At 36.5% G+C, this 263,005-nt stretch overlaps 1 pseudogene; it reads right to left on the bottom strand.

The window, feature by feature from the left end:
• Nucleotides 1-79,981: 79,981 nt before the first annotated feature.
• LOC117028775 (tigger transposable element-derived protein 1-like) lies at nucleotides 79,982-201,571 on the bottom strand (annotated as a pseudogene).
• Between the last annotated feature and the right edge of the window lie 61,434 nt (nucleotides 201,572-263,005).

Genomic DNA, 263,005 nt, shown 5'->3' with positions numbered 1-263,005 from the left:
ATCTCAGTTAAAAGAATTGTAGGAGCCCTTTATTAAAGCTGCAGATTGAACTCTGCTTTAGGGGATTTGTGCTGTGAAATCAGCTGCCAAATAAATTTATTTATTTTGCCCATTCCCATTCAGTGTTCAATCACTGTATTCTTTTCCTTAAAAAGTTTCTTTTAAAATTACACATTTGGTTTACGCTTATGGTAGGAAAATGTGTTTTAAGCAGAAAATGATAGCATTTGTTCATTTTCAGTGAATGAGATTTAAAATATTAGAGCAGTAAATATTCATTGGATGCACTGAAGCACAGGGCTTAGATGGGTTAGAGAAACACTGTAAGGATCCCTTATTTCATGTCCTGATTCTACAGATGATCAAAGAATTCTTCCTTGTAATACGGATTCCTTATGTGGATTTGCAGAAACCTAAGTCACAGATAGTAATGCTGGCAAGTAATTTTAGTGAACACTGTAACACCTGTCACTTTCTTTTGCTATGAATAGAATTTGTTCAGCTATCTCTTCTCCAGATATCTCCTCCGAAAAGGAGGCAAAAGGTACCAGCTTTTCAATAATCATTACCTATTAATTGACAAGGATCTTGGAGATTATAGTTAATTTGATAAATGTTGATTGAGTATCCACAAATGTGCATCTAACGTAACTTGCAATAGGGATTAGGAAGTTGGCTTTAGAAAATAAATAAGTATATATATATATATGTGTATGTGTGATATATATAATATATATATATATATATATATATATATATATATATATATATGATATTACCCTCATGTTTATACTCTAGTACTTGAACAAACTTCTAGGTATAAAAGCAGTATTTAATGCAGTTATATAATGAGACGAAGGCCAGAGGACATCTCTTATCAAGAAATCACAGTGAATATTTTCATCTCATTTTTAAAGGACATTTGTCCTTTTTGCTCCTTCCTTTCCTCTAGTCAAAACTACTCAGTATGTTTAGCTTTTGGGCGTTATTCAACTGCTTGCGTGGTGTGAGTTGCCTCCTGGTTTACTACTTATTGCCAATCTCTAGTACATTTGTTCACGGCATTATTTTGGAGTAACGCTGAGTTGTCATGGTCCATCCAACAAAAGAACACCTCAAATTGCAGTATCTTTGCTGATCTTAAAGTCAGATAATACTGAAATAAACAAAATATTCCTAGAGTGAGTTTTTCTGGAAAATGTCTATTAGGAATCAAACTGTTTAGAGTGTTAGCTCGAAAATGATGGATCCAGCTACTCAGTAAATAACAAGTAGAAGACTAACTTTAATATAAAAATGGTTTTTCACAATTTGAGGTTTTAAAAGAAAGGTCATTTAAACTATTGCAGGATTCATTTTTATCACTGCCTTAAAGCCCTTTTCAAAGTACAAAGGTAGAAGAAAGTGATTTATTTTTTATCTTCAGCATGTATACCATAATGAACGACTTATCAGATATTTTTTTGAGAGGGTGGTAATGAAACATCATCAGGATATAGTAATGTTTATGGGTAAATAATTCCTTGAGATCAGAGATATGTAAACAGTTGCTTTAATGGATGATAGCGATGGAATTTAGTTTTAGAAAATGAAGTGGTCTTTAAAATCTGCTGGGTACAAGCATTGAAGTTTTAAGTAATCTTATTCTGTCTGGAAGTGTATTTTTCACCCCATAATAGATCCAGTTAGGAAGGCCTAAAACCTGAGTTGCGTAACGTTCAATTTATAGAACGTACTGTTGGGATGGTAAGAATTGACTGTGTATGGTATGGGAGTGAATTGAATTGTAGTTTTATTGGCAGATTCCTCTGTAAATGGCTATCACAGTGGCTCCATATCTTGTTACCTAGTTATTGAATTATGGAGAAAAATTTATTTACAAAAGATGTCGGAAGAACAATTGGATGTAGAGCAAGAAAGGAATGATAGAGGAGGAGAAATCAGGCTGGCTTCTGTGTTGTCCAAAGGAGCTTCTTTTTTATTCTGTCAGCCATAGGGATATTCAGCTTTCGACACAGGTGCCAACTACCAATAGTGCCAGTTAGGAAGTGACCAGTGGTAGTGGCTGGGTTTTGAGATAATAGAATTAGGCCATGATCATAAGGTAATAATCCGAGAGTTATGTTACCTGGAAACCACTTTAGATTACTACCTTTTGGAATAACACTTTATTTTATAATTGCATAGCCTACAAGATCTGTTGTGTCATTTCTTAATCATTTCCTTCTAAGATTGGTGAAGCTTCTTGAGGCTGAATAAAAGGAAGGGACAAGGAGTAGATTGTGATTGGAGTAGACTGGGGGTTCCTCCCTGCCCCCCGTAGAAATAGTATTTACTGCTATTTCCTTTCCTTGGTGAAAGTTAACTGTTTGGAAAGTAGTTGATTATCATTTAGTTTTTAAAATGTACAGCAACATGCAGTTTCCTCAAGCTAATGTCACATGGTCATTAAAGTCATCCTCAGGTTTAAGTAAGAAAGGAATTCAGATACCTGCCTCAATTTCTACTTCATTGATAAGTTTTTGAAGAATGAAGGCATTCTCTGAAAAGTATGGCTGTAAGTAGATTTTTGAATTGTCTTAAAAATAAGCTAGCTACTTAAAAATAAGCTGCGTCTATAAATTGTTTCCCTGTTGATGTACGAGAATGAATGATCCTGCAATGAACCCAACTAGCTGCACCATGGAGCCTATCCCACTGTTCTGAAGAATTTGGGCTTATTTGATATGGTGGGGGAGAGAAACTAAGTAGCTTGAGGAAGTAGTTTTTAAAGCAGAGTTTATGGAGAAGGAGAATATCAGCTTAACGATTGAAGTTTTGGAACCTGTTCTCTCCTCTAAATCTGATTGTAATGATAAACCACAGCCATTGCTCATCAAATTTCTCCAGTTGTGTGGTGATTCTTGATATTTTCTTTAAGAAAAATCAAGTAGAAGAAAATAAACACTTTGTAAATAAGGCTTGGCGTTCATGAAAAACTGTTTAAAGGTTGTATGTTAAAAGGATTTAAGCTCACTAAAAGCATGATGGAAATGTGGAAAATATAGTGGGTAAAGGAAACTACCTCATTCTTCAAAGGTTTTGTAGAAGCACAATTAAACATAAAATGGCTTTGTTACATACAAACCATCTGGTGTGAAAGAACTCTATAATGTCTAAAAGACCTGGAATAATTGTAATTTGCTGGCAATAGACACATTCTTTATTGTTTGCAGGTTCCTCATCAAATCTTTAATTATGCACTGTTTCTGTCATCAATAAAACAACTTAAAGGAATCCTGTTTGTGTAGTATCTTGAAATGGCATTTTTGGATGCATGAAATAATAATGCTTAATTACCATTTTAGTGGTGTTCCAAGGTTTTGGGTCATGAAATGTAAATGTAGTGTGGTATTTTTAAACCAAAATGACATTGAGAGAGTGAAAAGGATTGAGTACACCAGAAAGCCCTGAACCCACACAACTAGGCAGAGTCTAAATGGGTCTCATATTTTCAGACATTTGGATAAGAAATCCAATGGGCGCTTGAGATTGTCCTTCCCCTAGGTATGAATCTGTCTTTAGTAAAATTTAGCTTTGTCTTTGAAATTTCACACAGAATAAGGGAAATAGATTACTTCTTCCCATTCGTTGTCATAAGTAACCTATTCCACTGATAAAACAGCATATTCATGTGCCTAAGCAGCTTTCGAGTAAAAGACACTATAAAGTGAAAGACATTTGATCTAAACGTAGAGAACATCGATGATGTGTCCTTTTAATCAAACCAGGCCTTGTATAAATTGCCCTCATAAGCAATTATCTTAGAATATTGCCAAATGCAGTCTATCTGAGGGTCACATTTCATATTCCTTTTCTTACGATTTGTCCCAATGATTACAACTGCAGCAAAACCTAAGGTTTATCAAGGAATTACTGTAAACAATGTAAAAGTGTCAAAGTGCTCAGTGACCGTCTTCTCCAGACTCTGTCAAATTGAAAATCTTGGTCATTATTAAGGTCTGTATCAAGAAGTTGTGTGCAGAGTTTGGAATGTTCAGGTAAAAGTTATTAGTCAAGTTCTCCTTACAATGTCAATGATCAAATCCCACAAGAGTGACAAAGATAGACTTGTCATTCCTGAGGGTGATGACTTACATTCACTGGAGCTTATGTGATTTATGTGATGAGACAGCAGTCTCCTTCAGGGTAGAAAGTGTCTCTTCTACATTGGCTTACTAACAGAAGCACGAAAAAAGGGCAAGGGGAGGGGGAATTTTTGACCTTTATAATTATTTTTCGGCTAAGCTGATTCAATTTGATATTAAGCATATTTTTTGAATCAAGAATTGATTCCACATCATGACATACCATAGTGGCCATACACCCCAGATGAAATGGTCTCTTGTCGCCTGCCTTTATAATGGTGACAACTTGCAGGATCACATTCCTGTAACCAAAATCCCACAGCCAAGATGTAAACGCTTCTTACTGTGCATGTAGAACAATCACTGGGCTCATTCTGTAGTATATCTATATGCAACAGGGACAGAGTTGATTGAAACCCATGGTCCTTTCCAAAGATCTTCATCACGAAGAAAATAGGAGTTTTGAAAATTCTATGAGATCAACTCATGAAAAACTTTAGAGTTGAAAATTCAGGCTGATTGTAACCCAAATGCAAAAGAGGTGATTAAACTGCATTTGTTGTAAAGATAACTACAATAATTTAGTAAATATTTCTCATCAATATTCATGATAATAAGCAGAGGTGGTGCAATGTTTAATCTCTGAATTCTTCAAAGCCATGTCTGGATATAACAAAACCTTTTCTTAACATGTAGGTTGTCTAATAACTAAGAGAATGGTTAAGCTACCAACTGACACTGATCTAAACCAATTACTTGAATTGGAGGGAAAAAAAAAAGAGAGAGAGAGACCATAATAGTACCAACCTCACTGGAGATAAGGGTTAATGAGTTAATATTGTAAAGAGTTTATAACAGTTCATGTATAAAATGGAAGTTGATGGAATTTCATTAAAAATAAATAAACGAATCCAAAGACAGGGCAAATAGATACTTCACAAAAATGCTGTGGTGATCAGCCCCACCCTCTATGCCTGGAGGAGGTGGTGAAATTTCCTAGATCCACAGCATAAATAGTTGCCACAGTACAAGTGGCAGAATCTAGAGCCCAAACTGCTTGCTTAAGGTGAGTTCAAAATGTGTGATCTATTCAGGCCCAGAGGTAAAAACCTGGACTAGATTAAACAATGACTAATAATATTGAGAAGTACTTAGATGTTTTTAGGTTTTAGAAATATGAGTGAAGTTCTATGTTCCACACGAATACAACTGGGATGGTTAATTTTATGTGTCAACATGACTAGGCTATGGTGCCCAGTTGTTTGGCCAAATACTAGTCTATATGTTGCTATGCAGAAGGTATTTTTCAGATGTGATTAACATTTAAATTTGGTAGAATTTAAGTAAAGCAGATTATCCTCCATAATGTAGGTGGGCCTCATCCAATCAATTGAGTTCCTTAAGAGCAAACACAGTCTTCCCAAAGAAGGAATTCAGCCTTAAGACTGCAACATAGAAACCCTGCCTGAGTCACCAGCTTGTTTGGCCTGTAGTTCAGATTTCAGACTTAAGACTGAAACGTCATCTCTTATCTGAGTCAGCCTACCCTACAAATTTATGGATTTGCCAGCTCCCACAATCCCATGAACCAATTTCTTAAAGGCTCGCTTTCTTTTCTCCTCTCTCTCTCTCTCTCTCTCTCTCTCTCTATATATATATATATATATATATATATATATGAATATATATATGCACATACATATCTTATACATTATTTTTAATATAATAGATTATATATAATCAAAATTAATTAATAACATGATTAATTATTATATTCAAATCCATGGTCATTCTCTCCAAATGTCTTTGTCATATAAAAATATATGTAAGGTCTTCATTATATATAAAAAGTATATGACATTGTATGTATATGAGTTTTATATATATATTGGTTCTTTTTCTCTATAGAACACTAATACAATAAATGACATTCTTCACCTTCTTACTTATGTTTTTCTCTTTTGAAAAAGAAAATTGTGCCATTCCCTCCCTTTTTAAAAATTTTATTGGGGAATATTGGGGAACAGTGTGTTTCTCCAGGGCCCATTAACTCCAAGTCGTTGTCCTTCAATCTAGATGTGGAGGGCACAGCTCAGCTCCAAGTCCAGTCGCCGTTTTCAATCTTTAGTTGCAGGGGTTGCAGCCCACCATCCCATGCAGGAATTGGACCAGCAACCTTGTTGTTGAGAGCCTGCGCTCTAACCAACTGAGCCACCCGACCACCCCTGTATTATTCTCTTTTGACTCAAGTATCTAACTTATGGCCTGCCTAACATTCAGAAAATTGTTAATCACATAAGGCACCAGCAATAGGTTGCTCTAATTGCAAACACAGTACATAAGAGAAAATAAGAGTTCCAAGACTGGCCAGGTTGCACAACCCAATCCAACTAAATGAAGGCAGACATCACCAATGAAATTTCAGGCATCAGAGAGAAAAATATTTCTGTGTGTTGGACCACTAAATGCCCCATAAAATATTGTTAGTTCAGTGTTTCTGGCCTGAATGTATACCCTGAGAACATAATGTGGCCAAAAGTAGATGGAAAGAACTCCCTTTTTGGCATAATTGAGGGATGGAGTTATTTTGTCAGGTAAGCAGCCATCCCGATGACAAAAATCAGTGTCATAGATTTCCTAAATGTAGGGCTACAGTGACCATCGTGGGAGCCATCTGGACCCTGCTGACTACATAGCGTGACAACCTAGTTCAACTCCATACTTTCTGATGCTCTCACTACACGCTCAATTTAGGAATCATCTCTGTTGTCATTTGGACGTATTTATCTATCTCCCCCATATATTAAAGTTATATTTTGCAAGACATCTTTTCTAAAACTTCTGAATAAAGAGAATAAATTATTCTGCTTCTCCAATGAGATTTGACAAAGCAATTTAAAAGGCAATAAGAAGCCCAAATGAGGTTAAGTAATGAGAACAGAGATCGTCCAAATAGCTCCTCATGAGTTTGGTTGTTCTCACAGAAGGAGAAGGTGATTTCATATTTCCTATGAGAAGGAACAGTATTTTTCTTGGGCTTGCTTTTGTCATAATCACAAGGTTAATGTCTGCATTTCCTACAAGAGTTTTTTTCTCCCAGTTTAATGCAAACTTTCTTTAAGGCAATAATCTTCCTCCTGATACTATTCAACAGTTATTCTTGCTAATCACTGATTTGAATGGCTAGTATTCAGTCAAGTGTATGAAGACCATAGACAGTTGTGTTTTTATATTTCCCCCTTTATCTAGGCGACTTGTAATTATGTCAATTGTTGACTCTCCCACTAAACTAGTAACTCTTCAAAGGATTGCATTTCACTCATTCTCTTATCTGCCGAAAGCAAAATTCTTTAACCACATATAAGACGAATGTATTAAGCACCCAGCCTAGTGCCTAGCCTCTGTACATATTCAATATTTGGCAGCTCCGCACCTTCCTTTCTCAAAGCACCACTGTGGGGACAGAGTCCCAGAGAGCAGTTTCCAGGCTCTCGGCCTCCTGTGGAAAGGTGCTGGCTCGGTTATTAGATGGCCATCAGCTGTAGTCAGATGGCCATCTGCTATGGCTGTGTGGCCATCAGCTGTAACCAGTTAGCCATTAGCCACTAATATAACTGCCGAGGCTACGCTAGCGGATTGGTTTGTTGGTTGGCAGAGAAGCAGATGGCAGATTGCGGATCGTGTGGCTCCTGCTTCCTGTGTCTCCAACCCAGCCGCCAGTGAGAATATAATGGTATGACTCCCCTATCTATGGCTCTGTTGGTGTTCCTTTTTGGCCTCACCATATCCTGCGTTCTTGTGCAAGGAGTGGGACCAGAGACCCTGCATGACAACCACTTACCTGCAAATAGTGAATACTTCTTGTCTTCAGGCTCCATCTCACCCACTTCATGAGTTAATGGAGAACAGTTCTGAGAGGGCACTGAGGTTCTGGGGCACAAAATTATCTTTGCTGCCCTAATCCCAGAATCTGATGCCTCTTGGATAAGCCACTGGATCCTACTGAGCTTTCTCCCTCGTCCTCAATCTGCGTGTCCATCCATCTCGATTCATTGGATTTCTGCCCTGGTATAGCTCTTCTCTGTACTAGTCACCCTGTCCACAGCCTCAGCCCATTTGACAGGGGCCCAGAAACCTTCTGAAGTCTAAATTTTGTCTCTTACCACCCAGACATAGATGGATCTAGTTTCAATCTAGATCGACACCTTTGGAACAAATCACTGCCTCTTGCTTGATTATGCTTATTGCTGGACCCCACCAACCAGAGTAACTCGTTTATTATTGAATATGGCCTTGATTAGACCTGAATATGCCATAATCCCTTGGACATGGTGATTTGGGCTGATCTCTACTTCTTCCACAGGGTAGAGCCTTGCTTGTCACTGCATTTGTCTGCCAGTTTGCTCTTGAGGTCTCAACTTGCAAGAGCTCCCTCTTGGCCCAGAGAGAAATAACCATTTAACACTGAAAATCATCCTAGCTTCCTGTTGCCTGGACTTAGTTAATTTATTTTTCCCTCGAGTGTCTTTTAAAATCTACAATAGCCACTGATGGATGAGTTTAAAAATCATCTAAAATTTTGTGACTCAAAGCATCATTACCAGCAGCACCAGTAGCTCCTAGGCATTCATCAGAAATGCTGAATCTCAGGCCCTTCCCCAGCCCTACTGAATCAGAATCTATATTTTAACAAGATGATTTATCTGCACACTCAAATTTGAAAGCGCTGACCTAAACACTTCTCAGTTGAACACAGCCACATCAAATGGAGGTACTACTGAGAAACTACTGTTGAGGTTAGAAACAAGAATCATTTGAAAGACAGAATCAGTTTTATAAATAAAGATATTTGTTCCAAATTGAAGTGATTTTACATCACCGAGCTCAAGGTAGACTTGAGTTTGCTCAAAACCTAACATATGCAAGTTTGATTATGAAATGTGCCTCCTAAATTGCTAATTCCTTCTGATTTTTCTCCTGGCACTTCCTTTTTGTCTCAGTCTCCAGTGAGTAAATTAGTATGGTGGTCTCTGTGAAAATTACCACACAGGAAACAACAGGAGACTCTTAATTACTGAATTCCTGCTCACTATTTATTCTTTATATTTAGAGCTATTACAGAGCCTTTGGGCATATACATACAATTAAAAAGATAAACAAGGTTTCCCAGCCAAGTTGTAGCTGTTCTTAAGTTTCTTGGAACACTAACCTAGATAAGTGCTTCCTTTTACATTAAAGTACGTTCTTTGCCAAGGATGGTTGGTTGGCTGATAACCTAAGGGACTTGAGTATTTTTGCGAGATATTGCAGGTGCAGTGCTGGTCCCTAGTGACCCCAATGAGTTAACCTCCCCGAGTTCTGAGTGTAGTAGGTTTCCTAGAACTTGAAATTAGGATGCTGAGAGTTGAGTCAGTTGGGTTTAGTTCCTACCAGAAGCATGGTTCCTTGATCTCTAATAGACCAGAAGTAATTCTTACACTGGGCTGGACTGCATCTAAACCATCACTGATCTGAGGAATTTATTCCTTTTTAACTATCACTCAAACAGGAAAAACAGCTGGACTTTTTAGGAGATCATTCTAATATTTAAAGTGTTAGGAATTTTTTTTTTTTCTCCAAAGTCTATATCCTTTTTGCTGCCAAACAAAGACACTTGCGTAGTCCATCTTTAGTCGTCTACAAACTGAAGAAAATCTAATTTTGCCTCTGTAATATCCTTCCATATGATAGAATATTATTATTCAGCTATCAATAATTCTTACTTCTCTAGGGGAATTGCCAATTCTCTTCTTTGTGCCTCATTTTTGCTCTGTAACTTTTGTGCCCATTCTCTTAAACCTCTCGGAGCTCTATGCTTCTCTCCACCTTCAGACTCTGGACCTGAACAAGGTGCTTCAGCAACATTCTTGTTAATGGAGAAGATGTAGTCCTTTTAAGCATCATTACTTGTATATTTCCTGATGTGATGCTAATTTTGTGACATTGTTTTACTCCTTCTGGATACTCAATTGCAATGATTTATTTAGTGTCATTTTCCTTTCAGCCGTGGTGGTTGTCCCTATTGCCCTTTATTATCTGTGTTTAAGATGCATTCTCCAGTTTGCCAACAAATACCATTTTGAGGTCTACTTCTAACTCCCTGATGTTCCTTTTGTCACTAAAATGAAATTTGGTGTTACCAGTGACCAAACAAAAACGGAGCTCAAGGAAGTTGTAGTGTAATGCTGAGCAACAGTCTAAAGTCAGGAGTTTTGGATTTAAGACTCTGGCTCCCTGCCTTCTCCACCAGCTCTGCCAACTGGCCTCAGGACCTTGAACAGATTAGCTCCTCTAAAAACAAGGGCTTTAATTAATTGAACCCTAAGGTCCCTACTTGTTCTAGACTTCCTCAACTCTGAGAAACCTGTCATTAGTGGCCTCAGTCTGTTCCAATATCCTTTCCATCCCTCCACTCTTAAATTTCCTGTTTCTAGAGTTCACTTGCTTAAAAGTTACTCAGGAGAGGGAACCTGAAGGCAATCATCTACATTTTAAAGAGAAACTATTAAGAAATGTATATAAAATCCAAAACATTATAAAGATTAATACCTTCATCATCCATGCATCCACCTCACAACTTTAATAAAGCATTACCATAAAGTTTAATCCCCTGGCTAGCCTCTCATCTCTTGCAATTCCCTCTCTATCCTTAGGGGGTAACCTCTCTCTAGGATAATCATTTAGTCTTTAATATAAATTTAAGTCTTAGTGTTACTCCTGCAAGGGATAGTGTATTCAAGCCTAATCTCTAATGATCAAATAAATAGATTACATAGGTCTTTAGCAGAATTTCTGACAGATGGAAAAGATGTGGGGAGCAGGGTGTCCTTCCCAGTGGTAATAACTGGCTCTGAGAAACATAATATAGTTATATTTTGTCCTATGTATATCAACGAATGGATTTTATATATCACTGTCCTTTATTTATATATGTAGGTCTCTAGCAGTTCTAATTTTGACTTTTCCATTTTGTATTTGCTTAACTTCCCTGTGCATTAGCTTTCTGTTTGGGAATTAAATATGGAAGAATATGGCAACAATAATGATCTATACAGCAGAGAGAAAGAATAACTACTTTGAGTTCCATTAGTTCAACACTGAACTTGTTTAATTTAAAACAAACATCAGTAATTAGGTCAATGCTAGCTGGCAGTCAGTTATAATGACACTTGGAATTATTAGGCTGGGGTTCTGCTCACAATTTTCCAGCATCATCTCTTGCCTTTTTCTTGCTAATCACCTGTCAGCCATGCTGGCCAAGTCCTAGGTTCTCAAATATATGCAGGTTCATCTCCCTCCAAGGCCTTTAGCACATACTGTTCCTTCTGCTTGGAATACTCCCATCCTGCTCTTCACAGCACAAGTCACTTCTCCCCTTTCTTCTCCTCAGATGACCACCTTGTCTAGAGGGGCTCCTCACCCCTGTTATTCTCATGTCAGCACTTATTTAGTTTTCTTCAAAGCAGGTATCACAATTGCAATTTTACTGCCTCCTCCATTAAAATATAAGCACTATGTGGCAGACATGTTTTTTTGTCTTATTTTTTAATTACTTACCATAAAACCTTAGCAATAGGAGGAATTTAATAATATCTTTTAAAAGAAAATAAGGAAGGAGAAGAAAGAAAGAAAGGAAGAAAGAAAAAAAGAAAGAAAGAAAGAAAGAAAGAAAGAAAGAAAGAAAGAAAGAAAGAAAGAAAGAAAGAAAAAGAAAGAAAAGATAGAGAAAAGAAAAGAAAAAGGAGAAAGGGAGGGAGGAAGAAAGAAAGAGAGAGACAGGGAGGGAGGAAAGAAAGGAGGGAATAAAAGAAAGAGAGTATGCACTTTATGTATGTGTTTTTTGCCATTTCTTTTAATTTTAATTTTTTACTAATTCATGGAAAAATCTATTGACTGTGGTTCCAAGTCTTTGCCACAGTGATTTCTATTGCATGGTAAATTGGACATGTCTTCATTAAATTATTGGTTTGAGAGAGAATCTTTGACTTTTCAAATTTTTAAAAAAGACTTAAAGCACCAGCACTAGAAGTCGAACATCCTTGGGGACTATTGCAGATTTTCTTAAAATTTTTAAAATTTTATTTTGATATATTGTAATTATCGATTCACAGGAAGTTATAAGAAATAATTCACCGGAATCCTGTATACCCTTCACTCAGGTTCCCCTAGTGGTAACATCTTGCATTACTATAGTGCAGCATAACCAGGTAAACTATTGTTTTTAATGAAATGACAGGGTTTTGTTTTGTTTTCTTCTTCAATTTTTTGTTCATTCGTCATCTCTTTCACAAAAGGGCTTGAGGTAGTTTATGAAAAAGGATAAACATAACATCATCATTTTAAAATTAACTACTAAAGAGAAAATGAGATTAAAAGCATATAAGAACATGTGTTAACTCTTGAGGCTAAGTTTATAACCTGATTCTCTGTAAAGTCAATAGATTCTAATTATTTGTCAGGGGAGACAATCAACTATTCAGACAGAGGCAAAGCCTTTCTTAGTACTTAAAACAATAAAAAAGTTCTTATAAAGGACAGCTAAGTATGCTTATAAGAGGTACAGTTTTCATCACCTTCCTCAAATTACAACTGTTACAGCAAGTAGGGAACCACAAAACTAACTCATTAGCTAAATAGCTACCTCCCACCTGACATTAGACCTTATTATAGACTTTCTGTGTCACTCACATATAGTTGAAACAACGCTAAATTCTCAAACTTCACCAAACTCAACTGAATTATTAAACTCTGGTGGATCAATCACAGGGAACAGGCAGTATGTAATAGTTAGAGCTATTCACAAATATTCTCGTTTTTCTCCTTAGGAGGCCCTGTTAAGATTGTGATTCCTGACTCCTTGAAGTTAAGTTTGGCCAGTGACTTTTTTCAGCCAATAAAATGTGAGTGGAAGTGACATGTGTCACTTCCATATGGAAGCATTTAATTGGCGGTGCTCTACTGCAAACTTCCTTTTTCCTGCTTCAATAATCATGGAATCATGAATTAGCATGAAGCCTCTGTCATCCTGGGTCCTTGAGAGACTAAATTAAGCAGAGACCCCTGCTGATGCATGTTGGACATGTTGCATGAATGAGAAACAAACGTGGATGGAGTCATTGAGGTTTGAGGGTTAATTCATTACCATAGGGTAACGTAGCCTACCTTGGTTGTTATAAAAAAAAAATAACAAAACCCATAAATATGTTTATTTGATTATTCTATCAAATCAGGTTCTATTTCTTGAACCTAGATATGCCCATTTCCTCCCATTACTGAGTGTAGAAATGGATGGTCAGAGTATCTATAAATGGATCTCGCCACCAATTTATCCATAAGTTTGATTTACATCTTATTTGTTCTAAAAATGACCCACCCATGACAGTGTACATAAAAATGACACTAGCAACACACTGGAACTTTGGGAAGATCTCATAACAAGTCCTAGAAGGGGTAGTTAACTAGTTAAAGGAGAATAGCAATCATTAAACCCAAATCTAGAGGATCAAGTGAAAAAGTGAGATGGAAGCTGGCTATCTTTGCCTTTGATACGCAGAACATCTGCCATTGATGTGGACTGCTTCCTGCACTTCTTCCTTGCAGTGATTGCTCACTCTTTGGTGATAAAAGGAAGGGGGGGAAAGGTACTCATACGAGCATTTTTAATTATCTGTTAATTAGATGAAATGGCAATTAAAGTGCTTAAAGGCCATATGCATATTCATAGGTTGTCTTCAAAGGGTACAATTACCAAAGCTGATGAAAAAGATTATGAGTTAGTATTGGATTGTGATTTGGGGTGGAGGAGGGTGAAGAATGTTCAGGTATCTTCCCCCAAATAACTGCTAAGATTAATTTGTCTCTCTGGTTTTCTATGATAATGTGTGGTGCTACAATTTGCCTGGGAGTGTATAGCATGTTTGTCAAAGGAACAAGTTCCACAGTGGGCAGCCATTGGCAATTTTCCTTATTGCTATAGGTGTACAATGCTCTTTACGTGCAGGACGAATTTCTTACCCAATATAAAAGTTTAGATATTATTGTCCATTATATTCATGTCTAATATTATTTCCATTTGGAATAAATATTTCTGCTTGTGGTAAAGATTAAATGTAATATTCCCTTTGTGAATTTCCACAAGAACATGAAAACAATATTTTTGAAAGCAGTAGCAAAATTTTCTTTCAGAGCTGCCAAAAAGAGTATGGAAAAGAGATTTTGGGATACCATGTTGAAGTCCTCCCTCTGACTTGAAGAATATTTTGACATTTAAGATTTAATGTTCAAGTGACAATGCAGCAAGCTTAAGTTCAAATTCCACAGGGTTCCGGAATGGATAGGAATTACAGACACTACTCTGTTTTCCCTCGTTCTGTTCAGCTGCTGAGGTCAGTGCAGCGGGAGATGTGGAAGGGGGAAAAAGCCACACATCCCCAAGGCACCCTCTAAGTGCCTGAGTTTCTGTCACGATTTTCCTGCCACTTCAGATAATGCAAGGCAGCTGGTGAAATACAAATGCTCAGTGACCGCAGTTTGGAGATTTCCAAAGATAGAAGTATTTTTAGTTACTTTGTTAGCTGGGTCCATCTGAAAGAGTCATTGACTTTTAAAAAAATTTTAAATTAATAGACAAATTTTTAGAGCTGTTTTCCATTTACAGAAAAAATGAGCAAAGACACAGTGGTAAGCTTCCTCCCTCCATTCCCCTATCAGCATTTTGCAAATGTGTGGTACATTTGTTACAATTGATGAACCAATATTGATACACTATTATTAACTAAAATCCACACTTAGGTTTCATTTTTCGTGTTGTACAGTTTTATGGGTTTTCACAAATGCATAATGTCACGTACCCACCACTATAGTATCATATAGAATAATTTCACTGCCCTAAAAAGCCCTATAAGAGACATTGACTTTCATAGCTATTTTATTAATAGAAGTGCAGTCCCATCCTCACTCCTCCCAGGACACAGTGTCGCTCTACGTTGTGTACTGAGAGGTGCTCTGAAATACTGAGACGTGTGGGGTGGCAGTTAAGTGAATTGACCCTGCTTTGCCACTGCCAAGTCATTTAGCCTCTTTCATCTGTAAAATGGGGATAAGAGTTGTACTTAATACATGAATCTTAAATGAGTTTATACACAGAAAGAACTTAGAACAGTGCCAGGCAGATAGCAGGTATTCCACATATTTTAGCTGAAATGATTATTCAAAAATGAACATAGGTCTAGAACTAAACACACACAGACACGCAAGTGCAAGTTAAACAAGGAGAATCTGAATAAGATCAGTGGATTATATCAATGTCAGTCTCCTGGTTGTGATAGAATCCTACAATGTTGTAAAACATTACTTATCTTTGGGGAAACTGGGGAAAGTATACCCCGGATCTCTGTGTATTCTTACATGTAGCATGTGAATCTATAATAATCTCAATAACAATTTCAATTTAAAATAATTAACATGAGGGTGGGAGTGGTGTTGCAGGTCTTGCTTACGATTTATAAGGCCACCGGAGACAGGGCAAGAGCAATGTGTGGTCATCGATCACACCCTGGCTGGGAAACAAAATTGGCTGTCAAGGCCTTTGGGAAAAATTAGAAAAAATTAGGATATAGAACGAGAATGAAATGTTCTTAAGTATCGTTCTTACTTTTGTTAGGAGTGATCCAGGTATTGCGGTTATCGAAGGAACAAAAGAGAATTAAGTGCCTCAACTTTCCTTGGCCAGTAGCTTCAAGTCTGTGACAAGCTGATTATTAGGAAAACTCCTTACGTAATTCTTCACTTTAGGGTTATGACCACCACCACACTCTCAATGTCTGTTCAAAATTTCTAGCAGAGAGATTCAATAAGCCACAGCAGGTCATTATTTTGCCCAAGACCTAAGCCTTCAGACACAGCAAACAAAAAGTCTTTTTATAAGGGGGTCACCAGCTCTACAGGATACGTTCTCAACAAAGGATTATTAATCATATATTATGTGCAGTTTTTCTCTGCCAATGAACTACCCAGATATAAAACGGAACAACAGGCTCTACTGAGGATTTGGCTTCCTTGAATTTAAATGCCACAGATGTATTACCAGTAAGAAAAATGAATAATTATTGCCCCACACAGTGATGGCCTGTATGTTTTAGACAGCTTCCTTTCGTCTTGACTTTAGCAGAGTCATTTAATGCCTTGTTTGTAAAACACTTTGTTCACATAAACAGCTGTATCTTGGGAATTTCTTTATTGTCCAACTTTACAATTCTTGCAATTGATGAGCCATTTCCAAGTATGAAAGTCTGGGAATGCCTTTTCGCCTATTGAAGATATTCACGTTGCTTAGAAGTTTTAGATAAAAACTGCTCTATTTCAGCTTCAAAGAATTGAAATAACATATGCATTTTTTTTTTCCTTAAGGGTTTTTGTTAACCCGGCTCCTTTCTCCTTGATCATTTCTGACAGAAAGTTACCAGCGTGAACATGCTTGTAGTGTTCCTGGAACTGCTTTGTTAAACCAAATTTTTAATAGTATTTTGAATTCAAATATGAGAATAAGCTCCTCTGGGGAATTTTTACTGAGTGCATACACACACACACACACACACACACATATGTGTATATATGTATACACATATGTATATATGTATATTTCTATTCCTATTCTTAAAATTATAAAATGTGTTTTTAAATGTATGCTTTACAGATCAGGTATTTATGGTAGGTACCATTCACACTCTTTCCACACTTTAAGCACTGAAGCTTAAAGGCAGTTATTCTCAGATAAATAAAATGATCATGTTTCTTATGAGTAAATGGACATGAAACATTACACTGAGAGATAGAAAGGTAGAATTTACAGCTATATTAATTCAAAAAAGTTTTTGATAAGTTGCCAAATGATGATACCACCATTGGTTATGCTAAGAAAAATATGGCTCTTTGAGGTAAATCTCCTATTTTTGGAAGTTGAAAATAAGGAGGATACCGTGTTTCCCCGAAACTAGGACCGGGTCTTATATTAATTTTTGCTCCAAAAGACGCATTAAGGCTTATGTTCAGAGGATGCCATCCTGAAAAATCATGCTAGGGCTGATTTTCCCGGGAAACACGGTAACTCTACAGTTTTCTCTGAGATCCTCTCATTTAGAATATTAATCTGAGTGCCTTTCCTACACACACACACACACACACACACACTCTTTTTAGTATTACTAAGAAACTAAATACCTGGATTAAAATAGATGGATGATAGATAGATACATAGATAGATAGATACATAGATAGATAGATAGATACATAGATAGATACATAGATAGGTAGATAGATAGATATAACCTAGTATAGTGTTGTTTATAGTTCTTAAAATAATGGACCAGTTTTTCTCTCTCTGTTTAATATTGACCATTTTATGGCGTTGAATAAACTGCTTGTTCTCATTTATCCTTTATTTGTTGTAGTTATATGACAGTCATATCTATGGATTATTAGGTGTTTCTTTTCCCCCATTGTCACTCTTACTAAATTAATTTGGTTTGGTTTTGGATGTAAATTTCTAAAAAGCTTAAACTTTTAACCCGGGTACTAACAATTATGTTCAATACTACTGTAGTTTATCTCACAGCTTGGTACTTTGGGCTTTTTAAAGATACAAGAGTAAATTTGTTCTCTTCAAAGAGCAAAATAGGTCCTCATAAAACTCAGACCAGTGTTAGAGAAATCTGTATTCTTCAATATGTGGAAGATAATGATCCCTTTTGTAGATTCTAGTTTTTGTACCTTCCTCCATAAGAGTTTAAATTAATGTTTATTAATTTAAGTAATTAAATTAATTCTGCAGCCTTTCCAAGCAACCCTTTACTTTCACTTTTATCTTCTTCTGATTTTGGCTTTTCTAATAATCTAATTTTCATTGCTTGAGTGGCTTGAGCATACATTTCCTGACAAAATACACTTTTCAACTCTTAACTCATTTAACATTTGAAACTTGTCTGCAGTGACTGGAGAGGTCCTCATTGATTTTGGTTGCCAGAATCACTCCAGGTTAATCTTTACAACAGATTTTGCGTAAACCTCTTTTATTGAGGTAGACACAATTACTCTTTCACTTTCAAAAAGCCATATAGGCCTCCTCTTCCCATCTTAAATTAGCTTTGAGGTCTGATTTGTTACTACCCAATACAAAGGAATACTGCTTCTGCTGCATGTTTTCACTTCTCCTCATCAGTGAATTCCCTCAATGTCCTTTTTCTATCTTTAAGTTCTCGCACTTGACAGCAAGTCCCTGAGAATTCTTACAGTGTACTAAACAGAAAATTATGTCCTTTTCTCAAGAAATAGAAGATTTTTTATGGGGGAGAAGGGTAGGGAAAAATCAAATATTACCTTAGCTTGTTAAGAGTGGGTAGGATTAATTTGGGGGTGCTTCTTAGATTATGTGAATTTATAGCTATAATTTAGGAGTATAGCTGGATGGATGACTTTCTAGAGATTTCTGACTTCTTTATAATATTAGAAGACTTGTTGAGCCCATTTCTTGTATTTATCTATATTGACTTTGCAACCTCAATATGGAACTAATGATAAACTGATATGATTATAGTTTTGTGGGTTGAATATGGACACCTTCTAGTTTAATGTATATGCATATTTTTTCTTCCCTTGAGAAATGCAGACAAATTCAGAAGACCTAGTTGTATCAATTTGATTTTATAATTTCATGTAAGATGAGATTAACTCCCTTCATTCTAGGGTTGAATGAGAAGTGATTAATACAGAAAGGAATTGAACATCTGAGCAACAGATGTTCCACGTGGAATAGTCAGCAGTAAACCAAGCAGCACAGGAAGGTGTCACATACAACATACATAGGGGGTGTGAAATAATAAATGGATACCAGAATGGACAGAGGAGAAATGAAACAATGGGCCATAAAGAGGTAGGGTCACGTGTGGTAAAAGAATGTTTCAAAAAGGTGTTTGATGGTATTGTGGTTTTTTTCTTAGTTTAGGTTATTTTTAGGTGTTAACCTAATTACTGTTTACTTCCATGCAAAATAAGAGAGTAAATCCTAGCACAGCATGTTTGGCTAATGCCCATAAGTCACAAGTTTTGTAGAAAAGTACTTCAAAAAGTAAGAATCTTCCCTAATGAGTTTTCACTGAGAGAGTGGTTGAGATATATAGCGGTCAACTGATGGAAATTAAAATATTCTCTCTCTAACATTCTTCTCTCCTTGCATCTTCTAAGGCCCATACTATTTTCTTGACTTACTTTTGAGTGCATTTTGCATACCAGGTATTGAACAAGTCCAAGGCTTATCAATAAATAACATCTGTCCTCAAATTGCTTTAATTCTGCCTTAAACTTTTTAAAATGAGCAATGGATTCATGATGGAGTTTTAGAAATATTTCAGCTAAAAACCAGAAGCATTGATTAAAATCTGGAGGTGGATAAATAGGACCAATTTGATTATTATTAAGGAAAGACTAGGGATTCCTTTTTAGTTATCAAAAAGTGTTAATTTTGTATACTGCAATATAATAGCCATTGTCCCAACTGATGTAGAAATGGGAATTCATTTAAAATTGAAACACTGTGTTAAATAAATGATTTTACTTACAAGATTCACTAGTGATTACTTTTGAACTAAATTTTGATATGTATATCATCAAATATATATAACAACTTGAATAATATCCCTATACTTGTAGAAAAAGAGGAATAAAAACAAATGAATTTGAATGAAGAATGCTGCCATTTTTCTTTTTCTAGGAAGTTAAACATTTAAAAATTACATACACATTCTGCTGCCCATAAATAAGAAATATATCCTCTGAATCCTCCTCACCATAGTTGGTTTTCAAGATAGGTATGTTCTCTTTTATTGTTTCATTATGTAGCATTTAAGTTATTTTAAATTTATATCAAATTGTTTTAATTAGAGGTAATCCCTTGAAAAATCTCATAGGACTTTATAGTTCTTTGGTTAGTTTTAGTGCCCAGGCTACATGTGTACATGTCTCTAGAAATGCCTTCTATTTTTTAAATATTTAGGGAAAAAAATGATACAGAAGCATATCTTGGAAGTTTTTATATAGATACTTTGTGCATTTGGGTTTTTAAGTATATTTGAATCTTCCTAATACTGACATGGTTTGGTTTATCTTCTCTTATGATTTTCTTTTCTTTTTTTATCTATATACTATAAAATGTCTACAGGGAATTTTTCATTTTCTAAGAGGAGTAAATTGCCATCTAACTACCTAAGTAGAAATTTAACCTGGTTTTGTGAGTTCCTGTGTATATTTCTGAAATGTATATAGCACTCTGTATTAGTAAGTATAGCAATCTTATTCCAAAAGGGATGGGATGTCAATTTAATTTTAACTCCATTTTATTTTAGGATATGGTCCTAGGGACAGATAAGGACCTGGACTTACTTTTTAAAAATCTTATGGTTCAATAACGTCTTTCTCATTTCCAAACAGGATGGTTTTGGTGTGTATTTGCATAACGCTGGGGAAGGGTGGGAAAGGCATAGAGGAGCGAATTAAGTTAGTACCAATTACACATGGTCAAGGAACCATTGACTCATATATTTCAAGTGGCCCAAAGCAATGTTGCTATAACATTACCTCAAAATGAACTTCTCTTTGCCTGAGAAGAGTAAAAGAACATAGCGTCAGTTAGCTGAGGAAATTACTGTGCGCCTATGAGCCCTGAGAGAAATCAGGGCGTCTTCACAGAAATCAGGTAGTAAGCCCTTATAAAACTTGATATGGCGTTTCTTGCTTTTCATTGTATTCTTGCCAGACTTTTGTGGCATTCATATATGTGTTAAACAACATACAAACATTTGGCTGGGGCAAATTCTGGATTTTTAACAGCCTGGCAAATACCAGGAGCAAGAGAGAATATGGTGGGTGAATGAGCAGAGTCGAAAGACATTGAAACACGGGAAACGGACATGAGGACACTGGATTGTCTGTTAGCAATATAGCTTCACCTGCCCGCTTCTACGTTCTCCTTCTGTTGGAGAAAACTCCAGAGATATAATTCTCAGAACCCCTTTCCAATATGTTTCTGGGTTAAATTCTGCTAAGTGGCAGACATTTTCATGAGGTTTGGAAAGTACAGAAAGGGAGATCTACTATTCTCCAGTGGCAGCTGAGATCATCATGGTCTGTGGCTTCCTTTGGCTTCTGGGGTCCTTCTGTGAGTTATCCTCTTTGGCACTGCAGGTGGCTGAGGATCATCCCTGGAAGCTTTCCTGGGAGCCCTGTACTTTCTTGTGTCCTAATTAAACAACGTGGTCAAGGTCAAAGAGCTAAGTGGAAAGAGCATGAATTCACGCTCAAGGGAAATGAATGAAGGGATCCGTGCTTTTTAGCCACTTGTAGTGACTGCTGCATTGTGGAGATGAGATGCTATTCTGTTCTCTTTGGGTGCATTTGTATATTCTTTTCATTTTTGCCAAATTCTTGAGCCAAGCTTTGGTCATGTTCTAACCATATAACTTTAAACTTTTCCATTGCCTCCATTCTTCAGTTCAAGCTAAATATAGAGCGACTAAGCTACTTTGTTGTTGTTGTTGTTACCCACATCAACCTGTAACATGGCTTTACTTTGTTAAATGCCTGAAGAGGTAAGTTATTTGTAGAATCTATTCAACATCCTTAGCTTAAAAAGCTTGTACCGGGCAGCTTTATTAGTATTTTCCAAACCTCGTTGTACATCACAATCCCTAGGAGGGCATTTCAGTAATAAATATTCTCACATCCCATATCAGACTTACCGAATCAGAATTTCTGGGGTTGGGAGCTGGACATCTGCATTTTCAACAAGCATCTCTAGGTGCCTATCATGCATTCAGATAGAAACAGATCTTCAAAGTGTGGTCTAAAGAGGTTGGGGTTTCAACAGAAGAGAGGTTAATTAGATGATGTTCTACACACCTTACTTCAGCAGAGCAACTCCATTTTTAGCTTGTTTATACATTGGGGTTCCACTGCATTTTATTTACTAAAAGAGTTCTATTGATTTTTTTTTTTTTACCATTACCATTCTATAATCAAATAGCTCTCTTCAATTCTGCATAATTTCCTGTCTAATTCCTCAGTAGCAGTACAAAGTTCCAAATGCTCTTCTTTTGTAGCTCACCAGGACACTTCTTTCCATTTTGCATTCTCTCTCTTCCTGATTCTCACAGGCAACCAGAATTGAGCTGTTAATACCCCCAATTAGACACACACTCCTTTACTTTTCTCTCGGTACTGATATCATTGCTTGCACTTAATTACGAAATGGAAACCCTGAAAGAAAACGCCTCAGTTTTTCTTTGAACAAATTTACATATATCTATGTGATCTTTTTTATGTTTGTCATTTATTTTAATATGTTCTGAAACCAAAGGAGTATTTAATTTGCTTGACATAATATTCAAAACCTGAATTCAGTGTACTTGAAAGTTGAGAGTACTATGCTAAAGAAATGGTTTCTGCCATGTAATGAAAGTATTAGATTTCCCCCCCTGTATTTAATGATTGTAGACTGTATCCCTAAGATTCTATGTTGTTACTTTCAAGAATTAACTAGAGAATGTCCGGGGAAGGAGAGTGGAGAATACCAACTGCAAATTCCTGATGATTGCTAGTGTTGTATTTCAAAACACATATCAATAATATCATGTTCATGTACAAAGCACAAGACATTTTAGAATTTTTGCCTGATGAGAATTATGTAAACTTGAAATAAAATCTATGCTATTTTAAAACTATATATGTGTTTGTATAACTTTCATATCTATTTATATGTCTCTGAGAAAACTGCAGACACCCTGAAGTATTTTAATTTTTTAACTGATGCCACTATGGCCATCCTCCCCTTCTCTGTGCACCAAACCCTGCACCTTTTTGCTCACTAGATAGTGAGTGAAGCATCATGCAAAGCACTATGTGGACATCCTCTCAATATAATGACAAAATGTAGATATCATACATTATCCCATTGTACAGATAAGAAGTCTGAGGCTCAGAGATGGACGGAAACTTTCCCAAGGTTATACTGTTAGGAAGCCGAAGAAACTGGATGTAAATCATAGCAGTCTAACTCTAGAAGCCAAGTGCCTTACAAAATGCCACTTTGCCCAGTCCTCCAAGTAAACAAATGTCAGCCCTCCAATCAATCACAAAACGTCGTTTTTCCTCTGCTTTTTCCTATTTTCTCCTTTCAAGGTTCAGGAGGTAGCATGCTCTGGTGGGATAAGCCTGCCCCTATCATTTTGGTAGATATCTGAACTTGGCAGATATATGAATTATTTTAACTCTGTAAGCTTCAGGTCTTTTCTGAAAAGTGGCACACCAACCCTAACAGGTTGTTGTGAAGATTAAATGAAATAATATGTTATACCCAATAATAAGCTATACCCAGGACCTGGTCAATAGACATTCAATAAATGCTAGCTTGTCTTCTTGCCTCCTTTCCTCTTTTTATCTTTGTTATTAGCTCTGCAAAACAAATAGACACACAAAACCTAAGCGCTTTTTTATTCTATGTTCATTGAGTCCCCATAATTGGAGGTGTTCAAGAAAAAGCAGATGCCTCCTTGATTAAATGTTGTGGCTGGAATTCAAGCTATCTGAGTGATTGGCTTAATCAACACTTAATTCATCTTAACTCTCCAATTCTATGATTCCATGACAAAACACTGATCAGAAAGTGTCATTTAATTTTTAAAGAATTTAATTACAGGTGACTTTCCTTTTTTTTGTTTTTTTCTGGCCACCTCTTATCGTATCAAAAACAGAGATGTAAAACACAACAATCTCAGCTTACGCACATAAAGGTGATTACAGTCAAATGAATAGTAGTGCATGAATTAGTAGCCTGATACTAAAATTGATGATAATGAAACAGAATGAAAATACATGCTTTTATATTTATTCAGGTTTGTCTACTGCCCAGATTGTAACCAATAAGTCATCCAAAGAAAGTCTATGTTGCAAGAAATTCACTTACATTTATTTGCCTAATTTCTCTATTATTGGACATCTAAACTTTGTATTAGGGTCAACTCTAGCTGCTGTACCCTAAAATCTTAGTGTCTTAATCCAGTAGAAGTTTATCTCTTTCTCACATGAAACATAATCTGGATGCTCCTGGCCGGAGATAGTCTTCCACGTGGTTATTCCAGGAAGGACCTAAGTTCCTTCCCCGAGTAGTTTTATCATCATCTAGAGCTTTGGGTTTCTTCACTGAATTCTTTGTATGTCACCAATGGCAGGACAAGAAAGCATGGAGGATCACTCAGGAGGTATTTGTGGACTAAGAGTTGAAGCTCTCTGTGTCATTTCTTCTCATATTCCATCACTTAGAACATGGCTCCCAAATCATCTCTACCAGCAGAAGAGGCCAGGAAATGTGGCCAGGAAATGTAATCCAGCTGTGTGTCCAGGAGGCAGGAGAAATAGATTTTGCTGAATATCCAGCAGTTTCTGCCATAGGTTATTTCCAATTTATTGCTATCATAAACAACTCTGAGATGCACACCACTTCTTTTCAATCTTTGTTCACATTCTCACGCTTGCCCTTAGAACACATTATTTATAGGGGTAATTTTGAGTCAAAGACTTACTTTAAGACATGTTTTAGCATTTTTATATAGTCAACTGCCCTTCTGAAAAGTTGGATCAATTTACTACACCTTAATTTTACCTGGGGAGCTTTAAAAAAAAATGCTAATGCCCAAAGTTATACTGGGGACAATCGTATAAGAAATTCTTGGGGTGGGAGCCAGACATCAGTGTTTTTAAAAATCTCCAAGTGATTCCAATGTGTAGCTGAGTTTGGAACCCACTGCTTTGGGAATTTTGGAGCAGAACATTGAAGGAAGCCTATGTTGCTGACAGCATACCAGTTCAGGACTCCTACAACAGAGCTATCACGTGTCAGAAGTAGACTTCTCATGTGTATAAGCCTGCTATTTGGAGTCTTAGTTGTAGCCACTGAACCTATATACTAACTAATAAAAGGTGGGTCTCTGTCATTAAAAGTGACTGATTTCAGTGAGGAAAAAATTCTTTTCCCACCAGCATTATATAATAGCGATCATTTCTCCATATCCTTGTCAACAAGTATGCTCTTTTAGAATCGTAGTGAATTAGACATGAGCGTTAGCTTCTTCAGTTGTAAAATATCTGTCCCATAGGGTAGCTGTTATTATCAAGTTAGATGGCTGTGAACATGATTTATAAATCATAATCTTTGTATATATTCTAGTTATTTTGAGAAAAATATTCTGATAGATCTTGAATGATTACATTAGTTTTCAAGTTGTCTTAAAAACTCAGCACCTTTATTTTATTACCAAATTTGAGAAGTTATATAGACTGACCACTATTTTCCAAAATGACCATTGTTCCCATTCTGAAGCGAGAAACATCAAACATATCTCAAAGTGAATGTGGACAGAGCACACTATTTTCTAGGTATTTTCTCTCCTCCAGAGATTTTGGGGAATATTGGGGAACTGTGTGTTTTTCCAGGACCCATCAGCTCCATGTCAAGTCTTTTTTTTTTTTTTTGAATCTAGTTGTGGAGGGTGCAGCTCACTGGCCCATGTGGGAATCGAACTGGTAACCTTGGTTATGAGCACTGCTCTCTAACCATTGAGCCAACTGGCCTCTCTAGAGATCTTAAAGTGGTAGTACTGGTTATAAATCAGTGAGAACTATGAACAATGTTGTCAGCCCAAAACTGGCTTCTGTTTTCAACTGCCACCAGTGTCTCTGGGTCAGAGAAGGAATGGACAAGTCTGTTAGGCATTCCTCTAGCAACTGCTCTTGCCTCTTCTTTTAGGTTAGTGATGAAACACTAGCAGCATCCTAAAAGCCCAGCAGCACATGCGTCTGTTTTACCATTATAAATACAATAAAAATGGATGCTGATTATCAAAGTTGTCTATCACTAACCTATAGAAAAGAAATAAGAATAACTAATGACAGATGGTATTTCAGTGTTGTAAGGGGAGTGGGAACGTTATCTACATGGTAGTCCTACTTGCTATTTCACTTTCTTGCAGTTTCAGTAACTCGTAGTCAACCAGGGTCGAAAAATATTAAATGGAAAGTTCCAGAAATAAACAATTCGTAAGTTCTAAACTTCATAGCGTTCTGACTAGCGTGATGAAATCTCGCGAAGTCTTGCTGCATCCTGCCCCGGAAGTGACTAAGCCCTTTGCTTGATATCCACACTCCATATACTCCCCGCGCATTAGTCACTTAGTAGCCTTCTCGGTTGGTTATCAGATCAACTGTCTCATTATTGCAGTGCCTGTGTTCAAGTAACCCTTACTTAATAATACCTCCAAAGCGCAAGAGTAGTGATGCTCGCGGTTCGGATATGCCAAAGAGAAGCCGTGAAGTGCTCTGTTAACGAGAAAAGGTGAGTACAGGACAATAAGATATTTTGAGAAAGAGAGACCACATTCTCATAACTTTTATTACAATATAGTGTTTTAACTGTTTTATCAGTTATTGTTATTAATATCTTACTGTGCCTACTTTATGAATTAAACTTTATTATAGCTATGTATGCATTTGAAAAATCATAGTATATATAGCGTTTGGTACTTTCTGTGGTTTCAGGCATCCACTTGGGGTCTGGGAACATATCCCGTGTGGATAAGGGGGGACTACTGTATGCTATAAAAGAGACATTCAAAGCAGAATCCCTTAGTAGCATAGAAATTAAACGTTGGAAACTCACGACACTTATATTTGTAGATGTGTGTATACCTGGGCTGTGCTCATTGGTGACCAGATTGAAGGGTGAGATGGGGTGAGGGGAAAAGGTTGGATGTTGAGGGATAAGAAGAAATAAGGATGGACACTTCCCAGAAGGAATATTAAACTTAGGCCGTTCCTAATGAATGGCCATTTTAAGAAAACTTACCTGCCATGCATTAGTAAGAGACAATTAACAATTGTAGCCTGAATTTATAAGAACTGAAATGATAAAAATGACAAACATTGGAAACATAGAATGCAGCCTTCCTCTTTACTGCCTCCAACATAAATGATAATATACCGTCGACTCCACCAAATGTCAAGGACTAAATTTTGGACATTTACACAAAGTTTTTAATTAATGCTCTACCTCTCAGAACCTGTGGTAGGCAGAATAAGGACTTGCCAAAGACATCTGGATTCAAATCCTTGGAACCTGTGAATATGTTCCTTTACAGGGAAAACGGGAATTAGCAGATGTGATTAAGGTTAAATACCTTGAGATGGGGAGAACATTCTGTATAGGTTGGGTGGGTGGGCCCCAACTAATCACATGAGTCTTTAAAAGCAGAGAACATTTTCAGCTGAGGTCAGCATCAGGGGGAGATGTGACGATAAAAGAATGGCTTTGAAGGGAAAGGAAGGGGGCCATGAGCCAAGGAATGTGAGTAGCCTCTAAAAGCTGTGTCCTGTGCAAGCTAGGAAAGGCAAGGAAACTGGTGCTCCTCTAGGGAGGAATGCCGTCCACCTTGATTTTAGCCCAGTGACACCTGTTGCAGACCTCTAACCTACAGAACTTAAAGATAATAAATGTGTTGTTTGTGATAATTTGTTACAGCAGTAATAGAAAACTAATACAAACTATCTCTTTAAAAGGGTTACCTCGAAAATGACTTTCCCCTGTATTTGTAATACAGTTTTATTCTTGAACAATAGATGGTGCTAAGTATCCATGTTTCTAGTATTGTCAGCCAGATCCCCCAATTTAAAATAATTAGGACCATATGACAACAGTTGAAACAGTTACTCATGAACGTCTACAAATCACATGGTTTCAGATTCAGAAAACCTTCATCAGAGTAGTGATGAACACCAGGATGTTGGAGATTTGGTTGCTATAATTGAACAGTAACTACTTATTAAAAAGCCAAATAACAATGGAACATATCTTCTGTTTGCTATATCGAATTGCTTACGTCCCCTTAAAAATATTAAAATGTGAACTCCAACCTCCTTTCAAAAACACTGAACACCCTGAGGCCACACAGTATATGAAAGTGAATTGGAGATCAGACACCACAGGGAAAAGATGTCTGCAAAAGAAGTTATGCTGCTGTTTGATTTTTCTTATATGGTATAGTGCAACACTTAAGAAAAGGCAGTGGCAGATGCCATTCACGTTGTTTCTTTGCTGACTTTGAACACATGCGGTGTTATTTATATTTAGCTCCTCGTGGACATTGTATCTGTTTGACTGTTTTTAACAGTATAAAGTATGTGTGTATGTGAATTTTTGATATTTGATTATTATCATTTTTAAAAGCATGATCCATGCTATGATAATATTTTGACTACTGTTTTATAATCAGTTCTCTTCAGTCTACTTTAATAAAATGGGTGGTTGAGACCTTGGATTTGATGACTAGTGATGTATAATGTAACATTTTGGTACTCACATAAATCCATTATAATAAGAGGGAAGAAGGTGCATTCTGAGGTGTTCAGGGAGCCAGCCATGTGTTTGAAAATATTTAGGAGACTTGATGATCTCAGTGTCAATACAGTCACTACTTTTCCTTTTCTAAATAGTAAATTAAATACTCTAATTTTTGAATGAAAGCAAACACAGACTTAAAGAATGAATATCATTCAACTGAGAGTGAAAGAGGCAATGCACGTCCACACAGAAAAACCACAGACTCATGGAAACTGAACACTGAATGCTCTGAAATTCTGAGACCATTGACTAGAAACATAGATAATGACAAAAATGTCAAGGGGACAACATATAATGTCAAGGAGACATCTTATTTTTGTTGAGGTAAATAACTTCTTAATCTCTTCTAAGCACAGTTCAAGACTTTATCTATTTGAAAGCCTCCTTCATAACTCAAGGGCCAGCCCCATGAAGACTTCAGTCCTATGTAGGTAAAAATAAGGAGCCAAGGGAAAGACAGCACGTTTGCACAGGAACTACCCCAAGCCATTGTTTATTCTCAGCAAAATTGTCCTCTGCTTGGGATTTTGAACTACTGAAATTAAAGAAATGTTTAAAGGGACTAAAGCAGGTGACTGAAAAGAAATAAAAGTCATCAATAGCCACAGAAATAAAGATATTCTTTAAAAATTAAAATTCATCTCTAAAACCTATTTAAGTAAGGAAGAAGCCAGAGCTACAATTTCTAATTGAGGAACCAGGGAACTGGCAATAGTTTTAACTTTCAGCAGTGTCATAAAATCGGAATATTTTACTATAAATCCAATGTCATGGGCAAAATGTTCTCACAACCTCATATTAAGGATTTGTAGAAATCGTTCACATTGTATTTATATACTTTATAGGAATGGGGTGAGGAATTGTGTGTGGCAAGGAGTAGGGGTGGCATAGGGTGGCTGGGTGTGGGGGTATAGAGATATGAGGGTGGATGGCTGAGGCTGGTGGCTGAGAGAGGTTATTAGAAATGTCTCCTTTAAAACGGACCACCAGAGGGACTCCAAAGTTCACTCATCGATAACGTCCTTCAGGCAAGAAACGTTTTTGAAGATTTAGATTTATAAATACCCCATGCTAAATAGTTAAAATAAAGATAAAATACAGCAATAGGTATTAGCCATTAATTCAGAGGAAGAAACTCAGATGCTTAAAATCGAGAGCTTTCAAGACCACCAGTGGGGATAGAAAAGACCCTAATAATTGATAGGAGAGATTTGTTAAATAGCTAAATTTAGTTTGCATTCCCTGATAGTGATTTAAGGCACTGTTAGGCGGGCGCTGTTTTATTTCACTCGATTTTCAGTGTTTCCATTCTGCCAGAAGGTGTTGCTATGATATAGCTGGGGTTGGAGGACAAAGTAATGTGGAATGAAATGTGGTCAGACTGGATAAAAATGTAAACCATATAAGTATGTAGAATTCAGGCACAAAGATATCCATTATATGGGGAAAAGAGGGCTTTACAGTAGTATGAGTCCCTGCTATAAATAGTTCAGCAAAATGTAAACACGAAATATTTCCCCAGTGATATTTAGAGCCATATAAACAGTGGCCCTACTTTTCATTAACTCTCATTTCTTAATAAAGGGACTTCTGTAGGGTGAAATTTAGGCAAAAATAGCAATGATCTGTAACTTTTTTATAATAGGGTATACGTGGAATAAAAACTGAAATTTAAAACCAGCAGATTTTTTTTAATACAAAAACAGCTTTGCTTTAATGTATAAAGTCCCTCCCTTATGTTAGAGAAACAAGCGCAGTGAGCGCACGAAGGAAGACAAACTAACAAAGGATTGAAGAAACTGGAATATAGTCCTTTTTTTTTTTTAAGTTAGGATTTCTTCCAATATTGGTAAACAAAACTCAAGCTGAATACTTCTTTTAAAAATGTCACACAATCAAGATTTTAACTGATTATTAAAATGAATGTCTTTTAACAGAGTTAAAATGTATTTTTACTTAGACTTTATCCAGGATATACTAATTTTACTCTCAAAATTCAGACCAGGCAACTAATTTTTTATGACAAAGCTTATACCATGGGAGGCAAAATAAATCAAACATCTTACATATGGGACTACAGTTTACTCCAAGTCAGCTCAGCCACGGTGAAGAAACCAAAAATAAACTAAGACACACAGATAATGCAGCCTCCTTTGAAATACTGGGTATCAACCTTTCTCTTGTCCAAATTGGTGAAAATGGATCAATGGAATTTGAAAATGTCCTTTCCACCTTGTTTTGCTCAGTTTACACTTGGATTGAAAATTTGGCCCTGGCATGATTTTGTCCAAAAAAGTTTTCTCTGAATCCCAGGGTTAGGCAAACACACCTCGTTTGTATTACTGAGCAAACTATACCTATTTCCCACATTGCATTTACTGTGTTAAAAGCAGAGCTATACCTTATTGGCCTAATGCTTCGCAGCAGGCCAGCAAGTTAGATATATGTCTGTAGGACTGCATGAAAGTGAAATGCATGAAGACTAGATAATCCAACAATAGTTCCTAGGCAATCAGTTTTGCGTTTCCTTCAATTCCAAATTATAATGACCTTGTAGAGCTTTTTAGAAATTGAGAATCCTGTTCCTTAAAACAAAGCAAGACAAACCGTGTAGGGATAGGCCTGATTAAGGAGACCTGTACCCCGATGTGTTGGAATATTGTGCTGTGATTCAAATGCTACACGAAAGCTACAGAACAGGTCAGTAGGATGGTGTCTGGGGTTTAGAATCTCCTTATTGATTTCTTCCTTAAGCGAGAATGAAGGGTGGGGGAAGTATAAGAAACTGTTTTGTTTGTATTCATAAGTAACCATTTTCAATTTTATGTGAACGAGTTAAGAACGATTGTATGTTCTCATGGCAGCTTTCACTGATCCCAAAGGAAACTCAATAGTAGCTTTGATTCTGTTTGGGAAGGAATAAATTGCTTATTTTAAGGACATTTTCTAACTATTTCTAGGCCCTTAAGTAGTGATGAACAAATAATCTGAACAATAAGAAGCAATATTTCCCTCAATGTGGAGATTAGGCCCTTAAACGGAGGCAGCAGCTGATGGCGCAGCTTTTCCGTATATGAGAGATGTTAATAAATGGCTGTGTCTGTAATACATAGTGAGATGGAGTCTTACACCTTGTATTTTTACTTATTTAAAAGAGCTCTTACTCAGTGATTAAGATTGTGACATGATCTGGTGGAATTCTATAACTAATTAGATTAAGTGCAAACCAGGCAAATCTGCACCTAACTTTATTCATTCTACACATACATACGGAATGCCTACTATGTGCCAGGCACTGTTCCTGGCCCTTGAGATACATGCGTGAACCTGCCTTTTGTGGAGCTCACATTCTAGCAAATGAGTCAGGGGATGGAAGCCTGTGTGGGAAGAACTGGGTGAGCTGGCGGGAAGGAAGTAGGAAATAAGGTCTATTGGGCTTGGGGGCGGGGGCAGATCATATGGGCCTTACAGGTCATTTGATTTAACTCTGAGCAGGATGAGAGCCACTGGAGAGTTTTGAGTAGTGGAGTGATACAATCTAGCTTACTTTTGAAAAGGATCCTTCTGGCTACTGTACTGGGTATAGACTGCAGCAGCAGGCAGTCCTGTTAGGAGACTATAGTTATGCAGGTGCGAGATGATGATGGCTTAGGCCATGGTGGAAGCTGTGGACATGGTCAAAAGTGGTTGGATTCTGGATGTATTTTGAAGGGTAGAGCCAATAGGATTTGCTGCCAGATTAGAGAAGGACCATGAAAGAGTTAAAGTTTTCATTCTGATCAGATGGACTATGGAGATTATGACAAATAAGAAAAAAAGAGTTGGTGACGATAAGTATGAACAACTCTTTGGGGCAGTATTAGTAAAGAGAGGAGCCCATAAATGGTGTACTCATTACAGGAGATACAAAGTCAGGAGAACATTGTTTTAGGTGAGAGAAATAACTGCATATTAATAGGCTCATGGGGATGGTCCAGTAGAGAAACAAAATTTATTGATGGAAGAGAGAGGGAAGAATTTCTGCAGTGATGTCGTTAGTAGGCTAGAGTAACGAGGATCCAGGGTCCAAGTGGAGGGTTTGGCTTTAATAGGTGAGTGGACAATCCATCTATGGTACCTGGCAGGAAGGTAGCACGTGCAACTGAGGCAGGACTGGAACTCAAGTAAAAGTTTTTGGAGTTCAAGCTTTATTCACTTGCTATACAAAAGGAAGAAAAAAAAATGGGGCTAATCATGGCATTAAATCACCCACTCAGATAACTTACATCATTTTCATAATCATTGAAACACAGAGAATTATCACAATGTGTTAGAAAGCATAGGCATTGTAAGACTTTGTCTGATCCTCCATTGGGTGTGTGATTAATCATTTGTAAGGTGAGAATAATATTACCTGTAGTATCCATATTCCAGGGTTGTTGTGAGAATCAAATGAAACAATATATGTGAAAGTGCTTTAAGCTATAAAGAACTGTACAAAACGTACTCTGATATTCAGCATATTGACTGTCCTAAGTCCTTTGCATTTTTTGTTCCCATTACCTGGAATACTTTTATCCTAGTTCTTTGAACATCTCCTTTCAGGTCGTCATTCTTGTTTCAGCTTGGAGAGGTCTTGTTTGACCACACTAAAATGGCCCCCATACCCCACACTGACTCAGTCATTCTCTATCTCACTGTAACATTTTATTATCGTCCTAGCACTTATACATATTTGAAACCATCTTAGTTTTTTAAAGGTTTTTATTAAAATATAGCTAACATACAATATTATATTAGTTTCAGGTGTACACCACAGGTATTCAACATTTATGTACCTAAAGAAGTAATCACCGTAATAAGTCCAGCAACCATCTGACACCATACCACTCTATCACTATATTATTGACTCTATTCCCTATGCTGTACATTACATCCTCAAGACTTATTTGTTTTATACCTGGGGATTTGGACCTCTTATTCCTCTTCACATCCCCCCACTTTTTAATTTTTCAATTAGAATTGACATTCAATGTTATTTTATATTAATTTTAGGTGTACAGCATTGTCATTAGACATTTGTATAATTTAAGAAGTGATCCCCCTGACTAGTCTAGTACCATCTGGCACTACACATAGTTATTTCTGTATTATTGACTATATTCCTTATGCTTTACTTCATATCCCATGACTATTTTGTCACTACCAATTTGTATTTCTTAATCCCTTCACCTTTTTCACCCTGACCCCCAAACCTTCCATCTATCACCCCAATATAGTACCCATATGAAACCATAGGTAGTTATTACAATATTATTGACTATATTCCATATGCTATACTTTACATCACTTTGTACTTCTTAGTCCCTCCCCGCTTTCACCCACCCCAATCCCTCTCCCATTTTGTAATCATCAAAATGTTCTTTGTATCTATGAGTTTGTTTTGTTTCATTTGTGTGTTTATTTTGTTCTGTAGAGTCCACTTATAAGTGAAATCATATGACATTTGTCTTTCTCTGTCTGACGTACTACACTCAGCACAATACCCTCTAGGTCCATCCATGTTGCTGCAGATGGCAAGATTTCACTCTTTTTTACATCTGAGTAATATTCCGTTGTATATGTGTACCACCTTCCACCTCTTCTTTATCTATTCACCCATTCAGGGACATCCATGTTGCTTTCATATCTTGGCTATTGTAAATAATGCTGCAATGAACATATGGATGCACATGTTCCTTCGAAACAGTGTTTTGTGTTTCTTCAGATAAATTCCAGATGTGGGATTACTGGGTTCTTCTTTGTCTCTTGTTATACTCTTTGTTTTAAAGTCTATTTTTTTCTGGTATCAGTATTGCTATCCCAGACTTTTTTTTTTTTAATTTTATTGGGTAACACTGTGTTTTTCCAGGACCCATCAGCTCCAAGTCAAGTTGTTGTCCTTCAGTCTAGTTGTGGAGGGCGCAGCTCAGCTCCCAGTTCAGTCGCCATTTTCAATCTAGTTGCAGGGGGCACAGCCCACCATCCCATGGGAATCGAACCAGCAACCTTGTTGTTAAGAGCACTGCTCTAACCAACTGACCTAACTGGCCATCCCCAACATTTTTTAAATTTTTATTTCCATTTTCATGAAATATCTTTATCCATCCTTTTACTTTCAGTCTGTGTGCATTCTTTTGATCCAAAGTGAAACTCTTGTAGGCAGCATATGTGTGGGTCTTATTTTCTTATCCATTTAGCCACCCTATGTCTTTTGATTGGATCATTTAATCCATTTACATTTACATTAATTGTTGATAAATATGTAGTTATTGCCATTTTATTTAAATTTTTTATCTTTTTTTTTTTTTTCTCTTAAAGAAGTCCCTCTAACATTCCTGTAATACTGGTTTGGTGATGATGAACTGTTTTAGTTTTCTCTTGTCTGGGAAACTCTTCATCTGTCCTCTGATTCTAAATGATAGCTTTGCTAGGTAGAGTGATCTTGGTTGTAGGTCCTTGCTTTTCATCACTTTGAATATTTCCTACCAATTAATGTGGCCCGCAAAGTTTCTGTTGAGAAATCAGCTAGTATTCTTATGGGAGCTCCCTTGTAGGTAACAAACTGCTTTTCTCTTGCTGCTTTTAAGATTCTTTCTTTGACTTCAACTTTTGGTATTTTAATTATGATGTATTTTTTTGTAGGCCTCTTTGTGTTCATTTTGTTTGGGACTATGCATTTCCTGGGCTTCAATATCCATTTCCTTCACCAGGTTAGGAAAGTTTTTCCTCACTATTTTTCAAATAGGTTTCAATTCCTTGCTCTGTCTCTTCTCCTTCTGGTAGCCCTATGATGCAAATGTTGGTATGCTTGATGTTGATCCAGTGGCCTCTTAAACTGTCCTCATTTCGTTGGATTCTCTTTTTCTTTTTGCTGTTCTGATCAGGTGTTTTTGCTATCTTCTAAATTGCTGATTTCATCCTATGCTTCATCTAATTTGTTGATTCCCTCTAAGGCATTCTTCATTTCAGTTATTCTATTCTTTATTTCTGACTGGTTCTTTCTCCATTTTTATGTTTCCTATCTCTTTGTTGAAGTTCTCCCTGAGATCATTGAGCATCCTTATAACCAGTGTTTTGAACTCTGCGTCTGGTAGATTGTTTGTCTCCATTTTGTTTAGTTCTTTTTCTAGTGCTTTGTTCTGTTCTTTTATTTTGGACATGTTTCTTTGTCTCCCCATTTAGGCTGCTTCCCTGTGTTTGTTTCTATGCATTAGGTAGGGCTGCCATTTCTTCCAGTCTTAGTATAGTGGCCTTATGTAGTAGGTGTCCTGTGGGGCCTAGTGGCGCAGTCTCCCTGGTCACCAGAACCAGGTGGTCCAGGAGTGTCCCTCATGTGGGTCATGCGTGTCCTCTTGTAGATGAGCCTTGGTTGATATTTGCAGCTCAATGGGAGGGATTGACCATTGGGCTGATTGGTTGTGAGGACTGGCTGTGACTACAGTGAGGAACTGTGGTGCAGGACTGACCCTACAGAGTAGGATTCACTTTAGCAGATCTCTGGTGCCTGCCCAGTCTGCCCTTTGGCAGTGTTGTCCTTGGAGACAAGTGGGTGATACTCTGGTTCAATTTGAAGCTAGTCATTATCTTTTCCAGCCCTGGATCCTTCTGGGAGACAACCCACTGCAGGCTAAATTCAGCCACAGTCTGTTCCCTGCCTTGGGCCATCTGGCATGAGCCATAAAACAATCAGCAGATGGCCACAGCCTGTACTCTCCTTGGAGGTACCTCAAAAGGTCAAGCCATGAACTAAGACCAGCTGTTGCTACTGCCAGGCTTAGGGCTGCTCAACCAGAGGTACAGGACACACTGAAGACAGATGTAGTTTGTTTGAATTTTGTGAACCTTTGAGAGATTTTTAGAAAAGTCTACAGCATGAGAGAGATGGGCCCTATATATGGAAAAGCCACTGGAAGTTCAGAGGGTTGGGGTCTCAGAATCATCGGGGTGGGGCCGACAAATGGTGTTAGCTAGGTTGATGGAAATTCAGATATGGAGACCACCTACTTCTGCATACTTGGGAGGGGGTAGATCGCAACAGAGAAATAATGGCTTTTACCAGCTCCTCCATCTGGGAGAAAGCCTCTAGCCCTTGCCCTGAAGTCAGACAACTTTCTTCCACTGCGTATGTCTCTGGTGGCTTTCAAGCTGCTACCCCAGTGCTGGAGCTCAGAGTGAGTTCATCAGTGAGTCCATGTGTGGGCCCTTTAAGAGGAGCATCTGGGATTCCAACAGCCCTCCATCTCACTCAGGCACAATTTCCACTGGTTTTCATAACCAGAAATGATGGGGACTTCTCTCCCCAGTCCTGGAACCCTGGGCTGGGGAGCCTGATACGGTGCTGGGACCCCTTGCTCCTCCATTGGCACCTCCACAGCAGAGATATTCCTCCTGATTTTTATGGATCATAGGTGGGTGGGGGACTAGCCTGTTCCATGTCTCAGCCCCTCCTACCATTCTTGAGGTGGCTTCTTCTGTGTCATTAGTTGTAGGGCTTCAGTTCAGCTAGACTTCAGGTGATTTTCAGTGATGGTTGTTCTGTAGTTTAAATGTAATTTTGATGTGGTCATGAGAGGAGGTAAGCACAGTATTTACCTTCTCTGCCATCTTTACCAGAAATCTTGAAACCATCTTATATAATTGTTTGTTTATACATTGACTGTCTGTCTTTCCTGCTGAAATAAACACTCCACATAAGAAAGTAGTCTTTTTGTTTTAAAAAATCTATTGGGATAACATTGGTTATAACACTATATAATTTTCAGGTAATACAACATTATAATTTGACATCTATATGCTCTATTGCGTACTCACCACCTGAAGTCAAGTTTTCTTCTGTTACTATATATTTGATCCCCTTTGCCCACTTCTGCCTCCCCTGACCCCTTCCCCTCTGGTCACTACCATTCTGTATCTATGAGCTTGCTTTTGTTTGTTTTGTTGGATTGTCTGTTACTGTTTTATATTCCATATATGAGTGAATAGAGGTCAATTTGTTCACCACTTTTCCTCCAGAGCGTAGAATAGTGACTTGCACATAGTGGGTCCTCAATAAATATCTATTGAATGAATGATTCAGTGTCACTATTATCCTAATTAGAGGTAATTTTATAAAATAAAATACCATTTTAATGAAAATACTGAGAAGTTGTTACCATTTTAAGTTTCATTATTTAACCACACAGCAACAATGTTTAATGTAAACTTCTAAAATTGTTTTCTGACAATCCTCTTCTTCTGTGATTTCCCTCCAGGAGAAAAATCTTATTTGATATGCTTAACAACTGTATTAATTCATTGCTATGACAAACATGAGAAAGTTGTAGCAAATTGCATGTCCTAGGAAATATTCAATAAATATTAAGCAAAGAAAGGAGACCTGCCTCTTATTTTAAGAGAGAGAATCTCCCTTCTCAGAGCATGTTAATGCATATTGATTGCTTGATTGATCGATTGATTGATTGATTATAGTAAAGAAATGCTATCAGGGAAGAGAATGTCCAGGAAAGGAGGAGTACTTAGAGCCTGGGCCCAACACATAGCGAGCTGTTCTCCCTTCTGAAAGGTCTTTAAACAATAATCTTTGAACTTCCTTAATCCTTACTAAGAGTTCATGTGATCATGTATGACTTCCACCATCCATGTCAATTATACTCTCTAGAATGGGAGAATTATGTGCTGTGGTCCTTAGGCTTTCATTTCCAAAGACCGTTATTTTCTAGGTCGGCTAGTATGCTCCACACACCAGTATTGGCTACAGAAAAATTAACCATGCTGCTTTTGCTAATGGGTAGACAGCCAGGCAAGGTAAGAATTGACCTAGTATATTTAATAATAGATGAATGTGCAGTGATAAAGTCCATTTATGAAAGGACTGTGGACTAGCTATTATTTTCCAAAAAACTCTTTAGTCCCTGTGTTAATTGATGATGTGCAACATGTGGTTATTTTTTGTTATTTAAAACACTTCTCTTATTCCAAACTCTATAGCTGTTTTGCATGCCTTTATTCCTTCCTGTTTCCCTCCTTTTCTCCTTCTCTCCCTTTCTTCTTTCTCTTTTTCCTTTTTCCCTCCCTTCTAGTCTTTCTCAAATCCTCTTTCTGCATAATGAGGTCTTTCAAGGAGCCTACAGTTCACCCTTCTTAGAACTTGCCGAGAGAGAGAGAGAGAGAGAGAGAGAGAGAGAGAGAGAGAGAGAGAGAGAGAGAGAGAATAAATCTAAAGCAATAGAAAGCTCATCTTACCTACATTTCTGCTAGAAAGAGATTTCCATCATCAGTTTGCTTCCCCTGTGTGAGCATTCAGAGCCCTGCGTGCAGCTGCAGAGATAAGAACTGTGAGTTATGCTGCAGAGTTGACTCTGACCATGATGATGGCCCATCACGCAGCCATGTGAGTAAAAATCAATCATTTTCCTCTTCTTCCCTGCACTAGGGAATCAGAGTCCAAAAAGGTAGAAATTCTTATTGAATTCTCCTAATTTACTGAGAAGATATTTCCAAGGAAGGCTATGTGGATTTGAAGCAATGAAAATCAAGTTCATTTGTTTCTTGGAACTATCAAATACAACTGTCTCATCATCTATCATCCATCTTTCTAACCTTTCATACAACTATCTATCTGATTATAAGTATTTACCCACTTTCCTCACTAGACTATGTGTGCTTGAAGAGTAAGTTGTTTTAGTTACTTTTGAATTCCCAGGGACTACATAGTGTGGATGACACAATAGGTGGTGAGTAAATGTTTGAGGATTGAATGAATGAATGAATGAATGAATGAATGAATGAATGAATAGAATACACTTCTTTTTGAATTCTGTGTTAAATTCTATTTTGTTGTTGTTGTTAAGAAAACTCCACATAATTTGTCACCATGCCCCAGGACTCTACCCTCAGTGGCTTGGCCTGGAAAACTTTATGCTTCTTTTTGGCAGAGGGCGATTTGTGAAGTACAAGCTACAAACCAATTCATATCAAGTAGGCTTGCAAAAAACCTAACTTGTAACCACCAACAGGCAGTGAAAAGTTCCAGAAACAAAATTACAGGTACATTTACATGGAACGTTACCATTTTCAAACTGCTTTCACTCACACAGAAAACTCACATTCAGGTGTATGTCAATACGAATGGCATATTCTTGCATAAACTCCAAAGCTTCTTTTGTCTTCTGTTAGAAAGAGATTTCCATCTTCATTTTGAAGAAGAAAAAGTAAAGTCAAAATAATTTATGTAATTCTTCATGCACTAGTCAGGTGTAGTTGGTGGCAAGGACACAGTTTCTGGTGATGGAGTCAAACTCGTAGAACATAGGCTAGGTGTGATTTAGTGGAGTTTACCATGTCACCAATTCTATTTCATCCTCCAGGTTTGGAAAGGGTCACTACTTGGGCACTATATAAAATCAGGGCATGCTGGAAGGAACTGATGGATGAGTGGCAGTTAGTAGAGGCTGTGCTTTTCCTTTTCATCAATAGCAATGTTTCGATCCCGCATTTTAAAAACAAAGGGGGCAAAAACACTCCGTCAGAAGTTTACAACATACTCATGGAACACATACAATATGTTCATAACTGGACCATTAATTTGTTGCCCGATCCTGGCAACAAAAGTCCAATATGATTTCACCATTAAGTCTTCCACATTCAGAGGATGCAGGGGTGGACAGATCGCTGGCCATATAAGGAATAAAAATAATGATGTTAAATATTTTTTAAAGAGAATATAATTGTAAACTGTGACTTCCTCATTGCTTTTGATAGAAGGTTTTGTTTATTTGTCACCGCTTTCCAAAGAAAACAAAATTCAAGCCAATGAGGATGAGAATGGAAGGCTTGTACAAACAGTACAGCTTTGCTTGAACTTCAACAGGGCAAAAGCAATTTAGATTTCCCTGCCAAAATCAGTACTTACATCTCTCTCAGAAAACTTTGATCAGACCCTAATTTATACAATGCAGATCATAAGATCAATTGAAAGATGATGAATCAGAGAATCTGACACAAGGCATCCTGGGAAATAGCTTAATAGGTATAACTTCAAATTCTATCACATGACTAAAAGTTACAAGTCAGTCACTGATTTCTTTTCATTCACCTTCTTTCCTCAGTTTCACCTTGAAATAGCAGCAAAAATGTTTATACCCACCTTTCCTGAGGACAAATGATCATTATTTGGATACATCCAAATGCACATATTTACCCAGTTGGGATGCAATGGGTGTTTTTGATGTTTAGGAAGAGGCTTCATCAGGGTGATATAGCTTTTTAAGTAATGGTTTTTGAAATCCTCCAGGGCAGAGCAGTGTATATAGCTTTTTGATCAGATTTGCATGCAAATTAATGTATGTTCATGTGGCTCATATAGCCACAGTTATCAAGGTTACTGAACAAGCCTTCCATTTTCTTTTGCCTGAGCAGTAGGGCAGACTCTCTTTGTAACGTGGTTCCCCTTGAGCCTCATAGTGCATCAGGTAACTAAGTGAAATAAACACTGAAGCATTTCAAGCCCCACCTGCTGAAATGCAGTTTGGTAGATGTTAGCAGGGTCATTCAGTTATAGTCAACTCATGACTAGTCATGTGAGTGGGGAATATTGATAATTACAATTGGAACTATTTTATTGTTTTCCACTCAAGATCCTAATCAGAGAGACAAATAGGTAGGAGGTTGGAACGTGGTATGAAGTAGCTACTATAAGAAATTTTTTGAAATTTTTTTTCTTAGTATATGATAATTATGTTTTCAAGTTTTAAGTATGAACTTGATTTTTCAAGTATTAACTGTCTGTTGGCAATTCAATGTTTTTAAACAGACGATTGGATTGCTTTAGTTTAATGTAAAGTACAATGCAAACGCAGCTCAAGTCCATTCTTCCAACCAGATGGCTCCCCTTAAGCCCCAAAATAGAGCCTGAGGCAAGGTATAGGTAGTTTCCTGGGAAGGTGAGAGTAGGGAGAGTTAGAAAGGCAGGAAGGAGAAAAGCCAAGATAGGATGCGTTTCCGAGCTCCTTACTATTGTTGCAGGCAACTAGGGCTCAACCCTCTGTGGCACCATGTATATTTCTCCTGAGAATCGTTCCTCTGAAGGACAGGGAGCTGGGGCATTTATCCCTTTTTCATTTTGGATTCTGCCCTGGGCTATGAACTCCCTTGAACTTGTGCCTCTGCTCTACTTGCAGCTCGGTCAAGCTCCTGAGGCTTGGGGAATGGGCTTGAGACAGAAAATTGAGAGCTGTGGTAGTCACTCTGGTTAGGATGCTGTTAGTTTGCATGAAAACCATCCTTCACTGTTGCAGGTAAAATCTGAGGTGAGTTGAGAGGATACCAAAGGCATGTACTTCATCCTCCTACATGTATGCAGAATTTTTGAGCCATAGCTGAATAAATTTTATTTTACTATATTTTTCTCAATGAACATCCTAGTAAAATTGAGGCTCCAGGAAGCATGTTTATTGGTATTGAGTAGTTCTGGAATACCCATTTAGAAGCCCAGAAAGAAATGTTAATTTGGAAATTATAGAGGGAGATTCACAACTTGCCTAGGAGTTCTCCAGGATGGTGGGGACAGATAGCACTCAGTGGTGCCAAAAGAAGAGATGGTAGCTTCAGACTTGTTTTTCACCTGTTCCCTTAGATTTTCCAGATTACAATAATCTCTCTCTTTTAGCTCCTACTGTATAATGGAGTCATTATATTTTCTTTTATGTAGTTACTCTTGAGAACTCCTAGGTGCTTGAGACAATACTGTGGATCACACATCTCATAGAAGAGCAGAAGCTTGGCCCAGACTCTCTAAGTCCAAGCCTAGTGCAACTCCAGATACACAAAAAATGGCTGATAGTGGAAATCCTATGTCCAGATGAAGGTCTATTTGATCTAATACTGTGTTGCGCATGTTCCAATGTACTCACAGTCTGGGGAGCTATGTCAAGAATAAAGAATTCAGGAAATGTGTTTGAAAAGGGGCTTTTGGGTCTGATCTCTTTTTCCCCTGCTTATAGGCAGAGAAAAAAACAAACAAAACAAAACAAAACATTTGTTGAGTACTTTCTCTAAGGAAGGCTTGAGCTTAAGCCTTTTATATATACTTGATTACGGTTTTTGTAGTAATTACATTTCATAAAGTTGCCATGAACACTGAATTAGCAAATAATGAACATTGCTCCTGGGGCAAATACAGAGTTAGGTTCCTACAAGCCGCTGGTCACAACGTTTTTGTCAACTGATAAATAGATAACCTTGTTTAGATATGTTTCTTTATGTATGTTTATGTTTAAAGACAATTAATATATATTGCTGATTCATTGACATTGAACTCATGGTCAACAGTATGCCTGAACAAAGCTTACCGAACACATGGATGTTCTCTGTAAGGTACTTCAGAGCCTTCTTGCGCTTAGGAACACTAGACAGCACCTCAGCACTATGCTTGGGAGGAATTACAAATAGTGAAATCATCAACAAAAAACATAAAAATGCAAAAAACATGGAATTAAATAGACTATGAAAAAGACACTTGTTTACAGCATGAGAGCCGAAACAAGAAGGCAGGGTGTCACCTTGCTGGACCTCAACCAGGAACACAAGTGTCAGGTGACTCAGTTGTTTGACTGCTCTGTGCTCATCTTTAAATGATCACAAAAGCACTGAAAGACTGATTTGGGGGATAGAAATACATGTTAACAAGTAGGGAATTCCCAAATAATGAGGATTAATTGTACATATTTATCTCATTTAATCTTCACAAAATTTCTGGGCAATATATTACCTTTCCCTCAGTTTATAGAAGAAGTTATGATAACCGATCCAAAGACACGAAGCTAATATGTGGACAACAGGAATCTTACATCCAGTGTGTTTTCCTTTTTTTATTCAGCTGTAAATAATTCAGCATGTATCTTAAAGGTAATGTCTTTTTAAAAAACATAAACGAAATATCATTATCACACCTAAAGCAATTAACAGTTCCTTAATATACCAACAAAAAGTCACAGTTAAAATGTCTCCATTTGTTTCATAAATCATTTTTTTTTACAGTTGGTTTGTTTGGATCAGGATTCAATAGGGTGCACATGCTGTGTTTGGATGATGTCTCTTAATTATGTTTTAACTTATACTTCCACCTCTTCCTTTTTTTTTCCCCCTCCCTTGGAATTTATTCATTGAAAAACCATCATTTATTTTTTCCTATGTTTCCCTAACAGCCCCAAATCTTATTAAAGATTTGATACTCAACTTTAGTAATTATGAAAGGTTTGGTTAAAGTCATTTACATACATACCTGTTTTCTAATTTGCTGTTTGTTCTCATCTTTCCATTCTCCTATTGTCCCTTCATCAAGTTTCCTTCAGCCCCTTTATACTTTTTTCACCTTATTGTATTGCATGTATTATTGTAAATCACCTCAAAAAATTTTTGTGTGTGTGTGCATAAGTATATTTCTACAGATATACATATATGGAAACAAACCTGACCAGGCTTGGTTCTAAAGCATACATTTTTCTATTCTGCTTGTTGCCTACCTCTGAGCTTTATTTTCCCTCCAAACTCATCTGGTAAACAGGTATGCTAATAATATTTACTCTCTTCTCAGAGTTACACTGGGAGAAAGTAGATAATATATGAGTCTGACACACATAATTAAATAATAAATGCTTGCAGAATGAATGATTAAATGGTAATGCTTCCTAAACGGTAAAAATGCTATATAAATGTTGCTAAAAATTATAAATGACTGGATGAAATAATCTAAATAAAGAAAAAAAGAATTCTCTCTCAGGCTAAGATTTTTATTACTCACTTGTAAAACTAACTATAATAAAGTGGATTATTTAAGGCTTTGGAGTCTTCCCTTTCTTCTATATCTCTGGCCATTTCTCTGCCCATTAACACCACCTGGAGAGAATGGGCCATGAAAGGAGGTGAAAGGCCAATTTACAAGGTGTGATCAAAACATACGCTGAATGTTTAAATTAAAAAAAATTTATTATAGTAAAAAACGCATTGCCATTAATCTCCCTCAGAACACTCCCACTTGCTTTGAACACACTTATCTCATTGTCTTACCACTTTCTGAAGCAGTTCTGGAAGTCCTCTTTTGTGAGTGCCTTCATCTTCCATCATGACAATGCTCCATGTCACACATCGTTTTTGGTATAAGGCAATTTCTGTCAAAAATGTTACAGTTTGTCTTCATCTGCCTTATTCACTGGATCTGGCACCGTGTGACTTCTGGCTCTTCCTGAAAGTCAAAATGACAATGAAAGGTAAATGTTTTGAATGGATTCAGGACATTGCAGCCACGCCAGCAAAACTAAAGACACTTACGAAAGAGGACTTCCAGAACTGCTTCAGAAAGTGGCAAGAACGATGGGATAAGTGTGTTTGAAATGAGGGGGAATATTTTGAGGGGGATTAATGGCAATGTGTCTCTTACTATAATAACTGTTTGTTTTTTTTCCAATTTATACATTCACTATATTTTTTGATCACACCTTGTACCTTGACTTTTTGTTTGAGGATTGCGAAAGAAGTTTTGTCCGGGAAAAGGTATAAATTTATTGAACTTGTTATTACTTTCTTTGAATTTCAATTATTATTATTTTTTTCCCATTCTTTGCACTAAAATGTAAACTCCATGAGGGCAGGAGGTTTTGTCTTTTTGTTTACTGCTCTATTCCCCTACCTAAAATAGAGATTAATTAATAGGTGCTTAATAAATATTTGTGGAATTTCTAAGTATCACTGATATGTAGAGTTTGATTTGGTTCATGAATGCTGGCTCAGTCAGTTTAGGCTGCTCTAACAAATTATCATAGACTGGGTGGCATAAACAGCAAGCATATATTTCTTACAGTTCTGGAGATTGGGAAGTCTAAGATCAAGGTGCTAGAAGTTCCAGAGTCTAGTGAGGTACCATTTCCAGGTTTGCAGACGGCCATCTTCTCGTTGTATCCTCACAAGGCAGAGAGCACACAAAGGAGCAAGCTCCCATGTCTCTTCTTGCAAGGGCACGGGTCCCATTTATGAGGCACCACACTCCTGATGGAGTTACCCCCAAAGGACCAATCTTCTAATACTATCACATTGAGGATTAGAATTTCAACATATGAATTTTGGGTGGACACAAGCATTCAGTTCATAGCAAATATAATAGATAGGTTAGTCAAAATTCCAGCCAAGAGTACCTTCCCTTCTAAAAGAAATTGTCACACCAATGGTTTCCTCTACTAAAAAAAGTGCTTTGAGCTTTTTCTTAAGCAGGTGTGGCCGTATTTTATACTTTAGATCTCCTCCTTCTTTCATCTAGACAGACCAAAGGAGGCACGTGATCCAAAATTAGCCAAATCCATAGTATTGCCAGTGATACATCAGATGATGATCTGGCACAGAAAATCTGCCTAAAGAAAGGAAATGATGGGCATACCACGAAGGACCAAGAGAAAACTAAAGCTATGAGTAAACCAAAGTTATGTGTATACAGAAGCGATAAAAAATAGGTGCCATGAGATAGAAAAGAAATGGCATTTGTTCTAGGGTGACAATATTGGCTAGTAATGACAAGAACAGAGGAAGCAAAGACAGAGAAACGTTGAGTGACTTTACAGCAAGGCTTTGATAAAAGTTCTGTGTCTTAGGAGAGACCTTAAGTCAGGTTCCCCAGAAACAGACTCTGAGATGGAGATTTGTGTGCAGGAGATTTAGGGGGACAGTTCTCTGGGAAATCAGCTATAAGGAAGAAATAAAAGCAGTAGCAGAGAAATAAAAGCAGAAGGAGAGACTGAACTCAGATGTAGAGGGAACAGGGCCTCACGTGGTCCAACAGGAGCTCTTGAACTGGGGTGGCCCATCAAAGTTGTGCCTAACTGAGGGAAGAGGCAGAACGCTTGAACCCTCACATAGAGCAGTCCTTATATGAGGGCTACCTCCTGGCAGGGTGTGTAACTTAGAGCAAGATAGCTTCCTTTTACTAAGGGCAATTCCTGGAGAGAGATTCAACTATCTGTTACCAGCAACCAACACACAAGAGAGTAGGGGTGGGGTGGGAGGCGGGAGGGCAGGGAATGAGAACCCCAGTCCTACAAGAGAAATCTAGGCAGTGAACACTGGTATATACAACACGAAGTAACAAAACAACTCGATTTCTGGAGCTGTCTTAGATCCTTCTTGCTTTTTAAGTTATGCTTTCATCTCGGTGAAGCCCAGACACATGGCTGTTCTTGGATCCCATAAAGATTCAGTTTTTGCATATATATATACAACCACATGCAACCTCTTTTACCATTTCTTGAGGTAGCTTGAGCCTCTTACCTGACATAAGGACAGAATCCATTCTATTGAGCACTAAGGAGAAGAGCATGAACAGGAAAGAACTAGAGCTGGAAGAATGCAATTAATCAGCTTTAATATTATTAGGACTACTAATAAATAAATATGGAGTCTTCTTATTTATGAGTGAATTCACTGAAATCTGTGAATCCTGTACCTACAGAACGGATATTGATTCTTTATGAGAATTTCAGAGTGTGGAATATCCGTGAGGGCAAGATTTGGATTAATTTCTATGAATAAAAGAGATAATTCTGAAAAAGTTATCAAATCCCTGAATATACATAGACTGAAGCAACAAAATAATTTTACAGGAAGTCTGTCAGCATGGCATTTAGTACAAAGATGACCGTAGGATCTAGGAAGGCCCAGATATGACTTCTGGCTCTTTCACTGTGTTACCCTGAGGCAAGCCGCTAAGTCCCTCTGAACATCCAGACTTGGTTTCTAAAACTGAGATTGCAATATATTACTCAAAGAGTTGTTGTGAGGACTAAATGAAACAATATATTGTCTCCTATGAAACCAGTCTGTTTATGGTAGCCATCCTTTATGTTTAATATCGTCAGTCCTTACTTAGCCTGGAATCCTGATTCGTCTTGTCAGCAGTTGAATGTAATTAATACTCAGGAAATTGATTCTTCCTTATCTTGCAGCCAAATTTCAGGGGCTCTAGAGCTGCTTTGGGAATATATAAAGCATGAAAAAAAAACCCAAAAAACAAAAACCAGAAAAAACGAGGACTGAACTAGAATCCTTACTTTAGCCATAGCTTTCCTGTAAATCAAACCCAGCCCAGGAATTTCTTTGTCTGGAACAACCTCTTGCAAGTGGATCAGACTGAGGGTCGCTGCCAATGGAACAACTCTGGAGGATTTGGTTAATTAAGCATCACTTATGGCTTACTGCAAATATTCAGTACGTATTAGATCGCCTCTCCCTTTCGTTGGTCCACTGTATCTCTTGAACTCTACAGAATCCCAGGAAGATGCCTTGAGATTTTACTGAAATCACAGGGCATTCCTGAAAACAGTATTCTCAATGATTGATGAAAAGTCCGTAAGTTGTGAGCTTCTAGTTTCCCTGCTGGGCTCTCCAGGTGCTAAATAATTACAGTCCCATAGTCAGAATTGGGTCCCAAGGGGTGGGAACTTCTATCACAAGTTCAGCTCCAGGGAATAATATTTCTGGTTTTAGGTCAGTCCTGTAACAAAAACTGTAAAACCCCCAGCAGAATGTGGTGGCAAACACCGGCACCCTGGGGGGCCATTCCAACTGCTTGCATTCTCAAGTCTGTAGTCTCCATACACAAAAAATAATCCTGAATTAGATGTGTTCTTATAATCTAGGGAAGGCCTTTAAAAAATGTTGGAACACATAGTGTCCCAAATTGGTTCCGTAATTAAGGTATGCAGAGCTCGGTTTCAAAGATCCCTTACGTCTGTTTTAAGGCATGCTGTTAGTGAGCAGATAATTGTATATAGTAGCTGTAGAGCCATTAGAGGAGCTTAATCTGTACAGAAAGCTTTGGATATTAGGTGCTTCTGGGACATTGCTTCTACAGTAATGTCTCATCTGCAGATATTACCTCAAATGTACACTTTTTCTCCATTATATTTTATTTTTTAGAGCCAGAGAGTTTGCATTTGGGTACAGTTTTGTAACAGGATGAATAGGTACCCAAAAGATACTTTGATTGCTATGAAAGGTAAAAACATAATGAGAAAACTAATAAAGATTGTGAGGATACAATTCTCATGACCTGCTAAACTTGCATGTGGGGAGTGGGTGGAGAAGCAGTCCCAGGATGGCCCTAAAGAGAGAAAATTATATTTTGTTTAGAGTCAACCATGTGCCGGGCACTGTTTTAGGCACTTTGTTTTATCCTCAAGAAGTCAGGATAGTAAGAGATTACGAAATTCAAAATGAGACTGGGAGTTTTGTTTTTCTTCAGGGTTTTGTTAGAGAATAGATTAAACATGGGAATATGGCTAAGAGAAAAATATTGAAGACAAGTATTCCTTCTGGACAGTCGGCTTCCAGCCTGTATCAACCCCAATTTTTTCTCCCTGATTTGTAATCAATGTGTAATAATTCTCAAACAACTGAAGAGTAAAACCAAATCACCTCAAGCAGTTACAGGATTAATAAGAAAAAGAATTCAAATTCCTCACTCAGCCACTTTAAGTAGTGTAGGGACTAGTACTATTATTATTAATTTTTTTTTTAGTGTCTACTTATGTTCAAGTCCTCAAATGCCCCGCCCCCCCACACCCACACACACTTTTAAATTTTATAGTCTAATCTCTTGCATAACGGACCACATACAAAGACTTAGTTTAAAAAACCTCCCCTCCTGTTGCAATATTTATAAAGCCCTTGCTTTTTAACACACTGTGAGAAGGGCTTAGTAAAACAAAGGGCATCATAATTTATTGTTTTAAGATTATTGATTCAATAAATTAACAATAATTTCCATGAAGGATAGGAACCCTGGTGCCATAAAAGTTTATTTATTCCTCCTTTAACTAGCATTGATTAGAGTATTCAAATTGTCCCAGTGCTCTATAATCACTCTTTATAGGTGAAATGCCCTCCGCTGTGCAGGAGACAGTAAAATAAACATTCAACCAGAAGTGACAATGGCTCCTTTAAAAACCAGAAACACTAGATTTTTTTCTCGAGAGGGAAGAAATAGTTCAGATAGTGCTTTTAATATGTGCTGTGTGTATGTTGTGCCCCACTCTCTGATATATTTATTGCAAGGACATCGTTTTAAGAGGCTATTGCAATTGTTAGCACACAGGTAGGACCTAAATGGGGATATTTATATTTCATACTTCAAACAAAGAGATCTTTCTGTTGTTGTTTGGGTTTAAAGTATCATTATATTGCATTTAAGAACTAGGTGGATTTTTTTTTTTTTTTTTTTGTAATGCAAGTATTGTTTCAATGCTTTTGTTCCTCAAGTGATGACTAAACCTTCAAGGTGACTTGGTGAAGGCATCGTAAAACTGTTAATAACTTGAAGAAACAGGTACTGCTTTTTATCCCATAGCTACAGGGCAGAGTAGTTTGAGGGAACTGCCTGAAAAGATGAAAACAATGGGCAGGCTGGCTCATTAGGCAGCGAAGACCTGTCCTTGGGTTTCTTCTGTCCTTAGGATCAATTCTCCCGTAGAGCACGCCGCCGATAGGATAGGGTCATGTTTCACTTTCATATAGTCACCCATACAGTTTCCCTTCTCTCTTTGACATCTGGATAACATGTCTTATTCTTGAGCTTGAATGCTGTATTTTCCAGTGTGATTTCTTTTCTTTTCCACCAACAAGAAATCTCCATGCTGAAATGTGATTTAGAACCAGGCATTTGCAGTAATTAATAAAAATGAAATGAAATAAAATACAATAAACCTCTTAGCAACCAAAGGCTTATTATGATTTACATAGGCTTTAAATGATTGTTGGTGTTAAATTGTTTCTCAGAATGCAACTCAGGAATTTGAAGTTGTCAGATTAACTGCTGTATTTACTGGTCTGTTTGATTAGGTGAGCATAGTTTATATTCCCTCTTGGAGACCTAAATAGCAACCATTTCCTACCAAAATAACACTGAGAACAAAGGCCCCTTTCACGGGGCAGTGGGCACTGCTCTATAGGCCTTTGTATCTGAAACAACACGGTTACTAAGCACCTCGAAAGGAAAAGGTGCAACTAATTTTTTTAAATGTACACGTAATAGGCAGAAAAAGAATCACATAGCATACCAAACAAATATATTCTATCAAAAATGAATGGAGTGTTTTTTTGTACTGCTGGCCTTCTTTCCAAGGCTGCAATAAAAAATGACTGTGGTCAGTTTTGAAGGACATCAGACAACAGAAAGGCAATACTGGCAGGGATCATCTGATCTCCTTTTTAACTGCCCACAAACACTCTCAGGATTGATGAATACTCTTTCAGTCAATAATTGTCATTTGAGAACCTTCCATAGGCCAGGCTCTGTACTAGGCGTTGGGGCCATAAAGGTTAATAAGCTCCTTTTCTCCCTTGCTCCTTAGTCCTATAGCTCACCTTCTAGAGCTCGGACAATAGCAGGACACTGATTATTTCAATGACAACGATGGAGTACAGAGGAGGGATGGCTTCATAGAGACGATGACCCCTAAACTAAGTCCTAAAGGCAGGGCTAGGGCAGCAATTTCAGGTACAGGTAGTTACACCAGCAAAGGTGGGGAAATACCAGGATCTGTACCGGAAGCTAAAAGAGATTTCTGATGATGAACCATCAGCTGTAGCTTAGGACTGAAAGAAGATGAAGAGAAAGGGGAAGCTGGATCTACAGAGCATCCCCTGAGCCATGCTCAGTAGTTTGGACTTGATCCTGTAGGAGACGGTGAGACTTTGGAGGGCTTTGAAGGGAAGGGAGGCAGATAAAGCTGGTTAGCTTACACAATTCCGACACCAAAGTGATTAATTGGTTAGGTGTGCATTTAGGGTCCCAAAGCAAATCTCATTGCACTAGTAAGATATATTTTCTTGACCTGCCTTTCCTCACTTCATTGTCTACACTGAATTCACTAGATAGCCACTCAGTATTTCACTTTTCTTGGAAAGTTAATACATTATTCATCGAGAGAAGTCATTTGTCACCCACAAAGACACACACCAACCATTTTATGGAAGGGCTTTCAAAAGGATAACTCTAGCTTCTTAGTGTTGGAGAGTGTGGTAAGCTTGGAGAGTTTAAAGGGAACTCAGAAGCACCCCTCAGGGTCATGAGGGTAATGCAAAATTGCACAATGAAAATTTTCAAAAACTAGGTAATGCAAACTGGCTTCCCCATCTCAGCTGCCATCTTCTGGAGTTATTTTTCTTCGAAAATTCATTAAGATGAAGGGGGTATCTGGATGAAGCAATGGTCTTACAATTACATATATTGTAAAAACATATTTTTTAACTTATCTGTTATGTCATTCAGATGTATTTAGCTTTTGATCACCTCAGCTAGTCTAATGACTTGGCAAGACAACTGTGTGCATTTGCTGAGATGCCAAGTTTTTAACTTCTTGAGTAGAATCATCACTCTACAATCAGAGATTATATATAGGGTAGAATGGGAAATCAGCATATTGATCAAGGATGGACTCTATTTACCTCTATCCCATAGTTTTGGTCACTTCTATAAGCATAAAAATCATCCTGGGTGCTTGTTATGTATGCAGATTATTAGACATGCCCTCTGTAAATTTTGGTTCAGCGGGTCTGGTTTAGAGTCCAGGAATCTGCTTTTGTCAAGCACTCCAGGTGTTCCTGATCTTCAGGGGACTTTGGGAAACATTGCAAAAATGATTACGTAAATTGAGTGAAACAGCATTTTTCAACTCTCCAGGTATTATTAAGCTTTAAGAGGAACACTATAATAAAAGACTTCACTGAGCATCAAAATAATGAGGAAATAGTTGGGGTTGCACATTATATAATTTTGCAAGCCACTTTCGCAGATGGAATAACGGCAATATAAAACGTAACTGTGCCTAATTTTTTATTGGGTCTCCAGATTTGTTTACCAAAGTCAGTATTGCCAATTAGAAGGGGTTGAAAAAAAAATGTGGGTCAGGCTATATTTTCCTTGAATTACAAGGTGAAATCAATTTGTTATTGGTGCTTCAGTTAAGAAAAATAAATCCTTTGTTTATTCCAAATATACTTTATTACATGCTTATGACAATGAAGGTTATCTTTTGGGTCTGTGGTACCTGCCATGTAATCTTCCTCATGTATACCATCTCTCCATCCTAGCCATTAAGGCAGAAAAAACATGTTTTCCGCCGCTGGTTTTTCTAGCAGCTGAACATTTTTTCCAAAACCCCCGTATATAAACACATAGAAACAGCTGTTTTCAGCAGGGGTTAGAGGAGCGGGGACAAGAGAGATGTCTAATAGGTCTTCCCAGCTCTAAATCAGCACCTTCCTAATACACCTAATGCACTGTGGGAGGAGAGGAGAGCTCAAGGCATTAGGATAACAAAGAATTAACGTTATAAGAAAAAGGATGCTTTGGTAACTCCTGAAACACCTCCACAGACAGGGCAGAACAGAGTCTGAAAGACTCTGCTGGAGGTTTTCCTCAAGGATGATAGCCTTGGCTCACTCAGTCACGATGCCTACCACATGCCAGATACCAAAGCAAGGTTTATTATGGGACACTTTTATCATATGCTATGATACAAATATTCAGAGTTTATATCCGTTCACAAAGAAGGATTAGGACTTTAATAAAGCACATAGGATCTGTGGACAGAAATGGAAGAGAATGTTTCTGTTCACTTGATAAGGTGTGCATGCACTTTCAGAATTATTTCCCACGAGAACTGGCGATATCCTGACTTTGTGTGCAGGCAGCCTCTTGTGTGCAGCAAGATAGCCTGGGATGAGAAGGTACGACTGTTTCTGTCGAACTTGCTTTGCACCGTGCTGACTGTAGGTGGGCACACCAAAAGCGGTCAGTCTTTGTATCCAGAGATGTGCTGTGATCAGTCATCACATTAGTAAACTATTCATCTCCTATTAAGTGACCACAATTTCAGCATTGGCTTCTCTTGATCGATGTACAATTCACAGAGACTATTGGAACTCTACTCAGTGCGTGCTGTGATTTCATTTGCAATGGCACTCGTAGTGGAGAAAATATGCCACACTTTTTTAAGCAAACAGGCTTCTTTTCACAGTGGACAGAGAATACTGTTAAACAGAGGAAACACAATATCCCTTTTCATAGCAAGAGATCAAATGTCTGCAGAAGAGTTTAATTTATACTTCTCCATGTGCCAGAGCCTTGTCTGAGACATAGCTGCAGTTCAGTACTTTCAATCAGGTCATAGTTTCCACCCTAGATGACTTCATCCCTTTTAAAATAGAATAAATGGAATTCCACATTATACTATGGGTAAGGATTATAGGAAATTAAAAGACGTATAGTGCTCAGCACACTAAATAATTGTGACATTGAGCTGAGAAAATAAAACTTATGCAGCAAGTTCTTCTCGGGAGTAATTTGTTAAGGAAATTTTGCTCCAGCTTTTCAGGAGAGCAGAAGAAAAGTATTGTGGTGTGGGCCAGGAAGTAAATTCTATGCTGTGCTTACTAAAAGTTTTCCCTTTTAAATATATATGTAAGCATTAGACCAGAGATCTGACTTGATTTCATTGACCACCAGCCCTGCTGTCTGACTCTCTTTGGGTTTAGTTCTCTGGTTTCAGTGTGTTGGTGATAGGACATTATCGAATGTACTGTGTGTCCCTGAAAAAAAGACCTAGCCAGGCTATCAGCTCTAATATGTCTTTTGGAGCAAAAATTAGTATAAGACCTGGTATTATATTATGTTATGTTATATTATATTATATTATATTATATTATATTATATTATATTATATTATATATTATATAAGATCTGGTCTTATTTTAATATAAGACCTTATTTTTTATATTAAAATAAGACCAGATCTTATATTAATTTTTGCTCCAAATGATGCATTAGAGCTGATGGTTCGGCTAGGTCTTATTTTCCGGGAAACATGGTAGTTTGGAAGTCTGGAGCTTGGGTTGGCTGCAACTAGAGAGCTTGGGAGGAATCCTGTTCAGACAAAAGAAGGCTTTAAAGTTAAAATATGATAGTGTACACTATGAATGCCCTAAAATGTAATCATCCTACATGAGCTGAGTTGTTATTATAAAAACTAGGGTTTGTTTGTTGGTTGATATAGAAATTACCTAGAAAAGAAAGCTGTGATTGTCAAAAGTAAGAGGGAGGCAGATTCTTCTCTGGAGGAGGCTTTTTCTTCACAACGTGCTTTTTGGCTGACTTTTGACCTTATTTAATACGGTTTTGTAAGTAAAGTAATTTGATGTGTTTCCTGAACAAATGAATATACACACTAGACCTACCTGCAATGGGATTATTGCACATAAGCCCTCTTTAGATGGTGATGAAAATACAATATTTTCATTCTGTTGTGTTCTTCATAATCACATTTGTGGCATTAAATTGTTGCGGTGTTGAGATTTGCACACCTTTTAAAAAGAGCCCAGTGAGCAGGCATTCCCTTTGGGAAAATGGGGATTCTGAGAGAGTATGAGTACAAATCCATTGCAGGTGAGCCAGCACAATTTAATCACATAATATATTTATAATATATCCCTAGGAATTCATATTTGTTTTGAATCTGCCTATCAGATAGGCCACAAGGAGATAGAAATGACTTACAGTAGTTTCTAGTGCCTAGAGCTGAATGTATGCTATGTTTCTGTCCACACGTAATTAATAGACAACGGAGGAAGCAGCAGCTGCTCAAAAGAGTTCTAGAGAGGGAGATGTACAGGTGGGAGTTTTTAAAACTTGACATACTGATAAGATTTCAGCCTGGCTTCAAAGCTTGTTCAGAAAAATGACCCACATTGCCAGTATTTCTTTGAAATCCTAATCTGTTGCTAAAACAGAGCAAACCAAATTCTCTTTTGCAAACTTGAGTAAACACATTCTTTATCACCATCAAAGATTGTGGCAAGAAGAAGGAAGGACCTGCCTTTGCATTTCAAGAGTCCTCATTGACTATTCTGTGCATATTTGTGGGTACAGTCATACCTTTCAAAGTACAACCCAAACCAAATACTTCTTGTAATCTCCAGCCTTTTAATATGTGACGAAGCAGGGTAATGGCTTCAGGCGTGTTCTTTGGGAGCTTTCTGTGAGTAGAGTACCGGAACGATAGCCACACATGCTCTTCTGCGGCACCTGTGTATGGAAGGAGTTCAGAATATTGGAGAAATTACACAAACAGATGGGGCAACTAAAGCAATAAAAAGCTCTTGACCTGGCCAACGTCAGTATGACTGGTCAATAGAGGAGCAGAGAGCCGAGAACTTGCGTTGTCGTCGAACTCTCTGTTATGATAGCATTTACAGAACCTGATGTCTTTGTGTTGGCGAAAAGGGTGATTAGGGTGAGTTTTGAGGTCATAGAGACTAATGTGCTTCACTGAGAAGAACAAGCTCTCCATTTACCAAAGTACAGTTATTCTTGCTCTGTTAAAGTTTAAAACAGGAAAAATGAGCCTCAGTCTGATTAGTAGCTTCTATGGTGCTCTTAGAAATGGGAAACAAATTTAAAATGGGCTGGTGATGGAAGGGTTCTCCAGAGGAACAGAACAGTAGATTGAGAGAGAGGGAGAGGGAGAAAGAGGGGAAGAGAGAGAGAGAGAGAGAGAGAGAGAGAGAGAGAGAGAGAGAGAGAAATAGAAAGAGAGAGAGAGAGAATGGAGAGAGAACGGAGAGAGAAAAAGACAGAGAGACAGAGGCAGAGAGCTTTATTTTAAGAAATTGGTTCATGTGATTGTGGAGGCTGGCAAGTCCAAAATCTGCAGTGTAGGCCATCATGCTGGAGACCCAGGGAAGAGGTGATGCTGTAGTTTGAGTTGAAAGGCAGTGTACTGTCAGAATTCCCTGTTCTTTGGGGAGGTCAGTCTTTTTTCTATTAAGACCTTCAACTGATTGGATGAGGCCCATCCACATTATGAGGGTAATTTGCTTTATTCAAAGTCTACTTATTTAAATGTTACTCTCATTTTAAAAATCCTTCATAGAAACATCTAGAATAATGTTTGACAACATACCTGGGTACCATGGCCCGGCCAAGTTGACATATTGTTCACAAGTTGTTAATAAAATTAACAATCCCAGAAACCAAACAGGGTAATTATTGAGGCGAGAGACTCCCTAGGGATACTGTGTGGTAGACACCTGGCTGCAATTACAGTAACCTGACCTAATCACACAGGACATTTGCAAATATATTCTCGGATGGCAACACATGCTTATCTTTTTTATTGATTGTGGTAGGAAGTTTTCTGAAAGTCATTTAGAGTAAATTTCACACCCAAAAGAAAGCAATGCTGGAAAATTATCATCAGAGAATGATTATACACTGTCATATAGCATGTAAACACATATATAATCCTACAAAACATTGGCCCCCAAATTTGAAGTAAGTAAGCCATATCTAAATGGAACCAGGCAAAGGAAAAAATTAGAATTCAAATAAATGTTCAAACATATAAAAATTCATTAACAAATATGTAATTGAGCTCCCACTATAATGTGACATGTTATCAGGTTCTGAACAATCATTCCCTTTGGTAAGACTGACAAAGTTTTCAACACCTTTTCAGTGTTGTAGATAGAAAGATGAGCTTTAGACATTATTGTATCAAGAAATCCCACAGGTAGGTAAGTAAAACAGATATTATCTCTATATTACCTTACTTCAAAAAGTGCATATGCCACAGCCACTATCTCTTTGGTTATGGGTACGAGAATGTATGCTTACACAAATATATACTTTTTTCTTTCTCCTTTACACACACATATCCATATACAAATGTATGAAGGTATGAATTTGATTTCTTTTGTGATAATACTAATCAATCTATATTTTTGGAGTATATATTATGTGGTAAGCCCTTTGCTAATCTCCAGAAATATAATAAGAAACATAATGGTTATGTTTTATCTTCTGTACAAATTGGAGTTTATATGCTGGTGAAGGAAGAAATACAAAAAGTAAACAAACAAATAGGTAAAAAAGTTATAATTAGTGTTTAAGTTTAAGAAGATAAGGAAAAGGCCCTGAAGATAGAAAATAAGGAGATCTACTTTAAATAGAGAAGTCGAGAAGGCAGTCTCTGAGAAGGTAATATTTAACTTAAAGCCCAGAGAATGAAAGCATTCCACGCAGAGAAAACAGTCATTTGAAGCATTTTTCAGGATGAAGGACTTGATGCCTCAAAAAACTGGGGTCCTGGAGTGGTTGGCACATACTGAGGAAGAATAGGGGCAGTGTGAGTTGAGACTGGGGAGGTGAAAAGGACAACACAGGCCATGATAATGGCTTTGGATTTTATACCAAGACTTCAAGAAGACACTGAGGCACTGGTGTGACATCAAATAAAACTTATATTTTCATAAGGTGATTATTGCTGCTGTATTGAGCATGGCTTGGTGGTGGGTAAGAATGGAAGAGGTGAGATCAATTGAACTTAAAATAGTCCATACAATGAGATCATGGTGAATTAGTCCAAGGTGGGGGTAGAAGAGATGTAGAAAAACAAACTGATTGAGATGTATTATGGAGATGGCTTTGATGAGAGTTTCTATTGTATGGATGTGGGGTATAAGGAAAAGAAAAACCCAAGGATGACACTTATATTTCTCACTTGAGCAACCTGAGTGATTGATGATGCCATTTACTGAGAAAAAGACTGGAGCTTATGATGGGAGAACAAGTTTGAGGAGCAAATCAAGCATTCCATTTTGGAATTGTTAAGTTTGAGGTGTCTGTAAGGTATCTTATTTTAAAAAGCAATGTTGTGTGTAAGTATGGAGCTCAGAAGTGAAGTAACATTTTGGATTACACACTCTCCAAATGATTTTGGAATCATCAGAATTAAAATGGTATTTAAACCCACAGGAATAAGATTTCCAAGTACATTATTTAGAGAAGATAAGAGGCTTTCCATTTGAGCCTTGATTTCTATTTAGAGACTATAGAAGAAGAATCCAACAAAAAGAGAATGGGAAAGAACAGCCAGGAAAGTAAAAGGAAAATCAAAACAAGAAATGGCAGAGGCAGTATTTACCTATAACACATACTACTGCAAAATTGCATATATTGAGGATAGCAAAGAGTCCATTGATCTGGGAATCATGGAAGTCCATTGAATTGGGAACCATATGGTCATGCCCCTTCTTTGAAAGTGCTTGGAGCAGAAATCTCATTGCAGAAAATTGAAGTATAAATGGGAAGTGATGAAGTGGAGAATGATGTACATAGATCATTTTTTTGAGAGATTAAGAGATATGAAGGAGAGCAGAAAAATGGGGTAATTGCAGGAAAGAGATGTGATTTCATTAATGGTAGATACCAAGCATATATGTTTTCTGATAGCATTGACTTCTGATGGGTAGGAAAATACAAGAAGGAATCAGGAAGTAACATTGAGATTGAAGAAGAGAAAGAATCAAGAGCAAACATGGATAAATTGAATGGCAGCTTGTAATATGATTCATATGGAAAAAGCTTATAATAAAGATTCTAATATACATTCCGTTTGTAACTCAAAACCACTCTAAAGAGATTGTTCAAGGTTTAAGAGAATAACTTAACCCATGAAATGACTCGATGTCATTGTAATGTAACCTTTCAGGGAGAGATAATTATTGAGGAAGTAATGCAACTATATATATATATATATTTTTTTTTTTAAAGTAAATGTGTCTTAAATTTCCCAATTCTTCCCTTCTGAGTCTGGAATGCCCAGTTGATCTACCTCAAGAGACATAAGGCAGAAAATTTCTTTCCACCCTCTGTAAAAACCAACCCACTATAGCTTGTGACATTCAAGATCTCAGGCTCTCATGATTTCATGTGCCGATTTGTTTGTTTGTTTCTGTTTTATTTGTTTATTTTGTTCTTTAGATTCCACATATAAGCAAAATCACATTGTATATGCCTTCCTCTGTCTTACACTCCAGTCAGCACAATACCCTCCAGGTCCATCCATGCCACTGCAGATGGTAAGAACCCATTCCCTTCCATGGCCAAGCAATATTTCATTGTATATATGTACCACATACTCTTTAACCATTCATCCATCGATGGACACCCAGGCTGCCTCTACATCTTGGCTATTGTAAGTAATGCTGCAATGAACATATAGATGCACACATCCCCTCCAAGTAGCCTTTTGGGTCTCTTCGGGTAAATACCCAAAAGTGGGATTACTGGGTCCTTCTTTGACTCTTGTTATAGCCTTTGTTTTAAAGTCTATTTTGCCTGGTATAGGTATTACTACTCCAGATTTTCCCCTACATTTCCATGAAATAACTTTTTCCATCTCTTTACTTTCAGTCTATGTGTGCCTTTCAATCTGAAGTGAGTCTCTTGCAGGCAGCATATGTAAGGTTTTTTTTTTCTTATCCACTCAGCCACTCTATGCTTTTGATTGGATCAATTTAATCCATTTACATTGAAAATGATTGTTTATAGATATGTAGTCATTGCCGTTTTATTATTCATAATTTTTATTTTGTGTGCGTGTCTTAAAGAAGTACCTCTAACTTTCCCTGTAATATTGGTTTAGTGGTGATGAATTCCTTTAGCTTTTTCCTGTCTGGGAAGCTCTCTATCTGTCCTTTGATTTTAAATGATAGTCTTATTGGATAGAGTGATCTTGGTTGTATGTTCTCACTTTTCATCACTTTGAATATTTTGTGCCAATCCCTTCTGGCCTGCAAAGTTTCTGTTGAGAAATCAGCTGACAGTCTTATGGGATCTCCCTTATAAATAGATAGTTGCCTTTCTCTTGCTGCTTTTAGGATTCTCTCTTTGTCTTTAACATTTACCATTTTAATTATAATGTGTCTTGGTGTGGGCTTGTTGGGATTCATCTTGTTTGGGACTCTGCACTTCCTGGGCTTGTATGTCTATTTCTTTTCTCAGGTTAGGGAACTTTTCCATCATTATTTCTTCAAATAGCTTTTTTATTCCTTGCTCTCTCTCTTCTCCTTCTGGTACCCCTATAATGCGAATGTTGGTATGCTTGATATTGCCCCAAAGGTCTCTTAAACTTACTTATTTTTAAAATTCTTTCTTTTTTGTTCTTTTTTTTTTTTTTTTTTTTTTTTTTTGCTTTTCTGCTACCTTGTCTTCCAAATAGCTGATTCTACCCTTTGCTTCATCTAGTCTGCTGGTGATTCCTTTTAGTACATTCTTCATTTCAGTTATTTTATTCTTCACTCCTGACTGGTTCTTTTTTATGGTTTCTATGTCCTTTTTTATGCTTGCTATCTCTTTGTTGAAGTTTTCACTAAGTTCCTTGAACATCCTTATAACCGTTGTTTTGAACTCTGTATCTAACAGGTTGCTTGTCTCCATTTTGTTTAGCTCTTTTTCTGGAGTTTTCTCCTGTTCTTCCATTTGGGACATATTTTTTTCTTTCCTCATTTTGACTCCCTCTCTCTGTCTGTGTTAGGTAGATCTGCTATGTCTTCCATCTGGGCTGGCTGGTCTTATGTAGTAGGTGCCCTGTAGGGCCCTGGCATAGTCTCCTTCATCACCTGTGCTGGTGCTTCAGAGATGTCCTCTGTGTGGTTTGTGAATGCCCTCCAGTTGTAGTTGATCCTTGATTGCTAGTGGCATACCAGTGGGTGGATTGACCCTCATGCTGACTGGCTGTGGAGTTTGGCCACGTACATCACTTACAAGCTGCTGTGCAGGGCCCTTATCCCACTGAGCAGGATTCACTATAGTAGGCTTTGGTGCCTATTGAGACTGCTGTTTGGGTGTGCTGCTTGTGAGACTAATTGGATGGTGCTCTGCTGTGGTCTGAAGCCAATCTCCAAATAGTTGGTTCTGGGGCCTCTTGGGAGGGGTTCCAATGCAGGTTAAGGGAAGCCACTGCCTGTGACTGGCTGGAGCCTACCTAATAGGAGCTACAAAGCAATCCGTGGTTGTTTGCTGCCTGTGTTGAACCTGGAGGCACATGGGAGAGACCACGTTGTGAACTGAGGATGCTTACCACCAGTACTAGGTCTCAGGTAGCTCTGCAAAAAGTCAGGACACCCTGAGGCCTGCTGCTGCCTGCTGGCTCCCTTAAGGTTCAGTCACTGATAAAGCCTTGTTCGGTATGAGAGTTGGGTGAGGTGGGGATTCAGGGAGTCAGCATGGTGGAGCAGCGGAGCTCAGCAGACCAATTCAGATTCAGATTTGGCCATGTGGGGGGTAGGGTCAACACAGGAAAGATTGTGCCCACCTGCTGACTGCATGGGAGGACTCTACACAGAAAAAATGGCGATTGTCCTTCTAGTCCTCACTTCAAAGCCACATGACTCAGTGTCTCCCCATATGTGTTCAATACCCCCTGAGTCACCATCCCTCCACTGGAGCCCAGAATGAGTGCCTGCAAGTGACTGAGTCTATGTGTGGGACCTTTAAGACGACGTTTGGGTTTCCCACAGCCTTCTGTCCCATCCACATGGTCAGAATCCCCATTGTTTTTCACAGCCTGATATTGTGGGGGCTCCTCTTCCCAGTACCAGTACTCTGTGCTGGGGAGGCTGGTGTGGGGCTGGAGCCTAATGTGGGGCTGCGGTCCCTTCTCCTCTGGGGAGAACCTCTGCGGCTGAGATATCCCTTCCGATTCTCAATCACCACACACAGGTTTGGGGCCTGACATTAAGCATCTCCGCCCCTTCTACCAATCTTTACATGGCTTCTTCTTTATATCCTTAGTTATAAAACTTCTGTTCAGCTAGACCTCGATGGTTCTCCAGGTTGACTGTTATATAATTTAGTTGTAATTTTAATGTGTTCATGGGAAAAGGCAAGCACAACTTTACTTTGCCATCGTGGATCTCTCCAATGATTTTCTTCTCGTGCTAATTTTAAAATAACATTATATTAGACAAAATTTTAATCTCCAAACTCAGTGCTCAATTATATAACTTTCTTCATTAGTTTAAACTGAATTTGATCCTTCGTTGGGACAAAAGGCAAAACACTTTCAGTTCAAATCAGGGTCTCCTCCACTTGCCTTGGAATTATTTTATAAGATCTGGTGGAATTATGTAGTACTAAAATATGGGGATGGAAGTGGACATATGCTTTCCTGTAATTTATCCATGTTGTCATCTGCTGAGGTGCCCTTATTGTTATCTGGTATTTGGTTATTAGTCAATACAAATTATTGCTATAAACTCCTTGTCCCATTTGGTGTCTGGGGTGTTGTAAAATGTCTGAGCTTCTCTTGGATACTGGGAAACATTCCACGGATATCATACACCTCTGTAGCAAACTCAGTGAGGCTGTCTCACTACCAAGTGCCTGGACACCTGTATAGGTCAATCTGCCCCAGACTCTAGGGCTACAGGAAAGCAGAAAGCAGATTTCTCTCTGTTCTCACATTCTTAAAATCTATTTGAAAATGTCCACCTACTTCCTCTTAAGAGTCGGCCTGTGATTATGGAAGTGGACAAACCAGGAAGCCCCTTCGTCTAGCACTGCATATCATAAACCCTATAATTTGGACTCCTCTCTTCCCCAAGTCAGGAAAATATTTATTTAGTTTGACTGCAGGGTCTTCCAATCTGCAGTTTATGGCCTAATCTAAACTTTGTAACATTTTAAAAAATAACTTTATTGAGATATAATTCTGAGGCCATATAAGTCATTCATTTTCAGTGTACAATTCAATGGTTTTTAGTATATTAATAGGGCTCTACAACCAGCCCCCCAATTTCCATCCTAAACTTTGAAACTTTTCAAAGCCAAGGGTTTGATTTTTCTTTTCTTTACCTTTTTTGAAGCATTGAAAAAGTACTTGAGTAAGGAAAAAAATAAGGAAAAGAAAATTTCCTGGGGAAACTTTGAGTAATATATCAAAATATTTATCTGCGACAATGCATAGGTCTCAGTGGTCCACAGCTGGCCCTTGTGGTGTTCTTCTGTGTGGTGGAACCTCCTGTGTAACATGGATGTAGGACACTACATCAAGTGTGGTTTGGCTTGTGTGTAGAAGATCTTCATCTTTCTCTACTTTTACTCATTCCACATTTAAGTTTATAGATGTTTCTTTTATATGAATCATCTAAATTCACAGAATGAAGCTGTACAGTGAAGCTATCCTTCAGGCATCTGCATATTTCCATAACGTTAGCCGCAGTTTTATCTTGTACAGAATTTGGTCCAAATTCAAATTTTAACTATGTTTTCTTGTACATCCAAATATTGCTATCATATTAGAAGAGCACTTTGGCTTGGGGCAAATTTCACATCTGTGATTAGGATTTGTGGGGTTACCACCAGTTCAAGGCACAGTGATATGTCAGGAGTGCATGAGCCATGAACTCACCACCTGTGTTGAAAGATATGCCTGAAAATACAATGAGGTGTTTTTCAGTTATGCAATGACATTGGCTCAATCAAGAATAGCAGGAAATCTTGACCCTACTACCTCTACAATTTGGTAATTTTCATAGATACAGAAAAATCTGAGTATAGATTTAAGTTATCTAGATTTCTTGATGATATAAAACTGAAGAACCAAAATTTTATCACAAAACTTTGTTTACCTGATCTCCAATCAATATGTAGCTAAAAACAACAACAACAGCAACGACAACAACAACAAAAAAAAAAGAGAGAGAGAGAGAGAGAGAAGAAAAAAAGAAAGGAAAAAACAACTTTCTGTTTATGAAAATCTGGCACATATATTTCTTATTTTACTTGAGAAAGGGAAATGGAGAAAGAAGTGAAAAAGAAATATTGGAAAAACTGCCAGACTAACCATTACTATTTTCTTGGATCCTAAACAAACTTCTGGTCAAATTTAGTTTCTCATTTTTGTTTTGCTTTTGTCTAAGGTGAAGGCCATCATTGCAGGTAAAATATTTTACTCTTTGTTTTGCCAATATTTATTCCTTATGCCTGTTGTGCCTCTCTGTCATAGCTCAGGATAGAAATTCCCTTATGAGCAACATGATTAGAAATGCAATGAGGACTATTAAGTATATTTGAATACAGGCAGCGAAATTGCCATGCAACCCATCTCAGGAGACCGTCCAAAAGTATTATGTGTGCACACGAATGAATCCTGCTGATAAACAGTCCCTTCATTTGGTCCCTTATGTTGCCCTTCCTTTCATGACTAATACCTTCAGTGAAAGTTTAGCCTCTTAGTCCTCCAGCAACCTGACTCTTAAACTTACTCCAACTTCAGGAAGCAAGTATAAATGGGAAAAGAGAAGGGCTGAGAGTGAAGAATAGATCAAAAGGAATGAAATGAGAAACAAAGAGAAAGCTAAAGTTTGGAAGGCTTCTTTGCTGTGGGCTTTTTGGAGACAGGCCTCTGACACACCTCACTGCTTTGTCACTGTGGCTCTGAAACTGAGGCTTCAACTTTTACCAAGGAAAAGAACTGCCAGCATTCTTGTGGTTATTTCAAGGTTATACACGATATTTGGTGACATTTTAATATGGGCATCCAGGGTTCCATTTTTAAAAAGCCCCATGCAATGGAAAAATCCAGAATTTAAGTTGAAAACTTCTCAAGAGCACCAATCTAATAGTAAAAATAGCTAACATCTATTGAGTGCTTACTTACTGTGCTTTGTGCTGCTGACTTCACTATTATCTCATTTAATCCTGACAACTATCATATGAGAAATCCTCTGTTCTCATCCCCATTTCACAGCTAAGAAGCTAACGCTCCCAGAGATGAAATATTAGGCCTGAAAACCCACAGTCACTTAGAAGTTCTTGGGCCTACACTGCTTACCACTGTTCCCTCACCACTTCCTCTTCATAACTAGTGGCTTCTCATTCTGAGGAATTAAAAAAAAAAAGGAGGGGGTGGAGCCTTCTTCTCAGGTAAAAGCCTTACAGAATGAGCAGTATAAACCCCTGGAATGAAATGTTTATAAAAGTTTCCAATTAATTTTCCATGTACCAGATACTTGAGTGCCACATGGAAACCCAAGAGCATGACAAATGGCTCTTTTGGGAGAGCCAGTGGAGCCATCATCCCACCTCCACCTGCTAATCCCTCAGAGCACAGCACAGTTCCATTAGAGCCTGCCGGCAGCTAAAGACAATCCTTTTGAAATTGAAGCTCTCTTCCCTGCCTATCCTCGACCCTCTTGTGAGGTGTTAACACAACATAGCTTCAATACTTATTTTAAAATTGCTTATCCCCCCCAGCAAAGTCCCAGGCTTTAGTGGCTTTTGGGCAGCGGAACAACTGAATGTGTGTCTCTAAAGATATCATAAAAATGTGGGTAACTGGGGTTGGAACTGTGCACACATGCACACACATACTTTGCCCTTATGAAAGTAATCTCTTATGAGTGTCAAATGGTTGCTGTCCAAGAGAAACAGAAATGAGGAGGTATCCAGGACAGATAAAACTGAGCTGATTAAAATGGAAACGTTTATATATATTTATTGAAGAGTGCTCAGACCACCTCAAAGTTGTATTTTTTCCTTTTTATTAACGTCTTATATGCGTGCAAAAAGTGTGTAAGGCATGAACATACAGCTCGAGAGATTGTCACAAAGGGAACACACTAATGTAACCGGTACCCAGATTAAGGAAGAAAACATTGCTAGAGTCCCAGAAACCTCCATTTTACCCTGCCAGTCACTCTCTGCCCCCAAGGTAATACTCTCGGCTTCTAACCTATAGATTAGTTCTGCCTATTTCTTAATTCTTAATGATTAATGGAATCGTTCAGTATGTACTTCAGTATGTACCTGCCTTCTTCAGCTCAACATTATGTCTATGCATTTAGCAATAGTTTATTCATTCTCATTTTATAGTATTTCATTTTGTTAATCCACCTCAACTTACTTATCTATTCTATTGTTAGACCCTTGGATAGTTTCCAGTTTTAGGCTATTATGAATAGGGCTGCTATGAACCTTATTGCACATGTCTTTTGCTAAACATATGTTTCTACTTCTGCCAGGATAGCCATAAATGTTCAAAACAGACTTACCTGTTTTATACTACCTTCTGGATGATATTTATCCCATGCGTTTTTGACTCTATTATTAAAACAATACAGTTGTATTCTTTTCTCTTTAATCTTGCCTCCTTCTGAACTTTGCTTTCCCTCTTCCTGAACTATTTTTCTTTCTAAAACAAAACTGACCTCAGACACTGGGAAAATCTAAAATGCATAGCTCCAAGCTCATCATCTGAGGCTGTAATAATGAGTGTGTTGTTTTAAATTACTTTTCATCATGGTTCATGCTTCTTTCAAAGGTCAGGACTTCATCCCTTGTGTGTTCTGTGGGAGTATATGGCCCATGTGACCAAAAGTAGAGTAGTTTCCAACAAAATTCAAAAAAGATTCTGGTATTCTCAACAAAGTTTTTTTGTTTTTGTTTTTTAAGGTAAAAGAATCTACATTTGATTCTTTGAATCTAGCTCATTTTAATATGAGCCATTTTTGTATTCAAAGGACTGCTGACACCAGCACGTTTTATATACTGATTACTATGGAAACATTTATCTATAAATATAAAATCCTTTAAAGCTTAGCCTTTTATCTTTATAGAAAAAGGCCTGTTTATGTCACTTCTAAGATTCCAACTTTAATGTAGACATGAGCTATTCTAATGCCAAACAAGATAACCTCAGTGTTGGAGCTGTGCAAGCTTTGAACAGTGGAATTTGTACTAAAATATTATTTTCTGATAAAATATTAATAATGAAATAAAAATATTTTAAAATGCTCACTTAAGCTCTGGTTTGTTGAATTATTTTTATTGCATTTAATATTGTGAATATTTCTCACAGTTTTTTCTCTTCTAATTTGTTGTTCTCCTCCATACTTGGAGCAAGTGTACAAAGGTTTGTGTGTGTGCTTTTTGGTTGCAATGGAAGCCGAAATGAAAGTAATGTATTCGTTAACCTTTTCCTTTGGCACATTTGTAGATTTGTTTCCTCAAAGTTCATATAAAATTAGATATGATGATGTAATATCTTTGTATTTTTATCACTTCCTTTCTTTTTCCTCTTTTACTAAAATGCATCATTTTAAAATAAGTAGAGGTTTATAAGACCAAAAACACTGCAAAACGAGAGGGGAGAGATTGTCATATGGCCCAAGGAAGAGCACTTTATGATTTCCTATTTCCCTGTGGGGAAAGCTAAGTGGATTGAGATGGAAGTAGAGGAGCCTTGGGATCTCCTTACTTCCAGGTACATCATCACCTGAACAAGGTAATTATTGTCCTCACTTTATTTTCATACCAATTGGAAAATCCAGGAGTTACAGGTCTTGCCCAAAGAGAACACATCTACCTCCACACAAACATTTAAATGTACCATCATTATTCCTCAGATGTCTTTATGCCTCAAATCGATCTCTAATTGAACAATTTCAAGTTATGCCCAAATATTTACAATCTGATTAGTTAAAACCCTGTGAGACACTTCTTAATCTACATTCACTAACAGAACTCTTAAAAAGTTATCATACAACAAAATACGTATATAATTGTCAAGGCACTATCAAACAGCGCCTTATCAATGCAGTTTTGCAGAATCCTAGAAATGACAGAAATAAAGAGACGAGGAGGAAGGAGATGCTGAGGTACAGGACAGAGGTATGTTCTGCAAACTTGTATGCTTACCAGTTATCACTGAAGAGTTAAAGTGTTACCTGACAAACTCCAGAGGAGCTGCTTCTCATCACGGCTGCAAGATTAGGAATGAGATGACGGAAAAGTGTGGTTGTCAAAACAGACCTCAATAACTTTTTAATTGCCAAACTCATACTTATTTATCTTGGTGGTAAATAGAGGTTAAAAAGTATCTTTCAGATACCATCAGTTTAGGCATTTTAAATGTTGTCAGGACCCACTTCAGTTGCCAGATAAATCTTCAATCTGAAGGAAGTTAGAGCCCATTGACAGAGCATAGGGGAAATTATTACGGCGACATAAAATTGTCGAATCACAGGGTTGGAAGAGGGCCAGAGACTTATCTATTCTGACCACCCATGTCTTAGCCATAATTTTATAGACACAGAGGGAAGGAACATATTTAATAGATGTTAAACAATAAGGGCCACAGAGTCAAATCTCTTTTCAGCATTCTCCTTTGATCTGCTATTTTCTCATTCCTTTGAGCACCAGGAAATGGGATTCAACTATCGAATATTTGTCTAATGCTGCAGATAGCAGCAACACATATGCGCCGTGCAATGCTATTAAGTAGAATAGACAGGGCTGATTCTGACGGGATTATGACCTAGGAACTGTTCGTTGGCACACTCCTACCTTCACTATATCTCTTTGAGATTTCTTGCCACACTCCTCACAAACCCCCCTTTTCTACTCCACACCAAAGATTGGCCTTGCCCCTAAGGCTTAATCCAGCCTTGATTTCTTCACCTAGAACCTGGAAATAATGATTTTATATACTTCACAGTGTTGAGGAGATTACAGGAAATAATGTCTCTGATGGTTTTGTTCCATAGCCAGCATGTATTCAGTCCTCGGTAATTGATAGCTTTTATTATTTCTGCTAACTGCTAAAGATGTAACCCATCTAAGGGTATTAAGAATGTAAACAGGACTTGAAGATGGGAAAGGCAATTAATGGATAGAATTGACATTTGCAATCAGAGAGCTGTCTACTCGACACTTATTTTTTGGGCATTTCCTACGTACCAAACCCTCTGCTTCAGGGCTGGAAATAGAGGATTAAAACACACTAATTTTTCTTAACTTCCAGGAGCAAATGAAGGAAACCAACCATGAGCAATAACCACATAAGCATTTGTATAATTACAGTTCTAATAAAGGCAATGAAAGGAAAATAAAGAGAGACACGAGTGTGTCTCTCACAACATGGAAATCCCATATATGGGAATCTCATTTCAAAAGTGGAGGTCAGGGAAGTCTGTCTGAGAAGTACCATTTATGTTGAGTTAGGCGAGGAAGAAGTGGTGGGGTGGGAAAGACTTCTTGGCAGCAGAAATGGCTATGCTTCTTGGGAGACTGGCCTTGAGTAAAGTGGGAGAAATTGTAAAGAGGAGAAATGGATCTGTGCAGGAGGTCATTAACCATCTTCCCTCCTCCTTTACCCAGCCCCCACCATCTATTGGTTCACCTGCCAGGAGCTCAAGTTTCAAGGTACAATGACTTCTTAAGTTGAAACGCAGAGGACTAGGGCACTTCTTTTCCTTCTCACAAAGCAGACTACCACTCCCCTTTACATCCCTTGCTTAAGAGGCACTTCCTAAAATTCAGCTTGCTGTCTCTTCTGGGATGTGCCCATCCCAGTGAAACTCTCAGGCCTCTGAAGCCAAGATTTGACCTAAACACGCCTTTCAATCCCAAACCATAAGAAAATACAAGGTTTGCTAAACCTGATATGAACCTGACTTTATTGTTGCTGTTTGTTTTTGTTTTTAACTGAATTGTAAACTGAACTTAAACTATTTCAAAGAAAACCTGGGGAACTTGTTTGGGCCAGACCTAAACTCCTGAGATTTCTTTCTTTCTTTCTTTTTTTTTAACTAATAAACCAGAACTGTATCAGAACATTGAAATATTTTGCAATCTGAACCCAAACAATTATTTCATTTAGTTTGATCACCCATCCTGAAAAAAGAATATTAATTATGGGGTAATTAAAAAAAATTTATGTTTGGGTTAGTGGCAATCAGAATCATCCTGCTAGATGTTTGATAAATTTCAGTATTGGTTTTCATTTTCCTGAACAAAGTTTTGGTAAGGAGTATATACTTCTTGTCAGTTTAGGAATTCTACATTTCCCCACGCAATTTTCAAGTACCTCTAATCCCTGTAAGAACCTCCAAATCGAGATTTATGTGAAAGTTAAAAAAAATTAAAGGTTTGATTCCTTCTCAAGGCTCCCCATTGCTTCCCATAATAATTGTGTTTCGTTTTCGATCTGGTAAAGGCAAAAAGATTTTGGGAGTACTTTCTTTCTAATCAAAAGATTCTTTCCATGGAGACATGGAAAAACCAGGTGAGCTATGGCAGTGTAGTGATGTACAAAAATAATTTTAACTGAAAACACAAAGTCCATTTGAGACAGTGGTGACTGACAGTAACAGCCCTTCTGGGTCTAGATACTTCGGTGAGTAGCATCTTTTCCCTTCGTTGCCAAAAAGAGCTAGTTCTACAGGGTCAGTGATTTCCACTTAATGCTTCATCTCTTGTGAGGTGTTTCTTAACTTGACTTTGGGTATTAGATGTTGAATCCTAGGTAGAATCACGCAGCTTCTTCTTCATTTGAGCTCCAGTTGAACTGAGTCATACGGCTTAATGATAACCTCTCAATTAATAATATTAACAAAGAAAATTTCAAGTTGAGTTACCTTGCATTTCTAATGATCTGGACTAGTTTTTGACTTTTGAACTGAGCAGAGTTCTATGTGGGATCTTCCACAGATAAATTTGGATTCAATTGCAAACAACAAACCCGTTACAAAAACGCAATCCTTCCCCCCACCCCAACACACACACACACACACACACACACACACACACACACCTGCCACAGAAACATCTTATTTTGGAAGGAAAATAACATTTTTTTTTCATTGGGGAACAGTGTGTTTCTCCAGGGCCCATCTGCTCCAAGTCGTTGTCTTTCAATGTAGTTGCAGGGGGCGCAGCCCACTATCTCATGCAGGAATTGAACTGGCAACCTTGTTGTTGAGAGCTTGCTCTCTAACAAACTGAGCCATCCGGCACCCCTCCAGAAGCTCAGCGCCAGCTCATTATCTTCAATCTAGTTGTGGAGGGGGCAGCTCACTGGCCCACGTGGGAATCGAATGAGCAACCCTGTTGTTCAGAGCTTGTGCTCTAACCAACTGAGCCATCCAGCCGCCCCGGAAAATAACATTTTTGAGTTCATTAAATTCCAAAAATGTGTTATATTTTACCATTTAATCCTAATAATAATCCTGTGACATGACTTTTATTATCCCAGTTTTTCAGATAAGAAAACCGAATTTGCTTTGGGTCTAATAACTCTTTCCATATCACAAAACTAGTAGAGGAGAGAACCAAGATTTGACTTGTTTATCTGATGCCACAGTTTTTTTAAATGATGCCATATGCGCAAATAACGCTAGTACCAAACAAATAGCGTAGAAAGCCTTTTACCAAAAGTGCACCACTGTCTTGACTGGGTCCTCCATCTGTAGAATGTGGCGCACCCAAAGAACATTGTGTCAAGTTGGTTGGGAGTGCTGCAAGATTGGAGTTAAATTTCCTCTGTCATTATGTTCTGTGCTAGAAAGGACCAGATTGTTAAGAACTCATTGCAAATAAAGTGTCCTCCATATGCCCTCACACCAACTTGAACTCTTGAATCTGTGGCAATGACACAAGGGGTGGATACTTGGATGTGGATATCAGTGTCCCGGGGTAGGGAACTCTGAGGCTTCTCTTCCTTTGTTCATGAGCATCTCTGAACTATGCCATCTGCTTATTGTTGGACCTACTGAATCATCATTTTCAGGTTCTCTTTTTCACCATGTCTTAAATGAGGGCCCTACTTCTTAGGTCTTCCTGTACCTCAATGATGTGGTAAGTTTTAATTAACCAATATCCATAGAGTTTTTGAACATCTTAGGGGAAACAAAGTACTAAACAATTTATTTTATTTAAAAAAATAATATTTCTCTAGGGAGTTAATAGTTAAATGCAAAACTCTAATACAATAACCTCATGGCAATCCTTGCTCACCTATATTAATGAATCAAAAATTTATATAGAAGATTAACATCAATTTTGCAAATTTGGAACTAAAAGAAATGTAATATTTCCTTTTTTGGCCTTTGTTGTTTATGTTTATAAACCCAAAGTTACAATGATTGGAATGTAAGTTTGCCAGCCTTAGTCATGTTTGGGTTAAATTTTTCGTCATAAACTTTAAAGTTACCCCCTCTTTGAGATGAGTTAAAGTGGGAAGATAATTTGCACTTTTGTCATATCAAGGTGGGGATATTTACATTAAACCATCTTGAAGGATTTTCTGCATAAATTAACATGAAGTGATTATCATAGCCCTCTTTAAATCATTTAGATATAGCTTTTGAACCATTGCACTGAGGCAACCAAGGGAATGGGCCAGCCCACTACCACCACACACGTACATACATATTAATTCCATTGAAATATTAAAGAGGCAGAGCTCATTAGCTCAGTAAGATATAAGTAATATAATTTAAGCAATATCATTGCCTTTCATTTGGTGTTGCCAGATACTTTTCCCAACATCACTTCCTTGTTAGGAACTAGCCAGTCAAGAAAGTACAAAGAGTTTAGATTTTAAGGGCCAAATATAATCCTGAACTCTAATTTCCACACCCTGTCACCTCCCATTTAACTAAATTCTAAACTTTGCAGATACATAATAATGAGAAGGGAAAAAAATGATAATGCCTTATGTATATCATATATTTAATAAAAGTTTGTTGAGTTAAATTAAATTGAATTAAACAGCGACCAAACTAATCCAGATTAAGACATTCCATCCTTTAGCAGTTTCATTTTTGTTGTTGTTGGTTTTGGATTCACTTCACAGAAAAAGAACAAAGTATCCCTTTAGGATCTTATTTTTTAAAGTCCATTTTGGTTTACTTTAAATCAAATGTGGAACCTAGAGGAGTTTCATATTATACGTCTATTGCCTTCAGCTCAACAAATGACAAATCACTTGATGAGAAATTTATCAAAATCTTAAAAAAAACGCTGTGTCTTTATCATACTTCCTCTTTCTACATTATTCTTCTCCACTGCAACATATCCTTTCTAGTCTTTATAGAAAAAGACTTTTTTTCTTTTGAAATAGGTTTGGTAGTTTGGACTCCTATCCTAAGCAGGAGAAACATAAAGCACTTCATGTTTTCTAAAGAAATTATCTTAAAGAGATAAAAATGTTGTAGCCACCATCACCAGAATTGGTGCTGGTGCAGAGTAGCAAACAAGGCTTTGAGCCTCAGTTTTCTCATCTGTAAAATAAAGGAGTTAAAATAAAGTCTGCACAAACCTTAGCATTTAATGAGATTAACTCAATATTATGAAACTCCAAAAGGCTGAAGTTCAAAGGCCTCCCCAGGGAAAAGTATCCAGAGGAAATGCCACTTGGTATCCACAGTGTCTGCATACTAGAAGGGAATTTGTTGGGGTATTGTTTATTATTGGAAAGAAGATTGTGGGACTTGAGAAATCTCAAAGAGTTCTTAGGTCATATCTACACATACAGTTATTTTTTTTGCTTTTTTTTTTTTTTTTTTTTTGAGTGCAGAATAGGGATTTTTGTTAGTATTTTTTTTGCAGTGCCATTGGTCTACTATGTAATAGCAAATCTAAGGTTTGGCTGAAATGTTCACTTTTCAACTGATTAGATGACATTGTGTGGACATAACCTTAGACCTGCCTCATTAAGATTTGCTTTATACAAACAACTGAACTTTTTAGTTTATCCTTCTCTCTTTATCATGTAAGAATCTTAGACTGTAGGAGTTGGAATGTGCCTTAGAGATTTAGTCCACTCCCATCATCTTCTAGTTGAGGAACTCGTCAAGAAAGAGAAATAGAACTTAGATTTTCTTTCACACCAGTTTTATATTTGATTTTGTAGGTGACTCTGGCAACATGTCTGAGGTTTATGTAACTATAGTAGTGGGAAAATCTTATATCCACAAAACTTTCATATTAACCAAACAGAAGTCCTTGCTTTAGAAAAATTAAATTCTTCATAGTGGGATAGTTTAGTTGAAAATGTCTGATATTATCAATGGTGGGTTTTCAGGCAATAGAAAAATAAAAGTTTGAAATCTAACTTCAAGAGAAGAGCTGGATTTCACTGTCATTTTTTTCCCTTGGCATTTTACTTATCTTCATGAAATGCTTCCATCTTAAATGTTTTTCTAAACAACAGAAAAAAAACACACATAAAGCATACATCCATTCAAATTCTCAAATCCTTGCAGAAGGTCAGAAATTTGTCTGGCATCAAGAACTGTGAAGGACCTATGAGTTTCCTTGCAATCTAACAAATTAGCCTGTCATAGTCCCATGGATACTGGTAGAAGACACAAGACTCTTGATTCAGAGACAAAGGACAGTTTAATACTCACAGCAACAACAGAAGCCAGAGCATCAGCATTTTTACATCAGTTCCCTGAGCCTCAGTTGCCACAGAATGATGCAAAGTGCTAGATAACACCTTCAGGTCAGTGCACTGTGTTGTAGGAAAGAGCCCGCACATAAAGAACTTGGTGCTTTTATAATGGGTAGTAAATATTTATGGTCTTTGTTCTGGAGGGAAACATTATTTTTATTATACTGAGCTTACAGTTCCACCAAACAAATTTCTCTTGTTTTTCTATATCAAAAGCCCTATGTCAGGTGGCAAGGCCATAATTACTGGTAACTTCTATTTCAAATGTGAGGATCTCTTGACTCTGAAACCACATACATATTGTTTTCCAGCTGGGGGCTGCAAGGTTTGTATTCTCTGGGTGATTCAGGATGGACTTGCACAGCATCGACTTTCCTTAAGGATCCATCTTACTCTGGGGAAACTACTGGCTGTTACCATGAAAACATCTTAAATTCTGGCTAGAGGAGCTTTCCAGGGCAAAAATACTGATCACAAGAATTTATGTATATTTCTTTGGGTTAGTTTCTCACTCTCCATTGGGTCACCTTCAACAGCACTGTAAAGCCAACCAGGGCAAAGAGAACCAAATTCTCCTGGGAGTCTGTCTCAGGGAGATTTCCCTGAAAAGTTCAAAGTTCCCTTTAATCAGCCAGGATCTATCACAAAAAATCCCTGAGAACTTTACTCAGAGTTCATCTCCAAATAGATTTAAGGTTGGTGCAATAACAGAGTGTGAGGCATCAGACTGTTGCCCTTCTTCATTAACAAGTATTACGCCCCCCTCCCCCTTATGTCCTAAGCTATCAGGCCAAGTTTTAATGATGTGCCTGTCTCTACCTACATGGTCAAAAACATCCTCCTTTCGTGCTCAGTATAGGTATATGTCTCTGCAGGTCTTGTTTGAAAGGGGGTCCACAGGGATGAATTTAGTGCTGTCTGTTACAATGCGAGGGACCTGATGCGACTGCCAGATTGGAAAGGAAGTTGTCCGCTCTCCTGCCCCACCCCACATATCTAGAGGAGAATTAGCAACAATCAGAGCAGTGCTTAGGCAGCTGTCTTTGAACTATTTCCTGTATTCAACCTTCAACTACTTTCTACATGCCTCTTCATTAACAGACAATAAAGGGTAGGGACACTTATTGCCTGGTACACCATTTAGTTTGGCCAACATATTCACTACTGATTGCGTAGACTCTTTCAAGTCCCTTTAATTGGCCTTTGAGACCATCCAACCTTTACTCTTCCATGAAGCCATGTCTCAGTCAGCATCCTATCCTCATCTCTAAAACTGCCAAACATATGAAGGATCTGAGATTTTGTTGCACCTGCCAACAAACAAGTTAGCCTACAACAGTATCATAGGTGCTGATAGAAGACACAAGACTCCTGGATCAGAGATAAAGAACAAGTTGTTACTCACAGCAATAGAAGTAGAGTATCACCATTTTTGTGCTAATTCTTCTAGTTTCAATTTGTACAGGTTGATGTGCAGAAGGCCAAATGACACCTGCACACACAGTGCGTCATGTTCCAGGAGAGGAGTTCTGAACTTGGGAATAAGAATATTTTATAATAGTCAGTGTGCATACCTGCTCTTTGTGCCAGAGGGAGACACAATTTCCATCTTCCACAGTTGTTAAACTGCTCTGTGCTCTGTGGAGAGACACTGTCTCTATATTCAAAGCCTGTTTGTGATAAAGCTTCCTTATAAAGATAGTCTAGAACAAAGATCAGTCAATGCTTCTCTTTTAAGATGTGCAGAAATATAATAGACCCATAGAGAATTGTGTTCTTATATTTAGAAGGAAGGGGAAATAGAGCAACTACAAGAAGCCCTTGTTTCCTGATTATAGGCCCAACTGAAAACAATAGCACAGGAAAATAAGCTTTGGAAATATTTATGATTGAGGTTTTTTTGGTTTTTGTTTTTTTTGATAGTTGGAAAGCACATTTCAATAAACAATATATTTAGCAGTTTATCAAGTGTTAAATTAAGATTACAGATTTGTAAAAATATGCACTGAGATTTCTTCTTAAAGTTCTCGCATGGCACATTGGCATGAACTGTCAATCTTCGTAATGAGGGAGACAAAATCATAGTATTTTAGTGAATGGGCCTGGACTCAATCCATTTCAGTGTATTCCTTCGATTGCAAAGAGCCACTGAACATCACAAAAAAAGTGAAATCTGTAGATTTTTTGCATTGGAAATATTGAGTTGGATCTGTGGGATAGTAGTGGCAATCTGACAGTTTTATTTTCCTCTTAAGGAATTTGATAATTTGTCAATTATACCTTAGGAACGCTGAAGGAAAAAGAAGAAACGTGATAAAATTTTGTCTTACTAATGAAAAGGAGCAACACATTTCTCCTCATCCTGAGACCTCTAACATATACATGTTTCCATTCAGAGAGGACTTCCCAATAGCTGAAAATATTGTGCAAGATTTGGATAACGGCTAAGTGTAGAACAATCACGTGTTTTGCTGTATAGGTAGATTTTATGGTCACTGTAGTTGCATTGATTATAGGGAATTTTCCATTGCTGAGTAAATTGAGTTAGTCCTATAGGACTAACTGGCTTTGAGTCTTTCAAATTCTGACACTCCTAGTTACTATGTAAACTTGAGCAAGTTATGTAAACCCTGAGCCTTTGTGTTTTTGTTTTGTTGTTTTTCTGTATAAACAGAGGAGAGAAAACTTACTTCTGAGTGAATTTATGAGGTCTCCTGGGATAAAATTAAACAAGGTATCTAAAAAAAAAATCCTTGTACATAGAATATAATAAGTTCTTAATATAAAAGTCTGTCCCTGTCTTTCCTATGTGATTTGACTACATATGGATAGAAAGTCCTTATTCTTCATTGTCATGTTGTTCATTTGTTCACAGATTTGTCATTGAACCAGGAACGGAAATTAATCCTCCCTAAAAGACCTTGCCTTCTTCTACCAGAGAGCAAACTTCTCTGCTCATTTACTTAGCATTTTATTGTTTATCATGACCCCCAGGACTGCATCCAGGCTGAATAATGAAGACTCACTATTTAGACACCAGATAGGTCCTGGGACTGAGTCCATGTGAGAGCTCCTAACAGAGGGGAATATGTTAAAAAGCTAAAGAACAGATTTGAAAAGCCTAAAAATCTTTAGAATCTCAGCTTCAGATCCTGGCAGGATTGAATTAGCTGTTTTTCCTCTGGAGTAGTTAAACTTAGTTTCATGTGTTTTGTCTGAGTACTGTGTGTGGGAGTAGGAATCTATATCATTCAGATGGAAGCTTTCATCTGTTTCAAGCCTGTATGTATATTAAAACAGCCATGAAGTTTTATATGTGCTCAAAGCCTAAAAATATCAGCACAGACCTTAAGAGAATCAGACAGTGGGCTGAAGAAAAGTTTAATATTCAGTACTTCTCCTTTCTGTATTTTTCACCATTTTTATAAAAGTTGGGATGATAAGAGCTCTAAAAACATACTTTGAAAACTGAGCAATTGTCCACTTAATGCATTCTATTAAGATGACAAAACAAAACCACAAACTTTTCCTCAATAGCAGGGTTTTAGGGCCCAATTTGTCCAGATGAGAGCTTTAAACCTCCTCTTTATTTAGCTTCTTTTTTTCAGGGTTGCCCATGTAATTTTGATTTCCTTTAGTCTAAACATACAGGGAACTAGAGGAGGAAGTAAGGATGCCTCAAAGGGACAAATTGTATCTGTGAATAGGAGTCTATCCTGAAAATAGGTGTTTTGTGGCCTTACATTGAGGTTATGTTACTGGTTCCCAGGGTTCTGTATCATTGGTAGTTTAAATTATTTCTCAAGTGCAGGGTTCCTTGTTTGCTAAGGAGCAATATAAGTGTTGGTCAATTGAAAACAGTAAAGGTTGCTTTATTAAGTAGAGCTGAATGTATGTTTTCCCCAGAACAGGACAGCAGAACGCTGGAGAGCCTTTTTTAAATCTCCATCAAGACATCCTGGAGCCATTTGCATATGAGTTTTGGACTCCCAGGCTAATGCCTCAATGGCCAAAGAACTGTCATTGAACTCATTTATCCCTTTGTTCCATGTTCTTGAGAAAAACATGCCTTCGCTGCGTTCAACCCCACAGCCCCCACGTCTTCCCCTTCTATCTACTCCACATGAAAGAGCTAGAGCATATGAATACCTATTTTTGGTAAATGTCATGGTTTTTCACATCACTGAGTAAGCATGAAAATTTCTCTCTAAATATTTGAATCATTTCATTTATAGTCAGGGACACTTTCTCAAAATGAACATTTTAAAACCAACCAATTTGACTATACATCTGGGTTTGAGCTCAAGAGAGGCAGAAACACTGTAGCTAATCAAACTAATTTGTATTACTATTCTTATCTGGTGGTCTCACTTTGAGGAAACCACAAAGATGTCATTTTGGGAAGTCACAGCTTTAGGGGTGGGGCTGAGTTGGAAGTGTTGGATCTTTTGGTGGTCAATGATTGTATAAAACAACATGAAATTGTGAAAAAAGATTTGTAGCAAACTTTTTTTTTTCTTAACACATTTTCTTTTTCAGAGCAGTAATGTTGAATTATGACAATTTGGGAAGAATGAATGCAGTGTCACATCATGCAAAGAACAAATCACTGAATTTTGGTTTTAGGATAAGCTGAAACCCAGTCCTGTCTCTGCCATTTTTTAGTTTTATTATGTTGAGCAAATTGTATATCAATATGGTATCAGTTTTATTCTGTATAAAATAAGGAATTGGCTTAGATCAGAATTCTCAAAATTTGTATTTAGACTTGAGAAATTGTCTGCAAAATAAAAATAAATTAAAATAAGTTGGTAAATGCTACATACTATGCCTTCCAAATTTACCTTAGTATATTATGGGCTGTGAAAGACTCTGCAGTTAAAGACCCTAGATTAACTTTAGTGTAGTATTTTCCAAAAAAAAATTTTTAGTGATGCATCTTAATATCTTTTGGAAGAGTACAAGCGTATGTTGGAGATAATGGGGGTTAGTTCCAGATCACCACAATTGAATATCGAAATAAAGTGAGTCACACAAATTTTTTGGTTTCCCAGTGCATACAAAAGTTATATTTGCATTGTACTGTGATCTATTAAGTGTGCAATAATATTACGTCTAAAAAAAACAATGTGTATATTTTAAATTAAATAAATTAAAAAAAACTTTATAACTAAAAAATGCTAATCATCATCTGAACCTTCAGCGAATCATAATATTTTTGCTGGTGGAGGGTCTTGCCTCAATGTGAATGGCTGCTGACTAATCAGGGTGGTGGTTGCTGAAGGTCGGAGTGCCTGTGACAATATCTTAAAATAAGACAGTAATAAAGTTTGCTGCATTGATTGACTTCTTTCAAAGACAATTTCTCTGTAGCATTCAATGCTGTTGACAGCATTTTACCCAAAGTAAAACTTCTTTCAAAATTGGAGTCAATCCTCAAACTCTTCTGGTGCTTTATCAACTGATTTTAGGTAATATTCTAAGTCCTTCATTGTCATTTCAACAATCTTCACAGTATCTTCACCAGGAATCGATTCCATCTAAAGAAACCACTTTCTTTACTCACTCATAGGAAGTAACTCCTCATCCATTAAAGTTTTATCAGGAGATTGCAGCAATTCAGGCACAGGTTCAGGTTCCACTTCTAATTCTAGTTCTTTTACTATTTCTACCACATCTGCAGTTACTTCCTCCACTAAAGTCTTGAACCCCTTAAAGTCATACGTGAGGGTTGGAATGAACTTCTTCCAAACTCCTGCTAATGTTGATATTTTGACCTCTACCTATGAATCGTGAATGTTTTAAATATCATTTAGAATGGTGAATTCTTTCCAGAACACTTTCAATTTACTTCACCCAGATCCATCAGAGGAATCACTATCTATGGACGCTATAGCTTTATGAAATGTATTTTTTTAATTAATAAGACTTAAAAGTCAAAATTACTCTTTGACTGAATAGATATTGTGTTAGCAGCCATTAAAAAAACATGAATCTTGCTGTACATCTCCATCAGAGCTCTTGGTGACCATGTGCATTGTCAACAAGCAGCAATATTTTGAAAGGAATCTTTTTTTTTTTTTGAGCAGATCTCAAAAATACTTAAATATTCAGTAAGCCATGTTGTTGAACAGATGTATTGTCATCCATGTTTTGTTGTTCCATTTATAGATTACAGCCAGTGTAGATTTAATGTAATTCTTTAAGGGCCCTAAGATTTCTGGAATGGTAAATGAGCAAAGTCTCAAGCTGCATTAGCCTCTAAAAAAAGAGTCAGCCTGTCTTTTGAAGCTTTGAAGACAGTCATTGACTTCCCCTCTCTAGTGATGAAAATCCTAGATAGTATCTTCTTCCAATATCAGGCTGTTTCATCTACATTGAAAATCTGTTGTTTAGTGTAGCCATCTTCATTAATTATCTTAGCTAGATCTTCCGGATAACTTGCTGCAGCTTCTATATCAGCACTTGCTGCTTCACCTTCTACTTTTATGTTATGGAGATGGCTTCTTACCTTAAACCTCATGCACCAATCTCTCCTATCTTCAAATTTTTCTTCTGAAGCTTCCTCACCTTTCTCAGCCTTTGTAGAATTGAAGAGAGTTATGGCTTTGCTCTGGATTAGGTTTTGATTTAAGGGATTGTTGTGACTAGTTTGATCTATCTAGACCACTAAAACTTTCTTCATATCAACAGTAAGGCTGTTTTGCTTTTTTATCATGTGTTTTTTCACTGGAGTACCACTTTTATTTTCCTTCAAGAACTTTTCCTTTGCGTTCACAACTTGGCTAACTTTGGCGCTAGAGGCCTAGCTTATCTCAGCTTGCGACATGCCTTTCTCACTAAGCTTAATCATTTCTAACTTTTGATTTTAAGAGAGAGACGTGTGACTCTTCCTTTCACTTGAACACTTAGAGGCTGTTGTAAGGTTATTGATTGGCCTAATTTCAAATATTGTTGTGTCTCAGAGAATAGAGAGGCAAGAGGAGAGGGAGAGAGATACAGGAACGGCCCGTCAGTGGAGCAGTCAGAATGTGCACAACATTTATTGATTAAGTTCATCATCTTATATGGGCTTGATTCATGGTACTCCAAGGTAATTACAACCATGATATCAAAGATCACAGATCACCATAAAAAATATAGTAATAAAAAAGTTTGGAATATTGCAGGACTTACCGAAATGTGACACAGAAACATGAAGCGAGCAAACACTTTTGGAAAAATGGCACCAATACACTTGCTTGATTCACGATTGCCACAAACCTTCAATTTGTAAAAAAATTCAATATCTACAAAGCATGATAAAGTGAAAAGCAATAAAATGAGATATGCCTGTATAACAAATATCTTTTGGAAACTCTGGATTCAATCATCTCTAAAACCTTTTCCAGATAGTATTCAATTATACTAGTTACACTGCTCTAGTTATTTTTTATACTTTGTCAATAAGAGAGTTTTTCTGTGTTGATTTTTGGTAATTTCTCAAATAAAGGATAACAAGAAATGAAGTGATTTAGTCACCTAAGGATTCATTAGAATGATTCATTGGTCCCTGTGCCTCATTGAAGGTACTTTCCAGTATTAAAGTTTATGATTCTAAGATTCTAATTTGAGACCAGGGACAATTCTTCCTACAAGAAAAATTAATTGCATTTCTTACCATCTAGAAAGCCTTATGTTACTTCCTACACCTATTAGCCTGCACAAATGTTATTTCTTTCCCCAAATTATGATCTCAACATAGCGATAGATTTACCTATAAGCAATGGATATGTTTTGTAGCCTCATGGCTAATATGTTTATTGTTTCTGAAAATTCATGTTTCTCATTACATAATAGCTTTAATTAAAATTTAAGCTATGTATTGGTCCAAATTTACACAGGCATTAAAATTTCTGGTTACTCTTTAGGACATTACATCAGAGTATATGTGTTGTTGATTTTATTGACTGTTTGAAAACTTTGTTTTTTGTCTGAACAACCTACATCTTTTGTTCAGACAAACAAACAAACAAAAAGAGTGTATGCCTGCATCTTTAAATAAATGCTCAAGGTCATTTATAAAGAAGATAATCTTTGTTTTAAAGCATTATATCCTCATAGCCAGCAATTTATTTCTTTCATCAAAGTGGTTCAAGATATATTGTATTTTGGCAAAAAAAAAATGCTTCCAATAGTTTCAGCACCAAAAAATAGGTACCATGTGTTTTACCTACCATAAAAATATTGTTGAAAAATTTTCTAATTACTCCCTCTCTAATTGGTCCCTCTTTTTCCAGATATACATCTAAGATGGTAAAATACTCCCAATACCCACAAGGTGGCATGGCCTTCTTGTGTAATTCAGTTTCATTTGGTTGATTTCTGCTTTAGCTGCTGCTCTATTTTAGATTCTACTCTTTTATTAAAGTTTTGAATTTCACTTTATAGTTTTACGTTTTCTCACTTGCAGCCAGTGTATTTGAATTTCTAGAGTGAGATGCATTTTTCACAAATCAAGATATTCAAGTAAAACTCTTCAAACTTTTCTATTGTTTCAGTCTATTTTGGAACTGAATTTAAATTATTTGACTTTGAATAATTCCTCATGCCTATCATACTGCCTGATAAATACTAGACATTCGATGAATATTTGCTATGCAATTTCATGACTTGCCTTGTTGAAAAAGTATTCAAATACTCAGTATTATCAGAATAATTTATGGATACTTTTTATCACTCTGTTTGCTGGTGAGAAATATCTGTCCCCATTGTCCAGGAAATATTGTTATTTTATAGCATTACAAATATATGTTATGCATTAGGGTAAAATTTCCATCATACCTCAATTGTAAGAAAGGCACACTTAATTCATTTTCTCCATTTACTATTTTCTTTGATAAATGTTTGTGCATACCCAGTCCTGTGGTAAGTGCTAAAGAACATGCAAGAATGAGTAGAACACATATAAGTGGATTCGTATTGAATTACATTCATTCATTCACTTGAGAAATATTGAGCGTTTCCTGTGTGCCAGGTGAATAGTGAATATAATAGCCAAAAATCTTAAATTACAGTGGGGAAGACAAACAATGAACTAAATAAATAAGATGAGTGAAAAGCATAGTATGTTTAATAATGAAATGTGCTTACGAGAAAAAATAAGCGAAAAAGGGCCAGCAGAGAGGATTGAGAATAGTTATACTTTTAATGTGAATAGTCAGAGATGGCCTCTCTAAGAAGGTAAACTTTGCAAAGAGATCTGGAGCAGGTACAGAAGTGAACTGTATAATTATCTGGGGAAGAATGTTTCAGGCAGCAAACTTTTGGGGACAGGAAGTACAGGGTCCAACGTAGGAGTGGATCCCTCTATGTACTGCCACAGTCTTGTGTGAAATGAGACGGGAGCAAAGCGGAGTGAGGGACTACTGAGGGAACCTAAAAAGGATTTTGCAGAGGAAGGCAAATTTACCCAGGACCAAGTGAAGAGAAAGGCACTGCTGGTGGAGAGAGCAGGAGCAAAGCCACAGATGCATGAAAACTAAAGACGTGTTTGTTTGGGGAGCAAGAAAATGAGACAGTAAATGGGATCAACATGCAATAGTCTTGTATGTATAACTCTATTCAATATCTATTTGTGAGGAAAAACAGTAATTTTACCAGAGTAATTTTGAGAAAAAAATAGCTGAGTTTTAATGGAGGCAAATCATGAAAAAAAAGAAAATTAACTGATAATACACGTGCAACGCAATCTTAACTGATAATTTGTATCTGTTTTCCTTTCCAAAGAAATCTGTTTTCTGTCATTGGGATTAGGAAGCTTTGAGTTCGGAATGCCTAAAGGACAGACAGAAAAAGTTCTGAGTACCCTATATTTTCTAGATGTCAGTTCTGCTTTTGAGATAAGTTCCCCAGTATGCAGTGTCTACATTGGAATGCACTAAATTTTAGGTATCTGAGATCTCTACAGTGGATAGCATTTAAGTCTGTTTTATAAGAGGTTTCACCAGAGGGAGAGCTCAAGTGATTATATCTGATGGCTTTTTCTTGGTTTTAAACTTTCATAGGCATCAGATAAAGGGATGAAAAAATATCTCTTGATTGTTTTGGAGAAACAGCATCTGACACATTCAACTGTAACAACTACAGTTCCAAATAAATGTATACATCTGCCACTGCAGTTATGTTTTCCTTTTTTTTTTTTTTTTTTTTTAAGATAAAATGGTGGGTTTAAATCCAGGCTACAACTTTAGGTGTGCAAGCTCTCATTTGTTTTTCTAAAATTCAACTTAATTTCTACTTTCAGACATCATTCCACTGGCATAGCAGACAACTTAATTTCGGAACTTTCGGTGGGATGCTTCCTTCTTACAGTTGTGGTAAGTGTTTGAAGGTCATGATAAACTCTAAGGCCCTGTGTGGGGTGGGATGTGCTCCACACAGACTGCCACGGAGAAACTGTTGACTGTCTGTCAATATGGCACTTTCCAGCCTGTGGATACCCTGCTGGTTCTCTGACACCTGTGGGGACAGGAACTTGCCGCTGCTTCCCAAGCATGCTAAGACCATGAGAATCTTTGCTAAGCTACTCTTTATCCCATACACCTGAATTCTAATTCCCTGTCCAGGATTATGGTTTCTCTCTTGGGCTCTGCTTAGACATTCTCAGCCACTGTCCCGTCAGGGCTAGCTTGTTGCCTTTGTCTCTGCTCCTTACAATCCAAAGGAAACTGTTTTGAAGACTAGAAGGAAAATCTTTTTGCCTTTGTGTTTTCTTCACTAGTTGGCCTATATCCTGCATCATCAATATTCTCCTAAGCATTGGGCTCTTGGAAACCAGGAATAGGAAGAACAAAGAATGTGTTCTGCCCCCTCCTGTGGCCCTTCTGCGCCAGTAGCTAGAGATTGATTCTCTGCTCTAGGTAGTGAAAGGGAAAGAGAAATGCCAGAGGAAGAAACAAGTTATTATTTCGCCACTATTTATATACTCTCACATACATAAAGGCTGTGTTCATAGTCAAAGTATTTATTCACATGTTTATGTGTGTTCTTTGTGGGAAGCAAGGTGACTGGTCTCTACTGGGCAATCTTAGATGACTCCATTAACATCTCAGAGCACTGGTTCCCTAATAGATAAATTGTGGACACTAAGCCTGAAATTCCAACCTGGAAGACTGCTGGGAGGATTAAATGAAGCAATCGTAAGAACACCATTAATCATTATGCATGTAGTACCAAGAACACATTTCTGTTTAGTTCACAAATTCTGTGTTTTGAACTTCAAGTGACCTGTGTTCTCAAAAGTAGTAAACCTAGTGATGAAACAAAATTATTGGAATTATTTGATAAAAATCTTAGTTTCTATTCTATTTCCTAGAAAGAGTAAGAAATCTCACTATCGTTGCTGATGCTCCTCTTGGCCCAAACTGTACATCTCTTCTGTTCTGCCCATTTCCTTCTTAACACCAGTAGCAGCTTCTTGAGGGCATTGTTTTGTCTACGTCTCTGAGAAGGTTGGAGCACACTCAGGGTTGGAGGATGGGATGCTGTGTGGAGGTTTCTGTGCCAACCTCGGTTGAGTAGAGGAGATGAGGCCACGGGCTGGCACCTGCTTTGGGACTTAGCACAGCACTGAGCACAGGCCAGCTTGCATATTTCTGTCTTCAAATGACAAGACCGCGGGAGGTGAGGTGCAGGACATCAGAACAGATGCCCACACAAAGGGCAGCAGGAGTTGGGCAGCAGGTAGAGGGCTTGGCATCCCAGGCATGCCAGCTGCTGTTCTTCTTCCTGGCCTTTCCCCTGTCTGTGCCCACCCGCCCCCATCAGATACATACGTGTATACACACACACACATACCAAGTGCCGAGACCTGGACCAAATAGATGAGCATTTTCAGACATTATTGATCCCCACTCTTATGAACATGGTGCATTTCAATTCTAGTCTTCTTCTTCTGATGCTACTTAATTATTTCCTCCATTATACCATTTCTTTGAGATAAATGTCAGATTTAGTGTTTGGTTTTTTTAACAGAAAAATAATAACTATCTTGTATCGAGCACTTAATATTTTCCCAGCATTGTGCGGAGCACTTTACATTCATTATGCCATTTGATTCCTACAACAGCCCTCTGAGGTAAACATTATTTCCGTACTTTGCTTACAGATGAGGAAACTGAAGCTTAGCAAAAGTAAGTGGCTGGCCCTAAGGTCAGACAGTAAGTGGCAAAATTACCACTTTGAACCCCCGCCGTCTGACTCTAGAGTTTAAATACATCAGATCCTGGTTCCTCAGTGATGAATTAGGACGTGCAGTGAGCTTTCCCTCATCAAGTGCCTCAACTCTTTTTTGACTTACTGTCTGCAGGGGTGGCTCAATGAGATCTAAAACTTAAAACATTTTGGAGGGACCACTTTTAAAAATACACCATTATGAATACAAAGTTAGAAATATTTATTTATTTAGAATGAGAAATGAAGTCAAATGAAATAATCAATTTCAGAAAGCTAACAAGTTCCACAAATATTCTAAAATCCATTGAAATAATGAAATATTTTTCTTAGTAAACCACCTGATAATATCCACAATACTTTGTTTTCCGATATTTTTTCCCTAATAATTTGGATTGCCTTTTCATATGACAACTAAAAAAAAAAAAATAAGACAGTTATTTCTTTAGGATGGTTAACTAATTTTTTAAAAAATTAATATTTGAGATGCACAGAAGATCAGTGACTTTAGAAACAGACATACACACTTTTGGTAGACTCACTATAGGTTTGTGTCACATAAACACAGGAATTCTGACAAATTCTGTTTCATAAAATTCTATCAATAAAGAAAAATGTGAAGTGCATTTGTAGTTGTATAGACAACATTATCAAGTGTGTTCTTCACAGGAGGAATTATAACTAAGCATTAAGGAGAACTCAATTTCCTTATTACAAATTTACATGTTGCAGAGTTATTTACATTCTGACTCCAGATTCCATACATTCAAACCTTGGTTGTCCTTTCCTTTCCACATCCTCCCAGTGCTGGATGTTGTGGGACATGTTTGTACCATGATAGAACCTCTGACCCTGTATCTTCATGGCACAACACCAAGAGATGACTCAAGAGAGTCAGGACAGTGGGAAGGAGGAAGCCTGGAACCCAACACGACACTGAGGTGACTGGCAGGACTCAAGCTATACATGAAAGTGCTGCAGACCACATCAATATATCCCAAGGAACCAAACCACGTGCATCCACAACCCAACCTCAGCTGAGTCAGATCCGGGAAGCACCCATGGCCACACCAGCACCATCTGAATGAAGGAAAGTAGGACAGGAAATTGGAGTGAAAAGAGACAGCTGCCCTAACCAAAACGTCTTTGGTTAATAGCTACTTTGTCAAATTTTACAAAAATTCATGACCATATGAACACATTCCTAGAAACTCTCCAAGAGCCTTGGATGTAAGCTATATAAGTGAAGGTGTCTGAAGCTTCAACTTCAATTGGAGACTTGTTGGACAAAAGAAGGCTTTCCATCCATTATAATGTCTCTTTTTTTGCATGTGAAAAAGACAAAATTGTACATCCCTTTTGTACTGTATTTAATTATCAATGTCTCTAACTTCTTTGTAACAAAAGCCTTGACTACTCAAGATTATTTGTACTTAGTCTACCATTAACTCTAGAGGTATCTTTTGCATGCCTTGAGGTTATGAACATAGAGAGCTTTGTGAGAATTAAGTAAAGAATCACAAGACCTTTAAGATTCTCAATTTATTTCTCTGACCTTAGTTTTTAAAGAGAGCAGAGGCAGAGTTGGAACTTGGCAAGCTGACAACCACAGTTACAATTATAATACTATTTAATTATGACATAAAAATGGAATGAGTCACAGTGGGAAACCAACCTAAGTTATTAAAAAGTGAAAAAAATTGTTAACCAGTTGTTTTGTTTCCACAAACAACTGGTTTAATTTTCTGCATTGGATAAATCTGTAAGTTTTCTCATCTGTAAATGAATACAACTCTAATGCTTTCTAGATTATAAGCTTAATGGAACAGAAACCATGTCTATTTAGCTTACTCTTATTTTCTCAATTCCCAGAGTATTAGCAAATGTGGTAGCTAGCATGGAAATATTTGGTAAGTTAATGAAATTAAAGGATATCAACTATTCGACTTCTGGTATGGCATATACTAACACAATTTCCTATTGCTGTTGTAACAAATTACCACAAACTCAGTGGCTTAAAACAATACAAATTTATTATTTTACAATTCTAAAAGTCAGGTTTGAAATAAGTTTTATGGAGGCAACACCAAGGTTTCTGCCTTCCTGCTGGAGGCTCCATTGCCTTTTCCAGCTTGTGGAGACCTCTGCTTGCCTTGGTTCAGGGCCCCTTTCTCCATCTTTAAAGCTCATTACTCCAAGTTCTGATTGTCTTGTCCTATCTCCTTTCTTGACTCAGATCCTTTTGTCTCCCTCTTATAAGTATACTTGTGATTTCATTAGGCTCACTGAGATAGTTTAAGATAATCTTCTCATCTCAGGATCCTTAACTTAATCCCATTGGCAAAGTTCCTTTTGCCATGTAAAGTAAAATGTTCACAGGTTCTGGGGATTAAGATGTAGACATCTCTGCGGGCCATTATTCTGTCTACCCACAGAGTAAAAAATCACCCCCAGAATATTTGTTTTTAGAAACATTTCCTGGGACCTATGGAGTTTAGACCTTCTGACTTCTGGGCTAGTGTTTTTTTGTTTTGTTTTGGTGTTTTCATTGAAACAATACTTTTACTAAAGTAGACATTTTAAAAGAGCACTTTAGTATTCAGAAAGATTTACTGGACACAAAGATCACAAAAGGCTCTAGATTCATACCAAGAAGTACAGATGTTGGGAAAACTGGCTCTATGAGAAAGGGCTCTCTTTGTTTTAACAATTTACAATTTGGATGAGCGGATGTATTTTAGGTATTTGATTCTCACCACCCCAACCCTGTCAGTTCTTTCCTTATTGCTTATTCAATTCTGGGAGATACTCAGTAAGCTCTGTTAGTAAGGATTTATTCCCTTTTTTCCATTGCTTCTCCTCCTTTCTATATGAGATGCATAGGAACTAACTTGACTCAAGTGACAAGATTAAGATATTTGTTTAATGATGCTTCTCAGAAAGCTGGTAACAACTTAATTAAAAAGGGCATATGATGATAACTGAAACGTTTTCAGCAGAATATGGGTTGCAGACTGCCTCAATGTGAACTAATTATCAGCAGAATTTCTGACACATTCTAGGTGCTCAGTAAATATTTTTGAACTAATTATACATTTATAAATAATGAGGGTAGTTTGAAGATAATTTCAGTTTCATATAGCAGCTAGCTTCTTATAGATATCTTGGCTGGGACATAACAGTAATTCTGAAGGCACAAACAAATTCCATGATTTAATGATGAAAAGGTAGAAGCAAGAAGTAAGTGGTCCCAGGATCTAGTGAGCGCCTTGTAGACAATAGACATGAAAAAAACCTTTTTTGAAACTTGGTCCACCATTGCACATTGAAACATTACAGTATCAGTTCTCAGGTCTGACTCAACAAAGTGCCACCACTGAGTCATCTGACCACTTCCTGGGTTTTCCCCCTCGAAGTCTTCACACCCAGGGTCTGCTTGTACCCCACCCTGATGGGCGATGATCTCAACAGGGTTCATTAACTAAAGCTTTGACAGACCTTGCTTATGTAATGGTCCCTGTGGAAACCAGGATCCCATCTCTGGAGACTGACACTGAAGAGGGTTTAAACAACAGCAATTACTTGGGAATTTTCTCGTACGTGTCATCTGTGAGAACCATCTGACCTCACAAGCAAGACTCTCTGTGGTGAGAATGGGTGACATGTGCCTTACAGGAAATGCAAAAATGACTTCAGGGCAGTACATAATGATTAGCCAAAGACTAATGTGTAGCACTGGAATCTTGCTGTATATTTTGAGAGTAGAAAGATAACTGGTGAGAGGGAAAGACCATAGGTCATTGATGAAGTGTGGGGTTGATGAACCAGTCTAAGGAAAAAAGAGCTATTGCAGCCTTACTCAGTTATTCAGCAGATATACATTGAGCACTTGTTATGGGGCAAGTCGCTCTTTTGGTTCTTCCTCCTTCTCACCCGTATTTTCTCCTGCTGCCAGCTCTCTTTTTGTTGTTCCCAATTTGAATATTTTTCATACTCAGAGCTGTATGATCTCTTCATCACCAGATTCTTTGATCTATGAACAATAGCAGCCCTTTGATAGCAGAATAGGAATATTTGTTTCATAATTTCACTTTTCTAAGATACTTTGAACATAAGCATGTCAGGAAAATTTAAAGTTGAAGGGTTCCCATGGTTTGACCACACCCTGACCTCTTTTTGGTCCTTTTATTTCCTTTTCATAACGTTTTTATTTTTTACCCAATTTGGTCACACTCTTTTGAGGCTAATTATATACTGGCCTTGCAATCTTCACAAGATTTGCACATGACAAGATCTGATTTGCTTGTTAGTCGGTGAAGGCAATGTTCAAAATGAAGCTTCATAAATAACCAAAAGAAAGATTTTATACTCAACTGTAAAGCTAATTTATACTTACAAGGATTTTTTTGCATGATGCATTATACAGTGTTAGGCATAATATTTTAATCTCCTACACTTTAACACACATTTCAGCCATCCTGACTTTGATTGACCTATGGCATCTGGATGCTTCATAATGTATTGTGAGACATACAGCACTCCATCATATCATGGTCTCTAATGTGTTATTACGCAATCACTTTAGACTCTTTCTCTCTTTCTTATACACACACACGCACACACACACACACGCACAGACATACTTCGGTACTTATATTCAATAATCCCCAAAGTTAAGTAATATTTCTCCTCCTTCTGTTATCCACTAGTCACTCTGTTAGTGGAACAAAAGCAACTCTGTTCATTTCTGAGAGACTCTAAAGCTGTGTTTATATAGATAGCAACACATGCCAGCAACCTAAATATAGAAGAATTTCTCCTAGGGTTCTCTCAGCACTCTTCGTAAATTATCACAAATGACCCAACGAATAAATATCCTATCAAGAAAAAATGTGTTGTGATAAACAAGGTGCATAGAGATCTGGGTTCTAGAAATACTTTAATGACTAATTAGTATTGTGACTTTCAGGAGATTATTTAACCTTTCTAAGCCTCTTAAACAGACTATTACCTATTCGACTTACTTCCTGGGTTATGAGTGCTACATAGGATATTGCATGTGAAAGCAGCTTTTGAACAATTTAATCTTCTACACAAACAACTCTTAAAGTCAACTATATTTAAGTTTGTAGCATTGTTTTAAAACGAAAACTATTTCTTCGGCACTTAAGTGCATCAGTTATGAAACCATTTTAAAAATGGGGATTGATTCACATTTAAGACAATCAACCACACTTTTAAAAAGAAACTATATGATCCACTACAAAATCCTTTTGTTTACATTCCAAGATTCAAATTGAGGCCCCTTGGGTAACACTCAAAAGTTTTCACCTTTACACCTAATCAGAGGTGGACATTTAAGAATATACTGACAACTTGAGACAGCTGTAAGTGTAACTACCCTTCATAACTACAGGCAGGCACAGACTTAGCTTTTCATCTGATTTCCTACATACACAACCAATTAAGAGATTAAAAGGACATACCAGTTTTAAAATGTGTTATTTACTGACACTGGCAGTGTGTTGGCATTGTGTTTTGACTGCACTGACAGGAACGTATTTATAGGGAAGAATTCTACCTGGATTCTATTGTTCAGCTCATTACAATTGATTTGTTACTTGTATAAACTCAGGGTTATTATAATAATTAGCACAAACATTAATGTAACAAAACAGTATTTCTCAGTTAAAGTAATATCCAAATGCAAGCCTGGTTTTCCTCAACTGTTAAGTGAAGGCATTCCAACTCTCTGAGACCTAGGAGCTTCTTAATGCTCCATATTAAGGTGAAATTCCTTTACTTTTATTCTTTTTTTGGTTTTCCTATTGAACCTTTCCAGTCACAATTATGCCTAGTTTGTCTCATTCAATGCCAACGAAGTGACAAACACTCTCACATAAGTCAAAGGCAGGATTTGAAGAGTGCAGGTGTTCAGAAGATTACACACCATGCAATGTTTGACTGTGGGATTCGTTTCGGCTTATGGGAAGATAGCAGCACTTGAAGGACTCAAATGACAGAAACATGTTTGCAACTTGCTGCCAAGCCATACAGATGTGGAGGGAATGTTTAAATTCATCTAATAGAGACATGTTCAAGACCACCTGAGCCACCTCTGTGGCTCTTGTCCCGGGTTTTTCAGAGCCACAGGCTTACACACCTGCCAAGAAGTGTGAATACCCCTCTAGGTCTTTGTAAAATGCATCTGTGTGCAACTTTTCATAGCTTTTACAAAACATGCAATTACTGCTCAGAGTAACTTCCCTTCAGCTGCTTTCTAGTCAAGAGAAGTAGGTGTAAACAATTCTCAGAGGGCTAGAATTCCAAATGCCACTTGGATCCTGGATTTCAGACCGTTTTAGATTATTTGTGCGTGTATTCCAGGCATGTTCCCACTGAGCAGTTTTGGGTTCAAAGGACATGTAGTCTGAAAAAAAACACATAGGCTTATGTTAAAAATTCTCCTGTGAAATTATTTTGGGAATGGTGATGGGAAGTAAGCAATAACAAAGCATTTAGTTGGGAACAAAATGTGGCAATATGCTTTGATGTTTCTATTTAACAATGTCACTTGCCTTTTTATATATAAATGTCATGAATGAGGAGATTTGGGGAGGAATTGGAATGATATGTGGAGCGGCAACCTCGTTTATGCTTCCCTTTTGAAATGGAAGAAAGTGGTGTTGAAGCAGTCTTTGGGATGAAGAGAATGACAAGGCTTAACACAAACTCGTTCTTCCATTGCCTGAGGCCTGAGACCCGGTAACACCATGCATTATCCAGGACAGTCTCCTGTCAGGCTGGCCTCCTGAGCAGAGGGACTCAGGGGGTTTCATAGCATCAGAAGCTTTGGAGTTGTAAATCAAATTCTTCATACTCAGCCATATCAAAAACATTCATCTTCTGCAGAAAAGTGGAGCAGGAAAAATGGTGACTATTTTATATTAATTTTTCTTGGTCTGTGGTTAATTAATTTTCTACCAACTTCCCTTAATATTGGAGTCTTTTGGTACCATGATTCCTTTCTTCTGTTGCATAAACCCTCTTTAGTCCTTCAACATCCCAGTGTGGTTCTGCCTTTTTTTTCAGAGTTCCCTTGTTTCCCACAGGTACAGATCCATATTGGCACTAGAATTATATTTACACTAAGGCCAGATGATGTGAAGTTCTTTCTGAAGAATATGGCTTTCACTTTTTCTCCTCTCACCTTCCTTCTAGGAAATCAGAGCTGGCAATGTCCTCTCAGTAGTTTTCACAAATCAGACTACTAGAGATGGGAAAGAATAATGAAAGCACTGATTAGACCTAGTAAATGACCATGAATGTAAAAATGCTTTAGAGAATCCAGCTCAGGAAATACCTTATTTAAAGATGCTATTCTTTTTTCTTTTCCTTCTTTCCTTTTCCCCCTCTCTCCTTTTCTCCCTCCCTCCCTCCCTCTCTCCATTCTTTCCTCCCTCCCTTTCAAAATGTCTACTAAGTTACTTTTATGTGTTGGTAGGTCAGAAGACTAATAGTACATTTAAATGAGGTGATTTGCATCAAGTTTAATAAAGGGGAAGTTTGCAAAGGTGTTGGCTGGGGTAAGGACATGAATAAGGTATAGTGTAAAACTCTGGGTCTTAGAGATGGGTGGAGCCATTACTACCTCTAGGCCTGAAAGGGCAACAGTCCACAGAAGTTGCTACAACCCAGAAAGGAAAGCTGCATGGAGAGGGCCTCCTGAGAGGAACCATGGCTGGAAAGAGAGGAGTCCAGCCAATTAACAGTAACTTGGTTTATTTTCAGACCTTATTCTCTTCTTGTCCTCCAGTCTTCAGCAGGGGCCTCCCGTAGGCCTACGCAACTGGTAGGCACATACAAGAGAGCCTGCAGTTCAGCCTCCCAAGGCACAAAGATGAGAGATGGGTGAAAAGTGAATGTAGAAGGACAAGTCAAGGATATGCAGTCCAGCTGGTCACTGAAGTACCCCTGGTGACGTAAACATGACAGGCAAAGCTCTCCCACTCGGGAAGCCTACATCCTTGGTGGAGGTGATAGAAAACAATGGAGGATTACAATGGGGACAGAAAAGAGAGGGAAAACTAACCCGACTGAAAACTGCTGTGATAGGGGGCAGGGGGTCAAGGTTGGGGAGCATTGTCATCCAAGGCTGCTCAGAGGAGGCATGGCCTCAGCTGAGTCTTTGATAGGACGTAGGCAGAGATGGGTGGCAGAGCAGTAGAGCAGAAGGAGCAGCACCTACAAAGGCCAGGGAGTGAAAGTGAGTTTTATGTTGCAAACGCTGAACCGTATGATGGAAGTGGTTGGACATGAAGTTGGAAAAGAGAACTCTCTTCTGTAAACAGTAGGGATCGTCAGGAGGCGAGAGGCACAACGAAATGTCACTTAGGAAGGTCACACTATGGACACAGACAGTATATGTGCTGTTTGAAGTGAGGTAAGATTGGAGCCTGCAGACGAGATAGGAGCCTAACATAACAAAACAGGTTGTGGGATGGGAAGGGAGGGACACATTTTTGTCCAAAGGTCTAAGTCCAGCTACAAGTATTTTGTCTTCCCTTTTCTGAGTCTGCAAAATATATCTATTTCCTTTGTAGTCTAAGTTGTTCCTATTTCTGATCCATGCTGAGAAGAAAGGTCCCTTCCCATCAGCGGAACCTCCTGAACAGTCTTCTTTTATCCTTCTTCCCATTATGGCTCTTTCTCTATGAAAGCTGAATGCCCTCCTTTAGGCTCCCAAAGGACCCAGTCAACACCTATCTTCTATCATTTATTTCACTGCAATGAAGTGAGCTGTTTATGTCTCTGTTTCACCCACTAAAGAGTGAGGTTCTTAGAGACTGAGACCTCATCCTCTTCATTTGTGTATCTGCAGTCCCTGACCCAAAGTTTTCAATATGTGTTCACTGAACTGAGTTGAACTGAACTTCTGACTTCCTTCTTGTCCAAGCTCCCAGTTTTCAGAAGAACGGGCTTGGGAGAGAGAAGACACAGTGTCCTGACTGGCCAGATTCACTGAGGCTCAAAAAGGTGACGGATCACCATTGGCAACCAGATCACTATTGTATCTGAATTTCCACCCAGATATCTGGGTTGTCTAAAATTTCCTTTACCCCAGAGTTTCTTTTTTCCTTGTAAAGTCCCAAGACCTTCATGAAGTAAAATGATATTTTGGAGAAATTTGTAAACTATGAGGAGACATATAGCAATAATTTCCTGTATATCTAGCTATATGCAATTAATGGTTAATTTCTTATATACCTGGCTATAGTCAGTTTACATATGAAAACAGAAAACACTCAGAAAACACCAAGGATATCAGACAAAGTCTCCTGAAGCATAGGGATACAAATCTGTCACTTGTGCTCCACTCTTCTATTTTAAGTAATCCTTAAGAAAAGATTAAATAATTCAAATAGCAGGACATGACAATCCTAAGGGACACAGCAGTAGAAGGATATATTATAAGGAGAGAATTGCTAGGAGGATAAAGGAAAATTATAACAGTTATAATATATTGGACATATATTTTGGGGCTTGATATCTTATCTACACTACTTTTAATGCTCATGATAATCCTGTAGGGTAGATGTAATTTTATAGTAGGTTTACTGAAGTTCAAAACAGTTCTTTCATTCAGTAGACATTTACTGGTCCCTACTAGATTCCAAGCACTGTGCTAGTTCAGCACGTTTTCCAGCCACTCAGCAGAGTTGTATTCTGAACATTTTATTATTTTTTTTAATTTTTATTTTTGCAATTACAGTTGATATTCAATATTATTTTGTATTAGTTTTAGGTGAACAGCATAGCAGTTAGACATTTATCTAATTTATGAAGTGATCCTCCCGATTAGTCTAGTACCCACCTGGCATTATACATAGTTATTACCATATTGTTGACTATATTCCTTATGCTGTACTTTACAGACCTGTGACTATTTTGTAACTACCAATTTGCACTATGGAAACCAGTTTGGAGGTTCCTCCAAAAATTGAAAATATAACTACCTTATGATCCACTTCTGGGTATTTATCTGAAGAAAGCCAAAACACTAATTTGAAAAGATATTTGTACCCTTATGTTCACCGTAGTGCTATTTGCAATAGCCAAGATATGGAAGCAACCTAAGTGTCCATCAACAGACAATTGGATAACGAAGAGGTGGTACATATATGCAATGGAATATTGCTCAGCCATAAAAACAAATGAAATCTTACCATTTGCAACAGCATGGATGTACGGATCTTTATCTGTCTTGAGTTGATTTTCTAACCCACTTACTTGGTTGTTAGCTTTGGAGCAACATTTTCTTGAATCTATTGTTTTAATTTTCGAGCAACATTTCCTTGATTCTATTATATTAGCATAACAGTAACTTTTTGGAACACTGTGTTGCTGTAATATTTTCAGACTTATTGGGTTCAGGTAACATCTCACCTAAACCTCCCAGCATTTTAACAGCACGCCTACTAAAGCTATGTCCACAATCTAATTCAGTCTTGAGTGCAGTTCTCTATGTGGGCAAAATGCATATGTGAAGACTTTCAGTGGGAGAAATTCAATTCTCAATAATTTTAGTTATGTTGTTACTGGGACTTTAATATGCTTTGCATTTTGATAGAGTGATTATAACATACACGTTAGTTATTTCTGTGACAAGTATAGTCACAATGGATGCCTGAATAAACTTTGCTCTCCTTCATACTGTATTAACCCTGACTCTCCCTTTCATGGCTCCTTGTGACCTGCTTCAAGGTGATTGATAAGAAAAGTATATTCCCTTCTCATATCTCCCTTAAGTTTTTGCTTGAATGGGACTCCTGTGACAGGCGACCTCCAGCTTTGACATTGCTCCTTGCTCTTTTCAAAGATGGTTGCAGGAAGTGTGGGAAAAGATCACAATGCCCACCACTGCATGCTTAGTTCCATATAAGGCCAGGCCAATTGCAAGCCATTACAAAAAGAACACTTTACAAGCAAGCACCCAGAGAGTGAAACATTTGATTTGATGACATCAAAAATAGGTGTTCTCCTTCCTATATGGGTCTCCCTTTTCCTCCACTCCTTTCCCACTAAAATAGGATAGTGTAATAAAGATGAATATTAAATAGAGTAATGAGGGAAGACTTCTTTGAGGCAGTGATGTTCAGATCTAAATGATAAAAACAGTTAGACATACAAATATCTGGGAGAAGAACATTCTAGAAAAAGGGAACAGTGTGCATCAAGGCTCTGGAAGTGCAAATAAAGTAAGAGAAACAGGAAGAAGGCTTATGTGAGCAAAGAGGAGAATATTAGACTAAGGAAGGGGATCATAATTGGGTGCCAGCACCTAGAAAGGCTTGTAGGCAATGGGAAGGGGTTTAGATTATATTCTCAGGGTCAAAATAGGGAAGTGCCATGCTCTGATTTATAATTTAAAAGATCATCATAGAGAATGGATTGTAGGGTTCCAAGATGATAAATAGAGAAGCATATTACCGGACTATTGAATAGTCCAGAAGAAAGATGATCGTGGCTTAAACTCTAGTAGAAGTGAAAATGATTCAACATTCAGGACAGATACAAGAGAATTTTTATATGTATAGCCATTAGGTAATAGAATGAATGTGGGTGAGGGTGATGGGAAGAAAAATGAGGGATGATTCATAGGTTTTAGTTTGAGCAATTAGGTTGTGTCATGATTGAGATGGGGATGGGTTGGGGGAAGAGTGGGTTTTTTGTTTTCTTGATGAGGATTGAGTTGAGGGAAATCTAGAGTTTTGCTTGGCATCTTTTTTAGACATCAAATAAAGATGCCAAGTTGGATATGATCCTAACACCCAGGAGAGCAGTCAGGGTTAAACACATCAGTTTGGGACTTATTAGTGCTTTAACTTAGAGGTGGTATTTGAAGCCTTGGAACTGAATGAGATATCCTTCAATACAGAAAAAGAAGAAAAGAGAGTTCAGACCTGAGTTCTAAATCATTTCAAGATTTAAAGTTTAGGTTGAAAGAGAAGATCCAACAGAGAAAATTAAAAGGGAGTGACCAGTAAAGTAGGTAGGAAATTAGGAGTAAGTGGAGTCACAGGAAGCCAATAGAAAGTATTTCAAGAAGGGAAACATGACCTCCTATGTCTGTTGGTGCTGAGAGGTTGAATAAGATAACAACAGAGAATGACCACAGAATTACATGGGAGCTGAGAAGACTGAAGCTTGATTAGAGAGAAATGGGAAGTTACCTAGGAAGTGGAAATAGCCAGAAATCAAGGTTTAGAGAAATAGAATAACTTGCTCAGGGTTTGAACTTAATTCAAGATATGAACCCAAGGAGCCCAACTTCAAAGCTAGACTCAGAACTTACCTCTGTATCAGGGAATAGGATAAAAGTGATACTTAGCCAGCCCTCTCCTTCTTTTCTGAGTAACCATGCTCAGTGACCTCAGGAAACCAGTGATGTGTGGATGTTTCCTGATTCAGAGAAAGGCTGTGACACTATGACCAGATAGGCAGTGAGAAGGAAAGTGAGAGGGGAAATACTTTGAGAGAGCATCTTTTAAATTTCACAGTTAATTATTTACATATGTATAGTTTTTTATATTTCATAAAGTGATATATTATTCATTCTCTAATTTGATTTCTGTAGCAATCCAACAAATTATAAATGTTTCTAACACATCAAGAAAACATACCTGTATGGTAATTCATGAGGAAGGCAAGGCAAAGATTGTAATTACATGTCAATCATTTGAGAGATTAAGAATTTGTTTGTTTTGTTTTCAGTCAGCCTATCTATTTGACCTCTGTCTTCATATGAATGCTTGAAAACTATGGATTGTACCATGCATTCATCTATTCATCCATTCATCCATTAATTTATTCATTCGTTCATTCGTAGAACTACACTGCACACCTGGCTTTAGGCTTGTCACAGGAGCTTCATCATCAAATCATGAAACTTATTCTTAAGAAACATGTTGAAACAGGATGAAAACCTCACAAAAGTACATAAGGGAAACATTTGCTATGATAAACATACATAAGTATATTATGCCTCACAGTGCCAAAGTCAATACATATTGGAATTTGCTGGTCAGAATAAGAATTACAGAGCTAAAAGAAGGAATCAGTTAATTTGCTCTGGATGTGGTAAAATGTCTTTACTGAAGTATTGCCAGATTGCCTTGGTGGATTATAAAGTACAAGGGTAGGGACAAGGAAGGATTGCAAGGTATTTAAGACAGATTCTTCAGACATAAGGAGTAATATAGGCAAGGGCATGGAGGGGTGAAACAATATTGGTCTGATGGTGAAATTTCAATTAGCGTGGCTGAGCTAAGAGTTTAGAGATAGAGGGTTGGTAAAGTGAGAAATGAGATTGGTTTGGTATTGATAATAGTTAATTATTATATATAAGAATTATTTCTTTGAAATATCAGACAAACCCAATGATATCCATACTATTATGATATCCACATTTTACAGATGTTAAAATCGAGGCATTGAGATTTTAAGTAATTTGCCCTTGATCACAAAGCTGGTAGGTGGCTGAATTGGGATTTGAATCCAGGCAATTTAGCTCCAAGTCCTATCCTTCCAATGCCACATTGAGGGCCTGTTAGGCAATTGTAAAAGTTTGGGGCTTTAATCTCTAGAAAATGGAGATCTGGTGCAACTTCATATGCCATCACTTTCATAGAATTTAATGGTTCTTTGGGTTGAATTCAGCCATTACCTGGATTGAATTCAAGGGATCTATGCATTTGGATGAAAAAACTTACATTTTATTTACCCAAATGTCTAGATATACTGTAGCATTTCCCTAAATTATGAGTTTAGGTAACAAACCTCAATAGTACCCATGGCTGAGATATTTACACATCACATTTGTTTGCAGGTATCTTGAAATATCAGTTACACTCATTACTATTCAAAATTCCAAGTTATTGGGCCTGCTGCTAGGTCTTATTACTTAATGCATTAATGAAGACACACATGTATGGTATCACAACTTTGTTTTTAAAAATTTGAGAACTGTCTTTTAATGTCATTGGTTTCCTTTGTAATCTTCTGCATTTAAAATCATTATTGGGGGGGGGGCGGAATCCAGAGGCTTGTCCAGACTACCAAAGGAATCAAGGTACACACACTTAAAAAAAAGGTTAAAAACCCTGATCTAGTCTAAAGTCTCATGTAATATAGGAATCCCCTTCGTTCCATTACTCAGAGGCAATTGTGTAGAATTTGTTTAATATTAGTAATTGGAGAGATCACTATTCAATAAATGAATACATTTTGTTTCTTTAAAGCTCAAACATTTTTTTAAATTCTTTTTTATATTGGAAGTCATAACTGCATGGTTAAATTTTCTTTCTCTTCCCTCTTTTTAGCACTGCCCTTTCCTCTTGAGCTACGTTCCTTTTAAAAAATGTGAACAATTTCTGTCTGGTTTCTTTGAAATCTGTTTTCCTGAAGGCCAGGGTATATTTCTGACTCTTCCCAGAATTCCCACCCCTCACTCTTGCAAATCTTCAAAATATCAGGGTAATTGTCTCACGTTTCCCGTCACTGACACATCACCATCTAGTCCTTCCCTGAAATTCATAATTAAGTTGAGTCGCATTTCTCCTTATTGCTTCCTCAACCATGTGAGAGATGAAACTATTAGTAAAGCAAGTCAAGAATTTATCAGCTTTTAGCAGAATGAAACTTTCAGCAGCTGTCTAGATCAAGCCCCAGCTCTACTTCCCATCACTTTCTGGATCCTGTTTCTTTGTCAGTGTTCTTGGCTGCATTCAGAAAACACCATGCATCTCCTGTCTTCGACAATTTGGTGTAAAGTTTCCGTCCACAACAATATGAATTCTGTTTCTCTCTCCTTTTATCATCAATGGCCAAATGGTCTCCACCATATTTCTGCACTTTGCTTCATGAATTTTCATACAGGTGCATGCCTTCCTGACAAGTTAGATGTATTTCTTTGGAAAATGTGTATCTTTCCACTGCCATCTTCCAGTTGGCAATTATTGCCTTCTTTCCATCAAGTCACAATGATTTCTGTTTTCCTTGGCTGCCACTGTAAATTTGCAGAAAGGAAAGAATTTTCAGTTTCTGGGGACTATCTATGCTGCGTTGGGTGTAACCACAGAGTTAGAAAGGACTGCTACAGGCACCATTCAAAGGAAACTTGGCAACAAAAATCCACTTCCCATCCCCTTACTACAGCTGTGAATGCCATTGTCAAGCAATTTATATTGAACTTTAAAAAAGTGTTTAAAGACAGAAAACTGTAGTAGGAATTGGTACAGTCAGTGCTGTTTTTACACTTCTCATTTGTTCTTTGGTGGCTAAGATATAAGTTCACTCAAGAAAAAAATGTTAGGAACCAGTTTTACTCCAAATGCCAAAAGAACAGCACTCTTAGTTATTTTCTGACTATAAAGGACAAGAATATCACATAAAAGGAATTCATCAATACTACTTCATTTTCTTCCCCAAATATTTCCATTTTTAAATCTGGGATAAAATCTATCAGGAAAAATATAAGAAAAATGAAGGGTGAAAATGCAAAGTATCCAATTTCAGAGTCCTTGACCCTAAGTATATATAATTTTTCGTAGTATTAATAGTATTTCACAGTATTCTTGAAATTATATTTTCAAAGAACAAATCCATTTATAACATAATACCTTTAGCTTATGGTTTTTTGTTTTGTTTTGTTTTTAGAAACTGGGACAAAACCAGTATAATTTTTAGAAGTTAGGAGCTCAAAGCAATAAGAGATCATCCTATGGCTGAGAATGCCTCCATGGCTGGGATGTGGGAGCATGGAAGGTAAGTGAAAATGCTGCAAAGCTTATTGTCACTACTGGATGAAATTTTATGATAGTCCATTTGAAAGGCAGTGGAAAGTAGAAGCCCAGTAATGATCACAGAATGAATATTGAATAAGGTATTTACTCTGATGTAGTGAAAGACATCCACATTTTAATGTAAACATTTAGGGATCTTAGACATCTTGTCTAACCTGTGCATTCAAAGGATTAGAGCTGTCAGGCTATAGAACTAAATGGTTCTGAAATGAAGTAAGGGAACAAGGTTCCTAACTGCCAGTCTCTTGCTCAACCTACTGTCTTGACGGACCTGCTGGATTTGACACTGGTGATCACTCTTCTGTCCTTTAGCTTGTACGACACCATTCCTTCTTTGTCTTCCTCTTGTCTTCTGACCATTCCTTCTAAGTCTCAGTCATTATTTCTGCAACTGTATACTCCTGCTCCTCAAATTGTTCAAATTCTCCACGTTTCCATCTTTGGGTTTCTTCTTTTCTAAATTGGCATACTCCTCAAAGGGCACACTTGTCTGTGCTGCCATTGCTTCAATTACCAAGGGAGAGAGGGAAAGTGAGCAACAGTGTCACATACAGCAGAAAGAGTCACTAAGGATGGGAAATCCCCATAGAGTTTGGCAGAAGGGGAGCTATTCATGACCAAATTTCAGTTTGAAAAGTGTTGTTTCATAGGTTAGTCCCTAGTTGCTCATCATAAGAGAGTAGAACTGGTCCCAGGACTAGCAAAAGAAGTCTCCATACATGACATATTTGAAGAAGCTATTTTGACATAGCTCTTTGAACATGATAAAATATTAAATCATCAAAATTACAGATTGCTGTCATTACTTAAAAATTACCAAGGAAGAAACAAACATCTTCTACCCATCCCGGTCATCCTCTTATCATTTATTGCTGAAGAGAAAAATGACAATGACATGAAAAATAGGGTGAGGATCACAGCGAGTGTGAACACTGGAGTAGAATTTAAGCAACATCTGGCTGATGAACCCAATTCAACGAAAAGTTATTTTTTTGCCAGTTTTGCTCATTTAAGAAAGTGTCATCAATCTCTCTAAGCTTTTTAAAACTGAAATATAATTAACACACCATTAAATTTACCCTCTTAAAGGATGCAGTTCAGTGATTTTTAGTATATTCACAAAGTTGTACAAATGTCTAATCACAGAACATTTCATCACTCCAAGAGGAAACCCCATATCCGTTAGTAGTCATCCCAATTTCCCCTTCCATCCCAGCTCTTGGAAACTACCAATCTACTTTCCAGCTCTATGGATTTGTCTATCCTGGGCTTTCCAGATAAATGGAATTCTATAATATGTAGCCCTTTGTGTCTGAATTATTTATTTGGCACAGTGTTTTAAAGGTTCATCCGTGTTGTAGCATGTGTCAGTACTTTTTTTCTTTTCATGGCTGAAAAAATAAATGGATATACCACATTTTGTTTATTCATTAATCGACATTTTGATTGTTTTCACTTTTTTATGAATAATGTTGCTATGAACGTTCATGTACAAGTTTCTGTGTGAACGTATATTTTCATTTCTCTTAGGGGTGGAATTGCCGAGTTATATAGTAACTCGATGTTTAACTTTTTGAAGAACTGCCAAACTGTTTTCAAAGTAGCTATACCATTTCACATTCTTATGAGCAATGTTTGAGAGTTGGCTTCTCTAAGTCCTTTTCTGCACTTGTTAGTGTCTGTGTTACTGGTTATAGCCATCCTAGTGTGTGTTTGATTTACATGTCACTAATGACTCATACTGTTGAACATTTTTTCATTGGCCATTTGTATATCTTCCTTGGAGAAATGTCTACTTAAATCCATTTTTAATTGGGTTATTTATCTTTCTATTGTTGAGTTGTAAGAGTATTTTATATATTCTGTATACTAGTCACTGATCAGATGTAGAATTTGTAAATATTTTCACCCATTCTGTAGGTTGTCTTTTAACTTTCTTGGTGGTGTCCTTTGAAGAACAAAGGTTTTCAGTTTTGATGAAGTCCAGTTTATCTGTTTTGTAATTTGTTGCTTGTGTTTTTGTGCTATGTTTAAGAAACCATTGCCTAATCCAAAGTGATGAAGATTTATGCCTATGTTTTAGTCTAACAATTTTATACTTTTACCTTTCACATTTTGGTCTTTTATCAATTTTGAGTTATTTTTAAGTATGGTGTGAGGTAGTCTCAAAACATTTTGAATGTTTTACATTGCTATCAGTATTTTGGGTGGTCTACCTCTGAAATACTCTGATTTATTTCATGAAGTTACAAAGGTAATATTGCTTTACTTTTTGGTTAATACATAGATCTATCTATGTAATAATCAACTTCATTCTCCCCTCTCTTTTTAAATGTAAAGAAAGACAGTCTGTATTTTTTAATATTTCTCTTTTTGGCATTTTTCTTTTTTTGGATATATACTAAATAGTAGATCTGGCCACGATATGTTTCTTAATCTTATTATAGGAAATCCTCAATTAAATTTTAAATAGCTCTGTTAGTATTCTATTGGAAAACAGATGTAATAATATTTTTAGAACCTATCTTTAGAAGACTGTTACACATATTTTTTTTTCTGGCTATAAAGGTAATTTATATACCTATAAGAGTCAAATAATTGAAGTGGAAACCCCAACCTTTCTTTAATCAGGATAGATATTAAGGAAGAACCAGGTCATTAGTGTCTGTTTTAAGCATTATGTTGAGATTTAAAAAAATGAATTATTTTAAATTTGTTTTTTTACCATAACCACATCAAAACGGCTTTGTGGAAATATCCTTCATTAACAATAAGACTTTCTCCAAATGTTTTTTTATGAAGCTTATTTTAAATGACTTTAGTATATTCCAACAAGTAGACACTTCATCCTATAGCTAATTATTTATTATTATTATTTTTAAATTTTATGCTTTCAGTGGTTTCCAAATTGATTTGTTTTATCTTGTATTAATATGCCTAATATTTGGGTTAGCTTTAGCCCAGTTATTGGCTGGAGTTGTAATAGTTTATTTTCTCTCTATCGTGCTTAGTTCGTAATGTTCTTTGTAATAGGTAACTATTATATACCCAAATATATATATATAGATAGATATAGATAGATAGATAGATAGATAGATAGATAGATAGATAGATAGATGTAGATATAGATATAGATATGGTTGTTTTAAAAGAATCATTTATAAAAGTTTTTTATTTTTCTAAATGTGAATTTCTATATGGTATCATTTGTATTCCAACTTTCCAAAGTGAGTGAACCAATGAAAAAATTCTATAGAAACTGAGACTTTTAGCCTAAAAGAACAAAAAATTATTTGTCTACTTGGCAAAGGGACATAAGGATATTGTTTATCTGAATGAGGCAGAAATCAGTGAATACAAAATAATGATTTTTTAAAAAAATTTCACCAACATGCCATTCATTGTTCTCCCATGCAATGCATTCTGGCAGCCTCTCCTGTGACACTGACCTTGACACTGGTCTTTGGTCCACAGTACAAATCACAAGTGCTGGGGCAGATTGTCCTGAGAAACTATTCCAGTAGAAAGAAAGAAATGTAAATGCCTAATATATGGAAAGGAAATAATGAAGAAATACTTCAGTTCTCAACTTAAAATGTACAGGACATTTGCTTATTTGCTTTGTCAATATTAGCGAATTTCATGTTACAGGATATTAGCTGAGGTAGAGAGGCCTTAAAAAGGCCCAAGTAAGATATTGAAATCAGTTAACATTTAAGAATCATTAAGAGTCCTTTTCCCTATTTTTCAAGGCATATGCTAATCATCAGTTGGAATCAAGTATTTCCTTTCATGGAGTACTATGCCATAGTTAAGTAAAAGATAGGATTTCCTTTGAAGTATATGATCACTGCTTATTATAGGGGAGCTGACAAGGAAGGGCATTCATTATTTTTTTACTGTATAGAAACCTGATTTAATGGCTCATAAGGATGACATTTATTTTAAGCTATTGTATTGAATATTTCCCTAGGACTGGATTTTTGTTCACTCTTTGTATTTGATCCATTAGTGCAGTTAATCATTCGACTCTTTCATTTAACTCAGATTCTCTCATTCACTCAATAAATTTGCTCAGTGAGCATTTATTGAGTAATAACCAGGACCAGGCAGTGGGGTCCCTATTACGCTCTGAGAGAGAGACCCTTGGGTTACTTTTGGGCTTACTGAGCAATTTAATAGGGATCTAATCGGCCACTGTATTCAAAACAGAATTGTGTGAACTCCTTGAGGCAGGGACTGTACTGCATCTTTGTATCTCCAGGTATATTGTAGGCACTCAATTACATTTTTTGTCAAATTGAATTGAATAAAATCCTAGAGTGTGAGACTTGGAAATGTAATGTCTAAGAGGCTCCTAAAGGTGCCCCAGAGATTGACAGAAACTAAGGTGATGAGGCAGATCTCAGGGAGTTCCTTCCATAGATTGCAACTAGAGTAGCCTCCCTTCATCTATTGGGCTTCTGTATAAGGTTTCTTTCTTTTTTTTTAAAAAAATGTGTCTATTGCTAAAACATATTGGCAAGCCATGGATAATTCAATTGCCTCATTTACAAATGAGGTAAATCTATTTTGTTTAGCAATCTACCTCAGATGCTAATTATTTAATCTTTCTAAATAACAGATAGAGTTCAAATCATGTCCCCTACCCTTCCTTTCTTTTCTTTTCTTTTTTTCTTTTTCTGGTTGTTGTTTAAAAAAGAACTGTGTATGCGTGTGGGGGGGAGGGGTGCGGGGCGAGTGACAGCCTAAAAATAATTTTCTCAAGAAATGATGAAGCAATAAAGTACCAAAGCCTTTGAAGATCTCTAGCAAGCTATGTCAGTGTCTGTAATGTGAAACTGCTTGAGTTCTCTTCAATGCTGTGTGCCCTCACACTGTGAATGAATTCATTAAAACAATGCAGAATTCATCTGGGGCAGGAAAATAAGGGAACTAATTTTTAAATGACTAAGGACTGAGAATAAGGTTCTCTCTTAATTTCCCTGGCCTAATGGAGAACACACACATACGCTATCAGCTCGTCTCTATCATTAAAAATAAGTTAGAAGTGAGAATATGCACAATCACATCGGGGCTTGTCAATTAAAAATCAACCCAAGAAAACGTGTTGGAGGTTACTGAGACTGCTCCCATCAAAAGTGAGAGGAGATCCAGTGAGAAAAACATTGGTTAATGTTGAAATTTTTGTTATAAAACGAAGCAGAATTGCCTCCTTCAGGTAACGTGGCATTATCTTCTGCCTTAAGCGAATACTTCCAGATGTTCAATCTGATTATGTTATATACTTAAACTTGGGTACTCTAGGATAAGTCAACAAGACTGATTCAGAAATATGAAGGCTAAATTTCATGAGAGGCATCTCTCACTTTCAAAGCATGAAATTATAGAAACTATTCAAGTAAACATTTTTACTACAACTGAGATTGAGAATTTTTGTGTTTTTTTTTTTAACTTCAGAGAATGGAATACAAGTCTCTGATGGACTTTTGTCTTCAATTTTCAAAACTGTTTCATAAACTGAAAATTTCAAAGGCATAATTGAGAATAAATGCTATTTTTAAATTCCAGAAGCCTATGAACTTCCTTTTCTTTACAAAATGATCATATTGACCCCAACTGAATATTTTGAGCTCATGTGTCAATCAAAAATATAGATGAAATAAATTTCTAAAAAGTCAGAAGAGGTCACGTGATTGTTTAAAAACATAATGTAAAAGTTATGAAGGCAGTCCTCGTGAGCATAATAGTCCACCCATTCAATTTTAGTATTAAAAAGTCAAGATGATGAAGGAAAAAGATTGGGTAACCTATCAAAACAGAGGAGGTAGCAGCCAAAAGCAAATTATCGTCAGTCTTCCATAGACATGAAAAGAATTAGATACAGAGCTAGAGGGGCGTTGAGGCTGGGTGGGGAGCGATGGGGGGTGAACACTGCATGCATGGCCAGGGATAGAGAAGTGGAATTGTGAAATAGAGATCAGAATATATAAGACACAAAGCATTTATTTAGCTGGAACTGAATAACACAAGTAATAGGTAATAAGGGAAGGAGATGGGTTGGCGTAGACCCTCTCCCTTTATTGCATTCCATCTCAGTAGCAGGTAAAATATGAGTGAATGGTTTTTAGAATGAAAATGAAATGACCATTTCTGAAAGGTATTTGTTTGCTGTGAGTGTCTAAAAATGTCTGCGGCACGTGTCTTGGTGAGAAAGAACATCTCCTTTTCTCTTAATACGTGATAATTCTAATTGTATTTATTGCATAAATATTTCCTAAAGGACAGTGCACCTTTGCTTGCAGAGCCATAATCTTTGAATTTTTCATTAAGATTTGTCCAAGTTTGATTGTGTATCCTCCTTTATGGTGATCGTTTTGTAAAAATAAATTTTTACACTTTAAAAAGTCGCGTGGGCTTATAACAAAGTTTAAAACAAACAGAGCAAACCAATGTCTATTATACTCTTTCAGTCTCTGCTTTCTATAGTCACTTTCAACACACCTCTCTATTTCCAAATGCTGTGCTTACATGCTCCTGCACTTCTTTTACACACACAAACAAACACACGTTTGCCTGTAAGGGGAATAAGAAGTGTTTCCCATATGAACTATAGACTTGCCCTTCGAGGTCTCTGTAGGTGGCGTTGTGCAGAACAACTACAAAGAACACTTTTCTCCTTTCTCCAAGAGTTCTCATGATCTGTGGCACTGGCCCAAACAGATTCAAAAGTCGGTTTGAGCAGAATATAATATAAACCTGGACTCTAGACACAGTCTCCAGCTTTTCTGGGAGAAATTTTGATCCCACTTGCTAATTTAGATGGTGTTATTGTTATTCAGAGTTCATCCTTCTAATTTGAGTCACATCTGTGACTGCTTAGCTGAACTGGGAGCCTCAGCATTAAGCTCTATCTTCATTTGCTCAGGGGACACATGGTGTGTGTAGGAGCCATCATGCTTTGTTTTTACAAATCAAACTCTTAATTAATTACTGAACATACTGCAATTCACTAATCAAGCTGTATTTTTTGAGACATTTCTGACTGATAAATATCTAGTCATCTGGCTTTGCAATATATCCTCTTGTCCTTGCTTTAGACAAAAATTGTGGGAGTCATCGGAAATGTTTCTTTTTATTTATGATTTGTTCATCATCATGCATGAGCTTGGAAGAAAACAGCTTCCCACTGAACTTTGTCTGTATTCTTCTGGCCCGCATCGAAATAGACAGTGTTTTTGAGTCAGAGGGGCCTACTGAATGCAAAATCATAAATGTCTTGGGTTCAAATTCTGACTTTGCCATTTCCAGCTGATTGAACTTTAAATCTCAGTTTCTTATTTGTAAAAATTTTTTGAAAATTAAGTGAGAAAAAGCATATAAAACACCTACTACTGTGCTTGGCATCTAGTGAGCAGGGACGTTTCCAATCATTCGTTCATTCACTCACTCCCACAAATGTTTATGTAACTGATTTATATACTTATAATTTCTGAACCTCTTCAGCAAGGAGGAAACAATGGTTGGCACGATAGATATAACACCACTTCACATGATGCTTACATTCTGGGGGGGAAGGATTCATAATAAACCAGAAACAAATAAATGAAATAATTGCACGTAATGTTATAATAGCTCTCTTTTTTTTATAGGTAATGTGTACATATCTCATTTTCCATTAGATGGAAAACTTTGTGAGAACAGTATCTTATACCCTCTTCTGTATCAAGATCACCACTGCATGTATTAGGAAACATATCTGTTGAATAAATAAATGAGCAAACAGAAGAAAATCTCCAACACGTCGACATATTTAGAATGACTTCTTGTTTTATAGTACTATTTTTGTAACCATGTCAGTTATAAAATTAAAAGCATTTCTGAGATTCTTAAAGAGGCAATAGAGTGAAAAGGTCAAGAACAATGAATGCCCCTCACACAGACTGCCTGAGTTCAAATCACAGGGCCAGTTAGCAGCTATGTGACTTACCTTTTCTGTGCCTGGGTTCTCCTACAAGGAAAATGTGGATAACAGATGCCTAAACATTATGGTTGTCATGCAGATTCAAAGAGTTATTTCACGCATTGCATTTAAGAACAATGGCACGTGGACTTCTGGGAGAGCTGGGCATCTGTGTGAGAGGAGGCAGAACCATCTGAGTCCAGAGGTCCAGGGGTAAGGAGGAATCCCAATGCTACTGTATCTTCTGTGAACAAGAGGCCTAAGAAGGAGGCCAAGAGAAACAGTAGGAGGCCTGCAGAGTCAGGTGGGTGGCGAGGAGGGTCTTGTTGTCTCACTCCATCCCAGGCGCAGGGTCTGAAGTAGTTGGATAACCTCTGACCACAGAGATATGGATAGTTGTGACAGTCCCAGGCCCCAGCTGGGCAGACTACTACTTCCCCTTCCTTCTGCTTCTACAAAGGTTTAGAGACAAGGGGACTGAAATACCCTATGAGCAGAGACTATTTTACGAGGTTTGTTCAGAGGTCAGGTCAGCTTACAGAGTCAAGTTTTCTGACTTAAACATTGTGTCCAGCCTTTAGTCACCCGCCTTGTGAATTTATACTACATTTTAGAATCATTATCTGATGCTGATGAACATTGGCCCCCGCCCCATTATTTATGTACCACAGATCTGCTGCTAATTAGTCACCTTGTGCAGAGGAGCCAGGTCCGTCCTCCCGTATTTGTTTAGGTCAAAATACCATGGCCATGGCAATATTAGTGGTTCCAGCAGGGCAATAGCCAGATCTGAAAGATGCCTGGCATGAGAGCCAGCAGAAGACCCATGCCAAAGTGATGCTGGGTTATCCTCTGGCAGATGGCAGGGATTTGATTGAATGAGTGCATGTTTCTTGGGCCCAAACTTTCTGAACCTCTGAAATGAGGGGCTTGTCAATTTCAGATCAACCTGTTTTCAACCCATCATAGCACATTCAAGGTGTGCCTTTTGGCTTCCACCTGTACAGTATCCCCCACCAGCAATTCTTTCATCTTCTGACTGGTGAGGAAAGTGTTTTTGGGAAGTAAACATCAATAAACAGCCCAGCATGTATATTGCACATATATTATAATAGTTCTTCATTTTTAATCAATAATGTATATATGTCTCATTTTGCACTACCGTGTTTCCCAAAAATAAGACCTAGACAGACAATCAGCTCCAATGCGTCTTTTGGAGCAAAAATTAATATAAGACCAGGTCTTATTTTACTGTAATATAAGACACGGTCTAATATAATGTAATATATAATATAATATAATACCGGGTCTTATATTAATTTTTGCTCCAAAAGATGCATTAGAGCTGATTGTCCAGTTAGGTCTTATTTTCGGGGAAAAAGGATAGATGCTGGGGAAAAAAAGAGCAATGGTACATGGCAAAAACTCAATAAATGTTATCTATTTTTCTTTAACTAGAGAGCTATTTCTCAAACCAGACTCCATAAACACATGGGAGTTCTTGAAAATATACTCAGGAGTCTTCTATTTTGTATAAGAATTTTAGATTTTGTATTTTCATTTTGTAAAGAATTTAAAAGTATTAGCTTATTTGGGAATATCTGCCAAGCAATTTCAGTGCCCATATTTGCACTCATACTTAAAGTTGCTTTGAGTAAATACCTGACATGATAGTGTTTAACTTTTAGTTTCTCAGACTGGGATTCCATATATTCTTGGGAGTTTAAAATTTCTTAAGATTGAAAAATACTATTTTAAAGCATCTAGCATGCATGTGCCCTCAACCATAATATAAATATCCACAAAGCATAGATCATCTGTCATTCAACACATAATTGTTGTGGCCATCATTGATCCTGCTTCCCAATTCTTTTGGGTTCTTTGTCTTCAGGGTATATGATAGAACTTTAATTCTTGGCATATGTATATATGTATATATATATTTGGATGGTGAGGGGACCTATGGCTACTTTTGATAATGAATGGTGAACAGAATTGACATGTATTCTCTCTGTACCAGAGTGTTTAATTGCTGGTGCAAGACCATCCAGAACCCACTTTTCAAGTTTTAGCTCTTCATTGGCTGTGACCCTGAGCTTCCTTGCCAACTGACATTGGACATGTTAGCATGCATAAGAAATAACGTATTTGTTGACTTAAGCTACGTATTGAGATTTGCGTGTTGTTTTTTCACCATTGCGTCCTGACTAGTATGTACTCTTATTACATCCATTGTGTCTAGGACATGATGATAACTGCTGTATAAATCAGAAGTAATCCGGTTTCCCAGTGCAGCTTTTTCCTCTCAGTTTATACCCTGCCAAATGATATTCTTAGGATTGAGGTAATGTAAGTCCTCTATTATCTTAAACTTTTACTCAACTTGTAATTTCATCAGGTTCATATTATTCTCCTTCATCAATGAGAAGAATAATAAAACAACTACAATCTCTAACCTTCTCACCAGATGCTAAGTAAACAGTAAGGATTTACACTTTATTCCCACAAGACAAATGGAGAGCTGACACCAGGAAAAAAAAAAAAGAAAAAGATTACTTGGCAAGATGGTCTCAGCCTGATGTGATACTCCCAAGCTGGATCTCTAGAGCTGACCCTCAGCATATCTCCTGATTCTTTCCCTGTAGGGCAGTTCCTCACCTCTCTTCTAAGCTCAGAAGGTACACAATACTGAGCCCAGGAAAATCTATGATCATTCTGTAGTTTACCATAGTTTATTTGCACGTGAAATCCTAATAATGGCCCTAAGTTCCAATAGCACGATTCTATGAAAATAATCAAATAGATTAGAGGATCAGATGTAATTATTTATTTATACAATAAACCTGCAAGTTTTAGAAATGTTTATGGTTCTAGCATGCAAAATGAGGTCTTTTATTTTGTGTTTTCTATATTTGCAGTTGCCAACCTGTATTTTAGGTCAATCTGTCATTAATAACCTCTTTTTTGTAAGATAGTAAAACTGGTCTCCTCCACAATTGTGTTCCTTTCATTTTCTGAGCTGCTTTTGAGAAACTTCTGTCCATTTGTCTATTGCCTTTCTTCCTAACTTGAGCTCTTAGCTTTAGCTCATGACCTTTTCTCCATGTTCCGTGACTGGAATCCTGGGGTCTGGCCTCTTACTAGCTATAGTTTGTAGTCTTGAGAGCATGAAGTAACTGTCTGCCTTTCTCAATTTCTTGTCCTCAATTATTATCATGTCTAAGCTTTTCCCATCTCACTTTTCCCAGACACTCCTGGAGCCCAGTCATGTCTTCCTCACTTATTGCCACTCCCAAATGAATAATATGAAACTGAACACTTTATAAGTGAATGACAGTAAAAATGCCCACAATAAATGATTACTAAACACCATCTTCCTCTTTAAGAAATGAAATACTGTTCTCATTAACTAATGATCCAAAACAATATTTGATGAGTTGACTGTGCATATGTCAGACTCTAAAACTCTTAACAACTTACAATTTGACTGCATCTTCAGGGGTATCTAATAGATATTTCAATTTGATTTTTAAGGCAGTGCAGCTTCACTGCTGCTCGCTGCACAAGAGATCATATGAAAGTCTGTTATCAGTTTAGAAGTATACAAAGCATGTGTTTTTGAAGCCAGGCAGAGGGCATGCATATCATCATCAGTTTCTCCTCCCAGCGAAGTTTGTTTTGAAAGAAACTGGGGATGCAGGTACAAAATGGCTGAGTGATTTTTTTTTTTTTTCTGACCAACAGAGCTGCTCATTAGCAACTTGAAAGGACGCCTAGATCCAAAATAGTATTAAACAAGTGTTTCTTCAATATGAGATCATTATGTTTCTCTTCTAAATCCAAATACTAATTGCAACCTTGCTGTGAGCATACAATATTAAGGCCATCATAGCCATGGCAACAGAATGCAGCGTGAAGTGGGATCCTATCATCTGCAGTGTTGCTAGTGGTTTGGGTGGCAGATGAGCACTTTCTTACAATATCTCTAATGTTCAACTCTAAAGAGGGGATTGCATTGCATACCTTTAGGCAATCTTGCCATACAGATTCTACTATCTTTGAACATTTGGTATATATCTGTAATTAATTCCAATACAGGATGGCTTGTTAATCCACAGACAAAAATACAAGCAAAAATTAAAATTTCAACAGGCACTTTACAATGGCCATTTACATTTCAAAATTAAACCCATAATAAAAACTTTTGTGTACTTATAATTGAACTGATTTTTAACATCTATGTAAATAGCCTCCCAAAGATTTTACACTTAAGAAAAAAAAGCCCTTTCAATGAGCTGTTTAAAGTCACCTTCTCTGCTTTGCATGATAATTGTAATGCAAAATAATAAACAGCACAGAGCAGAAGGACAACACTTCCAGGATGATAGGGTGCCATTTATATGAAGATAATTAGGCATTTAAAACCTACCAATACCAATTTTAAAACCTACCAATTAAAATAAACAACAAAAAAACCAAGCCAGTGTGCTTACAGTAAACTCATTGAAATAAATTTCCAATTGCCTTTGCTGTGCTTTCATTACAAAAATGTCCACAGCTTGTGTAGCCCCAAGGACTCTGTTTTTGTGTGCAGGAAGTGAGGTGCAGATTAAGAGTTCGTAACTCAGCCTATCTTTCTATAAAAACAAGAAAGTATTTTGTAGGATTTGCTGTAAACATATGAACCATATGACATTGTTAAAAGAAAGGAAACAGTTGTGTTGGCGGAAAAACTTGTTATGATCAAATGATGCTGAGAAGAGCAAAGGCGACAGTGAAATGGGATCAGCCGTCAACATTCAGAGGCAAATGCGTTGGGCTTTGCTTTCATAGTTAACAAACAAAATTCACCTTCTGAAGAATTTACCTGAAAATTGACCATGAAATTCATGTGAAAGCGACAAAGAGGTCATATAGTGACAAAGAGGTCAGTAGGTAATTTTTACTATCATTAGTGCTACATTCATTCATTCATTCATTCATTCATTCATTCATTCATGCCTTCATTTACCAAACATTTATTAGTCACCTACTTTGTGTTAGGCATTATACTAGATGCTGGTAATTCAAATATGAATTCAACTCTGAAAGAGATGAAACATAGTACATGTAAACAAGTAATTCCGGTAAAATAGAAAAATTATGAATGAGTTCTATACAAAGTGCAATGGAAGCGGAAATGAGAAAATAACTGAATCTGCCGCTATAAAGGAAGATGTCATTAATGAGCAATATTTGAATTAAATGTAAAGGGATAAGCAGCTCTTTGTTGGAGGATGAAAAGAGGAAAATCGGTAGAAGTCTGGGAGGGGTTTTAGAAGATGGAGGCACCAAGGCATTGGATTTTGGTTCTTACAAGTAGTTATGTCCAGAACATTGAGTGTTCATCTGGAGGCTATTCAGTGTTTCCCTATTTACCTTTTCATTTTATCTTATTTCTTCAACCTGGTCTATAAAGCCTTTCATAATAGTTTAGGGGGTAAAATTGTTGACTTAATAATTGTAAAAGTAGGGAGAATTCTTTCAGACGTGGTTGAATTCAAATGCTCAGAAGAATCTGTCTCTATTTCTAGAATTTGCTTTCGTCATTGTTGGTTCAATTCTCAAGGTTATATTCTATCTATGAGCCTAGCAAACCGAGAGAAATTTGGATTTATATAAGGGATGATTTTTCCCAAAGGAAAAAAAAAGGTATGTTGTCACTGAATTGTTCACTAATTTCCCAGACCCATTTATTGAATAGTCAAAGTTGTTTTAGATATACCGAAAAATTAGAGTAGCCAGTATTTGGTTGAATTAATAAATTAATTGATTCAATAAATATCTATTGGATGCTTGCTATTAATCCTTGCAATTTGTTTTATTATCTGTTAAGTCAGCATTTCCCAATATCTGGAACACATGCTTCTGAAGATATTAAGGTTATTTTAGACCCAGTAATATAAGATGTTGAATCAAGCAGTGTGAATGTTTTTTTTTTCCTTTCAGTTCTTTTTTAATCTTTCTAATTATATCGGCAGAAAGTCTGTCTAGTACCTGGATGTCTATAATATCCTTAACAAAGAAAGCTTCTGGTAGGCTCAACAGCTAGCCAAAATTTAGTGACAGAGTTTTATTTATTTATTTTACAAAACTTTATACAACTTGTATGTAATTTTTAATATAATTAGTTTATAAAAGTTTTTGTATAAAAATACTTTTATTTTTTAATGTATAACTATATTCTGTTACAGGCAAAAAGCTGCTGACTTTTAGTTATATTACTGATATGGAGATTCTAATTAAGTAGTTATTTAAGTAATACGTGCAGACTCTTTATAAGAAAGATTTGAAATAATTAACTTTATCAGTGATGTACAAATAGGGTAAAAATTGTGAGCACAACATGTAAACTGAAATTTGGACTATTCCATAATAGGGCATGATCCCTCTGCCAGTCTAAAATTTCTCATATATTTGTATGGGTATGTGTTTATTTATATGATCATAATAACTTTGTGAAGTTCAAAGAAAATTCATTGATTTCTATTATAATTTAATTATGTCTATAAATTAATATATAAATGAAAATGTCCTTTGTTATATTTAGTCTTCTTTTCCAGGAACATGGCACAGTTATTTATGAATCAAATCGCTCACGTATCTTGTTAAGAGTCTATCATTTTCTTCGTTAACCATATATTTCCTTTAAAAAGTATATTTAGCTATTTTATAATTTTGTTGCTATTAAAGGGATTTTAAAAATACTTTTGATGTCTAATTAATGCTTCTATATCACAAAGCTATTGCATTTTTATCCAACCATCCTTCTAAATTATCTTGTTAGTTGGGATAGTGTTTTGTTTCATTCTCACTTTTTTTCTAGGCAGATAATCTTATAATTTGCAAATAATGGTTGTTTTATCCTTTTCTTTTCAATATTTACTAACCTTATTGTTTCTGTTCCATGTCAAACTATCTTGTACTTTGAAAAAAAAAGTTTATCTGACAGTGGTGATAGCAGGTTCTTATCTGCTTTTAAGGAAATATCCTTCTATTTCTAGTTAATTAAGACTTATAGAAGCACAATTTTCTATTTTTATAATACAAGTATAATTTCAGTCTTTAATATGTAGAGTGTTGTGTTTGCATGTAATACTGGCCAGAACTAAGACTCTGCTTGAGTTTAAATTGGTGGTGGAAATGTTTTCAAAATAGCCAGTTTGATTACATTCAACTGTCTCCTTCACTCCAAATTAGACTTGATATATGGCAAAGCCAAACTTAATTAACAAATATATTGTTTTGTTTCTCCCAGTATTTTATTATGAAAGTGTTTACACATTGACAAAAAAAAATTTTGTTGAAGTACAATAATTATCAATATACTCACCATCTAGATTTACCATTTTACCACTTATGTGTGTATGAATATGTATTTTTTTCTTTTTAATTGACAAATATTGATGAAATAAAATTTTAACCAGGTGGCCACTCTGGAAGATTGTATTCTAAAGAAGGTAGAAGTTCTTTACTTTTGAAAATTCAGAATTTTTAAAACTAGATTAGAATTTACAGATTATCTAATTAAAACACTCATATTTTACAGATAACCAATAGAGTTCTATGGTGATTAAATGACTTTGAGCAATACTGTAGACTCTGATTTATTTTTACGATCCATTTGCATAAGTCATCAATTATTTTATTTAGTATTAGTCTATTAGTATTAGTTAAGGAAACAGCAAAATTCTTATTCTTTATTGTTTTTAAATTGACATATATGAAGTTCAGTCACACTGTATACTATCTAATTTTCATTATACTATACATTTATTAATTGTTGGTAGAATAAAACAATGAGTTTTGTCTTTGTTATACATACTGGCTCTGAAGTATTTGTAGGCTATTGAGTTAGAGATAACATCAGTTTGTCAGAAGCTCATGCGCGAGTAAGGAGAGAATTTGGAGTTTGGGAGAATCTATGTGGGAAACAGAAGAAGTAAAATAAAAAGTTGGTAAGTTCCCTCAAAATGAAGGGGAGATAAAAAACAGACTCCAGGTGTCTATCAGCATCAAATTCATGGTTAAATTTAATTAGGGAAATTTTATAATTAAAAAAATAGGAAAAATAGGAAATTTTCATAAAGAGAAATACGGTCATTTGTTTTCTTCAGTTATTTAAAAAATACATAAATGTGTAGACCTTTAATTTACAGTGTAAAAAAATCACTGTCATGCATAAAGATGAGAGAAATTTATTTTCTTTCACCATTCATCTCAATGTCACATGATTTCCTTAGCCTTTTTTTGTTTCAAAATTAATGCTCTCCGAGTAATAAATAATATATCAGACAAATAGAGAAATAAATCTTGACATACAAAAAAACCCAACTATTTCTGCTCACCAAATTATTTGGATATTAAGAATGCTTTAAATATTAGTAGGCAGTAATAGATTGATTCTACCATGATTTTCTTAAATTATTTTTATGTATCTTCATATACTCTAAAAGAGGAAAATATAGGACAAATTAAAAGTGGAAGTTTTATTAAATGTTAATAATAGTTCATATTTAATTGAGACCACATTTTTAATCTTAACCTTTCTCCCTCCAATGGCTCATTTTTATTCTTATTATCTTGTTTTCAGTACAGAATTATCACCCACTGGTTTTCAATTACAGAGATGCCCATATTGATTCTACTCTTGATTTTAACTCACAACTGAAAAATTACTCATTTAGTCCTATGAAGCTGTATTTTGTCGCTAGTTTAAGCTCTTTTAAAAAATTATGTGGACTCCAAATACAGAAAGATAAAACTCATAAACAGAACTGTTCAGTTATATGAAGCTATTGGGAAACAGACTCTAAAGTATTTTAAATCACTATTTTAAATCAAATGACTATTTTAAATCAAATCACTATTAAAATGTAAGAAGACAAATAGTAATCAAAAATGTCATCACCATATGGAGGAAAACTTGATGTCAGTCACAGCATTTATAAAGAACAGGTGGCGCTTAAGCAATCAAAAATCCCTTATGGAATTACACAAATGTAACCTAAATTCCATAGATCTGTAGTAAAGTGATGTACATAAATTAGACAAAAGATCTTTCACTAACACATACATTCTAAATTGTTTGACTGTAATTTCCAAAGTTTCGGAAGGAATGGAAATATTATCTTGCACATCACATTGTTTACTTCTACATTTTGTAAGGAAATGATTGCATTCTTTGTTTCCTGTCAAAGACTGTGCATATTATTTATTTTAAGAGGGATCTATGTCTCTGAAACCACCATAGGCGTTTTTAATAGTCTCTGTCTCAAGGATCAGGCAACAGGAATGGGGGAGGCAGTGTATACTGGGGTCCATCTGAACCATTTAGAGTCTGACTGGTCCAAAACTATCCAGCTATAGTGTCTACTGTCCAGAGACGCTGTTCTGAATCCCCTCAGTCTGAGAACAGTGCTGAGCGTGCAAATGTTAAACCAGAACCAATTTTTCTGAACTCAAATTTTATACGATTCATAGGAAACCATTTGGAGGATAAAGAAAGCCATTTGGAACAAGTGAAAATGTTGAAACAAAACCAAAACTTCAAAATGTTTTGAGGAAGAGCATATTTATATTTTGATCGGTGCTTTTGCAGTACTCTCATAATAAAATCTGATTGTACTTTGGCATTTCCAAATAATATTAGTGGTTATGTCCATTGATAAATTGAAATAAAACTCTCATTTTGAAAAAAAAAAATCCTGAGGTTATATTTCATTTGAGGTCACCTATCTGACTTGAGGAGAGCAATTAGTGACAGCAGATTTTCCACTGTTAATAGGTGAACCTTGTAATTACCTCCAAAAGGAAATTCCCCTTTCTGAGTTCTTCCACATTAATCTAATTTCTGGAATTGACTGAGTAGTGCAAAATCACAGATGGCGGACTAGAGTGCTACTGACTCAGTTTGTTTCACAGTTTTATCCAGAATACACATAAATGTCAACTTTCCACTAATTTTTTTCTTTAATATGAAAACTCAAGATTAAATTTTTTGAAGAAAAATGAGTTTATTTCACTGCCCATATATACTAAGAACTCAGGCATAAAGATCAGAACTAAGCTGCTTCCATTTTTTTTGTGCATTTTTATTGCTTTTATGTCTACTTTCTTTTTAGAATATGTTAGAAATATGCTAGTTGCTTTTGAACTACCTGATTTCTTGATACCTTCTCTCTGCTTAAATTATATTATACCCAACCATAGATTTACAAGGTAGTTGTTATCACTAAAAGTTGCAGATTCAAAGTTATTTCCTACATATGAAGTCACTTTAATCATCAGACATAATAAATATTAACATTTCCACACGCTGATTTTTATAACAGTTGTTCTGTACCATTCTATGGTGCTTGTCACTTGCTATCTGGCTCAGTGTACATGTTCATACCTCCAACTGAACTTCTTCTGCTGGTCCCTTGAGAAAAGGATCAGGACCTTGCTTGTGTCTCTATTTCTATACTGTGTTTCACAGCACCTGGCATGATATAAACTCAATAAATATCTATTTAATAAATAAAAGAAAGAATGAATGAAAGTATGTTACATTAGCCTCCTAATATTTTCTCTAAGTTTCTATTTTAAGATTTTATCAAATCAGATAAAAATATTCTTTCAGTAGTGAATGCATTTGTTATTCAGCTTCTGATTTGCGGATGACATTGAATATCAGTATTTAGGATACAGATTATTACATCAGAAATAGCTTTATTCATATTTCTTGATATATTTAGGTAGATTCAGCCTCAACATAATTTTTTGGTCTGTAAGATGAGTATAATACTTCCTACCTAATATATTCATAGCAAGTGAGGCAATAAGGACTGTTTCTAAATTATTTTAAGCATTTTTAAATACCATTTATGGTGAAGGAAAGGATTGCTTTCCATTTTTTCAAAATATTCAAGGGCACACTGCATTGCTAAAATATAAGCAAATAAACACAAAAATGTAAGTATAAATTATACAAAACAAAAACAGGGAAAATTGAAGGCAAGACTATGCATTCTCCTGTTGAAACATATAATAACAAAAACAATAATAAGTTGTTGATATTTATTTATAGTTTACCATTGTTCAGAATGCACTGTGCGAAGTGCTTTATATGCAATTTCCAACTTAATCCCAACAATCATCCTCTGCTATGCGTACTATTATTATCCCTTTTTTCCAGATAAGAACACTGAGTTTTACAGACGTTAAATAACATGTCCAAGAATGATAGATGATAAGCAGCAGGATAAGGATTCAAACCCCGGTATATCTCACCCACTGCCTTCATTCTTTGCTATGTGGTCTCTGTGTTGGTGTGGGAAGTTGCTGAAAACACATTATTAGACTGACCAGTGGGGGGCGTTATATCCAATTAAAGCTACCTATGTTTATTTTCTATGTTACATCTTCCTCCTTCGCTCACCCATAGACCTAGGTAGTCGATGCCATTCTATTGCCAGTGAAATTTCAAATAAAATCTTCTCTGGAAATGTGCAATGAGGTAAGAGATTTGAATGTCACACCCTCACCCAGAGGTATAGAGCTGGAGCCTTCCTATAAGAAGCAGAAAGAATTTGAATCAGTCTGCAAAGTAACCTTTTTTCTGGTAATCAGGGGATCTTCCCCCACTGGGTTCAAAGGGCTTCCCTCTGCTTTGTTGTGCAATTTCTAAAGCATTGTGCAATACATAAAGAAAAGACCAAGAACATATCATTGCCTTGGAAACTGCTATGGAATTTGACAGACTGTAGGTTGTTCAGAGCAAATGTTCTGTTGCTGCACAGAGTCCATGCAGTAGCAAGGACTGGCAAAGTGGCTGAATGCTCATTTGCTAATCTTGATGTCAACTTAACTTGTCATCCCTGCCCTCAGGATAGGGCGCGAAGTTTGTCTTATTTTGCTTTCTTTAAATAAGGACATTTGAATTATTTCATTCCCAACTGTCAGTGATGAAATACAAAGATAAGGGCTAAAGACAAAACAGCAGCATCCTGGGTAGTTATCCATTTGGAGATGAGAATTTGCAACCTATATTTTTAATAAATGAATTCTGACTGCACAATCTTGGGAAACTATGCTGCTTTTTAAAAAACGTAATTGTACTCTTCTGCATTTATAATAGCAAAGGGTAAGGGGAAACACCTTCTGGATTCAGAGAATGCCACTCATTGTGGGCCTAATGAATGTCTGGGAAAACAAAACTCTGTATAAAATAGGAGGGAAAAACTAAGTAAGAAATTGAAGGTAGGGTGTCAGTCCTTAGAAGCTGTTTCCCAAGAAGTAAATGTGACTCTGGCTAGTTATAGCATTTTATTTATTTGTTTATTGGTGGAAACGCTAAGAATAAAAATAAAAGTGATCCTTTTGTGATCCTGTTTGGCCGTGACAGATTCCTTCAGCATTGCCATAGTAACTGAAAGAAATGCATTTATGAATAGACTTAGATTTCTAAGGCTTGAGTTTCCTGCCAAGAAAAGAACACAGGGTGGAGAAAACAGAGGAAAGTCAAGGCAAAGGGAAAGAAAACAGATCGAGGTGTTGATTTTCAAGCTCTCTCATTTGGAGAGTGCAGGCACACACCAGGTCAAGACAATCTCACCTTCTTGGGCCTCCTGAGATTTTCAGATGTTGAAATTAGTCCTCTTTCAGCAGAATAAGTTTAGGTAATTTCTTCAGTTCCTTTTGATTCCAGGAAGGGGAAAACAATACTCTAGATTATCAAAATGTATACATAATAGGAAGGGGAATCCCCTCCGATGTGGTTAGTTAAGGACAAGGCAAAGAGATGGCAATTACAAATGCTTACTGGACTCGTCAAATAACAACACACTTAGCGAGTGAAATGACCCCGATTAAAGAAATATCACCCAGCCACCTCGCCTTACTTTTCATTTACTAAGTGTCTTGAGAAATACTTCTTTAAATAATAATAATAAAATGAATAACGAAAGAGAGGTGATAAATGGTAATCAACACTGAGTTCTGTCAGAGAGACCAGAGTGGTGGGGACCACAATGGAGTGAGAGCACAGGCTTCAGATGGGCAGCTACCAGGCAACTCCAGCTTGTTTCTGGCAACAAGGAATGTGAGTGAGCTCAGTGTTGCCAGATCTTCCTATTTTTCAAGGGAAGCTGGAAGCCGGGATTTTTACACGAAGTCTTCTGAGATTTTAGTTATGCTGAAAGATTTTAAAATACCAATAGGCCAAACAAAATATGCCTAGAAATTATTTAGCTCATAAATGAACAGTTTGGGACTCCCAGAGTCTGAATCTCAACTCTTGGTCATGTCTCTCTGGAGTATGAGCCAGTGGTAACACGAAAGTGGCTGGAGATGAGAGAGATTCAAAAGATGGAGATAGGCAGAGGGAATGAAGTCATAGGAAACCCAGAACTATGACCACATTGAGAGACAGATACTACCGATCTCCAGGGTTTGAGGTGGAAAGCAAATGCTTTTGGTTTCACATATTAATATTCAGTATTTGTCGAGTGCCTGCTCAATGTCAGAAAATATGCTAACCATGAAACTTCCCAGGGTACTTGGTTTTCCAGTTTGATTTTTTTTGTGATATAATTTTTATTAAGAAATAATAAACACATGTAGGATTAGACATATTCACACACATAAGATTATATGGAGCATATACATAAAATTTAAGGAATAGTAATAAAATGAACATCCATCTATCTACTACCTAGTTTAAGAAAGAGATCACTATGAGGATTTTTGAAGCTCTTTGCAGCCTCTTCCCTAATTGCATCTCTCTCTGCTGCCCAGATATAATAGCTGTCCTTAATTTTGTGAAAATAGCTCCCTTGCTTTTTTTTTCTTTTCAGTTTTTATAGACTTGCATGGTTGTTTATATTTTGATACTATAGGGTTATTTCTACTATAGTTGTTTATAGTATGACATAGTATATGTAATACATATGTACATACTCCTAACTATACATATATTATATGTACTATACTATTATTATCAGTGTAGTATTATATGCATATGGTATATTTGTATATAGTTGCTTTTTATATGCATTTAATTTTTCCCATATTTGAATTCTACATAAATTGAATCATACTCTGTATATTTTTCTAGCTTGCTTTTTTTTTAATTGAATTATATTACGCATACTATAGTATATTATTTTAAGGTGTTCAACATAATGATTCAACATTTATATACCTTACAGTGTGATCACCACACTGAGTTTAGTAACCGTCTGTCACCGTGCCAAGTTATTACAACGTTATCGACTATATTCCCTGTGCTGTACACTACATCGCTGTGGCTTATTTATTTTATAACTATAAGTTTGTACCTCTTATTTCCCTTCACTTTTTTCACCCTCTCCTCAGGCAACCATCAGTTTGTTCTCTTTTTCTATGAGTCTGTTTTAGTTGTGTTTAGCTTGTTCGTGTTCTTTTTTTTTTTTTTTTTTGTAGATTCTACATATAAGTGAAATCATATGGTAGTTGTCTTTCTCTGTTTGTCTTATTTCACCTAGTGTAATACTCTCTAGGTCCATCCATGTTGTTGCAAATAGTAAGATTTCCTTCTTTTCTATTGCTAATATTCCATTGTACGTATATACCATATCTTCTTTATCCATTCATTTATCAATGGACACTTAGGTTGCTTCCATAACTTGGCTATTGTAAATAGTGCTGCAATGAACATAGGGGTACATATATCTTTTCAAATTAGTATTTTCCATTTCTTTGGACAAATACCCAGAACTGGAATTGCTGTGTTGTATAGTAGTTCTATTTTTAATTTTTTGAAGAATATCCATACTGTTTTCCATAGTGGCTGCACCAATTTACAATCCCACCAACAGAGCACAAGGATTTCCTTTTCTCCACATCCTCACCAAAACTTGTTATTTGTTCACGTATTGATAATAGCTATTCTGACAGGTGTGAGGTGATCTATCACTACAGTTTTGTTTTGCATTTCCCTGATGATTAGTGATGTTCAACATTTTTTCATTATATTCACTATAATGAAACATTTTTCATATGTCTGTTTGCCATCTGCTTGTTTTCTTTGGAGAAATGTCTATTCATGTCCTCTGCCCATTTTTTTATCAGATTGTTTGTTTTTTTGATGCTGAGTTGCATGAATTCCTTATATATTTTGGATGTTAACCCCTTAGTGGATATATCATTTATAAATATCTTTTCCCATTTAGTAGGTTGCCTTTTCATTTTGTTGATGGTTTCTTTCACAGCGCCGAAGCTTTTCAGTTTGATGTAGTCCCACTTGTATATTTTTACTTTTGTTTCCCTTGTCCAAGAAGACATATCCAAAAAGATATTTACAAGACCAATGTCAAAGAGATTACTACCTATATTTTCTTCTAGGAGGTTTATGGTTTCGGGTCTTACATTTAAGTTTTTAATCCATTTTGTGTTTATTTTTGTATATTGTGTAAGAGAGTGTCCAGTTTCATTTTTTTCCCATGTATTTGTCCAGTTTTTCCAATACTACTTATTGAGGAGATTGTCATTTCTCAATTGTTTATTCTTGCCTCCTTTGTCATAGATGAATTGACCGTATAAGTGAGGGTTTATTTATGGGCTCTTTATTCTGTTCCATTGATTTATGTGTCTGTTTTTATGCCAGTACCATGCCATTTTGATTGTTAAAGCTTTATAATAGAGTTTGAAATAAGGGGGCATGATAGTCCCAACTTTGTTCTTCTTTCACAAGATTGCTTTGGTTTTTCAGTGTCTTTTGTGGTTCCCTATAAATTTTAGGATTATTTGTTCTAGTTCTGAAAAGAATGCCATTGGTATTTTGACAGTAATTGCATTGAACCTGTGGATTGCTTTGGATAGTATGAACATTTTAACAATATTAATCCTTCCAATCCATGAGCACAGCATATCGTTCCATTTACGTGTGTCCTCTTCAATTTCTTTCTTTAATGCCTTATAGTTTTCAGAGTACAGATCTTTAACCTTCTTGGTTAAATTTATTCCTAGGTATTTTTTGATGCAGTTATAAATGGGATTGTTTTCTCATCATTCATTATTAGTGTATAGATATGCAATGGATTTCTGTATATTAATTTTGTAGCTTGCAAATTTATTGAATACATTTACTAGTTCTAACAGTTTTTTTGGTGGAGTTTTCAGGGTTTTTTATATATAGTATCATGTCATCTACAAATAGTAACAGTTTTACTTCTTCATTTCCAGTTTAGATGCCTTTTATTTCTTTTTCTTGTCTGAACTGTGGCTAGGGCTTCATATATTATATTGAATAAAAGTGGTGAGAGTAAGCAGCCTTGTCTTGTTTTTCCCATATTTGAATTCTATATAATTTGATAAATACTCTGTATATTTTTCTACCTTGTTTTTTTTTCAGTTCAACAATATTTTAAAATTAGTTTACACTGATATTTATAGCTATATTTACTATATTCTCATCACCGTGTATTTATTCCATTGTACTGTATTATGGACTGTGTATATCCATTCTACTGTTAAAAATCATTTGGAGTATTTCTGGATTTTTGCTGTCGTAAACTATGTTATGAACATTTTCACCCATGCTTCCTGTATTAGAGTTCTCCAGAGCAGCAAAACCAAGAGGATGTATGTATATATACCGGAGGTGCCAAGAAATGTATACAAGTAGACACTTTGGTCAACATTGATCAAGCAGTAGTTCACCATAATCAGAAGTGTCTGGATGCTGATGGTAACCACTTTGAGCACCTCTTGTAATTGCAGAAGTCAAACATGACTATATACCAATATATACCAATATATACCAATATTCATCTTTTATTATTGGTATATATTGAGTATTACAATATTAATACAGTTTTCCTTTCTTAAAATGTGTATACATTTTTTGGCACCTTCTGTGTATCTATATCTATATCTATAATCTATCTATCTATCTATATCTATATATCTATATCTATATCTATCTATCTATCTATCTATCTATCTATCTATCTATCTATATATACACACATAGAGAGAGAGAGAGACAGAGAGAGAGAGAGAGACAGAGAGAGAGAGAGTGAGAGAGAGATATTATAAGGAATTGGCTCATGCAAATATGGAGGCTGACAAGTCCCAAGATCTACAGTCAGCAAGCTAGAGACCCAGGAAAGCCAATGTGTAGTTCTACTCTGAAAGCTGGTAGACATAAGATCCAGAAAGACCTGCCGATGTTTCAGTTTGTGTCTCAAGGACAGAAAAGACCAATATCTTAGCTCAAGCAGTCAGGCAAGAGGAGTCCCCTTCTACACGTGGGAGGGTCAGGCTTTTTGTTCTATTGAGGCCTTCAACTGATTGGATGAGGCCCTCTCACATTAAAGAGGTCAATCTGCTTTACAGGGTCTAGTTATTTAGATGTTAACCTTATCCAAAAACACCCTTACTGACACACCTAGAATAATGTTTGACCAAATATCTGGGCCCAGTCAAGTTGACACATGAAATTAACTATTACACTTCCTGATCCACTTATGCAAGAATTCCTCCGGAAAATATATACGGTAATACAATTTCAGAATCACCGAGTATGTGCATATTAAATTTCAATTTGTTTTTCAAAGTGGTTGTACCAATATACATTTCTACTAGAAATCTCTGAGAGTTGCCATTGCTTCATATGCTTGCCAGCATTTTTATCAGCCTTTATGACAATATAGTGGATGTGAAGTGAAATCTTACTGTGGTTTTGATATGCATAAGCTAAGCATCTTACTAAGAAAGTAGATAAACAAAAACAGAACATGCACAAAGAAAATAAAACAAAAAAATAATAAACATAGGAGCATAAATCGATACAACATGTATTTTTAAATACAATAGAGAGGAAACAAAGCCCAAAGTTGATTCTTTGTAAAGCTGTTCAAAAATATTTTCTAGCTAACATCATATCAGAGTCCCTGAAGAGCAGAAAAGGCAAGAAAAACAAGGCTCAAGTTGTCAAGGAAAATAACTGCCATTATTCACATATGACTTGATTGTCTACATAGAAAACCTCAAAGACTCCTTGGACGATTTATTAAAACTAATAAGAGTTTAGCAAATTTTCTAGGTGTAAACTTAACATACAAAAGTCAATTGTCTTTCTTTAAGTTATGTGAAAACACCTAGAAAATGCAATAAAACGTTAAACTACTTAAAATAGGAACAGAATTATAAACTATAAAGGAATAAATCTTAAAAATGTTCAATAATTTTAAATAGATAAACTTTAAACTTTATTTAAAGATATTAAATGAGATATACATAAATAATGCAGAGGCACATTATGTTCTTGGCTAGAAAGACTTAATATTCATTATATGGATTCAATATTTTTACAGTCACAATCCTAACAGTTTTTCACAAACCTTGGTAAACCGATTCTAATATATATAAACAAAAAGTCAAGAATAGCCAAAACACTTTTAAAATGGTGTTCTCCATTAGAAAGCAAAACGTGTTACTACGGGATGGCTAGCATACTCTCTACTCTGGTTTGTCAAAACTTGAATGTCTCCTACATGTGGATATTGCTGATATTCAGGTCACAACTCCAAGTATTTATTCTTTCTCTGGTCTCCCGGAATCTCACCCAATGCATATGCAGTTTAGTATTCAGTCATAAACTCAAAGAGACCTCTAAGCATATTTCTGGAACTCTTTGTCTACCTAGCTGCTCTCCGGTACTTTGTTCATCAAATTCTAGCTTTTTCTTTCATCTACCTAAACTCCAATCTCGGTCTTTTGAACTCAAAGAGACTACTGTGCTTTTCTTGGACTCCTTTTCTGTGATGCCTCTGAAAATTGCCTCTAGATAAAAAGCTTGGGAGGTTTACCTTGGTTATATCTGTTCTCTTGAAGATCCAATCCTGTGTTACCTACTGTCCATTGTCTGAAGAGAAGTTCAAATATTTTGTGCTATTTTTCAGGGGTTATAACAGGAGTTTTAGCATGGTACCAGTTAGTCCACTCTGACCAGACTTTCATGATTCCTTTTGCAATCTGAAGACTTCTTTGCTAGCTGGAATGGCAAGATATCCCAAGCTAATGTTATACACAATTTGGTAGCAGATCTGGCATTGGTTTTTTTCTCTAAGGAGGCCTGGTTCCTTTTATGGGAAATGGTATTTGAAAACCACAATCAAGGTGCTAGAGGAATTCATTGCTACTAGTCATTTTTTGTTTGTAGACTCAGTTGGCAGAGCTAGGATTTATCTAGATTTGTATCTATATCTGTGGCTATATCTAGATACACAGTAAGTTCATACTATTCTCTCTTGAACCCATTCCATCAGGCTTTTACTCTATCTCCATACTAACACTTATGCTACATATCAAGATCACCAGTGTCCTTTCATTTACTAAATCTCATTAGTCACTCTTCAGTCTTTTAGCATTTTCAACGTATCAGCAGCTTTTTTTTTTTTTTTTTTTTTTACTTTCAGGTGTATAAAACAATGTACTAGACATTGAATGTCAACTATAATTAAATATATATATATATGTGTATATACGCACACACACACACACACACACACACTCACGGGATATGGAGTACAGCATAGGGAATATAGACAATGGAATTGTAACAGCTATATCAGCAGCTTTTGACACAGTTGAGCCCTCTCCCTCCTCTTTGAAATACTTTATATCCTTATCTTCCAGGACACATCATGTTCTCCTCAACCTCTCCACTTGGATAGCCAAAGGCATCTCATTTTAACAAGTTCAAACCCAGACTCATGATTTCCCTTCTGAGTCTCTTCATCTCAGTAAATAATAACTCCACCCTTCCAGTTTCTCAGGTCAAAACATTGGGACAAGTCTTGACTCTGCTCTTTCTTCCAGACCCCAAATTCTACCCATCAAATCTAATCCTTTTGGCTACGTCTTCAAAATATATCTAGGCTCTGACCACTTCTCACCACAATCCTGGTACAAGTCACCATTATTTTTCAACTGGATTATTGCTCTAATCTTCTAACTTGTCTCCCTGTTTCCACATTTACTGTCTAGAGCCTAGGCAAGAACAAGGCCGTTGAAATGTAAGTCAGTTTACATAGCATAACTAAAAGCTCTTTAACATCTTCATATCTTTGCAGAGTAAGAGATCAATGTTATTAAAATTGTCTACAGGATTCAGCATGTGTCACCTCCTCTGACTTTACCTTACTCTCCCCTCACTCACTCTATACCAGCCACCCTGTCATTCTTACTTTCTTCAGCACACCAACGATGCTCCTATATTAGGAGTTTGTACTGGCTGTTACACTACCTGGTGTACTCCTTTCTCAGATATTTTCATGGTTCACCCCCTGTTTAGGTCACCCTCTCCATAGCATTTGTCACTCTCTATGATTACCATATGTTTTACTTATTTATTTATTGGTTTATTATATATTCTTTGTCACTAGACTCTAAGTTCCATGAGGGCAAAGAGAATGCCTACAATACTACAGCCATTGAATAAATATTTTGTTTGAAGAATGAATAAACAAATATTTAGTGAGCACTGACTATGTGTCAGGGGCTGTGCTACTTGCTAGCATATGTACGTACCATATAATCCCTTCCTTCAAGAGAAGTGGGAGAGGCAAATGGCCAATTTCCTTATGAAACTCCTGACTAGTTTTGCACTTCCATGAATTTAGTCTGTAGTTATTCCCCCACATTTTTTAAAGTTTTATGTGTGAGTACCTTTGATATATGATAGCCCTTTGACCTTTGAAAAAACCATGCTCTAAAAATAGTCTATAGGGCCAGCTCTGAGAAAGCCAAATTGGGAACTGATGGCACTTCTCTTTGCGGCTTTGGGCAAATCCAGGAGCCTTTCTGCTTCTGTTTCCCCAGCTGTAAAATAGGATTAATAGTTCTTGCTTCATAGGAGTCTTTTGAGAATTCTTTCATTCGTGTAGTAATATTTATTGAAAATGGTAAGTGCTAAGTAGTATTATGCCTAATTAATTAGGTCTTCATCTCCCTGGTGTGCGTTATGGTGTCTGGCTGGTCATTAATAAAATATGCTGGAAGCTTTGCAGATTTTCCTTTCAGCTCTCCTGATGGCTGCATAAGCAGTGCAGGAATTGGGCATCCAACCTTGTAGTTAAATACGTACAGCTGTTTGAGTTCTATCATGCTCACATTTGTTTAGTTCTCAGACAATACAAAATTGGAAGGTGCTGAAAACACCAGTTAAGAAAGAGAAATACTACAAGGATCGTAGGGTGGTTAATAATAAAGCCAGAAAATAAAACTAAGACTCAATTTGGCTTCACCAGATAATGCCAATGGGAATCCTAATACCTCTTATACCTCTTCCTAAAAAGTCGAGTGGTAGTGAGATAATAGTGACATAATGAGCACTATCGTAACTAGGTGCATGGATGACATTGTAGAGGAAATTAAATAAGGATGTAGGGTGACATCACTAATGGATGATATTGGTATTATTGTTATATCACTTCACAAAAGCAGACTTTTTTTAGAATATACTTGTATTGAAACTGTTATAATCGGAGTTCCCTAGAAAGCAGAGTCTCAGTACTCTTCTTTGAAAATCAGGTGCCGTCCCAGAGGGCAGGAGTGAGGCATAGAAAAAGTGAAGCACAAGACGGAAAAGCTGTATGGAATGTGTTACTGAGCTGACCATGGCGACATGCAATTGATTGCTCGATACATGGGCTGACCTCCTTCTGGACCTTCTGAGGAAACAGTATGGGTATGAGATCTCAGGAATTACCTGAGGACTTACACTAGTTATCTATTCAAACACTCCCACCTCCCTGAGCCTTCTAACATTTTCTTTCATTCTGTAACAAGGAAGATCTTGTCTTGACTTCATTTACTGTTGGCCATCATTGCATCCAAGTTTCAAGGGGACAGTCCAATAAACTATTAGGGCTGGTTCCAGGAATCCTTGACAGAATATTGAATCCTGAGTGCACCCTGTCAATAAAATCTCCCTGTCCAGCCTTATACCTCTACCAATACCCCACTCCTCCTGTGTCAGAACGTACTATCTTAGTTTTGGAAGGATGGACTGAAAAGATTGTTTAATGCAATCCTTTTCCTAATGGAAGAATTCTGCCCAAAGTACTGTTTAATGTTGGTCATTGAGCCACTGTTTGCATGTGTCAGTGACAAGGGGTTCATCTCATAAAGAAACCTCCTCTCTTTCTTCACTGTTCCAATTAGATAATTCTTCTTTACATTGAGCAAAAATATCAAGCCATGTATAATTCACAACCATATTCTCACTGTTATCTTTACTATGCTTGGTTTATTTGACCTCCCTTCATCTTTGGACATTATGTCTAAAACTTTCTTAGAATTCTATCCACCCTCAGCTTCTGTTATACCTGTTTTTTTTCTCCTATGTCTATAGCTGTTTCTTATCAAGTCTCATTTGTCAGTTCCCCTTCTTCAAATTGTTCCTTAAATGACCATATTTCCTAGGCTATTTCTTTGGCCATTTGAGTTTTTTTCCTTCAATACATAAGTATTGTGTATCCTCATATAAATATCTGACTTCAACTACCAACTCTCAATCTGCCATGTCTAACCCGGAGCACTCCGAGAGCTCCAGCTCTATAATTTCAATTCTCTGCGGAACATTTTTATTTGGATGGGTCTGAGGTAGAACTCATCGTTTTTCCTTCCCAATCCCTTCTTCTTGATGTTCCCTTATCTTGGTGCATGAGACTATCAAGCAACCGTCTACCCAAAGTAAAGATCTAGGAACAAAATCTAGATGCTTTCTTTCCTCATCAGTCTGTCCTATACGTAAACCTCCAAGGGATTCTAAATCCTTAAAAATGTTTCTACTCAACTAGGTCAGTGCTTACCTTTCAAGATTTTTAGGAGAGTAAATAAATTCATTATGCTTGAAACACCTGTTTTCAAATCAACATGCAGATATTGCTGCCCATTGATCATCTGTCTTATTGTTACTCCCACATTGATTTATACCAGGGGTGCCAAAAATGTATATGCATGACTTGTATTCATTTTTTATCAGTATATATTGAGTATTACAATTTTAATACAGTTTTTTCTTTTCTTAAAAATGTGTATACATTTTTTTGGCACCCTCTGTACTTTGTTGAGCTAACCCAGATCTCCACTTATCCCTTGTCTTCTAAATCCTCCACAATGCCCTCTGGTACTGAGTGTCATAAAGAGCAAATTTCAAACTATTACCAAGCTCTTCTGGGAGTATTCCCCACACCTCCATTGCCATATCTGATGATATGCCATATCATATCTTACTAAAGAACACACCTTTCCCTGCAATTCTCTATCTACCCTGCAATTCTCCTTTCTCATTTATATACCTCAGGGTTGAGAGGCTCTACCATATTCTTGGTTTATAGCACTAAACTTTGTGCATGGCTGAAACTCAATAAATATTTTGAGTAAATGGACCCATCCCCTTCACCTATCCCCACTGTTACTACCTTAATTCAAGTGTTCATCAGCTCTAATTTATATTATCAGAAGTATAGCTGATCCTCATTATTTGTAGATTCCATATTTGAAAATTTTCTTACTTGCTAAAATTCATTTATAATCCCCCAAATCAATATTCACTGGCTTTCACAACCATTTTTGGACATGCTCAGAGTGGTGAAAAATTTGAGTCACCCAGCAAGCGTGTTCCCAGCTGAACATGCAGTGTTCTACCTTCTTGTTTCAGCTCTCACACTGTATACAAGTGTCCTCTTGATGGTCTATTTAGTGCTATTTCTTTTTGTTGCATTTTTGAGCTTTTTAAATATTTTGGTGATTCTACCATTTAAAATGACCACCAACTGTACTGCTGAAGTGCTGTCTAGTGTTCCCAAGCTCAAGAAGGCTGCGATGAGCCTTACAGAGAAAAGACATGTTAGATAAGCTTTGTTCAGGCATGGGTTACAGTGCTGTTCACCATAATTTTAAAGTTCACGAATCAACCACAGGGTACATTCAGAGAAAAGAAGGGGAAATTTGTTGAACTGTACATGAGGTGCTCAGAGGTGCTACAGTAACTATTATAGTATGTGATAACGTGATGGAAAAGATGGAAAAGTTGCTAAATTTGAGAATTCATGAGATGACGACCCTGTGTTTCCTCCAAAGGCAGTGACTCAGTATTCACTAATTCAGTGTTTGCCATGACTTTATAGAGCATAACTATTATTATGCACATAATGAGAATTGACTGTACCTCCTCACTGGTCCTAATATCTCCAGCCTGACACCACTGTTGTTTGAGGGATCTTTCTGACACTAAAATCTAATCACATCACTGCCCAGTTTTAAATGCTTCTAGGCTCCACACAGCTTCCAGGATAAAGTTTAAATTCTTTAGTATAGAGTACAACTCAGGCCTCATTTCCTATCAGTGCTCTCACACACATGTCCTTTCTTCTCATTATCAAAACTACTCGTGTTTTCACCAATTCTTTTATGCTGTTTTGATTTCCCTGTACATTCACACATGCTGTTTCCTCTGCTGCAGTGTCCTTACTTCCCTTCCTCCCCCTACTTCTGCTAGTTAATGCCTATTTATCGTTCTAATCTTATCTGAAGTGCACTTTTCTCTGTGCCCTTCAATCACCCCACAGTCTGGTCCACATGCCATTTCTCTGTGCCCCAGGACTACCTCTGGAATAGCACATACTACAATGCTTGACTTTCCTTTGTCTGCCTTTCTTACTAGACTGAAATCTCTTTCCAAGCAAGAATCAAATCTTTAGATATAGAGATAGAGATAGACATAGACATAGAGATTTTTTTTTCCTAGTACCTAGGACAGTGCCTGGCATATTTAGGATATAGCAGAGGCTAAATACATATTTGTTCAATGAATTTGGAATGAATGAATAAATCACTAGTTTAATGAAATCTGCTTTCTCCAAATATTTGAGGGATTGGCAGGCTAACCATTCTAAGTTCATACTGCTCTTTCTCATGGGACATGTTATGCAGAACTTTTTCCATGTTTTCTTACGCAGACCGTTCTGAGTCACATTCCAATTATTCAGACGTTCATTTTACATCCTGATGCGTCTGAAACACTATGACCCATGTGTGAGATATGGTGTGAAATGTGTAGAGTCAAATGGTCTTTTATTTCCTTTGATTAGTATATACATTAAGTAGAAATAAATAAATGAATGAATGAATACTAATTCAGCCTTAAGATTTCTTCCTCCTCCCACTTTTTCTTTTTTTTTCTTTTTTTGTCCACATGTTACTCGGCTGACTCCTGCTGAAGTTGCTACTAATTAAAATCCCTATGTCTTTTTCATGTATATTGCTGGTAAACCAAATATCCTCCATACATACTTAGAAATATTTTGTTTTTCTATTCTAAATGCAGGATTTATCATTTATATCCTATTGAATTTTACCCAGCTAGTTTTGGTTCACTGTTACACCTTGTACATACTTTTAAATATGAATTCTTCTATATGAAGCATTAGCTATCCTTCTCGACTTTCTGAGATGTTTTTATCCAAGTCATTGGTAATAACATTAAACAAGCACAAGGACCCTGGCCTGGGTTTTATATCTGAACTCTATTAAAAAGAATTCGTATAATTGTTTACTTATTAAGAAATCCTCCTAACCATATTATCAGCGGACCCAAATTTATATATGTATAGTTATATAATGGAGGCCGTATAACGGAAGACTATAGGTTTAAAGTACATCTGCATTCATATTCCATTTCAACCTCTTACTACTTGACTACTCTGACAAATTGCTTAACTTCTCTGAGTCTCCCTTTCCTCATCTGTACTTTGTAGATCTCATACCAGTAGAAGGCTTTTGTAAGGTTTAGAGATAATGAGCATGAAATGCCTACCACAGTGTATGGCAAAGCGTTTATCAATGGCTAAAAGGAGATAATTGTTAAATACCCTTCTGAAATCTAGATATCAATGGCATCATATTGAACTTCAATTGGTAGGCACAGTAAACAAAAAAAAGCAAACAAACGAAACAAACTAAATGAGTTTAGCATTCAAGGTGTGTGATTTTAACAGAAACTTGCCTCCCAATCAGTTTTTACTACTTCAAGTAGTACAAAGATCCGTTTTGGAACAAAAATTGTAGATTAAGATAATTTACTGCTCTAGTCCAATTGATTATCGTTTAATATTGCCCAAAAATAGTCCAGGGGAAAATGTGCACTTTGCCCTACGTTATTAACACATGATAATGACCAGGGTTGGTGCACCTGTCCCAGTCTAGTCTTCTGAATCACTGATCAATGGTTGTATCCATTCTTTTTCCAGTCTGACATTAGCATGCTTTTGCTTATTTTAACATTTCCTCCTAGCATTCACTCAGAGCCTTTTTCCTTTGCATTACTCAAGTTGACTGCTTGCTTTGCTGTTCTTTTTTTCAGTTCATCCCAATTTCACCATTAGCAAATAGATGCATACAACCTAGTAGCAAGTACTGGTTTTATCTTCCATTTTCTCCGAGACTCCCAACCTCTTATTATTATTATTATTATTATTTAACTTTTCTTTTAAAGATCATTATTAACCCCACTCTCTTCCTTCTTCTTGTTCCTAACAAGGACCGAGAGGCATCTTAGTGTGTTCTGGTCTTAGCAACCCATACTGATTCCCAAAGAGTGCGATATCCTTCTCTACATAATTTTAAAACAGCTTTTAAATGAAATTCTCTAACAGTTTTCCAGGGTTTATTGATGAGCACAGTAGTTCAGTGTGTTTGCAACATACCAGTTTTCCACTTGTAGGAAATCAGGATATTTACCTATTTCCAGTAATCTGCCATCACATCTCTTCTCCAGAAATACTCAATGGCAGCTGCTGACAGTGTTTCTGAGATCACACCTGTAAATTCTCTCAGTTCTCTGGGAATAATTTTCCTGAATTGGGGGACTTGAATTTATTCAAAACAGTGAGGTGCTCTCTTATTATCTCTTCATCTAATTTGGGCACCTATTTTCCTCTTAACCATGTTTGTTCTTCTCTTTTTAACTTGAAGATCATTTTCCTTGATAGAGAAAATAGACACAAATTAGGAGATGAGTCATTTTTTTTTTCTTGCTATAATCTGTTTGCATAATAAGATGAAATTCAAACACTGAGCCACTTTTACCTTGTTCCCTTTTCACTGTAAGATAGCTTGAAAAGTTTTTTCCCCCTCTGGTCTTTGGCTACTTTACACATTCAAACTTATTTTGAAGTTCAGTTTTCTTGGTGAAATTTTCTATCTTTATTTTTTTCTTTTGTTTTCATTTTTGGTTATGTGTCCTTCTCTCAGTTTTTTACATGTGTTCTTTTTAAACATGAACCCAACAAAACTCCCCTAGCGGCCTAAGTAGTTTCATTCAATTTCTACCTTTTTTTTGTTAGGTTTAGATAATTTAAAATTAAATTTGAGATTTTTATATTTGAACGTGTCTCCATCTCTACCAACTTGGGCTATAGAAGCAGATTGATCTGTGGTGGGGCCCCTGTTCTGAGCTTAAGCTGCCACTAGAACAGATTTTATAAGCTAGTGTTGCAAGCCTGCTAGAAGTCTATTTAGTGAGAGACTCGAGCGCTTTGTGACAGAGAAAACCTATGAGGAGATAGAGACAGACATGTCAACTTGGCCCAATAACAACCTTTGATGAAACAAACTCTGTTCAGGAAACAAAGAGAAATTCAGAGTATGATGTAGGGTGGTGGCTGTCACTTGAATTCATCCCTGTCTTTATCTAGTTCTCAGGGAGAGACAGAGTTCTTTGCTGGGCTCTGTCCCATTTCCATGACATGAGAGAATCCAAATTCCTTTTTGATTTCTGCAAATTCCTAGAATTGGGTCATTTTCTGAATACTCCAAGAAGGGTGTGTGTGTGTGTGTGTGTGTGTGTGTGTGTGTTTATTAGAGGAGGTTACAGAATCTGAAATCTGCAAGAAGCTCAGAGGCTAGATTTAGGGAACTATGAGTTATTACCATTAATATAATATCTTTGCATTCACAGCATAGTGAATCTGGGGCAGGGGAGGGGAGTTTTGTTTTTTCTTTGACCTTTTTGAAAATTTTCAAGGATAAAGACTCTACACACACACACACACACACACACACACACACACACACACACACACACTTACACACCCTGCCGAATAAGCAAGTATAGCACGCAGTAGGTACTTGGTAAATATTTATGATTTAATAAAACCACTTAAATTGGGGACATAAATATAAATATATGTAACATTACTTTATTTAGTTGTTACGAAATCTAAAGTTACATAGTTATTTTCTCCCAAATTCCTTGTGATGCTGACTTGACCAGGTAGTTCTCTTTGTATTCAGAATTAGTTTCTGAGATGCAGCTCCCTCTGTCACTATCTCCTCTTTCTGTGAAATGACACAATCAGGAGGCAAGCCAAGAAATTATCAGACATTCCACGTTTAGCAGAATAATTTCCCTAGCAGCTCCCTCGATAATTGAAGTCTCTCAATACCACTACATTTGATCTCCTTGCCCGTTGTGTAATGTGGGTTAGAATTACATTCAGAATCACATAAGTGACTATTTAACATATTGAAATTAGAAAGATTTTTAGTTTTCTTTTTAATCATTATGTTGAAAACATCTTCACTTCATCATTTTTGTATGTAACACTAAAATATTAGCTGTTCCAAAGAAAATGTCAAGTTCTCTATCTATCCTGTACATTTCTGACATGTTCTTAATCAGAGAGTAAACTTCATATTGGAAGAAATGGATTATCTTAAAGGTCTTTTATTAGTCTTCCTAATTTACCCAAGTCCATATATGTATATATATGAAATGTTGTCCTTCATCATAATCCCTCTTCACCTGCCCGACAAACTTAAGACCCCTCAGAACCTCAGTGTCAAGATATCCTTGACAAAGTCTTCCTTATACTTCATTTGAACTAGTACTCTTCCTTGTACATATTTCTGTTACAAGACCATTCATACTCTTCCATGACACCCTTGTATTAGGCAAAAAAAAAAAAAAAAAAAAAAAAAAAAAAAAAGCATGTGCATAATTCTAGTCTTTCCTCCACTCCTGGCTGCTAGAGATGACTGGTTCAGCCATATCTGTTTCTTCCCTTACTTCTAAGATTCTCTCTGACAGGTTTAAAGCAGAAGCAGGAGATAAGGGTGTTTTTCAAGCAAAATTTCATGGGAGGTTATAGAATTGGGGGGGGTGGGAAGATAAAGAAATATTCTGGGAGTTTGGAAGAATGGCAGGAGCAACTGCAGTGAGAATACAATGGATGAGAATGGGATTTTTTTTCAGAGTTTGATATACACAAGTTGACTTACATCAAAAGCACTTTTTTGGTTGTCTGACTGTGCTTCTGTACCTGTTCTGAGACTGTACCGCAGGGGATCATGGTTTCCATATGGTTACATTTTGTTTATACATCTCTGATCTTTTCTTGTAAGCTGTTTGGGGGCAGGAGCTATCCCAGTAATTTCCATATCTCCAGCTTTTAGCCCATAATAGGTATTTAATAAGTAATTGTTGAATGGAAAACAAGAAGTGTTTCATTTAACAAATGGGGAAATTAGGAGATCCTCTAAATCTATGTAGCTGTGCCCTTTAGCAAACCTGAAGTGCTTAAGAGTCTAATGCCATCAACACTTAATTTAAAATTCCTCCTTAACTAATGCCACTTTGTTGCTACTAATTTTAGTAGAAAATAAATTAGGGGATCTTCCAATATGATCCAACATTATGCTACAATTAACAATTACAATAGGAGATTTTTGAGAGATATATGAGACCTTCTGATCCTAGGGCCAGTTAAATATAATTGTTAAACATACAATTATATGACCTATGACACACTGCTTTCTATCCAAGAAGTGGTTATGTTATCTAAATGGTTTTTCTACTCAGTTCAGTAGAAATCTTATGCACTAAAATGTTTGGGGTACGCCTCTCTCCTGAAATATAATTCAAAGATTTTTAAAAGCACTAAACTGATAAACAAAAGGAATAATAACAGAGTTCTGATTTTCCCTGTGATTATATCGTTGAATTTTTAAAAACTATCAGGTACAAAAATCTTTCAAAAACTTTTTTCTTATCTTTTTGATCCAGCTCTGCTAGTGCCCTCCCTCTGAACATGCAATGTTTTAGAACCAAAGATGGCAAAATGTTCATCATAAAACTAACTTTCTACCATCCTCTTGTGAGTGAAGGAATGGTGAAAGTTTATAGTGATGAGAAACATATGCATTTGAGTTTTGGAGACTTAAACACTTTTTCAGGCAAGGGCTTTAAAATCTAGAGAGCCCAAGACGGGCTTTTGTCAAATGCCATCAAGTCTGTGTTCAGAAAAATAATCAGACTTTTAGACTCTCATTCTAGTATTCTTTCAGCTATACCCAGTATTTCAGTACAATCCTAATTTTTCCAGAGCAAAAATATAATAAAAGCTTTCCTATACTTTCTGTGATGTTTTCCTTTATATGTAGAGAGAGGAGAAAACGTTAATCACTCAAGTATTCATTGAATCTCTACTATATATTGAAAATTATATGAGGTTTCTTGAGAAATGCAAAACAAAAGAAAAAATAAAGCATTATTCTTGCCAGCTCTGAATTTATTGCATTGTTGATATTGATTATAGAAAAACTGTAGCTGTTTAGAGGCGAGAAATAATGATAATTATGCTAATCACGATTAATTATAATAATCATAATACAAACTCTCGTTTTTATAGCACTTTAGAGTTTACAAAAACATAATCTCATTTATCGACGTAACCTTATGTAAATTGTTATTTCTTCCATGTAATTGTTCAGGCAACAGGCTCGGATTGTCTCAAGGTGGCAGAATCTGAGTGACAAAGGGAAACAGACTAGTTAATTCCTATTTATAATGTAGAGCCAACATGAGGAAAATTCTTTAAAAGTGAGAATTCTTGTAGTAAGTTAAGTATGGAAAATCCTATAATAACTTAATATTGAAAGGTTGTAATGTACAAGAATGTCAGCAAATATACAATATTACAATGATAGAGTGCTCTACTAAAAGAGGAAACCTTGCTTCATTTTTTTAACAACTTTGTTAAAGTAATGGCATAAAATAAAATGTGCATATTTAAAGTAATGACAAAAATCTAGGTTTGTTGTGCCAATCATTTCATAATATATGCAAATATTGAATCATTATGTTGTATATCTGAAATTAATATAATGTTACGTGTCAATTGTACTTCAATTTTTCTACATGTATGATTTGGTGAGTTTTGACAGTTATATCTGTGAAAACATTACCATCCTCAAGATAATGAAAATATCCATCATCCCCCAAAGTTTCCTCCTGCCTCTTTGTAGTCACTCCCTCCCCACTTCCTATCTAATCCCGCTTTTCTCAGACAACAACTGACCTGTGTCCTGGTACTATAAATTAGCTTGCTTTTCTATAATTTCATATGTATGCAATCATACACTACGTTTTATTTTTTCTCTGACTCATTTTACTCAGCAGAATGATTTTGAGATTTATCCATGTTGTAGCATGTATTAGTAGTTCATTCCTTTTTATTGTTGAGTAATATTTCATAGGGTGGTTATAACACAGTTTATTCACCTGTTGATGAACTTTTGGATTGCTTCCAGATTTCAGGTATTACAAATAAAGCTGGTAGAAACATTTATTTACAAGTCTTTATATGGATATACACTTTTATTTCTGTTGGGTAAATACCTAGGAGTTGAATGTCTGGATTAACTTTTGAAAACACTGCCAACCTGTTTTCAAAAGAGATTGTATCATTTTACATTTTCACCAGCATCATGTGAGAGTAACAGTTTTTTCACATCCTCTCCATCACTTGGTATGGTCAGTCATTTTAATTTTAGCCATTGTAATAGGCATATAATAGTATCTTACTGTGATTTTAATTTGTGTTTCTCTAAGAACTAATGATACAAGCATCTTCTCCTTTTTCACCATTTGTATATCTTCTTCAGTGGAGTGCATATTTAAATATTTTGTCCAGTTTTATTAGTTTTTTTTTTTGTTTTCTTTTTATTGACATCAACTCTTTACATGCTCTGGATACAAATTCTTTATCAGATATATAATTTGAAAATATTTCCTCCTAATCTCTGCCTTGTCTTTTTATTCCATTAACAATATCTTTCAAAGAGTAGACATTTTAAATTTTGATATAGTCCAGTTTATCAATTTGTTCTTTCATGGATTGTGCTTTTGGTGTCATATCCAAGAAATATTTGCCTAACACAAGGTCAGAAAGGTTTTCTCCTATGTTTTCTTCTAGTTGTTTTATAGTTTTAGATTTACACCTAGATTTATAATCCATCTGAGTTAATTTTTGTATATTGTGCAGAAAATCCCACTTTAATCTCAGACAATTTTCCCAGTTTAACTGTAGGATAGTAGGCCAAGAAGAGTTGCGGAAACTGTTTTCTTGGAGTAATTTTCAATACAATTGGAAAAAGCATTAAGAAATTGACTGAAGAGACAGCCCTGAATGTGTAGAAGATGGTACCAACCTGGTGTGCTTTCTATTATGCTATTTGCGTATTTTCTGATTCTTTGCCTACTTTTCTCTAACAATTTTGATCTATTGAGGAAGCTAAAATCCCTAAAGTTCACAAGTTGATGAATTTCACTTAATTTAGAGCTACTAGGTACTATTTTCATGCATGTTCCAACTGCTACTCATTTTATCTCCTTAAAAATACAAGAAGCACAGGCTTCTCCCCAATTCACTAGAAAATTCTCATTTGAGTAGCCTGTCTCTTCTATTTTTGTGACATTCTAATTGATTTCTGGGGTGATATTTTAGAGTTTTCTTTGAATGCCTTTACTCCATTTTCCAAGAAGATTCTTTTGAGTACTAGCCTTTATACTGCGTTTTAGCTAAGAGATAGCATCTTTTCAAAAAATGATGACTTACTGTCATATCCATTGTTCCACATACATTTCTTCTTTGTAGTTTAATCTTTATAATTAATCATTTAACTAGGTGAAAGGCTACCAGAGTTCTATTTAGAATAATGACTAATGTTATCTTATTCAAAATTGGGGTCATGACCCCTAGGAAGTCCTAGAGAGATTTTTTGGGAAATACGGAAATTTCCAAAAGTATCTCAGAAACTCAAGTTTTGTAGAGCATTTCGCTAGCTTGTGTGTAGCCATCAGTGTTAAGTGCACTTTGGAAAAAGATGGCTTCTCCCATCTCTAGGGTCTTTCCCTGCCCTTTGTCATTCTCTGCCCTGAACATACCTTAAGATACAGACACAGGTCTTGGAATTAAGACATTCAGTCTTATCCTGACTAATACTTATACCTGCAAAATAAATTGTTTGATTTTTGTGTAAGAAAGATGACATGAAATGAAATACGGTTTAGAGGAGACTATAGGGAGAAAACTGTAGCATTAAATATTTATGTGTAAAAATTATTTATGTATATCCAAGATTATCAAATTAGTATCAAGTAATTATTTGCTCAATTGAATTAATTTGCCAAATTAAAATTTATTTAATTTTGGTAGAAGTTTTGCTGATAGGCACAGTGGTTTCCCTGTCCATTATACTCCTTTGTTCCTTTACAGGGGTAGCACAAAAGCAGAAAGTATACCTTGGCTGTTACTTTCTTTATAACTTCTTCAGGGTAGCCAATAGATACTTTTGGCAGAGGCTGCTAGATGCTACCGAGTCTCTATTCTCCCTTTCTTAGTAACAGAAGCTCAAGTTTTTCAGGAGGACATTGTATCCAGCCAGACAACTACATTTTCTAACCTCTTTGTTGCTGAGAGTGCATCTATCTGGTTAACTTCTAGCCAATGAGATATAAGCATAATTGTTTTGTAGGATTTCTGGATAAGAAGTTTAGACATCATTTGCCTCTCCTTTTTCTTTTTCTCCGAGACAGCAATAAACTAATATCTTTATATCACTAGGTTTGGGTGTTTCTGTTATTTGCAGCTGAACCTAGTTCTAACTTCATACAATATGGCACTATGACTTCAAGCAAATTCTAAGAGGAATTTGTAAAAGGGTAAAAACAGCCATCTCAGCATGTTTTGGGGCATCCCTGAAAACCCTCTTAAATCTGAAGCTTTTGTCTAAACTTAATCTGAGTCTTTCAGTCCCTATCTAGAGTCAACTAGCAGGAGGAAGTACAGATACTATTTGATTTACAATGGAATTACATCCCGATAAACCCATTATAAGTTAAAAATATAAGTCGTAAATGTATTTAATTCACCTCACCTACCAAACATCATAGATTAGCCTGCCCTGCCTTAAATGTGCTCAGCACACTTACATTAGCCTACAGTAGGGCAATTATCTTGAGTTGCATTTCAAGAGTAATTGCCTTCCTCTTCTCAACAGAAGCAGGAGACACAGATGGGTATTTTGTAGGCATGATGGGATGCAAAAACACAAAACACAATATCCAAAATATGTTGGCAACACACTACATTGTCGAGTTTGGGTTGTTTATCCTCATGATCATGTGACTGACGGGGAGGTGTGTCACTGCTGCTGCCCAGCATTGCAAGAAAGTACTGTGTTGCATGTTGCTAGCCTGGGAAACGATCAAAATTCAAAATTCAAAGGATGATTTTTACTGAATGTGTATTGCTTTTGCACCATCATGAAGTCAAAAAATCATAATTGGAATCATCGTTGTAAGTCAGTACTGTCTGTATTGTTCTAAGGAGTGTCTGTGCAACTATTATAGAAACAAAGTTTATTACATATTTTCTTTATAAACTTAGTTCATGCTCATTATAGATAATGGAAGAAACTCAGAAATATAGGAATAAATGGAAATGGAGACTATGACCCATATTCCGACTACTTAAAATAATTATAGTTATTATTTTGATATTTTCACCTGGGGTCTTTTTCTCTGCTGTGTATCTATAACATATAAATATATTATATACATGATTTTTTAGTGTGCTTTTTTCCTCTTGAAAAATGATAAAAAGTTTTTGATGGTTATATTTTATTGAGTGTGTATAATATTATCTACCTAATCATTCACACACTGTTGGACATTTTTTTTAAACTTATGAGGTGATGCAGCAGTAGGAAAAATTAGGTATATAACCCTATTGAAGTTGTGACTCATATAGTTTGGTCCCAGATCTGTGTACCTCTGGAGAGGTACAATCTAATATTCCATTTTTTACTCATATCTTTTAAGGCAGTGCTTCTCAAACATACACATTCACAGGCTTGTTAAAATGCTGATTGCTGGGCCCCACCCCGAGATTCTGATTCAGTAGATCTGGGAGGGACCTGAGAATTTGCATTTCTAACAGATGTTCAGTTGATACTGATGCTTTAAGAATGAAGGCCTTGGGGCCAGCCTGGTGGCTCAGGTGGTTGGAGCGCCATGCTCCTAACAGGCTGCAGGTTTGATTCCCACATGGGGCCGTGAGCTGCACCCTCTACAGCTAAGACTGTGAACAGCAGCTCTCCCTGGAGCTAGGCTGCTAGGAGCAGCCTGGGGGTCTGCTGCCTCAGTGGGGGGGAAGAGTGGGGCTTATGATACCAGCATGGGCCAGGGAGCTGTGTCCTACACAACTAGACAGAAACCTCAGCTTGAAACGGAGTTGGGGGGCGGGGGGAGCGGCAGAAGAAAGGGGAAAAAGAAAAAAATCACTGCCTTAAAAAAGTTTAAAAAGGATCAATTCATGTTCCCTCATATTCTTATACCTCTCTCCTCTCCAATTCTCAACCCCTAAATTCTCCAGTCTTCCTTTGGCTAATAAAACAAAACAAAACAAAACAAAACAAAACCTTCCAGGTTCCCTAAACACTCCTTTGTTTATAAGTCACTTGGCCTTTACTCTCTGCCAGTCTCTTTCTTCCTCTCCACTCTCCTGCCAACCTCCAGTTCTTCGCGTCCCTTACTTTGCTTTGATTCTATATAACATTAGCATTCTGGTCAAGATAGACTTATCTCAGAGGTTGGGGCAGGGATAGAACTGGGGACGACAGAATCCTCTTTACACTGGAGGGAAATCCAAGAACCCTTAAATATTAAGAAATTTCATCCCATCACAAGTACCAAAGCTGATTTTATTAGACTAGAGTCCCAAAAGCAGAATTCCCAAGTCAAGAGATGTGAGCTGCTTCAATCTTGACCTAGATAGAGATGTTAAGAGCATAGATGCTAAAGTCTGATACACATGAGTTCAAGTCCCACTTCTGCCACCTGCTAGTTATATCATTTTGGGAGAATCAGTTAACCCTACCAAGTCTCAGTTTCCTCATATGTGAAGTTTAAAAGAATATTATAGCATCTACCTAAAAGGGTGTTTTGAGGATTATATGTGACAATGAAGGTAATGCTTAGCAAATTTCATGGCACTTGATAAAAGCTGTATTGATGTTGTTGCTGTTGTTGTCAAATGAATTCTGGAGGGTTTTCCAGACTTACAATCCTATGAGTAATGTAGCAGAGTGATAACTGGGTAGTAATTAGGGCCTAACTACAAAACATGGTCTTCATTTCTATATGCGGGTGGTGGTGAAAAGAAGGAGTTCTTCCTAATTAATTAAGAAAGTCTGCATACTAGAATTTGAAGGAAACAATGGAACTAATGTTTCACAACATAAGAGACGCACAGAGGCTAATTCACGTTTCACTCAAAATGAAGCCAAATTGGATGGATAATTTCCTATCCAGTATGTTATAATATCTTTAAAAATTTTTTTTGCTATTCTGCTCAGGTTCTTCATAGTTTTTAGTTTTTAGCAATAGTTAGGACTTTAGTATAAATGGATCTTGTGGGGTTACCAGCATGTGAAGCATAGCATGGCATGCTTTCTGTTTTTCTCAGCCAAATATCTCCAATCTTATTGATTCTATGATCCTTTCCTTATAGCTCTTGTTTTTCAACTATTCATTCATTATTTTTTCACAAAAGTCATAAAATTTTCTGTTGCTATTATATGATGCTCAAAAAGTAAGTCAAATTCTTAGTGCCTCAGTTTGCATTTATCAAATATGTATATAATAAAAATTGCTTTGTGGTTGTAATCAAAATGAGTCTTGCAATCAACAAAAAGAAACTTTCAGACTCTTGGTACCATAAATTGCAAAACATATTCAATTATCTACTTCTTATTGATGAAATTAGAACAGCTTCAAAATCACAAACAATAATTTGTTTCAGGAATGGCAAGTGTGGCTTCTATTGTGTACATTAAAGTCTATTATTCAAGAGAAACATAAAGTAAATCTTGTGTGAGCTGAGTCGATTTTTGTCTTACCACACAAAAAGGCAGCTGGATAAAGAAGATGACCTTTGTTAAAAGGAAAAAAATCTTCAATACCTGGTGTTCACTGCCAGTGGGTGTTCTGGTGTTGGCTCTTAAAAGAAGCAGGAATCCTATTGTCATTTCTTCTAGCTTTAATGATGAAATCTACTTTCAAGTTTGTGTTTAGTCTCAGGCTATAAAAGTTCAGTACCTCCCCAGTACTTGATTCTGGGTCATTTCTTGGGGACCCTCGCCATATTCTGAGACAAAATAAGCAGCTATAGATAAAAAAGCTCCAAGCTTCAACAGTGAGTACTGAGACTGGTACAAGAACAAGGCTGTTAATAGCAACCAAATTGATTTTGAACTTCAGGAGATTTGCCTTCCTCCTGACTCTCAAGGCTTGGTTCTAACTTAGATTAAAGCTCTTTCTATTTAAATAGACAGAAGCTGTACTGCTTCAGAGGATGGGGGTGGTGGGGGGGAGAGAAATAAATTATGAATTACAAAAGCACAAATACGCGTGCAAAAGCAATCAGGGACTTCGATGGAAGAGTATAATTTATAAACCATCCCTACATATTAAGTCTGCATTATTCTTAAGTCTAATTATTCTTAGCAAGTGATTAGTGTTGGGTTGACCCAGCTTATTCATAGTTGAAGGCAAATAAATATCCTTAGTCTGATAAAACAATCATGACTCTAGACTGCATTTCAGGAAAGAGAATGGATTGTTTAATTTGCAAAATTTTATGCCCACTAAGGACATAAATGTTTTGGAACCCTCAGATTATATAACTGAAAGCTCTTCGTAAGACTTTTAAGGTATCAATTATGACTTCTCATCAGAAAAACACTGGTGCACACTGTTTGGTAAACTGCATCCCCTCCCTCAGGCCCTCCTTTTCTCCCTTTGGCAAATCATGGAATTAACATAGTAACAAGTGACTCAACTGTCTTATGATGGTTCGGTAGGTATTGGTTCATTCATTCTTTCATTCATTTGTGTATGCATTCATTTATTTAAATGGATGATTTTTATTCATTTAATTAAAGTAATACTTTATCAAATGCCTCATACAATACAAAGGACGAGAGATTCAAATATACAGCAAAATACCTGCCCTCATTGAGTTTCCAGTATGTTGAATGTAAGGCCAAGTTTTCTAATTGTTCTACCTCAGAAGTCCCCCAAAAGGTCAGTGATGCTTACAGTTTGTCTCCCAACCATGCAGATCAGGAATTAACACTCAGGCTGCTTTCTGTAATATAGCGGTAGCTTTTGCCTAGGAGTTCACTCATCTCACTTTGAAGGCAGTCTAGCCAAGAGGACAGAGGTCTTTCCTTATCTCTCTATCTCCACCCTCACCCCAATGCTATGACCTTTGATGGGTAGGATTTGGATTACCTTTGATGGGTAGGAAGTGTGCTACTTCTCATAAGAATTTAGAAAATGAAAGATGGCTTTTCTCTACTAAATGACTGGGAATCTCTGTTCTAGATACTACCTTGTCTTTGCCCTCTTTTTTTTTTTTTTTTTTTTTTGGAACTTTGGGAAATGAGCTATATATAATAGGGAGAAATCACAACCAGTACATCTCAAACAATAGAGACAAGTTAAAGTTATTGGGTGAAGACAGTTAAAGGGAACTCATTAAAATCCTAACAACTGGAATTTGTATTAGAAGTGAAAAATTTTTTGAGTCAAGTGATGGAGTAATTCTTAATTGTAAAAATAATGATAACTGGATATTAATGAAATAATGCAATATCTTATCTGAATCTAGAAAATAGCATTAGACATTGCTTCCATTGTAATTTTAAGTCTTGGCAATGATAACAAAATAAGACTTTAAATGCTCTAGGAGGTTTATGACTAAACTACAATTTGGAAAATCTTTTGATATTTAGTTAAACTTTAATATGAGCATAATTTTCCTAGTATAGGTTGGAACATAAACAATTGGTAAAGCATAGCAGTGATAAGAGTTTTACTCAGATTTTGGATTTTGGCAACAAAATGCATTGCTTTAAATTTAATGAATAATGAAAAATATATATGTATTGCAAAAAATTAAAATACACAGAAATATTTTGATTAAAAATCAAAGACCTCCATCACTCCTACTCCAGATTACTCCATTCATTCCCACTCTTATTCCTCATTTCCCTTCCCAAGAGGAAACTGCTATTAACATTGTGGGGTATGTATATCCTCTTTATGGCATTTTTATACATATGAGTTCTGACAACTCAGTTTGCGAAATCATCCTAAAAAAGGTGCTACATACCTAATTGCTGAATATCACTATGGTCACCTTCTAAGTACTCCCCTTGGGAAGCTATGTACTGACGCCAGCACCTAGTCCACCCTTCAAAGCAATTCTGGAAGTCTTTTTCTGGAATGGTCATCAGAGCGTCGTCATATTACCCTTGCTGTCCTGAATGTCATCAAAATGTCTTTCTTTCAATATTTCCTTTATCTTTGGGTAAAGAAAGAAGTCATTGGGGGCTAGATCAGCTGAGTATGGAGGGTGTTCCAATACAGTTATTTGTTTACCGACTAAAAACTCCCTCACAGACAATGCCCTGTGATCTGGTGCATTGTCGTGATGCAAGAGCCATGAATTGTTGGCGAAAAGTTCAGGTCGTCTAACTTTTGCCACGCAACCTTTTCAGCACTTCCAAATAATAAACTTGGTTGACTGTTTGTCCAGTTGGTACAAATTCAAAATGAATAATTCCTCTGACATCAAAAAAATTTAGCAACATTGTTGCAACAAGTTTGTGAACTAAATTGTCAGACCTCATATATACACACATACATATCAGTAAATATTATTTTTTAATAAATAAGATTATGTCATTCTACAATTTGATTTTTTCACTTACTAATATGTGTAGGAGATTGATAAATGACAGAACGTATACATCTTCATTCTTTCTATCCAATGCCTTTTATTCTGTACTATAGATATACCATAATCTACTTAAGCATTCTTCTTAATATGAATACTTGTCTTGTTTATTTTATTCACTATTATAAGCTATGCTGAAATGAACACCTTTGCACATTCATATCTGAATAATACCACCAAAAATCTACCCAAAATGCTATACCAATTTACCTGTAATATATATGTGTTAGTGTCCATTTATATCTTTATCAATATTAGATAGTATAATTTTTAAAATTTATGACACTGTGATTATATATATAATATGTATATGTAATATATATTATATATATAGTTTTACTTGAATCTTCACAATTATTTTGATTTATTTTTACATTATATAAATACATGTTTTTGTCACACGTATACATGTGCTGAGGCTCGCTTACTTGTGCTCTTTTCCCATTTTTGTACTAGATTGTCATTTTATTATTGATTGTGGGTTTTAACCCTTTGTGGGTTATATAGTTCTATCATGTTCTTCTACTCTATCATTCATCTTTTTTCTTGAAGTATGGTGTTAAGGCATACAAAAATTGAAAAAAAAAATTTTTTTTTGAAATTTGTATGTAACCAAATCTATGATTATTTTATGGCTTCTGGATTTGTGTTTTGCCTTACAACGTCTTCATCATACTAAGATTATAAAAATTTTCCAGCACATTGTTTTAATATTTTCATGTTTATTATTTTACATTTTTCATTATATCCATTTGTAATTTATTTTCATGTGTTTGTTATATAGGAATCTAACTTAATTTTTATATAAATTTCCAATTTCTAAGCACTATTTATTGATTAGTGTATAATTTCTCCTCATTTCTAATGAATCCATTTCTACATGTCCATATATATATATATATATATGTGTGTATATATATATATATATATATATATATATATATATATATATATATCTTACTGACTTCTTCATTCCATCAAATAGATAAGTGCCTATCTCTGCCCAAATTACAATACTTAAATTTCTATATTTCATAATTTTGCATGGTACATAAAATAGGGCAGATTCCCAGTATTGATTTTTTTTAAAGTTCCTTTGGTATTTTTGTACATTGTCACTTCTTTGTGAATTTTAGTATCAGTTTGTTAAGTACTATAACAAATTCTGTTATGCTTTTTTCATTCTTTATTAATCAATATTTGTAATGATCACAGAAACTTCATCCTTTCTTATCCAACACCAGAAATATTCTTTAAAAATTATTTATACCTTAAAAGTACTTAAAATGTAGTTGGGAGAAAAATAATGATTTCTACAAACTTTATGAACAATTTCCTAGTAAGATCGAGAAAAACATTTATCATCTGCATCAAGATTACTTAAAACACTAGAAACATTTTCAGTAGGAAGTAGAAATCATTTTTTTAAATTAAAATTTTTATTAAAATATAGGTACTATATAATATTATATTAGTTTCAGGTGCACACTATAGTTATTCAACATTTATATACCTAAAGAAGTGATCACCATGATAAGCCCAGCAATCATCTGACACTGTACCACGCTGTCACAATATTGACTATATTTCCTATGCTGTGTATTACATCCCCAACACTTATTTGTTTTATACCTGGAAATTTGAACCTCTTATTACCCTTCTCCTCTCCCCCATTTTTAATTTTGCAATTACAGCTGACATTCAATATTATTTTATATTAATTTCACATGTACAACATAGTGGTTAGCATTTATATAATTTAAGAAGTGATCCCCCTGAACAGTCTAGTACCCACCTGGCACTATACATAGTATTACCATATTATTAACGATATTTCCTATGCTTTACTTTACATGCCCATGACTATTTTGTAACTACCAATTTGTATTTCTTAATCCCTTCATCTTTTTTACCCTGCCTCCCAACCCCTCCCACCTGGCAACCATCAAAATATTCTCTGCATCTATGCGTTCATTTCTGTTTTGTTTGTTTGTTTATTTTATTCTTTAAAGTCCACTTATAAGTGAAATCATATAATATTTGTCATTTTCTGTCTGATTTACTACACTCAGCACAGTACCCTTTGGTCCATCCATGTTGTTGCAGGTGGCAAGATCTCATTCTTTTTTATGGCTCAGTAATATCTCATTGTATATACGACGCACCACCTCTTATTTATCCATTCATACATTCAGGGACACCCAGGTTACCTTCATATCTTGGCTATTGTAAATAACGTTGCAAAGAACATATGGATGCATGCATCCCCTCGAAGTAGCATTTTGGGTTTCTTCAGATAAATACCCAGAAGTGGGATTCTAGCTCCCTCCTTCCCTCTTGTTATAGTCTTTATTTTAAAACCTTTTTTGTCTGGTGTAAGTATTACTACCTCAGCTTTTTTCTTTTTTCATAAAATATCTTTATCCATCTCTTTACTTTCAGTCTCTGTGTGTCTTTTGATCTGAAGTAAGTCTCTTATAGGAAGCATATGTAAGAGTCTTGTTTTCTTATGCATTTAGTTACCTTATGTCTTTTAGTTGGAACATTTAATCTATTTATATTTAAGCTAATTGTTGATAGATTTGTAGTTATTAAAAAATATTAATATACATATATACATATATATATATATATTTTTTTTTTTCAATCTTAAAGAAGTCCCTCTGTGATTCCTTTTAATACTGGTTTGGTGGTGATGAACTCCTTAGCTTTTTCTTTTCTTGGAAGCTCTTTATCTGTTCTTTGATTATAAATGATAGCTTTGCCGGATAGAGTAATCTTAGTTGTACATTGTTTCCCTGAAAATAAGACATAGCCAGACAATTAGCTCTAATGCATCTTTTGGAGTAAAAATTAATATAAGACCCGGTATTATATTATATTATATAAGACCCGGTCTTATATTATAATAAAATAAGACTGGGTCTTATATTAATCTTTGCTCCAAAAGATGCGTTACAGCTGATTGTCCGACTATGTCTTATTTTCAGAGAAATATGTAGGTCTTTGTTTTTTGTCATTTTGAATATGTCATGCCAATTCTTTCTGGCTTGCAAAGTTTCTGTTGAGAAATCAGCTCACAGTCTTATGGGAGCTCCCTTGTAGGTAACGAACTGCTTTCCTCTTGTTGCTTTTAAGATTCTTTCTTTGTCTTTAACCTTTGGCATTTTAATTATAATGTGTGTTGGTGTTGCCCTTTTTGGGTTCAACTTGTTTGGGACTCTCTGCATTTCTTGGGCTTGAATATCCATTTCCTTCATCAGGTAGGAAAGTTTTCCATCATTATTTCTTCAAGTAGGTTTTCAACTCCTTGCTCTCTCTCTTCTCCTTTTGGTACCCCTATGATGTGAATATTGGTAGAGTTGATGTTGACCCAGTGGACGCTTAAACTCTACTCATTTTTTGGGGTTCTTTTTTCTTTTTTGCTGTTCTGATTGGGTGTTTTTTGCTACCTTATCTTCCAAATAGCTGATTTGATCCTCTGCTTCATCTAATTTACTGTTGATTCCCTCTAATGTATTCTTCATTTCATTTATTATATTCTTTATTTCTTACTGGTTCTTTTCTACGTTTTCTATCTCCATTTTAATGTTTTCTATATGTTTGTTGTAGTTCTCCCTGAGATCCTTGAGCATCCTTATAACCAGTGTTTTGAACTTTGCGTCTGGTAGATTGCTTGTCTCCATTTAGTTTAGTTTTTTTTTTTCTTTTCCTGGGGCTCTGTTCTTTTATTTGGGACATGTTTCTTTGTCTTCCCATTTGACTGCCTCCATGTGTTTGTTTTTATCTATGCTATGTCTTCTGGTCTTAAGAGAGTGGCCTTATATAGTAGATGTCCTGTGGCACCCAGTGGTACAATCTCTGGTCACCAGAGCCAGGTGTTCCAGGTATGTCTCTTATGTGGGTTGTGTGTGTCCTACATTGTAGTTAAGCCTTGGTTGCTGTTTGCACATCAATAGGAGGGATTGACCCTTGGGCTCATTTGTTGTGAGGACTGACTGTGACCACAATGGAGGATCTGTGGTGCAGGAGCTGACCCTACAGAACAGGATTCACTTTAACAGGGCTCTGATGCCTGCTCAGTCTGCCCTTTGGGAGTGTTGTTCTTGGAGGCAGCCCAGTGATATTCTGGCTCAGTCTGAAACTGGCTATCAGATATGCCAGCCCTGGGGCCTCCTGGGAGGGGACATGTTGCAGGCCGAGTTCAATTATAGCCTGTGTCCTACCCAGGGCCACCTGGCATCAGCCACAAAGCAGTCTGAAGAGGGCCACCACCAGCACTATCCTTGGAGGTGCATCAATAGGCCAAGCCACAAACCAAGGCTGGCTGTTGGTAGTGCCAGGCTTATAGCTGCTCAGCCAGAGGTACGGGATATGCCAAAGCTAGATGCTGCTTGTTTGGGTTTTGTGAACCTTTGAGAGACTTTAGCAAAATCTGCAGCATGAGCCAAGGCAGGCAGTTTGTACAGAAATGCCACTGGAAGTGGCTTTAGCCACAATTTCCACTGGATTTCACAACCAGAAGTTATGGGGACTTCTCTCCCTTGCACTCAATCCCTTGGCTGGGGAGCCTGGTGTGGTACTGGGACCCCTCCCTCTTTGGGGCAGGGAACCTCTGCAGCTGAAATTTCCCTCTTGATTTTTAAGGGTCCCACACAGGTGTGGGGCCAGCTTATTCTGCGTCTCTGCCTCCCTACCCTCCCTCCCCACCTTCTCTATGTCCTTAGTTGTAGGGTTTCAGTTCAGCTAGACTTCAAGTGATTCTCAATGATGGTTGTTCTGTAGTTTAGTTGTAATTTTGATGTGGTCCTGAGAGGTTGCAAGCACAGCATTTACCTACTGTGCAATCTTGACTGGAAATCCCCAGTAGAAGTCATTTTTAGAAGCATAGCAAAACCATGTCCAAATAGTCCCTCCAACTGGGATGTTTTAAATATACTGAGAAATGACATCATTAATATAGTTTCTTAAGTCAGTGGGAACATCTAAATAAATTAATCATTTAATAATAAATATGTTGTGTGTTTGATCAATTACATTTTTCTTAAAGTTTTTCAATGGGGACTGTATATTCCTTCATGAAACCATGATACAGCTATGATCTTAATGTTTCAACATTCTGCCAACATTTGGCACATCAAAAGATTCCTTACACTGTGCTTGAAAAGGCAATGTAGAGGGAGAAAATTCCCATATAACTTATTCCATCGTATCATACATTTTAAATTATACATTATGGATTCAGATAATAATTATAATTTTTCTGGTCCCCAAGTGCCCCACATAACCTAATATCTACATCCTATATCCCCATAGTCAATCACACACAAACATGTATTTTTTGAATAGACAAAAATTTACAGATGGACATATACATATATGCATATATCAACACACAAATGTATGCTTTGCCACATGCATAGGCATACATTGGAAAGAGTAGAGCCAACAAACAAAACAAACAAGCAAAAATAAAATTAAAAGATAAAAATACATACAGAAAACATTGAGGAGGGAACCATGGGTGCAGTGTGAAAGAGAGAATTGAAGAGAATTAATATATATGGAAAAGGTAGGGTGTGTTGACCAGAAAACTGCATAGAAGTGGAATCCTTTCACACAAAATACAGCTAAATCAGAAAATATTGTATCTGACATAGATCGTTTTGACCTTCTCACCTTCTAAAATTAAATGTAGATATAGGATTTTGAAGAGGGCCATGCGATTTTCTAAAATTACATCTGTAATGAGCTTATTAAGTTTAAGAGAACTTCCTTATTTGGCTAAGAGTGAAGTCACATGTTTACTCTAAATATGTATAACAGTGGAGTTGTTTTAGAACATTGTTCTATGTATATATGCTAGTAGAAAAACAATACATTTCTTGAGAAGGGAGCATAATATACAGCATCTAATCTAATGTCAGAGGATCAGGTCTAAATTTTCATACCTTCAAGTGATTTTTACTAAGAAAAAAAATAATTGCTTTTACTAAGGTTGCATATAGTGCAAAAAGGGGCACTTAATTGGGAAATTTGATATTACTTAAATAATGGCCTTTTACACATTTAGCTCACTATTTATCTAGATAGGTTTTGCATACCTATGAGTAAAGTACTTTTCTGAGTGAATATAGCCAGATCTATAGACAGTCATTCTGCAGGATACTGTGCTTCTGGGATAACATGCTGTGGGAAATTTGCCTCCTAATATATTTATTAAAGGTTAAGCATCACACAAATGAGACATCCTATTTAAGGAGCAACCTTTGGCTAACCACCAACTCTTATCTTCCTAAAATTAATTTATATTGATATGGCAACTTGCATGAGAAGTTAAGGAAGTGATGAATGATCATCACAGGGCCATCCGTGATTCTTTTCACTTTTTTTCCCAGCAAAAGGGAAGAAGATGAGAGAGTTACATGAGAAGGTGATATGTTGGGAAAATTTGTCACAATGCTTCAAGAATTAATTATTATATAAACTCCTTGTTGTCTTTTCTCCCACTCCACCCCCTGTTTATTTTTTCTCAGACATGCAAAGAAATGCAGGCATGCTACTTGCCAATGTACAGTGTGTGGAGATTTACCTTGGTCCTCCTCATTCTTCATCTGGGAGCTGCTAGAATCTTTTCAGGTCTTAAGCAGTAAGGTAGGTTCTTGTGCACAGCCCTTAGTTAGATTTTTAAAAATATATATCGAACAGAAATACATAAATGTGGCTCTACTGGACAGGAAGAAATCTCCTACTCCCACTGTTTCATAGTATGACATGAGAGGAGAGCTTTTTCTAGGTAACCGTGAAGCATTTGCCATCGTTTTTCTACCAGAAGAGTACAAAGTAAACCTAGTACATACACAAGCATTGCTTCCGAGCCACCCCTGTCTCTGTAAACTTCATTTCTCAGAATGCAGTGCCACACTGCCCTCTCCTTCTCTCCTGAGTTGAGTTGCAATATTGGTGATTGCAGACTTCAAGCAAATGTAGAAGAGAACTGCTGACAGGAGAGGGAGTAACTTCTTCAGAAATCAGTTCCAGGACATAGCAGGGGGGTGGCTGCCTCATTTTCCAGCTCTATTTTAGGGTGGGGTTGCATGATTACCAGCTGGAGTGAAACCTCTTTCTACCTGGTTTGATTCTGCTGTTTCAGAGAACATTGTGATTAATGGTAATTTGTTAATCTTTGGTAATTCATCACATATTAATTGCTGACCTACTATCTGAGTTACTAAAAAGTCAATAGTCTTGTGTTAATGATTTTGTGTGTTTTGTGTTCCTTGCTGAATACTTTTACATGCAATTAGAAAAGAGAGATTCATAACTATTAGCAGTTCGTCACTTAAATGTAAAAGATCCCCACTTTGTATCTTAAAAGTCATTTCCCATATCATTTCATTAAATACTACAATCTTTGTGATAAAAAATGGATTAAGGTAATGAAATAAGAAAAGGAAACAAAAGGTATACAGATAGGGAAGGAAGAAATGAAACTGTATTTGTTTTCAGTTTCATAGACAATGAAACTACATAGACAATGATATAATTGTCTATGTAGAAGATCTGAAAGAATGGACAAAACAATCCTGTAATCAATAAGCAATTATAGCAAAGTTGCAGGGTACAAGGCTAATATACAAAAGTCAATTGCTTTTCTATATACCAAAAATGAACAAGTGAAATTTGAAATTAAAAACACATTACCATTTACATTAGCACCAAGAAAGATGAAATACTTAAGTATAAATCTAACCTAATATTTGCAAGATCTATGTAAGTAAAACTGCAAAGCTCTCACGAAGGATATCAAAGAAGAACTACATAAATGGGGATTTTCCATGTTCATAGACAGGAAGGCTCAATGCTGTCAAGATAGCAGTTCTTCCCAACTTGATCTATAGATTCAATGCCATCCCAATTAATATCCCGACAAGAGATTCTAAAGTTTAAATGGAGAGGCAAAAGACCCAGAATAGCCAAATCAATAATGAAGGAGAAAAACAAAGTCAGAGGTTTTCCTGAATTCAAGATTTACTATAGAGCTATAGTAAGCGGGACAATGTCATGTTGGTGAAAGGCAGAAAAATAGATCAGTGTAACAGCGTAGAGAGCCCAGAAATAGTTTCATATAAATACAGTCAAATGATATTTTACAAGAACAAAAGTAATAAAATGGAAAATAAATAGTCTTTTCAACAAATGGTGCTGGAACAACTGGAAATCCACACACGCAAAAAATTAATCTAGACAGAGAGACCTTACATTGTTCACAAAAATTAACTCAAAATGGGTCATAGACCTAAATGTAAGAAGGAGAACTATAAAAATCCTAGAAGATAATCTAGATGACTATTTGTATTTGGGTATGACAATAATTTTTTACTACAACACCAAAAGCATGATCCATGTAAAAAATAATTAATAAGCTGGACTTCACGAAAATTAAAAACTTTTGCTCCGTGAAAAACACTGTTAAGAGAATGAGAAGACAAGCCACAGACTAGGAGAAAATACTTGCAAAAGACACAGCTGATAATGGACTATTATCCAAGATACACAAAAATCTCTTAAAACTCAACAATAAGCAAACTAACAACTTAATTAAAAAATGAGTCAACGACTTGACACCTCATTAAAGAAGATATGCAGATGGAAAATAAGCATATGAAAAAGCTACTCCACATCCGATGTCATTAGGGAAATGAAAAATTGAAACAGCAATGAGATACCTATTAAAATGGCCCAAATGTAGAGCATTGACAACACAAAATGGTGACAATGATGGGGAGCAAGAGGAGCTCTCATTCGTTGCTGGTGGAAATGCGAAATGGTGCAGCCACTTTCAAAGACAGCTGGGCACTTTCTTACAAAACTAAGCATACTCTTACCATATTGCATTTCTTGGTATTTACCTAATGAAGTTGGAAACATGTCACACAAAAACCTGCACATGGATGTTTATAGCAGCTTTATTCAGAATTGCCAAAGCTTGGAAGCAATCAAGATGTTCTTCATTAGGTGAGTGGATAAGTAAACTGTGGTACATACAGACAATGAAATATTCAAGACTAAAAAAGAAATGAGTTATCAAGCTATGAAAAGACATGAAGGAACCTTAAATGCATATTGCTAAATGAAAGAAGTCAATCTGAAAAGGCTACTTACTGTATGAATCCAACTACCATGTTTCCCCGAAAATAAGACCTAGCCAGACAATCAACTCTAATGCATCTTTTGGAGCAAAAATTAATATAAGACCCGGTATTATATTTATATTATATTATATTATATTATATTATATTATATTATATTATATTATATTATATTATATTATATTATATTATATTATATTATATCAGTCTTATGTTATAGCAAAATAAGACTGGGTCTTATATTAATTTTTGCTCCAAAAGACACATTAGAGCTGATTGTCTGGCTAGGTCTTATGTTTGGGGAAACATGGTATATGGCATTCTGAAAAGGAAAAAAATATGGAGACAGTAAAAAGATCAGGTTGTCATAGGTTAGGGGGAAGGAGAGATGAATAGGCAGAGCAAAGAGGATTTTTAGGGCAGTGGAACTATTCTGTATGATACCATAATCGTGGATACATGTCATTATATATTAGTCAAAATCCAAAGAATAAAAACCCGAAAGGAAGAGAGACCCTCAATGTAAACCCTGGATATGGGGTGGTAATGATGTGTCAGTGTTGGTTCACCAACTGTAACAAATGTACCACTCTAGTGAGGGATGTTGACAATGGAAGAGATTGTAGATGGGGATACGGGGTATATGGAAACTTCTGCCCAATTTTGCTGTGGACCTGAAACTGCTCTTAAAAATAAAGTCTGCCTTTAGGAAAAAAAAGCAAAACTGAGTTAAAAATATTCTCTATCAAATTAAACGAATTTGAAATGTGAAATGGGCACTTTCATAAATTGTCCTTTTCTGGGATTTTTTTTTCCTTTTGGAAATTTCATGTTTTGTAATATTTCAACAAATAACATGAAAAACGCTTAAAATAACAAAGAATATATATACGTTTTTTAAATAATTGGCTTGGGACATGAGGCAGAGCAGTTAAGTAATTTGCTAAGTCATGCAACTATTCACTATAGAACTGAGACTAGAAACAAACTATCAAAACAATTTCCAGAGTACCATTCAGGTCTCAAATAGTCCAAAAATGGAGCAAAAAGAATTCTTAGCAAAGATAATTTCTTTTCTCTATTAATGAGTATAAATGTGGTGAAGATATATGTTTCTGCCAGATGTGAAGACCCGGTTTTATAATATATTGTATAAGATCCGGTCTTAAATTGTGGTAAAATAAGACCAGGTCTTATATTAATTTTTGCTCCAAAAGACTCATTAGAGCTGATTGTCCGGTGAGGTCTTATTTTTGGGAAAACATGGTATTTCTCTTTCAATAGCATTCCTGGTTATTCTCTACTTAAAAATGGGTATTCATGCTATATACTATGGCAAGTATCCAGTTCAACTGAAATCCATTAATATATAGAGAAAAATAAATGAGGTTATAAAGCACTTTTGGAGACTTCACGCTTTGCTTTGCATACTTCTGTAACTTCCTGTGTCTTGCCTTCCTTGGAGTCTCATATCACTCTGCTTCTCTGCTCTCCTCTGTTCCTACCTAGTCCTGACTTCCACCTTGTGCTCCAAAATCAATGCTGTTTAGTCCCTCACTTGCCCAGCAACCTTCCATTTCTGTAAGGCATGTGATATCAGCTAGTCCTGACAGATTGGGTCATTAAATTAATCCATATTAAGGTAAAATGCCTGCTAAAATTCACTCTCCAAAGGGATACTTACATTTTAAAAGAGGTGTTTATTCATTCAAATGAATCTCTAATTATAAAATGCTTGGGGAATATACTATTTTAGGCAGGAACTTTTGTCAAACTGTATTCCCTTACTCTCCTAAACCATGAAATCAGAAGAATAATACCTAGAAACACCACTTTTGAAAGGTTGTCCTCCAACATGTGAGAGCTGTGGCCTGCTTTAGTCTTCTCTGTGCCACTGAGTCACAGCCAATATTAAAAGAACAGTGTTCCGATAAGATATCACACCATAACTTGAGAAAGTATATCTGAGAGTTTCAAGTTAATAGGTTAAAACAATCTATTTAGTCATATACCCTAAAATAATCAAGTTCACAATGACATGAAGGTAAAAAGGGAAATTACAATTTCGTTGAGTGACATTTTGGTAAGATTAAAAACCCTAACCCATAATTTTGAAAAGGTTTCATCTCGGAAGTTAGAGCCATGCTACCCAGTTTCCCCGAAAATAAGACCTAGCCAGACAATCAGCTCTAATGCATCTTTTGGAGCAAAAATTGATATAAGACCCGGTCTTATATTATATTACATGAGACCCAGTCTTATATTATAGTAAAATAAGACCGGATCTTATATTAATTTTTGCTCCAAAAGACGCAGTAGAACTGATTGTCCGGCTAGGTCTTATTTTTGGGGAAACACGGTACCAATATACATAAAAATCATGAGTAGATTTATTTTTTAAAAACTCACTTAGATAGCATTCAGGTTGCTTTTCTCTTAACTCTCATGTCTACTAGTTTCAAACGCTTGTAAATTTGGAGTGTGTAAGATCATTTGATCTTCCTATTTTTACCAATGCCACCTTATTCAGGCCACTTTTATCTCACACTGAGACTATTTTAGTAGCTTTCGAACTAGGTGCCTCCATCCTCAGTCTGGACCATTCTACACATAGTGAATAATGGCTTTCCACACAATTGCTGAAAACACAGGCCCCTGGTGATGACCTACCAAGTTAAGACAAAGTCCAGAGAGCGAAGTTCAAAGACAGATTTGGTCCCAAGTTACTTTTACCAATTCTGCCCACATTTTCTTTTTTTCCTCTGCTTTTTATACTTCTGGTAACCAAATTGGACTCCACCCTGTTTTTGAACACTGTTTTTTTGCCTTGTTCATTTGCTTGTTCTCCTCGTACCCAAGCCCTTTGTTAGTTTTACATGCTGAAAATCTATAAATCTATAAATTAATTCTTAGTTCTTAAAGCCTTTTCAGGTACCCCAATTAAATGGAAAATCTCTCCTTTATAGTCTTAAGTACTTTGTACCTATTCCTGTAAAATTAACATATGTATTCTTAGCATTTGTATACTTCTGGTGACATGGCAAGCTCTATTAGAGGAGGAATTGTATTTTTCTTGCCTTTTCACTAATAATACTTTATACAAAGTAAAATCTCAATATGTATTAGAAGTGAAATAAATTTGACAGAGTTGTCTGATTTGGCTTCCACTTGTATGTAACTTGTTTTGAATTCCATGTGTTGCCTTCAGAAATAGTATTTCCATTGTACAAATTTAAAAATAAATATAGAATTTGACATTTTCCGTCCTTTCTCTGTCCCAATGATGATGGTATCTATTCAAAGATGTTAATTCTTGTGAGGGTAAAACTTTGATGGTATCCTTGGAAGCCAACGTTTTTTTGTGTGCGTGTTTTTTTTTTTAAGGTGTTCCAAACATGCAATTGTCTTTCTTTACTATTGGAAGTAGAGTTGAGCCTCAGGAGGGTGGTATCTCCATTTTTTTTTTTAATAATATATTTGAAATAAAATATTTAAGTTAGAATAGTTGAATGCAAAGCAATTCTTTTTTTCTTTCACTACAACCATCAGGTATAACATTCTTCTTATTTTTGATAAATTACAAAGTTTCTGCTTTTGAATTTAAGAAATGTGTTCTAATATAATTAATTTTTCCCTCTTGGAGAAATAAATTGTATGTATCTAAATGTTCTAAGAAAGAGTTCTGTGTTTTTCACCTTATTGTGGCATAAGTTGAAAACTACTACTTAGAGACGCTACTATTGTTGTCTTCAATAAAGAAAGAAAGGAAAGAAAAAAACCTTTGTTTTAAAATTTGCCTGGACTGAGTGCATGGAGTCCATTTCATGAAGTGTAGAGTGATATAGACTGCTACATAAATAATGAAAGTTACTGTACAACCTGTGTCCTGCTAATACCCCCTTGGTTTTAAACAAGGGCAGTTCTGTCTTTAAAATTCCAACCCGTTTATTCTTATAACATTCAATCTCTTCTAGGAATTTCAACTGCTTTTGAACTTATAGATTGTTTCGGATTATTCACAGTAAGTGGCCTGTTTTCTCCCAGAGTTTCTTTGAATTGAGAAGCCCCCCAGGGATGACAGAAGAGAAGAGAAAGGAAACAAACCTGACTCACCATAGTCTAGTTAGTTTACAGTTTAAAGTGAGTAATGGAGCTGTCTGACCAGCAGCATGACCTTCGACTAGTAAGTGCCCCTCATGGACTTACAGTTAGGAGCCTTTTAATTCATGTTCTAGTCTTGTCCGATGCAAGGCTTAATTAATCCCTCTGTCTCTTTGCAGCCTAACATGGAACAGTAACACTAACAACTTCTGGAGATGTTATGTCGATTTAATTAATCCACGGTGTGCTAAATTTCAGCATTCAAATACATAATAATGTATACATAATAATGTTAACATAATAATGTTAACTCATTGATCCTGTTTTTTGGATGATGCTTTTACACACACACACACACACACACACACACACACACACAAACACACACACACACACCAATCTGGTATTATTGTCTGTCTGTCATGAAATTTTCACTCTAACATGGTTTTACTCTATTTTAAAAGACAAAGTGCTGAAGAGTTTAGAATAATGTTATTTCCCCCATGCTCACAATAAAACTAACGTGACAGAAGGAATACAATCTTACCTTAAATAATTACATTGGCTAAAGGCAAGTTAGGACAGAAATATTAAATCCCAATCACTCAAATGGCAAAAATTTCCTCTTCACTCAGCTGCAGGGACTGGCACTCATTTCAATGGGAAGGGAAGTGGTATTTATATCATGTTTTGGGAGTATCCACTAATTTTACAAAGAATTACCCGTATGTAAGCAATTCTGCTGGAATGGCAGAAAAATAACAACAGATGAATATCGAAGCTTTAAGAGTAGTTATTCTCCATTTTCTCCAGGTTAAGTAGCAATCTATGCTTTTGACCTGTGTAACTCAAGGAACATTAGGCTAGTAATATTTATTGAACATTTTCAAAGTGTTTGGAAATGTCAGTCAGAGGAGAACATAAGAGAAATGTCAGTCAGAGGAGAACACTGAGTTCAAGTGTCTCTGTAAAAGAGAGACATTTTGAGGCTGTTCCAGATGCATTCACTTAATGTAATAGTATTCCTAGAAAGATACAGATTAATTTACAGTTCTGTAAATTGAATCAGGTTTTCTTATTTGTTTAAATGTAATCTTCATACCTGCTTTACAATAAGATTCTGCCTGTCTGTTTAAGCAGAATCCCTAAAATTTGAGAATCCAGGGATGGAAAATCATTTCAAGGGACACAGAAAAACTACTTCCATCACAGATATCTCAGTTCTGAAAGGTGTGATTGGCTTGAAAAGAAATCTTGGGATTTTCCTAGTTTGCTTCAGAAAACAACCTGTAACTAAGTGAGCCACCCATCCCACACTTCTCAAAGCTAGATTGTGCTCAGTTTGCTTTGGTGACACAAGATATGGAGTCCCTCCATGGGTGATCAGTTGATAAGCCCCTTTGAGGTGGATGAGTTACTCCCTGCTAACTTTTATGTGGCTGCTTCTTCTCTCACTTTCCAAGGGAAACTACTTGGGGTATAGTAACCAAAGTTGAAACAGGAGTAAAGATAGAACCACATTCTTCAAAAGGTGACCATCTATGGGGCATCCATGATGATTTCATGAACTCCTCTTTAAGTCAGAAAGCATATAAAAAAACTAAATGTCTGTAAGAGCACAAGGATATGGGCTAGGATGTAGATTCCCTTCTCACCATCTCGGGGAGGTGCCATCTCTCTCTTCTTACTTGTGGTAAGAAAGATACTGCTATACATTGCAAATGTCTCGGTCTCTATAAGAGGTGCTGCCACTTTGTCCGGTTTAGTTGCTCACAAAGGGACTATGGATGCTGAACAAGATCAGGAGGGCAAGGCGTCATGGCATCACAAAAGATCTGACTTTCCTAAATGAGACCGAAGTCAGCACACCTCTGAGAGGATCTTCTATTTGAGATAACAACATTTCTTCTGAGGGGAAGAAGGGCACATTTCTAAATACTCTTTAAGCCCCAGCCGACTTAACCGATAAAACTTTCATCCTATCAGATTTTTAAAAACTGGAGTCTTACTGTATTTTCACTTAATGGAATTGGCTGTAGTGACTTCCTTAAGCAAGTAGTAATCAGGGAACAAACATTTACATGTAAAGAGAAGTTTTTGCAAAGGGGACAAACTTTGGAATGGGGAATAAGTTGATCACCACCTACAGCAGACTTCAGGAATATGGATATAAAAATATCTGGGACTTGGAAGTGGCATAATCAGAGAAGTAGATCAATCCAGAAAGTACATGAAGCAGGAGATAGAATTGGCAGAAGAGTGAAAATTCAAAATGAACTCAAAACCACATAAAAAAGTTAACTGAAAGTGGATTATATACATAAATGTAAAGCCTAAAACTATAAAAATTGTAGAAGAAAATATGGGAGAAAGTTTTTGTGACCTTGAGTCAGGCAAAGATTTTTTAGATAGGACTTAAAAAACATAGACCATAAAAGAAAATTTGATGAGTTGGATTTTGTCAAAATTAAAATATTTTGTTATTTGAAAGACATTGTTAAGAAAATAAAAAGTCAAGCTGAAGGCTGGGAGAAAATTGTAAAAAAAATCATATGTCAGGTAAAGAACTTAAATCCACAATACACAAAGAATTCTTAAATTTTAGAAGGGAATCAACTATATTTTTATAAAGGGGCAAAAGATTTGGAAACATTTCTCCCAAAGACAATGTATAGATGGAAAAGAACACATGAAAAGATGCTCAATATTATTATTTATTAGGGAAATCAAAATCACAATGGGATGCCACTATATACCAATTAAAATGGCTAAATGGATAATGACTAGCCATGCCAAGTATTGACAAGAACGCAGAGCAACTAGATCTCTCATACACAATTGGTGGAAATATGAAATGGTACAACCAATTGGAAAAGTAATGAGGCAATTTCTTATAAAAGTAAACACACACTTACTATGCAACCCAGTAATTCCACATCTAAGTTTTTATTAAAGAGAATTATAAGCATATGACCACACCTAGACTTGTACATGAATGTTTATAGCAGATTTGTTTTAATGGCCAGAAACTGGGAACAACCAGGTTCATCAACTGGTGACTAGATAAACATAGTATATTTACACAGTGGAATACTACTCAATAACAAAAAAGAGCCAACTACGGATATATACAATATGAGTGAAAAAAGCCAGACATATAAAAGTACATGCTGTAAAATACCATTTCTATTAAATTCTAGAAAAGGCACAACTATAGTAAGAGAAAGAAAACTGATTACCATGAGTCAGGATATAGAGAAAGGGGCATGAGGGAACTTTACGTAGTGATGAAAATGTTCTGTATTTCAGTTGCAGTGGTGGTAATACAACTGTTTCCATTGGTCCAAACTTATCAAAAGTATATACTTACAATTAGTTAATTTTACTGCATGAAAATTATACTTAAATAATCTAATTTTAAAAATTGACTCAAAATTACTGAATTTGAAACCAAAACCAGTGAAGGGAGGAATTACAGGGACCAGTAAAGATTGTTGTGCTTTAAGTTGAGGGAGACCGCGTGCTGGGAAAAAAAAAAATTCACTAACTAAACAATGATCTTGCACAAATCACATAACCTTTCTAACCCTCAGTTTCCTCAGACATAAAACAAGGAGATTGAGCAAAATGACCTTTTTTACAGCTCTGAAATTGACAAAAGGTTTATATGTTTTTATATCAAGCATAGACAATTTTGAGAGATGTTTAATCAAGAATTTTGGTTCCATTTTATCAGTCTATATTAATAAAATTGAAAAAGGAAACTGATTTATGTAGTTTGACAGTATTTTAAAACAAGTTGAAATGGAAAGTTTGAATAAGCAAATACAGGAAAGAAAGTGGCTCCCTAAATAAAGTTTTCATATAAAAAAATTCCTCTGATGTACCTCTATTTGCACAGAATGTTTTAACAGTTCTGAGGATTAGTCACTATCAACATAGACCAGTGGAGTTTAGGGTATCAAAAACACATGGGGTTATTAAGTGGTAGACTTGAAAATATCCGTTGGTGCTTGTCATTAAGAAAAAAAGAAACAATAGATGAAGTGTTAAAATGGTGGAACTGTAACAGGGAAACCTTGTGTTTTAAGAGTCACAATACTGAAATAACTTCAAGGGATTGGCTTACACTCAAACAGGAAATTGACCAAATCAACATTTGGCTTGAGATAATGAAGTGATAAAAGGAGCAGTGTGGGGGGAGCACAACTGTGAGTGAGAAGGAGGCAATGGAAGTTCTGTGTGAACCTAGGAGGCTGTTTCTGAAAAGTGTTTTTAATTAAACCTCTCCATCCAGTACTCACGAAACTTAAATACAATACTGAATTAGCGCCTTTGGGAACAGGTATATATATTTTTAAAAAGTAACAAATGGGCCCAGCAAAAGCACCTCCATCTTTTCCAGTCCAAATGCTACACCATTTTTCTTTATTGATGGTCCTATTTCAGACAGTAACAAGGCCATTAAGAAAACAAATCTATTGTGAAAGCAGATGAAAGGACCAAATTGCACAAAAACACCTAAAAATGAGTGCTGCTGTTCCTCAATCCCTACCTCCCCGTCCCTCTTACTGGGATTGGAGCTGAGTTCAGCTCCAGGACCTGATAACTGGAACTTGATAGGAGGCGGGGCCTGCCAGCAGGAGCCAGGACCAAACCGGGTGAAGCAGCTAGCCAATGAACTAACCCAGCCAGAGTTGGAAAAGTAGATGCGGAGTTAAACCAACTAGGCTCAGAGTCCGAAACAGAGTTAGTAAGAAGCACAAACAGACTGGCATTGAACTAATAAGGCTTTCAGAAGTTGCACCAATGTACCTAAAAATCTTCTCTCTCTCCCTCCCTTACTCCCTCCCACCCTATCTCTCCTACCCTCCCCTTCCTCCCTCTTTTTTCCTGCCATTATCTATTTTCTTATCCAAATCTGAAACTGGGTTGCCACAAATCAGGGTTGCCACAAGACTCTAAATGGCACAAAGTATTTTAGTTTGTACACTGGGGCATCTTTAAAGTAATGATGATTAAATTTTATAGAATATTTTCTATGTACAGGGTACTGTCTTAGCATTTTGCAAAACAAAATAAAGCAAAAAAGCTGTATGAGATAGGTACTGTTATCATTCCCACTTTACAGTGATATAATACAGAATATTTAAGTGACTTGCCAAAGTTCACAGAGCTTGAGAGTAACAGAGCAGAAATTAAAACCCAAGAAACCTGGCTCCGACCATGGGCCAATTGTATAGCTTGGAAGGGACCCAAATCTAGAATAAAAACCACCCTTAGGATGGAGCTGATTTCTGGAAGAACAGACTCAAATGCAGGTGCAAGGAGGAAGTTTGGTCCTGTGGGCAGAGCATGGTGTCCAGAGGGTGTGGCAATATTTAACAGGTGGTGGTACAGCCCAGCAGTCAGACCCAAAGAGGTTCAGCCTGGGCTGGAGAAGTTCCAACAGGTCAAGCAAGAGCATTGATGGGAAATTCAGATAGGCAATTGTCAACACCGCGGGCACCCCCTTCAGGATGGCCCCTATTCTAGAACTAGAAATAGTAGTAATGGCACCGAGATAGAACTCAAAGAAAACAAGAATGGAATCTAGTTACCCTTACTGTGGAGATTGAAGCCATCCTTATGTTTTGACCAAGTCTCAATGCCCCCCTGGACTACTCCCAGCCAATGATTGAGTGTGGTGGGGATACTGAGGCAGGCCATATCCTAGGAGATGTGGCCCTACTTGGACAGAATTCTTTGGTTCAAAAAAGCCTTGCCAGACTTTACATAGATGGCTTCCACACAATACTCCTTCCCTCTCTCTTTCCCTCAGCATCAATTACAATCTCACAGCTCTCCCAGCAAACCACGCTCCTTCATTTCCTCTCACAGATGTTTCCCCCGAAAAAAATCCTTGCACCTTTAATTCCATCTGGGCTTCTGCTTCTTAGAAGACCCAGACCAATTATATTTGTTTGTGCATTAGTTCACAAAGCATTTTTACATATATCTGCTCATTTGCGCTTACAAGAGTTCTGCGCGATAAGCAGGGTGGATTCGATTACACCCATTTTACAGGTTTGGAAGTTGAAGCTCAGAGAGTTCAAGTTCTGTATCTATGAGAGGCAGCCTCTCATATGACCCCTGGCAATCCCTGCCTCCTGGTCTTTACATCCTTGTGTATTTTCCACCCCCAACACCCCTGAGTGTGGGCTAGACTTACTGAATAACTTCTAATGAATAGAATATGACAGAACTAATGGATTGTCACTTCAGAGATTAGATTATAAAAGACTGCAGCTTTGTCTTGAGTGCTCTGTCTTGTTCTCATTTGGATCATTTGCCCTGAGGGAAAACACCTGCCATGTTGTAAGGCAGTCCCATGGAGAAGTTCATGTGTCAAGGGACCAAGGCCTGCCAACAACAATGTGAGTGAGTTTGGAAATAGACTCTCCCCTTTTTTCCCCCATTAAGCCTACAGATGAGACCACAGCTCCAGCTGACAGTTTGACTGCAATCGCATGAGAGACCTTAAGCCAGGGACACCCAGCGAAGCCACACCAGGATTCCTGATCCACAGAAACTGTGACATAATAAATGTTTATTATTTTAAACTGCTATGTTTTGGGACTAACTTTTAAAAAGCAAGAGAAAACTAATACAGTATCCAATGTTCAGAGTGAGTAAGTGGCAGAATACATCATTGAAACTTATCCCAAAGTTTTGTCTAGCTGCATTTTATTCTGATCCCTACCCCAATTTGCAGTACTACTTTTCTCCATTCCTTTTACAAATAAACTTAAATCATTTCTTTCTTTCTTTTTTTTTTTTTTAATGGTATGGCCTGTCAAACATTTTTGCTGTGGTAACAAACATTCCCTAAATCTCAGTGACCTTGAACAGTGAACATTAAGTTTTGGTTCACAGTTCTGTTAGTTGGCTGTGGCTCGGCTGGGCCCACTCAGCTCTGTTCAGTTCTGCTCTGTGAATCTTCACATCACATCCCAGTCTAAAGGGCCTAGGCTAAAGGAACTGTCCTTATCTGAAAATGATGTTCTTATGGCTAAGGTAGCAACAGAAAAGGCCAAACTGAACCATCCAAATACGTTGATAATTTCTGCTCAGAAGTGGCATACATCATGTTCATTCACATTCTATTGGCAAAGCCAATCGTTTAGCCAACCCAACAATGTGCCATGATAGTGTATGCTGCCTAGAGAGGCATGGGAAGTTACAAGGCAAAGGGCATGGCCTTGTAACACATGGGAGCTGTAGTTGGCAGGAATAATATAACCTACCATATATAATAATCAGTGGTTATGAGTTTAGATCATATCAATGGTTCAAGAATTAATGCTTAGAAGTTTTAAAAAAATTAAAGCATTAAGTGTAATAAATTAGTCCCCTTAGAGTGCATTATGAAAACACCAATGCTCATTGAAACCATTGAGCAGAGGGTAGAAAATACTGGACTGCCATTTTGTAGAGAAATTGGCAAAACACCACATCCAAAATGAGTGACCATTATTTAGTCATGATATCTTTGCAGTTGTAACTTTTAGAGATGGGAAAGTGGTTCCTTTCAATACTATGCTCATTTAAGAGGTATTTTTCTACTCTGTTTTGAAAATGGGCATGAAGTCCCATGGGAAAAAAAAAAAAAAGTTAGATTCCTTGCTTAATCTTTGAAATGGTCACTACAACCTATCAATCCTGAATTGGCCAGGAGCATTATTAGAATTTCTGAAAAGTTGTTAGCACTATCCCTTAAAGGAAAAAAGAAAGAAAAAAAGAAGAAGAAGATGCAAATATTTGTTTTTTTAACAACCAAACGTTCCGGTAGTGATTTTCCACTCTTTGTCTATCTTGACGCTTTAAATAGATTCTATGTTAAAAAATATCTGCTATAATAAAATAAGAAATAGGCAGCTAGCAAATTAGGAAGTAGGCAAAGCTAATCAAAACAATTCTGAAGACTATTTGAAGGTACAGTCCCAGATTTTTTTTTTTTTTTTTTTTTGGAAATGTCAATGTTTCAACCTTTTTTAGACAGTATTTTCACAGCTGATTTTGAGATTAACTTCTAATGCACCATCATACTTTTAAACAAATATATCATAGCAATGATATATGTTGATGTCTGGCAGTTCTGCTTATTGGCTATATGATAAGCACATCCTCTGTGCCTTCTTACAGCCCTATATTAAATGTGCTCTAATAAGTATAGTGGCCACAGAGGAGAAAATTAAGGGTTTGAGGAACTAATGGTACACCTAGATATACAACAGAAAATCATTCTGCTTCAAAGGGACAGCCCTAGGAGAGGACATATAAACTCACATACATATTGTAAGCTTGCTCTCCTTTCACCGTAAGCTACTTAAAGCGGAGAGAGACCAGCATTTTCAGGATTGTACGAGATTAATTTTCAACTTTCAGGTCAAAGGTTGGACCATCATGTTTTTTGTTTTGTTTTGTTTTGTTTTGTTTTGTTTTGTTTTGTTTAATGGTGAGAGAAATAGGAAACTTCAGTTCTGTGAGCTACTTCTAGCTTCCAGTTCTTTCGGAGCTAGTTCATCCAAGTGGATAAATACTTAGGTGTGACTTACCTGTTTATACCCAACGTTATAAAATTGAAACATAGTTTTTGAGTCCTATAGCAATGTCCTAAAACAATGCAATGAGAATATTATTCCCTGAAAGTTTGTTAATGTGGGTTGTTCACTCTTTCTATTTCTTTTCTACATCCTTCCCCAAGTCACTGGATCTCGAACTTTCCTTCTACTTTTATTTTCCCCCACTTATTTTTACTTTCCCAATATATATATTTTTTTATGTCTCTCACACTTAACTAGCCATAAAACTGAACAGCATTTGTATTTGTTACACATATTAGCATTTCAGGCTCCTTTTTGTAAATTTGTAATGTAGATCACTATATTTTCTTTTTAAATATACTATTTCTCCTTATGTGCCTTATTTTTTATTGTTGTAAGTGGCCTGATCAGTAGATTTTAACATAAAAAAAAACAACCCTCTGCTGTTTCCATAACACAGCAAGATTGAATTTTGGGATGTTGGCACTACACTTCCAATAGACATGAAGAGCCCTTAAACATTAAATTTTTAAATAGATGAGTCTCATGTTAAGTGAGATTAAATATGTTCTATTGAATATTTTATTCCATAAAGAGCATATAGCTTGCTATTTTTTAAAATAACATACAAATAAAAATTTAACACTATTTTTATACAGGTAAGTTCATATAGCAGTTTTGGAGTCTCTCAATATGTGTGTCTGTTGAGGTACACAAAGTTTAGGCCTTAGTTTCCTTCTCAAACAAGATGAGAGATGTAAACAAACTTCAAGTTCTATCAATTTACTTTATTTATATGTTTTCTGAAATTCATCAAACCATCTTTAGCAAGTCACATGAACTTTAAATACTCCTTCAAGATTTGTCATAAGGAGGATTATAATAAGTTCTCAGATCTTAAAAATATGCATGCATTAAATAAAACTGTACACATTTTTAAAAGAAATCTAAAACATACTGAAAAATTGTATTCTAATATTTATGGTTGTGATTTTATTCATATTTTGTTATACTTGAAAATGCAAAAATTGTAATTTACCCAATTCTAGCAAACATATTTAAAATGAAAATAAATATCAATAAACATAGTGCTACACATAATTTTGTGAGGTATAAGACCTACACTGTTCATAGTTCATAGTTTTGTCCTCATTTGTCTTAGAGTAGAAAATCTAAACTCATACATGTTTGGATGCTACTGTTACATGCATAGATTTTTAAAAATACATTAACTTATTTTAACCAAGAATATGAGTAATAACAACTAGGTAGTCACCCAGGGAATGCCATTAAAATCTAACATAACTAATAGCAAATTTTTATTCAAATTCTTCAGTGATTCAGAACACTTGGTTAAAGCTCTTTCCGTCCTCTCCACAGTGTTTCCTGTTCTTGGCCAGATGCACAGCCACAAGCAGAAGCACCAAAAACTCTGAGAGAAGCCATTGTTGAAAAGAGCTGGAAACTGAATCATTTTCCCAAGACCCCCAGCCCATAGATTCAAAATGGGAGGGATTTAGAGACATGGAAATCCCTGGCTGTCCATTAGAACTGTTTCCAAATATTTATTATGTATCTACCCATCACTGATTATAAGAAACATTACTAAAATGTTTACATGAAAGCAACAAAAATCAGTGACCATGAACATTATAATTTATCTCTACATAACAGTGCTACTAGCAGCCCTTAAAATTTGGTTCTATTTTTAGTGGAGGCTCTCTCCTCATTGAAAAACTTAAGCAACCAAAGCCCAAATTAAATCATATTGATGGTCCCTGGCTATGCAACTTGACAACTATGACAAGGGTCGCCTCCTGGCCTGCTGTATAGAGACAGGACAAAACTGATATTCACATTCAACCTGATTCTCAGGTTGCCTCTTGTAAAAGGAGATTTTGAGAGTAAAGCTATAATTTAGGCTCAGATAGTGATGCTGACTGAATGCTACCCATTATACAGAATGTTCTTTTCATGTAATATAATTTGATTTCAACAACATTTGTTAAATAGTGGGTAGCAACTAAAATGAGGACCACAGTCAAAAGAAGCTCGTCTGGTGTGTGGATGACTGCCTTTATGATGTAACATTGTGAGTGGAGGCCTTTGCTCTCAAATTTCAGTCTCCACTGTTTTCTGAAATCTATCAGTAATGCTTCCTTCCATTGGAGTACAGTGGAGTACCCTGGATGGCTGTTTTTCAATACAGATAATTTGGGGAGGGATGCCCAAGTTAAATACTCAAAATCTTAGAGTGGACAGATATTTTACTCATGCATTAACTTTTTCATTCATTCACTCATCTCATTGATTCCTGTAACTGAAATGTATAGAGCGTTGTCTACATGCTAAGCTTCCTTCTAGGTGTTGGAAATCTTTAGGAGAGCCCTGAGTAGCTCCCCTCCCCACTCTGCTGGCACCACCACACTGAGCTGATGAGAGTACCCAAAGCGGGGAAAGGGGCACAGGAAAGGGAAAAGAGATTTGCCAAATCCCATTCTGCTACTTCACAGTTTTGCCTAAAGCTGGCTCTGGCGGTGCCCACAGGTGTCCAACCTCAACTGGTGAAGTGTGCAAAAGCTGTCTTGAAAAAGGGAAGTTGACTTCGGAAATACAGGATTCCCTAGAGTCTATGATTTCATTGATTGAGAACAAGTTTTCCTTAGCATTTAAAAAATGTTATATAGTAAATGCTGGCAGAATCTAATTAGTCTCACAAAGAAGCTGCTCAACATATTAAGATGCATATGTTCGGCAAATCTAAAAATGAAAATTTCATCCTCTTGATCAAGCCAACTGCCCTATTTTTGTAAATGGCACCAGACACAAGACTTAAAATCACAGAATCACCTTTGACTAAACATTTCAATCCTCTTTCTCACCTCCCATATTGCATTTTTGGCCATGTTCTTTTCATACTCCTATTCATTTTCCTTTCCTTCTTTCCTGTGTTCCACCTCAATCCGAGCTCATATATCAACAACTTCTCATCTCCCTGCCTTCAATATTTCCTTCCTTCCTACCCATCCCGAAAACTGCCACTATAACATCATTTTGATTATGTTGTTTGTGCCTTTGGTGCAATCAGTGTAAAGGCTCCTAAAATTTAGCTTCAGGTCCTCGTTGTACCTCAATCACAATTTGTGCTACAGCCGACTTGTGATCCTACTGAGCTTCTGATAAAATCTAAACTCCTTAGCTAGATGTTAAATTTGTCCTCAACCTATCTTTACCATCTTATGTATAACTACTCGTTTTAAGGCTTCTATTTCAGTGCAGATGGTTTACTCACCACTCCTTTTCATTTTTCTACTTCCATATATTTACTCATAATGATTTTACGGGGGTTGGGGGGGCAGAGAGAGAGAGAGAGATACAAATTTAAGCTTTATGGTGCTTCTGACCATTCTTGGAACTTCTGAGTCTGATTTTCACCTGTAAAATGAAGCTTTATGATGTCTATCCTCTCAACCTTCTAGGATCATGAAGGTCAAAGGAACTAATATTTATCAGCTCCTTGTTATGTGCCAAAGACTTTGCTAGTTTTAGGTTATATGTTATTTTATTATAATCTTCCAATGATTCTGTGATATAGGTAGCAAAATGATATTTTCATTTTGCTGATAAGGAAACTGAGGCAATAATTTGTGCACAAATACTTTGCAGATTGAGAAACTATAAAATTGTGTATTTTTGTATGTTTGTGACCTCCTATTAAGTCTTCTGTCTTATGCAATCTTAATATTTTCTCCAACTACATTTTAAGTTATTTTATGGGATAAATTTTATGTATTTCTTTAGTAATATATCCTCTCATGATAGTTGCTAGAGTTAGTAATTGCTTTGTAGATACTTTCAAATTTATTTTGATATACAGTTTATGTGATAGTTGATTAATAATTTTACTTTTCCATCAGAGGAGCTTAAATTTTTCTTTCTTCTATTTTTGCCAGTTAGATGGCAGCCCCATACCTGACAATAAAGAAGCTATGGAGGGATTACCAAGGAAAAGAGGTAAGCCTCATTTACGTAGGCTGCCTCAAGATGTGTATACATAAATATAAATAAGATTTGTTCTGTTTGCAAATATTTCAAAATACATTTAAATAAGTCAATCAAATCTGACCTAATAAAGGGATAAATATGAAGAGTAATTCATTTGCAGCACAATTGTAAAAGATCTAGTAGTGATGAGGCAACTGAGGATAACTTCACTTTACTCGTGATAAATACAATAGACAAGGTAATGACAGACACTCATCACACATTAGCTTTGAAACTTGGCTTTGATGATTTAAATAGAGAAAATAAAACTAGTTTATACTTGAGCAGCTATTTGTTTATTCTATTGCCCTGAAGTTGTAGCCAACCATCATATTAGGTTGAATGACCTTAAGTGTCCACGTTTGAACCGAACTTAATGGACCATTTACTGATCGATGAATTCCAGAAAATAAACCAGCTCCCAAATTTGTGTGTGTGTGTGTGTGTGTGTGTGTGTGTGTGTGTAGTTATACATATTATGCTACTCGTCTCTAAAAACAAATAGAAAAATTTAAATGATAGGTTCTAAACAACTTTCTATATAAATCAAGATGCTAAAGTCAAAAAACTGACTCATTCAGCTTAATTTTTAAAAACGCACTTCAAGTATATCTAATGATGAAAACTTCTTGGTTAAAATAAGTGAGGTTAATTTATGCTGTTTTTACTCTGATTAGAAAGAACATGTTTCATGGTGCTTTGCTCACTAGAAGTAAACAGTTTAGGATGGCGTCCTCTAAGTCCATTCTTTCAGTATGAAACAGGATGCCTAGCATGAACTTAATTTCCTTTACTGCACCGTGTTAAATTCCAAATACTGGTATACATCTTAATATAAGAAATATGTGTGACATAGCACCTTTCCCAAGACAATATGCTTAAAATAAAGAATGAACTAGGGAATTTAATCCATCAACCTATTAGATGATGACAATCTAAGGAAACCCAGTTTATCTTTTCCATCCATCAAAACCAAATGTTTTGCCTTTATCCACTAGAGGGGGTAATATTCTTCCATCTAAAAGAACATGGACTTATCCCAACAAGATTTAAATGCACAGTGACTTTACTTCTTTTGAAACCAGGTTGATTAAATAATATAATATAACGGATGCCGAAAATATCAATGAAGGTTGCTTCAAAAATATTTGTGACACAAAGATCAGAAATAGTTATTGTTCTTGTCCATCCTAAAATTTTGCAAAATCAGTGGTTGTAAAGATGGGTAACTTTGTTTTAGTTGAGAAAAGGAAATTTACACAAAGTAATGCTTTCTATGACCATTTCAAAAAGTATTGCATACTTTTTCTTGTGATTATTTTCAATATATTAGAGTTGATAATTGGATTGTTGTCTGTTTGGTTCAGTAAGGAGGCAAATCAAATCTTGATTTTTTAAGATTTGTATTTAAGATATGTATTTAAGATATAATAAAGAAATTAAATAGATTTATAGACGTTTATGACAAACATAAATACATGAATTAGACATGGTATAACATGGTTTGGAATACTTGAAGAACAATAACATATGTACAGATCTGTTTCTTTAAATATGCATACATAATTGTCACTGTTTATCATGGTAACAATTTTCATTTAATAAATTCCAAGTCAATAAGACAAGGAAGGTTTTTTTTCTTTAAACCTACTGAAAAATAGTTTGAATTGCAGAATAGCCAATCATATTTGGTTGTTAGAAGATAATCAAAATAATTGGTTAGAAATAACCAGTTGCCAAACTGATGAGATGTCATAATTATAATTAACTGTGCTATTAGGTCAGTTGTTTAGTTATTTCTATGAATAAGAAAAAGCCTAATAAAAATGCAGAATAATTAGTTCAGTTGAAAAGAAGAGATAATTTGAGAAAAGAAAGTATGTTACACGAACTCTATTTTTCGTAATTCTAATCATTTTCTAAAATAAAATATATTTCTAGTTCTTGGAGATTATTCCCCTTGAATGATAGCTGCAGTAGTGGTTTCAAATGGTGGGTGAATACCAGGCTCACCATACAACTTTTGAAAATATTCATGCCCTGTGGTATGCTGATTCAGCAGGTCTGGGGTGGGATCTCAGCATGGGGACGTTTAAAAAATCTCCATATTCTAATCAGCAGGCCTGGTTGAGCATCACTGAATTGTGCAAGTGTTAATTGTACCTGACTAGATTTTTATTCTTTCTCTTTGACCCGTAGAAGGTATAGTATTAAAAAGTCTTTGGAGGCAAAGGAGAAAATCATTGTGAATTATTATGACTTTTTACAGGAAAATCTCCTATTGTACAAGTGAGAGTAAAGGCCTCAAAATACCTATGTGTGATAGTGAATTCCACATTATAGTGCAAATAAACATGCTTTTGAAGTCTTGTATTGTTTCTTAGTAATTTGTGCTGCCTGGAGATCTTCCAAATACAACGAACAAAGGCTTGTAGAAAGGACATACTGCATCATGGAAAAATTTTTGCTATAGGCAAGAAAGAATATTTACAAATAATAATTCCAAATAGGCCAAAAAAAAACCCTATAAATATCTATTGTGTTCTTGTAAATATATTACCTTGGAATATAGTTATTTAAAAAGTGAGCGATATATTTATCTACTATCTACATTCAAGCACATTATAGTGAGGTCACATCTCAAATAGAGATTTTATAATAACTGGGAAGTTAAATTATATGCATCTAAAGAGAATTTGGCCTGTTTCATGATGAAATATGCCACCTATAATTTATTTTACTATAAACAGGATTTTCTATATATATTATTATAGATAGCTATTATTAACTTACAGTACATGACTTACTTTAATCAATATAGAAACAAACTTACTGTAAAACAGAAAAAGATCCATTTTTTTTCTTCTAAAGTGTTTTCCATCACATTTTAAAATATTTACTGAAAAGGCACTGTGACTACAAAGAGTGACAGGGCATAGGTCAGAGACGAGTAGAAAGAATTAGTATATATTCAAATAATTGCAGTGTAGTAACACATTCTTCACATATTAAAGATGTTGGTACCTATAAATGTCCAGAGGAAAAAGTATCCAAATCTGCTTGTAAAAGTCTAGAGGTGGTGAAGGTGGTAGCAGTGGACAATTATGGAAGAGTTAGAAATGGTTCCAGAATTCAATAATTCATTCATTTAATCAAAGTTTGTAGAGAACTTACTCTGCACACATGGCGTTTTCCTTTATAAAGCAGGTAATCTTTGAGGTATGTCCAAAATTAGCTACAACAACAATGCAGAGTATCACGAATGACATGTGCAGGTGGAAAGTGCTATGGAAGGTTTAAAGAAGGAAACATCTCCAAGAAGTAAGTCATTGAAAGGGTCTTAAAGTACAGGTAGGATTGTTTCTGAAGAAAAGAATAGTATCAGAATGTAGAGGCAGGAAAACCTGGGGAAGACCTGGGGACCCGTTGTTTGTCCAGTTTGCTTGAAGAGTGTATTTCTTCCCTTAAACTCAGATCACATCTCCACTCTAGGAATGATTCCTGAGCTGTTCCACTCAAATCAATAACTGAACTTGTGCTAGGTTTCCAACTGGAACCAGTGAAACACTTAAGCATGTGCTATTTTGCATTGTTTTCAGTTGTTTACTCTTTTTTTTTTTTTAACTTCTTAGCTCTATTGTGAATTCTTTGAGGACAGGGATTGATTTTGTACACTTGTGATATCTTTCACATTGTCTGCTATACTATTTAGGCACACTATTTGGATTTATTATTCTAAGTGTTTGTTTTTGACTGATACAATATGACTAAATGTAATAGTGGTAGGCTTACGAGGCAAAATATAGGAAACCCCTTTAAATTTGAATTTCGGATAAACAAGAAAAAAGTTTTTAGTATTAAAAAATATATTGATGGGACTTAATACTTACACTAAAAAATTCATTGATACACATACACACACACACATACACATACAGAGTAAAAAAAACAAACTTGATTATTGGGCTGGAGTGGCAAAGATAAGTTCTAGGGAAGGAATGTAGAATAAAAGTCTTTTAAAAATTAATAATACATACAATGGATTATTGTTCAACCTTAAAAAAGAAGAAAATTCAGCAATATGTGACAACCTACATGAAATGTGAATAAAAGTCTTTTAAAAATTAATAATACATACAATGGATTATTATTCAACCTTAAAAAAGAAGAAAATTCAGTAATATGTGACAACGTATATGAAATTTGAAGACATTATTTTAAGTGGAATAAAACTGTCACAGAAAGAAATACTTCCTGATTCCACTTTAAAGAGTTACCTAAAATAGTCAACTTCATAGACTCGAAGAGTGGACTGCCGATTGCCAGAGGCTGGGTGGAGGGAAAAAAAGGGAGTTACTATGTAATCAACAGGCATAAAGTTTCAGTAAGCAAGACGGTAAGTGCTAGAGATCTGTCAAACAACATGGTGCCTATCGTTAATGATACTGTATTGAGCGCTTGAAAATTTGTAAAGAGGGTAGATCCCTTACCACAGTAAAACAAAATAATAAAACACTGTATATTATGAAAAACTTACGCTGTGAGGAAAATTTTTCCAATTGATGACAAATAATTTATATTGGTATGGTAGCTCTTTCCAAAATTTTCCCGTAGGCTTTTCCTTTCCAAACTACACAGGCAAGGATATAGAATACCAAATGTCGTATTACTCGTTTTTTGTAGACTGAAAGACTTGTTTTTCCTTTCTACAGGAAGTATTGAGGCATTAGCCAAAACAGGCATAGCTAAGTAACACTTTTAATTCGTCTACTTCAAATTCCTGTGACATTTGCCCAGAATTCTAGATAACTGCTTCATGGGCAGTTTTATAAGCCAAGAATTTGCTTCTCCCCCTTGTTCTCTGCCTAGTTCAGTGGCTTCTTGGTCACACCACACTGGTAAATAGGATACAATCTTTTAAAATTAGAATATGCTGAAAATAATTTCAGTTATAACTCTGATTTGTAACATGTATTTTGTGCGTATGTGGGAAGCTCGGTGGGGTTCACTGAACAATTGTATTGTTTTGTCTCCAAAACTAATGAAAAACAAAGAAAATCAGCGATCATGGCCCCAGTTTGTTTTTAGTTCAACTTTAAAGAGAGAAAACCTGCTTTTCTAGGGAACTGCAGGAGGGCTGTTCAACTGTCCTGCCTTGAAAACCTGTCTCCCACATAAATCAGCTGTGTTGACAGACAGTACTTCCCTGTAAGAAACCACTATTTCTTCCTCTGTCTCCTGCTTATCTTTCATGCATGGCACTTATCAAACCTAGATAGGATGAAGAATTATGAGCTGAAGACCCTTGTATTTTCATACATTATTAGTTGTATGCCCCCAAAATAGGACTGAGGTTCTTATATCAACCTAGAGGATGGTCTCTAGAGGCAAGCTTAAGGGCTCTGTCTTGTCTAGTTAATTTTTTTTTTTTGGTCAGAGGCTTAACTGAAGATATAAAGGAATGCTTATCAAATTTGCATTGCAGCATAATTTGGAGAGTTGAGAGAATTTCATGTATGACAGAGTTAAGATCCACACAAAAACAAAACTTCCAACATATGCAAACAAGGGTCAAATCTAACAACATGAAACTTAGTGTGGGTAAATTTGGAATTTAACACTTGAGTCTCTCTCTCTCTCTCTCTCTCTCTCTCTCTCTCTCTCTCTCTCTCTCTCTCTCTCTCACACACACACACACACACACACACACACACACACACACACACCTGCATTCCTATAGGCTGAGGGGAGCAGGGCTTATTGGCTTGTGTATGTTAGCAATTGTATAACAAAAATTTATAGATTTATTTCAATAAAAGCCAGCAGTGTGATGTGGCTGCTGAGAAAGCTAACGCACCTTTGGGGTGTGGTAATAGACCTATAATGGTTTGAACGAGAAAGTGATTGCCCTGCTCCAGGAGCTGGTTGGAACAGTCCTGATGTATTACAATCAGCTCTTAGGATCTGGAAAACATAGACAAATTAGACTATATTCAAAAGCAATTTTTCCATGAGTTTAATCTGAAGAAACCATAAATAAAAGCTTAGAGAAGATTCTTGACAATAGTAGTTAATTTTAAATTATTTATAAGACATCTGAAAGGAAATCAGACATGTCCTCATGAATGGTAGAACTGGACCTAATAAGTTGATATTGCAAGAGGATAGATATTGGCTCAATATAAACAAATTATGGCTTTCAGAGCTTAGAGTAGGTTGTTTCAGAGGAGTTACCCATTTGGGGAAATTCAAGGGTAGTCTGGAAAACTACTAGATTGGTTGTTAGAGAGTTCAATATCAGAAGATAAATGTAGTAGATAATATTTAAGGCCTGGGAGACAACATACTATAGCCAGTAAAGTTACATTCTCTGAAGTTAAACAAATGAGATCAAACATTTAGAGTCTATGTGACACTGACAAAATATATAACTTCTTTGTTCCACAATTTCTTTATCTACAAAATAAAAATAATAGAAATTAACTCAGGATTATGAGGAACATTGAATGAGAAATACATGTACAGGAATTAGTCCAGAGTAATTAATGATGTTTTATTTTAAGATTTACATCCATTTCAACTCAGGCAGTTGAAAATTATTTGTAAAGAAAAGTTTATGTGTTTGACTTGGACCATCTATGCATTCAGGCCTCTTTCAATATTCTCTCTTGCTACCATGGTTGGTTGTCTATCTATCTATCTATCTATCTATCTATCTATCTATCTATCTATCTATCTATCTATCTATCTGTCTACCTAACACCTACCTATACCACAGATATTTGGTATGAAATAGCTATGAAAAAGCCTTAGGACTCATTCACACTCTACTGACTGGGACTATGGTATAGTTACAGCCTATTAAGTACCTAGAACATTTTTACTTCTTATGAGTATTCTTGTTACCTTGGGAAAATGCAGATGAGGGAGAGTAAATTTATAGGTCTCGATTTCAACCTTATGACAAACTGCTCACATGTAATTTGCACACCATTAATTAACCTAGAGTGTTTTTTATCATTGCTTCTGATGTAGCCTATTAAAACATAAAGAGAACTACATGGAGGAGCTAGAACTCAAAAGGTGAGGTACAGGCAATAGGAAGAGGTGCCCTGACAGGGAAAGATGATGCATCCAAGCTAGTGGACAAGCCATCCACTAGTACTTGCAGTATCCTGTGCTGTGATTTATCTGGACAGGAAGGTCTGAACTATTTTGAGCAATGTGATTGGATCATAGGGCATCTTGGCATTCAAGAATGGAACCACACATTTGTAGTATGTATCATCTCCTCTAAAGATATAATCCTTGCATTCAAGAAAAATGTATGTATGTGTACATATATGTGTGTGTGTATATGGTATATGTGTCCATATACAGGATTAGCTTCATTAATATGCTGCCTGTACAGTTGTATAGGGCTCCATACTTAGAAGAGTTCTACACTCGGGTTAATGTTCTGTGGTTTGTGTATTAAAATTCTTAATAATTTTTGAACATAGAGTACACATTTTCATTTTAGATCCCATCAATTAGGGGTGTGTGTGTGTGTGTGTGTGTGTGTGTGTGTGTGTGTGTAATCTTAGAAGAAAAAAGGGACCTTACCATTTGTCTAATTGAACCCTTCTTCCTAACTCCATTTCTTCCACTCCACGATTGACTATAATATAGATGCCCCATTATTGTTGTTTTTGCTTTTATTTTTTCATTTAAAAAATAACACCAGTTGTGAATACTTGATGTACATCTTTCTGGTTATTTTTTAATAAATATAGACACATATGTATATGCATATTATTGCTTTTTTACATGTATGAGATCATGTAATACACATACCTATTCACCCGTTTCACTTGATGACATGCATTAAAGATATTTATAGATATCCAGATATTAGTTGTCATGATTTTTGAAGATTACTAGTAGTAGTTTAGCAAGCCTTCCATTGGTTCTTGCAGTACCCTGGCGTGTGACTTATCTGGACTGGAAGATCTGAATTATTTTAATGCAATGGGCACTCTCCTGTTATTTCTGCATATTTTGGACTTAAGCTGTCTGTTGACTACGTTTACTCTATTCTTTCTCTTTGAAGAGTATTCTTTTCAATAGAAAGACAGAAACAATATCAAAATAATGCCATTCTCCCCTCACTCTCTTATCTGTTGACTTACATTATCTTGAGCAAAAGACCTAATTTTTTCCTTTTGATTTTTCTGTTCAGTAGCTACAAATACTATTTGGTTGGCTTGAAGATTTTTTTCCTTTCCCAATACTCGCAGCTTATTCTGGACTTTCAATTCTTCTGACACTATTTAAAAAAAATTAATGTCATTCTTTTGTATTAATTCTTATCCTACCTCCTTTGTAATTTATGCTTATCTTCTTCAAATCTGAGTTCACCAAGAAGTTTCATGGGTTACATTATATGCCTCCCCTGCTTTATCCTCACTGGAATAATTAATACTAATTAAGATAATACTTTTAGAGAATCCTCCTCCCCAATCCACCCCTAAATATTTTATTTGTTAGACTCTCTGGTAATTGAGTATAACTTTATTTTCTTTGATCTTTAAAAGGGTGTTTTATTTTCTTGACTCACATATCCAAAATAAGCACAAATGAGATTTTGAGGAGATATTTCAGTCTAGGCATGTATAAAAGAACTACATGTGCCTAACTTAGAGCAGGTCCTAAGTAGTCTAGTATTGGTAATAATGTTATTAGGATGAATGAATGAATGTATAGATATATAAATTTAAGACAAGGGACATATAATATTTGCTGCTTTAGATAAATATATGATTAGCTAAACCTTATAGTTGTTCTTATAGAGTTGCTTTCTTATATGGTTCCTGTTTTGCGTTTCAACCTTCAACCTTCATCAACTATGGAGTAAAATACAAAATTAAATGTGAAATTTTTACATTCTTTTAAACTAATCTAAGTCCACCTTCACATAACACTATACTGCTTCACATAGTGCAGGATACTTAGAAAAGAGTATTCCTAATTCTTTCCTTCTGTCCTTTGTGACATTGCTCATTTCATCTATCCATTTGCTCTACTCACCTACTACATTGTTACTATTATCACTTTATACAAAAAGTTATTTTTTAAATCAATTAACAATAAGAAGAAAAGACTAATTTTTTATTTTTGCTTATTCATTCTGCAAGTCTCTCCCTTTCTTTATGTAGATCCAAGTTTCTGACATATATAGTTTTCCTTCTGCTTGAATAATTTTTTTTAACATTTTTGTAGGTCACATCTACTGGTAAAAAACTACTCAGTTTTTATTTGTCTCAGAAAGCCTTTATTTCTTCACTTTTGAAGGAAAAATTTTGCTAGATATAGAATTGCAGAATGGCGAGGTTTGCGTCTTTCAATGCTTTTCAGTTTTCACAGCATTTTAGTCTTGCTTGCTTGATTTCTGATGAGAAATCCACCATAATTCTCATCCTTGTGGGTAAGGTTTTTTTTTTTTTGCCCTCTGGCTTCTTTCAAGATTTTCTCTTTGACTTTGGTTTTCTGAAGTTTGAATCTGGTATGCTTAGGTGTGGATTAAAAAAAAAAAAAAATATATATATATATATATATATATATATATATATATATATATATATATATATATATATAGTATGTTAATTTTTCTTTGTATTATGTGTGTTTCCTGGACTTATGTTTTGATGTTTACTAAATTTCTGGAATTGACATAACAAATTATCACAAACTGGTTAGCTACTAACAACAGAGATTTATTCTCTAACAGTTTTGGAGTCTAGAAGTCTGAAATCAAGGTGTCAGTAGAGCCATGTTTCCTTTAAGGCTCTGGGGAAGAATCCTTTTTTGCTTCTTCCTAGGCTCTGGTGATTGCTGTCAATCTGTGGCATTTCTTGTAGTTGCATCGTTCCAATTTCTGCCTCCATCTTCACTCGGCCATTTTTCCTCTGTGTATGTCTATGTCTGTGTCTTCACTTGTACTTATAAGGACAGTACTCATTAGATTTAGGCCCCACCCAAATCCAGTATGATTTCTTCTTGATAAATTACATCTGCCAAGACTATTTTCAAATAAGATCACAGTCTAGGATTCTGGGTGGAAATGAATTTGTAGGGAAGGGAACACTATTCAACCCACTACAGTGTCTATGATTAATTTTGCAAAGTTATTGGCTAATATTACTTCAAATATTTCTTCTGCCTGTTCTTTCTTCTTCTGGTATTTCAATTATGCATACGTAATACCTTTTGAAATGATCTCTCTCGCAATTCTTAGATACAAAGTTCTGTTTTTTGTTGTTGTTGTTGTTTTGTTTGTTTGTCTTTTCATTCATTTTTCTCTTTGGGAAGTTTCTATTGACCTACGTTCAGGCTTACTGTTTCTTTCCTCAGCCATTTCAGTTACTGATGAGTCCATCCAAAGGCATTCTTCATTTCTGTTACAGCATATTTGATTTCTAACATTTCGTTTTGATTCTTTTGTGTAGTTTTGCTTATATTACCCATCTGTTCTTTCATGTTGTCTGGTTTTTCCATTGGAAACCTTAACATACTGATCATAGTGATATTAATTTTTGATAAATTCCAGCTCAGATCCTTTATATCTGAGTCTGATTGTGATTGCTTTTTCTCCTCAAACTGTGCTTTTTTCTTGTCTTTTAGCATGCCTTGTCATTTTTTTGTTGACAGCAGAGCATGTTACATCAGATCTGAGAAACTAGGGTAAATAGGGCTTTACTGTGAGGATTTCTATTAATATGGATTGAAATCAGGCTGGGTTTATGTTTGGTGTAGCTGTAGGTGCCAGAAGCTTCAAATTACTGTAGTGTCCTTGTTTTTATCTCCCCTCCTGACTTTGGGCTTCCCTAAGTACTCCTTCTCAAAGAAAGTCAGTGTCTTGTAGCTCTTTCAGCTGTGATCCACTGTTTTTATACTGAAGCCCTGCCACACTGGTGATAAGGTGTAGGGGAAACATTATCTAATCTAATTAAATCTCAGTTTTATTAGTGGGTCTGTGTCTTGGGCCTGAGCTGTGACCTTAACAAGTGTTTCTGTTGTGCTATAGCTTTTCTTCTCAGCTCTCTACTCCCTTCCCTGGCTATAGGGATCTCCATCTGATTCCTTGAAGCCCTGCTGAGTATGTTTCCCCCCCTCTTAGATGAGATGAGTGACACAAGAAGACTAGAGAGGCTGAGTGGGAGGAATGCCCTTTTTAAAACTGGAATAAAGCTCTGGTAAAGTTTTCTCCTATGGAGAGTAGACCTTTGTTGTTGAGAAAGCTCTGACTGTGTGACTTCACAATGATAATCTATCTCCTCCTCTTGCCAGAATCATAAGGCTGTGGATCTTCCTCATGAGAACTTGGTGGGGTTCCTGGAGGTGAAGTCTAGCAAAGTAGGGTAGGGGCCATTTAAGACAGGAGATCTCACTCTCACACTAGTTCACATACAGCCTCCAATAATTCATCAAAGTTACCATACAAGTGTTCCTACAAGTTTATGATTCTAGCATCTTCCATCCAGGTAAGCAGATCATGACTGTAATTCTTGGGATGTGCCTCTCTCTCCATATTTTGAAGTGATGATTTACCGTGAAGCCTCAGTTCTCTGACAGGTCCAAGAAAAGTCATTGAATGTTAGTTTGCCCAGCATTTTCTTGTCTTAAGGATATTTGGAGTGATGACTTCCAAGCTCTGTACATATCAGAGCTGAAACCAGCCATTTGGAATATATTTAATAATTTATTCTTAGTCTATCTTTTTGCTTATTTGTAATAGTACATTTTAAAATCTGTAAACACATAAAATAAGAATTTAAAATTTTCTTCACATATTTGGTCCCATTTTGGAGGTATATCAACGCATACCACTGAGGTTTGTTGTTGTTTTTGCATTTCCCAGCATTTCTATTAGGCAGATATTAGTTGTGTGATCTTAGAAAAGTTACTTATATTCTTTGTGCCCTAGTTTTCTCTTTGGTAATATAGAGTATGAATAGTACTTGTCTTTAGGATAATAATGGAGGTTAAATGAGATAATGTATATATGAAGGCTTAGCAAATGCCTGACACACACACAAAAAAAGTTCTCAATAAATGTTAATTTCTTATTAAGACTTTTGTTATCAATTTCATTCTCCAGATAGAGAAAATAGAGTAAAAAAAAAAAGTTTTTAATATGGCAATTCTTACTTCTGGATTCTTTGTTTTAGAAGTTTCTGTACTTTGACCTACAGCTCATGGTAGGGATGTAGGAGCTATAGACTTGACCATACTGGAACTCGGCCAGATGAAGCACCATCATCCTAATTGTGTGCAGGGAGGGCCACAGTTCACTGCATGTGTTCCTCTGAACCCTTCTTTCCCCTGCCTCATGCTGGCAGCATAATAGAGCATAAACAATAGCTTCATATCTATTCAATGAAAGTAGCCCTGGAGAAAAGCCTAAGTAGTCTTCTTTGCTAGCATCTTGCAAAATTCAGGAATTAAAGAAAAAAGAAGACTTTAAGTCTTCAATTATGTTAGAAATGCTATTTTAAATTATTTCACCTGGTTTATTTTAATTTTATTTTCATAGAACGTCATCTCTCTTTCTTGATTTTGCTCGTGTTTTATTATCCTAAGGTATTGGTGATGGAAGAAAGACGGGGTGAGCTATTTGAAAGAAGGTCTTGTGTGATCCAGAACTGCATAATTGTAAGTTCATTTCTAAAATTCCATTTAAACCAGGGGCCAAGGCTGGAAGTTCTGACAATGCCTTAGGGAAGCATTCTGCCTGGAAAACTGTGGCATTGAATGATGATGAACCCCAGTGTAAACCAGGGCACATTTAAAGACATTCAACTTTAAAGGATGCCTGAATCTTAAAAAGTCTTTATATGAACTTTCAATGGGTGGATTTTCTGCATTTATATGTAGAATACAGAAGAAATTTAGCTTCTATGTCATAATTTACCTTTGTTGTTGCATTCAATTCTATTTCACTTTTTTTAATACTCTCATATCCTTTCTCCTGAAATTATGGTAAACTTTTATGCACATATGAATGTTTTAATGTTTAATGCTTTTATGTTATTAAAGAGTCACTTAATGGGACAGTGAGTTTGTCTAGTCCATCTCCTGGTATATTCCAATCTAATAGTTTAACGAAAACTGATAATTTTCCTGGCTTTCCTGTAAAATGAGAAAATAATGTAATTCTATAACCTCTTTATTGTTTTGATAACTGTATGGCATCCTTAATTTTGAGAACTTTTTATAATCCAATGGCACTTGATGTAATCATCTTTGAAGGTTGAAAAATACTTTTGTTGTCTTCATCTCATTCGATGATTATACAACACATAAATGAGGGAGGGCAAGCAGCTGTTGCTAGAATTCTGATATAACAGAATTTGCATGCTTGTCTAGAACTATGGTGCATAAAAACAGTGGATAGGAATAGTTTTTATACAAGTGTCGTTGTTTCCTGGTGCGATGCATAGAGAATTTTGCATTCTATGTCTCTAGGATTCTCATTCCCAAAGATGAAAGGACAAAGTTTGCCCCTAATATCTGGTACTGGGCTTGCATAAAGTTGGCTGGATGTAGGGTACTCCAGAAAGCAGGGAACTGACTCTGAAGTAGGAGAGAAAAATGCCATTAGTCATAGTTTAGGAAGGTCTTTCTTCATTCAGAGTAGTTCCTAGTCCAAAGTAATTCCCTCAGTCACTATCACTATCATTGTACATCCTTTATTTTCCCTAAACCACTTACCACTCTCCTAAATGAGCTCTATGCTTGTCACTTAAGAGTGTCTTAGTGTGCTCAGGCTGCTATAACAAAAATGCAAAGATGCTATAATGTTAAACAACAAACATTTATTCCTCACAGTTCTGGAGGCGTGAAGTCAAAGATGAAGGTGTCAGCAGATTCAATATCTAGTGAGGAGCTGCTTCATGGTTCACAAACAGTAGTCTTCTCCCTATATTCTCACATGGTGGAAGGAGTGAGAGCTCTCCAGGGTCTCTTATAAGGGTACAAAATCTCATTTAAGAGGGCTCCATCCTTATGACCTAATCATTTTCCAAAGCCCCTAATACCACGGAAGGTTAGGATTTCAACATGAATTTTGAGGGGATACAAGCATTTTGTCTATTACAGGGGCTTGCTTTAATTCCTATATCAGTTGCTATACTTTTGCAGATGACAGGAACTGAACTTGAACCAATTGAAGCAAAATAAAATTCATGAAATCTAGTGGAATGATATTGGAGTGGATCAAAATTAGAAGAACTGAAAAAGTGAATAGAAACTAGGGCAGCTCAGATGACCTCTCAGGTTGGAATAATGGCCTCAAATGCCCTCAGAACCTTTCTCAGTTGCTTTCTGTGTGTCTAACTTATTTTCTTAGGTTGGTTGCCATCACAAACTTGGATCCATGTCTGAAAACAGCTATTGGGCTTAAATTTGCACAAATGAGGCCTGAGAAAATAAAGGGCTATTCCTCCTCACTACACCTGTCTCCAAGGAGGTGGGCATGAAAGAAAAGGACCCTATAACTAAAGCAGTGGAAAGACCTTTCTTACATAAAGAATGGAGAGCAATTTCCAGAAGATGAGAAGAATGCTAGACTCCCCCAATATGTTTACTTAGTTCTTAGTTTCAAGTAACAGGAAATAGCAAAATCATAGCATAAAAATAAATGTATTATTTGTCTCACATGGTGAGAAATCCAGAGGTAGGCAGGTGAGGTATTCTTGGGAAACTTCCTAATCATTTCTACAACCCAAATCACTTCCTTATTTCTTCTCAGCCATCCTTAGTACATACTTTTCATTCTTGGTTAGAAAACCTCTAACATCATGCCCATGTTCCAGGTCATTTCTGTCAGGGATATTCTGTGACACTTGATATGGATCACAATTATGTTATTTTATTTAAGCCACATGCAGTGTCACCAAATGGTTGCAGCCTCGATGTTATACCTGACATACACCAAGAAAACTAGGGCATCAGGAGAAGCATATGAATTTATATCAGTCAGAATGAAATAAGGTTGTGTCAATGTGTGTGTTTGTCCATATTTAAGAGGAGTCACATTTGAGGCTGCTCTTGATCGCCTCAGGTATAGCAAAGAGTTTGGGGCCAGCCAGGTCCACAGGAGTTTTTCTGTTTTCATAGCACATGAGGTATGATAGAACATCATGATAAATGTTTGAAAAAAAACAAACAAACAGTAAAAGACACATTGCCATTAATCTCCCCCAAAATACCTCCTCTCACTTCGAATACACTTATTCCATTGTTCTTGCCACTTTCTGAAGCAGTTCTAGAAGTCCTCTTTCATGAGTGTTTTTAGTTGCTTTGTAATGGCTGCCTCGATGTCCTGAATTGATTCAAAGTATTTACCTTTCGTGGTCATTTTGACTTTGGGGAAGAGCCAGAAGTCACACGGTGCCAGATCTGGTGAATAAGGTGGATGAGGACACACCATAATGTTTCTGTGTGACAGAAATTGCCATATACCAGAAGCGATGTGTGACACTGAGCCTTTCTGTTGTGATCAATAAATACGGTGAATGCTTCTGCCAAGTGCCATCCAACAAAAAGGCAGGGATCTTCAATACGGGAAGTGGCCCATCAAACCTTAGTAACAGTGTGTGACAAGTTTCAACTTGTTCAGTGCAATCAGTTGAGTGTGAGCTACGGTTGACAGGTGTGTTTTAAAGTATGCCGTAAATCATCCTCTATCATGACAACACTCCGTGTCACACATCGCTTCTGGTATAAGGCAATTTCTGTCAAATAAAAACATTACAGTGGGTCCTCATCCACCTTATTTACTAGATCTGGCACCGTGTGACTTCTGGCTCTTCCCAAAAGTCAAAATGACCATGAAAGGTAAACGTTTTGAATCAATTCAGGACATCGAGGCAGTTACAACAGCACAACTAAAGACATGAAAGAGGACTTCCAGAACTGCTTCAGACAGTGGCAAGAACGATGGGATATGTGTGTTCAAAGTGAAAAGGAGTATTTTGAAGGGGATTAATGGCAATGTGTCTTTAACTGTAATAATTTTTTAAAATTTAAACATTTACCGTATTGTTTGTAGATGGGTACGATGAGCCAGCAGCAGGTCAGACTGCCAGATGAAGCTGCTTCTTGCCAGACTGTGGTGCTGGATCTAAGAGATAGGAGAGCATTGGTTGTTTGCCATCCCCCTCTTAGCACCTCTTCGGATCTGAGGTGTTCCCTTTCTAAGTGCCAGGATTGTTGTTCTCCTTCCACAGCCATGAAATTGGTATGTTTATCCCCCGTAACTGGCTATAACTTCACCTTTCTTTAGTCAGCTCTGACTTGGACCTAGACCTTTTGTCTAAGAGGGCAAGACAAGGCACTTTTTTAAAAAATTTATTGGGCTGACAATTGTTAGTAAAATTACATAGATTTCAGGTGTACAATTCTGTATCACATCATCTATAAATTACATTGTGTGTTCACCACCCAGAGTCAGTTCTCCTTCCATCACCATATATTTGATCCCCCTTACCCTCATCTCCCACCCCCCACCCCCCTTACCCTCTGGTAACCACTAAACTATTGTCTGTGTCTATGAGGTTTTTTTTGTTTGTGTTTTGTTTTGTTTTACTTAGACGTTTATCATTTATATCCCTCACACTGTGGACCCCCCTCCCCCCATCCACTATCTCTCTGACATCGCACCGAGCCATCCCATTTCCACTATCTCCACTCCCAATGCTGTACTCTGCCTCTTGTAAATGTATAGATACCTATATATACATATATATATAGATATATATATGTATATATATATAATATTATAGTTGGCATTCATTATTGTTCAGCTTCAGGTGTACAGTGCAGTGATCAGGCATCTAAATCTTCCCTGAGGTGGTCTCCCAAATGGGACACATGTCTATCGGATACCCTACAAAATCTTTATATTATTGATTATGTTCCCCAGATTAATTTTCAAAACCCCATGGCCATCTTGTGGTTACTGATTGTTTTCTAATCCCCTCACCTTCCCCCTTACCCCCACCCCCCCGCCCATCTAGCAACCCTCAGTTTTTCCTCTATGTCTCCAAAACTGTTTCTGATTAGTTCATTCACTTATTATTTTCTTTAGATTCTGCATATAAGTGAGATCACATGGTACTTTTCTTTCTCTGTCTGACTTATTTCACTTAACATGCACTTTTACAAAATTTACAGAGACTCATCATGTCCTCCATTTTGGTCCACAAGGGCCATGTACGGGAGTAAGCCATGTACTACACCAAGTGGTCATCATCCCTATGATCTAGGACATTGTTAATCTCAGGAAACATTCTGGGTGGCTGAACCAGAATTAAGTTTCAATTCCCTACATCCACTTTTGTTTGGGCTCCCATCCAATGAGTGTACCAACCAGAATGGCCCATCATTGCTGTGAGGGGAAAGACTCAACATGCCTAGGAATAGTTCGGGTAAATGCTATGCATATGGTGGGCTTGCATGGCAGGTTAAGGACATTGAGCTTAGAGAATCCACTGCTTTTATAACAACCAATAAAAACCTACTTTTTGTTTTGGATGGAGACATTATCTCATCCCTCAAAGTTTGCTCATTGTAAACATAACCCTGAGAAATGGCCTGGGTAAAAAGTGGTCAGGGAATTGCATTCCTGGCCTACCTCACTCCCCCACCCCATGACCTAGAGAAGCATGAGAGACTGTGGAGGAGTGTCTCTTCCAACAGAACTATAAGAAATAATCCCCTGAAATTCATTACGGTTTTGACCAATGGAAGTATGTCTTAACATTACTCACTGTCTTTGAGAAGAAGATCACCCCCTCTCCCCGGGAAAATTTTCTCTTTGGTGTTGATATAAGGAATAATTGGGCTTCTCCTTAACAATTCTCCTTAAATATGGAAATAGACCCTTTTCCTTTTCTCTTTCTTGGCTGCTGGAGAGGTTGAAATTAACTATGCACAGTCTCTGGCACAAAGAGGTCTTCAATAAATAATATTAATGCAGGATACAGAACTGCAAAGTGGGATGTGCTTTTGGTGGTGAACTCACTCCTGGTTCCATTTTATTTCTCTGCACTTTTATCCCTTTATCTCATTTTTCTTTCTTTCATTTAAAACTATATCAAAGACCTATACCTTTTATTTTTAATAAGCTGGAATTCAAATCTATGTCTTCCGATTCCAGTGCTCTACATTGTGTCTAGTTCTATTCTCTTTGAAGTTGGAGAACAGCTGGTCAATATTTTTATCTTAAAAAATTTGTGAGGAAAGTTATTCAATCACCTGTCATCTGTCTCCTCCCCTGTCACTGCCCTGTTGGTTCTGTTTTCAATGGTTTAGTCAGTTTTGTCATTTTTCTCTGTACTCCAGACTCTCTTATGTTTTGTACACGTAGACCCAGACCCTCTGATGTTAATTTGAAGATTTCTTCTCATCTTTTATCAAGCCAATTCAGCATTCTCAGACCATTTAGCTATGCATATTACTGAATAACTGTCTTAAAACTTTTTTTCCCCTACAAACAGTACCATCCTCAATTATGGCCATTGACCTTTATCCTGTTTTGCACAAATCATCTCACTTATTTCTTTCTTTTCTTTTTGTATTGAAACATTTATGAGACTTTATATATTGTAATTTCCTGTTATAGGAAGACAGAAGAGTGCACTGTGGACCCCAGCTATGTCCAGATAAATACTAAGTACTCAGAAACTATCTATAGACATTGAAAACTTTTATTATATAAAAGCTTTATCATTTACTTGTTTATGCAGCAAACAGTTGAAGTAGCTGAAAAATTAATGGGCATATTACACAATCAAAGAGGTGGTTAAAATAACTTGAAGTGGTATGACCAAATCTGACCACTTGGGTAGTGATCCAATTCATTACTCTATCTTGGAGCAAAGTTACCTGGAAAGTAGCAATTTTGAGCATTTAGTTTCGGGTGCAATAATTTAACACAGTCTCTCTCTCTCTCTTTTTTTAATCAACCTATGAATTAAATTCTAAATTTGTTTAAGGGCATCAGCACCAATGAGGAGATATGGAGTAGAAGTCCCAGACACCTAGAGATTGAAATTTTATTTACTCTCTTTTAATAATTTACTGGCATTCAAATAAGAATATTTTTTAGTGAATTTTATTTTACCACTTTCTTCATTTTAGGTGCTCTTATTAACCTTTCAGTTTGTCCATTCTTTCACTTGCCCTCCATATATCACATATTATATCATGCAGTTGGTAATATAGTACCAAAAATCTGAAAGAAGTAACAGAAACAGGAGTCATCTTGAGTTCATATACCCAAATACCTAAACCTTGGGGGCCTCAAGCTTAAAATATTATTGCCTTGCTTGACTATTAGTTCTGATACCAATTCTAAATCAGAAAAATATATCAGCCATTACTCTTTTTCTTATAACTAAAATCAATGTATCTCATTGCATGCAAACCTCTATTTATTTATGATATGAATTCTGTAGCAATAGAGAACACAGAATATATTGTTAAAGCTAAGCTTGAAAGAAATCCACATATTTAAAAAAACTCTTTCTACATGTTTAAATCCTCCCACATTGTATACTCATTATTTAAAATTAAAGGACAGACGTCAAATTGAAAAACAGTGAATTAAGAGACAAGATGTGGGGACTACAAGTTATTTCACTTGAATAGAACCAATCTTGTTCTCTCTGGTTTTTCTCCCAGGAAAGGAAAATTTAACAATCAGAATAATAAACACACTTAACTAATAAGAGCAATGCAGTTGTGGTTTTGGTTGTGTAAAGTATCTGGGCTTTATACATTATTTCCTTTTTCAAAACTGTGGCTGAAATTTAAAAATTTCATCCTAAATATTTACCAAAATGAGAAATTTTAAAAAATTTGAATTCACTTTTCAATGTATACACTATCTCACATGTCAGTCAACTTTGGCAACAAAACCAGTGTTGGCAGTTTTACCAACTCTTTTTAACCAGTTCAGTTCGGTCTGGCTCTCAGTTGTTAATATAGTACTACCGATCCTTAATTCATACAACCACAGGGGAATGTTTAAATAAAAGAACACTCGATTTCATAGCAGTTTTTAAATGAAAACATATGTATCTGTAATAGGGCTTTAAAAGTTTTTTCAGTAAGAACTTAATGTGTGGCATCTGTGAAGTATAGGGTATCTTTTTTCTATGTTTCTGAAGAGGCGCATTAGGCCCAGTCAAATTAATACTTTAGATGTCGCTATCTCAGGAGTTGTCAGGATTAAGAGCACCTAAGGAAGGAAGATTGTTGTTAGTTTTCCTTCCATAGATAATCCTGTATATTGTATTTAGGGAGAAAAGAAGAGAAAGAGAAGAAGACCTCAAAATACTTTCTCAAAGCTGGTTGATTTGCAGAGGCTCACTTCTAAAATTTGATATGCATATTGTGTTTAGTGAGGCAGGTAAAAACAGACATAGGATAAACCACTCATAGGGATTCTCATCAAATATTTTAAGGTTCCTTTGAGTGGTGTCAATGCTTGAATCCATAATTACTAAACTTAAATCACTATTTTATAATACACTTTTGTTAATGGAGGATTGAAAACCTACCCTAATTTTAAAAAATAAAAGCAAAATGGATAAATCATAACCATTAAGATTACATGACATAATTGGTCTCTAGCATCACCTAAATTTCTCTCCACTTCGCAGGTGACAGATTTTCATATTTATTAGCATCCCTCTCTATCTTCTCTAGGATTGTTAAGTACCCTGTCTCTGCTATTTTTAACGTATATGACCAAATAAATCCAAAATGAACTTTGTGCAAATAAACTAGGGTCAAATATTGTATATATCTAATATTTACTAGCATTTCCTCAGTATCTCCAAATATGTTGGAGGGACTGAGATTGCCCCAGACAGTTTTAGAGACTGTTGAATATCTTGGACAATGTAATATTTGCCCAGTATTTCTAGTTGCCTCATGATGCAGCTAGAATATGGGGCTGCAGATTGATACAAATCTCAGTTGATATGCCTTTATTTTCCCCACATTTTGAGAGCTATATATAGTATACATCTGTCCATGAATATATGTATGTATGTTGTATATACATCTGAATATATATAGTAAGTAGCATAGCAAAGTTGTTAAGAGTCTTGAAGCTAGATTACTTTGGTTTGAGTCCAGGCTCCATCAGCTGCTAATTGTAAAACCTTGGACAAGTTATATAACTTCTCTGTGCCTCAGTTTCTTATCTGTAAAACAATATAATAAAATTATGTGCCTCATGGAGTGGTTGTGAGGATTAAATGAGTTTATATACATAAAGCACTTCCTTAGAATAATGCCTGTTAAATCTATAGGGATTCAAAAACTTTAATAACTTTGATATATATCATATGGATATATTATATATATAATATATAATTGCTTAGCCTGCAAAATAAGACAATTTCACATATATTACTAAATACCTTTTATATTTAATATGTAGTATGTATGTATGCTCCATATGGCACATTTAGATTTTGGAAATTTCAGTTATCTAATGACCAATGTAGGTGAAAATACCAACATAGCTCATGTCTGAACTGTACAAAGTATAAAATTGGTATTTTAAATCTACCCATTTAATGAAATATTTCTTGCTGGAAAGTGGCCCCAATATAGAGTGCAAGTGGCATCAAGGTAAAGTAAAACAACCCAGGGTTAAAGCTGGAGCCGTCTGGATTCACATTCTAGCACAACCACTTAGAAGCTGTATGATTTGGGGCAAGTCACTTAACTTTTCTGGCCTTCAGTTTTCTCATCTGTAAAACAGGGATGTAACATTTCTTGCAAGTTTGTGGTAAGAAGTAGAGAGGACATACATAAGAAAAGCACTTGGCCAAGAGCCTGGCACATAGTAAATGCCTGATAAATAGAAACACTGATCTTTAATATGTCAGTCCCGCTTCAAATGTGGGTGTTTTTTTAAGCCCAACACAAACAAACATCCCACTGGGAGTTTTTGATCAGCTATGCTGTTGGGGCATAATGATCATAGGTTAGTCTTAAGGCATGTGGTTTCAATAACCATAATGGTTGGAAGTTTTCCTGTCTATAAGAGCAAAAGGGAAGAGGTTGGTGTAATTAAAGTTTTACCAATATTTCACCAGGCAGCTTGCAACTTTGCCCCTTCTCTCCCTCTGCCCAGCTTTCCCTCTCTTGACAGTAGGAAGCCTCTTGCCCCAAAAGCTGTTGCATGGAACAGTAGATGCTGAAATCCTGAGGAGGTGGCACCTCTCTACGTAGTGCGATTAGGCCAAGCAGGCACCTTTGTCTCCCACTGGCCAGAGAGCCAGGGGTAAAGGATTAACTCTGCCCTTTTATTTTCACTGAGTATGCCTGAGAGAACTGGATTAAAAGCCAGGGGAAGTTCACTGTAAATGACTGTCTTTTTCAAATGTTATATATTTTTATATAATTGGTAGCAATGGGCCATTTTTTGTAGTTGGGCCTGATTTGCCTCTTGCACGTTATATAAGGACCTGGACCTGACATAGTAATAGCTCACTGTGAAAAGCAACTGAATATGTATTATGAGAATAAATTACTTAATTATGCCCAAAACTTTAAAATAAAAATAACACTGAAATTCAAGGTACAGTACAATTATTGATGAATTCTTATATTATTACACAAGAAGCTCCGACTTGCAGCTTTCATGATAGGAAATATGAAGAAAAAGTAACATATAGGAAAGGTGTTTCATGCACATATACAGAGAATTTTTTTCACACAGTTGGGGAGGACACATTGATCCAGCCATTTAAATATTATTATACGTGGTCTCTCTCATTAAATACTTAAGGAAACAGCACAATTGTTTAAGGATACACATTTAGAATACCATATCCAGAACTATATCTAAGTTCCAAATGATTATACTGCTTATAAATTCTAGGTGGATGATAATTTAGAGTACCCATGAAAGCCCTGAGTTTGAGTGTTCTCTTAATTACTGGGCTCTATGCTATCAAATATTTGTGGAAGAGGAAGGTTTTCTTTGTGGGAGTGGATAATAACTGTGCTTACACTTTGAAATTTTTGCCTTGAGTTATTAAGATTTGCATTTCTCACTTTTGTTCTAAGGGAAGGTGTTTAGCCATTTTTAGAAAGCACGTACCAAATAATCAACCATCAAACACCCCAGAAAGTTTCCACTCTAGACAAGTGCAAACTTTTAGGTATTAACAATCCACCTCCAGAAACAAACCTATAAATGGTGGAAAGGGGAGAAAGGATGTATCACTTTTCTCGGTAAATATATGGCGATTAGAATGTGTTGCATGCATTAAGAAACTGTATTTGCTTACTAGCTGCCGCTTAGAAACCAGCCAGAAGTCAGAGCGAGATCGCACAGACAGGCAAGCCCTAAGCCTACCTCCCATGCTGCTTCAGTGCCTTGCTCTCCCAGGCGCGTGAAGAATAAACAGACTGTGGTCATTGATCCCCTGGTGGTGTTGTTGCACTCTGGGAAATGCTGCCCCCAACCCCCACCCCACCCACGGGACGCGGCTTACTCACTGGATGCGTGTCTGGAAAAGAAAAAAAAAAAAAAACATCACCGAGATGAGGAAAGAGAACATTCAAATCGGTTTTAAAGCTAAAGAAGAGGCAGGGAACACCGAGAAAAAGAAACGTGTTGCTCGTATTGTGTTTTAGTGCCCTTTCTCCATCGCTCTCCTCCAGACCCACTGCCTCCCTCGCGACGCCTCCTCTCGCCACTTTCTGGATACCAGTTCTAGGAAGATCAGTCAGGATTCCCGCCCTCCGTCCACCCTAGTTTGAGATTTAATAGGATTCCACCCCTCCACCCCACCCCCTCCCGGCAAATCGTCAGCTGTTTTAAGTCAATGAAAGTAAGATTCTTAGAGATAAGCGCCGAAGCAGTCCGGGAGCTGTCAGAGCACACACTTAAGCCCCACCGCTTCTGCTCAGGGCAATACCTACGGAGTTTCTTCCGAGAGTGATGTAAGTCTGAGGGTCTCTCGCGCTCTCTCTCTCTCGCCTTCAGGTGCCAACTCAAACGTCGCAGGACTCGAAGCCCAGACCCGAGCTTCCCTCCCCGCCTCCATCCCCAATATCATTCCTTGGTTCTTGGGCATTGGGTTTTTTGGCTTCACCCACACAAAACAAAACCAGTTGAAGCACCCCGGAGGCAGAGATGGGAGCACCTCAAAACTTTTCTTCCCTGCCCCCAGACCCAGGAGTAGGTGGGTGCCAAGTGCCGGCGGCGGGGATCTGCGGGCACCCAGCCGGGCTCGAGGAGGCAGTGGTCGCTTTAAAAACCGAACCTCTCGCTGCTCCAGCTTCCGCGCTGGGCAGACAGCCGCTCTCCTCCCAGAAGGTTCCGCGGACACCCGCAGACCCCCACGCGTGTTCTCCCGGCGAGCTTTACAGTGTGCAAACAGGGTTGGGGGCAAGAAGGGGCCCAGGTCACAGTTACAGGGCAACGGGTGAGGTTCCAGCGCAAGGAAGAAGTTGACAAAGGGGACTTGACTAAACATGAATGCGTATTTATAGATGAGAGCTCCATCGAGATCTAGAGATATCCCACTCTCCCTGCCTCCTTCCATTCCTGCCATTTCATTTTATCGCTCCTTTAAGTGGAGGGCAGATTTTTTTTTTTAACATTCCTGCACGGTGTGGGTAATCACCGCGTTATTTACAATCTAGTTACTCTGCAGCAGGCAGGGAAGCAAACTCTGGGGCTCCTTCCCTTCGGATGGACAGAAAGGGCGGCCAGGCGGCGAGCTGCAGGAAGGAGGTCAGGGTGGGTTTGCGGGAGCTTGGGGGTGACCTGGAGAGAGCCGGAGCCCCCAGCGCTACCCCCGCGCCCGCCCCCGCCCTCGCCGCACCCCCTGGGGTGGGCGCCGGGCCTCGGTGACCGCCGGCTGGTGCGCTGCCCTCGCCTCCCCCATTGTTCCTACTGTCTTTTTGCCTTTTGTTATTTGCACTCGCATTGTGTTGTTTGTCTCTGAAGCCGCCTCATGACCAGCAAAGGGATTTCACCTCGTCCTTGAGAGCTACACGGGGAGCGCGAGCGAGCGAGAGACTGGGGGAGAGGGACGCGCGCGCGCACAAACTCACACACACACACACACACACACACACACACACAGACACACACACACACAGACACACACACAGAGTGAAAAAGGCGAGCCACCAAAACCCATCTCCAGTCTCCTCCCGGGGCCCCCAAGCCCGCCACTGTGCCACTTTGCATCCCACGCCAGAGGAGACATTAAGGAGACCCGGTAAGGTGCGTGAAACGCAGCGTTTTAACTTTGTTGTTCGTCCCGATGTTGTTGTGGGCAGACCTCCAAGGCGCAGAGCTCCCCTCAGCCGCTCGCGGTCCCCGCCACTCAGCACTCGTTCCCCGCTCCAGCTGGAGAGCCTGCTGAGGAGGGAGGGGGCCGCCACCGGAGTTTCCTCAAGTACAGAGGGAGGGGGACTGGGCTGGGGGTGAGGAAGAGGCGAGAGGCGGCTCGAGACTGGAAGTGGCCCTGTCATCTTCGGGGGTCGCCCGTTGGGGGAAGACCCTGAGGTGTGGGCTTGGACCCAGTTCAGGAAAGGGATAACTTTTATGTTTTTGTTGGGGAGCCTGCGTGCTGTTGCCGGTATTGTTTTGTAAGTGGTGACGGTGGAGGTGGTGATGAGCGATAAGAGCAGAAGTGCAGGGAAAATCCTGGGCTAGTCTGTGCACCTTGGCTAACGCCAAACGACAGAGCCTAAAAGTTGGACAAAGCTTCTTCCCCTTCCGAGAATATAAACGCGACCCCCAACCTACCCCACAACCTTAATATTCCCCGTTTTCGTCTTTTTGTTTCGCTTTCTGCAATTCCTCTCGCTACCACTCCCCCTCCCTCCTGCCCGGAATTTCGGAAACTAGTCTCATCCTTCAGGATTCAAAGGATTTCAGAGACCGGAAGCTTTAATTTTATTGCAACTACTTCCCCCCCCCCACCCCACTCAGTGTACGGAGTGAAGATCACTCACGTGTTGTGTCACTTTAGGCGCAGGTATGGGAAATCTCGCTTGCACTTTGGGGCTACAGTATTAAGCAAGGAAAAGAGGTTACACCAGTTGAAATCAAATTGGATTTGGAAATGTTTCCATTTGATAGCAGCAGTTTCTTGCGTATTGATCTGCTGCCCACAGATGCATACGAAGCACTATTTACATATTTTAATAGTAATTTTCCTTACACTTTGCAAAGCAAATATATTAATAAATACTTTAACCCTGGCGAGTAGCTGAAGACGTTGGCCTCTGTGACTAAATTCAGTGTGGTTGAATGTGAATTCATTTCAGCCTTTCTTTCTCAACTAAAGCAGGTCAAAATGAGGAATTCTGTGAATATGCAGAGTGATAGTCTCAGTGTCAGCCAACCCAGGTACTCTGGGTGGCAGTCAACTGCACTTCAGAAAAGTTTAGGAGTTTGTTCTATCCCAGTTGAGATCCTCACCATATCCAGATATCCGAAGTAGTTTGTCAAGAAAGGCATGAGAGGATTTCCCCAGAGGCTTCCTTCGGGCTCAGCACAGTCCTTTCGTCAAGGACAAGACCAAGGGAGATCTGTGGGATTTTGGGTAATAAGTGTGGGAATCTGCAAAGAGACTAGACAGAGTGATTTGTTTCCTTGATGCTCGTAAATAATGTCCCCTAGTATCCTTTTAAAAAAAAAATCCATACAAACAAAACAGGCCAATGAAGTAGGCGCGTGGGAGATTCTAGGCAATGGGCATTTCAATCAGAAAAAGCAGAGCAGTTTTTGATCAGGATTACAGGAGTGAGGTTTGATTGCCAAGAGTGATTAGGTTAAGGACCAGATGCTTTTAAAGCATAGGAAAATGTTTTCTTAAGTTTGACTTTTATAGAATTTGAAAGGAGGATGATGTCTTAGTCTTCACAGAACTGCTGAATTTTGATCTGTCTAATTTTGAAGGAATTCAGCTGTATGTGAACTGCTGTTAGCTGTGATAGGGAAGGAATCTGGTTTCAAATGCAGCTACATGTGACAAAGTTTCTGGGGGTGCTTCTTGCTGATTTAAATATAGCTCTGAGACTGAAGCCTAGATAAATTCAGTCACAATGATTTAAAATCATAAGCACTTACTCTGAAAGTTCTCTTAGGCATTGTACAAAGTTCTGATTATGTCATCAACTGATTATTCCTCAGAACTATACAAGATAAAAATCATAAGCATCACTTAAAACTGATGCAATACAGCCTGAAATCCTTAAACTGGTAGGGATTGCTGTTGTTTGCCTAAAAGGTAGATCTTTCATCACATGAGTTGTTTAAAAACATTTAATTGTGGGGGTGGGAAGGGATGTGCATAATTATTTAGTTATTTGTGTTAATTATATAGTAGCATACTCGCTTGAAATTCTTTTTTTCTTTTCTTTTCTTTCCAGTGGTCTTCTAACAACCTTATTCATGAAGAATTTGTTTGCTTGTGGGTTTTTAAAAATCTCTTTTTGCAGCCTTTTTGAATGGATAATATTGAACCAATTTTACATAGACCTGAAAGAGTAAATGCTTACTGTATGAAAAAAAGAGCTTCAACTCTTAATACAGAAACCCTGTGCTAGTTTTGCTGTTGAGCTTAAACAGTTCTGGTTGAATGGCATGTTATATACAGGATTCAGAACTCTCAAAGGTATTTGGTAAATAGCGGGGCATTTGAGATCCAGTACTTATTTCAAGTTAACTTAGTGCTATACATGTAAATGCACATCCTGTTTAGACTGACACATGGTTTTGTAAAAGGAAAAAATGAATATACTCTTATAAAGATGTTATCTGTGGAGTATATGGAGTAAATAATAAATAACAAAAAAGTGAAGTTTATATTCAGATATGATGGCGTCTGCTTTTTTTTTTGGTGTGTGTGTGTGTGTGTGTGTATGGTTGGGGATAAGGCACGAACTGTAGGGAGAGTTTAAAATGCCATTTTCTATTTAAAAGACTTAATTTGAATGTTTGAATAATTTTTTCTTATAAAGCAAATGAAAAATATGATATAATGATTAAAAGAATATACCGTCTTCTTGCAAAAGCTCTATTCTTTTACTGGGTGATGGGCAATCATTATTTTGAAGGCAGGTTCAGATTATATACAAAAGATATGCAGGGCAGGATAAAGCTTGTTTTTCGTAATCAAAAATATACTAGATTTCAAATAATTTAGAGTTCCAGTGTTGAACACTGTTTAGATTTCCAACAGGTAAAATTGCCGGATATGATTGATTAGCATAACCTGGATGATTCACCCAATATCTAATCACCTCGAGTGGTAGAGTTTTCCCTAGAGTTTTGAGAGTAACCTGGAAAAGTTATTTATCTAGATGTGAAGTCAGTGCGTTCCCTCACATACATACTCATCACAATTTTTTAGGCTGAGAAATGTAGATTTATTTTAAAGGCGAAAAAAGTGCTTGGCTGTTTCAAATAAACTATATCCTGCATTTAGAGTTGTAGATAGTTAATAAAATAAAAGTCCAATTTTGTTCCAAACATTGTTTTAAAACACCCATTCGTAAATTGTCTACATTTGGTTTTCATATGTTAATGATTTGGGATCTGAAACTTCTTTCAGAAAGGCATTTTGGTTTATCTTAAAAAACACTACACAAAACTGTCTAAACAACTTTGTAAATAAACTGTTCCAAATGCCTCAATTTGATGAATGAATTAAAGAATTATAGTTCTTAATCCAATTATGATCAGCCTTGTTATTCCATTTCCCATTTGGGGAAGTTTGGGGAGTGGGAATGGTAAATGATTTTCAAATGTGAGTGGGGTCTTTGCTGTTTATTTTCTGTGTGTGATGTAACATAAATAATTACTCATACCTAACATTTAGAAGCATTTTAGACGTAGGGAAGTTATTTCATGGTCTTCAATTAAACCGAGAGTTTATTTGCATGAAAAGTTGTTCTTAAGGAGGAGTAGAATAAAAATCTTAAGAATATAAAGCAAGGATCTAACCTTTTGCTTAAAAATAATGAATTTTTATATTTCAAGGGGAAGAAATGGAACCCTTAATTAAGGCTCAGTAGTAGGGCAGACACTCAGGAACTTTTAGTTACTTTCAGCTGGGCCATGTTGGGATGTTCTAGTTGGGATGTACGAGTTAATAAACTTTACTGTATTCAATTTCTTTGTCTTTAAAATTAAGGGGGGGAAATGCTTTTTGGGTTGTTCCCTACCCCTCTAGCTGTCTACATGGATGCTTTCAAATGCTCTCCTGACCAGGGGCCTGAACTTTTTTAGGATGGGCCCTTAATAATAGGCTCATTGGCTTTGACAGACCCTTATGAATTTCTGCCCCATTTGCTCAGTTTAACTTCTGGCTTAGAAATTACTTTACTCAAAGGTGTTAATAGCTTATTATGGTTTAATTCTCTTACTAATTGTTATTGTATTATTATTATTGTTATTGTTATACTTTATCATGACCACCTAATTCCTTAGAGAAAGATTTGTGAAGATTACAAGTATCAAGTGAAGCTGCCAAGAGAAGAAATATTTATAAACAAAGGGATTTTTTTTTTTCGGTACCATTCAAATCATACGTTATAGTCAAGTAATCACTGTGCTTACAGGTAAGGATAACATTCAGTCGGGGCAACATATTGATAAAGTTAGAGGGAAAATGAATGCATTTAAACAATACATTGAATAAAAATCCGTCAAAAATTTGAGCCTTAAAAAATAAAAAAAACACCCAGAAAAGAAATGAATTTCCAGGAGTGGTAGTGGTGGTGGTGGTATTGAATTCTACAGGTATAGGTCCATTCATTCTTTATTGATAAAAATTCATTATAAGTTAAAAAAAAGAAAAAGAAAACCTGATTATATCTTTGCTGCTCAGTTGCTCATCATTCAGTTACCTCATGACTATGTGATATCACGTGTCCAATGAGGGCAAATAGTGCAGCTGTCAACAGGATGCAAGGGCTCTGGTTTGATGTCTATTTGGCATTCTCTGGAAGCTCAGGTATTGCCTTGTCACTACAGAACCTATTAAAGCCTTGGAGGTAGAAAATTCAGGAAAGAACCAGGATGCTTAAGAGGCGATCCCACTCGATTTTTGGAGCACTCAATTTAGGTCTGTTTATAATTTTTCCAAGACTTCACTTGGAGTTCTTAACATTTGGTACTCTGCCCTTTTTCTTAACCTCTAATGCTGGAGATTGTAATGTTTTTTCTTACAGGGATATGCATGGATCACACTAGATACTGTATGTCAAATTCCTAGCATGGGGTCTGTCATGAACTAAGTGCTCAGTAAATGTTACTTACACTCTTCCCTCCCTCCAGTCACGTCTTTTTGATCATTAATAATGTTTGAAACTTCATTTTGTACTTGTTTTGAACTTTTTTCAGTCCAGGAAGAAAAATATATCACTTTCTTGAGGCTGAGATCAACGCTTTAAAACAGTGATTCAATTAACATCTATATATGATCTCTGACAATGTGGTTTTATTAAGATGCTGTATTTGGTGCAAGTGTGAATTCTATCTTTTATTCATATAAATGTACCTTCAGTAATTAACATTTTATCCTATATAATAGGTAAAAGCAAACAAACATGTTAGGACTTAATTGTAGATTTATCTTCTTAGTCTCCTTTTGATATCTCATTACAGATATAAACTAGTGGAAATTTATTGTTATTTTTTCCATTAATAATTATCTACCTCTGGGTTATGTTAAGTTATAGTACATGGGGATAGAGAGAAATTCCACTTGGAAAAATAAATAAATCTGACTTTGCAATATTTTGCCCTATGGAGTCAAGAGTACCTTCAAAGAGAATATTATAGGTTTGTTTGTTTAAATTAGGTGCAAGGAGAAAGGCACAATAAATATACCATTGCCTTTTTGGAGAGATGATACATAATACTAACATGGAGAAATTAGTGGTTGTTTTATCTTCCCAATCATACAGAGAATTTATCCGTAAGTACAGCTGACCAAAAATAAAAGAAAGGCTTTTTTAAAAAGCAAATACATGCTTTGGTTATTCCATTAATTTGGGTCCCTCAAGAAGCAGATGTTAAGATGGAATTAGACATGTAACAAGTTTATGGGGGGCAGGGCGAGAGCAGGAGAAGGCTAGGATAGCCTTTCCACGAGCCAGGTTTGACAGTTATGCAAGGAGAGGTGGAAGGAAGGAAGGAGGATCTAGTAGGAAGAAGCTGACTGTAACACAGTCCAAGAAAGGTTTAGCTAGGCAGACAGCCATGGGAGGAGTCCTCTGTCTCCAAGGAATGGCCTGCATTTTCAGCCCCACTGGGCTCAGTCATTGGCTGGGAGCAGCCCCCTGGAAGCATGGCCTTGGTGCTCAAATGATGCTAGAGATGTAGAGGCAGCAGGTGGGGCACTGAGTCCATTATATTCTCACAACAGGAGATCTGAGCGGGCCTACCATTAAAGACCTGGAATTTTTTTTTTTTTTTTAAGCTCTCTGAAGCTTTATTTTCTTCCACTGTAAAATAAGAACAATGGCAGTATCACCTCATGGAGTTCTAGTCAAGATTAAATGAGGTTATATGAGATTATATATAAATCTGTAGTACCATGCATGGCACAGAGGAAATGCTCAATATATGTATTGCGCTCTGTTTAATGTACTTTTAAAATGCAAGTGAGAGGTATAGCTGAATTGTATCCGGTGATCATAAATATATTTAAACAATTGATATTTCATATAATTAGAAGGCATTTTGTTCATGCAAGCAAACATCCTTAGTGCGTGCCTTTTAAATATGGCACAATTAATTTCTCATGTTTCAATCCTTGTTTTTAGCAGGTTATAAACCATACAACAGATAGACCAACTGACCTTGACTGTCTTCAGGTAATTTGGCTTAAAGCACCATGGAACGTTCTCTGCATTTCCTTACCTCTCTAGGCTTCCTATTCAGTTGAGAAGCAACTTGCACTGTAAGTCTGCATTTTATCTTGAGCCTCAAACACCTTGCCAGTCCTCACTCCCCTGTGTTACTGTTCCTAAACCAACTTGCCGCACCACAAAGCACTGAACTCAAGTGGCCCTCAGCGCGAGCTCCTGTTGTGATGAGTCACAGAGCCACCAGCACTTTGTTGCGTTAGGTTTGATCACTGCCATGAGCAGTCCTTCGATTGTCAGCTAAGAGACCCTTCAGGGAGTTGTCCCTTAATAGAAAGTCTCTTTTCTTCCCTCCTGTTGTAACTTTAAATTAAAAGAAACTGTAGAGGAGCTGGTGGCATTGCAGCAAGCAGTTCATTCTTCTACCCACTGGGAGAACAACATCTGAGAACGGACGTTACTGGACTGAGAATTGAGTTGTTGCTATTTTTTGGGGGGGGCCCGCATGGGGGGGGCGGGCAGTGGCAGTGGAGGATGAAGACCTTGTCACTGAGAGTCACTCAGACTGATTCTTAGTAATGTCATGGAGAGCAATCCTGTGCAGACTAGGGAGCAGTTTTTTTGGATGTAAGATAATGACTTACTTAGCACGTTAGTTTCAAGGGGGATTCGTGAGACCACTGGTATTTGGACCCCACTTTTTAGGTGGTTCTGTGTGTTGTACTGTGGGAAACTGGCACTGGGACAACTTCAAAATCCAAGGAGGGTAGGAGGCAGGAAAAGAGAGCTAATTTTTGACACATTCCTCAGACAAGTGACCCCTCTGGGGAATCTGTGCCCAGGATAAAGACTGCTTACTGTGAGGCTTCTGGCATAGTTTTCCCCAAATAGCAAGCGCTGGTTACTTCAATGTCACTGGTTAAAAAGGCTGACGAACTTAACATTTGTAAGAAAAAAAGAAAAAGAAAAAGATGTTAGTACTTTTGACAGCATGTTTCCTAGATGCCGTTGCTCACTAAACTTCTGATTTTACTCTGCTGAGCCAGGCTTTACATCCTCTGTATAGCAGTTGCTGGTCCATTCCCATTCTCCATTTTGGGTTAGGGCCTGCCCTCAAATCCGATGTCAGCTAAGATTTCCTGGTGTAATTCGGGGCTGCTGAAAGCTGAAGTTGTTTGATGTGTCGTATCAGGAGCTGACTGAGGTCTGCATGTAAGTTCTTAGGATGTGAGCTGTTACTATGCTGTGTTGGCAGCCTGTCATATGTGTCTCGTTACTCTTGCACTGGACACGGCTTTTGAACAAGTGCATACTGTTTCTTATAATTCTGCCTTGACTTTTCTTACTTCACTCTCTCAGCCTCCTTTCCATCGTACCTTCACTATTAGAAACAGTGATACGTTAAATCAGGAAATAAAGACATAATTTTAATGCACACTAAACAAATAAGCAAATCTATCAGTATGTAAAAAAAATTAGTGGGCCCGCTATTTATTTCTAGGGACTTCCACAGCCCCCCCAAAATGCTCTACCTTCCCCGCCTCCCCCTTTCCCTATCACTGCCTACGGGGTTTGTTTAAACCTTTCTCTTACCACGAGGTCTTGATTCTCATGGTACCATTGACAACTCTGAGTTGTGTTAATCTCACTGGATGAAGTGAGATGTGAAAGGTGTGCCAGATACAATCGCTGCTTGGTTTGAAAGCAGGTAACCACAAGGTGACAAAACACTTAGAAGGTAAGCTCCCTGAGTGCACTGTTGTATCCCTAGCACAATCATGATGCTTGAAACAGGGCAGTAACAGAATAAATGATTGCTGAGCCAACATATCTTGCAAACCCAGCTTCATTTTGATTCCACTCAGCCCTGCCTGATGGGGAAGTGGGAAAACTAACAGCAGTTGAGCATTGACTATGTTCCAGGCACCGTGCTAGGTGCCTTACATGGATACTCTTGTTTAATCCTCACAGCCACCACTTAGAAGGGTATCATCCCCTTTCTACAGACGGGCCGACAAGCTTCAATGGGTCAGCTGCTTGCTCATTTTCCTCAGCTAATGAGCGGGAGAATCATTGCCTGGATTTCAGTCTTTTTGACTCTTTCTATCATGCTGTGGCCAAGACACTGGTGTGGGGTGCCTATCTAGAAAATGGGAGCACTAACCAGGCCTGTCTGTCTAACCACAGGGGATAGTTGGGAGGGACAGGTGAGAGGTGGTCGCTGAAAATGATGCCTGAGATGTAAAGTAATTTCTAAATGTCAGTTACTATGATCAAATACCCACTGATCCATTTATTAACCCACACAAGTTTTACTGAACACACAGATGCATGTTGCTTAAATTTTACTTCATAAGAAATATTTTCTGATGTGAAGAAGAGATTCTGAGTACATAAGAGCTGACGTCAATGGAGACTGTAGAACAGTGTTTCTTAAAGATGTCACCCAATCACCTAGTTGAAAACCACCTGGGATGTTGTTAAAAGTCTATTTCTTAGCCCCCCACTCAGAATTGGGGAACCTGATTCTCTGTGGTTGAAGCCCTGTGACCCTGCATTCTTAACAAGCATGACTGGCAATTCTTTCCTGCATCAAAGTTTGAGAATCAGTGATAAAATTTTTTATTGATTTAGTTTGGTAGTGATATATATGGCATATGGAATTTGAGTAAGATGCTGAAAGAGTAGTGGCAGTGCCATGGTAAAACACTGCTGATTGATTGTTCAATTGCTAGAAAGACTTTTTGGATGATGTGGTTTTAAGAGTTTTGAAATAAAATTTAAAGAACCTCTGGTAAATTTGACTTATATAGAACATTAGCATGCTTAAAGTCAAGAGGGGACCTGACACAAAATGGGTCGGGGTGAGGGGAAGGGTTGCAGTTATGTGCATTCTAGGCTTGGAAAGAACTTTCTAGCAGCACAAATCTAAGGTGGCTAAGTAAACTGAAGACCAGAAGTTGATTTATTTATCCAGCTCTGTAGCCCACATACTGAAACGATGTCTGACACACAGTAGGTACTTAGAGACCTTTGTTTAATGAATGCGTAAAAACAGAGCAAAAGTGTAATATGTGGAAAATAGATTAGAATAGTCTGATGATTATTATGGTGGAGAAAGAAGTCAAGAAAGAGTATGCTGAAAAGGAATCCTAGTGAGATTAGACAAGGACAGGGTTTTAATTAGGCTAATATTGTGCTTACAGGAAAGAACTTTCATATATACAAATAAACAATGCAAAAACAAACCTGAGGTTTGTATGGGATCAATTCATCAGGCTACTGTTTGTATGTATTATCCTGGGAGAAGCAATTACTACATGAGGGCAGCTTTGGAGTCTGATTTGCTCTCCATATGATCATACTTTGTTTCCCCAAAAATAAGAGCTTGCCAGACCATCAACTCTAATGTGTCTTTTGGAGCAAAAATTAATATAAGACCCCGTATTATTACATTACATTAAATTACATTATATTATATTATATTACATTATATTATATTATCTTATATTTATTGTATAAGGCCTGGTCTTATATTAATTTTTGCTCCAAAAGACGCATTACAGCTGATGGTGCGGCTAGGTCTTATTTTTGGGGAAACATGGTAGTACTCAATAAATATTTATTGAACAATCCGCATGGACTAGAAAAGAAAGCTTTTAAATGATACAAAAATATCTTGTAAAGAGAGAAAAAAATTTTTATAAATGCTAACCAGTGGATTGGTGATCATGAAAATAGCAAATCTTCATAAAACTGAACATTTTTAAACTTTACTAAACTTTAGTTTATTTAGAGTTTAGTAAAATTTCTATCCAATTGTGTGCCTTTCGCCAAGCGGTTCTTTGCTCCTAATGCCACTTTTCATTTTACTGTTTTGAAACCTGATGAGGGTGCTTAGCACTGTGCCTTGCTGATACTGGCTATTTAATGAGTATTTGCTGGATACTTCCATCAGTGAATGGGAAGTATTGACTTGGGCCTGGGGGTGTGGAGTCGGGAAATTGAAAGACAGTTGCCCTCATTCACTTTGAATTCCCAGTGATAAAGGATCAGCAACCTGTAAGTTGGCAGAACTTTCTCTATATTTTAAGGCCCAGTTATTGGAATCTTGAGGGGAAGGATGTTTGCTAAGGTAATGACTGCAAAGGAGGGCTCAGCATTGTTAAAAGAAGTAACCATTCATTTGATCTGGGAAGTCAGGCTGTAAAAATGTATTTGGGGGGGAAAACGGTAAAAAGTAATTCTAAACCTAACAGGAGTTTCAGTAGAAAAATGGCTCTAATTCAAACAGTTTAATGTTAACATCAATGCACGTCTCATGGCTCAAGCCCCGCATACTGCTTTGGAAATAAAAGGAGATTGTGTAAAGAATTAGCAATACAAGGCATTTTTAAGTGCTTTATTGCAGAGGCCTGTGATACTCTGTGAAATCTATGCAGCCTCTTTCTTCCTGCTGTGCTTAATTTCAGAATCTGATGCTATTACCTGTCCTTGGAGAGAAAAAAAAATCACTCTCTGTTAACTCTTAAAAACCGAGTTTAACATTTCATTTGCTTGCCACACAATCTTTCTGACATTTCTTGGGAAGAGAGAAGTGGTGTATTTAGCCATGGAGGGTTGGCCTCCAAGTTTAGTACCTAGGATTATTTCAAGGGGGGGTTAGCATGAGAGTAAGAGAGCAAGTTGGAAATAAATGTTGAAAGTGTAAGTTTAGAAATGACTTAAGCAGCTTGAAGAATAAGGTCTCTGAAAGAGGCAGACCCAGATTGTGTTTGGCATGACTCCAAATCAGCAGCCAGAACAGGAGTTAACTCTTTACAATAGGTGGCTGTCTTCTTGTGACATGAAGATGTGTCCACCAAAAATAAGTTCCTGGCATGCCATCACTGTGCCCCCTCTGCTTAGCTTGAAAGCATAGTTGATGTTGATTGATAGTTTGCCACTGCCAGGCATTGTGCTAAGCAGTTTATTTTGATTTTTATTGATTCTTTCCAGTAACTCTCTGATGCAGATACAAGTGTTGCCCCATTATATAGATAAGGAAACTGAACTTGCCAAAGTAGCACAGCTGGTAAGTGGTAGAGGTGAGACTTGAACCCACAGTGGTCTGTTTCTGAAGACTGGGCTCTTACCCATTATAGTATAGGAAGTATGTTTTTAGTCCTGTTGAGTCATCCTTCAAAATGACACTTGTATTTTTCTTTTTCTTTATGTATGCACTTCTATCACTCTAGAACAGGCTCTTTTCAGCTTATTTCTGAACAATTGCAAAGTACCCCAAACTAGGATCTCTCTTTGTAATTTGCTCTATTTACCACTGTCAGGTCAATCTTCCTGACATGCTATTTAGATCATGTTGCTCCTTTCTCAAAAATTCTAAGTGCTTGAGAACTACACACAGATGGGATTCACACTCTTAAGTCTGTTTTTTTAAGGGCTGTACAGTGTATCTCCAACTCATATCTTTTCAGGCTCATATTTGAAATCTTCCCTTTTTGAACAATTTGCTTCTGACCTGGATTCAAGCTGAACACAACTTCCTAGATGATTCTCAGATTGTTTGCAACATGTCAGTCTTATCAACTCTTCTCAGAATGCTCATGCCAGAAGCCATGGGCACTGCATAAAAAGCTGCCACTCAGACCTGAACCCTATCTGACTCAGGGAATTCCTCCAGAATAGCTTTTTCCATCTCCTTCAAAGTCCCTCTCAATTGACTTTCCTTGGTTCCCAATCCACTTGACTGTATTTTGGCTTTCCCTTTTTGTTTTGTCCCTTCATTCATTCACTCAATAATCAACAAGTATTTCTTGAGTAGCTACTCTGAGCCAAGACACAGTGTTAATTGCTAGAGACGCAGTGGAATGGTACACAAGAATTTAAAGTTTATTAGGGAAGATAAGCTTTAATCAAGCAATTACCTACGTTTAGGATTGCCAATTGTGCAACTGTATTTCACACAAGTATACACATATAGGAAAAGTATATGATATATTTGGGGGCAGCAGTCAGAGGAGGCTGCCACGAGGAAGTCACATTTGAAGGATGGTTAATGAGCTAAAGAGGACCAGAGAAAAAACTTTTGAGACATAGAGAGAAGGTTCCAAAGAGACAGGGAGAAGGGTGTGTTCTTGGAATTAGAAGGCCGGCATGGCTGGAGCAGAGTGATTTGGAAATGGATATACATTAGGCGATAGAGGTAGGTTAGGATCAGATCGTTTAGCCTTAGGTGCCACGTTAGAGAGTCGAGTCTTCATAATAACCGTGATAAGAAACCCACTGAAGAGTTTTAAGCAAGGACAAATAAAATCTGTGGCTATAGCATGTAGATCAAATTTAAGTAAGAGAGGTAGGAATGAATTTTGGCAGGCTAGTAAGGGACTAGTGCAGTGATTCAGGCAAAAGACAGATGGTGGGTTGGACTTTGGACTATAGCAGTAGTGTTAGAGGTGGAGGTAAGAGGAAGCATTTCAGAAACAAACAAACACGGAGGGATAATTGCCCAGTTTCAAGGGCTTTATAACACCCCCGCTCATAATCCTTACTTCACCAACCTAATGGGATATTCCCTCTGGTGATTATCCATTGTTTCCATGTTTCATAGGTTCAGAAAAGAGATGCATAAGTTCTTACCTCTCTCAGGGACTGTGCTGGCTTGATCTGTACCTGCTTTAGCCCTTGTGTGTTTAGGCAGAGAGATTTGATGCAAAACATGTAGTGCCTCATACACGCACATACACACACACGTATTTATGTAGTTGCCTTCACATTTCTATGTCTTCCTTTTGATTTCCAGATTTTGGAAACCCGACCTATCCCTTAGTAGCCAAATTAAATTTTACTTTTTCACAGTATCCTCATAGAATATACTGACTAAAGATCTCTCCTTCTGATCTTATGCTACGTACACCTATGACTGCTTTTATGGCTTTGACTCTCTATGGTACCATATTGTAAGCCTGTTGTGAACATATCTTGTCCTTTGAGAGATACTATGAGTTTGTGCCTAATAATGTGGATGCTGTAGTTCCTTTAGTATTACACTCCTGTTTTGGGTCATCATATATCTTTTTTTAGCGGGGCAATATTCATAACCTCGCTTAGACTGTGATTCCTCCTCTGCAGAATGGGATAACTGTATTTATCTCATAAAGCAGTTGTGAGGAATCAGTGAGAGAATGAATACAAAGTACTTAAAACAGCCCTTGATACATAAATGAGCTCTACCATATGATGGCATTCTATGGGTATAAATGTTATTCCTTGAAATCAGGAACCTGTATCTTATTTTGTCCCCTGGGAGCTCAGTAAATATTTATTGAATTCAGATTTGAATTTAAGCATCATTTCTGCCAGGGGATACAAATATAAACAAATCATGTTCTTGTCTGCAGGAACCTGGATTTGATAGGGGAGCTAGTAACATAAACTGGTAATTATATATCAGTGGGATGGGTACGGTGATAGGGTATTTTAAGAGCACAGAAGAGAGGTTGGGGAAGGTTTTTCTAAATGAATTATATGAGTGGAATATTTTACTAAACAATTGAATATATATTAAAATAATGTGTGTACATCATATAAAACTCAAAGCTATGTAATAAAGTTGCATTCCTGTCTTACTCCTGATCATGCATACCTCATTCCTACTACTTTCAACTCTATTCCTAAATAAAATACTTCTTTTTTTCCTTGATTTTCATAAAAAAATGTTAGTTAAAAACTGATGGGCTTTATTATACTACTCTCCCCCTACGCCTACTTCCTAAAACCACATATATTTCTTTCTTTTCCCATTGTCCCAATATAATTTTTTTGGGGGGTGAGGGGTTAAAATCAGTTCAGTAAACACAGTTACTTTGACTCTGTAAGTGTTGTTTTTCACTAAAAAGGTTACGTACTGGTTGCTTTTACTTTGTATACAACTTATTTGGTTTTCCTGGAGTTAATAACGGCCTATGTTCAAACCTACGAGTTTTACTAGAAATGCTCAATGTTTACTTGAACTCCTGAGTTAAGGCTTAAAACGGGTTAGTGGCATATCCTGTGTGGGCCTTGGGGGCAGTCAGCCCTGGTGGGAAGGACCATTTCATTATTGGCATAATTTAGAATTGTTGGAGCCAGATGATAATAAGGACCCCACAGACTTTTAGACAGTTGTATGATGCTTCTTAAAATTTCTGCAGCATTGCACCCCCTTTTTTGCCTCATTGGTCACTGTGCCGACCACCTTGCTGTTGGTAAGGCTCTGAGTTAAGCTATGTCAGGCAGAAGGTGGTGCTCTGAGAGGGGAGGAGGGTATCCCAGGCAGACAGGACAACGTGAGTTAAAAGGCAAGGAGGTGAGAAGTAGCATGATGTGTTGGTGAAATCACAGAGAGCTTGATGTCGGTAGAACATAACGTACATGATAGGGAGACGCTGAGATAAAGCTGTGATGGTTGGCAGCGGTCGGATTAAGGTGATCTTTATATCATAGACTCATATGTGTCAGATTCTGTCTTGTAGGCCATGGAGAACATTATAGTGTTGAGTAGCATGGTCTGCTTTCTTGTGAATGAACTAATGATACATTAGCCAAAAGACAGAAAACTGGTGCCTTAAGTCAGCAGTTAAAACGCTATCTTTGCATATTTGGTGGCATAGTAATACTTTACTGATGGGGCACCCATCAGTAAAGTTTCTAGATCACACAGTCCTCCACAATGTGTATGTGTAGTACACACACAGATACACACACACACATACACATATTCATAACTTATGTACATGTGTTGTACTTTAGCTGATATTCAGGGCACAAAGACTTAGAGCAAAGTTCAGGCTAAATGATTGTAGAAATAACAGTGGTATTACATCAGAGTTCCCTGGAGACCAGCTCTGCCATTTAGATTTGCATGCAGTGGGTTTGGCTTATTGGGAGGGCTTTGGGGACAACACCTGTGAGAGGCTGAGAGCAACAGGATGGGCTGAAGGAGAAGTTGACTGTGATGTAGCTAACGTTTCAGCTAACTTTTGGGAAGCTCTGGAACTGGATGGCTCCTCAGAGATATCTTCATCAATTCAAGGGCACCAGGCCTTTGTAACCTCACATTGGTGTTGGATGTGCACTCTCCCTGGAGAAGGGGTAGCACTTTGGATGAGGGCAGTTCTTGGGAAGGGCCTTAGATGTGAGCTTTCAGCAGCCAACACTCCTGGCAGCTGGAGAATGAGTTCCACTAAGTAGCGCACACAGCATGCACTAAGCAAAACCTTCCTGTGACTTTCTCTGTTTGTTTTTTTAATTCTCATGGATTTTCCTTGAAATATGGCTGATAAAGAGCTAGCAATGGGTCAAAGAGATACCAATTCTGCCATTTTCTCATTTCACTTATATTTGCGTTATTAATATTCTTGAAAATCCCTAGATTTTTGTTTTGTTTTCTAGGAAATCTCTTTAAACTACTTGTCCACTGTATGAGGGTTCATTTAGCTAAACATTAGACAGTGTAATCAATAGTCCACTTCCTCAAGCATACGAAAACTGTAATGTGTGACAAAATAGTGAAACAAAAAGAGATAGGACGGTATTAACATTAACTCCTTCCTGTTGTGAATTGAGGGCCATGGTGGCAATGTATTAGTAGTTAGATTAGAAAGTAAAACCATGTGGATCATCTTGAACTTGCAGCTTTGGAGAAAGTCTTCTTACGGAATGAGATGAAGGGACTATTTTAATTGGAGGTAGGACAGCTGATTGGATGTAGACATAGGATGGTGGTGATGGTTTTGCTTTGTATTGGTGAGGGAGGAGAAATTCTTTGTATTTTAGGTTTGCAGGTGAGCATCAAAGGCAGTGCTTTCCTAATTTTTTAGATCATGTTTATACACGCTGTCAACAACAAAAGAATTGCTTTACTAATAGTAAACACACAAAAATAGTAATTAAGAGGGAATAAAGAATATCTAAGAACAAGAAATGTAAATGAAGTTGTAATATTTTCCTCCAGCATGCTAATGGATTATCTTTTTTTTTTTTTTTTTTTTTTTAATGTACTCACCTTGAAGACTTTTGAGCTAGATTTCTAGACCATAGGTTTTATACTAAATGGGGAGAAAGTACAATGAAGACAAATTTTGACAATTTTATGAGTTTGACTTATGCAACTATTTAAATGAGAAAGTATGAACATCGAAGTATTAAGATATGAATAAGGTTTTAGAATATAGTTATGCTTTAAAATGTTTCAAAAATCATGGAGGGAGCATGTGTGTGCCTGTGTATGCACATGAGTGTTTGTCTTTTGTGTGCCTGTGTACTAGCCAGGGTTATAATGACTTAGCATTTACTACTGTTTAGCAATTCCCCATAATTAACTAAAAGGTTGGGGCCACACTGACACCATTACCCCGCTGTATATCTGGCTCTAATTTATTAGCCATATCTTGCCTTATATTCTAGAATGCTTTTGAATGTTCTCTTGTTGCTTATTTTTTTCTCTGGCTCATAAATTTATAAATCAGTTACATGCACTAATTAAAAGATGTCTTCATTTGTGTCATCTCAGCAATAAAGAGCCTGAAAAGACAAAACCTTTCATAAATGAAGTAAGTTCTTTCATGTCTTTTTTGGGATTGTAAATGTTTATAAGCATTTTTCTGGTAAAACTCAGCCTGGCTTAAGAGAATTATCCCAGATTCATCTTGTGCCTGAACTTTAGATAGCTTAGCTTCCTTACTAACATTTTTATTTTGTTAATAAAAATTCGTTTCAGTTGTGTCCTCATTTTTATATTTAACTGTGCCTGTTCACAAGATGTTGGCTTCTTTGAATTTATTGGAAGGAAGAGGATAGAAATACATTTCAGGTAGCGTTATTATTTCTTTTCATTACAGATAAAGTTAAAAGGTAGCTGGATTTGGAGCCAGTAAATAGAAATCTTAATAAGGAGATGGTAATCAAAGTTGGATTCCTAAGGAACCCCAATCACATAGTCTTAAATATAGTTTATAAGTTAATGCTAGAGAGTACATAATGGTATGGTAGAGAATACTACTTTTAAAAATAATAAAAATAATTAAGGTTATTTTTATACATGTACAGATGATCTTTCCATTACTAAGTAAAGGACATATATTGTCTCTTAAAAAAAATACTGTGTCTTGAAATCTTCAGGTGATCTTAATGCATACTTGTTCTTAATCTCTTTGTAACTAATTGCATATTCATCTTACTAGTAATTTACAAGTAAAATAAACAGCGTGGTGTTTGACTAATGTTAACGATTATTCATTTAAAATATTTTTATTACGAGTCTGTTCTTTGTTACATATGACAAATGTTGAGTAATGGGGTTACAACGATAAACAAAAGAGATTTGGTCCCTGCCAATCTAGTGAGAAATACGGAAGTTGATCAGCTCATCATTCCAACAAATAGAGAGAATAGAGGGACATTCCCTTCCCCAGAGTAATTGTGACTGGTAGCTGGACTGTTAATTTTTTTTTAAAAAAATCTCTAAAACATGGAATCTTGAAATATCTACCTTACATAAGTGTAGAATTTTAAACATAATGTGTCTTATCAATGTTTCATTGTTTATCAGTTTTATCAACCTGCCAATTAATTAATGGATAGTGAAGGCTTTTAAGCAGGGGTCCTCTGAATGGCAATCCTTGTCTTCTTCTTGAGGAAATTACACCCATAATAATATTTTGTACTGTTTTCACTTTTCATTTACTAAGAATGCCAGGGGAGGTTAAAGGCATTTGGCAAGCAATCTTGAGTGCAATATTTGTCTATGTTGTAAAAAAATTATTTTATTCAAATTTTATGAAGCTATCTGACACCTAATTTAGTGGTTTTAAAAAACAATTAACCAGGTGCGTGAGGTGACCGCAGAGAAGAGCTGAACACCGCAGCTCGCATCCACTGAGGCAAAGCCGCCATTTCCTTGTGGCGGAAGCTGGATGCCACGAGACGAAAGGGAAGATGCTCGAGGATATGATCTCCTCCAGAGGGAACTTCCTCATCCTGAAGCAAGTTACTCCTTTATCTTAAAGACATTGGACCATATATAAAGTTTGGACATCACATGTGACTGCATTGTACAAAGAACCTGGTTACAGTTTATACTCTGCAAATGAATAGGCCCAGAAAGATGTAAGAGACTCTGATTGAATGGACATGAAACCTCTACTTGTTAGGAACAAGTTTGGCTCTGATAACTGACCTTCATATCTGAAATGTAAAACTATTTGGGGGGTAGGGGAAATGGACAGTTTACTTTTATTCTTTGCAAAAGCATTCAATCTGATTTCACTAAAAACATTCTTTTTTGCCTTCATAGTTCATTAGTTGTATAATAATTGATGAATTTACCCAAATACAATAACAACAACAAATAGAAATGACATCAACAGACTTGGGATCAAGTGGACAATTAAAGTGGTGAGAGTGGAAGTGTGTGGGTGTGCTAGTTTAGCCTTTTTGCCCTTGGGGTACCATGGCCAATAGTATGTTTTACAGAGGGAATGCAGCACATTAATTACTCTGGTGACTTGCTGAATGTAGGCTGGCTAAGAAAGTTGTATGTGTAGTACTAGTGACAAGTACTGTGGAATGTATTATGGAGGAAGAGTCCAGGGAGCTCTAAGGAGATTCAGAGTAGCCTGATTTATTCTGGAAGTCACAGAAGGCTTTCATGAGGAAGAAACATTGGAGCTGGGATGACAAGTAAGGTCTAACTACCGTGTTTCCCCGATAATAAAACCTAGCAGGACCATCAGCTCTAATGCGTCTTTTGGAGCAAAAATTAATATAATATTAACATTATATTATAGTAAAATAAGACCGGATCTTATTAATTTTTCTCCAAAAGACACATTAGAGCTGATGGTCCGGCTAGGTCTTATTTTTGGGAAAACACGGTAGTTGAAGTGTGGGTGAGTATGGAGTAAAGAACAACATGTACAAAGCTCTGAAGCATAGAATATTGAAGAACTGAAGTAAATTAGAGTGGTTGGGGCACAGGAAAGCATGACAAAAGTTGTGAAGAATGAAGCTGGAGAGAAGGCAAGAGTCATTTCATGTAGGGTCTTGTAAGTGCTGCTAAGGTTCTAGGTTTTTGTCATAAAAGCAATGGAAGTAATTAAAGGATTCAGATTTGTGTTCTAAAGCCATCACTCTGGCTGTTTGGAAAATAGAATGGAGGCGGGGCATCAGTTATATGGTGGTAAGAGTAGTCTAAATAAGAAATGTCCTTGTCCCGAAAGCTATTCATTCTATCATTTTTTGGGGGGATCTCATCCTGCTATGTGATTAACAGGTCCTGAAAATACTTGAGGAAAAGCAGAACCTAAATTTATCACAATTATAAATCTTTTCAATACTCAGGAAAACTTGGAATGGTATTTTCGATAGTGCACTTTGCTTTCCATTTTCTCCTCTTATTTTTGTATTTGTGTTCATGATTTTAGCACATTGTTTTCAAGACAATAGGAAAATAAAAGGAAAAGTCATTTTTTTAAGGTCGTACCATGCTATATTGACTGTCTTTGAAAGGACAGCAGTGTGCTTATTTTATCACTAAAGGCCTAAAAACTAACCATAAAACATCATTCTTTACTTCTAAATTATGTGTAACAAAGAAATGCTTTATTGCAACTTCATCAATAATTCAAATGTAACTTAAAAGAAAGTAGGGCAGCAGGAGGAAAAAAGCATGCTTGTTCCATAATTGAGTCGATTAAATGGTATTGAGTCCCATTGTCATATTCATATTGATGAAACAAGTTTTATAACTACAAAGAGTCTAATAAGAAATAAGATCTCAGAATTATGAGGCAAAGTCACAGACATTTCTGCACTTTTTTTTTTGTATTGTAAAATACAAGTAGTACAAGCAACCTTTTACTAGTGTGCAATAATGAAGGAACAGCTTTTGAAAGGTGCTCTTATTGGGATTTTAGTAGTTTTCAAGGCTGTGCGGTAATAGCCCAAGCTATTTTGGAACTGTGCATACATTAGTGTTCTGGTGCAGCATGATACAATGATGTGTGAAAAAGTATACAATCACACCTTGTTTAAATTTGCAGTTTTTGTGCATAATCCCACAGTGAGCTCTTATCAGGTTTTGACTGTATACAGGAGAAAAAAAGTTTATAGAAGCCTATAGATTGAAGTTGGATGTAAACACCTGACTATGAAAGTGAGGATTTTTTCATTGTACTTTTTTGAAGAATCGAAAGAGTTAACTTTATATTTTATATATAATATTTTGAAAACTGAACTATGATTCGTTTCACCTAGGGGAGGCTTCAGAATGGACATCTATCACTATCTGAATGAAATTGTATGTCAGCTCTATTTTATATTTGCAGAGTATAAGTGAAAAATACAGAGTTTGCTTTTTAAAAACAATGATCTCTCTATAATTTATGCATTCATATTAATTTTGTTTTTCAAATTGTCACCCAGAGAAGCAAAACCCTGGTTCCAACAATGCCCTTGTTCAAAACATTTTGGAAAATTTCTTCTCATTATTGTCTTTTGAGTCTTTTGCAAGCCAGACTAAAATATCCATCAGATTGCTTTCTATTCGCATTTTATACCAAGATTCATCATCCTTTTTTTATTCACCAGAGTTGACTATAAATGTCTTTCTGAAATGATGAAAATGCCTAAAATTGACTTACAAATTATAAAATTTATCACCACTGAAGATATTTAGAAGTATTGATGCATGTGTGTGCTGTGGTACTGACTTAGAAAGCAGTTTCAAAGGAGGTGGAACAACTGTAATGGCTGACCTTTAAAGTCAGTGAGTGGTTGTTCTAAGGTGGCCACTATTTGGATGACACAGTATGTTTGTTTAAAAACCAGTCACAGTACCTTTTAATAACACTGCATGTTAGTTTTTACAATGTATACAAAGAAAAATGCAAATATAGTGTTTGGAATGCAAGGCCAAAATACCTTACGTAATCAGTAGCATATTTCATTATTAAGACAATTAAGGGATTAAGCAACTACAGTGCTAAACCTATGTTGGCAGATTCTTCAGATAATGGTCCTAACATGGGAACATCTATGTAAAGTTTTATTTTTATTTAAATACTGCCATTCACTGTCTGATTTATAAGTATGTGTGTTTCCGTTAGCATCTTACATAATTCATATTTATTTTCATGTTGTTTGAAGGTACTATTTGGTAGCATTTGAAATTTTTATTTCAGTTGACCTCTTCATATAAGTAATTGACCCAGTTTTCAAAACTATTAGTGCTTATTTCCTTCACCATCAGTAAAGATCCCAAATAGTTAACGTGTGCTTGAAATGTAAAATGATTGGATTGAATTCCAAATATTTTCTTAATTTAAGAAATTTGTGACCATTCAGTACAACTCACACAATGTTTGTGTTGAAAGATATATGAATAAAATGAAAATAAAGTAGTAATGTACATATCCAAAATGTTCACCATTTACCTCCACTTTGAACGTTTTTGTGCTCTTTCTTAAATGGGTAGGAAATGAAAGAAATGATTGCCAGAGAGACTCAGTTGAGTAGTTTTTATGTTTTTGAGTATTAGAATTGGAGTTGGTTCTAATAGGAGAGCAAACAATTCAAATATAATTTTGCTGTGATCAGTTTTTGTGACCCTGTATCTTGTATTTTCTGACTTCCAGCTTTGGACATTAACGATAGGGATCAAATGCCTATATTTTAAGAATGTCATTGGTAGGTCTTTGAAAATTGATAGATTGAAGTGCAAACCGGTATTAGAATGTAAAGATCTGGTGTATACTTTTGCACCACTTTTCAGTATAGCTAACTTACCTTTTGGAGACAGTAAAGACTTGTTTAACATGCTGTGTAATTTCTGTAGACTAATTTGTGTCATATTGGTTCTTTTATCCTGGTTAACTAACTGTGTTAACGTTCGTTTTTTTCTGGTTTCATAGTACTGAATGGGTTTTCTTTTCCTGAAAGGCTTCTCTTTGCCTTTGTCCATGTCTACTCTAAAAATTTTAAAGCACAGCGTTTATGCAGGAATTGTTCCAGACGAATAGCTACTTTCTTCTTATTAAACACCTTAGTTTGTATTAATAAAATTGGGTGCTGTTTCATTTTTGCAAATAATTTGTTTTCATAAAAGGGGGAAGAGTTTTGAGGGACTCGATAAAAATGAACATGTACTACACCTCCGTGAGTTCTTAGGTAACTTTATTTTACCTATTAATTGTCATAGATTTTTATTTGAAATCCCATTGAAGGAAAGTATAACATTGTGATAATATTTATTTGCAGTCTAATTGTTCACTGACAGATTCTAAAACCTGTAATAGATCAGAAAATAAAATCCCAGTAGCATTTTTGTTCCCTATTAGGAAAAATAGATTCAGAAAGCTTATATTACAAACATATTATAGTACTACCTACCAAAAGTTAGGAGTTTTATTCTTGTAGGAGTTAAGTTAGTACTAAGCAATGTGTATGTAATCCTGATAAACATTTCTCCATGACTGAATTTTGAGTGGAAAATGTTGTTTGCTAAAAGGCTCTAAGTGAAAAAATAAAATAAAATAAAATAAAGCCTGTCCTTGACTGTGGTGTGTGTGTGTGTGTGTGTGTGTGTGTGTGTGTGTGTTTGTACATGCGTGCGCATGTGCGCGCACGTGCAAGTGACTGTGTTTAGATCCAGCTAATACCAACTAATGCCAACATCTGGCAAAGAGATGGAGATCTGGGAATTTGTTGCTTGAAACCCTGGGACAAAGTGTTCTGATCTGACGAGCAAACATAGCTGTGGACTTGAACTGGAATCTTCAGGGGCAGAAACGTCTTAAGTGTCTGGAAAATTGGCCTGTTGAGTCACCATAAAGGCACTAAAACAAAACTAATTTTAAGCAGGTCAAAGTTCAGTGATTCCCTCTGGAATTCAAACTTTTTTTAAGAGTCTCATGTTTAAGTGAAAAGGGTCAAAGTTGATGCACTGTTACAATGTTTTGAATGCTTTCCCTTAAGAACAGCCACCCAAGCTGGGATTAGCATGAGGAACTGCAAGGCTGGCACTTCAACGTCTGGGTTAAAAATATTTTAAAGCAGTAAATGCAGTCAGTACAGAGAGATCCCTGGGAGCCTTTCTATTCAAAATTGTGTGAGCTCAGGGCAGCAACTGCAATGTAATTTAGGGCAGTCTATGCTTCATGGGTTTGGAGAATATTGCTTCCCGCTAATGTTTCTTTGGAGGATGGTAGGATAGTAGTAATTTTAGAAGGTGGTATTCCTGTTTGTCTTATATTGAAAACTTAAGAATAAATAAAAGGCCATATCAACTGAACAAGAAATGTAACTATGGAAAAGTACTAATGAATCTAAATTTGAACTGAACAGAAACAAAATCAGCATGGGTGTAGGGATATTTTTAAGGCAGAAGCTATGGCAAAAGCAACTTCCCAGGGAGTGAACTGCACAGGTATGTACGGTGTGTGACAAATGGTTTGCCGAAACTTTCAAGAAAGTGCCTTGTCAACAGTGAGGTGCTGTAACTATGACCAGATGTAATGCTGTGGAATATTTGAATTAGGGATTATTTTAGAAAGTGGAAACATAGGAGATTTAATTTCAGTAGCTGGCATTCAGATGATAACTAGATATCCTGAGGATGCCAAGTAAAATTAGCTAGTTAGGCTTCCTTGAATAAGATTGTATAGAGATCCTACGGTGGCCTCACCCTCAAATGTGAGTCCAGGACTTTTGATGTTAAAATATTATATACTGCAGCTTAATGCGATTGACTAGGCATTTTCTCAGTCTAAAGATCTTATTGATGAATAAAACGCGAACTTAAACAACATTCTTAGACATTAAAAAGAGCCTATCATTTATGGGTTGTGTCTAGGAAAGAGGAGAGGAGCATTTACTCAGCTAAAAACTCCAAGCAGCTATAAAATTTGGCTGGTGTCCATCGTCTGCTTAACTCCCTATAAAACTGTGGTTGTTCTTATTAGCCATTTTATTTTTCCGTGATGCCAGTTGCAGAATAATTCTATTGCTCTTCATCATAAACCTGTGATACTCACTTTAAAGAAGCTTTAATTATTTAGTTATTTATTCAATAAATATCAGTTATTCCAGTTTGAGAAAATACATTTTGCATTGTGTTTACTGTGTCTCAAGAGAGATGAACTCAGTCATGTCTGTTTATTTTAATGAGATAAGCCAGGCACACATGATAATTTTTACCAAAACACAGAATAAAAATGCATGAGGGATAAGGAAAAGCCAAGTTAGTGTTGTATGAGATATTGTATGTATTATTATATGACATTGTATTGTATGATGACAGGTCTTGTACAACTTTTAATCTGAAAATGACCTGAGTTTAGTTGAAAAACGAGAAGATGTCGTGCATGCTCTCTGTTTCCTTTACTAATATAGGTTAATAGAAAATGGTCTTTGATTCTTGAATTCAGTTATGTCGATAAGTATTAACATTCTGAATACTGCTTATTGTAATGTAGTGATGAAGGAAGAAGAATAAGACAGAATCAAATATTACAAAAGTTAAAGTAAAATAAATGTTGTCAAGAACTGGTGCTAGGATTATAATGAGGAATAGCTTTAAGGTAAGTTTTTTAGATTTCTCAGAATCTTAATTATGGACCAGAAGTTTACATTTTTGAGCAGCAAATTTCAAAGACAAAATGAATTACCATCTGCACTAGACGAAGAAATAGTTAGAAACATCAGTATACTCAATATTCTAATGTATTATTTCAGCATGACTAAGTTAATAGTTTTATCACAAGTGACTTTTCAAAAAATTGTTGTTGCTCTGAACTCTTGCCCCTCTCCATGTCTTTGCAAGGAGAGCTTTCAAAGAGGAGAGTCTTAAATCTGTCTGATAGTAAAATATCCCGATTCGTTTTCATTTCCCTACATCTCTGGGCTCTGTCAGCTGTTAAACGTGTGCTAGCTGACTGCTGGCTGCACACGCTGTGCTGATCCTTTTGTTTAACTGGCATTTCTCTTACCTTCCCCACTTAAACTAGCTATCAGAATCCTATAGGTCAACCAGATAGTTTGCCTTATCGCAGGCTCGCCTGAAATATCTTTTGAGGTAGGGCCTATGATTTCATGACCAATAGTCACCTCAGTGGGGAGCTGCAGCGCTCACCTCTATCTTCCAAGGGTTAACAGTAACCTGTAATAATAATTTGGTGACACAAAATGCTTCTTTTTATGCATTACCTATTTCCAGAGGCCTGATTTAGGTTTGTATCAAAATGGATATCACAAACAGTGCCGCTTCCTGCTGAGAAGCAAAGTGCTACAGAGACTTTCTGTTATTCTTTGGTGGCATCTGGGAGGTTTGAGGAAACACAGGAGAGTGAAGCAATTGCCAGTCACTTATAGTGGAGCTGGGACAAGCTGTGGTGAAGAATGGTTTTCAAAGGGAGAATAGCTTTATGGAATTGTCGTATCAGGAACTGAACTTTGTTCTGTTGTGCTTGATATGAGGCCAACTTTAGCACAAGGAAAACAGAAGAAGTTACACCAAATACCTTATTTTTCTGTGTGATTTTCATACTTCATGCTCTAGCGACAGTGACAGTACCTACCCAGGTGTAAATACAAACATGATAATACACTGCTGAGAAAGTTTTAAACTTTTAAGAGTCTATTGAAAGTCTTAATTCCTCATCACAGAATCCCTGGCTGTGCCAGAGTCAGTCCAGTCGGAAAAGCAAGCAGAGTTAATCTGCCAACGTGTCCCATCTTTAACCTTTTACTCTATTTTTAAATTGCCAGTTCCTATCCCAAACATGCTAGACTCCTCTATTGTCCTAGTTCTTTTTACAAAAGAAAGCAAATGCAAATTTATCATAATTTTTCTTACTTAACTATACCCAGGGGTATTTGTACTTTAAATAGAAACTTATGAAGGTTTGTTTTTCATAGATATGTAGAGTTAGAATTTCTTGCTATGCTCGTAGTGAGAGATGGGAAAATATGGCACTATTGTTTTTTAGAGGGGGTCTTCCAAAGAGCCCCCAATTCACACCATACAGGCTAAATTACCATTAACAAGTAAACCAGGAGCTGAGATTTTGGCCCAAATAAGGGATGGTAAATGACACACACTTTTAGAATTCAGCGATGGAGTTATTTAGGCATTTCCATGGTTTGAGCTCTGTGGCACCTTCCAGCTCCAGCTTTTGCTTTGACTGTGCCCGGTTCTCGTACCTGGTAAAGGGATGGGAAAACCTCAGGGAGCTGGGCAAATTGTCAAGAGCTCCATTCCAGAACTTTAACTCCAGCTCCCACTTGGTTTTGCTCTTGCATGTTTTCTGAGTGCAGGGTTGTTCTTGGCCTGCTTCTTCCCCAAGTGGCCAGCCCTCGCCTCTTCTCTGTACTCTGGGGATGTGTTCTCAGAATGCCTGTTTCCCCCTCCACCACCACCCGCCCCTGGGAGCACCACGAAGGAACAGTGTCCTTGCTTTCCCACTCCCAGTTGAAGGGGAGGCTTGGGCACACGGCTTCTGTCACATACTTAACGTGAGCATCGCAAGCACAGCTTTCTTGACTCTGCATTTTTGGCTCAATGAACATGTTGAACATATCCTATAGGTGTTCATCTTGGGGTTACACCCATGGAGGGGTAATAGTTCTGGTTTCTCTTTTCAAGGCTCAATTTTTAAGAGTATTTAATGGCTATTGGAAAAAGATTGATTTTTTAAAATGGGCTGCAAGTAATCTGCTCATGACATCCTTTTAGATTCTTTAAACAGCTATGTAAAAACTAGAACTTTAAGGAGTTTCTACCATAAAAACTGCTTTTAGACACATTACATCTATTTCCGTATTTAATTGACTGCAATTCATTTTGTAAACATTACTCTTTCAGAGCAGGAAGACTTCCTACCACCATGGTCTATGGAGTCTAGTCACATTTCTTAGGGACTGCTCAGATCTTCCTTGTAATAGCAGTTCCCTGAAGAAAACCAGAGAAAAGAAATAACATCAAACCTTCAGTTGCAGCTTTTGTCCCATTTAAATTGCAATGGATAATTTTGAAAAACTGTAAGTGGGGTGATGATGTAAGATGGACTTTTAGCTCTCTTTTCAAAGTTTTTTTTCCAATTTTTGTGCTTATTTCAAAACCTTTACCTAGAATGAGAGTGCATTCATGTTGTTTCATGTCCTTTGTTTTCATGGTATTGTTTTTTTTTTTTATAATGATTGGTGTGTAGAAATGTGCCAGGGCCATGCTTTGGGATCTGAGCCTCCTTTGGACCCCATACGATGTCAATGGACTCATTAGGATTTAGCCAAGTTTTATGCATTATTCATAATATACATTCACAGCGTGTGCACTAACGACCGTCTCCTGTGTCTGCTTAGTCAGAACCATTTGCATGCTATATTATGGAACCATAATACAGAATGCATTTAGCCACATTTTCTGTATTATCCTTAATACATAGTCATCATATTCTGTTATGGGGTATGTGGTGAATGTGTTTAAACAATAGCGTGCACTTGTGCATTATGATTCCATAAAAACAAATGTATAATAAAACTCTTGATGGAAGTAATTATTGCATATGTGCAATAATAGTTTCTAAAAAAGCCTTCATATTATTTCTAGTTTGCTTTTATTGTTTGATTATCTCGTTATTTGTTTTATGTTGTTTTATGCCTGCTGGACTGATGTCCTGAAAATTTTAATTTTGAAAACAACATACCTTCTTTATCCCTCTCATATCTTACCTCATTAGTTTCCCTAAATGAGTATTTAAAAATATAATATTTAAAAGAGACCCGATGATTAGGAAAAGCATGTTTCCTAACTACCAATTAAAGATCTGTAGGGTATTTGTTATAAAGAGCCTGTGTTCCATGTAGCAAAAAGAACTGTGTTATATATGTGAGAAATTAATATCAAATTATCTTCCAAATCTAAGATCGAGAGGTTCGAATTCTAAAGTCAACAATGACTCTAATTCACTTAAGGAATTGGCACTTTATCTTTTTATTTGAGACATCTTTCTTGCAAAATGGAAATGACCCCTGTTTAATTGCAATAGGATATCAGATTCATTATGTCTTTTAAAATTAATTTGGAACACAAGGAAAAAAATCTAGAAATGCACCTTTGTGTCACAGGTGTGAAAAACACTAATAATTTATTTAAAACTTTAAATGATAATTTATTGAAAAGTTATACTATGATGGAAATCTTAGATTCAGAATATGGTGAAAGTATTCATTGAAATTATTCAGTCTTTTCTTTTGAGAGAGTTACTGGTGGTTTTTCAATAGTTTGAAGTCATCTGGTTCCTGGTTAGTTACTAGTAAACTCATTTTAGAAAGTTCATTTTGAAAACTCTACAAATCATTTAGTGTCGTCCAAATCTAGTGCTTTTACACGTAACCACTTTTTATTTAATTATGAAACCATTTAAGAACAAATTTAGAGTTAGAAGCATATAAAAGTTGGTAGTCTTAGTTTGAGGCGTCATTAGTCATTTTACTGATAATGACACTTTCATCAATAATATGTTTTACTTGCAATCAGTCTTGGGAAATTTATCTGTTTTGCTAGAGATTATTGGTGAATTAGATTCAGATAAATGATATCACTGAAAATTTGAAGTGTACCCACTTGATTAATGTTGTAAATCAGCTTTCTCTTGTCTTCCCTTTTGAGCAAGTTTTATATTATGCCTCCAGATAAACTGGCACTGTTAGTAATGTCCATATCTTTGGGAATCTGGAGGAAATACAAACTCGATTTAATATCTAACTGGTATCTTTCCTGCCAACCTCAGTATATTATTCTGTATTTACTTTCACATAGTTGTTTGGGTTATGTCTGTGTGTTGAGAAGGCAATAGATTAAAAACCTTCTGTTTTTAGATAGTTCCAAATGTGATGGGTTGAATTCCAAGTAGCCAGACCTCAAAATAGGACAGGTAAGGATATGGTACTCACCAAAACCTAGATCTTTTGGTTGTTGGAGTAATATGAGTTTGTCAGAGAAAGAGAGATAAATTGAGTATTAGAGAGGTAGATAAAAGGGTCCACCCCTTTCAACGGATGCTTTTCTGAAAGATAGAAAGAAAAAAACATCTCATTGGCTTCTGTCTTAATAAGCTGTGTTCTTTCTACTTTGATTCGATATTTCCTCCCAGTAGGATTACTTAACAAAGTTGATCACTTTGTCCAACTTTTATTTCCAGTTTAAATAGTTCTTCTGCACAAAAATGTGCTCTTGTTAATTTTTCTTTTACCAAAAATTTTAAAAAGCCATTGGCCCTCAATGTGTATATTTGGGTGCAATGAAATGCCTAACAATGTGTTGTTTTATATTTTTACTTATTAAGATACATTTATAAGTCAGATGACTAGAAATTAATTTCATTTTTTAAAAATAAACACTTTGATTTTTAAGTAAACACTTTGATTCATTAAAGGAGTTTTTAATGTAATTTAGTGTAGTGACTTCTTTCAAATATTTCAGGAATGCCTCCTTTGGAGCTGCCATCGAGCCTGAGGCATATTCTTTTGATAACCTCAGTGGGCAAATGTCTAACTTTGATGAAAAGCTTGCTATTTTAAAATAGTCGAAAGATATATCTGAGTCAAGTCTGGTGAATAAAACAGGCAGGTAGTCAAAAAGGAAGTAGGAGTGGAGGGTAGCCCAAATGGTGGAACTAAAGTAACAGGTGTGTTTTCTTGGGTCAATCATAAATTGTAGGATTACAAAACAGGGGCTCCAAGAGTATTTTAAGCAATAGTAGTCACAGGGAGATGGGTATATCGTTCCTTAAGTTTGGTTCTTTGAAAGAGAACTTAGTTGTCTGTACAGTTTTAAAATAGACTTAAAATAGATTTAAAATACATTATAGTACTTTATACTTATATCTTACTTATATAATCACAATAGATTTCATGTTTTTCTGTGTTCATGTGTTATAACTGACATGCAAACGTGTCCATTTTTAGATTTGTGTGCCTGCTCTTTCCACATTATGAAAAATTCACTGTCTTTCAAAACTATTAAATCTGAGCTAAGATAAGTCGTTCAAACGGAAAAATAATTTTGATGTCGTTTTAGTTTTTCTGATGAATTTTTCAGATAATTAAGTATTCCCAGAGACTGAGTATCTTAAATGTAGATTTCTTTCTGTTTAATATTTATTAGTCAGAGGTTGCTTCAATTTTCATAATTATAAAATTTATTTCAGGAAGTTTCTTCATTTGAGTTTATTTGTTGGCTTTTCAAGACCAGTCTGACCACATGTAGGCAGGTATGGTTGCTTGCAAAGAGATCATTTCTATAGATAAACAGTAAGAAATATACACAATTATACATATACATAGAGTTTCATGACTAACTTTCATGGTAATAAATTTAAAAAGACCATAATTTTGGGGGATTTATTTAAAGTGGCTATTCATAAGGTCATATGATTTTCATTTTGGAGTGCATCTCAGATATCACCATGTCCAAATCCCTGATTTTTATACCCACACAGTTCCTCAGAATGCTCTACTACCAGGAACAATATTAGAAGGGTTGATACAAACAAGAGAAGGTTCAATAAGAATGTTGAGTAAGATAAAATAGTTGCGTACTATTTTATCTTATTGCAGATAATTTGAAAACTCAGATTACTTAGGGAATTGTATTTTTTTGAGGAGGGTTGAGAAATGGAACACTTTTCCTAGTGAATTGACTAAAGCAGAAAATTCAAATTAATGTGTATACTAAAAATAAGGTTTGGATTAGTTTCGATGAGGTATCATTTTTTTAAAATTTGAATAAAGTTGGATTTGGCTTTGTAAATAATTTTTGCTGCATCCATAATAATACAGCGAGTTTACCATAGATAAACTTTTTAAAGTACCAGTTTTAATGGATTTTTAACAGTTTTCTTTATTTTAGTATTTCTGTCTAAATGTCAATGACATAGTTTTTTGTTTAACTTGTAAGACCTAACTCTGTATAATTGCTTATTGCTATTACAATCTTTAGTCCAGAGAAGAGAGTCTACTCATTGAGCTAAATTAGGAAATGTATCCTCCGTCTGTTTATCCCTCTTTCCTTTATGGCCTTCCTTTTCTTCCTTTTTTCTGTTTTTCTCGTGCCTTAAAGCCCTACGTTAGCTCTTATTGCATATTGGATATGATTAGAGAAGGGCAATAAATATTGCTCTCTAGGAAAGTTCTAAATATTATTTTTGCAAGACTATTCCTAGTTCTTAGTGGCTTAAATATATGTACCCACTAGTCCTATTATACACCCCACCCAGTTTTGTATTGTTACTTCAGAAATAGCACGCACAGATCTAAAGCTATGATCGGGGTTTTCTGTATTCAGGCCACTGAATTTCTCTGAATTTCCCTTTCCTCACCTGTAAACCTGGGTTTAGCTCACAGGATTTTTGTGAGAATTAAATAACTCAGATATATGAACACATTTTGTAAATCCAATAGATGTTCATTCCTTGATTTGGGGAAATGCAGAGCAGAAAATGCTGCAGCTAGACTTGTAGTTATTTTTGTTGATGGGTTTATAGTCTTTTTTATATGTTGTATACCGTTTGATGAAGTTCAAACTTTATCGCTTTTCTAAATGGAATGACCGTAGTCCTGCAAGTTATAACCCCTGGAAAAAACAAATGCGAGTTGTGCTTTTGGGTTCATTTTGGTTGTTTTACAATTTGGAATAAGGTTTCTGGTGGTACCACTGAGTGCTGGCAGTACCTTATCATGACCTGAACACTTGAACTCCCCTAAGATTCTGCTTCTTGTTTTCTTTTTTCTTGAGTAATGGAAATATAAATTTTAGTTCAGGCCTGGGGATGATGTGTATATATTTTTTTGTTATTAATAGGTATGTGGTATATGAATTGAGTATTTATATCTCATTATTTTGATAACATGCTACAAAGATCCCAGTAGCTGTCTTTAATATTTGTTTTAGGAAATTTGCCATTGCAGACAAATTTATTTGAGACTGACTTCTCTGAAGAATAGTGAATTAAGTGTTGGAGAAAAAAAAACCCAATGTGGTTAAGTAATGTGATATATTTTCTGAGTTTATGGGAGACATTTATAATCTTCTTTCAGAGGAGTTTTTTTTTTTCCTTTCCATATTCATTGCTTGTTTCTATTTTCTATTAGTAACCGACCTCTAAATCTGGAATTATACTGAAAAGTTAGGATTCTAAGTAAAGTGATAGGGATAAATAATTCTGGGCGTTGGTAATGGCACCTCTCTTCTGACCTTAGGCAAATCACTTCATCTCTTCTTCATTCTTTTTTATTTCCTAGCTTGTCAAACAAACAGTGATAACATAGTTTACAAGACGGCTCAGAGTAGTAAATGATATATAATCTCAAATATTCTAAAATTGAAAAGTGGCATACTAATAATACCGGCTGTCAAAATGTGGAGGATTTGCCAACTAAAAGAGACAAACTATAATGCCCAGATTTTTGGGAGTGTTTTGCAAAAATTTCTTCAAGATTTTAAATTGGCTGGTGGAAATAGAATTTTAGAATTGGGACACTGTTCTGTAACCTATATCCTTCCTCCAAACCCACTGAAGGAAATTGAGGTCCAGTGATGAGATGCGCTTTTAAAGGTCACATAGGTAAATAGGAGAGTTGATTAGAGAACCCAGGTCTCCTGACTCCCATAATGGTTGTATTCTCTACTCTGAACATGGCCAGGTCTACCATTTGGCCTCCTTAGGTGTTACGGGGTCTTTCAAGTGAGAGAGATATAACGTCAGTAGCATTTACCCTTCTCTCAGAAATGCAGGACTCTGGAGAGGAATTTTCCTTGTGCTTTCTTTTTCCCCTTGTGGTTATTGACAAAGCTTGGGATCATGTTGAAACTTGTTGCAACCACCAGGAAACTCTTTCAACTTTTAATAGTTATCACCCTGCTACTAATTAACAAGTAGCAAGCATGATTATGTGAGGACTAAGTTGGAAAGACTTGTCAGACTTTAATATTTAGATGAGGAAAAGACCTCCAGCCATGCAAAAAAAAAAAAAATCCCTGTTTATATTTTCCATAAAAGGGGATGCACAGTTCAAAACCCGCAGAGCTGACTCTGCCACTTTGTGTAAATGAGATCCTGAGAAATGGCTATGAGGAGAGCGTGTTAGTCACGGCTTACATTAACACACAGTGTCCCCGCAGATTTGTTGGCTTCCTTCTCATGAAAATGCTGCATCATAAGCCATAAGGAGATTACTCTTTCCCTGTGTTTTGCCCTGAAATAAGACAAAAAAATAATAATAATTATTAAACTTGCATTTATGGAAGTGTGTGATGAGGACAGCTTTTTGCAAATGAATATTTTGCTAGTGTCATCCATTTAGTGCCTCAAAGGAAAAGTAAGTTTTAAAAATCATGTCAACTTAATTCAACATTTCTAAAATAATGGACATTGACATTTAAACTTATTACAACTTGTGGTCTCTCTCTCTCGGAAAAGAAAAATCATTTTATTCACAAGAAATCAGTAGGACATTCAGTTCGCTCTAGAAACTTGTTGGTTAAGCACCGATGTCTATATGTATCCCCCAAGCGGCTCTAATGTGAAGAGTTGGACCTGGGTGATTGAGAGTGGCACTGAATAATGTGACTTGAGCCTCTTGCAGAATGTTAGAAAATTCCCTTTATTTTTTTTGGATTATATTTAGCAACCCTTAAAGGGACAAAAATAATCTACAATAGTGAAAATGAAAACAAATATAGAAGTAGAATCCCCATTACCTATCTTGTTTTTTGGTAGATTTTGAAAACTGAATTGCTGTCACAGTGTCATATCTAGAAATCAATTCAGGCCATGTCCCAAACCAGGTTATAATTAGTTTTGGTGTCCTTATAGGTAGCCTCAGCAAGACATTGATGCAACAAGTTTTAACTTCACTATTCAAGTGACAATAATAACAAAAATACAACTAGATTTATTATTTCACTGCTCTCTCCTCACATTTTTTATTTATGTGGGTTATGTCCATCCAGAATCATAGAATAGCGAGAAACCTGCTCTAAGCCATGCCCCACACAGACGTTATTTATCTGGGGAAGTTAAAACTTCCAAAAATGTAGCCCATGGGGTGGTGAATCAAGTACCTACTGTGTGCTGTGCACTGTTTTTGGCATTAGGGATAAAGCAGTGAGCCACATAGATAGTCCTTGCCCTCAAGGAGCTTAAAATCTAGTGAGCATGATAGAAAATAAACTATACATAAAGAATAGGATACTAGACATAAACTATACTTAAAGAAGAATAAATAGGGTCATAGGATAGGGAATAGTTCTCAGGATCTGCTTTGGTTGGGGTCGTCAGAGAAGGAGATACATTACAATTGAGATCCGAATGATGAGAAAGAAGAATCTGTGTGAAGATTCAGGGAAACAGATTTCTCAGGAAAAGGAATAGCATACAAGTTTGGACAATTAAGTTCGCGAACTTGTTGGAACGATGTTGCTAACATTTTTTTTTATATCAGAGGGATTATTCATTATGAATTTATACCAACTGGACAAATACTTAACCACGTTTACTGTTTGGAAGTGCTGAAAAGGCTGTGTGAAAAAGTTAGATGACGAACTTTTCGCCAACAATTCATGGCTCTTGCATCACGACGACGCACCAGCTCACATGGCACTGTCTGTGAGGGAGTTTTTAGCCAGTAAACAAATAACTGTATTGGAACACCCTCCCTACTCACCTGACCTGGCCCCCAGTAACTTTTTTCTTTACCTGAAGATAAAGGAAATATTGAAAGGCAGACATTTTGATGACATTCAGAACATCAAGGGTAATACGACCACAACTCTGATGGCCATTCCAGAAAGAGTTCTAAAATTGCTTTGAAGGGTGGACTAGGCACAGGCGTCAGTGCTTAGCTTCCCAAGGGGAGTACTTTGAAGGTGACCATAGTGATATTCAGCAATGAGGTATGTAGCACTTTTTCTAGGATGAGTTCACGAACTTAACTGTCTGAACCCATATACTGAGGCCCAGGAATAGCATAGCTTGTTACGGTGGAGATTGTCCACTTTTCTCTTTTCACATTTGTTGCACTTGTCATGCCCACCCACAGTCTTAGTTCATTATCTTGCTTCCTGTTTCTTCTAAAAATTAAAGGAACAAAACAGGACTTCTCAAAACTTCTGTCACATAGCTATGCGCCTACCTGCATACATGCTGCCTTCTCCTTGTGCCTACGTGTCAACTGTTGGTGATCCTGGTAAAGGCTGACTCCTCCACTTATGCTCAGGATCCTACAGTCTGTTCCCTCTGGCCTGCTCATATGTTACTTCACCACGTTCCTCTCTCTCTCTTGTATCATCAAAATTTCCCTCTCTACTCGATCTTTCCCCAAAATCTACCAACTTGTTAATTCTTCTGTTTTAAGAGGATGCCACTCCTCTCTAGCTAGGCCACATTTGTCTCCATCTGTTTAAAGAATTCTTTGAAAAATTGTATAAATTTTCTGCAAATTCTCCCCTCTCCTTTTCTCTCGAAACCATTCCAAAGAGACATTTCCCTTCATCACACCGCTAAAACTACTCTTGATTCAATCGGCAGTGGCCTCCACGTTGCTGTACCAGTGATCAGTTGTCCTTACCTTACTAGTTCCATCAGCAGCACTAGAGACTGTTACTCTTGTTGCCTCATAACACGTTTTTCACTTGGCTTCCATTTTCTTGATTTTCTTTTTCCCTACTCGCTGCTGATTTTCTGTTCTTTATTTGGTCCCTCTTCATCACTATAATCTCTACACATTGGCATGCCCTAGGGCTTACTGCTTGGACCTCATCTCTTTTCTATCAAAACAAAAATCTTTGTTAGTCATCATCCTGTCTAATAGCTCTAAATGCCACACATGCACTGATGACTTTTAATATATATTTGGAGCCCAGAGCTCCCTCTTGAACTTTAAACTCATATATCCAACTGCCTACTTGACATCTCTCCCTGAATGTCTATTAGGCAATTTAATATAATAGCTACAAAAAATGAGCTTCTGATCTTCCCTCACCGTATACCTCCTGCTTCCCCTGCAGTCTTTCCCATCTGAGTTACAGCAACTCCGTTTTTTTCAGTTGCTCATGCCAAATCTTGGGTCATCCTTATGCTACTCTTTCTTTACTATTCTAGTCTCCCGGGAATCCTGTCTTTTCTGCCTTCAAAATAGATCCAAATTCTGACTGCTTCTTCCTTAGCTACCATCACAGTTCAAGCTATCATCACTTCATCTAGATTATTTCAGTAGCCTCCTAACTGGTGTCCCTGTCGCCACCATTACCCATCTCTTGCCAATTTTTAACACAGAGCTGAGTGACTCTATTAAAGTGTACACAGATCATGTAACTTTTCCAGTCAAAACCTTCAGTAGTTCCATTTCTTTCATGGATCAATAGCCATGCTGTCACAATGGCTTACAAAGCCTTAACAATTTGCTATTCCTCTACCTCTAGGACCTCATAGCCAAATACCATCCCTTTTACTTAGTGGGCCACGCTTGATTTTCCTCAGACACTTTTTGTATCCTCCCACCCCAGGGCTTTCGCACGTGTTGCTCCTGCTGCATAGAGCACTCTTCCTCCACGTATCTGCGTGGCTGTTCTCTCTCCTTCTTTAGGTCTTTATTCAAATGTATTTTCTTAGTGAGTTCTTCCCTGGCCACCCTATCTAACATTTCACGATCCGTTCCACCCCTCTCCAAGAACATATGCGTACTCCCTTTCCCCCTTCACTGCTTCCTGCTTTATTTTCCTCCTGAGATCTTCTTACCATTTTGAATTTGCTATGTATTTTCTTAATTTTCTTGCCTCCCTCAACTAGAATGTAAGCTCCGTGAGGAGAGAGATATGTATTTGTATGTTCTATTCATTGCTATGTGCCCAGAACTTCTCAGTCAATATTTTTAAATGAATAAATGAATGAATATAGGAGCATTCTGAACCACAGAAAAATTAAAGTCGCAAAAGTTGTACAATGATTTAATGAGCTAGAACTTCATTTCTAGGGCTCTAGGATGCAATGCCGTGTTCAATTTTCCAGCTCAGCTTTGTTTCCTGGGCATAAAGCCAGTTTAACATTAAAAGAATAAAGATTTTTTTAAAAAAGAATAAGGATTATTTTTTGATTCTCTCTTAGAAGTATAATGATCATGCAAATCCTATATACTTATACCTTATTTAAAGAAGTTAGAAATATGTAAAAAAAAAAAAAAAAACTGAAAAAAACCCAAAAAACTGTAGAAGATTGCTCTATAAGCTGCAGAAATTTTGTTTCCTAAATATTAACACAAATATCATGTTAAGGAAGTAAAACAGTTTAAAGTAATTTTTTTAAAACTTTCAGGTGTAAAAGAGAAGCATATGGTTGAACAGAGATTGCCAATGAAATTGAAGATGATTAACATTCATTAAAACTTTAATTAACACCTTGGAAAATTCCATAATGTGATACTGTATGTAAATGACTATGTGTGATATCTTCGAGCATTCTTTTACCTGTTTTAGAGAGGGGGAAAAAATGTATCACAAAACTGCTTATGATAACGATTTTCCCTAGCCCTGGGTTTGTTTCTGGTGTCATGCCAATTTGAGCTGCCAATATTCTAAATATATTTGGCTGAGATATTAGTGATTCTCTGTATTCCCTGGAGGAAAGAAAAACGACCTTTTTGTTTCTTACCACTTCTTTTTTCTAACATGTTTTGATTAAGTAACTATAAGAGAATTTAAGTTTCAACATGGAGCTTTTCCAAGTGGGTTTAAAATCAGGTTCGTTTAAAAACTGGTTAATAAAATTTGTGATCAATAAGTCATATATAAAATAACTCTGAAAGTTGTGAAAAACTGATTTTGTGACAGAGTCAAAACACTAAATTACCCTTTGTTCTATATATTCAGACTACAGTTTCAATTTACTGCAGTGAATTCAGAGTGGTTGTCCACTTGAAAATAATGGTACTTGGTATAAATAAGATTTCAGTATTTTTGTAGAGGCACAGTTACTATAGCATTTTGTTTAATTTTTGAGTTCTGATAAAAGACAGCTTTTTAGTGTTTTGCTGAGAGAGTTATGGTACGAATATAAGCTTACCTACCTGTTGCTGATTTCGAAACCTGGTGGGGAAGGATGGTAAAAGACATAGAAATGTGCTTTGGTGATGGAAATGTATTTTAGTTCATTAGATAATATGTTTGTTCAGGGTTAAACATCCATTGGTGGTCCAGGGTAATCATTAAGGACTTTAACTATTCTTCCTAGCTGTCATCTCTTGCGATCCTCAAGGACTGCAAAGGGTATATGACTCTTTTTTTTCCCTACTGTCTGCTTATAGTTATTGCCTTGAACTTTATGCTTCCCTCTTTTGCTCCTTTCTTCCCTTCCCACCCCCTACCCCGAGTTTTATGTCCTCTCTGCTTTCTCCACTGAGTTTTCCATGCTTCTGGGTTTCTGTTAATTTGGCCATCAGAGCTACACCCAGCTAGTGATGGTCCTCCCTTTATGAGCTGCATGGTCATGTTGAGTTATCAGTGATGTTAGATCTTCTTGGAGATTTCTATTTTATTTCTTTTTTTTAATTTTTTATTGGGGAATATTGGGGAACAGTGTGTTTCTCCAGGGCCCATCAGCTCCAAGTTGTTGTCCTCCAATCTAGTTGTGGAGGGCGCAGCTCAGCTCCAAGTTCAGTTACCATTTTCAATCTTAGTTGCAGGGGGCACAGCCCACCATCCCATGTGGGAATTGAACTGACAACCTTGTTCTTGAGAGCCCGCGCTCTAACCAACTGAGCCACCCGGCCATCCCTCCGGCAGCTCAGCTACAGCTCACTGTCTTCAATTTAGTTGTGGAGGGCACAGCTCACTGGCCCATGTGGGAATCGAACCGGCAACCCTGTTGTTCAGAGCTTGCACTTTAACCAACTGAGCCATCTGGCTGCCCCAGAGATTTCTATTTTTTAAAGCTATTCAGAATTCATTAATTTGCTGCTCAAGATGTTTTCTCTGTGGTCAAATGGCACAGCAAGACAAGAGGGATAGAACTGGATATCACAACTGTTTAAGATGCTGAGGTTTGCGGAACACTTGCTACCTAAAGGAGGCATTATTATAATTTAAATCACTAAGTGTGATTTTAAAGGATCAGTTATAATATGCCTGTTTTTGAAAGCTAATGTGTATTTTAGGTACAGTATTCAAGTTCCTTAGAATATTCTTTTTTGTTCTCTGATTTATTGTTTAGTAAGTATTAAAATTTTAAATCATTCTACAGATTCATTTAAGGAGTTAAAGCATTGGAACTGAAATAAAAAAAGCTTTAAAGATACAAAAGAAAAAATTTATGTTATTATTTTTATCTTTTGTAGTGTTAGGAGCCTAAATGTTTTGAAGCTGAAACATAAAGAATGGAGGAAGAAACAAAAAAAATTACAATGAAAATACTAATTAAGCATGAATGTTGCCTGATTTATAATGCCATGTACAAAGATTATAAAGAAGAAATATAGCTCATGAAATATGAGATGCTCTAAAATTGTAATTCTGACTATATAATTGAGAATAATCCTGCTGAGAAAGAAAAGGAGTTAAATAAAAGTATAACTATGTTAGGAGCTCTTTGATAAGCTTGGAATTTAAAGGAATATGTATCAAAGACAGAAGAAGGGGAGAAAAACTAGGCCTTATTAAAAAAGGCGGGATCTTTAGGAGAATTAATGGTCATGATCATTCCTTTACTCATTCATGCATTCAACAAACATTTATTGGGAACCTTTTCTATGCCAGATTATCTTGTTTGCACTGTGGGTACTAAAATAAGAGGTCTTTGCCTTTAAACATCTACTATGATAACACCGGACTTTAATATTAATAATTGACATAGCAATGGAAGAACTCCTTCACTCCTATTTTGTTTCCAAAGTGGAAAACGGGTTTTCAGCATACTTATGTGGAAATGCAAGCCTAGGCTGAGATCAAGGATAGAATAAGTACTTCTTAAAATGAGTTCAAGCTTCCAGTTCCAGACAAGTGTATATTTGAGCTTACAAAAGAACTTGCTCATATAATTGTGAAAAAAAGTGTTGGGTAAATAATAGCATGAGATGTTTAGGTAGATTTTTGGCAGGTGGAACAACTGACCTCATAGATAATTGATTCAGGTATCAGTGTTAATGGAATATGACCTTCTCCTTGTCATTGAGTATTTATCGACAGCTTCAGTCAAAATGTGCTTACCAGATATTTAGATGACAACTATCTTGAAGGGGTAGCTTATATATTTGATAAAATAATCAGGATTCAAGATTCAGATTAATGTAAAAGTAGAATGCAAGGCTAAAATTATAGACTCCCTTGAGGGTAGTTCCTTGGGAAAAATAGAATGTGGTATTTAAATGGTTAATAAGCCAGTGGTTTGATGGTACTATTAAAAAAGAAACAATTGGCTAACTGCTGAAAGACCCTACTGATAACACAGGAGTAGGTCCAGAGGCATGACTGGGGACATTACAACTGTCTTCAAATATTTGAAGATCTGGTGTGTGGAAGAGATAGTCAACTTGCTTTTGCTTTGTGTTGCTCTCAAAGAACTGCCAGAAAACTAAATGAAGATCATTTTAACACTATGAAATGGACAAACTCCAAAAAAAAAAAAAAAAAAAAAATCTAATTGTCCAGCAATGGAGGGGACTACCTTGTAAAGCAGTGAAAGTCTTGTTATAAAGAAAGGGGTGGGCCATTTATGTTAGGACAAGAATTGTGTTAGGAAATCTTTAAGGTTTCCCATCTTTGAAACTGTAGAGTTCTATAATTTCACCAACTTGTCAAGACAATTTGAGAAGATAAGAGGAATTTGCTCCGGGGAAATAATATGCATATGAGTGGGGCATTTTTTTTTTTTAAATTAGATCAAACTCAGTGGCAATCCTAAAGACTGTAATTAAAGTCACAATGGGGAGTGGCTATAGTATTTCTCTCTCAAACATTCTTGTGCTGTTCCCAGATAAAAACAAAAGTATGTAAAGAAACACAAAGGGCTGAATGTGACTCGTAGTTTGTTGGAGAGGTAAAACATAGACATATATTGGAGATCCCTTTAATTATTCCCTAGTGTTCTGCTTCTCCTTTGATTAGAAGAAATACTTGCCAGGTTACAAATAAGAGGTTTCATTTGGGAAACCAACAGTCCTTGCCTTTGGATCGAGTTAAATATGGAGGTTTCATTTGTCTGAAGAAACCATGTTGGGTTCCTAAGTACCTAAAAACCACTTCGGATGTTGCTCAGAATAACCTCATTAGGCCTACCTGATTTTTTTTTCCCTGTCAAATTAACCCCAAGGGCTCTGGTTGGGTTATAGTCCCTTGTTGAACAGATTCTTCTTGAATTTAGAGAAAACTTCATCCACTGGGATTCAGGATTTGGGAAGACCTGAACGATAACTTAATGTGAAATTCCTTAGTTTACAGATGTAGACATTGAGTTCTAGAGCTAGTGACTGACTTGCCCAAGGAAATTCTCTTTAGTTAGAAACAAAGTTTAGAAACAAAGTCCAGCTCTCAGGACTTCCAGTGAAGTCACACCTCTTTCTGTTGTACCACACTCTCTCTTCTTTCAAATCGTGCTGAAGATTTGAAATTATGTCAAGATTCAGAAGGAAAAGAAGGAGCATATATCCACATTGTTTCTATTAAGTTAAAGGTGTTATATTTAAGTCTTAAATATTTTTCAGTTTTATTAAACTTTGATCTCTGGAAATAAAAGAAGAGCCAGTTGTTAAACTACTGGTGAAAACAGAAGGGATGGAGATAGGATACTGTGGTTAATTTCCAAAAAGATTGAGAGTTTACGACAGTCTTAGCACCATCCCTAAATTATGTAGATTACTATAGCCATTCTAGGAAGATCAAGTATCAGTGTTTTAAGAGAGCTTTTAAGCTGGGTCAATCTGAGACATCTGAACAGAGTATCACTTTACCTAGAGTTGATTCAGGCATCTGAACTTCTGGCAGAGAGGAAGGTCAGCATGCTTGAGTACTTTGCTGCAAAGTGTTCAAGAGTTAAAATTTCTTATTTTGTTTATTCTCCCTTGTGATTGGAATACAGATTTAAGGAGTGGTACTTCATTGTTTTCCCTAATAATTGATTCAATGTTGGATTTAATCACGATAATGGATTATCAGGTATATTGCAGTGATAATTTCATGGTTGTTTTTATTGAGCAAACTCCTAACTGGGTATCTGACTCATGAAAATTTATGATAAAAATCAGAGGTATTCAGTAAATGTTTATTTAATTCCATTAAGATTTTGAAAAATGAACTTATAAATTAAAAAATATATATCTTTAGAAATAATCAAATTGATACAATTTGAAGTAACTAAATGTTTTTGGACCATTTATGATGGGTTATTCCATGTAAATGGTCCATGCCATGTAAATTGTCATAGAGATTTCACATAATCGTGGAGCCTTGGGTATTATGGGGAAACAGGTGTGAATAGGTTAAGTGGGAGGTGAACAGATTATCAAATTCATGTTAATTTATAAAATTAAAAATCATAGGAATTCAAAAAGAAATTAGGGTATTTGAAAGTAGAATTTAAAAGAAATCAGTTTTTTTGATTCATGTGACTTCAGAAAGGATGAAAGAAAGCAAAGGAAAGGGGAGTGGTTTAGAGATTTACTTGGAACAAAGTAGTTATTGTAATTTATTGTAGGTGTTCTGTATACCCAGCCTATTCCAATAAAGTATAAGTCACATTCCCTGGTCTTGTGGAATTTGCTTTCTTTGGGAGTGGAGACAGGGTAAGACACTCACATATGAAGCAATTTGTTACAAACTACCTAAGATTTGTGTGATTGTGAAAAAAGGTGGAATGTACTCTCAAGATTGTCCTTGGCTTTGCTTCCCTCATTCCTCCTTCCAGTCAGGAATACTTACTTATTGTTCACCATGAGTGCTTATATCCTGGGACCAGCTCCTGATTGAGATTCATGTATGTAAGAAATTTTTGTTGGGGCAAGGTCCTAACCTCAAAATCATGCTAGTACCTGGCACGCGTTCCCTCTCTTCAGATCTCCTACCTTGTGCCTGAGACCACTTGATTTCAGTCCTGGCTTGTCATTAGGTGTATGGAGTTTTAAAATTCAGGCATTCTCTGAATTTCTGGGGCTGTGGCCCAGACAAGTATATTTTTAAAAGACATGTACTGTGTTTCTGATATCTTTTAACTGTTTAACTTCTGGTTCCAGTGATCTGCATCTCATTTGCTTATCTACCTGGTCCTTACTTCCTGTCTGGTTATTCTCTTCCTGTCTCTATAATGAGACCTCCTTTTAGGTGTTTAATTTGATTTGTCTTAATCAACATTTGGGAGCATAACTCTGAAGATCATTAAAAATTTGAAAATTGGAACCAGTTGATTGAGTTATAGAAAACCAGACCTCAGTTAAAAATTTCTGCCATATGCACAGCATCTATTCTGATCAGTGGACATATATTGATCCACTCCATCGTTCTTGTGTGGAATATCCTATTTTTTGTATCTTTAGTGTTCTGTAGTTGCAGCCAAACATATTGTATTTATCTGTGTGCTGATTGTAGAGAGCGAGATGAGCAAACGTCTGTTTTGAGCAGGAAAATTCACTTGTTTCGGTAGTTACCTGATTGTGAGATTAATTTGAGAAAAGTGATTCCAGTCTATTTGGATAATTTCTGTGATGTATACAACATAAAACTTCTTATTCAGGTGACAAGTTTCTTCTTTATTCTTAAAATGGTTTGTGAAGCCATTAGTATAGAATAAGTGAAAAGAAATCAGATAATTTTTTACTAAATTTTGTGGTCAATATTCTCAACATTTATCAATAAAAGTAAGATTGGGAATGTCAGATTCATTGCCTGGTCTTTATGACTGTAAATGGATTTCTGGTTCCAACGTTAAAGTACTATCATTCTGACACGATTTAAATATTTAGTGTAGATAAGACCAAAGTTAACAGATTTGCTGGAGTAACATGAACAAATTTTCTAGTTATTTGCTGGTCCAAGAGCATGACACTATATATAAGTGCAGAGCAAATAAAGTGAGGGCCTTTTTATAGCTTGCTGATGAGAAGCCAGCACATTCCATATCAGTGCATCTATCTGACTTCCCATAGATTAAGAGAGTCAGTACAATGTGCTTTCATGATTACTTGCTGGGTTAATGGCATTTTGGCTACCACTATTAATTACTCTTTAGTCACCAAACATATTTTAGGCATTTATCTATTAGTATTTCTTGTATTAGTGAATTGCTGACATAAATAAATGCTGGGTCTGACAGATCTCTTTATCTGTCATTTTTTATTTATTTGTTGCCATAAATGTCATGGTCATTTTTATGTTTATATGAGGTCCATCACTGTCTCTCTGAAGCAATTTAGAGACCACTTAGAAAAAAAGGTGGGAGAGAAAATGAGGGTGAAGCGAAGGAAACAGAGTGAGGAGAACAGAAGCCTGGCATAAAATGTAATGGATCTCCAAGTGGGTTCTTGGCTCTTACTATCTTTGGAACACTTTAAACCAAAGGATTTGCTTTTGTAGGTTTTTAGAATTGAATGTAACCTTAAAGATAATATTGTTCATAGGCTTCACTTTAAAAATAAGGAAAGAACAGAAAGGTTAAATAACATGGTTATGGTCACACAGATAGTGGCATTGTCTACTGGCTGGCCGTCATGTTGGTACTCATCTTCATTGTTAGGGTGAGCACAGTAGGTCTTCTGCCTCAGAGATACAGGAAGTCCAAGATCATTGAGTAACTCAGTTTTGCCTCATGAATGCGAATTTTCCAAACCTTACATCCTTTCTTGAAATTCTCTTTTCTTTCTGTTTCTAAGGCTGTGTGGTCTCTGTTCTCTTTCTAGTCTGAGCTTTATTATGTATTGCCTTCAGGGGACCTTTTTGTACTTTCACACTCCTTAACACTGGGCCTCCGGAGTTCTGCCCTTAGTCCACTGTTCTTTGCACTGTTCATGCTTTCCTTGGGCAGTCTCATTTACCATTTATTTAATACTTAGTAAGAGCCCCACACCATACTAAATGCTATGCTAGATACTAAATAATGATAGGCATAACCCCTGGACCATGGAGTGAGTGATTTTATCCATTGTTGGGGTTTCAGCTGCTGTTTGTATTCTGAGGACTCTTGAATCCATAGCTCTGGTTGTGGTTGATATCCTGAGCTCTTCTACGTGTATAACAAGCTCTGATGTCCTAGAGAAACCTCAAATTTGATATGCTTAACATGGACTATATCATTTCCCTTTTCTTCTTACCTCTTTTTCAAAATGTGCTTTTTGTTTTGAAGTTCATATCTCAATGTCAAAGTCACTTAGCCACTCCTTCAGAAAGTTGAAAGTCAGGTTGGATTCTTGTTCTTTTTTTTCCTTCCATTGACGAGTTCCTGACCCCTCTTCTCTACTCCTACTCTCTTTTATTCCTTTGTTGTTCCTAGCCTTCAGTTTTGCAACAGCCTCCTCACTAACATTTTCTCCGGGCTGGCCCCCCTTTCCACCACTGTCATAAAGTCCTCTCTGCATCAGGCTGCTAGAGTCATGGTCTAGACTGGAGTGTAATTTAACCACGTCCATCTCTGCTAAAAACCTTTGCTTGGTTCCCCATATTCTACAGGGTAAAACCCAAACTCCTTAGCTTGGCCCCCAAGGTTGTCTGAGACCTGGCCCTACCTATGCTGCTTGCCCTTCAGACCCAATTGCTTGTGCTCCCTGAGGATGTCATGCTGTTTCTTGAGTCAGAGTTCTTGTTTATGCTGTTTTCTCTGCCTGGTACATAAGATCCCCCCAAATCCCTCCCTACTTTGTGTGTATCACTTGGCTAAACCCTAAAATCATTATTATGAAAACTTTAAATAGTCACAAAAGGAGAGGGAAAAGCACAAAGAATTCCTGTATTCAATATTAAGGTTTTGATATGTTGGTTTATTTATTCTCTCCCCCTTTTTTCTTTTGAAGAAGTATTTAAAAGCAAACCCAAGATACCACAAAATTTCACCCCTACTTCAATATATATCTTCAAATGTATAAACATTTTCACACATAAATAACATGTTGTTATGAAACCTTACAAAATTAATAATAATTTCTTGGAATCATCTAATCCCCTGTGCATAATAAAAATTCCCAAGTTGTTGCAAAAAAGTCTTTTTACAATTAGATTATTTGAGTCATGATCCAAATAAGTACCACATATTAAATTGGTTCAGTCTCTAATTCTCTTTTAATCGAAAACGTTTCCCACTTCTATCTTTTATTAATGGTATTTTCTTGTTGCAAAAACCATGTCAGTTGTTACATAAAATGTCCCATAGTCTGTATTTATTTATTCGTCTTCTTGTAGCGTTACTTGACTTGTTTCAATATCAACCGTACTTCCTATAAGTAGAATTAGCTCTAAGGGTTTGATTAGGTTCAGTTTCCATTATCTATCTATCTATCTATCTATCTATCTATCTATCTATCTATCTATCTATCTTTTAGGATGTTAAGATTGATCAGTGGGTTCAAGCAGTGCCAGCCTCGTCCCTCACATATAAAAAGTCACCACCAATCATTGTGCAAGCTTAATCCATTGGTGATCACTGCTTGAATTGATTATTTTAAGGGTTACATTACATAAATTTTCTAATTTCTTCCACATTTACTAAATGGAACTCTTCTATAAAGAAGAATTTTACCTCATCAACTGAGAACATTGGGTTATACTGAAATACAGGTTGTAAAGAATAGGACAGAAAAAATGGTTGTTTTTTTATTTTGATTACCTGGCTAAATCTCGGTCATCTTTCAAGATTCCGCTCAGGGTATTTCATCTGTAGGAAGCCATTTGTGAATCTTGCAGAGCAAAACTAAATGTTACTTACCTATTCTCTGAAATTCCATGCTTACCTCTGTCATTAGCTTTCTCAAAATGTATTGAATATATCATAGTTTAACTGGAAGTTCATTTCACTGTAGGTGATTTGGTCCAAAGCAACACTACTGAAAACAACTTGGTAGAACACAAACTACCCAAATAATTTTTTCAAAATCATCATTGCATCTCCTTTTTCTCTGGGGTATTTTTGTAAACTTGTATTAATATATGTTTTGGAACATTTTTGTACATTTTCTGATTTAAATTTTTTTAAAAAAAAATTTAATTGGTTATCAGCCAATTATGCTTTCTTCATATATCTGTAATAGTTAAAAGTTGAAAACAATATAAATGTTTTAAAATTGGACATTGCTTAAAAAAATTATGATATCCCAAGCAGTGGAATAGTATACCGTCATTAAAAATAATATTGTGAAAATGTAACCATTGGCATGTAAAGATTTTTATGTTTTATTATGAATTGATAGAAAAAGATTACAAAAAATACACTATGATTCCATTAATTTTTTTCAATCATTTATGGAAGTGCTGCCATGTTATTGTTGTTGTTATTGTTACGCTATGAAGAAAGGTTTAAAAGTTGATTTACAAGGCAAAAATAGTCTAGAATCAAATTACTCTCAAAATTCCTGTAAATACTCATACAAATTCAGGGTGCCCACACTAGGAGGAACAAACACTCAGGAAGCTGCGCTGATTAGAGGAGCTCTAGGCTCGCATCTTCTGCTGCCATAGCTCCGGTGCAGAAGCCCTCTGGGTGAACAGCAGGCAGGAGGGTTGGATGCATCCTGATGCTTTCTGCGCCTCTGCTTGTATCTAAACGACTGGAAGGACATATGCTCGGTGACAACAGTGCTTCCCTGGGTCGGCTGGACTTTGGGCCCCCAATGAAAGGCAGAATACATTTTCTATATGAATAAACTATAAAGATTATGGTCTAAAAAAAACATCATTAAGGCTAGATTTGGGGCATTGTCCTGATGAAATTATTATTAATAAACATTATTTTTATTTCTGGAGTTTTATTTCTGGAGTTTTTTCACCTGTTTTTCCTGGAGTTGTGGTCCATCGTAAATTTAAAAACCATGATACACAAATGAACTTTGTAAATGCCGTCCTTCCGAGGTTATGCTTTTATATTCTGTTTATGCCTTAAACTAGAGTCCCTGGAGGACTTTCAAGGGCTTATGGCTTCCATGAAATTGTGTATAAAATATTAGGTATATGCACTTTGTGTGTGTGTGTGAGTGTGTGTGTGTAAAGAAACCATAGACTATGAGATTCTCAAAGGTGTCCGTTACTTAAAACAAGAGCCCTAGTTTTTTGTGCCCAGAACTAGAATAAAACACATTTCTGTTCATATGGAATTTTGGAAACATCTGCCTGACCTGAAATTTGATTAGTAGGTTAGCATTGTACACATAGTAAGATATATTCTGATTTCTCATAACTTCCACTTATGGTGTGAGTCAGAAGTATTTACTGTAAGAGTACCATCCCCAAAAACCCCAATATTACATTCTTTCATTTGCACTTGAAATGCGATACACACATTTAGAAAATATATTTTTATGTGTTTGCTGCTTGAAGTCATTAAACGACTTCAATTAACACTCTATGTTTTTCTACTTTTGAGCTTTCCAGTGAATAATAACTAGCTCTGTATATTTTCTTATATAAGTTACATAACTTTAATTATCTATAAAAACTAAATAGATGGGGTAAGAAAAATACTACACTAACTCATGGACGTAAGAGATAGAAACAGGCAGTTCCATCCTCTGGAAGTAGAATGAGAAGGCAGGGAAAGGCCTGACCAGAAGTGGCAGTGAGTCAAGGCTCAGAGTCCAGAAGACTAGGGACTGCAATGGGGGTTTTTGTGACAGAGAAAGGAGTAGTGAGGACTGTTAGTGCTTTAAACTCATGTTGAGTTAAATGAGTCATATGTTGATAACCATTCATTTACTCCAAAAGATAACATTTCGAAATTCCCCAAACTAGTAGAGATAGTAGAGATTTAAGAATATCAGATATGGAACCCAAATCCCCAAATTCAATTCCAGCTTGATCATTATCTTGGATGATTTGCTTAACTTTTCTGTATCTCAGTGTCCTCATCTGTAATAGCTGAACTAACCTCATAATGTTCTTTTGAGGATTAAATTAGTAAATGTATATGAAATGCTAAAAACAAAATGCTTTAAATGTGTGCTTCAGTGGTACAGGATAGAGCTGTGGAAAGGGGTTGAGAAACAGAGAGTGGGAAATGACTATGAATATAGTGGAGTATGTTTGTTTGAGAAATTACCCGCCCTCTTCTTGCTGCCCACACCACCATGTGCACACACACACACAGAGCCGTTCACCTTCCAGGTATGGGAGTGGTAATATTTTAATCTTAATGGCATATACTATTAGGACAGTGTTTGACATAAAAATTGAAGCAGTCATGGTGCATGTGTTTGAGAAATTGTGTAATAATTGCCTATAAAATAAAGAAAAAATGCCTTTTGATCCACTTGGCTGGTTGATTGCCTCAGATGTAGACGAACTTAGCTGTGTAACAGTGGTGTGACGCTGTGAATAGTGTTTTGTTATCAGAGCACCTGTTTTTCTCTGGGCATGTTTACAAAGTTCTTATGGTTAGGTTTATTTACCATATGGCTAAATATTGACATTCAAAAAAAGTTCCATGCTAAAAGCATGACAAATACTGATTCTTCTTTTTATCCTTCAGTTGCTACATAATTCAATAACATCTCAAGAAACCACCCCTTTTTCTTATTTTTATTTTCCATTACATCTGTTCTTTTATATTGATTATATTCCTCCAACAAGCTTCCAGTTCACTGTCTCTTTTGTTTCTATGTCTTCTTTCTTTGTTCCAGATATAACTCAAGGTTTTCCACATTGCAAGCTTTCAGTTCAAAGCCCAATACTGATATTACACGGGTATTGATCTAATTTAGCAGTTTGAGCCATTGTTCCTGAAGCTTAAAAAAGAAAGTCAACAACAAACAGGACACAATGGGACTTCCTTGTCTTTTCCAGATTTCAGTATACGTTTATGACATTGTCAGATCTCAAAACTATTTTACTAGTGCTACAATTAAATCCTAAAGTCTCTTTCAAAGATTCTTGTTTTCAGTCTCTCCTTATCTGTATTGCCTCCTCTCTGTGTGCAATTTGCAAACCCCATGATCAAGAGGTAGTACTTTAAATAGTTTTGATCTTTTTTTTTCTCACCTGCACCTCTCTTATCTTAGATGCAGCATGAAAAAAAAAAAAAGTGAGAGCAGCCGAGCAGCCAGGGTGGTTGGAAATACTTTAATGGCACCTTTTCAGATTAGTTCTAGGCTCAGTTTACTAGGCCTCACTCATCAAGGTTGATATGAAGCAGATCAGGTTTGCTTAAAAAGAAAGAAAACTAGAGATAGAATTCATGTCATTTCGCCATCTTGAGCAAAAAGAAGGAAGAACAGCTTCTCTGTGAATGTTTATGTATATAATTTATTTATAGTGCTTCTCTACTATGTTTGCATTTGTCATTAGTTTTGAAAACATGGTAGATATTTTGAAAATGAGACACATGTACTTGAAATATTAGATTTGTCATGAAAGAAATAGTGGCATGCTTGTATTTTTGTGCAATATCGTTAATTCTTAAAGTAGCTATATTTGCATGTTTTCTTGATAATAACTTCTTTTACTCTTAAAAATATATTTGTAAATTAGGTATAGTTTAAGTGAAAAGCCTTTTAGTGACTAGTAATTTTTATATATTAAAAAAATTATATTTTGCATACATTATTTTCAAGACCCTAAGTTTGTCCTGGGGCTCATGTAGACTGATCACGTAGTCCTGCAAGAATAAGCACAGTGGAACTCTTGACATGGCCTAGGGTCTGATACATTCCATTTAACGACATAAGTGTTGAAAAATTATGTGCAATAATGATTGGAATAGTTCTATAAGAAAATGAGATTATAAAGTAGCCAATTTAACTCAACTAGCTATTAATTATATTTTAAAAGACTGCTATGAAGCAAAGCCACAGGGAAATAACCCTAGAGTTAAAGAAAATACAACGCTTACTATATGTTCTTATATAATTTGGTTGAAAAAAACTTTGAATATCTAATCTGAGAAACTAAAACTGTGATTGTTCAGCCTGGATGACTGTTTATTTAGACTGGTGATTCTACAATGAGTTTTATCAACTTCATCGAAAAATCTCTTACAAGATCCTCTCTACTTTTTGGCCTGTTTTATTATTATTTATTTATTATTATTATTATTAATTTTGAAATGATTTTATACTTTGGAAAAGTTACAAAATAATTTAATTTACTTATATCCTTCATTTAGCTTCTGCTAATGGTAATAACCTACATAACCATAGTACATACATTGATCAAAACCAGCAAATTAACATTGATACAGTACTACTTCTAAATACAGACCTTATTCTAATTTTACTTGTTTTCCTACTAATGGTGTTTTTCTGATCCAAGACACAATACAGAATCCTATGTTGCATTTAGCTATGGGATCACCTTAGTCTCTTCCCATCTGTGACAGTTCTTCAGTCAGTCCTTGTCTTTTATGATCTTCACAACTTTAACCAGTACTGGTCAATGATTTTGTCAAATGTCTCTCAATTTGGGTTTGGTTTCCAATGATCAGATTAAGTATATGCGTTTTTGACCAGAATATCACAGAAGTGATGTTTTTCTCAGGGCATCACATGAGGGGGTACACTATATTTTATGACCTATGTTTATGTTAATCTTGATCACTTGGTTAAGGTGATATCTGCTGCATTTCTCCACTGTACATTTACTATTTTTCCATTGAATTTTCAAATAAATATTCTGGGGGAATGTATAAGAGATTATGCAAGTATCTTGTTTCTTTTTGAACTTTGACCCACTCACTAATTGTAGCACCCAGATCTTGCTTGCAACAATTATTACTGCAGTGTTCTAATGGTGATTTTGTATGTCCTTTTTTTTTTCCTTTTGTGTGTATTTGGAATTTGTCTGTAAGGAAGAGCTATTCCTTCTCCCTAACTTATTTGTTTACACGTTCAATAATTAATTTATATGATCAGTAAATTGCATTAATCCCACATTGTGGACTCTTGGATATTTATTTTTATTTTATGGTTTATGGTCTACTAATATCTTTATTATTTTGTTGCTCAAATTCTTTCTTTTTTGCACTTTGGGAAGTGTTCAGGTTGATTCCCTTATCCTTTTGAGAGTCCCCCCACCCTTTTTTCCCTAGCACTTTGTTATTTTCTGGCACCACAAAATGTTCCAAGCTCATCTTGTACGTCCCCTGCCTTTCATTGGAATCAGCTACTTCAGAGGGTCCCCTTACTTGTAGCTACATACCACTGGAGAATGGCATTTAGATACTAAGATCTAAACTCCCGTGTATTCATGAAAAAGACCTGTGTTTTTAAGAGGATGGGGAAAAGAAAGAAATATTAACTAAATAAATGAGAGTATTTAGAGGTGTGTGGCTGTAGCCAAGAAGGCGGTTTCCAAGTATCAGGTCTCAGGAGCCCATACAAGGTAGAATGTTCTCTTCAGGGTGTTAAGACATAGTATACAGCAGTGCATCTGGGTCTTTTCCCAAGATGGCCAAGAAGCATTTGTGATAATCTTTCCTTTTTACAAACAATCCATTTTCTATCCTTTTTTGTTGTTGTTTTGTTTACCATATCAACTAAGAATTATACTATGCCAGTGAGGAAATGTATTTGTTTTTACGACTACTCGAATGTTTGGAACACCTAACAAAAGCAAAATATAACCTGTCTATTAAAATGTACACTTACGCTAAAAGTCTTGTGTGGGCCTGTTTGGGTTGAGGGAATCTAGAGCTCATTCCTGTTATTCTTCCCTGTCCTAGCTCTTCTCAGTTACACTAGGACACAAAAGCATCTATCTCGCCCCTTTCCTGGCCCCTCATCCCTGACAACGAAGTGGGCATCTTTGTGGAAAATAATGCAGACTCAACAAGATCACAACCTTAGTGCTAACACTGCTCTTAATGAGGTGCTGTGTATGAATTAATTACATTAGTTGGTCCCTCATGTGGCGAGCTCTGTTTAGTGTTTGTCTGGTTGACTAATTTATGAGGATAAAATTGTGGTACAGTCTTTGCCTTGCTTGTTTTCATCAAAGACATGGGCTAATTTGTAATGAAACTTTATCAATCAGACCATGCAGTTGGTTCACCCTCCCAGCTCTGACTAATGACGTAAGGCTGTTTTTGTTTCAAATAGGGCACATCCTGTTGCAGCTGACGGGGGAGGGTACATTGGTCATAAATTGGTTACAATATGGATTGCTTCTTTGCTAGAAAATAGATAACCACCTTTTGTTTTGTTTTGTTTGTTTTCTGTGTCTTGGTATGTTTATGGATGTATGGTTATCTTTCTTTTTTTATGCATGGTATGAATTTATAGTGGAAAGCGTGTAAAAAATGCTGGTTTCTATTTGTTAGGAGAGACCAAAGATTGTGCATTTCATATTGGAACAGCGGTAGCTAAGATCTCTCAACAATAGGAGAAGGAATAATAGTACAACTGACAGAGAAATGGAGAGTTTTGAAAGGCAATATTCTTCAATGTTGGGAAAGTAATGAAAGGTCAAAATGAAGCTCAATAAAAAAGCTATTATGAAAGGAAGGGGGAGAATTTGGCTTTTATGTTGCTGTCAGGATTTGGGATTTGTTTTCCCTTTATTCTGACAAAACTCTTTTGGGGTGTGTTTTTTTCTCTCCAATTCAAACAGTTTATACAAGTGTTACTTTAAACTTCCTTGTGTTTACATCATCATGTCTTTTAAAAAGAAACTTTTTTTCAGTTTTGTTATCTGGGAAAATTTAAGGACCAAGCCACTTGTTTTTTGTAAGACACGCATACTCGCACATGTATGCGTTAATGTGAATATTTCTATTTTCAGTGCCTGATTGAGAAATAAATAAGTACAGAATAATGTAAGGATACTTCGTAAGGGATTCCATTACATGCCTATGTATGCATTTTGATGTATCCGTGTGATTATTTTGAAAATTTATGCTTCCTAGCCAAAGATCAATGTTCACACATTCACCACATGAAGGTATTTTACAAATGTAATAATGACATAAAGCTGCCTGTCAGACAGCAAGTCAGTGGCAGAAGGGGATTTAGGATTTTGAGTTCTGACTTCTGTACTGTCATCAGGCCACTAATCTGCTTGAGTTTCTGAAAGAATTTGAGGCCTGAGGAAAGAAGATGCCAGAAACGCATTTCCAAAGAGATGAGTCACTTTGGGTGGTTTGATATAATAAATCTGTGTTTATTTTGCAAAAGGCTTTTGAACAGATATTAGAGAAACAAATTTCATCATTATGTTCAACTTTATACTTCATAACATTGTACTTTCTGTTCCAATAGTTAACAGCACCAAGTTCATAGTTCTCTTCCTGTTCTCTTTTGAGAGTTTTCTATTTAAAAAAAAAAAAAAAGAACAAAAAAGGACAGAGACTTTTAGTGTTTTTATCAGAGTGACTTAAAATGTTGTTAGTATCCTTTGCCTGGACTATTAAATTAGCCTTTAATCTTTCTAATGCAATGCTCTGCTTCGCCTACATCACTTCCTTGCTCAGAAATATTCTGTGGATCCTTATTGCACACAGCATTCTTCTTCCTGACCCTGGAGACCCTCCGTGATCTTAACTCAATCTACTTTTCCTGTGTTTGGATGTGTACCTTTCAAATTAAACTATTTCATTATTCCTGTACATGCTCCAAATCTCTCTCCTCTCCTTTTTTGCTCATGTTATTCCCTTTCCTTGCAGTGCCCCCATCTTTACTGTGTTTCCACATCTCTTTTAAAGTGCATATCTCATGCTCTTGACTTTGTGAAAGCTTTCTTGTCCAGGCGATATAAGAACAAGGCTCCTGGTCTCATGGGTCTTGAGTTCTGGTTGAGGATGGGGTTGCCGACCATAATCAAAATAAAAACAATTTTAAAATACTTAATATCTGACGGTACTACACGCTGTGACTGCATTAGATAATTATGATAGAATTACACTTGGCGTAGGGGGGGATGAGCGTGTGGGCCAGATTAGATTGAGTGGTTCAAGGTAAGTCTCTGTGAGAAGGTGGTATTAGGCTGCGACTTGAATGCAAAGAAGGAGCCAGCCATGGGGAGATCTGGGAGAAGAGGGAAAAGGCACAAAGGTCCTGAGACAGGAGAAATCTTGGTGAGTTCCAAGAATCAGAGGAAGGTCAAGTGTGTGCAGCGCACTGAGCCAAGGGGTGGTAGTGAGAGAGGCCCTGATACAGCTGGGGAGAGGCCAGTTCATGTAGGGAATTGTGAACCAGCAAAAGTGGGTTGATCTTAAGCTCTTGGTAAAGATTGAGGCACCAGAGTGTAATGATCTGATTCTTTGCGATTCACCTCATTCATTTCAGTCATTTGTATAGTCTTTTCTAAGCAATGTATTATAAACTCTTTTGGAGTAGAAGTTACACATGAGTCCGTTTTGTTCATAGATAAGAAGCAGTCAATAAATATTTGTCGAATTGCTCAGTGAATGAAGCTGAGGGGAGTCTGAGAAAATTACTGTCGTAGGTGTTTGAAATTAATCCTTTACAGAAGTAGAAAGAGTCAAGATCATACTGGGCTCTTGACTGGTGGCCGTGCTCATGATCCTTTGAAGAAAAAAGAGATGGAAAGAGCATAAGTTAATATAATAGGCGCAGTACAGCAAAGGGGCTAAGGATGTGAATTTGGAGTTCAGATTGTCCAAGTAGGAATCTCAGTTGGGTCACTGACTTGCTGGATCTTTGGAAAGTTACTTAACCTCAGACTTCGTTTCCACTCCAGCGAAATGGATGATGTTATTTACGTTATTAGTCTGTCATGAGTCTTAACTGAAATCATCCATATAAAACACTGCGAGTGAGAGTGATACCTGGGAAATAACAAAGACCCAATGAATAAACCCCCAAAACAGTAGGACAAAGACTGTTCACAGTGTCACTGTGGGGAGGCTCTTGTTAAAATTCTTTCAGGCTCTCAAACCAATTATTGACTTCCTTGCCTACTTTTTCTGGGATTTTAGGATGATTCTATTGGTAGTTAATAAGGTGAAACAGAATAACTTAGTCTTTGGAAAATAAACAGACTCAGACAAAAACTTTTTCTTTCTTGTGTGGCATCCGAGAAATATGTCTTCAGCAAATATTTTTGGAGAGGGGAATTACAGCCATTTGGTGAACAGTCACAATCTAAATATATCTTATTAATTTTCTTTCATAACTGCTTCAACTATAAAATTGTATGCGAAAGTATAGCCTGGCGTTATCCCTGTTGATACCATGTTGTAGAGCTTTTATCATGATGTATGTTGATTGATATGCCTGCAGCGACATCATAATGCTATCTTCATTGTCTTTGTTTGAAGGACTGTGTTATAGGTGAGATCATTTTCTAAGAGCTTTCTCAGTGCGAAGTCCCAGACAGGTCTGTGTCATAAGAAATTTCGTGCTTAATGGCACTTGTAGAAACCACAAATGGTGGAGAGATGAGCTTTTTTACCTTGGGAAGAAGCCAGGAGAACTTGTATATGCATAAAGAGCAAGGTGTTAAGTAATAAATTCAGTCAATGTTCTTTAACCAAATTATGTTTTAGAAGTTTTATTTCAGGCAAGCTCAGATTACATCAGCACATTTTTTGGGTGCTCTATGCTTTTAGTCTCATTAATACACTGAAATTTTGGATTGGAAAACATGGTATAAACTAATGGTGGAATTCAGACTGGAGCTCTTTGAGGGTGTGGCTTATTGTTCCTTTTCCAACTCTTAAATAATTCTGAACCTTTTAACCAGCCAAGTAGAAAAATCCCTCAAGGCTTTTTGTATAGTTGTTTTGTTTCTCTTCTGCTAGTCCCAGTTACATTACATAAGTTACCTGGAAATTGTGAAGTTTGGGTACGCCGGGCCAGACAGTCAAAATTCCTGGAATTTTCACTTAAACATAAGAGTGAAGCTGGATAATCTTTGGAAGTAAGAAAGGATCTGGGAGAAGTGTTAAAAATGAATGATACTTTCTCTAATTATTATTCTTTTCCAAATAGACAAAGCCAAAAAGGATAGAGGCAAACCATGTCTCCAGGGATTTATAGTCCAATTTGGCTTTTTCTAAAAGTTTGGGTAAACTTTAAGTAACCTCTTGATGTTTAGGCATTCCTCTTCTTTATAGGTATTTTGCTTGTGTAGGAGTTGTTTGAAAATGAGCAGAAGTTGCAGTTATTAAGATTCTAGAGTTCCACTCCCCACCCCCCCAAAAAACCCCCCACACTTTTTGGATCAAAGAGTATTCATACTCCTGTTATTCAACGTCAGCTCTGTTTGGTTATGAGATTGGACTGTTTCAAGTTTGTTCTCCCTTGAACAGTTTAGATCATTGTGGCATATTGAACTGAATTTATTGCCATAGAATAAAGTGGTGAGATTCACTTCGTGTTTATTCTCAAATATAGTTTAGAAACCTAGAGTAATTTATAACATAGAAATCATCCAGAGTCAAATTCCAACTTGGACTTTGCTAGGAAAGGACCTTTGTGGAACCTCACTCTAGATGTAGGTCTTACCCTACCACACCCTCTCCAACCCTATGGTTCCTTTGATTTTTATTCTCAAATCTACACCTTCTCCGGTTACATGAGTTAATAAGTAATTATTCATAAATGGTGCAATTTCAGATGTTAGTGTGTCATGAGATGTACTTCACAACTTAAAACACTTTATTTAATAAGATCCTTGAACCTAAACTAGAAATGACTTGCATCTTTTTGATGTTGTTTGGAAGTTGACCGCAAAGTAACTATTGTTCTCAAACGTTCACTGAAACTGAAAAGAAACCAGCTTCCAGGTTCCTTATTGGTTGGTACTCTCTAATAAAACCAGGTTAAATTCTCTGGAATTAAGTTTCTTTCTTTCTTCTTCTTCTTCTTCTTCTTTTTTTTTTCAATTGGGAAATATTAAAGAACAGTGTGTTTTTCCAGGACCCATCAGCTCCAAGTCAAGTTGTTGTCTTCAATCTAGCTGTGGAGGGCGCAGCTCACTGGCCCATATGGGAATCGAACAGGCGACCTGAGTGTTATGAGCACTGCGCTCTCACCAACTGAGCCAACTGGCCGCCCACCAGCAGCCCAGTTCCAAGTCACGCTGTTGTTTTCACTCTACTTGTGGAGGGCGCAGTTCACTGGCACTGAACTGGCGACGTTGGTGTTATCAGCACTGCGCTCTAACCAACTGAGCCAACCGGCCGCCCTGGAATTAAGTTTCTGATGATCATTTTGTGACTTATCTGTACTTTACTTTTTGGGCTTATTTATAGTTCTAAGTCCAGGAAGGAAAAAAAAAAAAACAGAAAAAGAAAAAACAAGAACAAGAGGACTATCAGAATATTATTCAAGTCTCCGGACTCTGTACCTAATTATACTGGCTTCCCTTGATTAGACTACATTTCCAACCCACTGGATCCATCCTTTATTCATATTAGGTCCACATTCTGGTGCAGTGCCCACAGCAGACATCCAGTAGATCGTCCCACTGAATGACTAAATCACTCTTACACTTTTTCAGTTGTAGCCAAATTGAACAAGAACTAAATTTCGTTTCTTGAGTAAATGCCAGCTTATAACCAGATATCCTTAATTTGACAGTGGTTCATTAAAAACAAGATGGCTTTTCACTTCTCTGTTAGCAACTTGATAACAAAAGGTGCTCTGAAAGTAGATCAGCAGTGAGTATTCCAAGTTACCACATTATCATGGGATCAGAGAATAAAATTACCCTTTGAAGGCAAAGATGATATAGCATGCAATAGTCTGATCTAACTAACATTAACTGCATGCCAGTCATAATATTTGGAGATGGAGCTGTTGAATTCTGTAAATAATTAATTCTAAACTTAATTCTGTAAGCAATACTATTTTTCAGGATTTGTGTTTATTACACTGATAACGAGAGAAAGAACGATCAGTTTTCTCGTATGCTATCCTGGCTTTTTCACTTTGTTTCATTAATGTTTTACTGGAAATTGTGGTATATTGGAACTGCCTCACCATGGATTTCTGCTATACTTAGAAAGCTGTGCATTGAACTATGAAACACAACGTGAAGATAAGAAAATTCTTTTCTTGAAAGCACATTATTCCCAGTTAAGGTGGGAGGTGGAAGTTGAGAGAAGGTAGATCCTCGCTTGAATTCAGTCACTTACCTATGATATGAATTTAGGTAAATTTCATAAACGTTCTAAGCCTTTGTTTTCTCCATAAATTATGATAATAATCTATGCTGTCTGTTTCATATAGTTATGAGGACAAAATGAAATAACAAATGTGAAGCACTTTGAAACTTTCAAAGGCATTATTATCTGCTGTCATTTTTATTGGATAGCGTGGATTAGAAAACATATTCCGGTTTCTTGCCGTGGCAACTGATCTTCAGGGAGCAGTAAACCCATCAGGTCCCATGATTATTTTGCATTTATATACTTTATCAGTACAAGAGGAGCTATGTATGTATTTTCCATTACCTTGTCTAGTCCTGTGTGCTGTAAGGAGAAGAGAAGGATGTGGCCTTACACTCCTACCCAGTTACTCCGCGTGTATGTTCTATACATCAGTATCATTTACCCGGATATTTTCTCTCTTTTGAAAGCATGAAAACCTTTCAGTTATTTTCCTGTGGACAGGGACTCTCAATAGATATCATTATTTCTTATGAGCTTGTGTCAGTGTTTTCAATTCTTTCACATCACCCAATATATTCTACAACCGAGGAAGTTATCAATCCATAACAAGTACTTCTACATTTTAAGGGGATTCAGTTGCACCATTACTGACACTGACTTTTTACATTTAGAAGACTTTGAGATTTATAGAAAAGTTGCAGTACAAAGAGTTCCCATACAGCCCATACACAGTTTTTTTTCTGTTATTAATCTCTTACATTAGTATGGCACATTAATTACAGTTAAGGAACCAATATTGATACATTATTATTAACTGAAGTCCGTACGTTGACTTTAGTTTTTCCTTACTCTCCTTCTTTTTTTCCTGTT

This window comes from Rhinolophus ferrumequinum, chromosome 10 (assembly GCF_004115265.2).
Source record: "Rhinolophus ferrumequinum isolate MPI-CBG mRhiFer1 chromosome 10, mRhiFer1_v1.p, whole genome shotgun sequence".
Classification (NCBI taxonomy): Eukaryota; Metazoa; Chordata; class Mammalia; order Chiroptera; family Rhinolophidae; genus Rhinolophus; species Rhinolophus ferrumequinum.
This window is presented reverse-complemented; position numbering and strand designations above follow the sequence as displayed.